This window comes from Bos indicus x Bos taurus, chromosome 26 (assembly GCF_003369695.1).
Source record: "Bos indicus x Bos taurus breed Angus x Brahman F1 hybrid chromosome 26, Bos_hybrid_MaternalHap_v2.0, whole genome shotgun sequence".
Classification (NCBI taxonomy): Eukaryota; Metazoa; Chordata; class Mammalia; order Artiodactyla; family Bovidae; genus Bos; species Bos indicus x Bos taurus.
This window is the reverse complement of record NC_040101.1, coordinates 38,339,968-38,628,325: the sequence shown is the minus strand read 5'-3', so window position 1 is coordinate 38,628,325 and position 288,358 is coordinate 38,339,968. Positions and strand designations below refer to the sequence as shown.

At 42.5% G+C, this 288,358-nt stretch overlaps 1 protein-coding gene and 1 pseudogene across 7 annotated transcripts; one reads left to right on the top strand and one right to left on the bottom strand.

The window, feature by feature from the left end:
• Nucleotides 1-91,403: 91,403 nt before the first annotated feature.
• On the bottom strand, nucleotides 91,404-92,431 carry LOC113884401 (annotated as a pseudogene).
• Nucleotides 92,432-104,268: 11,837 nt separating this feature from the next.
• On the top strand, nucleotides 104,269-226,893 carry PCGF5 (polycomb group ring finger 5). 7 transcript variants are annotated; one of them, XM_027529490.1, is made up of 10 exons: nucleotides 104,269-104,353; nucleotides 170,519-170,816; nucleotides 190,538-190,634; nucleotides 198,071-198,126; nucleotides 198,237-198,296; nucleotides 201,003-201,151; nucleotides 206,473-206,571; nucleotides 209,287-209,376; nucleotides 216,097-216,156; nucleotides 221,211-226,893. In XM_027529490.1, the coding sequence occupies exons 2-10, from the start codon at nucleotides 170,705-170,707 to the stop codon at nucleotides 221,256-221,258; spliced, it is 771 nt and encodes a 256-aa protein (XP_027385291.1). In that variant the 5' UTR covers nucleotides 104,269-104,353; nucleotides 170,519-170,704; the 3' UTR covers nucleotides 221,259-226,893. The 7 variants fall into 7 exon arrangements, with proteins under 7 accessions (XP_027385291.1, XP_027385296.1, XP_027385293.1 ...); XM_027529495.1 differs by having other exon boundaries at nucleotides 104,274-104,353; nucleotides 170,522-170,816; nucleotides 198,240-198,296; XM_027529492.1 differs by having other exon boundaries at nucleotides 104,276-104,353; nucleotides 170,522-170,816.
• The last annotated feature ends 61,465 nt before the right edge of the window (nucleotides 226,894-288,358 follow it).

Here is a 288,358-nt window from a genome sequence, read left to right as displayed (position 1 = left end):
GCCATATTCTATTCATGAGAAGTGAGTTACTAAGTCACACTCAGGGGAGGAGAGCTAAGCCCTACCTCTTGAAAGGATTCACATCAAAGAATGTGTGATTATATACCAAGACCAGCACAGGGAGTTTGAGAACGAGGTTTCTCTCACTCTGTCCTGTAGATATCTGCCTCAGGGCACATGCCCTTATTTATGCAACCAATGTGGGGGAATAAGTACTTTCCGCGTGGAAAATTAGCAATCAGTTTCCACTATGCCATTCAGATGGGAGGTACTTCTGGACTGCTGTCTCCTACTCTGCTCCTATCTCTGTACGACAGGAACTGATTCTTGTCAATAAAAGCTTGGAGAATGCTCTAAAACACTGTGTATTTTATTCTTACTCTTAGTTCGGGTGATGGAACAGAGGTGTGGGCATTCTCGTGCCTGTTTCAATCACTCCATTGTGATTAGGATCCACCTGATGATCCAAGTTGCCTGGACAGGCATGTGCTCCCTTGTAATCCATTTTATGACGTATCTTTCAAAACTCCAAACTTGAATGGTCAGGATGATAGATGTGGCTGTGCTTCAGGCCAGCATGGCTCATAAGATGCAGAAAAATTACTATCTTCAAAAAGCAAAAGCTTTTTTGAAGGAAAAGTAAAGTGTGATCGTGAGTGACTGTTTCTCATCCTTTGTGAGAGGTAACAGAGAAGAGTCAGTGACTCATTTATCTGAGAAAAGGAAACTTAAGCAGCCCCCAGTTCAGGTGTCTAAAAGGAAGATCTGCTACAAGTCCTAACTTGGGAAAAGCCAGCCCTTAGGACAAGGTAGCCAGATCCCTGACAGAGAGATGGGGATAACTCCCTTCAAGGAAAAAAGGGTCGAATTGTAATCTGGTTCTGGAACCAATTCAACCTGACTACTTAGCAGTAAAGATAAATTGAACCCACAGAGAAAACTGAAAATAACATTTTCCTGGCAAGTCCTTCAATGGACTTAGTGTGTTTAGATTTATGAGGGGGTGAATGACCTTCTCTGACTTGGTGTTCCACATTTTCGTTTTTCCAGGACTGATTTTCCATCTGGCCTAACCAGAGCTCAAAGTTACTGAATCAAACAGAGCCAGTAGGCCTGACTGGAGCTGGCTGGAACATGCACAGAGCTGGGAAAGACAAATAGGCTCCTTTCTGAAAAGCCTATCTAGCAGAAGCCTGTTCCTCCCCACCTGCCTCAGAGCACTGCCCTGAGAGGGAACCCATCCCACTCTTCACCACCCGGCAGATGGGGCATTAGTTGACTTGGGGGTGTTTCCATCTGAGAAGTGGGCTGTATGAAAAGGAAGGAAGGGTGTTATCAAGTGCAAGGAAACTAGCTCACAGGCCTGGGGTGGTCCACATCTCCAGCAGAGAAAACTTGGAGGCACTGTGTATGTTTCCAGAAGGGTTTGGGGGCAGCAGAGTGCTGATGGACCCTGCTAGAATCTGGCAGAAGTAACAGTGGGACAGTTGAAGCTGAAAGCTGCCAGGCCAGATGGGGTCGTGGACACCCCTGGATTGCCAGCAACCAGATCAGGATATATCTCAAAAGAAACAGACTTTGCAGGATGCCATGTAGGCTTCCCACACTAGGGGAGAAGGAGGACAGTAGAGAAAATCCAGGATTAACTGAACTTTGAGATGAAAAGACTGAGAGATGAGAAAGTGCAGAGGTTTTGTAGAAATGATTACAGTTGCATGTTCTGACATTTAGCGCATTAAGCTTCATTACAGAAAATAACGTTATATTTCTGGCCTGCCCAAGTTTGTGGCTTAAGAAAATTCAAACCTGTCATTCTGTTTCTTCTTATACCTTGCCCTGTTTTTCACATAATATAGAGAGAAAGGCTGTTTGGGGTTAGTGGGTCTCTCAGCATCTCAACAGATGACTATAACCATGCAGTGTGAGGTCACGACCAGTAAGTCTTCTAGACCAGAGGTCAGAAAATACTCTCTTTAAAGGGTCAGATAAGACGTACTTGAGGTTTTGCACACTATACTTTCTCTGTTGCAACCCTCCAACTCTGCCTTTGCAGCACAGAAGCAGCCACAGACAATACATAGACGAATGGGGAACAATGAAACTATGACGGACGCTGAAATTTGAATTTCATAGCTTCCAGATGTCACAAAGTATTATTCTTCCCTTGATTTTGTTTTCAAAGCATCAGAAATGTCAAACCTACTCTTAGCTTTAAGACCATACAGACACAGGCAGTGGGCTGGATTTAGTCCACAAGCAATAGTTTGCTAACCTTTATACTGACCACTGCTCTCTGCACTCTAGAGGGATTAATTTGTTCACATGCATGGCTCTGGTTAAAAAGTTCAACTTCTTTAAAAATGCCTGGGAGATAAAGTCTCCTGGGAATCGCAGAATATTTACACACAGTATTTCCCCAGGAATTACCCTTTTTATGTGGTTTCAAGGCAAGTGACAAGCTAAGAAAAGCCACGACTCTCATACAAGCTACTTTTGTGTTCGCAGAAGGTATCAGCTGGGCTCTAAGCCTCAAGTAGACAGGACTTGCATCTGTTTTCCCCTGCTGTTGTATTGCTGGGGTCTCATGCAATATCTGACACAGAGTAGGCATTAAATGTTTGTTGATTGAATTATTGAGGGAGTGACTGAAAACTCCTTTTTAGCCGTTTTCAGAACTTATGTTATTCCATCATATGTGCGTTATATAACTCTCACTTTAAAAATGCCTGTAAGTGTGATTTAGAATTCAGAAGAATCATCATGCATAAATAGAAGATTTTCTTCAAACGTTTGGCCAAAATTCCATGTCACTGTAAAACTACAAAGCCATTGCTGGCTCTGTTTAGTTGGGGCGGGGGCATGTTTGCCCCAAGAAGCCAAAGAAAAGTACCTGCAAGTGTGAGACTGCTCTTGGTAAGAAAGCTGTCACTTGCCTCGCTCTCCTGACATTAATTTTGACCAGGGGTGGCCTCCGTCATTATGTCCAGTACATGAAAGAACTACCTGGGACACTTAGCAGGACCCACGATGTGGGAGGAGCTGGCAGTGAAAACCCCTCTAAATTGGTGTGTCTCTCCCCATTAAGCCACATGATATCTAGGCAAACAGAGCAAACTCAAAGATAATCACACAACCTTTGGCTACCTTAACTCAGCACTTAATACGAATAAGCTTCTCAGCTCTTCTTTCGGCTCAGCTTTCTTTACTAAATCCCAAGTAACTTTGGGAAGGGAATCATGAGAATGTGGGAGACTTTGGGATGATAACTAATGTGTGGTACCAAGAAGAGGCAAAAGAAAAAGATCAAAGATTTGTTTCTCTGAGCTGGGTGGCACCTTGGCACTGAATCCTGGGAACAGATGCTGGCTGATTTGAATTAAAAAAGAGCAGAAGTAGCCAAAGATAAGAAATAATTGGCTAAAAAATACAAAGCCATACTTTTGACAGGGGACAATAAAGTTTTCCAAGCAGAGGTTAGAATAACTTACTTTAAAAAAATAATAACCTCAAGGAAAACTAGGAGAAGAGAATATTTTTTCCCCTGCAGTTTGAATTAAGACATGGTCAGCAAAGAAGAGACCCTTTCCAAAGGGTCTCAGCAGGATAAATCAATCTAGTGGAGGCCTTTGTGTTCCCAAAGAATGATGTCAGAACCCATTCCAGGGAGAAGAAAGAGATGTTTGCACTAAAGGTCACTTGAGAACTATAAAGATAAATGCTATTTGTAATGACTTAAAAAGGATTCCAGGAAGGAGAGGAGTCAACTAACTGTTTTAGAATCAATGGAAAAGTAAAAACTTTACTGGTTGAAAAGTTTCGGAGGGTCGTTTAGACATTCTTGAAAGTCTGTGAAACTTTGAGGGGAAAGAACCCAAGAGTATGATGATGGAAAAACTATGTTATATCCTTTAACTGTTAAATGTAGGTTGTGTGTTTACACATGTGTTGGTCATTAAAAAATAATTGAAAAGGTTTCTGGCAGTAAGAAGTCAGGGACTAACAATCCCTCCACCCTGGTTATTGAGTGACCCTGAAAGTCCTTGGGTCAACCAGATATTCATAGCGCAGGGAGATATCCAGGTATCTAGAGTTAAAACACTAACCTGTGATTCAGGAGACCTGGGCTCACATTTCAGCTCAATTACCTTCATTTTTCCCTTCCTTTTTGGCCATGCCACACAGCAAGCAGGAACTTAGTTCCTACCAGATCGGGGTAGGGAATGAACCCAGTGCCCTACAGTGGGAGAATGGAATCTTAACCACTGGAAGTCCCTCTTTTCTTTTTTTAGTTGAATGAAAGAGTCTTTAAATTCTGTAGTGCTTTATGATTTTTCAAAAATTTCACACACATGATTTCGTATAATCCCGTAATAACCATTTTCCCCTCTACTCCTGCTTGGTCCCTCTCCTCTTCCCTCTTCCTCACTAGTTTGTTCTCTGTATCTCTGAATCTCCTTTTTTGTTTTATTCACCAATTTGTTGTATTTTTGAGATTCCACATATAAATGATATTACATTGTATTTTTCATTCTGTCTGACTTATTTCACTTAGGATAATGCCTGCCAAATCCATCCATGTTGCTGCAAATGGCAAAACTTCATTCTTTTTTATGGCTGAGTAGTATTCCATTGTGTGTATATACCATATCTTATTTATCCATTCATCTGTTGTTGGATACTTGGATTGCTTCCATACCTTGGCAATTATAATTAATGCTGCTATGAATATTGGGGTACATATATATTTTTGAATTAATGTTTTTGCTTTTGGATATATATCCAGGAGTGGAATTGCTGGGTCATATGGTAGTTCTTGGAGAAGGCAATGGCACCCCACTTCAGTACTCTTGCCTGGAAAATCCCATGGATGGAGGAGCCTGGTAGGCTGCAGTCCATGGGGTCTCTAAGAGTCAGACTTGACTGAGTGACTTCACTTTCATTTTTCACTTTTATGCATTGGAGAAGGAAATGGCAACCCACTCCAGTGTTCTTGCCTGGAGAATCCCAGGGATGGGGGAGCCTGGTGGGCTGCCGTCTATGGGGTTGCACAGAGTTGGACACGACTGAAGTGACTTAGCAGCAGCATGGTAGTTCTACCTTTAATTTTTAAAGAAATCTCCATACTGTTTTCCATGGTGGCTGCACCAATTTACATTCGTATCAACACTGTACCAGGATTCCCTCTTCTCCACATCCTTGCCAGTATTTATTATTTATGTTTTGTGTTTTGTTTTCCAAACTATAAACTTTTCATTTGGTATTGGGGGTATAGCCAATTAACAATATCGTGGTAGTTTCAGGTAAATAGCAAAGGGATTCAGTCATACATATACATGGATCCATCTCCCTAAAAACCCTCTCCCATCCAGGCTGGCACAGAACACTGAGCAGAATTCTATGTGCTATACAATAAGTCCTTGTTTTTTATCCATTTAAAATATAACAGTGTGTACATGAGCTTCCCAAAGTCTCTAACTTCCCTTCCCCTTCTATACCCATGAGTTCATTTTCGAAGTCTCTGCTTCCTAAGAAGGTTCATTTGTACAATTTCTTTTTAGATTCCACAAATAAAGCATGGCGTATGATATTTCTCTTTCTCTTTCAGACTTACTTCACTTAGTGTGACACTCTCTAGGTCCATCCGTGTTGCTGAAAATGGCATTATTTCACTCTTTTTAATGGCTGAGTAACATTCCATTGTATATATGTACCACATCTTTATCCATTCATCTGTTGTTGGGCGAGTGGATTGCTTCCATACCTTCAGTTCAGTTCAGTTCAGTCGCTCAGTCGTGTCCGACTCTTTGTGACTCCATAAATTGCAGCACACAGGCCTCCCTCTCCATCACCTTAGCAATTGTAAATAATGTTGCTATGAACATTGGGGTGCATGTATATTTTCAAATTAATGTTTTTGGTTGGTGTTTTGTTTGTTTGTTTTTGAATATATACCCAAGAGTGGAATTTTTGGATCATATGGTAGTTCTATTTTTAATTTTTTTGAAAAATCTCCATACTGTTTATATACAAATTTACATTGTACATTTACCAATTTACTGCATACCAAGTTACATTCCCATCAACAGTGTACCAGGGTTCCCTCTTCTCTGCATCCTTGCCAGTATTTATTATTTGTGTTCTTTTTGATAATTGCCATTCTGATAAGTGTGAGGTGATATTTCAGCATGGTTGTGATTTGCATTGGTCATATCATTTGCAAATATCTTGACCCATTCAGTAAGCTGTTTTTTAAATTTTGCCAATTGTTACTTTTGCTATGCAAAAGCTTTTAAGTTTAATTGCTATGCTATGCTAAGTCACTTCAGTCGTGTCCAACTCTGTGTGACCCCATAGACGGCAGCCCCCCAAGGCTCCGCCGTCCCTGGGATTCTCCAGGGAAGAATACTGGAGTGGGTTGCCATTTCCTTCTCCAATGCAAGAAAATGAAAAGTGAAAGTGAAGTCACTCAGTCAAGTCCGACCCTTAGGGACTCCATGGATTGCAGCCTACCAGGCTCCTCCACCCATGGGATCTTCCAGGCAAGAGTACTGGAGTGGGGTGCCATTGCCTTCTCCGTAAGTTTAATTAGGTCCCATTTACTTACTTTTGCTCTTGTTTCCTTTGCTTTAGGAAATGGGTCCAAAATTATTGCTGCAATTTATGTCAAAGAGTATCATGCCTATGCTTTCCTCGAAGAGTTTTGTAGTATTCAGTCTTGCAGTTAGGTCTTTAAATCATTTGGAGTTTATTTTTGCATATGGTGTCAGAGGATGATCTGATCCCATTCTTTTACATGTGGTTGTCTAGTTTTTCCAGCACCACTTATTGAAGAGACTGTCTTTTCTCAATTGTATATTCTTGCCTCCTTTGTCATAGATTAGCTGACCATAAGTACGTGGGTTTATTTCTGGGCTCTCTATTCTGTTCCATTGATTTATATGTCTGTTTTTATGCCAGTACCATACTGTTTTGCTGACTGTAGATTTGTAGTATAATCCTAAATCAGGGAGCATAATTCCTCCAGCTTTATTCTTCTTTCTCAAGATTTGGATATTTGGAGTCGTTTTTGTTTCCATGAAAGTTTTAAAGATATTTGTCCTAGTTCTGTGAGAAATGCCATTGGTATTTTGATAGGGATTGTACTGAATCTGTAGATTGGCTTAGGTAGTATGGTCATTTTAACAATATTAATTCTTCCATTCTAAGAATATGGTATATCTTTCCATCTGTCTATGTCATCTTCAGCTTCTTTCATCAGTGTCAGTTTTCTACATACAGGTCTTTTATCTCCTTATATAGGTTTTTTGCTAGGTCTTTTATTCTTTTGATGCAATCAACTCCATCACCTTCTAACAAAGAGAGCTGCTACACATAATTTATCCTTTCATAGCCTTAGTATCCTTATCAGTTAAGTGAAGATAATGAGTGTTCCTTGTAGGGTTATTGTTAAGTGAAGTCCCTGGAGTGGACGCACAGTAGGTGCTCAGAAGATGGCCTTGAATCTATTGCACTTAAACCAACTTAGTAGCTAACTTCATAGAGCACTTACTATGTGTGAGTGCTTTGTTCACACTGTCTGAGTATTCCCAACAGCCCTATGGCCAGGATGGGAATTGTTATTGCTCCTGGTAAAAGCTAGTGGGTAGTCTAGCCAGGCAGCCTGGCTCCAAGCCTTTGTTGTTACCTGATCTGATATCAGGGAGAGAAAGTATGACTTGGACTTATATCATTTTCTTCCTCGTTGTTTTTATGACACAGAGAATGAGATGAGGAGGTTTTCCTCACTCAGTAGCACAAATAGCTACTGACCTCTTTCCAATAAGAATAGTTAAAAAGAGTGGCCTTAAATATAACAAGCATAGTCGTAACTAACATTTTATTGTCCAGGCCGTGTTCTAGATGCCTTGTTATAGTGAAAGTGGCTCAGTGGTGTCCAGCTCTTTGCGACTCTATGGACTACACAGTCCACGGAATTCTCCAGGCCAGAATACTGGAGTGGGCAGCCTTTTCCTTCTCCAGGGGATCTTCCCTACCCAGGGATTGAACCCAGGTCTCCCGCACTGCAGGCGGATTCTTTATCAGCTGAGCCACAAGGGAAACCCACCTTGTTATATGAATTCATTAATTTCCTCAACGACCTTATGAGGCAGTTGCCACTGTCTTCTCCACTTTGCAGAGACCAAGCAAACATGTGGTAGGACTTGGTTTTGGACCAGCTGTTGGAGCTCCAAGGCCACACTCGCCATTACACCACCTAGTCTCTCGATCTTGGGCTTTCTGTGGTGAGTCAGCAAGCAACTATTGGAGCTGCCCTGGCTATGTGTCGAGGGTGGGAGGAGCTACGTAGTTTCAGAGAAAACTGTAAACTGAAGTTGGAAGAAATATAATATTTACTGACAGCTTATAATTTAAGTGTGTAGGGACATTTTAAGTTAATATGTCCCACCTAGGGTTCCAAGTCCTTGGACTTCACCAAACATAATAACAGGGGTCTGTGAGCTATTTTTAATATTTCAAAATGCTTATTAATATGTCACAATAATGTAAAACATAGTATATGGTAACAAAGCCTTAAAGAAAAAGACTTTTAGAGACAAATTTCATTTCTAGACTTGAGCAAGTTTTCAAGGATTCCTAACTCTAGAAATGAATGAATTTTTGTCTGTTAGAGTTGAAATAAACCTTATAGATGTCAGATTTGCCCTAATAGAGAAGATACCCCATTATCAAAAAGAATTCAACGAGACTTTAAAACTTCAAGAAAGAAGTTGCTGACAGACATAAAAGGCAATTTTAGCCATTTACTTAGAACTGCCAGTCACCATAGGAGCAGAAGAGGCATTTTTCTGCCAACTGGTTGAAGCTTGTGCCAGAATGATCCTGCTGTTTCTTAATTGTCCTAAAAGCTTGTAGCCAGCAATTTTGCTGCCAAGCCTTACCTCACTTTCATGTTTCTATAATATGCAGATCACGAAGTGTCCCGTTCAGAGTGGGAGAACGAGAAGTTACTTCCTCGCCCTTCCTCTCTTTGGAGCTCACCACCTAACCTGTACAATGCCTCCCTCTGAAATAATACACCAAGTGGTTATCTCAAAACCTTGAGTACCATCTTCTTAAAAAAAAAAAAATTGAGTACCTTTTAACATGTGAATAATCCTCATGGCAAGCTTGTAAGAGAGAGGAAAACAGTGTTATTCCTATTTCTGAGTAATAACCTAACAATTATGACTGGTGGACATAAAAATCTCTGTGTGATGTATTCAGTTGCAAATTGCAGATGAAATAAAGGATAAACTCTCATTCTATAAAAAGTAAAGGCCGCATAATAACTATGTGTATGCATACGTGTGTGTGTGTGTGTGTGTGTGTATGTGTGTGTGTGTGTGAGTTGGAGGGTTGGGCTATGAAGTTGTGGCAAAAAATCTTGCACCGTACACTCCAGTAGAATCAGTGGTTACTTCCCAAGGTGGGAGTGAGTGAAAGGGGCTATAAAAAAGGATATTCACTTTCATATTTGTGTACCTCTGTATTGTTTTAATGTTTTACAATAGACATACTATTTTTACAAATTCAAAAATAATTCTAAAAAAGGAAAAAAAGTTTGAAGTAGATGATAAATGTCTCACACAATAGACTGTCTTATCTAGTTTATTCTGTCAGACTTCATATTTTCAAGAGTGATTTCAAAGAGGTGTTAGAACAACCTGGCCCATCTCTGCAAGAAAATAGTTGTGTTGTATCTGAGTCTTGTGGAAAAGCAATTGTCTGCTCAACTCTTTGTGGAGGCTTTGCTCCTAAATGGAATGGAAACTGAGCTGGGAGGATCAAAGGATTCGCTTGACCATCTCTTTGGCTCCATAGGTTCTTTGAGGGACAAAATTTAGATTCCAAAAAGCAGAATACAGTGTTCATGATTTATTTAGATTTTTGTAAAAGCCTTTGATAGGAATCCATAATAAAGGCAATTTGGGGATAAATAATTCACAAAGCAAAGAACTTCCATCCCAGTAGAAATGTGACCAAGGAACTGTGGTTTAGTAGAAAGAGCAAAACTTTGTACTTCGACAGAGTTGCTTTCAAATCATAACTGCTGCTTAAGAGTGGTTTGGCCTCAGCTAGGCTACTTAATTTGGAGAAGGCAATGGCAACCCACTCCAGTACTCTTGCCTGGAAAATCCCATGGACGGAGGAGCCTGGTAGGCTGTAGTCCATGGGGTCGCTAGGAGTTGGACACGACTGAGCGACTTCAATTTCACTTTTCACTTTCATGCATTGGAGAAGGAAATGGCAACCCACTCCAGTGTTCTTGCCTGGAGAATCCCAGGGACGGGGGAGCCTGGTGGGCTGCCGTCTATGGGGTCGCACAGAGACAGACACGACTGAAGTGACTTAGCAGCAGCAGCAGCAGCAGACTACTTAATTTCTGCAAAAGTCCTTTCCTCTACTATAAAATGGGATAATACAAGAGTGAAGGATGACATGTAAAGGGCACTGCACAATACCTGGTGCGTGGCAGATGTTATGAAAATTCAAGGCTCCCTAATAGTAATTTGTTAGAGTATAAATGAGTTTTAATCTATCTACTTATAGTGAACAAATAAGGGGACTTAGAATGTGGATGCCGTTTCAACAGCCCCTAGGAAGAGGGACAGGAAATGGCAATGCTTCTTTCCATGGTCTAGTTTCCTAGACCATGTTTCATTATGTGCCCTAGACCATCACTTGTCCATTATGTTCCCTATCTGGCCAGATTAATCTATCACACTGTGCGAAAACCACCTGAAATATATGTCTTACTGAGGAAGGGCCTAAAGTGTTAGCTCCACATATGAAAGGAGCAACATGCAAAAAGAAGCAAGTGATCCCTTCGGAGACTTATTTGGGTTGTGTTTGCAACTGGAGGCATCTTGCTCTGCCACCTTCTCCAACATTCTGCATCAAACAAAGATAGTAAAGCCTATTAAATTTCTCAGGGACATCTCTCCGATGACTAGACTTGGCCTTGGAAGGTGAAAACTGTTGAAAGGAGAGTCTCTTGGCATATACTGGATAACAGGCAAACGGATGACTGAGGCATTTCAACATGACAAATTCAGAGGAAGCACTCGAGAAGAACTAAATCAAACCATATATATATAGGATACTTGGTTGTGGGTTCTCCAATGTAACTTTGGAAAAGCATCTGAGTGTCACTCATTCAACTCATATTTGGGAGCAAGATGCCACATTAGGCCCCATGGGAGGGTCAAAGATGGATAAACATGGGTCTTGCCCTCTAAGAACTCACAGTCTCATCACATTGCATAAGACTCACAAGATCATCCAAGATTAAGATAAACTGATTTTTATCTCCATCAAGTAACTTTCCCGAAGAAGGTTTTCTGCTTCTTAGCTGCCCTGGTTGCTTTAACACAGAAGAGAGCTCCATGTCTTGTGACAATCAAAAAAGATGCAGAAGAGGACTGCAATGACACTCTGTAAGACCACCATTCTGGGGCTGCAGCTTTGCTTCTTTATTTTCCATCTCCCTTCCCACAAGACGACTTCTAGCAGCATCACAGTGGGTCATTGATGTAGAGAAATGACTTTACAACACTGTGAGCAATATTACGACACATTTCAAGGAAGCCTGGGTCAGGACTAGGAAGTTTTAGAATCTGTCCTTTCTGATCCCGGGTAGTTTTTGGTCTGGCTCCTTGAGTGATTTTTCTCTCCAGTCCCACTTGCTGCTGTTTCTCTCCAAATGCTGAAGACTTGCTCTCACTCTTTTCAACCTGAGGCAGTTACACCATTTGATCTGCCCGCCTCAGGAACCACTCCTAGATCCTTAGAAAGTGGGGATCCTTGGTTCCTTGGGTGCCACCAAGGAGATGTTGATGCTTCCTGGTCAGCACACCCCAAAGTTCTTCCTGAACCTACTCCTCACAGGCGTCAGCTTCCATACTTGCTTTTCATAACTCTCTTTTCCCCTGTAATGGCTGCAGCACCTGAAGCCTCCACTCTTACTTCAAAGCTTGTGCCTGGCCAGTCTGAATTTTAATTACAGTTTATTTAACTGGACTAATAAGCAGGTCATTTGTGTTCTCGTGCTGTCTCTGTGGCTGCAGATGAGTCAGTTCATGTCTCCAAGTTCCAGGTGACGGGATGGGAGAAACTCCAAGACTGGCAAAGGTATGTCCACCGTGCTCTCACATGCAAACATACACATATACACTTATTCTCAGAATGATTTAGGAAGGTTGTTTCAATCCCAACCTCACTATTGACAAGCACATATAATCTTGGCCAAGTTATTAATAGTTTTTGAATGAATCTCAATGTCTTCATCTGTGAACTGGAGGTAAGATTACCTCCTTCAAAGGGTTCTATAAAAATGAATGGAATCTTCTAGGTAAAGCACTTAGGATTGAGGAAAAACTTTGTAAATGTCCTTCCGCATCACAAGCTTTCCTAAGGCTCCCTCCCCACCCATTCATCTTTCCTTCTTTCTTTTCTATCATTTTAACTGTTTCTTCAGGTTTCCCTTTTTTTTTCTCCCATTCCTGCTGCAAGTGGTGAAGGGCTTAGAAGCGAGTGGCTTTGTGTTCCTTAAATGTGCCTACTTGCACTAATTAAGAAATGGCAGTGCTTATGCCCACATGCTGCTACCCTTGGTGGCCAAAAGAGACAGCATGATTAAACTGTGGAACTGACCCTGAGGTTAACTGAGACTGTCTAACCATTTAAATCCCAGCTTCATGAAAAATGCTTTATTGCCATCACATCATATTCTTGCAAAGAAAGGCCAACATCAACATTAGGTGACTTCCTAAAAGTATTTTCTCAAAACTTTTTTTGTGTGTGAAAATTACACTGTAGGAAAAAATGTGGAGTAGTATAATTTTAATACCCCTCTTATTTATTTTTTCTTAAAATTTATTTTTGTTTGGTTTTTCTGACTATTTTGTTTATTCTAGAAAATTAGAAATCATACAAAAATATTTTGAGGAAATTAAAAAATTATCCATAATTATACCACCCCAAAACAAATATTGTTGGATTTTTGGGGGTATTTTCTTCTTTGTAAATGCTTTTATTTTAAAAGTTAAGAACATTTTTGTATATATAGTTTTGTGTCCTGTGAGCATTTTATGATGCCAATTAAAAAAAAACTATTTAATAAACAAATTTTTAAAATGCAACATTGTCTCCAGATTTTAACCAATTGCCTGTTGTAAGCCATTTTTTGGTTGTTTTCAATTTTGTTGTTTTGTCTACCCTACATTCCTTCTCCTTTTTCCTCTATAATTGTTAATGATGCTAGGTATTTTTATGTTTATTCAATACTAGTATTTATGAATTGTCGTTTCTGACAATTTTTCTGGTGATGGTGATGTTCATGATCATTGTCCTCATTATATCATTTGGGGCCAAGAATGGTCAAGACCAGGTTAACACCAAAACTTGGGTAGAAAAAAGAACCATAGACTAGAACAGTATTTATCTTCCTGACACTTGCATTTTCCTGGGACCAAGTAGTATTGAAAATAGTTATTTTGGTTGCCAAGAAATCTATTAGAAAGTGAGTTTGCAAGGACATCCAGGCCTGGGGTGGTGCCTGAAATTGAACAAGAAGCTACCAGGTCCTGAGACTTCTCAAGACAGTTCCCTGGTGGCTCAGAAGGCAAAGAATCTGCCTGCAATTTAGGAGACCTGGGTTCGATCCCCGAGTCAGGAAGAAGGGAATGGCTACCCACCCCAATATTCTTGCCTGGAGGATTCTATGGACAGAGGAGCATATATATATATATATGTAATGCTCACCTCAGGGAAAGAAATCCTAGGAAGGATAATTAACAGAAGGAAAGCAAACAAGCATGCATCTTCCTTATCTCTAAAGAGAAAAACCATTTGCCCAGGGAGGAATTAATTTTCTCCTACATAATTTTGTTTTTGCCTGAGCCTTTATCACTGGGCTTAGCTCAACTCGGAACTCTACAGAAGGCAGAAAATGGGGAATAAATATGATGCTCCAAATTTGGGATCATGCACCCAGGACCTCTCCAAGGCCACCTGCCTGCCAAACTCACTGATCACCAAATGGGACAAATCAGAGAAGGCAATTGTACCTTGAAGACAAGAAGGAATGTTGGCTCCTTTTCCAAGAAACAGAACCACTTATTTCACCTGTCACTGTAGAAGACTGGGCTTTCCCACAGCATCCTTCCTGATCTTGATGCTTGAGAACCTCTACAACTTTGAGACACAATGGACTTGGTTGCACCCATGAAGATATAACCCTCTTAAGTCAGAGATGAAATCTACAGCTTCTTTGGAACTCTCATTACAGAAAGGCTGCTCGAAGCTGTTGGACTAGGAATCAGCCAGAAGGTGTATCACTCTGCTAGATGCCAGGCCTCAGGAGGGCTGGGTATTATTGTCTGAAGGGTAGGAAGTGGGGTGTAGCAAAGGCAGGGGCTAAGGATAGCATCAAGCTCAGCTCATGTCCCTGCCCACTGAATGCCCTTCTCCACCCCTTACCACCTTGAGTAGAAACCAGTGTTCCCATAATGGCCTCCAAGGTGCTCTGTGATTCAGCCTACCATCCCTCTCTTACCTCATTCTTCTCCTTTCCCTGCTACTCTTCAGGCTTTCTATGCTCAGTGACACAGAGGAGAGACAAGACTGTTCCCCAGCCTCAAAGAGCATGGCCTCACTTGAAAGTGAGGGCAAATCCTGACAGCATTAACAGCTAGATGCCCTCAGATTACAGCACTCTCAGTAGCTGAAGGGCAAGTTCTTTCTTAAAGGGAAATCCAAGTGAATTATTCCATGGCTGCCACTCTGCCCAAAGTAATTTTTTCCAGAAGGCTTTCCCCATCACCACTCCCACAGCCTGCCAATCACATCTAGGCCAGATGTCCTAACCTCGTCTCTCCCAGCAGCCTGGACCCCCACCTCACTGCACATTCAGACAGACAGCAAGTGCCCGTTCCCTCTTCTGTGTCTCCCACTGGACTGAGGCAGTGGCTGTGTAATTTCATTCACCATTGTATCCCCAACCCTAACTAAGATTTGGCACGTAAAAGGCATTCAGCAGATGGCTGCTGAATGAAAATATAAATGAATAAATGATTACCAGCTGTCTCTATTCCCTTAACCTGCTGCAGAATTAATAAACTAATCTTGAACCTAGCAGATATGTGAAAATAAAGGTATCGCTGAGGATTATCAGGCCAGCCTTTCTGTACTGGTTGCCATATTGTGCTTGCTGATAAATGCTAATAATTACTACTATTTTGACTCTGACTTTGGATATAAAATGACAACATTACTTGAAAGAAAGCTCCCAAATTTCTAAGCATGAGGACACTGCTGAGGACATGAAATTTCAAAAGGCACACACGCACACACACACACACACACACACACACACACACACACACACCCCACTATGTAAACACCTAGCAGACTACATCTAGTAGAAAAATTCTATAATGAAATTTTTATCTCAAAGCAATTAGCCCCAGACGTTCCAATCCCAGGGCTAAGCCAAAGATGGTGCAGCATCATAATAAAGATCTGAAGGAAAATTGGAGAGAAGGACTCAGAGTTTCCCGCTAGACCATGGTATATTTCTAAATCTTGACTGCAGCAGAAACCCCAGTGGGCTTTCAAATACGCACTGCCCCGGCCATACCAGAGACCAATTACATCAGTTTCTGAGGCTGGGAACCAGAGAATGATGTTTTTTTCAAGTGCCCCATGTATTTCCACTGTGTAGGAGGCTTGAGAACCACTGCTCTGGATTCTAGCTTGTGCTCAACTCCCTCATTGAGCCCTACTGTGTGCCAGGCTTTGTATGAGGCAGACTTTCCCCTTAATTTGTTGATATAAAATGGTATCTCATCCATTTTACATGGACTGACTGGCACCCTGAAAAGGAACCAATTTTATAAGACCTCATTATTTACTTTATACTGTTACAGTACAGGAAGAATAAGAAAAAAATGTGTATACTTGCTTTAGCTAGCCCCCGAGTACCTGAAGAGAATTCTTTAGCTCATTTTTTTAAGAACACTGAAGCTAAAAAGGTATTCCATAGATGAACTCTATGGAGTTTAATTTAGACACTTCAGTTTACACATGATGGGATAAAAATTATGAATGTTTGGAGGTCACAGCATTCTCTTTCTACCTTTGTCCACTCAGCTCTTTATTTCTCCCTCACTTCCTGTGGAAAAATAAAATGGGAAAAAAATCTGACCCTCGTGAGAAAAGTCATTAAGATAGAACACAAACCTCCATCATCAGGGTGCTTGTGGGACTCCTCTGGAGCCTGTATAAAAGTACATGTGGAGAGGAGAGAGGGGACCCAGGGACTAGGGTGACAGAGACAGGGCAGAAGACAGAAACTGTAAAGAATTTAGGGGTGCCAATCACTTCATGGCAAATAGATGGGGACACAGTGGCTGACTTTATTTTGGGGGCTCCAAAATCACTGCAGATGGTGACTGCAGCCATGAAATTAAAAGACGCTTGCTCCTTGGAAGGAAAGTTATGACCAACTAGACAGCATATGAGAAAGCAGAGACATTACTTTGTCAACAAAGGTCCTTCTAGTCAGGCTATGGTTTTTCCAGTAGTCATCATGTATGGATGTGAGAGTTGGTTTATAAAGAAAGCTAAGCGCCGAAGAATTGATGCTTTTGAACTGTGGTGTTGGAGAAGACTCCTGAGAGTCCCTTGGACTGCAAGGAGATCCAACCAGTCCATCCTAAGAGAGATCAGTCCTGGGTGTTCATTGGAAGGACTGATGTTGAAGCTAAAACTTCAATACTTCGGCCACCCAATGCAAAGAGCTGACTCATTGGAAAAGACCCTGATGCTGGGAAAGATTGAGGGCAGGAGGAGAAGGGGACAACAGAGGATGAGGTGGTTGGATGGCATCACCAGCTCAATGGACATGAGTTTGGGTGAACTCCGGGAATTGGTGATGGACAGGGAGGCCTGGCGTGCTGCAGTCAGTCCATGGGGTTGCAAAGAGTTGGACACGACTGAACGACTGAACTGAACTGAACTGAAAGATAGATGAGGACAGGAGATTTTAATGAATTTCTAAGAACCAGGTTTGGGGACGAGCTTAAATGTTTGTGAGAGAGTGAAGTGGAGAAATGAAAACATCTCTGTGGACCATGCTACCAAGCTCTTGCCTCCCCTGGGCAGGGCCTTGGAGGCTGTGCCTTTATGGGAGCTACATGGACTTGCTCTGTGTGGGTCCTCCATGTGAACTCTGACACTCACATCCCCACCTCCCCTGATAGTGAGGAGACACACCAGGAGTGATTGCTGAGACTCTCTGCCCTGTGTCCAAGCGAATTCTACTCTGTCACTCTGATTCTTCACCTGCTCATCGTCCCCTTCCTCATTCTCTCGATTCATGTCTGCTTCTCGCACACATTGGTTGCATCCGCATGCAAGAGAGCTGCCCCAACATATATTGTAGTTTTGTATGCAGTCACTTATACTCCCATCTTCAAGGCTGTGTGCAAACCAGACATTTATTTACTGAACACATATTCACTAAGTGCTAGTTGCCTGTCCAGCACAGCAGAAGTTAAGCAGGATAGACACAGTGACACATCCCTGGCCTCACAGAGCCTATATTCTAGCAGAGAATGAGGTGTCCTTTTAAAAGCAAGAGGTTTCTGTTAAGTCTTATTTTCAGTATAGAGCAAGAATAGGGTGCATGCGGCAAAGCCTCCCGATCACAGAGAACTGCCTGAGGAAGTGACGTTGAAATTGGTCATGCTGAGAAGGGTATTCTAGTATGGGGAGAGACAGTAATGAGGTCAGGAAGGGGTAGGTCAAGATTCTGTAGCCATATTAAGGAATCTAAGCTGCATACTAAGGGTAACTCCCTGCTCCCCCACCACCTCTACCTGGCAACCGCACTATCCAATAGGCTTTTTGGTGATGGGAATGCTGTGTATCTGTTCCATTTAATATGGCAGCCACTAGCCTCGTCTGGCTATTGAGCACTTAAAATGTGGCTAAGTTAACAGAGGTACTGAATTTTTAATTTTAGTTACTTTAAGCAGGCAAGTGTGGCTAGTGATCACCCATATTTTGCAGCCCTACAGCCTTACAATCAGAGGATATTTACACATGTATCTATTTGTTGGCACATGTATGGACACCTATGTACGGAAGTGGTTTTATATTTGCACATAATTATATGCTCTCATACATCAAGAACGCACATATGGATACAACTAGACACAATTGCATGAAACAGACTGTTACTTGTTCTTACCATAGGATAAGAACAATGAAAACTGAAACTGGAGAGAGTGCATGGCTCAGTCTAGGGAGATTTGACACAAGAATTGGAGCAAAACGGATATGAGTGGGTTGGAAAACAATTGAATTGGGGATGATATTATTTAACTTAAAACAAGGGAAAAAAAGGAAAGAAAATCCAGTGAGACCACCAGTGGTTTGGGAATCTAAACTCTGTTTGATGCATATCCTTCTCAGGCAAACTTGAACTTTTAGGATGGCCCTGATGACTGGGAAGAACCCCAAGGGACATAGAACAGAGGAAGAAAGCACTTCTTAACAAGGATGACCTAATTCTCTAACTGACATTCATCCATCAAGAAGGTTTTAGGCACTCCCACTGGCAGGAGAAATATTTATTTCAAAGTTATTAAAATTGTATGAGATGGAATAGATTAACTCCTAGCTATTAGAATTGTTAGCTTATCCAAAAGCTTTACCATCCCATGGACTAGAATATTGACTTTTTCTTTGTTGGAAAGGTAACTAAAGTCTACACACATGAGCTAAACAGTAACTCCTCCATCTAGCACCAGCTGGGATGTTATGATTTGCTTTTCGGCACTCTCATTATCCATCTAAGCCTCTGGATTGATACCCTTTACCAATACTGGCCTTGCACTTCTCTCAGTGTGCTGTGCTCCTGCTCCTCCTCTGAGTCTTTGCACATGCTGTTCCCTCTACAAGAAATACTCTTTCCAGCCTCTTGCCAAGTTAGCTTGTACACATCCTTCAGGTCTCAACTCATACATCTCTGCCTTAGGGATGTTGTCTCCAGTCCTTCCCAACTCTCCCAGATTAGATTAGTCCTTCCTCTTTCATGTTTTCATTGTATCCTGTTCTTCTCTTTCATAGCACATTTCCCAGTTACAGTTACTTATTTGTGTCATTATCATTTCATCTTATCCTCAGGATTGTTAGCCCCATGAGATCAGATACTGTAATCTGTTTTGTTCATCATTTACTGCATCTGCAGGGCTTTCCAGATGGCACCAGTGGTAAAGAGCCTACCTGCCAATGCAGGAGATGTAAGAGATGTGAGTTTGATCCCTGAGTTGGGCAGATCCCCTGGAGGAGGGCATAGCAACCCACTCCAGTATTCTTTCCTGGAGAATCCCACGGACAGAGGAGCCTGGCAGGCTACAGTCTGTAAGGTCACACAGAGTCAGACATGACTGAAGAGGTTTAACTTGCACACATGCAGGATTTAGCACAGGTCCTGGCAAATAGTGGATGCTCAATAAATATTAATTAACTGCTCAATATGTGAATGAATGTATTTAAATTTCTTCACTTTAGATTTACTTTAAAATTCCTCCCTCCCTTCCTTTCACCTTGCTGTTTCATAAGCTACATCATTATATATTCTATGTAATGCTAAACCAGTTGAAAGAAACCATAAACGCTATACATAGTTAATTCTAATACTCCTTGTTCAGTTCCCTTTAAGACCTGATAGACCATCTGGTGGTAAATCATTAAGTTGCAGCAGTTATAAACATGTTAAGTCCCAGCATGAACCTGGTCTGACATCCAACAAGTCCTGAGGACGTTGCAGAAATGCTCCATCCATTTCAGAAATGTGCTTACTACAGAAAGACAATGCTCAGTTTTCTATATTTGTGAGATACTGGATTTCCAGATGACTTCAACCAAGAGAAAATAGACTTTTTCTTCTTACCTGAAAGCAACAGTGATGTGACTGGCTGTGAATTTGGGAGTGAAGGGCATAAGATGGCTCTCAAAGAATTATTTTAATCAGAGAGGTGCTCACTTACCTTAAAGAGAATGGCTTGCAGACAATTAGATTTGATTGTAATGAGAACTGTGGAAATTTTTTAAATATATGATGATCAAAAGGGGATTAATCAGAGATGGGGACATATAAAGGAATCAATAAACACTGGTAAAGAAGGTGTCTGTTCTCTCACACAGCAGATCTTGAGGAACTGTGGTTTTATCAGCAAAACCCTTTCTCCCTTGAGAGAGTGTTGATCAGCTATCTATGTGCATTGAGATTAAACAGCTGACTTTTTGAGAACTGGTTCTTTGGAGATGGTCAAGGGAAGGACCAAGGGGACTAATAAGGAAGGTGAACAGTTGAAAAAAAAAATTGCTACAAAGAAACATAGTAGAAAAAAATCTTTTCTCCTATCACTTAATAAAAGAATATGCGTTCAGAGGTTAAAGCATCTGCCTGCAATGTGGGAGACCTGGGTTCGATCCCTGGGTCAGGAAGATCCCCTGGAGAAGGAAATGGCAACCCACTCCTGTATTCTTGCCTGGGGAATCCCATGGGTGGAGAAGCCTGGTGGGGTACAGTCCACCGGGTTGCAAAGAGTCAGACACGACTGAATGACTTCACTTTCACTTTCTTTCACTTTCTCATTTTTACATGTAAATGTCTGTCTGCTGAGGATCTTTCATGACAGTATCCTTCTATAGTTACCCTCAGTGGTCCTTTTTTACAGGCTTACCATTTCTCTAATGATAGTCCAACTGCCCTCGGTGTGTCTGGGGAAGGGATCTCTGGAAGTTGGAGACTTGATCATCTCCCCAGACATCCCAGCCTCCTCCCTTGACTTTGAGTCGTTGTAGATATTTGTCTCTGTGGTTCCCACATCAGTGGATCCCAAGCCTGACTGAACATCAGAATCACATGCGAGAGATTTTTACAAATACACTCCTGGGCTGTCCTCCCAAGAGGTTCCAATATTTTGGTTCGGGGTGGGATCTAGGGAGGGGTGCACCAGGGGTGGTGTGTTGGGAGCTGTACGCACAGATGCAGACAGTAAGCAGGACCGTTTTCTTCAGAGAATTAAAGAATGATAATAGAGCTGACAGAAGGTCAGCCTGCTTTTGATTACCACCATGCACTGACAGTTCTAAACAACATCAGTGAGAAAATACTTCTCCTCCAAATCTTTTTATTGGTCTAAGTCCTAAGCACTTGCTGTTGAATTTAAGTAATATAGTCTCAAGTTTCAAACTGCACGTTTTTATTATTTACCTCTAATAAAAGTGGTATTCTGCACACTCGTTAATTTACAGAACTCCCAGTGATACAGTCAGCCCCCAACATGCAGTCTCACCTGCACACACTCATTTTCAGAGAAAGTTTTTAACAGCTGATGTCCAAGGCTTGCTTTAGGTTCAGTTTGTGTTTCTAACACCTCTAGTACATTTGCCTGCATTTATTCAAAATAAATAAGAATAATGCATGGTAATAGTCTGAGTTAAGACAAAGAACCTGTTGTTGTTCAGTCACTAAGTCGTGTCCAACTCTTTGCAACCCCATGGACTACAGCACTCCAGGCTTACCTATCCTTCACCATCTCCCGGAGCTTGCTCAAACTCATGTCCATCGAGTTGGTGATACCATCCAACCATCTCATCCTCTGTCGCCCCTTCTCCTCCTGCCCTCAATCTTTCCCAGCATCAGGGTCTTTTCCAGTGGGTCAACTCTTCTCATCAGGTGTCCAGAATATTGGAGCCTTGGCTTCAGCATCAGTCTTTCCAATGATTATTCACGGTTGATTTCCTTTAGGATGGACTAAACCTGTTACTTAGGAGATCCAACCAGTCCATTCTGAAGGAGATCAGCCCTGGGATTTCTTTGGAAGGACTGATGCTAAAGCTGAAACTCCAATACTTTGGCCACCTCATGCGAAGAGTTGACTCATTGGAAAAGACTCTGATTCTGGGAGGGATTGGGGGCAGGAGGAGAAGGGGATGACAGAGGATTAGATGGCTGGATGGCATCACCGACTCCATGGACGTGAGTCTGAGTGAACTCCAGGAGTTGGTGATGGACAGGGAGGCCTGGTGTGCTGCAATTCATGGGGTCGCAAAGAGTTGGCCACGACTGAGTGACTGAACTGAACTGAAACCTGTTACTTCAAATTTTCCATACTATGTAATCACCTGGAGTTTTCATTTGTGTTTCAAATTTAAAATAGTGAAATAGAGTATAAATTATGAAGTAATGATATTTTGGAATGGGCAAATTTTATTCTATACATAGTCTATTGAATAATATTTTAAAATTGAAAGTTGCCCTTTCTAATTAACTAATTAACTATAAAATAAAACTGAGTCAAGAAATGTCATTTTATGTTTTAAGTTATTTATTTTATTATGTACACATTATGTATAACACATATTACATAAAATGTGGCTTATATATGTTATATAACATATAATCAGCTATTATTGTTATATAACATATAATCAGCTATTGTTGATTATTACATAATTGCTATTAAAATAATTTTGTCACATAGAGGACAAAATTTTTATCTACTCCAGGTGTCAGATGTGCTGAGATTCATCATAGGGTCTAGAGGTCTTTATCTCAAAAGTTCTCCAGGTAATTCTCAGATGCAGTCAGAGGCCTGAAGCACTACCTGTAGCACGCTTAGCATTGGTTCTAATTCTTTTCTGTATTACCCATCCTCCTTTCCTAAGGCCAGTCAACTCCCAGTTTTCACTGTATTATGTCCACCAAGGACTCTAGATGAAGGAGTATTCATTAAAACCCTTGGCACCTCTAATGGTGTACTGGAATATACTTAACAACCAGCTCTCTGAGGGATTTATAGCATTTCTGGATTTCCCTAGTGTAAAATACTCCCAACCACCAATGGATGAACTCTTCTGTGGAGAGTTCCTCCGATTAACAGCCAGCTCTCATAGGCTCGGAGGAGTCAACTGCAGCACACCACTGCCCCCACGGGTTCCTAAGACATTCTGCTTAGAGGGATAATGCATGCCCAGGGAAGAGTTTGGTTCATTTTTTAGAAACTGAAGTTTGATTTTTCTGGATTCTTTCTTAAATTTGTGAGTTAATCTTTAAATCTTAGACTGTTCTTATATACACTCTTCTAACAAGGGTCAGGAATAACAACCCTCCAGGTTTCTTTCTGTATCTACTGTATGTTACACATGACAGCCTCATATTTAAAAAGCATTTGGGGATGAAAACTTGACTGGCTAGCAATCTGTGTGGCAATGCCCAGACTCTCCTTCTCCCCTTACTTCTGTTGGTGGGATGCATCCAAGAGAGTTTTTGCTGCTTTCTATGACTCAGTTTAAGTCTTTTCTTCTTCTTCTTTTTTTTTTTACTATTTTTTTTTAATTGTATATTGGCTTATTTAGGTAATTTACTTTTCAATTGTGAATTTCTCCTTCCCATAGATTTTTGCTATTCTTTTATGAAACCTTTTTTCATTCTTTCCTCTTGCAAGGAGATGTTAAGAAATTAAGGTATTAACTTCCATCCTGATTCTGAAGCATAAGTTGTAACCACACAGACCTGGGTCCAAGTCCTGGCTCTTTGCACTTACCATGAGGTCATTAGTCCACTCAGAGCCTCAGCGTAGTGGCTACCTCTTAGGGTTGTTGTGAGATGTAAATGAGATTATACCACCAAAGTGCACTGCCTGTCTGAAATATAGCACAGCATGTGCTGTTATCATTTGAATTACCTTGATAAGTATTTTTTAGAAGTTATTTATTTATTTACTTTGGCTGTGCTGGGTCTTGTGGTGCCTTAGGGTTTCTAGGGTTAAGATGCAAGGGTTCTCTTCTCGCGGAGCACGGCACTCTAAAGCGTGAAGACTCGGTAGTTGCAGCGTGCAGGCTTACTTGCTCTGCAGCCTGCTGCTGCTGCTGCTAAGTCGCTTCAGTCGTGTCCGACTCTGTGCGACCCCATAGACGGCAGCCCACCAGGCTCCGCCGTCCCTGGGATTCTCCAGGCAAGAACACTAGAGTGGGTTGCCATTTCCTTCTCCAATGCATGAAAGTGAAAAGTGAAAGTGAAGTCGCTCAGTCGTGTCCCACTCTTAGCGCAGCATAGGGGATCTTAATTCCCCAACCAGCAATCGAACCCCCATCCTCTGCATTGGAGGGTGGATTCTTAATCCCTGGACCACTAGGGAAGTCCCTACTTTGATAAGTGTTAATGTAATTCCTCCCCTAGACTTTCCAGTTCCCACTGGAATGAATAGCTGAGATGCTAATGTTCGCTGAGATACATACTCAGCTGAACTGAAGCTAGTTGAAGGACCTTTTCATATTGCTCAGTCCTTCCACTTATAATTACTTACCAAGCATTGTTTAGAAGCAATCCTAATACATACTTTCTCTGTATTGCTTTATATAAACAAAGTCTAGGTACTTAATTCCTTCTTATTACTTAACTGTTCATGTAGGGTGCTTTGTTTTCTCAAGTATTTTGTGAAAACACAGGAATCATGTCTTATTCATCAGTAAGCGCCTCCACAGCACTTAGTGGAGTGTGTGGTATGAGGTGGGTGTTCAGTAAATATTTGATTGACTACGTTGTTTATATAAAATGTTGGCACTGCACATTCATTGGCTTGCTTTAGTGCTATAATTCTGTAATATTCCTTATTCTTGATTCCCAGAGACTAAGGGTTGTGGATAAAACAAAGTTCTTCCTTCCCCTAACACACATGTACATTATTTACTTTAATACAAAGGCCAGATAGATACATGGATATGTTCAGTTAATGAAAATGATATAAAGAATATCGTTTTATCATCAAAATAATAATAATTCACTAAGGATCCTCAGACCTTTTGTATTTCTCTGTGCTGTCCACAGGGTTGCACAGAGTCAGACATGACTGAAGCGACTTAGCATGCATGCATGCATGTGCCTCTGTTAGAAACTCAGTACCCTCAAAGGGCACTTTGAAAGTTGACCCAGGATGTGTGCATGACTTGTGTGCCAGGTAATCAGCACCTGCCCACCTCAAGACTGATCTGGCCATAAAGTTCTAATAGTGGAACCGAGGAGTAGGAAGCCTGAAGAAATTCTGGAGCCTTTGTACCAGCCATGTGGCTCTGGCTAGATGTAGAGAGTGTACTTCCTGAACTTCAACTGTGGAGGGTGATGGATAGGGGCAGTCATGCATGGAGCCAGGTGTCTGGCTTGAACCATGGGGAGGACACAATCTACTGGGTTAGAAAATTCTGGCAGAGAAAAAGGTTTTAGAGGAAAGAATATAGTCTGGCTTTGGAAACCTCAAAGCTCGAGATGCTTATAATTCATCTCAATGTAGGTGTCAAGGAGGAAATTGGTGGGGAGGAGGAGTGAGGTGAATTAGGAGATTGGGATTGACATATATATACTATTGATACTATATATAAAAGAGATAACTAATGAGAACCTACCGTACAGCACAGGGAACCCTACGTAATGCTCTCTGGGAACCTCATGGGAAGGAAATGCAAACAATAGGGGGCACATGAATATGCATGGCTGATTCACTTTGCTGTACAGTTAAAAACTAACACTGTAAAGAAACTATACTCCAATAAAAGTAATTTGAAAAGAAAAGCAAAGGAGGCAATTGGACTTCAGAGACTAGAGACTTAAAGAGGAGGCTGGGCTTGATACATAAACTGTATCAAGGGGTCATAAGCACAAGCTGGAATCAAGATTACCGGGAGAAATATCAATAACCTCAGATATGCAGATGACACCACCCTAATGGCAGAAAGTAAAGAGGAACTAAAAAGCCTCTTGATAAAAGTGAAAGAGGAGAGTGAAAAAGTTGGCTTAAAGCTCAACGTTCAGAAAACAAAGATCATGACATCTGGTCCCATCACTTCATGGCAAATAGATGGGGAAACAGTGTCAGACTTTATTTTTGGGGACTCCAAAATCAGTGCGGATGGTGATTGCAGCCATGAAATTAAAAGACGCTTACTCCTTGGAAGGAAAGTTATGACCAACCTAGATAGCATATTGAAAAGCAGAGACATTATTTTGCCAACATAGGTCCATCTAGTCAAAGCTATGGTTTTTCTAGTAGTCATGTATGGATGTGAGAGTTGGACTGTGAAGAAAGCTGAGCGTTTAAGGATTGATGCTTTTGAATCATGGTGTTGGAGAAGACTCTTGAGAGTCCCTTGGACTGCAAGGAGATCCAACAAGTCCATTCTAAAGGAGATCAGTCCTGGGTGTTCATTGGAGGGACTGACGCTAAAGCTGAAACTCCAACACTTTGGCCACCTCATGCGAAGAGTTGACTCATTGGAAAAGACTGATGCTGGGAGGGATTGAGGGCAGGAGGAGAATGGGATGACAGAGGATGAGATGGCTGGATGGCATCACCGACCTGATGGACGTGAGTTTGAGTGAACTCCAGGAGTTGGTGATGGACAGGGAGGCCTGGCGTGTTGCGATTCGCGGGGTCGCAAAGAGTCGGACACGACTGAGCGACTGAACTGAACTGAAACACATAGATGGAATCTGAAAACAGAAAAGGAAAATTCACCCTGGAAACAAACTGAGAACCTCCTATTTAGAAAAAGCAGCAAAAAGAGTGGAAGACTGAGAAGAAGCAGATAGGGACTGATAGAGAAGTAGGAGGAAGACCAAGAAGAAGCAGAATCACAGAAGCCAGAGGAGCAGCATTGGAAGAGGAAGATGTCTCAGACCAGTTTCCTTGGGAAGCAGACTGTGAGATCCAGCTGCCCAGGACATGGGGGCAAGGACACACTGCAACCCCTGAGGACGAATGGAACCTATGAGGACGGATTGAAAAGTGTGAGGACTAACTCAGCCGTGATGACACGAGGGACCTGTGGGGAAAGTCAGCATCCTTCACTGTGGAGTTGCACACACACCCAGGCCCAGGCTGCAGAAAAGCTGAAGGAGGAAGTGCAGCGGAGACGCAGGGGCTAGGAGCCTGGGTGCTGCCCCCGGCCGACAGAGCGGCCAGCACACCAGTGTCAACATGAGGGGGATGCCGCCGTGCCTGGCGGAGGATCGGTAGCTGCTTTACTCATCTTCTGAATATCATGCACATTTCTCCTGTGGCCAGCCCTAATCCCAGATCATACAGAGAAGTCATTTCACTTCTCTCAGTGTACACAGTGAAAAGCCACCACAGAGCTCTGGAAAGCACAAGAGCTATCATCTCCTTGCAGAATTATTGTAAAGGGTGAGAGATAACACCGGCAAATCATAGAGTGGCAGGCACAGAACTGGTCCCTATGAGATGGGAATAATGCTATTGATAATAATAATTTGTTTAAATGTTAACTTATGGTTTCGCTTCTTTATATTTTCCTTTACATTTCAAGCAGATAGCTCTAATTTTCTCCGATATATATTCTCTTCTTGCCATTAAAATTCCCTCCACTACTGTGTTTGGGCTTCCCAGCTGGTGAAGAACCTGGGTAAAGAACCTGTCTGACACAGATGTATAGAACAGTCTTTTGGACTCTGTGGGAGAGGGAGGGGGGAGATGATTTGGGAGAATGGCCTTGAAACATGTATAATATCATATAAGAAACGAATCGCCAGTCCAGGTTCGATGCAGGATACAGGAAGCTTGGGGCTGGTGCACTGGGATGACCCAGAGGGATGGTATGGGGAGGGAGGTGGGAGAGGGGTTCAGGATTGGGAACACATGTACACCCATGGCGGATTCATGTTGATGTATGGCAAAACCAGTACAATATTGTAAAGTAAAAAAATAAAGAAAGAAAGACAGAAAGAACCTGTCTGCCAATGCAGGAGATGTAAGAGACACAGGTTCAGTCCTTGTGTCGGGAAGATTCCCTGAATGAGGGCATGGCCACCCATTCTAGGATTCTTGCCTGGAAAATTTCATGAGCAGAGGAGCCTGGCAGGCTACAGTCCATAGCATAACAAAGAGTTGGACACGACTGAGCGACTGAACTGAACGGAACTGATAGTCTTATGAATTAGTTCAGCCAATGTTTTGGGAATGGAAGTGACAAGAGAACTTCTAGATCATCTCCTTAACGTTACAGGTCCTGGGCTTCTGCTCTTTCCTTTTACTGCAGGCTGGGTCACTGACATAGGGGTGACCCAGCTTTGAGCATGTAGATAAGGACAACACCCCGGGCACCAGTGGAAGGAGCCTGTGGAGAAGAAAAGCCCAGCCCACCCTGCTGCTCTCCAGGCTGCTGTTCTACTCATCATACATTCGGGTCTCTTGTCACAGTAACTAAACCCACACCCTAACTAAAACACATGCTATTTCCTAGCATCCAGGGTTTTTTTTTTTTTTTCTGAAGGCCTAAAAGCAGAAATAGGATTTTTTAAAATAAATACACATACACTTTTATTGAAGTACAGCTGATGTACATTATTATAGAAGTTACAGGTGTATAATGCAGTGATTCACAGTTTTTTAAGATTATTCTCCATTTATAGTTATTATAGAATATTGTCTCTATTCCCTGTGTTATATATCCTTGTAGCTTATTTTACCAGAGAAGGCAATGGCACCCCACTCCAGTACTCTTGCCTGGAAAATCCCATGGACGGAGGAGTCTGGAAGGCTGCAGTCCATGGGGTCGCTAAGGGTCGGACACGACTGAGCGACTTCACTTTCACTTTTCACTCTCACGCATTGGAGAAAGAAATGGCAACCCACTCCAGTGTTCTTGCCTGGAGAACCCCAGGGACAGGGGAGTCTGGTGGGCTGCCGTCTAGGGGGTCGCACAGAGTCGGACACAACTGAAGTGACTTAGTAGCAGCAGCAGCAGCTTATTTTACACATAATAATTTGTACATCTTAATCTCCTTCCCCAATCTTGCCCCTCCCCACTTCCCTCTCCCCACTAGTAATGACTAGTTTGTCCTCTATATCTGCGAGTCTGTTTCTTTTTTTGTTATATTTACTAGGTCGTTGCAGCTAAAGCAGAAATAGTTTAATGTGACTCCTAGTTTTAAGTACCTCATTCATTAAATAGATGTTCCTGGGACGGGGAGAAAGAATGAGGAATGACTTGAGGACAAGAGGAAAGAGAGCTTTCTTCCAGACAGAGCTTTCTTCAGGACCCATGAACAGTGGTGGACACTTACTCTGCTCTCTGGCAGAGTCCCAAGAGGTGGCAAATATTAGGGGGAATGATTCCACGGTGCCCTAGGTATGCTGGCCCCTATTACTCTGACTCCAACTCTCATCATAGATTATCATGGACAGCCACAAAACTGGGACAAAGAAGCTCTTAGAAGGAATCAATCAATCAGCAGAGCGGTCATGCTGATGCTTCACCATTGGAAGGCTCAACAACATTTTGTTGCTGTTGTTGTCACTAAGTCGTGTCTGATTCTTTGCAACCCCATGATGGACTGCAGCGTGCCAGGCTCCCCTGTCCTTGACTGTCTCCTGGAGTTTGCTCAAACTCTTGTCCGTTGAGTCAGTGATGCTATCTAACCATCTCATCCTCTCCTGCCCCCTTCTTATCTTGCCTTCAATCTTTTCCAGCATCAAGGTCTTTTCCAGTGAGTTGGATCTTCCCATCAGGTAGCCAAAGTATCAGAGCTTCAGCTCCAGCATCAATCCTTCCAATGAATAATCAGGTTTGATTTCTTCAGGATTGACTGATTTGATCTCCTTGTTGTCCAAGGGACTCTCAAAAGTCTTCTCTGGCACCATAATTTGAAAGCATCAATTCTTTGGCACTCAGCGTTCTTTATGGTCCAACCTTCATACCCACATGACTACTGGAAAAACCATAGCTTTGAATATATGGACCTTTGTCAGCAAAGTGATATCTCTGATTTTTAATATGCTGTCTAGGTTTATCCAGAGGCAATTAGGTTGGACGTTCAGTAACAACTAAGATAGATTTCCCATTAGTTTGGTAAGATGAGGACTTTGAGTTAGATTTAAAATCATTTTAAAGAAAATACAGAAATATGATATTCTGGCACTCGTGAGTTTGTAGATGTGAATTCAAATGGATACATCATCATTTTGAATTATTATGCAACAGTCACACCAGATTTTGTATCTACAGCAAGGTTATCCCCGACTTGGCTGAGGGACTGGCTAAGGCTGATGAGCAAAGTAAAGATTATTAGTGTCCACACTGAGAGGGACCAGGGTTCACCAGGAAGCAGGCACTCTTGTGGTCTCAGAGGACTGTGAGAGCCCATAGCCCAACTAGGGCTGAGTACGTTATTCCATAGTTCTTGTGCCTCTGACATTCACCAAGTTATCCTTTTCCCTCCTTAAAGTGCCAAGCTTGACAAATACAAACAGGCATAGCTTGGGGACTGTGGTTACCCAGGGTCCTCCATCTTAAGCTCCTCTTGGAGCAGTGAGTTCCAGGGTATTGACCTCACCCAGCAGATGGGCATGGTGAGGGCTTTCCTTAGAATTATGAAAGAGCCACAGCCAGGAAGGACTCTAGAGACCCCATAGCCCAACCTTCCCATCACCCAGATGACTAACGGGGCCAAGAGAGGAAAGACTTGCCCACATCTACACAGTGAGCTGGAGGTAGACATGAGAGGGGGACACAGCTCTTGATTTTCAGACTAGTCCCTAGACTATTATAGACAGAAAAGACTTAGATTTTTTTTTTTTTCTCATTTATTTTATTGGGAGCCACTTAAAGGGAGATTAAATGCTCATATTCCTCTTCCATAATCCTACCAAGCTGCCATATGTAAATTTTTCAGTGTTCATTTCAACCCATGAAGCCTTTGGCCCATAAGCTCTTATGTTGACCTAAGCAGGAACAGAGGTCCATGTGAATGTGGAAGGGAATGTGGAGGCCAAAGATGCTGACAGGTGAGCTGCCAGAGGACACATAGGAAAGCTGTCTTCCAGCATCACTTTCTCTCTCTCTCTCCCCCTCCCCATCACTCCCTCCCTCCCTGTGTCTCTTCCTTTACCTCTAGGGGAGGATACAAGAGCAGCTAGGGGAGACAGAATGAAAAGGTCAGCTCAGAGGGTGGAAATCCTTCCCAAGGTAGAATGCCTAGTTTTCCTAGGGGCCAGTACCACCTAGAAACCTTTGAGATGCTTTTTAAGTTATAAAGGGCTAACAGATTGTGGAGAGGCTCACCATACGGACCTGAAATTTTATGGCCCCAAGGCAGGTGTAAGAAACACCTGCAGAAGACAAACAAAGCTGCTCCTTGGCAGCCGGTGCACGTGTCCTGGGAAGTGGGGTGGCTAGGCCAGCTGTCTGTTCTCAAACCCTTCCTTCCTGCCTCCCTCTGTCCCTACCTCCCTCCTCCATCCTTCCCTTCCTCCCTTCATATTAACATGCATTAGCTCATCCAAATGTATTTGAGTTCCTTCTATGAGTCAGGAACCCTGCTTAGATACTATGGTTACAAAGAAAACCTTTAGTCTCTGCCCTAGAGGACATTGCCCCATTTTTGTAGATTATTCGCTCATTTATCCATTCATTCAAAACACATTTATGAGATGCTGGATTAGGAAACATACAGACCCCTTGGAACTGGAGCTTACACTCCTACATGCCCTCCGCAATTAGCAACTACCTTCTACCAACCATGCAGAGGAAATTCACAATCCTTCTACAGACTGGTTATGGAAGCACCTATGACTCTCTTTCCCCATCCCCTCCTCAACACCCAAATGTACTCTTCTATTCCTGTGTCCACCAATTTTTCTTCCCCTAAAGGGAAATAGTTTGTGCCTGCAATTTTAAACTCCCTGATTTCAGACAAGGCCTGGGAGAGTATAAATAAGCACATGAATATTTAGCAAAAATGACTGCTATGCGAAGCTCGAAGCGCTGTTGTCATAATGCAGAGCCCGCTTTAATCGCATCCACAGGGAAAGCATTTGTCGCTGTCTTATCACAGAGGAATGATTTTCCCACTGGCAACGGCAGCCTGCCAGCTGGCTGTGCAGCCAGAGCCTTCCTGGTCCTTCGGGTCACAGTATCAGTTGGCATGCTCCACCACCGCCAGGCACTGACATTTCTATTTTTGCAGGAGGCACCAGGTCAGGAATTACAGACTGATTCTTATTTATATCAAATGTGAATCTCATTTTGGCACAGAAGCCTGTGAATTTCCAACCCTTATAGTTCAATACATCAGGATGGCTGGGAACTTTGCTGATCGAAGTCGCCGGATAGTTTGGGATCTCATCATTCCCTTAAAATTCCCAAGGTAGAGAGTGTCTCTGTAAATCTACAGTACTTTGCCATTTCTAAATAAAGCAGCAGCTCAGCTGGGGCACCAGTGTCATCCAAGCCCAGCTCAGAATGGGCACAGCAGCATGACGACTTATATGGGGAAATTGAGTCCTCTGGGAGAAGGAATCTTCATTAGTTTGGAATCTTCATTAGTTGTCTCCCCCAAAGAAGACTGCCAAGGGCTCCTTCAGACCTTACCTGGGACGGTTCATAGCCATGCAGATGCCCTGATAGTTGTGTCTTGAAAATATTTTAAGATTAGATTGACACTTCTTTTTTTCTTATTTATTCTGGCCATGCAGCATAAGGGATCTTAGTTCCCCAGCCAGAGATCAAACCTGAAACCCCTGCATTGGAAGCACTGAGTCTTAACCATGCTTAACTGGACCACCAGGGAAGTCCCTAGGTTGGCACTTTTGATTCTAGCTAAGATGGAGTAGCAGGGACCAGATTTACTCTCCCACATTAAATAAAAACTGGACAAAACATGTGAAATAACAGTTTTCAAAACACAAAACACCCGGCAGTAAGAGATGTGTGAGAGCTGGGAAGCAAACAAGATGAGCACTAAGTTTGCCTTGGCTTACTGAGCTGAGCAGTTTCACAGATTGCAGTGCAGTGGTCAGGAAACACAGGTAAAGTTCACTGGACTCTTTGAGTTGAGGGATGCAGGCAAGAGTCTGAGAGATCAAGGCAACTAGAGTTTGCAGGGCTGAATACTGGGGAGGAGAAGCAGCATGCAGAGAGCACTCTGAACATCTTCAGAGAGGCCCCTCTGAGTATTCAGCTAAGTAATGATCAGTGTAGGCAAGAGGAAAAAACTGCATGAGGCTAGGGAAAGAAAGACCCAAAAGGATTAGAGGTAATACTGCCCAACAATCACATATAGCTAGGAACAGTACTTGTTCTCACAAGCCAGACTGGAAAACTTCATTATTCATGGAGCATTGGGTAAAGTACCCAGAAAGGACTTATTTCTGTAGGAGGCAAAAATTAGCCCTCAATTGGTCACTGCTCCAGTCCTGCCAAATCTTAAGCAAGACTCAAAAGGATCAAAATATTTCTAAATAACCTAACTGGGTCCCAAGAAAAAAAGGTCAAGAATATTTATAGTAATGCAAAAATACTGAAACCCCATAAAGTAACATTCACAGTGTCTGGCATTCAATGAAATATTACCACGCCTGAAAAGAAGTAGGGAAATACAACTCTTAATGAAGAAAAATAAATCAATTAAAATCAACCTAGAGTTCACACAGATGTTAGAATTAGCAGACAAGGACCTTAAAGTTGCTATTATAACTACATTCTGTATGTTCAAAGAGTTAAGTAAAGGCATAGGAAATATGTATTTTTAAAACTCCAACTTCTAGAGACAAAAACTACAATATGTGAGATGAAAAATACTTTAGATGGAATTAATGGCAGGTTAGACATTGAAGAAGAAAAAAATTAGTGAATTTGAAGACAAAAGAGTAGAAACTATTCAAAATGAAACTCAGAACAAAAGGAGGATTTTTAATTGAGCACAGCATCAATGAGCAGTGGGTAACTTCAAATAATTTAATATAAGTATAACTGCAGTTCCCAAAGGAGGGGTGGATCAGGAAAATGTTTGAAAAAATAATGACTTAAAATTTCCAAATTTGATGAGAATTCACTTCAGTTCAGTTCAGTTCAGTTGCTCAGTCGTGTCCGACTCTTTGCAACCCCATGAATTGAAGCACACCAGAAATCCCTGTCCATCACCAACTCCCGGAGTTCACCCAGACTCAGGTTCATCGAGTCAGTGATACCATCCAGCCATCTCATCCTCTGTCGTCCCCTTCTCCTCCTGCCCTCAATCCCTCCAAGCATCAGAGTCTTTTCCAATGAGTCAACTCTTCGAATGCGGTGGCCAAAGTACTGGAGTTTCAGCTTTAGCATCAGTCCTTCCAAAGAAATCCCAGGGCTGATCTCCTTCAGAATGGACTGGTTGGATCTCCTTGCAGTCCAAGGGACTCTCAAGAGTCTATGAGAATTATAAACCCACAAATCCAAGAAGGTCATCAAATCCTAAACACAAGAAATATTTTTTAAAAGTATGCTAAGTGCCAATGTATATTCTACAAGAGAAAATGGTTTTATAAATTAATGGATTGAAGAGTAGGTGCTGGTGTTATACAATTTTTATTTTAAAAAGTAAATTTTACATGTAAAATCTAAAAAAAAAAGTACACCAAGTATCATATAATCAAATTGTTCAATATCAATGATGCAGTAAAAATCAGAGGGACAGATTTCTCAAAAGAATTAATGTGAGTGAGAAGACAATGGAGCCACATCTTTAAATTACCTGAAAAAAACCTTCAACCTAGAATTATATACCCAGAGAAAATACCTTTCAGAAACAAAGATGAAATAAAACCATTTTCAGAAATAAAGAAGCTGAAAGAATTCATCGCCAGCACATCCACACTATAAGAAAAATCAGTGGAAATTATGCTAGATGGAAATCTGGATTGTGTAAAGCAGGGCTTTGGAAGTAGTGACATGGATAAATATTTTTCCTTATTATTTAAATCTCTTTTAAAGGACACTTGTTTAAACAAAAAGTTAATGTTGTAGTGGTACCTTTGTCCATGGAATTCTCCAGGCAAGATTACTGGAGTGGATAGCCAGTCCCTTCTCTAGGGGATCTTCCCGACCCAGAGATTGAACCCTGATCTGCATTGCAGGTGAACTCCTTACCACCTGAGCCACCAAGGAAGTCCGACTAACGCTAAAGGATAATCGTTTAAACATAACATTGTAGTATGGGATTTATAGTGTGTGTGTGTTTGTGAATGCACACACCCAGGCATGTGTGTGTAATGTATGACAATTATATCATAAAACCTGAGAAGGGAGAAATGAAAGTTTATTGTTGTAAGATTCTAATATCATACATGTGGTGGCATAATATCACTTGAATATAGATTCTGATAAATTAATGATGAATTCTATAAACCCTAAAGCAATCAGTAGTATAAAACAAAGAGTTAAAATAAATAAACCAACAAGGAAAATAAGATGAAATTATAAAAATTCAGTTACTCCTCAAGCTATATTGTCTTAACATATTAAAGATAAATCTTGTTGAAGTTTGAGGGAGTGATTTGCAAGACATAAGTGAAAGAGGGGCAGAGGGCTGTGAGAAAGAGAGGAATTAACTGAGAAGGGAAAGTGAGTACTGGAAAGGATGGGAGGGTAAAGAAGCTGTGTAGGAAGAAAGCAAGGGAAACTGGGAGAACAGAAAGTCAAGCATGAGGGAGTTATTTAAGACTTTTACGCTTTACCATTTTAAAAGAATAAAGCCTAGCCTCTTTCCCTACCCTTGGATTATACAAAAAGCAAGTTATTCACCACATCTTTCCTCATTTCTCAATGCTGTGCTGTGCTCAGTGGCTCAGTCATATTTGATTCTTTGCAACCCCATGGACTGTAGCCCTCCAGGCTCCTCTGTCTGTGGGGATTCTCCAGGCAAGAATACTGGAGTGGGTTGCCATGCCCTCCTCCATTTCTTAATACTCCATCCCTATTTTCAACTGATGACTTTGATTTTTACATTGGGAAAAATAGAAAACATTGAGTGGGAACTCTCTTTCCATAAACAATTTGCCATCTTAAAACATCTGCCCCTAACTGCTGCTTCCTGCCTCCTGGTTCAAATGAAAAAATATGCACCTGCTTTCTCTCCTTCTCATCTTACCTATGATCCAGCTTTTTCTTTTGCTTCATTGTCTCTCCCTGACTACCAGGACATTTTTTGTGGTATACATGCGTGTGCTACTCTCCCTGTGCACCCTGCTTTCCATAACACAATTACTGGGCTAAACCCTTCTCCCAGCTTCTGCTACACTGACCCAGTTTTGTGGCAACTCTTGGGCCCTGGTTACCTGCCATAAACTCCGCTCTTGACCCTTAACATTGGCAATTTTGACTGTAGCTCTGTGATGTCTTCTCTACATCATAAATGTTCTCCCCATAGCCCTGTTCCTCGTCCTTGTCCCCTGTCGTATGTGATTATATTAAAGCGATCCTATTATATATACAAAAACAATAATAACATCCCCATCTGTGAATAACAAAACTTGGTGAGGTTGAATGATCTACCCAATGTCACACAAGAAGTGGAAGAGCTGGATTTTAGCCAGGTGTTCTGATTACAAATAATTTAATTACCCATAAGCAGTTGGGCTAATTGGAATGCCCATTGTCTTGAGTGAGTTTTGAAATTCTGACCCTCTTTAGATTGTAACTGATCTGGAAAATTCCTGAGAGGCTGATTCCCTTTAACAATTATGACAACTCTCTGGTCTCCTCTGCTGTTCTTCTATCCTTCCAACTCTCAGAAGTCTAGCCTCCGGGGAAAAGGAATTCCTGATTTGTCTTTAACTGTAGATTATTTTGAGCTTCTCTGGTAGCTCAGATGGTAAAGAATCTGCCTGCAATACAGGAGACCGGAGTTCGATGTCTGGGTGTTCCCTGGAGAAGGAAATGGCTGCCCACTCCAGTAATCTTGCCTGGAGAATCCCATAAATAGAGGAGCCTGGCAGGCTGCAGTCCTTGGGTCACAAAGAGTCAGACACTACTGAGCAGCTAAGCACACACGTAGGTTATTCTAATCAGGGATAGAAAATGAGGTGTGGAATCAGGTTCCTACAAAATGTCCTAACCTGCCTGAACTCACAGAACCATCACAGCAAACTTGTAAGAAGGCGTTCAAGCACCATTTATTTATGTATGTGCAGGTATATGCACATAAATTTGTATCTATTACTTGAACTCAAAGGTAATTCACTAGATATAAAAAATGAAAAGAATACAGCAAATTGGAGGAGTTCTACTACCTGCCATCAAGACTTATTCATAAGCTAAAAGTAATCGGAATAGTGGCTTCCCTGGTAGCTCAGCTGGTAAAGAATCCACTTGCAATGCAGGAGACCCTGGTTCAAAATAGTACACCACTAACACAAACACAGATAAATAGAGCAAAGAAGATACAAATCACACTATAGGACTTCATTTAAGCTCTAAAAACAGAAAGCATAAGGTCATTATAATTCCTACCACATATAAAACAACATGAAGGACCTAATTTCTAACATATCAGTCATGTCGACAATTGTAAATGGGCTAAAACCATCTGTTAAGATAAAACTGTATTCAGTTTTGCAAGATTAAAAGAATTACAAAGATGGATGGTGGTGATGATTTCACAACATTATGAATGTCTTTAATACCACTGAACCATATACTTGAAAATCATTAAGATTTTACATTAGATGTATTTTACCACAATAAAAACTTATTTTTAAAAGATAAACCAAACTCAATATTGCTTATAAGAAACAATATGATAGAGAACATATGCTGGAAGACACAAAAGAAGACTTTGGCAAACAGGACATATGCCTTGTTCTTAGATAGGAAACATCAGGGCATAAATGTCAATTCTCCCAAAGTTGGCCTATACTTTTGAAAAACTACCCAATAAAATTGCTAATAGAAATTATTTGAAACTAGACACCTAGTTCTAAATTTTACATGGGAAAAAATTAGTCAAAAGTATTCTAAAAAAAGAAAAGAAATTGAAGTGTGTAGTAATGCATATTATGAAGATACAATAATTTGGGCAGTGTGGAAGTGAGTTAGTAAATAGTGGACCAGAATAGAAAGCCAGATACAGATCCAAATAAATTGAGAAATTTCATAAGTTGTTGAAGGGACACTTCAAGTTAGTAAGAAAAAAGTATTATTCAACAAATAATGCTCAGACCTGGAGAAGGTAATGGCAACCCACTCCAGTATTCTTGCCTGGAGAATCTTATGGACAGAGGGGCCTGGTAGGCTCTGGTCCATGGGGTCGCAAAGAGCTGGATACGGCTGAACAACAGACATTCAATGCTCAGACAAATGGGAAGCCTGCTGGCAAAAAGTAAAACTGAATCTATGGACTGTACCATACACCAAAATGAATTCCAAAGATCTGAATAAGAAAGTAACCCATACAAGTACTAGAAAAAGAGATATCTCCAAGTTTGTCACAAGCTCAGCCATTAAGTGTAGGTTTATAAATTTAACTCTTTAAAAGCATTCACGTGCATATATAATACAAATTTACGTGCCAAGCGCAGTGCGGTGTGAGTGTGTGCTCAGTCATGTCCGAGTATCTGAGACCCCATGGCCAAGTTCTACTACTCATGGGATCTTCCAGGCAAGAATACTGGAGTGAGTTGCCATTTCCTACTCCAGGGGATCTTCCCAATCCAGAGATGGAACCTGTGTCTCTTGTGTCTCCTGCACTGGCAGACGGATACTTTACCACTGGCACCACCTGGGAATCCAAGTCAAGAGACACCACTGTAAAGCCAAAATATAAATAGCAAAGTGGAGGGAGTATCTATTTCCACAAAGTTTAACATAATAATAGCAAGTATGAGTCAAAAGAAGGCCAACGATGGGAAAATATGCAAAGTTTTGTTTTTCAGATATATTTTAAAATCTCCTGATGCAAAATGATTTGCTCTCCTTTCCCAGTCTTCTATCCTTCTAATACCCCTAATATGATCATTCTAGCACTTTATTGAACCTTCACTAATTTTCCAGATGTTCCTTCTGGATCTTCTCTGTTTATTCATTTAGCCATTCTGAGATACCAAGTACTCAATACAAATGTTACCATTGCTGGCTTTCCCTGATAACCTATGTCTTAAGCTGTTTGGGTTGCTATAGTAAAATACCACAGACTGGATGGCTTTTAAAGAACAGACATTAATTGCTGGCATTTCTGGAGGCTGGGAAGTCCAAGTTCAAGGTACCACCACCATGGCTAACCTTCTAGTGAGGGCCCTCTTCTCGGTCTATATCTGGCCCTGGCCCTGTGTCCTCCGTGGTAGAACACATGAGTAAGCTCTCTCAGGCCTCTTCTATAAGGGCAGTAATCCCATTCATGAGGGCTCCACCCTCAGGACCCTCCACCCTAAGCACCTCTCAAAGGTACCACCTTCTCATACCACCACATCAGGCATTAGCATTTCAACATATGAATTTGAGGGGAGCACAAACATTCATACCATAGCATCCTTTAAAGACAAGTCTAGAGTTGAGCAGTAAATTCAGTTGACTCTCTTCTACCTTCACAGGCTGCTCAGGAACACAAATCTATTTAACTCCTCAATCTGGCTTCTTCTCATTTCCAATCCATAGGTCTGTCAAATACCTGCCACATCTTCTGCTATTACTTCTTGGTAGAAACCACTAATTGATCACATCAGTCTTTCCCATTGAACCCATAAAACTTCACTCTTTTCAAGACAGCCTTCACACCTCAAAGAGATGGTGACATTCACAGTCCCTACCGAGAATGGATCTAGGTCAGCTTCCACCTGGGTGGAATTTACCATGGAGTTGAGGGCCTTCATGCAGTCCTCCCCCAGATGTTTCAGTTGAACTCATGATGCCGGTGCTCAAACCAGTGCCCTTCTAAGTTCATTGATCTTCCTGTGTTGATGGAAAACAGCAAGTAACATATTTTTATTTTATTTTTGTTCTGTTTCTAACCCAGAGGACTCCCTAAATCCTTTTGCCTACAGGATCCGCATTAGGTTTCCATGTCTATAAGTATCTGTCCTCAACCAAAGTCAGCCGGGATTTATATTTGAAATTTCCTAAAATGTAGAGAAGAGGAAGAGGAAGGAAAGGGATGTTATTGTTATTGAATGCCTATCTGCTGAGAAGAGCAGAAGGACCATTTTTGGTTTTGCCAAAATTAGCATTGCTAGATAAATGAGAGCCTTATATCTTCCCAGTTGCCAGGAGGACATGCCAGCTAATTTTAGCCCACTGTGTAAATATAACCAACATTGGTATGCACTGGCCTTTAACATCTGATGAGGCTCAATGACATCCGGTAGCAGCCAAAGTGCCTGTATTGCCCCACAACTGACCAGGCTTTCTGGGCCCTTAGGCCCCTGATCCTTCTAGACATTGATTTTCCACTTGGAAATGACCTTGAAGATCCCTTGGCCTGACCCCATGCACTGAGCATGGCCTCCTACAGCAAAGGCAATTTTAATAAAGCAACATCCTTAATGAGTTTTTATTTAAGTGAGTAAAGGTGGGTAAAGCATTTAGAAGAGTTCCTGGAAGATGATAAATGCTTAATAAATGTTAATTATTGTTTTATCATTATTATGGGTTGAAATAACAGCTCCTCACTTACTAGCTGGATGACTTAGGCAAGATGATATAAGCCTTGATTTGCTCATCTATAAAATAGGCGTAAGGAAAATCCTATCTGATAGGATTGCTGTTAGGATTGAATGAGTTGAAACATATACAAGTCCTGGCTTTTGCCTGGAACCCATGTGTGCCCAGGATATGGCAGCTGCTCTGGGTATCTCTTCAGACACTCGAGAGTCTGAGTTTTCAGTCGGCAGTCATACTGACAAACCACTCAACTTAGATTTTTCCAGAAATGGTTTCAGAGAGATTAAAGAAAGTCAGAGGAGACATATACATGTTTACTGTCACTATTTTTTCTTGATGGCTACTTAGATTTAAGATCATGCTAAAGATAAAATGGTTCTAAAATATGTTGTTCTTATTCAGTTACTGGTCATATCTGACTCTTTTCAACCTCATGGACTGCAGCACACCAGACTTCCCTGTCCTTCACTATCTCCCAGAGTTTGCTCAGACTTATGTCCATTGAGTCAGTGGTGCCATTCAACCATCTCATGCTCTGTCAACCCCCTTTCCTCCTGCCCTCCTGCCCTCAATCTTTCCCAGCATCAGAGTCTTTTCCAATGAGTCGGCTCTCAACATATAAAATACGTAAAAATAATCATAAGACAAGGTTCAAGAAAGAAAAGAAAGGTTTTTGAATTGTTTTTTTCCCCGCCTTTTATCTTGTTGTTTCTGGGTGGGTTTTGTTTTGTTTGTTTTTATCTCAAAGTTAGTTACGAGAATAAAAGTGATGGAGTAATGGCTAGAGTTATCTAGCTATAGTGCCACTCTACTCCAAAGGTCCTTGAAAGCCATAGGTAATAGCTGAGGTAGGCAAAAACAGCATATGACTTTTCTACAGATTCCATGATCTGAAGAAAGTCCTGAAGGGACTAATATAAACTGATGGACAATCCTCCAAGTTTTCCTCATTGGCTTAAGTGTGTATAATGTTATCTCTTTTTAGCAACCCGTTAATTGTCTTGGCTATGTTTTTGCTTAGGCTAATATTAGCTATTAGTATTCCCTGAGCCAGCCAGACACTTGGTACAAGATAGTGATACGAGGAGGGAGTTGGTTCAGAGTTTTAAAACTGGCAACAGAACAACTGCTGGGCAAATAATTCAGTATTTAAATGTGGAATATTGCTAGATCATTTTCTTTTCATAGAGAAGCATTTCTTTTTGGTAAACGATTTCTACTATTACAAAAATGTACTCCCAGGAGTTTTCCCTCATCTGTAGTTTCTTTTAAAGGTGAAGACACCATGGTAAAGACAGGCTTGCTTAGGTGGTCCTGGGCAAACACCTCTCTCTTCCTTCTCAGGGACTCTCAGGGGAACCACGGTCCAACTGTGTTCCTGGGTGATTACAGGCCATGACAAGTAGGGAGACATTTCTCCTGTCTCCTTGAACCCCAGTATGAGGTGACTTCTCTTTACGGCTCTAGTGAAAAGGGGACAAGGCCCAGAAATCAGACAGACGGAGTTTAAAACTCCACTCTATAATCCACAAGCTTTGTGACCTAAGGCAAGTTAATTAATCTCTGAGAACCTCTAAATAAGAACAGTGGTTCCTGCTTTGCATGCTTCCTTTCAGCTCAGTAAGTATCAGTGCTTCACATGCGTATTTCTGTTGAAGCCGCCCAACACCTCCGTGAGGTGGGTACTAGTGTTAGTCATGGTCCATAGATGTGCGAACCAAAGCTGGTGAGTAGTTCAAGAGTCAGGTGTTGCTGCTGTGAGTCTTCCAGCATGCCATCAGTGAATGCTGCATGACATGCGATGGTTTGCCCTTCTGGATGGAAATTTGGTTCAAATACTCCAAACAGAAACAAAGAGTTTGCCCCTAGGGAGATGAATACAACCACCCTGTATCTGGCCTCCTCTCTGCCCCTCCAGCTCCCTCCTCTTTCCCTGCTCTATGTTAATGACAGTTTTTCTGAACTTTAGGCTGTTTAGTTGACTAGAGTAGCTAGTCCTTTTACAATAGCAAGATTTTCATTACATTTCTTCTGTTAAAAGACCTTGTTGCTCAATCCTCATCCCTATTCCACCTCCCCACCACACACATACTTGTAAACATGCATACACACACACACACACACACACACACACACACACAAGTGCACGCGTACACCTTTTCTGCACTGTTTGATCACTCTACACTCACACCTGCCATGGCCAGAGAGGTGGGCACGAGACTTTCTTGCAGCGATGCTAAATTGAGTCTTCTGAAGGCCCAGAGCCCAACTGCTTGGAAGAGGCCTATCTGCAGTAGGGGATTCAAAGGCCAACACAAAAAACAGCAGAGACCAGCAGAAATAAAAATGCATGGAAGCCAACTCAGCCTCCTTTGGAAAAGGCCACTGAGTCCCTGAGTCAGAGGTCACTAGGCCCGGCCCTTCTAAGGCCCAGTTGTCCGTCTCTTTCCTCAATTTTTTGAGCTTCTCAGAGTCTCTCCCTCCCAGCTACTTGAGCCAGTTTGAGAAAGCAAATAGGAGTTGGGTATTTGCAGCCAAAGGAGTTCTATTTTAGTATACTTAAGTCTTCTATCAGAAAGTTGAAGAGAAAGAAAATTCTAAATGTAAATATACTTCTCACATTTCTGAGGATGACTCTACACTCAACATACTTGAACTGACTGCCAACTCCATGCCAGACACTGTGCTGAGGCCAGCAATCCAAGGATGACTAAGTCAAGGTCCCTACCTAAAAGGAGTTTACAGTCTAGAAGAGGAAGATGGACACTGAATTAAAATGCAATCAAATGTCACCTGTGTTTTCATAAAGGTCATAGGAAGCTATAGGTGTGGAAAGAAAAAAAAGGAATCAATTCTTCCTGCAAGTTTCAGGAAAGGCTTCAGAGAGATAATAATCCTTTGCTGACATTTGAAAGCCAAGTGTGGTCTGTATGTGTGCATGCTAAATCACTTCAGTTATGTCCAATTCTGTGTGACCCCATGGAATACAGCCCGCCAGGCTCTTCTGTCCATGGGATTCTCCAAGCAAAAATCCTGGCCTGGGTTGCTGTGCCTTCCTGCAGGGGAGCTTCCTAACCCAGGTATTGAACCCATGTCTCCTAAGTCTACCTGCATTGACGGACAGGTACTTTCCCACTAGTGCCACCTGGGAAGCCCAGGTGTGGTCTAGGCCTTTGATATTCGAAGTGTGGTCCACAGACTGGTAGCATCAGTGTCTGGAAATACAGAATCCATAGCCCCTCTTGAGGCCTAATGAATCAGAATTTGAATTTTAACATGATCCCAAGGTGATGCCATGGGAACCTTTGGGGAGTACTGATCTAGCCAACAAGAGGAGCAGAGGAAGAAGAATTTCAGGCAGAGGGAACAGTTTGAGCAAAGATTGGCAGATATGATGGCACGTGATCTGTTTGTGAGACTATAAGCCACAGCAGAGGGTGTAAGGATGTGGCAGGAATGAAGCCAGGTCCAACCCCCAGAAGGCCTTGTGATCCATGCAGAGATCCATCCATCCTTGGGATTCAGCCTATGGGCACTGAGAGTCAATAAAGTATGTAAAGTAAGAGTGTGATAACATCAGATTGCATGCTTGAAAGTAGAGTAAGAAATGTTTTTGACAAGCCGAGCAATAGATGAAGTTTGGACATGATCCTAATAGGAGGCGAGTCACAGAGAGATTTAAAGAAAGAGGAATGTGACTTGAACTAAAGGGCCCCTTGATGAAGGTAAAAGAGGAGAGTGAAAAAACTGGCTTAAAACTCAACATTCAAAAAACTAAAATCATGGCATCCAGTCCCATAACTTCATGGCCAATCAAAGGGGGAAAAGTGGAAACAGTGACAGATTTCATTTTCTTGGGCTCCAAAATCACTGTGAATGGGGACTGCAGCCGTGAAATTAAAAGACACTTGCTCCTTGGAAGGAAAGCTATGACAAACCTAGACAGCGTATTAAAAAGTAGAGACATCACCAAGGTCCATACAGTCAGAGCTATGGTTTTTCCAGTAATCATCTATGGATGTGAGAGCTGGACCATAAAGGCCGAGTGCCAAAGAATTGATGCTTTTGAACTGTGGTGTTGGAAAAGACTCTTGAGAGTCCCTTGGACTTCAAGGAGATCAAAGTATTCAATCCTAAAGGAGACCAACCCTGAATATTCGTTGGAAGGACTGATGCTGAAGCTGAAGCTCCAATACTTTGGCCACCCAGTGCAAAGAGCCAATTCATTGGAAAAGACTCTGATGCTGTGAAAGATTAAGGACAGAAAGAGAAGAGGGTGACAGAGGATGAGATGGTTGGATGGCATCATTGACTCAATGGACATGAGTTTGAGCAAACTCTGGGAGATAGTGAAGGACAGGGAAGCCTGCCGTCCTATAGTCCATGGGGTCACAAAGAGTCAGACACGACTGAGTGACTGAACAATGACAACAACGTGATGTGATTTATTTTCAATTCTTAAAGCTCAGTGCCTGACAATGTGTGGAAGATGGATTGGAGAGAGGCTCATTTCAAAGGCAGAGAGACAAATTCTTATCCTGATCAGTGGTGATGGAGATCTAAACGACAAAAGCCATAGAGTGGGTGGAGAGGAAGAGCTCACTTTCAGAGAGGAAATGAGGTGAAATCTGCAGAGCTTCCTCCATGGTGGGAAATTGCACACTCAAGTGGGGTGGGGCAAGGATTTTTGGCCTAAAGAAGAGATAGGGTGGAAGAGTCAATCCTGGAAGGAAAGATCCTAAGTTCTGTTCGGGGTCTGTTGAGTTTGAGCCTCTGTGGGACACAGACATGGAGATAAATAGCATGTTAGCACCAAACACCAACCTTAACGTGCAAGGCCTCTCTTGAAATTCCTTGATTAGAACTTTCTTTACTTACTTAGAAAGCATTTAATTCCATGAATAATTAGCTCTGATGTAGAATTCAGTGACCGTGAACTCAGACTCCACACTGTAAGCCAACCTTCTACATGTTCCTTCTGCCTCCTGCACACGTGGCGTGGAGAGCCATCAAGGGGGCAGCTAAATGGACAGCGTGATTCTGGGGACAAGACAGAGGACTTCCTTCTGTCCTCCTGGGTCCCTGAGACTTTAAGTACAATTCAATTTAACAAGTTAGAGTTGAGCAGCTGGCATGGTTCAAGTCCTGTGTTAGGCACTATGCATGCACGTGTGCTGAGTTGCTTCAGTCATGTCTGACTCTTTGTGATCCTATGGTCTGTAGCCTGCCAGGCTCTTCTGTCCATGGGATTCTCCAGACAAGAACACTGGAGTGAGTTTCCATGCCCTCCTCCAGGGGATCTTCCCGACCCAGGAATCATGTCTCCTGCATTGACAGGTGGGTTCTTTGACTAGTGCCACCTTGGAAGCCATGTGAGGCACTGGGAGTATGATAAACTAGAGGAACAGTGTTCTCACCCTCTCAGGTCTTCCATCTAGCTAGGAAGACAGCAGGTAAATGGAAAAGAAATGTAGCGGATGCAAAGGTCTTCAGTTCTCCCTTCAGGAAAGGACTTGCTTCCTAGCTCTCAGGAATCTGGTTAGCTAACAGCCTCCAGCACTTAGCACCTTCAGGTCTATCTCAGCTTGCAAGCCAAGGCCAGACTTTACCCACAGCAGCTCTCAGAGGGTGGCTGAGCACAGCAGTGGTAGCTGAGTGCATGTACTTCTTAGGGCGATGCCGAGCTATTGTTGCCAGATTTAGCAAAAGGAAACATAGAACATTCAGTTAAATTTGCCTTGCAGATAAACAATGAATCTTTTTAGTATGTGTATGTCCCAAATATTGCATGGGACAAGTATATATTTAACAAATTATTTATCTACAAGGCAAATTTAACTGAGCACCCTCTGTTTTATCTGGCAGCCTTACTCCCCAGGCTCTGACTGAGCAAGGCAGTACTACATTCAGTCGCAGACAATGTTAATACACAATCTTTGCTCCAGAGCTCTTACTGGGTTGGCCAAGACTTTGTCATGTCTTTATCCAAGAATCTCATGACAGGTGAATCTAGAGGGCTACAATCCATTAGGTCGCAAAGAGTCAGACACAACTGAGCTTGACTAACCCTTTCATTTTCACTTTCATGGCTCTTTACATGGTTCTGATTTGTCCTCTTTTCCTTTCACAGGTATTACTCTCCAATAAATTTTCTAACTCCATTTCAGCATCTGCTTCTCAGAGAATGCAAGTTCAACAGTTGGTATCAAGAATGACTTGAGAAAGCAAGTAACGAGACAAAGGTCTGGGGACTAGATCACCCACCACCCACCATCACTTCATAGGAAGACCTGCATCCCTGGAGGTAAGTGGTGTGCAGACAGCCCCTGGCAGTAGATGGCGGTACAGTTGTCTAAAGTTTCATCACTGGTGAGATGGGAAGGCACGTAGGTGGGGGGAGATGCACTGTTTCAAGAATTTGATATGACCATTGGGATTTGTTAAGTGTATAAATATAACCAGAAATTGGACAATTATCATTAAATTTCCTGAGGCCCTACAGGAAGATAATGAATATCTGAGGACAGTTAACAGCTAAAACCAAGTGTGAAAGGACTCTGCAAAGAAGCCCTTGCCCTGTGGGTGAAGAGACAAGCTGAAGATGGAGCACAAGGTTTAAGAGTGTTACTGAACATCAGAACATTGTTCAACCCAAGTGGGGCTGTTATGCCAAAGGCAGGGCCTAGTTGGCAAAACCTGGGACCATGACGCATCATGCGTGCTCAGTCGTGTCTGACTCTTCGTGACCCTGTAGACTGTAGCCTGTCAGGCTCCTCTGTCCATGAGATTTTCCAGGCAAGAATACTGGAGTGGGTTGCCATTTGCTTCTCCGTTGACACATGGGACTGAGCATTTTGGTGGATGCTCCCCAGTCTCGTCTGAGCCTTCTGAGCCTGCCTGGTGGCTCCCCCCTCTCAGATAAGAACTAGCGTGTTCCTGTGACCATAGAGAGGACTTGCCATGAAAAGGCAGCACATTCCCTCTTCCTCTCCTCAACATTAGTCCTATCATCAGGATTAAGTCACAGCATCACACAGCCAGAGATGTACTGGATCTGAAAAGGGAAGAAAGTGATCACAGCCCCAAAGAACTACAAGATGGGATCAAGTGGTTAATGAAGGGGACTGAAACGTACGTGTAGATAAAGGAGAGTGTTTTCAGTCACTCCTAAGATACAACACAAACTTGCTGCTAGGGTGGCTCCTAGAAGCCTGGAGAACGTGTGGCCCTTGCTGGATGGTGGACATGCAGACACAGGGGAAGCGTGTAAGGCGGAAGGAATGGGCTTGCAGGGATGGGCGTATCAGTGAGGCCAGAAGACACGTCAGAAGACACAGTATCTATCAAGGTCATCGAGAATGTGCTGGAGAGAAGGGCATGCCAGCATCACTAAGGAGGTCAGTGATGGCCCTTCTCTGGGGCCGGGGCTGACAACAGAAGAATCTACCATAAAACTTGGCTCACTGATGGCAATGGGGATGTCTCTTCCCTCTTCTGGGCTGAACAGTGGCTATATGTATGTGTGTGTGTGTATGTGTGTGTGTGTGTATACACTTCTTAATTCCTGGAATCTGTGAATATTACTTTATTTGGAAAAAAGAGTCTTTGCCCATATGAATAAGTCAAGGGTCTTTAGATGAGGAGATTGTCATGGGTTACCAGGATGGGCCTTAAATGTAATCACATGCATTCTGATAAGAGGCAACAGAACAGAGAAACACAGAGAAGGCAGTGTGAACACAGAAGCAGAGGCCGGACTTAGGCAGCCACAAGCCAAGGATGTCAAGAGTCCCCGGAAGCTGGAAGAGTAACAGAGCAAATTCTCCCCTGGAGCCGGTCAGAGAAAATGCAGCCCAGCTGACTCCTTGATTTTGAACTTCTGGCCTCAAGAACTGTGAGAGAAAACATTCCTGTTGTTTCAGGCTGCCACATCTGTGGTAATTTGTCCTGACGGCCGCAGGAGACTAATACACGCCCCTTTTCTTTTCACCAGAGACACTCCCTGTCTTCTCTGCTCCTAACTACAATTCTGAATCTACTTCCTGGAGACCTCAAACTGCAACATCAGGATAGAATACAACTCAATTGTGCAGGTTTGATCCCTGGGTCGGGAAGATCCCCTGGAGGAGGGCACGGCAACCCACTCCAGTATTCTTGCCTGGAATCCCATGGATATAGGAGCCTGGCAGGCTACAGTCCATAGGGTCATAAAGGGTCAGACATGACCGAAGAGACTTAGCATGCACACACTTGTGACTGGGCAGAGTCCATGGGAAGGGTACGCAGGCCAGTCTTGGAAGAGTGGGAGGGCAGGGGAGCAGGGAGGGCTTTCCAGAGGCAGTGACATCTCAAGTGGCCTGAAGGGAGAGTAGAATCAGCCAAATAAAGACATGCCAGAGAGACTGACACATACTCAAGGAAGCAAAAAATATCCAGTATGGGGAGGAGTTGTGGGAGATAAGGGCAGTGAGGCAAGCAGAGGCCAGATCACACTGGGCTTTGTAAGTGATCCTGGGTCTTTGTACTTAATCCTGAAAGGATTTTAAACAGAGGGTGTCATGATCGGCATTTCGCTAATAAAGATTAATTCCTTTGGCTTAATTCCTGTCAGAATACAGCTATCCCTGGGAAAGATAACACAGTAAAACCTCCTCGTGTATCAATGTCTTTATGTAACCAGCTGTATCCAGTCCTATCCTAACACTGTTTCCACCAGGGAGATGGTGACATTATGATGGCCTCAGGCAGCCCTTACTTCAAAATTCGATCAGAACAATTCACAGCTTTTTCTCCATCTTAATATGAAGCATTATGCAAAAGCAGTTTCAAGAACCCCGCCTCCGCTTCCTTCCAGTCAGGTGAAGTAAAGTGAAATGAAAGTCACTCAGTTGTGTCCGACTCTTTGTGACCCCATGGACTATACAGTCCAAGGAATTCTCCAGGCCAGAATACTGGAGTGGGTAGCTTTCTCTTCTCCAGGGGATCTTCCCAACCCAGGAATCGAACCTAGGGCTCCTGCATTGCAAGCAGATTCTTTACCAGCTGAGCCACAGGGAAGCCCAAAAATACTGGAGTGGGTAGCCTATCCCTTCTCCAGAGGATCTTCCCAACCCAGGAATCAAACCGGGGTCTCCTGCATTGCAGGCGAATTCTATACCAACTGAGCTGTCAGGGAGCGAGTAACGCTAAATCCCTTCTAAATAGACATTCTGGAGCTGTGGGCCTTCCTGACAAGAAGGGTTTTCAACCCAAAGAGGAGTAAAGGGATGCAGAAAAGGACATCAACATTTGCTACCCTGGAATCCTCCCCAGAGGACTGCAAGGGGTCATTATCTGACTACAAGATCTGACCAGTCTCAGGGAGGAAAAGACATCAGCAACCACTCCAGGAAGGCCTGGCCTCCACAGGAAATTGTTATCTTACCTCCCTTGGGGAACAAAAACAAGCTTTGATATCAAAAACAAGTGGCCTGAGAGCCGCATCGGGTGTGCTTTCTCTGGTACTCCAGTGCCTTTGTTGTTGATTGCAATGAAATCAGCATTCAGATATTAGCAGAGTTCATGGAATGGTCCAGACTTCTGGGTTCTCTTGTCGAATCAGGAGCCCTGGTTTCAATTCGCCCTCACTGCTGCGATGACTAGAGTGCAGCAGACACCCCCTTCACAAGGGACAAGCCAGCCTCCATCTACATTATCCTTGCCTTCCTGGTTGTCTCCTCATCACAGAGCCAAGTGTTTCGTCTTTTTAATGCAGGTCAAAGAAATATTTATTTTTAGTCATGTGCCCACCCAATGTGGGAAAATGAACAGTACAGTGAGGAAGTCTGAACTTCTAGAAAGCAGGAACGGCTACACAATGTTTTTCCTCTGATACCAGTCAGCTTCATTCATTGAATTCATGGGACTGAGTTTGTGGCCCCTGATTTAAATGTTTGCAAGGCCTGCCTCAGCTGCCCCCCGACCCCACCTCCTGGTCCAGTCCCTCTGTTCTGCCTGCAGCATCCACTCCCACCTTCTAGGATGAGCCCAGCCTGCATCTCAGTGGCCCAGCATCACTGCAGAGCAGAACTACTGCTGGAGAGACCTCCAGGGAGATGGCCCCTGGAGAGCTGCAAACTTCTGGGAAGAAGCCACAGACAGAAATACCAGGGGAACTGTAGGGAGAACTTTGGCTGAGAGGCTCTGATCAAAAAGGAGATTATTTCAAGTACCCTTTTCTTTTCTGCCTTCCCTAACTGATTAACACTTACCCACCCACGCACCCAGTCTAGACCTGCCTCGCTGTTAAATGTACCAAGAAATGGAACGAGTCTGCTCCTGAATTACCCTTCCTGGTTCACAAATCCCTGGGGTTGGGTGGGGATGGGGAGTAGGTCGGGGACAGAGGGAGGGTTGGGGGAGATGATAATTGACCCTGGATCTTGCAGGGTGGCCTTGTGGTGGGAGAGGTGCAGTTTTATCTGCTAATTCTCAAGGCCAGAGTGTCATGCAGGGAAGGGTGGGGGCGAGACAAAGGAGCCTGGTGGGCTGCAGTCCATAGGGTCGCAGAGTCAGACAGCTGAAGCAACTGAGCACTCACTCACAATGAGACCAACTCTCCTAGGCTGCTGGAAGGATTCCATCAGATAAGATATGAGTTAGTGGGGTCTGATTTAGTAGGCTCATTCCGTGTGGCTCTGGGAGGGCCTTGGAGTTTCGGTGGGGTGGAGCGGGGAGGAGCAAGCGCACTTGAAGTGGTGTGGGTGGGCTGCTCTGGGTGTAGGCAATAAAAGGTAGAGATACGGGTGAAAACTAGGAATAACAGACCTGCCTGGCTGCCCCTGCACACTTTGTAAACATCTCTTCTGCACAGATTTCCTGCCTGTGAGACCATTCCTAGGTTTGGCCTCGCCTCTTCCTGCCTGATGCTATTCAGGAACAATTCCTTTGTTTTGCTTCCTGAAGGCATTCTCAGTGCTCAGGCCAGCAGTGCCATTCCCCAGCAGCAGGATAACAAAGAGGCATTCCTCCCTGGCCCTTCACTAAGTCCTCTCTCTCTTGTCTCAAGACCCAGGATCTTAGGAGTCAGGCCTGGGCACCTGCCATCCCCATGCTGCCCTGCAAGGAAAACAGCCTCTAGGCCACCAGGAGCCCCAAAGTCCTAACGGGAAAGAAAGAATAAGAATAAAGGTTTTTAAATGAACAATGCCTTTTAAGTACTACAAAATGGTTTTAGGAGTAGATTTTAATTTCATAGGTAATGCATATTCACTGAAGAAAAATTAGAAAATCTATTTATGCAAAAAGATGAAATCTCACCACATACAGGAACCATTGATAATCTGTGATTGCACATTCTCCAAGACTTTTCCCATTAGTATGGTTATGTACGTTTGGTATGTGCTTTTATAACAATCATGAGAAGTACAAGCAGTTTTAAAAGCTGCTTTTCTAAGGCATTGATTATTATGCTTTTGATATAGTTCAATCATTTTGCAGAGATACAGGTTTCCCTATACTACACTCTAACTTTTTGTAATTTAATGTGTCATTTACCAAACGAGTGACTATCTGTGGGCCAAAAACAAAAAGAATTAATTTTTTAAAATTATGTTTCTGACCTAAGGTTGGCCTATTATCTTTCGTGGGCTGCGTGCATCATCTCATTTAATCCTTCCATTACATTTATTTATCATCTTCGTTGTGTAGATAGAAAAAAAATATGGACTTAAAGAGGTCCATTAACCCTCCCAAGGTCACACAGCTGGAAATCAGCAGATCCACTCCTGTCTCTCTGACGTCAAAATCAAGCTGTTTCCAAATTAATGATGTCAGTGACCTTGATTTGGCATGGTTAGGAGGCATGGGTAACAGTAGGGATCATATTATATAGACTGTAAAAGAAAGCACCCATCGTTACCTTGGGGCCCGTTACCAGTACTTGATGTGAATGTCTCTGATGAAGGCCCACCCAGAAGGTCAACTTCAGTCTCTAATGATGAGCCTTCTCTCTCTCTCTCTTTTTTTAAGTTTAAAGCTCTTTGATACATAATCCATTCACAGTGATGGTAAGTACTTTGCTAGAACCATGTGTCAATACGATAGGAACTAACACAACATTGTACAGCAATGATGCTCCAATAAAAATTAGTTTTTCCCTGATAGCTCAGTTGGTAAAGAATCCTGCAACACAGGAGATCCCGGTTTGATTCCTGGGTCAGGAGGCTACCCACTCGAGTATTCTTGGGCTTCCCTTGTGGCTCAGCTGGTAAAGAATCTGCCTGCAATGTGGGACACCTGGGTTCGATCCCTGGGTTGGGAAGAGCCCCTGGAGAAGGGAAAGGCTACCCACTCCAGTATTCTGGCCTAGAGAATTCCACGGGCTGTGTAGTCCATGGGAGTCTCAAAGAGTCAGACATGACTGAGCAACTTTCACACACACACATACCAAAAAAACCCTAAAGTGTCACATATATGGCACTGGATCCACAAGCCTAGTGATAAACATCTTACCACTTAAGTTTTCTAATATATTTTACTTGAGAATTTATATATTAAAATAAGTACATTTATTATTACAAAAAATAAGAATAAAATATAACAAAATTTTCCTTTGAAAAAAAAGAACCAATGAGTTGAGCTGTGAGCACGGTGTCATTGTATTTTTGATATGCTCCAACTGGCTCATACTGTGTTCTTTGAACTAAAAGACCTGTCCACTGGAGAAGGCAATGGCACCCCACTCCAGTACTCTTGCCTGGAAAATCCCATGGACGGAGGAGCCTGGTGGGCTGCAGTCCATGGGGTCGCTAGGAGTCGGACACGACTGAGTGACTTCACTTCACTTTCCATCTGGGATGTGAAAATGAAAGTGTTAGATGCCCAGTCATGTCTGACTCTTTGTGACCCCATGGACTATATAGCCCACCAGGCTCCTCTGGATTTTCCAAGCAATACTGTAGTGGGTTGCTATTCCTGTCTCCAGGTGTTCTTCCCAACCCAGGGATCGATCCCTGGTCCCCTGCATTACAGGCAGATTCTTTACCATCTGAATTACCAGGGAAGCTCTCTTAAGCACAGCAGGCAAACTGAGGCAGCTGAGCAGGCTTATGAAGAGGCAGAAGCAGCTTTGCCCTCTTGGTATGTAGAAAAGGAGGCAGATGTTTAAAGCAATTGGGACTTGACTGACTGGAGCTGCCTGGCAACTGTACCAGCCCTAAGACAGGCTCCAGGGAACCCTGGGTGAGCTCACTCAGACTCCATGAAATTCAACTTCTCCTTAGGAAAAAGGTCCTTTCTGTTTCTTGTAAAAACTCAGGATAAAACAGGCGAATTTCCTAGTGGTCACCCCTGGACATTGGCTGACCACATTCTGAACAAACGGGACAAACAATTACTCCATATGAGGACATCTTTTTTCTTCAGGGGATGAAACCCAAGAATGCATGTGCCCACTTGCAAATTTTGGTATTTCTGCTATGAAGTTGGAAGGATTAGCACTCTATAACTTTATTCTTTGCTTGTATGAGGAGTAATTATTTGTTAGAACAGCCATTCGTTTCCTTCAGCGTTACAGTTATAACTCTAAACTGTTTTAATGTCTTTGAAGAGAATTAATTAGCTCTTCTGTTGATACTTTTAAAGCATTTTAATGCAGGTCTGGTTTTTTTACTCAACCTTTTAAAGAACTTCCACAGCAGCCATTTAACAGATAACAGACTTTTCAGGAAATGCCCAGTGCTTTGTAGCATCTGAAAGAAATCATGTTTGATAGACATTTGTGCAATTAAGAAATATAATTACTCATTGATAAAAGGGTACTGTTAATGAAAATTCCTTTAAAAATTAAAGGTATGTCTTATAATTGATTTTTTTTTCTTAGTAAAAAAATAATGGCCTGGCCAATTTCTTTAATTATAAAGAAACTTTAAAGGATAAGGCAGTACTCAGTGCCAGGAAAATCATAAAGTATTTAAAATCTCCGGAGTAAAATTCATTACTTTTCGTGGTGGTGCATTCCCCTGTCTGACAGACATTTTTATTTCCATTCTTCTTCTTAGTTTATCCTTAAGTCATATTTATTGAAAGCCAGCAAGCACCTGCTATATGCCAGGTTAATTTGGCAATTATTTTAAATAATCTTCAAAGCTAATTCCATGAAACAGGTAGTAGAAAGGTCAAAAAGTACCCCATTTTCCAGATGATAAAACTAAAATTTGGGAAAATCAATTGACATGGTCCAAATCACACAATCCTAAGGGCCAGAATCAGAGTTTGGACCCAGGTCTCGAGCCCACAGTGCCCAGCAAACCACAGCTGCTTTGGTGTGTGCCGAGGAGCTGCCGTGGAGGGTAACTCATGCCTGTTACAGGTCCATCTGTACCTAGCCCAGGCCCAGGGGCCACTTCCCAGACTGACTGGTTAGTCTTGGCTTAGACACTGGGCATCTTCATTTTTAAAGCTTTCCAAGTCATCTTCAGGGAGGAAGAGTTGTGAAACTTGCTTCAATTACACGAATCCAATTCCTCTGGCCTCTGCTCGCAAATCTCATTTTCTGGAAACCATCTTCATTTTGTCGTGGCTCCCTTTGGGACTCATCCGTCATAATTAACTTGGAGTCGCCCTGTAAGAGCCCGCCAGCTCCAGGAGACAGAATGACAGAACCTGTGGCCTTTTTCCTTCCTGTCAAACCTTCTCAATATCTTCTCACCCATCCAACATTTAGGTGAAAAAAAAAAACCCCAAAAGTTCAATGACTTTTTTCAAAAGCTGAGAGGTTTGTAGGTATAGGTGTGGAGGCAGACCACATCCGCGTAACTGAAAGAACATGAAAAGTCAACAGACTTTTCTTCAAATCCTCATGATGCGACTTTGGCTAAGTCATTCACTCCCTCAGAATCTATAAAATAGGGATAATCATAGGTAGCTCTCAGAGCTCTTGGAAGTCATATATTGACCTCAATGAAACTGAAAAAAATCTTTCTTCTTCCCACTCTGCCTAGGCGGAGCAGAAGAACCTCAGATTCAAAAAAAAAAAAAAAAAATCAGTTTCAAAAAATCTTGAAAAGCAGTGTCTATCCGTATGGAGGTCTGTTTATAGATGACATGAAGGTGATAATAGTATTTTCCTCACAGGACTAGAAACTCCAAGAAGTTTTCGGAGTTCTTAGCAGCAGAAATCTTTTCCGGGCTTGCTGTCTTGTTTCTTGGAAACCTGTTTGATTGTAGGTATGCCTGCCAAAGCTCACAGTATGTGGATGCAGGCCCTGAGTCTGTCCCCTTTCTCCTCCTATCGTCCTGACCACCACCTCTACCTGCGCTCTGACATCCACTGCCAATGGTCTTGAACCTCTAGGGGCTCAGCCTCTCCTCCAGCCAAGGCCTAGAGTCTAGAATTAAATGCATTAAAACAGGAAGGCCTGGCATGCTGCAGTCCATGGGGTTGCAAAGAGTTGGACACGACTGAGCGACTGAACTGATACTGATACTGAAATGTAAGGAAGAGTGCCTGGGAATAGGCTAGAGGGTAGATAGCATAAAAAGCCATAGTGGCTATTATTGGAGCCTGTGACACAGCCAAACCGCCTTAAAACCTTTCATCCAAGTCAGTCAGTCCCTAAGGCCCCACACTGGGTAGCACCTTCCCCAGTCTCTCATCTCTTCTCCTTAACACTTGTGTCTGCCTGGCTAGTCCCTCTATTTGCCTCTTAGTCATCTTTAATCCATTCCTTGTCTGCTCTTTCATAGGCAATGTGGTGTGCTCCTTCCTCTGCTTCTCTTGTTTCTTTAACCTAGCATCCCCTTTGTCGTTTATTTTGGAGGGGTGGAGGGTGGGTGGGCTGGTGCTTTCTTTCTGGTCATGTCATGCAGCTTTTAGGACCTTGGTTCTCTGACCATGGATCAAACCTGGGCCTTTACAGTGGAAGCGTGGAGTTCTAAACACTGGGCCACTGGATGATTCCCTAGTATCCCCTGTTTTTACTCTGATGAGCCTAACAGGTGTTTTCAGGGCCTGGGGAGGCAGGAGGTAGCAGGATCTTTTTGTCATACACACATAATGTACTTATGATGCTTGGCACCAGCTGGGCACTCAATAAATATGAGTTTGCTTCTCACTTTGTAATTCCCTCTCACTGTAATATCCATCACAGAACAATAGGGCAAAGCAACCCATTTCAGATGTTCATGGGAAGTCTGGCACCACAAATTTCTTGTCATTCAGTGTGTTAAGATACCTACCTCATCACATTTGATTCTGAAAACTAGGAACCAGACGAATCCACAGGCTTGGGGATATGCAGTCTGAGGGTCTCAGGTTGTGTTATCCAATGGGATCACTACTGGCCACACAAGCCTGCATGCATGTATGCTAAGTCACTTCAGTTGTGTCCGACTCTTTGCAGCCCTAGGGACTGCAGGCCACCAGGCTCTTCTATCCATGGAATTCTCCAGGCAAGAAGACTGGAGTGGGTTGCCGTGCCCTCCTCCAGGATCTTCCCAACCCAGGGATCAAACCGGAGTCTCCTGCATCTCCTGAACTGGCAGGCTGATTCTTCACCACTAGCACCACCTGGGAAGCCCAGCCACTTAAGCCTATTTCAACTTAAATTAATTAAAATTAAATAAAATTTAAAAATTCAGTTGCTCAGCCACATGATCCACATTTCAAATCCCCAAATGTCAGATAGGAATAGTGGCCGCTACACTGGACAGCATAGCCATGGAACATTTCTGACATAGCAGGGAATTCTGCTGGGCAGTTCTGGGGTCTACCATGACTCTGGTACCCTCCTTCCAGCCCTTCCTGAGCCTTGAGGCCTTGGCTGTAGAAGAAGTTGAGCCCCCAGAGATTTAAGACCATTGAAAGTGGGTGTCAGGGTAGAGGCAGAGGCGGTGGTCAGGATGGTAGGAAGGAGATAAGGGACAGACACGGAACTTGCATCTAAATTTTGCAGGCTGCTGTCTACTTTAAGATCAAGATAGGTTTCCAAGAAACAAGGCAACATGCTCTGAAAAGGCCTCAGCCCACAGGTACTTCTGCAACAAGCCCCGAACTGAACTGCTTGGGAAAAGAACTCTTAGGGCATTTCTTGCCTTTTATAGTGAAGTGGAAATTGGGAGCAATTATCAGAACACTTCTGGAGAAGGCAAAGGCAACCCACTCCAGTACTCTTGCCTGGAAATCCATGGACAGAGGGGCCTGGTGGGCTGAAGTCCATGGGGTCGCTAGGAGTCGGACACGACTGAGCGACTTCACTTTCACTTTTCACTCTCATGCTTTGGAGAAGGAAATGGCAACCCACTCCAGTGTTCTTGCCTGGAGAATCCCAGGGACCGGGGAGCCTGGTGGGCTGCCGTCTATGGGGTCGCACAGAGTTGGACACAACTGAAGCGACTTAGCAGCAGCAGCAGCAGCATCAGAACACTTCAAAGAGAAAAATATCTAAGCTATGAGCAAGGTTGATGCAAAAGGAAGTTTTCTGCCCTGAATTTTCCAGATTATGGCTTTGATTCTTATGTGGACCCAGTCTGAAAATGTGTTGCCCATCCTTGCCTGTGATGTCCCCTCACTGTGACGTGAGACCCAGAGGAAGTGGGAATGGTAAAGACAGCCACAAAGATGGGCAGGCAGCCGTGGATCAGGCAGGTGCAAAGTATGCGGAAAGGGGTCTTGGTTACCAGCTGCTTCTTTGGAGATTAGATCCAAAAGGCTGCGGAAACTCTGCTTCTCGTGACATGCTTTCCTTTCCAGGACCTCCTCCCCAAGAGCTGCCCTTTGCCGCTGTCTCCAGGGGATTTCCGCATGCACAGCTGATGTGTGGGGGTCACCAGCCTTTTTCACAAGGCTTTTTTTTTTTTATCAAGGACATCCATTCACAGAGGATCTGCGCTCAGGCTCCATGGGCATGAGTACTTCTCAGGTACTTCTAAGTTGGGACAGCAGCTGTCCCATGTTGTCCTGTGTCTGCCAGGGGAGGCGGGGTGCGTGGTGCCTGCCACCTCCAGGCAGGACTGTAAGGGTACAAAGTGAGCCTCGTTAGCACCTGGCGGCTTGGGGAGACTTCTGAAGCATCTGCCTTAGTTTCTCTGCTTCTGTCCCTTCTTCCTATGCAGAATCACACGGAGGCACATCCTGACACTTAGACAGTTTGTGAACCTTCTTTAGGAAAAGAGGTGAAAAAATGTGAACACAAATTAGGTAGGAAAGCGAATCTTTATTTAGACTTCAAATTTCTGGAATCAGAAAAATCCAGGGCTGTCCTCTGAAACTTCTTCAGACAATTTCCTAGAGATGCTTAAGAAGACATGCTTCCAGGCCACCTGGCTTTTCCTCTTTACCTAGAATATTCTATAGCGTGCCCCCTGCCCTGCGCTGCCCCATAACCACGGGCACTCACAGGACCCATACAAGGGAGGGGCTCTGAAGCTCCGGGTGTATTCGTTTCACAGTAAATCCACCTCTACCATAGGTCACAGGCCTGTGGAAGGGACTGTAGGATGATCCCAACTATGTGAGCGCTTTATTTTTCTTTTCCAAATAAGAAAATGACCTCAGAGGAGTAGTTTCTCCACTATCCCATCACTTTTTTTTTTCACTCTTGTCAAAGAATATTTATTTATTTAAAATTAATTTTTATTGGAGTATATTTGCTTTACAATGTTGTGTTAGTTTCTACCACACAGCACATGACTCAGCCATACATTTATATATACGTATATACACCCTCCCCTCCCTTTTGGATTTCCCTCCCAGTCAGGTCACCACAGTGCATTAAGTAGAATTCCCTGGGCTACACAGTAGGTACAGTAGGTTCCTATTATCTATTTTATACATAGTATCAATAATGTATATGTGTCAATCCCAATCTCCCAATTTCTCCTACCCCATCTTTCCTCCTTGGTATTCATACATTTGTTCTCTATGACTGTATCTCTATTTCTGCTTTGCAAATAAGATCGTCTATACCATTTTTCTAGACCCCGTTGCTTTTAACATCAGGAATGAGAACTGGGTCTCATTCCCAGCTTGCATTCTAGCCTCTAAACCACTTTGTTTGATAGGAGGTAACGTCATGCAGTGGTCAGAGTCCAAGCTTACAGTCTGAAGATTTGAGTAACAAAATCCTTGTTGTACATCCACGAGCAGTAAGATCATGGACAAATCACACAGCTTCTCTGAAGCTAGTTTCTTTACCTAGTATGAGTCTTTTGAGTGTGTTGTGTGCAGTAAGTGAAATAATGTAATAAAAATGTCTAAAAGGTAGTAGGTGCTTAACAGACCTTGATTGCCTTATTGTCTCTAATGCCATCCCTTGGATTCTGCCTTTTTACATGACAGTGTGTGTTTGGAGCAAGAGAATGTGAAATTAAATGCCATAACAAAAATTTCTTAAACTGCTTTTGCAAGTCTAAAGGAAAAAGAATCACACATCCTTATATCATTTTTGCAATTCAAACAACCCAGGTGTCAAGTTCCCAGAGTAAAATATGGCTATAAAATTAGCTCTAACCATCTAGGAAAATAAAGCACAGAAGTAATTTACAATTAATATATTCACCATTCTGCTTATGAAATCTTCACGGCTAGTTTAATGTATTTAAAAATATGAATTTAAATTAACCAATATTTAAAATGTGGGGTATTGATTCTATTTCCTATTTTACCTCATGACAAAAGAGATTTCATGCTGTCATATACACATTCAAGCAGAAAGCCATTTTGCTTTTTCCATTTGTTTTCATTACTTTTTTCTATATTTGTTCTTTGACACTGTTTGTATTGAAACCAGAGTTTGCCTTCTTTTCACTTTATCTCTCCATGGCAACAGATAGATTGCAATACCACACACAAAAAATGCAGAATTACAACCTCCTGGTCAGATCATGCAGAAAAAACTGTACACAGTGTAACCAGTAATGGAGACTTGTGATAGTTAATGAATAAGCCAAATCTTTCTCTTTCAGACAGAATATAAATCACAATTCCTTTTTGTGTCTTCTCTTTTCTCCCTGGAAAAGATCTGTAAATATGTGTAGATGAGCAATAGATTGGCTATTTCCTTTTCCTTTTCCAAGCTCTCGCCAGTCATCTGATTAATAATGTATTGGAGAAATTGTGACTCTAATTATTATAGTTTAGTGAATGCTTTCCACCTACCATGTACTGTACTGAATGCTTTACATAGATGAGTTTTTTATCTCATCGCCACAGCTCTACAAAGGGATCACTATCATCTCCTGTTTGCAGTTGGAGAACCTGAGGCTCCGAGAGGGTAAGTGATGTGTTCATAGCTACAAAGTGGAGGAACTGAGATTTGCTCCTTCAAAGTCTATCTGATGCTATAGCTTGGGTTCTTAACCTCTGCTGGCATACTTGCCCAGATTTTTGCTGGGAGATCAATGTCAATTCTATAGATCTATTATTCCAAGTACTGCTGCTGCCACTTCAATTTTTTAAAAGGGGTTCATTTATTCATCTCTAATGTCTTCCCCATGCTTCCTCAGAGGTTTCTCACAGCAGCTCCACTTTACAACCCCAAGCTCCTTTAGTATCTAGAATTTGTTCAATGCAAACACCTGAACTCATCTGAAAATAGCTGCATGCCCTTTCTTTATAATGTTTGCTATCAGCCTTCTGATGTCAATTTCAAGTTCTTTGCAGAAGATTATTCTCTTTGATGATTCATTCTCCTTAGGAATATTTACAAAGTATTGATCGACATGAACAAATGCTTTAAGCTCATGGGGTTGAATCCTGTGTGACTTTTGTCAGGTTCTTTAGCCTCATGAGCCTCAGTCTTCCACTTCTGTAAAATGGGAATCAGTAATGTGATATAAACCTTCTGGTATTCTTCAGTGCCCAACAAATGTTACCCCCTTCTTTGTTCCTCTTAGGACAAAAAAAAAATCTGGAATTTGGTTCATCCTTCAGTCTCGTGTTATATATTACCTAAATAAAACATATCACCTCACCAATTGCTCTAAGTAGAAACTCTGCCTCTTGTCATTCTCTGTCAGTTCAGTTCAGTTCAGTCGCTCAGTCATGTCCGACTCTTTGCGACCCCATGAATCGCAGCACACCAGGCCTCCCTGTCCATCACCAACACCCGGAGTTCACTCAGACTCACGTCCATCGAGTTAGTGATGCCATCCAGCCATCTCATCCTCTGTCATCCCCTTCTCCTCCTGCCCCCAATCCCTCCCAGCATCAGAGTCTGTTACTTCCCACAATTTTTTTTCCTGATAGTGTTCAGCTACAACTTGTCTGTTTATATAACTTATGATCAAAGCTCCATGAGAATGGGAAACAAAATCTGCTTTATTCACCACCTACTACAGTGACTAGCATGTTCTGTTTGCCCAACAAATACTTGTTGAATGGAAAAGTGAATGAATGGATACATATTCTTGCCTCTCTACCAGTTCCTTATCAAAGTCAGCACAGCCCCACCATGCTCTTAAATCACCAGCCTCAGAACTCAGGGGCCATGTTTGCTTCTCCTTTAGGACCAGTTCCAAAGTTCTGTTGTGCTGTGCTGTGCTAAGCCTCTTCAGTCGTATCCAACTCTGTGCGACGCTATGGACACTTGCCCACCAGGATCCTCTGTCCATGGGATTTTCCAGGCAAGAATATTGAAATGGGTTGCTATTTCCTCCTCCAGAGGATCTTCCTGACCCAGGGATTGAACCCACATGTCTTACATCCCTTGCACTGCCAGGCATGCTCTTTACCACTAGCGCCACCTGGGAAACCCAAAGTCCTATTGAGTTTTCCCTGTACCCTCATTCAGACTTGTTCTTTCTTGCCCTGTTCTTTAGCCTCTATCAAGTCAAGACACCCCTAAATTATTGGGACAGCCTCTTACACATCGTCCTTTAAGATCTCTATCCCACCCAGTTCTCCAGCTAAAACATTTGGGGTTCTTCTGTTTGGGAACTTACTGCAGCTTTATGTCTCTTCATAGAGAAGGCAATGGCACCCCACTCCAGTACTCTTGCCTGGGAAATCCCATGGATGGAGGAGCCTGGTAGGCTACAGTCCATGGGGTCACGAAGAGTCAGACACGACTGAGCGACTTCACTTTCACTTTTCACCTTCATGCACTGGAGAAGCAAATGGCAACCCACTCCAGTATTCTTGCCTGGAGAATCCCAGGGACGGGGAAGCCTGGTGGGCTGCCATCTATGGGGTCGCACAGAGTCGGACACGACTGACATGACTTAGCAGCAGCAGTAGCAGCAGCATGTCTCTTCAAGGATAGGTTCCAAATCCCTTCAACATCTTCCAGCTCACCCATTTTCTCATTCTTCCCTAGGTCAGACCTAGACTGGCAAATCTATAGATCTCTAATATAGGGCTTTCTCATTACAACCTCTAAACTCCCCCTTCATCAATCTTTTGACCGAAATGTCCACTACTCCTTTCTGTCAAAACCTATCCTTTCCCTGTAAATCCTTTTTGAAATTTACTTCCAGGACTAGAGACCTAACTTTTCTCTCAGCTCTGTCGTTAACTAGTTTAGGATCTTGGATAAGCCTTACGGATGTTTATCTTTTTTGGCAATTAGCCAGAAATGCTTACATAGAAAATGTTCCCCCAAAGATTGACTGTCCTGGGCTTCACAGTGCCCTGGTTGATGAAGGTTTCCCTTTGGCTTGGTGCACAAGAGGGTTTACACCTTGGAGCAAGACATCAAAGGAAGACTTTAGGTAAACAAGGACCGTGTCTTTTGTAAAGTAGGAAAATGTCACCTCTCAGGAAGATCATGTTTAATAAAAAGATCAAATTTAATAACAATGATATAGAAGCTAAGGATGTGAAAATAGATTCTCTTCAAATATCCAATGAAAAATCTTCTCATTGCCCTAGAAATACAAATGCTCCAGATTAAAGATCACTGGGACTAAAGGATCCCAGAAGTCCTTTCGCATGACGAGGTTCCATATACGTAACCTGCATTTAAGCGTCTATCTAGGCATCCTGTGAACCACACAGCCTGAAGCCAGAGGATTGACATTCAGATCACAGCGTGTTTTATCACTGACCACTAGTCACCTTGCACCTGTTACTCATCTGTTCCTTGACCGAACAGAAGTAATAATAGTACCTCTTTCATAGAGATGCTGTAAAAAATAAATAAATGAGTTAGTGCCAGTAAAACACTTAAAATAGTGTCTAGCACATACATTAAGTTAATTTAACAAATATTAACTACTCTTACTACTATAATGAGAGAGATGGCCTAGCAAGACTTTGAGAAGTAAGTCATATCTATATGGTTGAGGAGGTATCTGCACTCAGGTAGTAGTGAAAATTAGGTGCAATGATGCTTCTAAGAAAATTATTTCAATCAACAAATGTCTGTTGATCATCTACTAGTTCTGTGCTAGCTGCTGAAGAACAGATAAGTCAAAGCCCTTGCCCTTCTGCAGCTAAAACTTGGAAGGGAAAGTTAAGTCAGTGCATGTATCATGTAATTAATGGGCAAAATGGTTGGTAGACCACACCTGCTACAGGAAATCAGAAAAGGGAAGAACAGTAAGAGTCAAGGTTAAGAAATTGACAATGACCTCAGGAGGATTCGATTTGGATAAATGTGAAAAGAGCTGAGCGTTTCACCCATAGCCAGAACCTCAAAGGAAGAAGAGTTAGTATAGACGAGTAGGTTGGGGAGAGAGAACAGGAGCTCAGCCAGACAACAATGAATCTTACTGAGAAACGGAAAGGACCCCAGCCAACACGATGGCAGCTGTTAGCGGTAAGTGAGAGGTCCTGTGTGTGTGTCCACCGCACAAATTCAAGGGTAAGTAACCCTAAACTGATGGCAGTCCATGTGAAAAATTCAGGAAGAAGAAAATTAGGGGCCAATTGATTGGATTGTAAATTCAATATGAGTAAGAATTTTCCAGCCTCTGCTGAAATTCCTAACCCAGCCTAGGAGGCTATTACAAGATCAGGAAGATCATTGTTCAGTGAGAGGATTTTTGTTGTTGTTGCTGTTGTTGTCCTTGAAGTGATTTTTTGAAAAGACTATTTTGGCATTGATTTTGGTTTTAAATTTTGACATACAATGTTTTACAATACCTATTTTAAAAAGCTAGCTCTTAAGCTTTTAAATTAAACTTATAAAATCTATCATTCAATTCTAGTAAATTTAACAATCATTTTTAAAGGCGCTTTGAATAATATTTGGCCCTAATTATTAACTTAAAGACCTTCAATATTTAAACTATGCTTATAAATGTAATGCAGTCTGTTATATTTTTAAATATGTATATTTAAAAGATAAATTATATTTATAAATGTGATGACCCAAATTCTCTCAAATATTCCAATACTGTATATAAACTTGGTAAGATTTTCACTTAAAATTGTTGAGTGAAGTTACATGTTTTAAATTGGAGTAGTAAAGTTGCCCCTCAAAAACTTTTTCTAACTACTGCAAATATACCAAATACTAAACATGTGTCCATTCCTTGATGTAAAAACATTAATATCCTTGGTTTGATTTTCTTAAAACATGTTACCCAATTCTAAACCTCTCCAAGGATGGAATGCGTTTAACCCTTGAGCTAACTATGTTATACAGTTTGGAGGGCTACCTTCTCCTGTACTGTGGTCAGGGCTTCTGCAAGAGATTACAAAATGATCCGAGATTTCAGCTGGGGGAGCTGTCTGCACTTTCTTCTTTGGAAAACTTGATGGAATGCTTTGAACCCAGTTAGTTTTAATGGAAATAACTCCATAATGTCAAAGTGTTTACAAGGTAGAAGAGGGAGAAGAAGAGAGGACCAGTAACCCGTGTTCCTGAACTCATTTTGTATATAACCTGGTTTTCATTCTTCTCACAGATGTCTGCAGTTCCTACCCAAAGTGACCAGTTGGCCCAATTTTGCCTGGTTTGTTCTTAAGAGGAGTGTGCTTTTCTTCTACTTCAAAAAGCTCTTATATTTAATGGAATATTCCAGTGTTTTTCATGTATTTGTGATTGCCATAGGATCACACAACTCTTGCAATTAATTAGTAATAATATATATAGCTGGGGACTTCCCCAGTGGCTGAGCAGTAAAGAATCCATCTGCAATGCAGGAGACTCCGGTTTGATCCCTGGATTAGGAAGATCCCCTGAAGAAGGAAATGGCAACCCACTCCAGTATTCTTGCCTCAGTAATTCCACGAACAGAGGAGCCTGGCAGGCTATAATCCATGGGGTTGCAAAGAGTCAGATGTGACTGAGCATGCACACACACAAATATATATAGTAGATTCTAGATATCTCTTTAGGTTTTTCCTTACCTTTCATCCCAACCTACAAGGACACATTAGATGGTCCAAAACCACATCTGGTGCTGGGCAGACCATTTCAATTGTCTTCTGTCCAGCGCTGCTCTAGGTGATTTCAAAGATCGTGACAATGCAGCGACTGCGTTCCAAGGACAGCCATCTGGACTGCAGCGGGGACATTCGTGCAGAAGGGTGAAATTGAGGGTTTAGGGAGACATAATGACTTTCTACAAAGGTGTGATTGGCCATCCCATGAAAGAAGGCTAGACTTATTTGATTCCAGACATCACTGGATAGAGGTGACAGAGTAGCAGATTCGATTTGGCAAAGGGAAGATGTTTCTCAAGATTGAGTTTCTCACAGAGGAAGAGACTACCCTAGGAGATAGCCCTTAGTCACGGAAAGTACCGTACCCAGATGAGCCTGGGTACCCATCTGTTAAGGATGTGCTAGAAGAGATTCTAACAACAGTCACGAGGTTGACATCAATGCTTTATAAACTCTCTTCCACCTTTAAGAATCTCTGATTACAGAAAACAAGGGTTCACAAAGCTAGATGGCTCATAAAAGGCATCTAAATGTCAGAAACGTAATGGTGTCATTATATTGCCCCACTTACCGCAGCACCAGCATGTCAAACCTCCTGATGCAGAAAGCCTTTCTCTTTCCTGGGACAGAAAGCATTCTGAGTTTTACGGAGAGATTAGAAATGAGATGGATCACGGAAGTGGTGGAGGAAGGAGGGACGGGAGGCGTGGCAGCAACAGCTGGAAGAAATTAGAGCCATGATAGAAATCAAAAGGAACAGATACCCTGAAAGGAGAGAAAAAAAATAGTACCACTGTGCAGTTTGGGAGTGGCTGGGGGAATGGGGAAAAGGCTTTATCACAAGATAAAACCCTTGAAGGCATGCGTGCTAAGTCACTTCAGTCTGACTCTTTGCGACCCCATGGACTGTAGCCTACCAGGCTTCTCTGTCCATGGGATTCTCCAGGCAAGAATACTGGAGTGGGTTGCCATGCGCTCCCCCAGCAAATCTTCCCACCCAGGGATCGAACCCAAGTCTTTGTTTACCTGCTCTGGCAGGCACTTTCTTTACCACTAGCGCCACTTCTCTACCTTATGACCCACAAAAACAGACTTAGATGACAAGAATGGGGGACGTCCACCAACATGTACCACCTCCTTAAACTTCCAAGGATGCTGCCGTTTCCCAGATGGAGAAGAGGTATGGCACAGATAAGTTGAGCTGTGCACCCAAGATCACACCCTTGAAGGTACAGGCATCAGACCAGATCAGTCGCTCAGTCGTGTCCGACTCTTTGTGACCCCATGAATCGCAGCATGCCAGGCCTCCCTGTCCATCACCAACTCCCGGAGTTCACTGAGACTCATGTCCATCAAGTCAGTGATGCCATCCAACCATCTCATTCTCTGTCGTCCCCTTCTCCTCCTGCCCCCAATCCCTCCCAGCATCAGAGTCTTTTCCAATGAGTCAACTCTTCGCATGAGGTGGCCAAAGTACTGGAGTTTCAGCTTCAGCATCATTCCTTCCAAAGAAATCCCAGGGCTGATCTCCTTCAGAAGGGACTCGTTGGATCTCCTTGCAGTCCAAGGGACTCTCAAGAGTCTTCTCCAACACCGCAGTTCAAAAGCATCAATTCTTCGGTGCTCAGCCTTCTTCACAGTCCAACTCTCACATCCATACATGACCACAGGAAAAACCATAGCCTTGACTAGACAAACCTTTGCTGGCAAAGTAATGTCTCTGCTTTTGAATATGCTATCTAGGTTGGTCATAACTTTCCTTCCAAGGAGTAAGCGTCTTTTAATTTCATGGCTGCAGTCACCATCTGTAGTGATTTTGGAGCCCAGAAAAATAAAGTCTGACACTGTTTCCACTGTTTCCCCATCTATTTTACATATATGTATACATTCTGGTTTGAGAGTGTGTGTTTGTGTGTGTGTGTGTGTAACAGGTAATGAGAATTTGACCTAAGGATAAATTGACTAATTATAGTTTGTGAGGTATGGGACAAAATTAAGTCATTTGGACACTTCATTATTAATTATTAGATTTTCATCCTATTAGCTAGCATTTACTGAATACTTGCTTCAGGATAGGTTGCTGCTGCTGCTAAGTCACTTCAGTCGTGTCCGACTCTGTGCAACCCCACAGACAGCAGCCCACCAGGCTCCGCCATCCCTGGGATTCTCCAGGCAAGAACACTGGAGTGGGTTGCCACCTCCTTCTCCAATGCATGAAAGTGAAAAGTGAAAGTGAAGTTGCTCAGTTGTATCTGACTCTTAGAGACCTCATGGACTGTAGCCTACCAGGCTCCTCTGTCCATGGGATTTTCCAGGCAAGAGTACTGGAGTGGGGTGCCATTGACCAGGTATTTTCCATGGTCTTTCCTGTGCCACACACAGTGGCAGGTTCAGCACGATACAGTGACCAGAGAAGACAGGAAAGCCTAAAGCACATTGTAGAGAAATGTCCATTGACCACTCCTCGGAGGCCACAATCAAACTTTCAGATTCTCTGGTCAGATACCTGGCTTTCACCCTTTCATGAGGAATGGAAATTTTAACTTCTTAAAACCTCAGTTTTCCTCTTCCTCACTAGGGCATCTTCACAGGTCTTTTCTTTCTTCCTTCCCCACCCTAGATCCCATGGCAACTACTTGAAACTAACCTTTCAAGCAACTTGGGCTCCATTAATATTTTTTTTTAATGTACACAGATCAATATAGGGAAACTGACTAAGCTCCTTTTGTGGGCTTTCACCTTTTTATCGGAACCCTGGTAATGGAAGATCTTTCAAATAAATTATCATTTCTATCCTAACGCAGATTGAAAGGAGCTGGCAGCAGGCATTTGACAATGCATATAGGTGTACACACAACTTCCCTAGAGAGGGACTCGGTCATATCTATAGAGAGGCTTAACGTTGCAGATCTTTCTATCTAGGTAACTGACCTTCTAGGAATGTGCCCTAAGGAAGTCATCATTCACACACACACACACACACACACACACATGTTTATGACAAGATGTTCATCACAGCCTGTGTCCCTCAGACTAAATTCTTAAGTGAGATTAACTCATTTCTGTAGCTGGATGTATGATTTTCCTGCTTGTGTCAGATGCCTATCTCTGGTCCAATCAGCAATGAATAAAAAGGTTGAAAGGTGAGCAGGGTTGTGTGGTAATCAGAGCTGTCCCTTCCAGGGGTTGTGGAGAGGGAACCAATACTTTTCATACAGTTTCATGAAACAGGAAGACAGTCAGGATCTCATGGCAAGTGAAAAGAGCAGGATATAAACTGTACAGATGACAGACCTTAAGCTTCCCAGGTGGCTCAGTGGTAAGTGCCTGCCAAGCAGGAGACACAGGTTCAGTCCCTGGGTTGGGAAGATCCCCTGGAGAAGGAAATGGCAACCTGCTCCAGTATTCTTGCCTGGGAAACCCCATAGACAGAGGAACCCAGTAGGCTACAGCCCGTGGACTCACAGAAGAGTTGGACACGACTGAGTGACTAAACAGCAATATTAAAAATATGAAATTATTTGAAAAGAGATGAATACTTACAAAAAGGAGTTATGTAACAATTAAGTCATACATCAGCATATAATCAAAATCCATTTCTCTACCTTTACAGATGATTAACGTGTGCCCTTCTTGCCACACTGCACCCATCAGTTCTACAGTGTGCCTCATCCTACCATCACCAACCGCAGCTAAAGTGACCACTGAGATTTATTACTTCATTTCCTTAAGGCTATGAATTAAAGTAGGACAAACATAAAACTTTTTGATATATGTCTACAGGTGGAAGTTGCACAGTGTATTGAATGTTGTAATTCATTCAATTGCTTTTTAATCAACCTGCAAGATACATAACACACACCCACACACTTTGTGCATGAGCACACATGCATACACACAGGAAAAAAACTAGAATATATATACACCAACATGCAAATGGTTATTATCTCTAGGTGATAGACTTACCAGCATGGTTTGTTTCCTTCTTTATATCTTCAGTATTTTATAGATTTTCTGCAATGCGTATATATTTCTCTTTTAATAATAAACAGTAAACATTTTTCTCTAAGATTTAAAAAAAAAAAAACCATTGGTGGGGATCATAATCTTCAACCCCAAAATATGACTGTAGGAGTTCAGGATATACAACTCCAAAATCAACTGCTTTGGTATGTTGATTATTTTGAGTTTAGGTACTTGAAAAACAGCAAATGCAGGGAAAGGCTTTCTCTAAACGCCCCTTTTCTGCCTAAAGACAGATCCTGCAAAAAGAACTCAGTTACTAAGTCCTTTCCCTGAGAGATCCATCGACCAGGGGAGGTTGACTCATCACAGAGTTGTTGTTTATATCCAACTCTTTTGCAACTCCATGGACTGTAGCCTGCCAGACTCCTCTATCTATGGGATTTCCCAGGCAAGAATATTGGAGTGGGTTGCCATTTCCTTCTCCAGGGGATCTTCCGGACCCAGGGATTGAACTCTTATCTCCTGCATTGCAGGTGGATTCTTTACCACTGAGCCACTCAGGAGGCTATCACAGGAGAGGAATCTAGAAGCAAACTTTGTCACAAATTGTCACATCTCTCATCTGTCCCTCTAAAGACCTATTCATCTTTCCTAGAAATCATTCATTCCGCACCAAGAGGTCCACACTCCTTTTTCCCTTTGAAGATAGGTATTTAAACCTGAATTCTAAGCCACCTCAGGAAGTTACTCAGTTTTCTTTGAATATCACCTGTGTATAAATGAGGTGTACATGTTAATAAATTTCTGTTTGTCTTTCTCTTGTTAATCTGTCTTATGACAAGGATCTTGGCTAAGAACTCAACAGGTTAGAAGGGAAATTATTTTTTCTCCCCAGTGGCATTCTTTTACAAAAAAATAATGACCACACCAGGCACTATCTCTGAGCCCCAGCCCTTCATGCTGTCTTTTAGACTCATTGTGGGAAGAAGATGCAAAGCCAGCCGTATGGAGCAGCTTAGGAATATGCTGTGTGCTGAGATCTCCCATTCGTTTCTCCAGACCCACTTTCTTTCTACACTGCTCTGTAGACTAATCTGTACAGATTTGCATTTAGCAGGCTCCTTTGCTCTCTGGCATCAGCTGGATTTGGCCAACCCAAGTCAGGGAAACTGAGAGCAGCAGGGTCTGCCAAAAACAACAGCTCCGAAGCTTCCACCAAGCAGTTCTCTGAACGTCTCTACTTTTGTCCTGTGAGTGCATGCTCAGTGGCTCAGTCGTGTCTGACTCTTTGCAACCCTGTGGACTGTAGTTTGCCAGGTTCCTCTGTCCATGGGATTCTCCAGGCAAGAATACTCGAGTGAGTTGCCGTTTCCTACTGCAGGGGATCTTCTTGACCCAGGGATTGATCACACATCTCTTAACCTCTCCTGCATTGGCAGGTGGGTTCTTTATCACTAGCGTCCTGGTAATAGGTTTCTTCCCTTGCCCCTGTGGGCCTGGGAGTGAAAAGGGCTCCCCACTGTGACTGCTCCTGAGTTCTGCACCATTTCTTGTCAAATTTCTTGAAAGGTTGAAATCAACCTTTTCTTAGACTCTTCTCTCTTTTGAAATTTTTTCTGTTATAGTTTATTACAGAATATTGAATGTAATTCCTTTAACACTACAGCAGGACCTTGTTGTTTGTCCATTCTGTATGTAAAAAGTCGGCGGGCTTCAAACTCAACACTCAAAAAAACTAAGATCATGGCATCCGGTCCCATAACTTCACGGCAAATAGATGGGGAAACAGTGGAAACAGTGACAGACTTTACTTTCTTGGGCTCCAAATCAGTGCAGATGGTGATTGCAGCCATGAAATTAAAAGACGCTTGCGCCTCGGAAGAAAAGCTATGACCAACCTAGACAGCATATTAAAAAGCAGAGATATTACTTTTCCAAAAAAGGCCCATCTAGTCAAAGCTATGGTTTTTCCACTAGTCATGTGTGGATGTGAGAGTTGGACTGTAAAGAAAGCTGAGCGCCGAAGAACTGATGCTTTTGAACTGTGGTGTTGCAGAAGACTCTTGAGAGTCCCTTGGACTGCAAGGAGATCTAACCAGTCCATCCTAAAGGAAATCAGGCCTGAATATTCATTGGAAGGACTGATGCTGAAGCTGAAACTCCAATACTTTGGCCACCTGATGCGAAGAACTGACTTCTTGGAAAAGACCCTGATGCTGGAAAATATTGAAGGCAGGAGGAGAAGGGGACTATAGAAGATGAGATGGTTGGATAGCATCATTGACTCGATGGACATTAGTTTGAGCAAGCTCTGGGAGTTGGTGATGGACATGGAAGCCTGGCGTGCTGCAGTCCATGGGGTTGCAAAGAGTCGGACACAACTGAGCAACTGAACTGAACTGATGTAATAGCTTGCATTTACTGAATCCAAACTCCCAGTCAATCCCTTCCTTGCCCACTGCCCCTCTCCCTTGGCAACCACAATTCTGTTCTCTGTCTGTGGGTCTGTTTCTGTTTCAAAGATAATTTCCTTTGTATTCTTAGACTCTTCTTAATGACCCCGCTTGAGTGTGCCCTCTGTCCCCTGCTGGGTTGCTGACTGATACATTCTCACATTGCTCTATGCATCTGGCCCCCATAATACTCATCTCTTGTTTACATCCACCCTCCTGCCTCTCCAGGCTTCTCTCATGCTGAGGTCCTCACCACAGTCACAGCTGGGTCCTGGCAGTCATCCTCAGGCCTCATCTGCCACTTCCCTCTCAGCTCTGTTCCGCTGAGGTCAGGAAGTCAGAGGATGGGACCCCTCACAGGTTCATGGAAGAAATGCCCCTGGACAATCTCTGTACCTTAGTGCTGCCCCAAAGGAGGCTCATTGCCCAGATGACCGGGACACCCCGGTGTCCACGACTGCCCTTTTCTCCTTTTCATTTCATGGGATATTATCCACTTTTATTTTTAACCCTTGAATACAGCCTTTACCTTACAACCTTGCTGGGCACACACAGGCTTTGTACATGGTATTCGGCTATTTGTGAAACTAAAAAGAAAAAGAGAGAGAAGTATTTATTCACTCAGAATACTGTCATTTATTACTTGAATGTATTGCAAATGTCCTGGCAGTCCAGTGGATTTCCACTGCATTTCCAATGGAGAGGATGTGGGTTCCAATGGAGAGGATGTGGGTTCAATTCCCGGTCAGGGAACTAAGATCCCACATGCCGTGCAGTGCAGTCAAAGGGGGAAAAAAATGTCTTCTCCTAGTTAGTGACTCATTTTTTTTACACTTGCCACCTTAAGTTTCCCTAAAATCACCCTGGTATACCCTTCATTATATTCAAAATGAATATAAATTTGACCTCCACCCCTCATCCTTGAACCAAGTTTGTATACCTCACCTCTTTCTTGGGAAAAATTCCTTTCTATCAGCCTAGAGACACTCACATAAATAGACCTCCAGTAGGCTCAATCATTTCCAGACATGCCCAGAAAGATACGAATCCTAGTTTCTTAGGCAAGGCCCTTAGTTCTTCAAATTGCATCACCATGAAGAGGCCAAAGGAGTCAGGAACAGAGTCAGTGAATGGAGTTGGCTGATAGAGTGAGCTGCCAGCTCCTCAGCGGGGCTGATTAGCAGACACAGGACCTGCAGGGTGCTGGGGGGATGGAGTAAAAAGTAGGGTTCAGTTTCACTTCCACATACGCACCAGAAAACCGCCTCTCCCCTTGACCTTTCAGTTTCAGTTATTTTCTTTCCTCTTTCCTTCTCCTCCTCTCTCCTTCCTTCTCATGACCCTGCTTCTCATCAGGGTGGCACTATTTACACACCACAGCAAACCCAGGGCAACCTGGCCTAAGACGTCTTCTGATCACATTGATAAACAAACCAAGCGTTCAACTGAAACTGTGATGGGAATTTTTAACCGAGCTTTCACGCGCTTGCTGTTCCACAGCCTCTAGACCTGCCGTGACTTGGACCTTATCAGAGCATTCCACTTGGGAAAGTACCTATGTGCAAACACGTTCTGTTTCCTCTCTCCTTCGTGTTCAACACTAGGACCATTAGCCTGTATCTCCTGCAAACCTTCCTGGTTGACCTCAGGGTCACCTCAGAGGAATCTTAGGTTCTTTTCTTATAACTCTAAATGCACATCAACTCTATGAACTTGTTACTTTATTTTTTTTTTAGATGTTTATTTTATTGATTGATTTATTTAGCTGTACCTGGTCTTAGTTGCAGCACGTGGGATTTTCAGGCTTCGTTGCAGCACACAGCAGCTTTAGTTGCTGTATGTGAACTCTTAGTTGTAGAATGTGGGCTCTAGTTCCATGACCAGAGACCAGTGTGCGCCCACTGCATCAAGAACTCACAGTCTTAGCCACTGGACCACTAGGGAAGTCCGGAAACTAAGCTATTTTGGCAAGCAACATGGGGATTGCTGTCCAGGTGAAGAATGTGGTATACGCATTGTGGGGGATGTGGATTGCTAACGAAGTGCTCTCTAGCAAGTTGTAAGTTTTAAGAAAAGACATGTGTAGTGAGGTGAGGAACTTAAACCACAGAACTCAGACCCAGTTCATGAAATGAACTGTTCTTCACTGGAGTTACACCCTTGTTAAGGTTCTCTCTACACAGTACCTGGCCTGCTGTGGTAGCTATATAAATGTTAGCTAAAAGCCCAAAGACACCTCCTGAGGTGCCCCACAACCACCTCACTGGGGTTCCACCATGTATTAATATGTCTCTGGCTCTTCCTCACCAACTTCAGCCCCATCTTCAGAAATCACCTCCTTTCACCTGCTTTGGCTTCTTGCTTCCTGCACATATTAGTCCATTTGTGCTGCTATAATGGATATCATCAGAGAAGGCAATGGCACCCACTCCAGTACTCTTGCCTGGAAAATCCCATGGGTGGAGGAGCCTGGTAGGCTGCAGTCCATGGGGTCGCTAAGAGTCAGGCACGACTGAGCAACTTCACTTTCACTTTTCCCTTTCATGCATTGGAGAAGGAAATGGCAACCCACTCCAGTGTTCTTGCCTGGAGAATCCCAGGGATGGGGAGCCTGGTGGGCTGCCGTCTATGGGGTCACACAGAGTTGGACACGACTGAAGCGACTTAGCAGCAGCAGCAGCAGCAGCAATGGATATCATAAGCTGGGTGACTTAAAAAACACGTATTTCTGATAGTTCTGGGGGCTAAGATGTCCATATAAAGGCACCAACAGATTCAGTGTCTGGCAAGAGCCTGTTCTGCTGTATAGATGGTCATCTTTTCTCTGTGTCCTCACATTGTAGAACAGAGCTCTGCCAAGGGAGCTCTTCGGGGATAGCTTTTGTAAGAGCACTAATCCCCTTCATGCAGGCCCCACCCTCAGAGCCTAATCACCCAAAGCCTCACTTCCAAGTGCCATCACATTGCAGGTTAGGGCTCCACTTACAAAATTTAGGGAGACACAAGCATTCTATCTAGAGCACTACCCAGGCCACTCGGCATAATCCTCTGTTTAAATGTTCAGGTTTTCACAAAAGAAAGGAAGAGTGTCTCCTCAAGCAGCTTCCGAAGTACAGTCCTACAAACACCCTAGATGCCAGAAACACCAAGGAACAAACAGTGGTTAAGCGCTCCAGAAGTCTCTCTGCCATCCCATAAATCCACTCTTTTTTAGAGTCTTTTCCCATATAGGTCACTACAGAGTATGAGTAGAGTTCCATGTACTCTACCGTGGCTTCCTATTAATTAACTATTTTGTTAACAGTGTAGTGCATGTATATCAATTCCAATCTTCCAAGTTGTCCCTTCCTCCCCCACTCTCCTCCTTGGTAACCAAAAGTATGTTTTCTACATCTGTGACTCTATTTCTGTTTTGTAAATAGGTTCATTGCTGCCGTTTTTTTAGATTCCACATGTAAGTGATATCATATGATATTTGTCTTTCTTCATTTGACTTACTCCATTCAGCATGACAGTCTCTAGGTCCATCCACGTCACCACTTACCACCGCTTATCTCCCGGAGTTCACCCAGACTCATGTGCATCAAGTCGGTGATGCCATCCAGCCATGTCATCCTCTGTTGTCCCCTTCTCCTCCTGCCCCCAATCCCTCCCAGCATCATAAGATAGTTAGTATGGTTTCAGATTCCACATTGCAACTAACCTCTAAAATGTCATCACTTGGTGACTCTTAGTGTAGTATCAAAGAGTATCCACAATTACCTTAAAAACCTATGCAAATATACTCCCCTTCTAAATATATATCTCTCTGAGGTCACATTCGCTTCATCTACTTCAATCAAAACCGCATTGCAACAGTTGAATACAGAAGCAAATATAATCATCCACGCTGTTCTCCTAAGTCATATACTACAAAGATTTCTAAATATATAAAAACACCTTTCTTCTCACTAATTTTTAATTTGGAAAAAATAGTTAAAGGTTTTTATTTATATTAACTTGTGATGGGTTTATTGTAATTTAAAAATAAACTAATAGATAGCTCTTTGGAGTCCCCAGTAAATTTTAATTTTCTGGTCCTGGGACCCAAAGTTTTGAGTCTAGGATAACTCAACTTGAAGGTCTTCTTTGACCATAACTTACCAGCAGGGCATACCATCTTTAACATATAAACCCAACTTCTTTAAAGTATAAACCAGATTATTTTTAGTCTGTGTGGCTGATCTGACCCTTACCTACACTAAGGCTTCTAGTGGTGTTTATGGTGGCGTTTATGATGGCTCACAGGCAAGACTGAAGAGTATCTTCAATCCCCTTCTCAGAGGAGCTTAGTGTTTCTTGAAAATTTGGAGGTTTTGCCCTTCCAGGTCATTCATAAAAATATGGAGGAGAATATCCCTCTGCACTTATTACCTTTGAAAGGTAATGTCTCAAAGACATCTGCCCTTGACTAAACATTCCCTTCAGTTTCATCAAATCTTAACATCAGGATTGTCTGTGGTATGCAATCTAGAGAAAAGCTGATCATTGTCAATATTGACCACGTCCATGGAGACCCCATTCTCAAATAGATACATGTGACCCCAGGGGGATTCCTAGGGTATGGAAAATACCTAAGGCATGATTTCTCCTTACAGAACAATTGCCCCAAATAGTTTATGCTTGATTCAGGAGTCCTTGATCTTACAGCTTGAGTGATTTCACAGTCCTAGTCACTCAGAGATGGTTCATGTGAAAACAGTGTTCCTTGTTCTATGTGGTCCTTGAATTTCTGACTAATTTTTGATGTGAATTTGATCTGACAGAAGTAAAATGCTTTCCTGTTTCTGTCATCTGTGGAATGTTTCCCTTCTCCCATGAAACCCTTTACCTCTAGAGAGTTTGTTTACTGCTCTAGCGAACAACGTAGGATTTTTCCTGCAGCATCTAACTTGTAAAATTGGTGACATCCATTTCTTAAGAAGCTATTTTTAAATTCTTTGTAATATTTTAAAAATGAGCTACAAGTATTTATTTCAATCTAGCAATTTGGTCTTATTTCCTTTTTAAAATTAAACATCTTAATGGATTTTTTCCTTCCTTTTCCTCTCCCTAAAGATCCTGAATTAAATCATGTTGTCACTGTTCTGTAACAGTTCACCCACAGCTACTTTCTGTAGCTATTCCTGATCACCACTCAGGACAAAACACAATATATTTCTTTCCTGTGGATTTCAAGACTAACTTAAAGAAAGAATTTGTATTATTCTAAACTTTATTTCTATATCTGGTTCTGATTCAGGAAGAATTGCTACAATGTGAATAAACGCCTTTTTGATGGTAGATCCCTGGTTATTACCATCTGGTCGAATTTTGTAGCTTCCCTTCTTACTCCAAATAATAGCTCACAATCATCATTCAGTCCAATAAAACATGTGTTGGACACACACTGAAATAAGTGTTAATACTATGGGGACACACATATGGAAGATGATATAAAAGCCTAGGCACACCATGGAATCTGATCTTCCAGGAGTCGGTTCTGATGAGGGAGACCAAGGCTGACATGAGCAACTCCCGTGGGCACTAGCACACTGCTTTGGGAGCACAAAGGAGAGTGGCAGGAGCCACGGTACCATTGCTGGCTTACAGAAGGTAACTGTGCCTTCAGGGTCTTTTAAGAAAATATTTATTTGGCTGTGCTGGGTCTTGATTGTGTCATATGAGATTTTTTTGTCTTTGTTGCAGCATGCCAGATCTTTAGTTGCAACATGCAAACTCTTAGTTGCAGTATTTAAACTCATTAATGGTTGTGATATGTGGGATCTAGTTCCCTGACTGGGAATGGAACTCAGGCCCCCTGCATTAGGAGCACAGAGTCTTAGCCATTGGACCACCACGGACGTCCCAAGGGTCTCTATTAACCTCTTTGCCTAGACTTTGCCTCCCTGAGTTATATCCGTCTTGGCATTTAGAAGGCTCCGGTGATAAGTGCAAGGGCATTTGTGTCCATCCACATCAAAAGGCCGTATTTGACACCCTATACTTCCCCAAGTACACCCTTCTGATGGGTTCTTCAGCTATTGTCATTCTGTACTGCTTCTTCTAACACACACCCAGAGCCCCACTGCACCCTAATAGTGTGACCATGCTTCCCAGTGCTTTTGGTGCTGCTGCTGAGTCACTTCAGTCGTGTCCAACTCTGTGCGACCCCATAGATGGCAGCCCACCAGGCTCCCCCGTCCCTGGGATTCTCCAGGCAAGAACACTGGAGTGGGTTGCCATTTCCTTCTCCAGTGCGTGAAAGTGAAAAGTGAAAGTGAAGTCGCTCAGTCGTGTCCGACCCTCAGCGACCCCATGGACCTACTAGGCTCCTCTGTCCATGGGATTTTCCAGGCAGGAGTACTGGAGTGGGGTGCCATTGCCTTCTCCGTTTGGTGCTGGGTTTACTGCCCTAATTGTGATCATTGATGAAGTTCTAGACCTGGGATAATATTTTTATCTGGTCGTTGAGGTCTGTAAAAGTAGTGATTTAAATTTCTTTTCAAGCACTTACAGTGGCCTGTCTCTTGCTTAAAACCCCCAGGAGAGAGACTCGGATCAAGTTCTGCAGAGTGGGGATGAAGATGGGAAAGATGACCTGAGAGTCATCATCATATGCATTGAGCACTCATAAATTTTCCCCATGTAGTAAATGTTCTGCCTTTCTGGAGGCAGAGTGACCCCAGAGGTTGGGAAACTCTGTCTCCTCTCTGTTGAGCTATATGACCCAAGGAATCCTAGAATCTCACTATTAGCTTCAATATCCCTTCAACATTTATCCCAGGAATCAAGTCTCCCATGCAAATAGGAATCTTGACCATGTGATGTGGGTGGACTAGTTGTATGTTTTTATGATCTGTGAGGGCAGGGACTGTTGCATGTTTTGCTCATCATTGTAACACTAATGCCTGGCACATAGTAGGTACTCAATAACTATTTTTGCCTAGTAAACCTGATAGAGTGACCAACCATCCTGGTTTGCCTGGGGCTGAGAGGCTTCTGAGGACATGGAACTTTCAATGCGAAAACCAGGACAGTCCCGAGCAAACTGGGATAGTTGGTCACCCTACTTATCAATAAACCCAAGTGGAGGAGAGAATTTGAGTGTTTCCGTATATTGAAAATTTCAGTTTAGTCTATTTCCTTTGTGCTGTGTGCTTATTCTCTGTGATTTTCGTTTGTTTGTGACCCAAAACACTTCACTTGTGGTCACCAAATATGTGGAGGTTTCCCCCCACACGGAACAATTCTCTTCAACACCAGGTGGATGTCCTACAATTTAACTCAATTCTAACAGTATCTACTGGAAGAGAGCTCAGATCCCACAAGTTAAGGGCTCAGTCCCACAAGTCTGTCCCTGCCCCTCCCCCCACCCCCAACCCCCTCACACTTCAGAGGCCAGTTGAAAGCCAGGCTATCACCTGCGCTTCTGACCAACCAGCTATAGACTGGATGTTCCAATGACTCTCTCTCTGGGTTTGATTAAGCTGCTAGAGTGGCTCAGAGAACTCATGTGATATGATTATCATACGATATCATATCATATGATAGGGTATGATAAATGATACAGATGAACAGCCAGATGGAGATACGTAGAGTGAGGTCTGAGAGGGTCCTGATCACAGGGCTTTTGTCTTCATGGAGGTGGGGTACATCTCTCTCCCAACGTGGATATGTTCATCCACCCAGAAACTTCCCAAACCCCATGCTATTGGAATTTTATGGAGGCTCCCTCAAGAAGGTATGATTGATTATTAATTCCATTTGCAGTCCCTCTTCATTCTCTGTAGAATGAGGAGTGGATCTGAAAATCCCAAATTATAGCTTGGTTTTCTGGTGACCAGTCTCCATCCAAGAGCCATCCAGGAGCCCACCTAGAGTCACCCCATTAGAAAAAAAGGTGCTTCTAGTCCTCTAATTACGAAGGAAATTACAAAGGTTTTAGGAATTCTGTGCCAGGAACAGAGGGCAGAAATCGATACATATTTTCTATTATCTCCCACCATGGTTAACCAAGGAATAAGCTGCTACATTCAGGATTTAAAAAGAAGGTGAAATTTTTCATTGAGTTTGCTTTGGTAGGTTATTAACCAAATCAAGCTAACTTAATGAAACAGTGCCTCTCCATGACACAAATTATACAGTGATATTGTAGAATCTATAACAACATTAAAACCACCAAGAGTTTGCAGAACTTATAAATGTAAGATCCTCCCTACACCATGCCAACACAATCGAACAGCATCCCAAAGTGAAAAGCCATAAAAGAATTTTCTTCATTAAATTGCAAGTCACTGCAATGTCTTTTCTCCTAAAAGTAATCTGAAAAAATCAAGGGTCCTGTTGCTCTGGAAATGAAATAATAGTGAAAGAATACTCATCTAATAAAACAACTACTTCTGGTGAGAAATATAAGTAATGAATTTACGTTTGAGTCAACAGTTTTTCTAAAATACAGCCACACAAGTTTTCTGTTTCATACTAATATTCATTATATTCAAAGTGTGTGTGGGTGTGGGGGAATAGCAGCATAGCTTATTCAGTAAGTAAATAATATCATTAACCAAGAAGTGTCCTGAAGATTTCCATGATTTGCCCAGCCAAAAACAAACACAAATTCCCTCAGCATTCCTGTGTAACTTATCGTTTCAGCTGAAATCTTAGTCTCACATGTGGCTTCTGCCTCATTCTCCCTTTATGTCAGACAAGTCTTGAAGAGTCTGTCTTTATGATACTTTCCTAATTCTTCCGTCCAAGTTGATCCTAGGTCTAACATAATGGGAATAGAAATAGAAAGTGGATCAGTTTACAGTACTTTTGGGTTTGTTAGCCAAGCAGTAATGGAAAAAGAAAGAAAAAAAAAGTGCCATATACTGAATGGATAAAGAATCTGCCTGCAATGCAGGAGACACAGGTTCAATCTCTGGGTCAAGAAGATCCCCTGGAGAAGGAAATGGCAACTCACTGCAGTATTCTTGCCTGGGAAATCCCATGGACAGAGGAGCCTGGTGGGTTATAGTCCATGGGGTTACAAGAGTCAGACACAACTTAGTGAAATCACCACCACAATCCTTAAAATAACTCTGAGAGGTGGGCATTGTTATCCCTGTTTACTTATGAAGAAACTGAGGCTCAGGAAGGTTTGAATATACTGAATGAAGTCATTTAGCTACTAAGCTTTAGGATTCAATTCCAGTCAGTCTCTAAAGGCTGCTCTCCTACTGTATCTTATCTGAGTGAACATACACAGGTGGCTTTGCAGTCTATGATAAATGAATAATTTGGGCCCAGATAATTAGAAAGTGAATTTTCCTGTTTTTAACTGATAAGAAATGTAAGAAAATTGCCTTGTATAAATGTGTAATCCTACTTTTAGATTTTATTATAGACATGATTTTGTAACTTCATATTTTGATTAAGCTCAAATAATAAGCTGCCTATATAATAAATTTTGCTTGCTCCTCTCCCCAAATAATAAAACATCACTTTGTGGATAAACCTGCTCTCTTATTTTAGCCTCAGTGTATCTTAGTAGTTTAAGTTTGAATTTCATGTTGCTTCAGAAGCTCATCTATTTTAGGATATCTCATTTTGAATCAAATTATCTGATACATGATGCAATGGATCACCCACAAATGGATGATACATTGGATCACCCATAAAAAGCCACCATTGCTAAATAATGTTTTTGTTATTCAAAAAAAAAAAGTTAGCTTGAAATGATTAGCTTCATTAAAACTTACTTTATTCAAGTGATATTACATTCTTTGTTAAATTATTTAAAAGTACTAATTTTATTTACTACAAATTATTTTTAGGTTATGAAATAAAAAGTTTATGTTATTATCACAAATTAAGTATGCAGATATGCACAAAAACCAATGTTATAGAAAAGATGGAGTTAAAGAAACAGGTAGAGGTCAGTTTATGTTGGTCTTATGAATCAGATAAAGGAGTTTGGACTTGACACATTAGGTAGGAAGTCAATGGAAAATTTTAAGCAGGAGAATAACACAATCTGATTTATGTTTTAAGAAAAACACTCTGGTTAACATTTGAAGAGTGGATCACAAAGAAGATTAAGAGTGGGATCCAGGCCAGGGGAGAGGTGCAGTCAACGTTGGGGAAAAGACAGTAGTAACGGGGAGTGGTGGCGAAGCAGTGGAAATGAAGGTCATGTTTGGTATCTTATGGTGGGTTGAACTGAGGGTTGGGCTGTCTAGAGAGAGCAAAGCGTCAAAGACAGCTCCTAGGTTTGAGGACTGAGCTATGGCTGGCAGCATTTTCTGAAATGGAGAATGAGAGAGAAGCAGGATGCTTCCCTTGTTATAGGACTTATTTGTGTGCATGTTTTGGTGAGGGAGTCACTCCTAGAATTTAATCCTACTCTACTGCTTCCTTACATTTTGTAATTTTCCAGTTGTGGCCAGTAGACTCTAGGGTGGTCCCCATGATCCCGACTTCCTGGTGCTCACGCTCTGTGTCATCCTTTCCCCCTGTGTATTGATACCTGGGATCTGTGATGTACTTCTAACCAGTGGAAAGTAGCAAATGCAACAGAATACACACATTCATGATTCTATTACATAACGTTGTAACCTATTTTTTTTTTTTTCTAGGAAACTCTCTCTCTCTCATTGGCTTTGGAGAAGTAAGCTATTTATTATGAGCTAGCCCATGAAGCGGAGGAGGCAATGGCGACCCACTCCAGTACTCCTGCCTGGAAAATCCCATGGACAGAGGAGCCTGGTAGGCTGCAGTCCATAGGGTTGCTAAGAGTCAGACACGTCTGAGTGACTTCACTTTGACTTTTCACTTTCCTGCATTGGAGAAGGAAATGGCAACCCACTCCAGTGTTCTTGCCTGGAGAATCCCAGGGACGGGGGAGCCTGGTGGGCTGCTGTCTATGGGGTCGCACAAAGTCAGACACGACTGAAGCGACTTAGCAGCAGCAGCAGCCCATGAAGAGGGCCGAGTGGCAGCAACTAAGGGCAGTCTCTGATGTATGACGCAGGGAACTCAAACCAGGGCTCTGTGACAACCTGAAGGGGTGGGATAGGGTGGGCAGTAGGAGGGAGGTTAAAGAGGGAGGAGACATATATATACTTACAGCTGATTCATAGTGATGTATGGCAGAAACTCATACAATATTGTAAAGCAATTATCCTCCAATTAAAAACAATAAAAATGGGAATTAAAAAAAGAGAGCCAGCAAGAAAGAGGCCCTCAGTGCAACAACCAGAAATGAATTAAATGGTGCCAATGGAGAAGGAAATGGCAACCCACTCCAGTGTTCTTGCCTGGAGAATCCCAGGGACGGGGGAGCCTGGTGGGCTGCCATCTATGGGGTCGCACAGAGTCGGACACGACTGAAGCAACTTAGCAGCAGCAGCAGCAGTGACTACATGAAATTGGAAGCAGATCCTTCCCCAGTCAAGCCTCCAATAAGGCAGCAGTCCTAGTCAACCCCTGACTGTGGCCATTTGATATTCTAAGGCAGCTAAGCTGAGCTCAGACTCCTGATCCACAGAAACTGTGATATGTCATTTTAAGTATACTTGAGGTTATATTGCTAAGTAGAACTAGATAACTAATACACCAATTTTCGTAAACTATTTTCTTAAAAGAAAATATAGTTATGACAGGATTCAGATTTCTCCCATATATAAATTCCCATTCCTGTTCTGATAATTTTACTTTTTACCAATATGTAAAAGTATTGCAAGTATCTGTCAATTGAACACTTAAAGGATTATAAGCTACAAGGAAACTTGGATAGGTGATATGATTTGTCCAAGTTCCTACAGCTAGTTTGTGACAAATTCAAGAACAAAACTTCCCACACCGAAATGTGATTTTCACACTCACATAACATATAGGAAAGTCTTGACAATCTTCCACTTTTGAAGTGTATACTATCAAAACCTCTCAAGAACTCCCAAAAGGGAAAAATATTCTCACCTAGAAAGTGACCTGCCGTATGTGAACTTGAGCATTATGAAACTCATCAGAGCTGAATCAAATGGCTTTTATTGTATTTGACTCCTTCCTTCACTCTACATTTTTTAAATAAGAAAGGAGAAAATGGGAGCTTATTAAATACATATGCAGCCATAGGAGATGATGAAAAAACAAGGAAAGCACAGCCTCTGCTCTCAAAAAGCTGCTAGTTTGAAGTGGCACAGACAAATTTGTCTTGGCTTAATAGAAGGCTGTCTGAAAATGTTTCATTTGGCTCTGATAAGAAAGCGTCAATGATGATACATGCAAAGTGCCTGGCACAGAGTAAATGTACCCGTTACCTGCTATTACCACACAGAAAGGACAAGGGAGGTGCCCAGAAACAGTATGTACCAAACTTTAAGCAAGGGATGAAACAAGCCTCACCACCGAATGACTTCGTAATTACTTACAATTTTACTTTCACCGTTTGTCATCCTGTTTGATAAAAACCCTGATAAAAAGAAAAAAGAACGTTCAGCAGCATGCTGACAGTAACTGGAAATGATTCATCAAAGGGAGCAATTGCCCAACCCTTGCCAGGGGGAGGAAGTGGCAGAAAGTTGCACCAAAACAAACACTTCTGGACTGACACTAGAATCCTGAGAAGTGTTAGTAGGTAAACTTCGGGGTTGAGCAGGCAAAACCTGCTAGTTTGTCAATTCTTTTTTGGCAGACATTTATTGAGCACCTACTGTGGAACACCCTGGAGAAGGGCATGGCAACCCACTCCAGTACTCTTGCCTGGAGAATCCCATGGACAGAGGAGCCTGGCAGGCTACAGTCCATAGGGTCACAAAGAGTCGGACATGACTGAATCGACTTAGCACTAGCACTGTGGAAGAAACCCTGTACTAGACACTGGAGATGTAAAAATGATTAAGATACAGTCTTTGGCTTCAAAAAAAGAAAAAAAAAGAAGAAGAAATTGTAATGGAGTTCTGTGACCATGGAGCTTCTTGACAGGATGATGAAAATGTTCTAAAGGTGATTGTGGTGGTTGCACAACCTTGTGAATATAGTTAAAACCACCGAATGATACATTTTAAATGAGTGAGCTGTATGGTGTGTGGATTTTATTTCAATGAAACTGCTAAAAGGCACAGCAGATGTTGGACTCCTGAGTGCTCACATGGCCTCAGTACTTCACATCTGTATCCATGCCCTTTGCCACGTGGCCGTTCACTTCCTCTCACTGAAAAGACAGAGTCATTTTCCTACCCATCAAATCTGGGTTCACCTTATGACTTGCTGTTTCTAATAGAATGCAGGGAGATGGTTTGGTGCCAGTCCTGAGTCTGGGATTCAAGAACCCTTGCATGCTTCCATTTGACCTGTGCTTTGTGGCCATTGCCGTGAGGACATGCTTGGACTAGCCTAATAAGAGGTGAAGGACCTGTGGTGCAGAGTAGTGTCTCTTTCATCATCCCAAATTCATCCTAGATTAGCCAAAAGACAGCCAACTCTCAGACATGAGTCCAGTCGTGACCAGAAAACCACAGTCAAGTCCTGCCCTTGTGGTCCACCTTCAGACTCACAAACTTGATATTTTTGTTTTAAACCACTGTGTTTTGGGATGGTTTGCAGGGCTTTTTTTTTTTTTTTTTTTTTGTAGAAATAGGTAACAGTGGGATACACAGTATTTGACTGTCACCCCTGGAACTTGAAGGAAGATGATAGAGAAGATAATGAATGAAATTCAGAGCTTCCTAGTTACTTCTCTTCAGAGGAGGGGTGGGAGGGTTAGCATACATATATTTGATTGTGCATGCATGTGCACAAAAACACATAAAAATATTAAAATACAGGCTAAAAGTAATACAAGGTGGTTGGAAATTCCACAGTTTAGAGCATATACTGATTTACTATCTGGTAGTGATTACACCAAGAATTTTACCTTAATTTTTTTAATATAAAATTTTAGCCAAACAACATCACGGATATGGTATTCATACAAAAATGCATTACCTTGATCAATGCATAATAAAATGTCAGAGTAATCCAAATTGTGGAATTGTGGAACATTCTAGTTAAAAAACAAAACAGAACCAAAAAACCAGCCAGTACCTAGAAAAGTGTCAAGGTCATGAAAGACAAAAAAAAATTGAGCTACTTTACAAGATTGGCTTAGATGGTAAAGCATCTGCCTGAATGCAGGAGACTGGGGCTTGATCCCTGGGTCAGGAAGATCCCCTGGAGAAGGAAATGGCAACCCACTCCAGTACTCTTGCCTGGAAAATCCCATGGATGGAGGAGGCTGGTAGGCTACAGTCCACAGGGTCGCAAAGAGTCAGACATGACTGAGCGACTTCACTTCTCTTTACAAAATTGGAAGAAATAAAAGAGACATGACAATTAAACGGAATTTGGATTCTAGAACAGAAAAGGTACATTGGTGGAACAATTAGCAAAGTTTGAATAAGATCTGTAGATTAGTTAGTAGTAAAAATATTAAATCAATGTTAATTTTAGGTTTCAATAATTGTACTATATAAATAAGTTCTTAATATTTGTAGAAGCTGGGTGAAGGGTTATATGGGAACTCTGTGTAATATTTTTGCAATGTTTTTCTAAGTCTAAAATTATTTCAAGATAAAAATCTTTTTAAATAAAAAAGATAGGCCAAGGGTACTGTGATCACATTTATAATTTTGATTTAAAGAGAGGAGAGTATATAAAAAACTGTTGGGACTTCCCTAGTGGCACAGTGGATAAGAATCTGCCTGCCAACACACAGGACACGAGTTCGATCCCTGGTCCTGGAGGATTCCATGGGCTCTGGAACTCGAGAGCCGCAGCTACTGAGCCTGTGTGCTGCGACTGCTGAGGCCCAGGCACCTAGAGCCTATGCTCTGCAACAAGAGAGGCCATGGCAATGAGAAGCCTGCACACTGCAACAAAGACTAGTCCCCGCTCCCTGCAACTAGAGAAAGCCTGTGTGCAGCAACAAAGACCAGTGCAGCTAATATATGTATACACACACATACACACACACACACACACACACACGTACATACATAGACACACACGTACACGTTTTTAAAAAAAACTGTTAATACCAGCAAATACTGTGTTGACATGCCAGGCACTATTCTAGACATTGGTGGTATACTAGTCAACAAGACAGAAAAATCTCTAGACTCTCATGTAAATTGACAGAAATATATGGGATAATTTCAGCTGGTGCTAAACACTATGTGGAAAATAAAACAGGGTAAAGGAGTAAAATGGACTGGACAAGCTACTTCAGATTATGTGACTGGAAAAACTCTTCTGGGAAGTGTTATTTGAATGAGATCTGACGGAAAGGAACCAGCTTTGTGAAGATATGGAAGGGTATTCTAGGCAGGGAAGAACCAGGGCAAATATGAAGAATGGCAGGAAGAGAAAGGCTTGACTAGGCAGGGTGGAATGTGACTCAGTCAGACCAGAGTGTAGGCATCACCCGTAAGAGGTAGGCCTGGGTAAACAGTTTGGGTTTTACGTAAAAAAGGAAACAACTGGATCGTTTCAAGATAGGTGGGACACACGACTGACATTCTTAAAAAGGTCATTTCATTTTTTGTGAAGAATGAACTGTAGGAGGATAAGCATGGGAGGAGGACAGCCTGTCAGGAGTCAAATAGGATAGTCTTAGAGAAGGAGGGTGGTGGCTTGATAGGGGTGGTCGGTGAGGGTGGAAAGCAGTGAGTGATTCCAGATACACTGTGTTGAAGGTGGAGCTAAACTTTGCAGATGGATTGAATATGGGAGGTGAAAGAAAGCAAGAAATCTAGGATAATTCCTTGTTTTCTGGTGCAACTTGGGTGGATTTTAGTGCCAATTACCTTGGAAGAGTAATGGAAGAATAGTTTTCTTGGGGGAAAAAAATCAAAAATTCTGTCCTGGATACATTAAGTTTAAGACACTAGACCTTCATCATTTCAGGTCTTTGCAATGATTATGGTGTGTGTGTGTGTGTGTGTGTGTGTAAATATATATATATATATATATATATATATTTTTTTTTTTAGAAGCTTATTACATTTTGAAAAAAAATAATGATGTAGGTTTAGGAAAGTTCAAAATAATGTTAGACGAACCAGGTACCCCAATTATTCAAATAAAGACTGGGAGCATATCTAACCTGGAAAAGTTACTGAGTTGAGACTATATATAGGACAGATGATTCCATCCTTAAAACAAGCAGTTATAGAATTTACAAAGAAAAGCAACGTATTAAATTTTTTCCTGAGCATGAACAATGGTGGGCATCCAGGGGTGAATGTTTTTACAGCTGTCATCACCCGTGTAAATGCAACATCCTTCAAGAGGAAAATAAATGAAGCCATGCACATGTCCTTCAGGTTTAGAAAAAGGATTTCTGACCAAATGTGCTTGTAGAAAGAGATGTCGTGGTGATTTCTTTTTCTTTTCTGTCTTAAAGGAACACAGGGCACCCGGGGACTCCAAGGGTTAGTCACACAGTCGTGTCCAACTCTGCGACGCCATGGACTGTAGCCCACCAGGTTTCTCTGTCCATGGGATTCTCTGGGCAAGAATACTGGAGTGGGTTGCCATATCCTTCTCCAGGGGATCTTACCGTCCCAGGGACCAAACCGGGGTCTCCTGCATTGCAGGCGAATTTTTTACCCTCCAGATTGGAGGGACTGTGGTATTGTGGTCAAGGGGATGGGCTGCTGAGCCCCCACATCTGTGCTTTAATCCCACCTCCATCACTCACTGGTGGTATAACTGGCAAGTTCCGTGACTCTTCTGTGCCTCAGTCATATCATCTGTAAACCAGGGGGACGATATGTAGTGGACCCTGTGGTGCCTAACCCTTGCCTTCTGCAGATTCCCCTTCTCAGTTGCTGGGGACTGTTGCCAGAAGATGTTATTCATCTGGGAGCCCTCTCTGGACATGGCCTTGGCCGAGGAAATGGTCTCTCCTTAGGTCACACCCCTTTCCCTGGGCAGCCCACATCCAGTGACTGATCAACAGAGTATCAAGGCCTGAACCTTCGCCCTAATTCAGGGCAGCTGGTAGAGCCTTCCCAGCTCCAGAGCTCCCTATGGGGTGGACTGAGGGCTTCACTAGGCTTCCACCTCAACATCTCATCCTTCCCAACCCTGCTTCTTTCTCCTCCCTTCCCCAAGAGTGGATCCCAAGACCTCTCCCTGAGAAACATTCTTACAATGTCAATCACCCTCTCTGAGTCTGCTCCCTAGAGAGCCGAGCCTGTGAGGTAAGAGTACCTTCCTCCAACCAGAATTGAAAGAGACACGCAGCACTGTTTATAATAGCCAGGACATGGAAGCAACGTAGATGTCCATCAGCAGGTGAATGGATAAGAAAGCTGTGGTACATATACACAATGAAGTATTACTCAGCTATTAAAAAAATGCATTTGAATCAGTTCTAATGAGGTGGATGAAACTGGAGCCTATTATACAGAGTGAAGTAAGCCAGAAAGAAAAACACCAATACAGTATATTAATGCATATACATGGAATTTAGAAAGATGGTAATGATGACCCTATATGTGAGACAACAAAAGAGACACAGATGTAAACAACAGACTTTTGGGCTCTGTGGGAGAAGGCGAGGGGGGGATGATTTGAGAGAATAGCATTGAAACATGTATATTATCATATGTGAAACAGATTGCCAGTCCAGGTTCAATGCATGAGACAGGGTGTTCAGGGCTGGTGCACTGGGATGACCCTGAGGGATGGGATGGGGAGAGAAGTGGCAGGGGGGGGATTCAGGATGGGGAACACATGTACAACCATGGCTGATTCATGTCAATGTAGGGCAAAAATCACTACACTACAATATTGTAAAGTAATTAGCCTCCAATTAAAATAAATTAATTAATTCTTAAAAATAATAAAAGATATTACAGAAAAAAAAAGTATCTTCCTCCTCTTAGGGGAATCCTTAGGAATAAATAAATCACTATAATAAGGCACTTACAAGAGTATGTGCACATAGTAAGTGGAATGTAAGTGTTAGCTATGATTATGGAAGTATTTTCTTATGAGATTATCAATGCCTACAATAGTGTTTTCTTATGAGATTATCAATGCCTACAAAACTACAAATAGTTTTCTCCTTTAGCTATAAAAGTCTCATTACCATAGTTTGAGTTAATTTTCCATATATTGTATTATATACAAATAAAGTTAAAACTGGCTTGTTTTAGGTGACAAGACAGGGAAGAAATGTATTTCTGGCCTATTTCTTGCTACTGGGATCCCTTCACTGGTGATTATGAAGGGGTATCTCTGTTTGCAAACTAACTATAGACACTTTCTCTATTTATATATTGGGTTTTTTTTTTTTTAATGGAGAAAGGAAGATGTGAATTGTATTTTTTATTAGGCTATGATTACATACATCTCCTGATAGACCCCTTCCTGACAGGAAATGGCATTTGTAGGGTCTTCTGAGATGAAACAAATGTCTTTAGCTTAGTCCACTCTGTTCAGAACAAACAGCTGTGATAACCAGAGAGAAGGCTGGATATTAAACTCATTTTGTCACTGCATATTTTTTCTGGTTCATAAGTACTTGATCCTTATGGACTAAAATAGGGATGGAATTTTCCCATAAAACTGAAGGTTCTAAAAACAAGAATAACCAGAGCACTTCTGTACTTGAAAGCTGTGAATATAAGATCACATAAAGCTAAATTTGAAAAATAAATGGTATTCTAAAACTCAGATTATACATTAAAGTTAAACCACAGTCTAACACATCAAAAGAAAGAATTGACAAATGCAAGCAGGATGAAAAGTAGAGGATATGGTGGATAAAAATGTATCTTTCTTTTACCTGTAATTCTTCAAAGAGCATTAGTTGTATAATTTGGTTAAAGCCATGTATGTAACATATTCAACAGGTGACTACATTCTTCTTCCAGTTGGAAAGCCAACGCTTGTGATTCCACTTCTCCATATGAGTCTAGTATTATTACCTGATACAAAGCCTCCAGCCTGTGAACAGTTTGGGAAATCATCACCAAAATCAATGATCCTCCCTGTCCTGTTCAATGTGAGTTCTGGGCCATTTGCTTCTTATCTACCTGTATTCATCTGAAGGCTTCTGGCTTACAGGAGACTCCACGCCACTACTCATGGTAGTGTTCACTCCAGTGGGCACCTCGTTTCTCAGCCACAAGTTGAATAAATTGGGAGTGGCTGGCATAAAGCTTGAGTTTATCATTGATATCCCACCCATCTCACTTTCTCGGCATCATCGCCAGCTTCCAGGGGCAGAAGATCCATGACCTCCCTTGTTTCATCATGATAGTTCACAGCCTCTGTCTCCATCCATGCCCTATCTGTGTTCCAGGGATGATCAACGTAGCCTTTGTAGACCACCAAGTGTTCCTGGCTGAATAGTTTGTGCAGTTGCTTCTCCAGCTCCTGTGTGTCTGCTCTGGACTTCTGTAAGGAGTTCACGGCTTCCTCACCAAGTTCTCTCTTCAGTGTAGCACTTATCTTCTCTCCTGGATCCACCATTCCCACTGGGATGGCCCATTCCCCACAGCCCTTCCTTTGGATGGCTACAAACTGCAGGATGTTTCTCCCAGAAACAGGATGGGTTACTTTATTTCCCTTGCTGTCCTTTTCCCACCAGGTTAAGATGGGATCTGCAGCATGACTGGGGTCCCAGTGCCCCCAAACCCCTCAACCAACCAGGCCTGTCCCACCTGCAGGATTTCTAGGTCTACCATGTTCATCCTCGTACCAACTGTTCTGGCTCCTTCTCTCAACAGGCCCTTCCTTTTCGTTAAATTTGGGAGAGAAGTTTCACCCCAAAGAGGGTCTGCCCGCCTTGGTCCCGCCAAGACTGACCAGAAGTGTACTTGACAAGCTTGTACTCTGGCCACTCAGCCAGCCAGCTCACCTTCTCGTTGGAAACCTGGCTTCGCTCCACTTGAGAGCCCGGATATGGTGACGTCCGGGCCTTCTTGTGGGACTTCTCACCAGCGCTGTTTGAAACTGACATGATGAAATTCGGAGGAAACCTGTGTGAGGAAAATGGGCTCCAGCCGCCTGAGATGGGGCAACTTCTGGGTCTGACTGCCGCAGAGGCCAAGGCCACAGAGAGAAACGCTGGGGCTAAAGCCTTTGCCAGGCAGTGTCCCACCATCAACCGCCGGTAGGCTGCGGGGATTTCAGTTGCTCTCAGGTGGGGCAATGGCAACCCACTCCAGAACTCTTGCCTGGAAAATCCCATGGACAGAGGAGCCTGGTAGGCTGCAGTCCATGGGGTCGCAAAGAGTCGGACACGACTGAGCGCCTTCACTTTCACTTTTCACTTTCATGCATTGAAGAAGGAAATGGCAACCCACTCCAGTGTTCTTGGCCTGGAGAATCCCAGGGACGGGGGAGCCTGGTGGGCTGCCTTCTATGGGGTCTCAGAGACTTGAACTCAACTGAAGCGACTTAGCAGCAGCGCAGCGGCAGCAGCAGGTGGGGCCTCAGAATCCTTGCTGGTGGGGGTAGGGTTGGCGGGGTGCTCTCCCGCGGAACAGACCCATTGGGAATGGGAGCCATGGGGATGGGGCATGGGAGTCCTGAGGGATGGGAGCCCTGGAGGAGGCTCACTGCAAACCACTTCCAGCGCTCCCTGGGGAGCACGGCGTTTGCATTTTACATTGAAAGATTTCAGTGTCTGGAAAGGATTAGAAACGGTTGAGAAAGAAGGTGAAAGTCGCTCAGTCGTGTCCGACTCTTGGCGACACGTGTAGTCCATGGAATTCTTCAGGCCAGAAGACTAGAGTGGGTAGCCTTTTCCTTCTCCAGGGGAGCTTCCCAACCCAGGGATCGAACCCAGGTCTTGCTCACTGAGGGCGGATTCTTTACCAGCTGAGCCACAGGGGAAGTCCACCAACACTGGAGTGGGTAGCCTATCCCTTCTCCACCGCGTCTTCCCAGCCAAGGAATTCAACCCGGGTCAAACACCACCAACACAGTCAGCACACAATAACTTGCTTTGCATGGTATTAGGCTTAAGGGTAGATTTATTAAATAGTTCACAAAGTGTAGGACCGGCTTCTGTTTGGGAAAAAGCAGAATGAATGCGTTGGAGGCTGTGGGGCACAAAACTTGTATGGGATGCTGGAAAGCCTGGCAAGGGTGCCCTGGAAGGAGAAAGCTCTCTTGATGCATCCTGCATGGTCTGGTGAGAAATTCATGAGATGCAATGCCTGCAATGTGGGGGCAGCGGGGGAGGGGGTTGGGGGTGGGGAAGGAAGGTTCCAAATCTCAGGCCCACCTCACTAGCTGAATGGCTTAGGCCAGTTGCATAAGCTTTATATCCAAAGGAGGAATGGCTATAGCATGCCAGGAGCTGTCAGACAGAAGACTGTACTGAGGTCTGGACCATGTGGTATCTGCTCTTAAAGGATTCTGGGTGAAAAGGCAGCATATATGTTTAAAAGTAGAAGTAACACAGGATACTCAAACAGGGGTTCTGTCTCAACCTAGAGGGGTGGAATGGGGAGGGAGATGGGAGGGAGGTTCAACAGGGAGGGGATATATGTATACCTATGGCTGATTCATGTTGAGGTTTGACAGAAAACAACAAAATTCTGTAAAGCATTTATCCTTCAATAAAAAAAAAAGTAACATGGGAAGGGCAGTGCACAGTAATCCTTAAGAGTTGAACACAATCAGGTTCAAATCTCAGCATTCCCTCTTTACCTGGGATCTTCTCTGGAAAAGTAACTTAAGTTACATAAGCTGACTTCAGTTTCCTCAAGTGTAAGATGGAAAAAGAATCTGCCTCATAGAATTTTGGTGACAGGTAGGCTGTTACATGTAAAGCTGTTAGCACAATAAGTGGCCTATCATACATACTCAAAAATGCTAGCTGTCATTACTATAGCTATCATTGACTTTTTGACCCTGCACCTTGAAAACTGTAGATTACAACAGGACAGTTGAAACTATCTTGAAAATTGAGCGGCTCACATATGAATTTAGTGTTAAATAAGCTGCGATTCTCTGTCTGGAGAAATTCAGGCTGAAAAATAACAGTGTCTAGGTCCTGAAATGATATGAGAAGCAGCAGCACAGGCTAAGTCATTATATCTAAGATAACAAACCCTCAGGAAAGGTATCCGAATGTCTGAAACAGTTTTAGAACAAACGGAGCACTGTATTAGAGTTAATTGAAACCCAAAGGATATTTAAGATTTCCCAAGGTTTGTTCCATGTTACATCACCCCCCATGAGAAAGATGTTCAAGGAATAAATGAGTTGACAGTCAAATATGTCTGGGAAATTCTACATATTTTACTGTCCTCCTTTAGGAATTTAAGATTCACAGAGTGCTTTAAAGATCCAGTAAAAACAAAACAAATCAACCCAACAGTTTAATTCTGTTTCATCCAGTATTTTCCAAACTACCTGACCAGAGAATGCTTCTTTTATGCAATGCTGCTGCTGCTGCTGCTAAGTCATTTCAGTCATGTCCGACTGTGTGCAACCCCAGAGACGGCAGCCCACCAGGCTCCCGTCTCTGGGATTCTCCAGGCAAGAACACTGGAGTGGGTTGCCACCTCCTTCTCCAATGCATGAAAGTGAAAAGTGAAAGTGAAGTTGCTCAGTCGTGTCCGACTCTTCACGACCCCACGGACTGCAGCCTACCAGGCTCCTCTGTCCATGGGATTTTCCAGGCAAGAGTACTGGAGTGGGGTGCCATTGCCTTCTCATCTTTTATGCAATAGTTGGTATTATTTTGAGAACACACTTCCTCAAATTTAGAAAAGTTTCAAAATACCTATGTGTGCCTGGGGGTAGATCTCTAACCCTTTGAAGTTATCATCATCACTATTGAAAGGCAGCTACTGAATACCCACTCATCATATGAACTCTAAACTGAATGAGTCAGGTTACCAAAAGTCTGGAAACCCAGAAATAGCTGGGCTATTTTCCCTAGATTGTAAACAATCTGCCTGCAATGCAGGAGACCCACGTTCAATTCCTGGGTCTGGAAGATTCCCTGAAGTAGAAAATGGCAACCCACTCCAACATTCTTGCCTAGACAATTCCATGGACAGGGGAGCCTTGTGGGCTACAGACCAGGGGGTCGCAAAGGGTCAGACACAACTGAGCAATTCAGTACACACACACATAGAGATCAAAATGGTAAAAAAAAAAAAAAAAAAAAGAAAGAAAAGAATTGAAAGCAGAGAAACATGAGACCTGGTCCTCATTCATCATCATCAATGTTGAGGATTTGCTGTGTACACTGTACAAAGTACATTAGGAAAGAAAGATGATCATTTTGGGACAGGTTCCCAGCTCTGTAACTCATGTCTTCATTATTCTTAAAAATTATATATTTATTTATTTTTGGCTATGCTGGGTCTTTGTTGCTGGATGAGGGCTTTCTCTAGTTGTCGTGAATGGGGGCTACTCTTTGCTGCGATGCACAGGCTTCTCACTGCAGTGGCTTCTCTTGTTGAGGGGCACAGGCTTTGGGGCACAGGCTTAAGTAGTTGGAGCACGTGGACTCAGTAGTCGCGGTGTGCAGTCTCAGTACTTATAGCTTGTGGGCCCTTAAAAGAGTGTGCAGGATCCAGTGGTTGCCGTGCATGGGCTTTAGTTGCTCTGTGGCATGTGGAATCTTCCCAGACAAGGGATGAAACCCGTGTCCTCTGCGTTGGCAGGTGGATTCTTATCCACTGTACCCCTAGGGAAGTCCTTCATGTCTTCTTATGGCTGCATTTTTTTTCAGTCGTGGAATTCCTAGTCTTTGAGCCTCCTGGAAATGTATTAGGAAAACCACTGATATGAAAAACTAAACATTTTGGGAGAAGACACTTGTAAATTCCTTATATTATTATTTCCAGGCATCATAGTCTAACTCACAAAAAATAAATGAAGTGCAAGTCTTGGGTCTGGTTCTAGCTTCCCCCATCATAGGCTGTGTAGTTGTACATCCAACACTTGGCTTCCCTGGGTCTTGATTCTTCCCTGTAAAAGGAATCACATGGCCTCTGTTATCTACCAAAGTCCTTCTGGCTTTAACATTGTATGATTCCAGGATCTATGCAAATCCCATTATTGGAAGGCCAAGGTCAAATGCTATGAATCAGAAAGACCAGATGTTCAAATATAAACAGCCAGATGCTCAGGGGGCAGTGACACTTGAGGAAAGCAAGGGAGCAGGGAAGGCCTGGTGTGTCAACCCAATGCAGAAACTGAGTGGGCCAAAGAAGAAAAAAAGAGCACCTGGGAAGGAACATCAGAACCAGTAATGAGGGGGTTTGTTTTGTTTGTAGCATCATCAAAGGGAAGAAGACTTAAATCAGACCATTTGATGCAAAAGGTACCCTAAGGGAAGGAAATGAAATACTATAATATAGACCAAAAGAATTATTTGCTGGGAAGCCACTGGGGAGATTCTCTTCCCTAAATTATCTTCTGAGGTGGAAAAACAAGCAGCGCTAGACAGAGAGAATGTTCTGGTCCCAACCCTGAGAAAGGCCTAAAGGAACTCTAGCACCATCAGAGAACAAATCTTTGACCTGTCTCTGTGAACTCTTCCTGGGCTAGAGATTGCCTGTGTGAGTCCCATTTTATCAAAAATATTACAGGGATGGGGAGGACCAGGGTGATTACAGGGCCCCAGCAGTGCAAGAATCCCTGATCATCCTTCCATCTTCTCTTTGGGAAGCAGAAATACGTGGTACCCAGCAAACTGGATTCCCACTGTGATGCTAAGGCTCAACTTCTGAAAGAAATTGGGAAGGAAGGCAGAAAAAAGGATTTCTCCTCTCTTTAAAGTAATAATACTCATAATAAAAACAACAATAAAATAACTACCATTTACTAAGCGCTTTTTGTGTACCAGTCTGTGGTATACAGGTTTGTTCAGGTTTGACTGCCCAGTTCTGAATCTTGGTTCAGTCACTTCTTGGCTTGTTAATCTTTGGAAAGTTTCTGAACTCCTTTGGACCTTAGTTTTCTCATCTAGAAATAATAATGGATCTATGTTAAAGGGTCAATATGATACAATTCATTTAAAGAGCTTAGGATAATGCCTGGTCCATAGGCATTATGGACTCAGCAAATATTACCTATGACAACTATTGTTACTAATCATTCTGCATTTATTATTTCACTTAATTCTCAAGCAAACCTATGAGTTAGGCACATGTATTGATAATAGCATCATTTAACACACTGAGGACATGACCGTTCATAGAAGTTGCCTAAGGTTGCACAGCTAGTTACTAGTCTAGGTTTCAGAACTGGAAAGGCTTGACAATAATAAACTCATATTTCATGGATAGTCTAAATGCATGTTGAATTTTACTTTACATGGCAAAATGTCACCGTTTTATTATAACTCTTAAAAAACGCGTATATATGGAATTCAGAAAGACAGTACTGATGATCGTACATGCAAGTAGCAAAGGAGACACAGATGTAAAGAGGAGACTTTTGGATTCAGTGGGAGAAGGCGAGGGTGGTATGATTTGACAGAACAACACTGAAATGTGTACATTGCTGCTGCTGCTGCTGCTAAGTCGCTTCAGTTGTGTCCGAATCTGTGCGACCCCATAGACGGCAGCCCAACAGGCTCCCCCGTCCCTGGGATTCTCCAAGCAAGAACACTGGAGTGGGTTGCCATTTCCTTCTCCAATGCGTGAAAGTGAAAGTGAAGGCGCTCAGTCGTGTCCGACTCTTAGCGACCCCATGGACTGCAGCCCACCAGGCTCCTCCATCCACGGGATTTTCCAGGCAAGAGTACTGGAGTGGGGTGCCATTGCCTTCTCCGAATGTGTACATTACCCCACGAGAAATAGATGACCAGTGCAAGTTTGATGCAAGTTTGATGCAGGGCACCCAAAGTCGGTTCTCTGGGACAACCCAGAGGGATAGGGTGGGGAGGAAAGTGGGAGGGAGGTTCAGGATGCGCAGGAAATATGTATACCTGTGGCCGATTCATGTTGATGTATGGCCAAAACCATCACAATACAGTAAAGTGCGTGCATGCTAAATCACTTCAGTCGTGTCCAATTCTGTGTGACCCCATGGACTATACAGCCCACCAGGCTCCTCCCTCCACGTGATTCTCCTGGCAAGAATACTGGAGTGAGTTGCTGTGCCCTTCTCCAGGGGATCTTCCCAACCCAGGGATCGAACCTGCCTCTCTTACGTCTCCCGCATTGGCAGGTGGGTTCTCCACCACTAGCACCACCTGGGAAGCCCCATATTGTAAAGCAATTATCCTCAAATTAAATTAATTTAAAAAAAAACTTGAGTTATATTAAGATGGTTCTACTAGGTTGACTCTGTAAAAGAGGAGGAAATTGGAGAGAGACAATGAAACCATTTAACAACCTATTGTAGTAATACAGTTGTAAAAAGAAAAAGCCCTGAGTCATGGGACAGCGCAGACTAGAAAGACAAGTCAGAGATATCCTGATGTGGAAGGGGAGGCCTGAAGAAAAAGAAGAGTCAAAAAACACCCATTTTAATCCTAAGGGGCTCAAAGGATGGTTTGACAAGTAGAAGTCAGGAAGGCAGTTGGTGATGCATGGTTTACTTTTAGATAGAGCACGGAATGATGACTGGGAATTCAAGATTCTGTCACTGACATCTCCGTGCCTCAGTTTCCTCTCCTACAAAATGAGGAGTTGATCTAGAATTAACCCTTTGGATTCCTTCCAGCTTCCCAGAGGAAGCATGCAAATGAAGTATAGGAGTGGAGAAAGATATGAGGGCTTAAAGAATCAGTGAGTGCGCAAGGTATTGGGTCACCAGCCTGGCTTTGATATAAAAGAGGAAAATGAGACAATGATGGACATTTTTAAGATTAAAGAAAGCTGTGCCTTTTAAGAAATTACTTAGGTGGGATAATTAATATGTAATGGAGGCTATCTCCAAATTAACCTAATAAATCTAAACTAAAGTGAGTAACAATCAAAGTCAAGTAGCCTTTATTTATAGGAGAGATAAGCTTCGGTTTGTATGGTGTGATATGAAGGTGTCAGGGAAGTCCAGCTTCCCCCCAGATATCGTTCTGACTCTCATAAATACTGCCTGGGTTTCTACTATTAAAACCCTTTGAATGCAGTTTGTATTATAAAATGAACATTTATTTCACATTTAGCTGTTGGCATGCTTTCTCTGGTGAATTAGTGTAGCAGGCTGACAACCAGCTAAGGACCAAACAACTGAGGAGACAAAGTTTTGGAGGAGGCGGTGGAAGGGATCCTCTCGGTATGTGTGGCATTGCTCGCATCAGTCAGTTCAACAATGCGTGGACACCTGTTGTCTCGAGCTACATTCCAGAGATGAAAAGGTGAGTAAATTGTGGTTCATCACTTCAAGATGTTTACAGTCCAGAGAGTGGACAGCATGCAGTTCACAGAGCTGGGGAGTTTTGAAAAGCGGGACCAGGGACTCAGAAGGCAGAGGTGGAGGGACAAAAGAGATTATCTACCATCACAATTTTGTTGAAGGATTGGACACTCAAAGTCAAGGAAGGCTTTTTCTTGATCCCAGTGAGTTCTCCTAAGGAACTACCAGAATTTAAACTGGTAGGTTTGACACTCTATAGGCTGAAGAATGACAGGTCACTCCAACTCCTTTAATTCAATGATTCTTTGGCCCTTTGAACTTTAAATTAGTAAAATCTAATGATATAAAAACTTGTCAACTGTATTGTTGACTATGAAATACATGTCCCTTGCTAATTTTCATGTCCCTCTCCTCTCTGGGAACTTCACATACACAGGACTGACTGCACAGTGAGATTGCCAAGGCTGATAGAAATGTAGAGGAATGTGAGCTAGAAAGACAACTGAGAACGTCTACAGACAGCAGACTAGGGCAACACCACAGGCCCCCAGATGGCATTCAGCAAGCACCCTGAGACAACATCCAGCAAAGGAGAGGATACTCAACCGCGGCTTAAAAGATTTGGCGGATCTGTTCTGGCTCTGGTATTTGCTAGTGAATAACTATAGGAAAACATTATAATACTCACCTATGTTTACTTAAGACAGACTATGTGACAGATACTGTACTTAGTTTTACTTGTAAAAACATTTAATTCTTACAACAACCCACTGAGGTAGGTTCTGTCAAGTTTCCTATTTTATAACAGGAGGAACACAGATAAGTTCAAGATCATATTACCTAACATTTGTCAAAGCAGGGATTTGAATACAGGTAGTCGAGATGGCACCCCACTCCAGTACTCTTGCCTGGAAAATCCCATGAACGGAGGAGCCTGGTGGGCTGCAGTCCATGGGGTCGCTAGCAGTCGGACACGACTGAGCGACTTCACTTTCACTTTTCACTTCCATACGTTAGAGAAGGAAATGGCAACCCACTCCAGTGTTCTTGCCTGGAGAATCACAGGGATGGGGGAGCCTGGTGGGCTGCCGTCTATGGGGTCGCACAGAGTCAGACACGACTGAAGCGACTTAGCAGCAGCAGTCGACTCTAATGCCCATGTTTAACTACTTCAGTTACCTAAGTCTTTGAAGGCTCAGTTCACTTAAAAATGGACGTTGGGTCAGACAATGTCTAGACTGCTTTCCGGCTTTAGAATGTTATGATTCTACTTACATGAATTATACGATATATCTGAGTGGTCTTAGAATACTGAGTTCTAAAGACAAGTTTCTGAAATCTGACCTTATTTCATGGCCATCTCTTGTGTTTAAGTCAAGTTGGACCATATTGTTCACTGTTCCACCAAGAATGTCCTTGCTCGAGCTTCATCTATTGAAATCCTGTCCAGCTTTCAAAAGCCAACTGAAATGCAATCTTCTTCAAATACCCATTTTCCATCTTTGGAGATTTAGAGTGGAGATGTATGAAACTGTTAAGGATTGAGATCTAGGGAAAATATCTGTGTTATTGAAAGGGAAAGATGTAGGATAAGGAGAAAAAAGGGTAGAGGGAGACACTTGAAGATGAGGAAGGTTAAGAGGACCATTAGCAGTTTCACTGGTGACTTGCACCACAAAACCCTTTCCTCAGATGGGCAATTATGAAGCCACCAAAGTTCTATTAAGTGGTGCCCAGCAGGTAGGTGTGAGGTAAGGATTAAATGAGATAACGTAGGTGAAGTAACTAGCATAGTGTCTAGAGAAGCAACAATATGATAGTTTTCAATTGCATTACCTACAGAGGAACCTGCTCATCTCCTTCAAGCAGAAGGCTGCCCTCCGCCCAGGAAGGAGTAGGGAAGGCAGAGGTGAGAAGAGGCTCAGTGGGAAATAGAGAGGTCAGGAGGAAGTTTATGGGGACACAAGGAGAAAATTATGAGCCAGAGATAGAGAAGTAAGCGAAACCAAGGAAGCATACGGGAGTCATGGTAGAGAAGAGGACAGAAGGAGACATGGAAGCCAAAGGGCAAAGAGAAAAAGAAAGAAAGAATTCTGGGGCTTGGAAAGAAAAAGTCTGTGCTGCCTGGGTCAGAACCCAGTGCCCACAGGAAGAGTCCTAGAGGTAACTAACTGAGGCATCCAAGTCCGGAGCACTCTCAGAGCCATTCTCTCTTCACTGTTATGATCTGTTATTGGAGGGGTTCTGACCCTGTCCTGTCCCACCTTCAGGGGATTTCTTCCCCTCTGTCTGCTTGGGAATCATCTCCAGCAGTAGTTATACTTCCTTCCTGGCTCCAGCTCCCACTGGACAAGCCTTTCATGGTCTTGGCAGCTTCCTCCCTTAGTCTCTCCAGCCCCAGGGGAGGAGATGCACTCAGCAATTGCTGATATCGGGGTTGCCTCACCTTCTCCTGCTTGTAATTCTAGTTCTTTCAACAGCTTTGCAATTAATGTGCATGCATGCTTGCTAGCAAAGTCGCTTCAGTTGTGTCCAACTCTTTGCGACCCTATGGCCTATAACTCACCAGGCTCCTCTGTCCATGGGTTTCTCCAGGCAAGAATACAGGAGTGGGTTATCATGCCCTCCTGCAGGGGATCTTCTCCACCCAGGGATCAAACCCATGTCCTGTACTTCTCCTGCACTGGCAGATGGGTTCTTTACCACTATCGCCACCTGGGAAGCCCCTTTGTAACTAATGCACTGCTTTAAAAGATCACTATTGAAGTACCTGGGGTTCCCAGGTGGGGTTAGTGGTAAAGAACCTGCCTGCCAATGCAGGAGACTGTAAGAGACACAGGTTTGATCCCTGGGTCGGGAACATTCCCCTGGAGGAGGAAATGGCAACCCACTTTGGGATTCTTGCCTGGAAAATCCCATGGACAGAGGAGCCTGGTGGGCTACAGCCCATAGGGTCGAAAAGAGGCCAACATGACTAAAGTACCTGGCAAAGACTTTACTTTCACTTGGATTGGCCCTTGGAGCTCAAAGACAGCTTTCTCAGGGAAAACAGCACATCTAGTGAGAAAAAGAAATCCAGCCATTCCAAGAGTTAGCAAGAGTCGGGGGCCACTTCTCCAGTGTTTGATTGGAGAAGGACAAATCCACAGTGGCTGCCAGAGTTGAGGGAATTATCTGTAAAACGACTGGGTTTGTGGCCATTCACATCTATTTCTCCATGATTTACTGTACTCACTTTGATCACCTTGAGCCTCAGCTTAAGGAACACCTCAGTTTTATTCCTCCAAGGGTTATTATGTGCCCTGATGAGTACAGAGGTCACCTAGCCAGGTGTGGTGAGGTGGAGACACAGAGACAAACTGGGAGGACATTCTGGATTTTTGGAAGTGTTTGCTTTGTGCAAGTTAAGATTTGTGGATGGTCTATCAAGAGACCCTCCTGGCAGACTCTTTTGAGTTTTTGTTGTCCCGCAGAGTTGCAGATGCTTAATTTTTTTCTCCAGGCATCATCTCTCCCATTCCCAGAGTGCTTCTATTAATAAAACCAGGTTCCTGTTCTTCAGAATCCACAGCCTAGTGAGGGCACAGACTGGGCATATGACTGACCCTCAAGTCAGGCTGTTGGCAGCCACACAGGAGGATTCTGCACAGGGGTCAGGAGGCTGCAGAGAGGTCAGGAGGCTGCACAGGGATAGACGGTGGACAAACTGAGAGGATGCTAGCTGGACAGGTCGAGGGGGCTATGGGTTTTCTAGCAGAACATAGAGCAGAATCAAAATCAATTGTGAAAGGACAGGGGCATCTGAGGGTTTGTAACAAGGGTTTGGGGGGTGAGGGGTGGGCACTGGAAAAGAGGCTGAAAGGTGGAGGCCCAGCTGTAGAGGCCTCGGAAACTAAGGAAATGGAACTTGAGGCTCCAAGAGCCATCTAAGGATCTTGAGCGTCTTTTGGCAAGGTCACTTCTGGGATGGCTACTTGAATGCTGCCTGGAGGACAGATTTACAACAGAGAAACTGAAGACAGGCGAAGGAACTGCGATCTCCCAGGGACAGCTCAGACAGGAAGTCTCAGCTTGACCATCGCCAAAGGGGCATATCAACCTTTGAGCTGCTCTTCTCTCCATCAAGGGCAAGCGTCCTCCGTCTTCCATCTGTGTATGAGGGTGGGGGCCGTGGGGGGGAGGAGTGCCCCTTCTACGTTTCTGTGGCTGGATGATACGATGACTCCAGCCTCAGAAGTTTCGAATTTCTCCTTGCCAAGGTCGGGCCCCTACAGGTGGGCGCCTGCGAGCCCCGGCCCCACGTGTGGGCCCCATGCCCGTCCGCGGCCGCGGCTCGTCCCCTCCAGGCCCGGACGCCGCCGCGGGCCGTGCCGGGCCGGGCGCTCCGGGAGCTGCGCGGCGGCTGCTCGAGGAGGCCTGGCGGGCGGCGGCGAGAGGCTGTGCCCCAGTTTGTGTCCAATCAGGGAGTGCGGGCTGTGCCCCGAGCCGGGCAGCAATGCGTAAACAAACCCACGGCAACTCCTCCGCCCCCTCGGCGCGCTCGCCCCGCGCCCGCCGTCGCCGCCGCCGCCGGCTCCGCTCTCCTCGCGCCCGCCAGCCCGGCCGCCCCCCCGCCGCCCCGCCCGCACCCTGCGGCCCCGCCCCGCCCCCGCCGGCGCGGGCGCCCTCATCTACCTCCCCACGCGCGCGCGCTCGCGCACCACGCGCCCCGCGCGGCCCGCCCGGCTCGTGGCCTCCCGAGAGCAAGGTAAGGGCGATGCGCCGGGACCCGGGCGGCTACCCCGCCCGGCGCGGCCCGGGGAAGTTTCTGGCGTCGCTGTATTCCGCCGGGCTGGGGGGAGGCCCCCGAGCGGCTGGGGACCGGGACGGGCGGGAGGCGGCCGCCGGGCGCCCGGGGGTCACAAGTTGCCCAACCTGCCATCGGGGCGGGCCGGCGGGCTGCGCGGCGGGGCGGGCGTCGCGCGGAAAGGGGCTGGAGGCGCGGCGGGGCCGGGCGCAGCGCGGGCGAGGGGAGGGCCCCGAAGAACTTTCTCCTCCCCGGAGGGGCTCCAGCCAGCTCGGGCCGCGGCCCGGCTGCCCCAGCGGCCGGCTCCCCGGCTGGAGGGAGCCCGTGAAACGTGTTTGAAGAAGCTGACGCAGTTTGTGACGCTCGCGGCTTCCTGACGGGGACCGGCAGCGGCAGCGCCTTCTCCGAGGAGGGACGAGCCGAGGCGGCGCTCTGGCCCTTCCCCCGGAGCCGCGCGCTCTGGCGCCTAGTTCGGGGGCCGGGGGCTCGGGGCGCGAGCATCCAGTGGCAGCCGAGAACCGGGCCCCGGCAGCGCGCGTCGCTTCCGTTTTGATTAGCTCGGGTTATTATATAAGATGTCACGGAGAGGAAAGGGGCGAGCGGGCGGCGCGTCGGCGAGGGCGCGTCGGCCTTCCGCGAGTGGCGGGGAGGGGCGGGAGGCCGGGCGGGCGGGGACCCACCTGTGCGCCCGCCGCGCCCCCTGCGGGTGCTGCCCGCGCGCCAGCGGGCAACGGGGACTGGAAGGGGGTCGGCGGCCGGGTGGACGGACGTGCTCGGCGCTCCCCTCCCGACCCCGGGAACACTCGGGCAGCGGCTGAAACGTGCTGTTTCCTCCTCGCCGCCTGGCCTGGGTCGACACATTTCTGGCTCCGGTCGTTTGTACTTTGAAACATTTGTTTAATATTAAGGAAGCTGCGTGTGCGGCCGTACCCGTACGCCCGAAACGTGTGGCCGTGGGCTCCGGGACGGTGAATGAATCATCGCCCCGCGGACCCGGCGCCGATGATTCATGCGCGGTACACCCCGCGCGTACTCGCCGTGTGCCTCTGCCCCAGGGACCGCGGCCCTTCCGCGGCTGTGACGCCTGGAGGACCAGGGGGGAGAGAGTGCAAAAGGGTGGGGTTTATTTTTTCCCCCTCCTCCCGCAGTTTGGGGGAACTTTAGGGGGGAGGGGTGTCAGTTTGCCCAGATTTCCCGAGGCTTGATTCCCGTTCTTAGAAGAGTTTCGAGATTCCACCTGGCTGAGTTGATGAGTCGGTGGAGAGCACTGGTTCGCTGCAGGTGTGGGTCCTCTCATTAGAATCTGCATGCTGTCAAGTGAGGTTTTGGACTCACTAGAAGGCATCCTTCTAGTAATTGCCTTTACTTAAGTACCGCCAGGGTAATTAGCAGAAAGTTTAAAAGTTAGTGGATCTTAAAAATAAGTAGTTCCTAAATAGATGGGTTCTACTTAAAGGCTTAGGTTTAGGGCTTTTTATTTTTATATTTTTTTAAGCCAAATCCTACAAGGAACCTAGTTTACCATTAATTCAGAACTTTCGACCACTGTGACCACCCTTAAAGACTAACGACTCATTCCTACCATACCCTACGCTTTTAAGATTGAATAAAGTTTTCTCATCATTTAGAACTTAACTCAAATGGCATTTACTCAGCAAGGCCCTCTTGATTAACTTAAGTGGCCTCTCACCCCTCACCCCAGGGACCACCCCCAGGCCTATTTTTTCTTCATAGAACTTAATCACTATCTGAAAGGATTTTCTTTGGGTGTTCTTTAAGTCCTGTCCCTCTGCACTAGAATGTAAACTATACTATGGCACGAGTTTTCGCATGGTTTGTTACTGCTGTAACTCTAGTACCTGGAACAGTGCCTGGCATAGTAGGCACTCAGATTTGTTGACTAGTGAATGAATAAATTCCTTTTCCCTGATTTCTTGGTGAGTCTGTCTTTGACTGTTGAACTTAACTGTAACCTTTTTGTGGGCCAGGCACTAAGATGGGACAGTTCTAACTTTTTTCTTCCAATTTTCTTTTGGTTGATTCATTTCCTCCTCTGTGGTGTTAAATTACAGCACAAGGTGGATTTGAGCTGTATATCCTAAGATGCCGAGTATGAAGAACGATAAGGCATGTAGAGCCTTGTCAAGAGAAAGTGTAACTGTAGAGGTTAATGGATGATTAAAAATATTACCTGTGCTAGTTGAGAAGTAGAGGATATTGAAAGGAAATTGGCAAAGTCAGTTCCCACAGTATTATTTGTTTCCAGTGATATTTGAAATACTGATATTTCTATATTCCTCCCACCCCACTGCCTGCGCACCAACCTCAAATTTAGCATAGTTTGGGATGGTCCCTAGTAGGTAGCACTTAATACAGTGTATTAATTTAACTGAATACAAGATTTCCGTCTCTGCAAGGGCCTCAGTTCTGTTGTTGTCAGTGCCCATAGCTTAACTCCATAGAAGAGTAGATAGAAGGAGTTATTTTAAAGTATATTTTAATTTGACTACTTTAAATGGATTGTAAAGAATTAAAACTATGTCAGTGATATAATGGAAGGATTTGAATGTCGTGCTTCATACTACCTCCCTTCAGGAAAAACTTTAGCAAACTTTTTGATTATAAATAACAAACTTTGGAGGCATGGCTTTACATTGTAGGAATCTTCTCAGTACCCAGTTCTTCATAATTCACTGCCAGAGAAGAGTGGGCTTCCAGCAGTTCCCGTTCCGTAGTAGTGTAATCTCAAGAGTGAGCTCAGACATAATAGAATTTTAAAGCTAAAAGGGACCTTAACGTTGGTTGGCATAATTCATTCCTTTTTATCAGTTCCTTAACTGAGGAAACTGAGGCATAGTGGGATGATTTGCCTGGGGAGCGGGACTGGGGTTAGAATCAAGCGTCTTGACTTCTTGTTTGGAAGTCCTCGAATCAGCCAGAGCCCCCGTAGTTGGGGGTGAGTAGTCCCTGTGGTTAGTGGATTCTCTGCCTCTTAATGTGAACTCTCAGAGTGAAATGATGTCATATTCAGCTTTATACCCTCCCCTGTGCCTTGGCCATCCAAGGGATCAACACATACTTGTTGAATGTAGTTGGACAAATGCATTTTAAGTTAAAAAATTTAAGAATTGAGAAAGCAGGAAAACGTGTATCTTTTCCAGATTAAAGATGTTTTTGACAAGAAAGTCAGGATGTTAGCAGTAATTAACCTTAGAACTTTTATGGTAATGAAGCTGTTGCTTAATTTTCACGCCTCCAAAATTTCTAGTAAGATGGCTTACAACTTGTAAGTGTATGCACTTACTTAGTTGGCGTAATTATTCACTGAAGAAACAGTAGAAGGCTGTTTCAGGACACCTGGTAAAGGTCTTGCCTTTGCCACAGTGAGGGACGTTCAAGAGGGAGGGGACATATGTATGCCTCATATGTCCATGTTGATTTACGAAAGAAACTAACACAGTATTGTAAAACAGTTATCCTCCAATTTAAAAAAATTGGAAAAGCCTAGACTTCTCAGCCAGACAGAGTTGAGGCCGAAGCTCAGCTGTGTCCCTGACAAGCAGGGCTGTCTGTAGCAAGTTACTTAACCTTTTTGAATGTTCTCATTTCTGAATGGGGATAATACTGCCTACCTTGAAGGACTGTTGTAAGACTGGGATAATGTATGTAAATTACCTTGTATACGCTAGGCCCTTAATAAATGGAAAGTTATATTTTGACTTCTGATTTATATGACCAAGTGAACAACTTAATTTCTTAAAGCTTCAGTTTTCTCAATTGCAGAACTGGTGATTGGCCTGGGAGGAGGGGAATTAAGTGATCCCTAGTTTCATGCATTGGAGAAGGAAATGGCAACCCACTCCAGTGTTCTTGCCTGGAGAATCCCAGGGATGGGGGATCCTGGTGGGCTTCCATCTGTGGGGTCGCACAGAGTCAGACACGACTGAAGCGACTTAGCAGCAGCAGCAGTGTCTTCTCTAACTGTATAGTTTGAGGAACTGATAAAAGATACATAGTTCCTGGATATGTCCTAGTGTCTCCTAGTTTATAGTCTATGGGAACTTGAACAGAATTTGTATCCTCCTCTTGTGTCAAAATTGTATAAATCTTAATTATGTTGAATTGGTTCATAGTGCTTTTCAAATCTACTGTATACTACTGCTTTTTTGCATATTCATTCTGTTTTGGAGAGTTTGATAATGAAACTCCAGTTACAAATCTTAGTTTATCTACTTAAAAAATGTAACATATAGTGGAACTATCTGTAACTTCATTATGTGTTTTCTAAGTATCTTGTAAATGTGTAATCATACTGTCATAATTTAAAAAAGAAAAAGAAAAAAGAATGTATAATCTTCCTACAGTTTTAGTTGAAATTATTCATGTATCCTTGATCTAATAAGAGCAACTGCAAAAATGGTTAATTTCTAGGCCTTCCTAAGAATTTGGTATAATTAGCTTTGATGATCTTAGCTACGTTTTCATTATTTTATGTGCTATATGCTAGATACAAAGTTAACTTGAATATTTCAGCCTCTCATTCATCTTACTATGTATAAGGCAGTATAAGGATGTACATGAGTTAATCAAACATACGCACCCTTCCTTTGAGGGGCTTAGGAAGCATGTAGGGAGCTTAAGACAGATGCATGCTAAGTCGCTTCATTCGTGTCTGGCTCTTTGTGACTGTATGGACTGTCGCCCTCCAGGCTCCTCTGTCCATGAGATTCTCCAGGCAAAAGTACTGAGGTGGGTTACCATGCCCTCCTCCAGTGGGTCTTCCCAACCCAGGATTGAACCCACGTCTCTTACATCTCCTGCATTGGCAGGTGGGTTCTTTACCACTAGTGCCACCCGAGAAGCCCATAAGATAGGTAACCACAGACTTTATTACATGGAGGAACTGTTACAGAGGCACAAAGTAAATGCTTTGTGATTTTAGAGAAGGAACACACTGTTTCTAGCTGGGAAAAAATGGGGAAATTTTAATTAAGGAGTCTTGAGCAAGGCTTTAAAGAATTGGTAGAGTTTCAACTGGCAGAGATGTAGGGCTCAGCCTATACTAAGACTTGAAGGAAAGCCTATATGAGCATACCCAAGAATGGAGAGGAACGTGGTCAAGCTGGTGGGTAAGGAGCCTTGAGGCAGGAGAGTGGGACAGCAGGCTGCATGCATGGCAGACATAGGACTGCGTTGAGCATCTTGAACACTGGGCTAAGGAGTCTGGTTGGTAAGCTGTAGATAACTGTCAACAGTAGTTTGAGTGGGGGAATGATGTGATGAAAGCTGTGCTCTATGACATCAATTTGTATTGGAGGTGTCATGGTTAGTCCCAGTTTGAAAGCTATTAAAATAGTTCCCAGAAGAGAAGCAGTGAGAACCTATGTTAGAATCGGGGCAGTTGGGTGGGTGAGAAACTGTAGAAATAGTAAATGCATTGGGATTAGTTGTCTGATTGGATGAGGGAACTGAGGGAGGAGTCAGACTGAAGCTAAATGACTTTGGATGGTGATGGCAGAAAATGAAATCATCAAGAAGGCCACTAGCAAAGCACCTGTAAGTTCGTGCAGTCAGTGAAGATGTGTCTAATTAATGGAAGTCTGGATTTGGATATGTTGATTTCCATGTGTCTATGGAACTGTCCAAGTGGATGGCAGCTGTTAGAAACAGAGATGGAATTGCAAGCATCCTTATGACAGGGTATGCTGAAGCTGTGAGAATGTTTCCAAGTGTGAGTGAGAAGGGTAAAAGGCCAGGATGGAGCTCAGAAAAACCGTGTTTGTGGGCTTGAAGGGAGATAAAAGAGGCTAACAGGATGACAAGAGGAAAAGCTGGAAGAGAAGAAGGAAAAGCTAGGGTAAAGACAGGTGAGGAAGGAGAATTTGGAGGGGCCAATAGGGTAGAGACCCTGAGATAATACTTGGAAAAGGTCATTAGGATTGTCAGTGAGACCGTTGTCAGTGGCCTTTGAGGGTCAGGGTCATTTGGGCAGTGGAAATGGAAGTCAGCCAGGGCCCTGAGAGGCGCCTGAGTGTAAATTGGAATTGGACTGTGAACATCAGAGGACAATGACTCGAGGTGATGAGGGGGCCAGTGGACACTCTTAAAACTGTATGTAAAGCCCAAGAGTGCTATGCATTGAGTGGCTGTCAGTAGAGAGGAAGAGACTGAAGCTCAGGAGAGGGAGCAGGAAGGTGGTTAGTGCTCCTGGAGCACTAACTCCTGGAGCAGGAGGGAAAGGAGCTGGAGAAGGTGACCACGTATCAGATTACCCAAGACAGTCTCAGTTGACATCTGTCATCCCGGTTCAGTGGTAGGATAGTATTTGGACAAATATTACAATTAGTTGGACGAGTAATGCCTGTTTTTATTCTAAAACAAAGTCCCCTTTTGAATAATAAATCATTTGACCATGACAAAGGTGGTTATTCATGGAAAAACATGTGACATGGAGGGGAAAAGATTAAATGAAGGCAAGAAGAAACTGCAATTGAAAGAAGAAAGTTGGAAGCTTGGAAGGAGTGTGATTGCATCTGAAATTGGTAGGTTCCTCTTTTTTAAAAAAGGAAAAAAACAACAGAGGCCAGTTTCTTGGCTGAGAGTATATTGAGAGTGAGAGGTAAAGCTGGGAGGTGGAGGAGGGGGGGAAAGATTTGGAATGGATCTGAGCATGACCAGAGCCAATGGTGGTGAGGAGGACCTGACAAGTTGCTAAGAAGCCTTCACCTTAGCCTTGTGATATGACGAGTCTTCCCTGTATTTATGCTTTTTCTCCAGCAATACTCAGAAAATTGGAAGTGGAGATGGTGTGAGTATCATTGAAACTGCCAGCTCCATATGGGTCCTGGGTTGAGGAGGAAGGCGAGTGAAACTAGTGTTGATGGACTGGGAGAAAGAGCTGGAGATGTGAGGGTAGAATGCGTAGTGGCTGGTTCAGCGAGAGCGAATGAAAGGCAGGATTGGAGTGGAGGGGGAGGGTGTCCAGGGCTGGGCGGTGAAGCGCCTGGGGGACTTGTGCAGTAGCTCATCGTGATGGAGAAGTCAGTAGTGAGCAATGATGTGAATTCAGAGCGTGGCTGAACCTGAGGATGGTGAAATAACACAAGCATGAGGTCGGATTTCACTGATCCTCAGGAACCATGAGGCCAGGGTGTCACATCACACACACACATATGTTTTTAGAATTCTGGAGTGCATTTATTAAAGCCTTTCTGAGCTTTTAGTTCATAAAGTTGGAAGCATCTTGAAAGAGGGAAGTTATTCCTTCAATTAAAAGATGAGGAAGCTAAAATCTTTTAAAGGCTTTCTAGGAAAACTAAGACCCACCCCAGATCACAGCCATGTGTATGGCAGAGTTTCTCTGGAAAGAATCAGAATCCCTGAATTTCAGATTAGTGTTGCCCTTCAGGGTAGAAGGAGCAAAAAAGTATCCACTGAACAAAGTCTTAGGATGCTTCCTCTTAAAGAAGAAAGCTTGCTTATTGCTTCTAGAGCACCTGTGTTTGTGAGCACAGAAACCCACTGAGGAGGGCTGTTGAGTCATGTCCACAGTCTCTGACTTCTAACTGAAAGGCAGGTGATGGCGTCTCTGAGGAGGACCCATGGAAAGCACCCCTTCTTTCCTACCAATTAAAAAATAGATGAGAGCAGCAGATCGTCAAAAAATTTACTTCTTTATTGACGAAGACTAGGCTGGAAGACACAGCTCAGTGGGAAGGCCAAAATGGTCTTATAAACTGTGTATACCCTAGGCTAGACTTCGGAACAGCCTACTGGATGGAAAGTTTGAGGCTGCAGGGCAGAAACACCCATTTCTGCCTTTCACTGTTCAGGCAAAGAGACGAGGCCAAATCTCTCATGCCTGATCTCTCTGATAGGAAAACTCCATCCATTTGTAGACTAAGAAACAGAGCCACGATGTCACAAGCCAACTAAATAAGTGGCTCCACCTCCGTGGAGAAAGCATGGTGTGGGGAAGAAGACAGGTGTGGATGGGGATTATCCCCGCCCCTCCCCCTTGGGAAACCCTGTGGGTATCAGACAGGCATTTGTTTCCCTTGAAACCCCAGGTTATAGACTACTCATAACTTTCGTGTTTATGTTGGAGTTAAACTAGCTTCTGAGGAAGCAGGTGCATTTTTATGTTAACCAGAAGTGAGTGAAATGACTCAGAAGGTGTGAGCATAGTCCTTAGTTAGTTGATTTCATAGCCATGCCAAGTTGTTCTCTCCTCCCTGTCTCAGGAATCTCCAGAAACTCACTGGTACCATCAAAGAGACCACCTTTGATAACCTGCTTTTGAATTCAAAGTGGAAAGTTCTTTGTCCTCATAAAATGTTGAAGGAGCCTTTGATTGGACATATAGCACTTGGAGTTTGTCCTGATTCTGTCGCTGTTAGTGACCTTGCTGCTAAGTCACTTCAGTCGTGTCCGACTCTGTGCGACCCCATCCCTGGGATTCTCCGGGCAAGAACACTAGAGTGGGTTGCCATTTCCTTCTCCAATACATGAAAGTGAAAAGTGAAAGTGAAGTTGCTCAGTCGTGTCTGATTCCTAGTGACCCCATGAACTGCAGCCTACCAGGCTCCTCCGTCCGTGGGATTTTCCAGTACTGGAGTGGGGTGCCATTGTCTTCTACTAATTAACTATTACATGCCTCAGCTTCCTCATCTGCAGCATGGGAGAGCACAATGCCTGTTCTGTCTCCCAGGTATTTGATGTGAAAGTGCTTTGCAAATAAATAGTGTAAGATATCAACATTACCGTGTGGGATAAAAGGTACATTCCGAAGTTTAAGAATTTTTTAAAAGTAAAGTGTTTCAAATGAAACAACTGAGATGACTGTTGAATTTTGGTGGGACCCTGCTTTAGGCACTGAAAGTGAATCATGGTGACTTTTCTACCTTTAGCCATGTCAGAGTGTATAACAGTTCTGGCCAAGTGTGATTAAAGCACTGCATTTATGACAAATGAAAAATTTGCCTTTTTATCTATTTCTCTTTTAACTGCTAAAAAGGTATTATTTTTAACTGTAAAAGATAACATATATAACATTTTGAAATGTAAATCTCTAGTTCAATGAATTATTTAAAAAGTGAACATCCATGGAACTACCTCCCAGCTCAAGAAATAGGACAGTTTCATTTCCCACCCACCCCTGCACAGGAGTCTTTTTTCTTTGTTAGGTGCTTGGTTTTTCTTTTCAGGGAAGTTATAAACATTGACAGGTCCAAAATATGTGCTTCTTTGAGTGGAATTAGATCAAAAGTGTAATATTAATGTTTTACTTGGTAGTTATTTCTTATAAGTATGAACGTAGTGTTTTGGATAAGCCTTGAGTTTTCAGCCTTAAGGATCCTAATCTTCAGGTTTAGAACCGTCAGATTTTTGTCCTTTGAATGGAACACAAAAAGTTGTAAGCCTTTGGATGTGAGAAAACTTAACTTGCCCAGTTATTTTTTAAATATTCTGATCATTCCTCCTTTGCCTAGTTTTAGAAATGAAATAACTAAGACTCCAGTATTGTTGATGACTTGTACAGAAGTCAAAGGTCTTCTTGGAAATACTTGAACATTATCAAGGCAAATACCTTTCAGTTCAGGTACCATAGGCTAGATCTGAAGTGGCAAGAGTCAGTCAAAACAGCTTTATTGCATGAAAACAACCTGTATTTTCTTTCATTATAATCTAGTGTTCTAAGTACTGCCATCTTTTAAGGCTTAATTAATGAGTCAATAAAGCAGAAGATTTTTTAGTATCCAGAATAGGATTATGTGTTGTTTTTTATGTTTTTTATGATTAAGACAGAAAATGATGGTAAACATGACAATAATTGAGAAAGTATCTAAGCTAATCAGATGTGTCTATAAAAACAGAAAAGCCACGAGTGTTTCAAAAATTGATAAAGGCTCATCTTTGGGGGCCAGTTTCTGTGGTTGTAGGATTGAGTTTTTGGGATTCCGCAGTTTGGTGGATTGAATGTACGTTAACCTGCCCCTCTTGAAGTGCGGTTGCAGTGATGGTGAACTAGAGATGGGACACACCAGCACACTTTTGGAGGGTGAAAATCCGACAGACCTGTGGCAACTGACTTAGTGTGGTGGAGAAAGCTGCTGCTGCTGCTAAGTCGCTTCGGTCATGTCCGACTCTGTGCGACCCCAGAGACGGCAGCTCACCAGGCTCCCCCGTCCCTGGGGTTCTCAGGAGGTTGGGAATAGAAACTAGGAAGAAATGGCCAATTTATCCCCCAGAATTCCAGAAGTGCTCTGGAATTAGAGGCTCTGAAGCAGGGCATGGGACTGGAAATAAGGGCTTGATTGAAAATCTCAAATGAACGAGACTCACAGTTCACTTCTCCCACTCCTATATATAGCAAGAGAAAGTCCTGAATATTTTGTCTTTGGAGAAATCAAGGTAAATTAGCAGCTCTGGACTTAAGGATAACAGGGAGAAAAAAGAGGGTAAGAGTGAAATGCTCAACTGAAAACAGAGTAATTTAATGAAATTGTGCCTACTGAATGGTGAGACCTGGTATTCTTTTTCACTCATTCCCAATCCTAGGGTAACCAGGTAATCACCAACCTGGGCAGGATATTGAAGGACTCTTCTCTGGGCAAAATGAACAACCCGAAAAAAAAAGAACCTACATATACTGATGTTTTCTCCCACAGTGAGAAAACTTACTACCCAGTCTTCCTGTGTGAGCCCACTACTAGTCAGCCACTCTACGCCTTCTGTTCTGTGAACATGGAACTTACAGCTAGTTTTTTAAAGTGTGTGTGCACGCTCAATTGTGTTTGGCTCTTTGCGACCACATGGCCTATAGCCCCCCAGGCTCCTCTGTCAATGGAATTTTCCAGGCAAGAATACTGGATTGGGTTGCCATTTAAAGTCAGTGAATATGAGACATTTGAATAAACCGTTCAGCAATGAAAAGGAAGGAACCAGAACAAATGAGAAAAAAAAAATCATGGAGGAAACAAATGCAAAAATAAGAAAATGGAAATAATCAAAACCAATCCACCTGTAACTAGTGAAATAGGAAGAGGGCTATAAGGTAATAATTAGACAATAAGAGATAGGTCTTAATTAAAAATAAGATGGCAAAAATCATTTGAAGGACCAGAAGAAAAAGTAGAAATAAAAGCAGAGATGTAAAAAGAAGTAAAAAGTAGAGTTAGTCAGTAAATCACGTGTTATATTAATAAGAGTTCCAGAGAGACTACAAAAATAAAAAATTAAAATAAGCAAAAATTTTTTAAAAAGAGAGATTATAGGGAAAAGTAAAAGAGAAGAAATTACCAAAGACATATTACAAGCTATTTTCCCAGAACTGGAGGACATACATTTGTAGATTGAAAGAGTTCACAAGATAGCCAAGTGAATGAATGAAAAAAAGATCCACACAGGGAGTGTGTATAGGACATAACATTGAAAATTTTTAGGATACTGATGAAAATGGGAATAAGCTAAATCCTGTCTGGGGTGGGGGGAAGAGATAACATACAAAAAAATTGGGAATTGGAATGGCAGCTAAGAAACAATGGATTCATTCTTTCAGAATTCTGAGGAAAATTATTTTCAATCTAGAATTTCAAACTATCAAGTGGAAGATACAATGTGGACATTTTGTGCATGTGAAATGTCTCAAAAGCTTATTTTCTGTGCATCTTTTTTAGGAAGTTATGGATCAGTATAAAAATGTGGGTATCCATGAAGAAAGAATAATATATAGTCTTCTGGAAACAGAGGCAAACACAGGCGAATTCTAGGGTGACAGTGAAATCTCAAGGTGGCGGTAGTGCAGCAGGCCTGGAGAGAAGCCGTCCAGCTCAGAGCAGCAGCTGTCCAACGAAAACAAAAGCAAAACCCACAGATGCTCTGGTACATCTGACCAAGTGTGGGATATTCCTCAGTGGGGCTTTCCATTTCCTATGGAGTATTTGGTATAAATTATTGATTCATAAGGCCTATTAAGTGGGGGAAGTAAAGGGCAATTCTAAACTCCAGAAAAATTAAATGGTCTTACAAGAAGAAGCACATGGGGTGAGATTTATATTTACTTCGGGTGATGTCTGCTCCATGCAGCTCTTCGGGAACCCAGGTTCCTTCCACATTGTGACTCCACCATCCTCTAAGCCTTAGAATCTAAGGCGTTGTCCTCACCTGTGTGAGTGGTTAGCTCTTGATTGCAGCCTGTGTGCACTCCAGCCCACAGGAATGGGAAAGAGCAGTGATGGGCAAAGGTTTAAAGTTCAAGGCTGCAAGTAGCAAGATCACTTTCCCTCATATTCCAGTGGCAAAAATTCAATCACATGGCTACATCTAGGGAGAATATTCAGAATATTTCATAACTGGTAGCCCATCAGAACATAGGTTCTAATATGGAGTGAGAACTGCTCTAAAAGCTCCCTCCTGTATCAGACGTTAGCATTTTGTTTGCTGGATAATGGGGACAGGAGAGGGTCCCTGGAAGGGCCTAAGAGAGCTCAGGTAGCAGTCATTTACCAGCTGGTGTGGAAGTATTTAATAGTGACTGGTGCAGTGTACTGAGACACGTGCCTTATTAACCCTGACCATTGGAAGGACTGATGCTAAAGCTGACACTCCAGTACTTTGGCCACCTCATGTGAAGAGTTGATTCATTGGAAAAGACTCTGATGCTGGGAGGGATTGGGGGCAGGAGGAGAAGGGGACAACAGAGGATGAGATGGCTGGATGGCATCACCGACTCAATGGACGTGAGTTTGCGTGAACTCTGGGAGTTGGTGACGGACAGGGAGGCCTGGCGCGCTGCGGTTCATGGGGTCGCAGAGTCCCACATGACTGAGCAACTGAACTGAACTGAACTGATACATACTACCAGAGAGGTTGGGGAAAAATATTGACTTCACTCTATCATAGAAGTCTGGGAGAGGATAAGCTAGTGTCTAATAAGACATTGGTTGCTGCTAAATGGCTTCAGTTGTGTCTGTCTCTGTGCAACCCCATAGATGCCAGCCCACCAGGCTCCCGCATCCCTGGGATTCTCCAGCCAAGAATACTGGAGTGGGTTGCCATTTCCTTCTCCAACGCATGAAAGTGAAAGTGAAGTCTCTCAGTCGTGGCCGACTCTTAGTGACCCCATGGACTACAGCCTACCAGGCTCCTCCATCCATGGGATTTTCCGGGCAAGAGTACTGGAGTGGGGTGCCATTGCCTTCTCCTTGGTAATTTTATTAATTACTAAATGAAAGTCAAAAATAAATCAAGAAATATCAGTATAAGCATATTGTTTAGGAATATAAAATTAAGTATCAAAAGAGAAATAGTTAAATATTTTTAGAGTAGATTGCATTTGGCAAGTTAGTTTGGGGGTGATTGGAGATGTAAGAGAGGTTACTGCTGTGTTTTCATTTTAAGTCTGGTAGTAATTTGCATGAGTTATATTGACAAAAATAAAACTAGTAAGAAAAAACAGTAATCCAGTGCTAATCAGTACATTAGAGAATGATTTACATGGAATCTGGAGCTTTTACAAATATACATTAAAAGTTAAGAAACATTGTTTCAAAGTTAGACTCCTCCCTCAGGACTGACTCCAGTCCTCTGGAATCACTGTGTCTCACAATCATTTGAGGGAGCTTTAAAAAAGTTCAGATGACTCCCGCCTTCCTGAGACTCTGGCTTCTTTGGCTTTGGGTGGGCCCCAGGGGATTCGTAACTTTTCAAAGAACCCCAGATGCTTCTGATGTATAGGGAGGGCTGACTCCCAGCCAAGTAGTTTAAATACCCTTGCTTCTGCTGCTTAAATGTTTCTTCTTTTCTTCCTGTCCTCTCTCACTGCTTCTGCTTCAGTCTGATCTTCTCTGTCTCTCAATTCTGAACCAGTGTGGTCTGTTTGGGGTCAGAAGAGTAGGAGAACAGAAAGAAGAGACATGGGAGAGGTCATTGGGATGACTGAATAGTGAGAATGGCTGTACAGAAAGCCAGTATTGTGTCCTTTTGTTTTGCAGAAACTAATTAAATTGATGGTCTTATCTTGCATTTCTGATGGAGTAATTTTAGAGTTCAAGTAAATTTGAACTTAATGACATCTTGTTATTTCTTTACATTTGGTATTGCCTCCGGTGGCTAAATTCACAGCATCCTCAGGTTGCCCTCAAGTTCTTTTATCTCCCCTAGGTTTGGCCCCTGATGGGCCCAGCTGTGGTTGACCAGATGTTCACCACTAGCACCTGGGATCACCAACAGTTCCTATAATGCTCTCGTTTTCTGTGAGGGAATTCTTAGAAGGAGATTAGCAAGCAAGAGATGAAGGAATTTCAGAACGATGTAATTTCCCAAGGTTAGAGGTCTTGTTGAACTAGACTTTGATCACAAGAGATTTTGTATACCTTAAAGGAGAAATGTTTGTTGTGTGGATGAGAAAGTTTAGACCTCAGGGAAGAACTTCTTTTTAATCTAACTTTGGATTTTTTAAATTATCAATAATTACAGGCATAGTTACTTTCCTTTGTACCTTTCCCCAGCCCCATTCCCTGCCTCTGTAGAGTCAGCTGCTCTTGTGAATCAGATGTCAGAGATCTGCTTGTGACCATTTCACATCAGGCCAGTGCCCGTACCAAGCAGGGAGGACTTGCCTCTCGCAGCATGTCCAGGGTATAAGGAGCTGTCCTGGCTGGTTTCTGAGCAAGTACTTTACATTTAATACATTTGTATGCTGGGGTCAGAGTGTGACCTTTAAGGTGAGGGATTGATTCAGCCCATCAATCAGTCTCATTCAGAGCTTGCCCACTTAGTGCAGGTCTGTTCTAGGTCAGTGCATCTCACACTTCACCATGCACACACACATTACTCTGGATGGCATTTCATTGCAGATTCCAGTTCAGTTGCTTTCAGGTGGGACCAGAGATTCTGCATTTCCATTAAGCTCTCAGGGGATGCTGTTGGTTCTCAGACGGCACTTAAAGAAACAAGGTTCTGGTTGCTGCTGCTGCTTCGAAGTCGCTTCAGTTGTGTCCAACTCTGTGCGACCCCATAGATGGCAGCCCACCAGGCTCCCCCGTCCCTGGGATTCTCCAGGCAAGAACACTGGAGTGGGTTGCCATTTCCTTCTCCAATGCATGAAAGTGAAAAGTGAAAGTGAAGTCACTCGGTCGTGTCCGACTCTTAGCGTCCTCATGGACTGCTGCCTACCAGGCTCCTCCGTCCATGGGATTTTCCAGGCAAGAGTACTGGAGTGGGGTGCCATTGCCTTCTCCAAGGTTCTGGTTACCGGTTCTCAATTCTCATTGCTTTGTGGAATCACCTAGGGGCTTCTAGGGCTTATCTGTATAGTGTTTCTGATAACCATTGGTCTAGGGTGGGGCCCAGATATGATATATATATGTATATATATGTGTGTACATATATTTTAAACTTCCTGAGTAACACTAACATGCAGATAGGATTAAGAACCACTGTTTGAAGCTCTGCGCACTTGCTGTGACTCACAGGTAAAGATCTTCATGTGTAGACTTTATAGCAATTTAGGAAGTATCCACAGCCTTTATGCATGAATACACCTACTTTGTGGGCTTCCCAGGGTTAAAAAATTTGCCTGCCAATATCTGAGATGCAAGAGATGTGGGTTTGATCCCTGGATCAGGAAGATCCCCTGGAGAAGGAAATGGTGACCTACCCCAGTATTCTTGCCTGGAAAATCCTATGGGCAGAGGAGCCTGGTGGGCTACAGTCCATGGGGTTGCATCGAGTCAGACATGACTAAGCACACGTGCGCACACACAGATGACAAAAGGTGGCTATCAGAGGGGACATGCCTAAGAAGAAAAAAATAGCCTTTTCATTAAAACCCGAATGTCACCTAACAGGAAAAATATTTAAAGTGATGAACAAATACAAAGTTAGTGTCTCTCTCTCTCTTTTTTTTTTCTTCTTCCCAAAGGATCCTTCTGTCTTCTGCATCCTTTCACTAAGAGATCATGGGAAAATTATATTAGAAACTTTCTGATGCTTTGTTTTCTCTGGGGAAGGCTATACATTTACTTCCTATGTATATGTTTTGTTGTTATTTAGTCATTAAATCATTCCAACTCTTTGCAACCCCATGGCCTGTAGCCTGCCGAGCTTCTCTGTCCACGTGATTTCCCAGGTAAGAATACTGGAGTGGGTTGCCATTTCCAATTCCAGGGGATCTTCCCGACCTAGGGATTGAAGCCACATCTCTTGCATTAGCAGGTGGATTCTCTACTACAAAACCACCTGGGAAGCCCATGTATATGTTTACCTATAAATATATGTATTTGCAAAGTTTCCACATAGCCAGAATTCTAGTCCTTATCCTTTGCCAAATACTTAGGAAAATTTAGAGTATTTCCTATACTTTGTCTTAACTTGTCCTAAAACTTGAGTGACTTAACCATCCTGGTGAATAAACAGTTGTTATTCTCAGGATTTTCCAATGCTGATGGCAATGGATGACTTGATCTGCTCAAAAATCATAGGCCTTAGTTCAGCTCAGATGTTACTTGTTTTGTTATTCTTACAAGGATGATCCTAGAAGCAGATGACACAATTTTCTGTATATTAAAATTATGTAAATTACAATTTTGGGGGAAACAACAGCATTAAAACCAGTGGATTAAAATTAAATATAATTGTGTGGCTAAGAAATTGGCAGTCCTCTCTTCCACCTCCCTACCATTCAGTCAAAAATAGGGTTTTGATTCTATTTCCTTAACATAAACTTGTCTGCTTCATAGGCTCTGACTTGGGTCAGACCCTCCTTACTTCTTATTCATGTTAATTTCTTCACTGGAACTCCCTGCACCCTTACTCCTCACAGCCGTTCTGCCAGAGTCCTCATTTGCGGAGGTAAATCTATGGCTGAGGATAGAGTCTGAGGATGGAGTCCAGATCTCCAGGGTGTCTTGAGGGCTCTCTGACCTGGCCCTACCTTTTCTCCACCCTCATCACCTGTCACTTCCCTGGACAGTACTTTTTCTCATTCCTTAGCTGAGCTCAAGGACAGGGGAGAAGATACCGGAGGTTTGAAGGAAGATACAGGTATGGAAGAGTGGTCTAGGATGGGGAAGAGTAGATGGCCCCAGGACAGGAACTGTGATCTCTGGGCAGCACGACGGTCCCTGAGGTAGGTGATGCAGATGTAAAGTGAGCCCGGCTGGCATTGGCTACAGAGGGTACAGGTGTGGGGAAGGTGGAACCTTGCATTTTGCATCCTGACTAGGCCATTCCACTTCTTGTCTCTTGCTTTTGCACATGGTAAGTCCTCCATCGAAAACAATTCCTTGTCTTTGCCTGGGAAAAAACATCTCTTCCCTTAGAAAGTCCTGCTGGTAATTTTGTCCCCTTTCCAGGCATTATCCCTTTAGCCCCGTGATATTTGGTCGTCTTCCTCCATCCTGTCACCACTGTTCCGTAGTCCAGCCGCTACACCGCACCACCACACCGCAGCGAGCATCTGTTCACACGTCTCTACTAGACTGTTGACTTAGGGCAAGGGTGTGATCTTTGAATGTCCAGTTCATACCACAGGACCTAGCACGTAGTGGACACATACCATAAACGCTGGATGAATCCTTATGAGATTGCTCTGTGAAGTGTCGAGACTCTGTTCTTGCTGAATTGGAGGTTTGAAAGTAAATTCCACTTAGTAGCACATGACATGCACGATTGTGTTGCTTTAAGTTTTAGTCTGATCTACCCGTACCACATATCCAAGTTAACAGAGCTTTCCAAATATACACATATATGTGCACGTGTGTATATATGTGTGTTGGGCTTCCCTGGTAGCTTAGTCAGTAAAGAATCTGCCTGCAGTGCAGGAGACCGAAGTTTGATCCCTGGGTCGGGAAGATCCCCTGGAGAAGGAAATGGCAACCCACTCTAGTATTCTTGCCTGGAAAGTCCCATGGATAGAGGAGCCTGGTGGGCTACAGTCCGTGGGGTCACAAGAGTTGAACACAACTTAATGACAAAACCACTACACAGATATATACTTATCCACATCAAAATGGAGGGAAGTTAAAGAAAAATCAAAGAGTATAAATGTTAAATATCCGGATAACGGATGTCATGGACTCCTGCGCACCGTGCATGCGGTGTATCTGTTCTCTTGTGGGGGGGCCTCCTCCACTGGCCGGAAATAGGTTGAAACCTTAAGGGCCGGTATTAAACACATAGATGGTTTCAAGTTGTGTTGAAGGTATAAGACTCTATTTTTTAAAAGGTTTTCCCAATCATGTAGAAACATACGGAGATCTTAACTGCCAAAACAATTTCATGTCATTTACAAATGAATAAAACCCAGAGAGAAATTAAGGGATACTTTCTTTTGGACGTTACAGTTTTACATTTTTCCTTAGGAGTGAGGGGACTTGGTTCCGTCATGACGCGTCATTAAAGGGCTGTGGCGTCAGAGTCTGCCCAACTCTCTAAGCTTTAGTTTCCTCATGTATAAAATATGAGATTTAGTCTCAATTATTACCAAGGTCATTTTGAATCATCTGTGATTCTGGAAAGTTATAAAACACATCCTGTATCCATGGAGAGGAAAGTTGATTGGTGACTCCAAAAACAGACTTATTTTCTCCTTCATAATATTGACGCGCTCTCATTGAGGAAATCACTCTGTGGTTATTGCCTTAATCAACCAATTTCTCGACTTTTTTTTTCCTTATTGCCAGAAGCTCAAAAGTGAATGAGAGAGACTGTCTTAAGAAACACCAAACAAATAGCTCTTGCCTCTTGTTTTAAATACAGAACTGAATTATTGTGCTCTTTTGCATTTCTGTTGTAGGTATTCAGAAGGCAGAAGGTGGTGATTTGGTAAATGTGGAAGCTGTTTTGCATCAGTTCTTGCTGTCTTTTGTGTTTGTGTGAGAACCCCATTCAAAACATGTCTTATTTCTTCTTCTCTGAAAATATACTTTCCGTCATTTTTTGCCTTTCTGGTGGCAACATGTCCACATCTATAAATACTTCCAGATTTTGTCAAAATCCTTAGGTAACAATTATTTTCCTCTATTAACATATAGTTAATCTAGTGAGGTATCGTTCCATTTTATTCCTCAGCCCCTTGATTTCTCAAATGTATTGCACCATCAGCCTGTCCCTGTGTAGTGATGTCCTCAGGGGTCCTCCTCCAGTCACTCTGAGGTTGCAAGGCCTGTGGCCATGCCGTACCCTTAGGTCTGTCCTCTCTGTAGCATTTTGACCTGGTCGGGCCGAGTATAGTGCTGGTAGGGAGAGTCTCCCTGTCTGTCAGCATCTGTGCTGGATCCAGCCCTTTGAAGCAGAGAATCAGCTCATTAAATGAACATTTTAAATGCCTAGACAGGCTTCAGAAATTTCACTTTCGCTTTCCCTATTCTTTAAGACTGTATGTCCAAAGTATCAGATCACTGACTAGCTGTGTGAGATAAGACAAGTCACTTACCCTCTCTGAGCCTCAGTTGCCTTCTCTGTGAAGTTTGTTTTTGATCTCTAAAATGACTTGGTCTTCAAAAGAAATATTTTTTCTTTCTTGCTTTGTCATAATCCCTCTGACCCTGAACTGACTGACTGGCATTCGGTAGTCTTAAACATCAGTGGGCGTCAGTGCTTTCTCATGGTACTTCCTCAAACCAGTGTGTTTCTTTTCCCCACTACACAGGCATTTATGGAGGCTTTTACAAATCATTTATGACAATTTTAGTCATTTATTTTTCTATGCATATTGAGACCAGATGAACTCAACAACTCAACTTGTTTTGCCCATGTACTTGGATAATAGCATAAAAAATAAAGCATTGTTATTTTTGTACCAATAACAAACATTTTTATCCAGCAAACACTGATGTCTTTGTTAGTGAGAACTGAATTAGTTAGATACTATTCACCTCAGCTGTGGGGCAATGTTAAGAGATCAGTCCTTTGATATTTATCCATATTCCTCATCACCAGTCAAGATCTTTGTTCTTATAAGTGTTTTTGAACCGTTGAAACTAAAAGTAATCTGTGGAAATAGGGTTAGAGAATGTTGAGCGACAGAATAAGTTTATTCATCCAAGAAGGGCTTATTCCATTCCTTCTAGCTAGTGTTTAGATTGGGATTGAATGAAAGAAAGATCCTTGACCCAAAGGAGTTTATTTTATAGCAGGGGAATACATATGATAATCATAAGCATAGTACATATTTGTTATATGATTTGTTATAAGATGGTCAGAGCTATAGAAAAATGAGAAAATTGAACAAGAAAAGGAGATGAACTGTGATGGGGAGTGGAGAGCTGGTTGCAGTATGAATGCCATGGTCAGGAAAGGAGGCATGACGGACAGAAAGCCTCCTAGGATGTCCATGCTGTAATCCCTGAAACCTGTAAATAGGTTATGTTCCATGGCAAAGGGACTTTCCAGCTTTAATTAAAGTTGTTGCTGCTGCTGCTAAGTCGCTTCAGTCGTGTCCGACTCTGTGTGACCCCATAGACGGCAGCCCACCAGGCTCCCCCATCCCTGGGATTCTCCAGGCAAGAACACTGGAGTGGGTTGCCATTTGCTTCTCCAATGCATGAACATGAAAAGTGAAAGTGAAGTCGCTCAGTCATGTCTAACTCCTAGCGACCCCATGGACTGCAGCCTACCAGGCTCCTCTGTCCATGGGATTTGCCAAGCAAGAGTACTGGAGTGGGGTGCCATTGCTTTCTCCACAGGCCTTAAAATACAGAGATCATCCTGGATAATCTGGGTGGCCCTTAAAAGTAGAGTGAGTGGTTTGAGTCACAGAGATGTGGCTGAGTTTGGAGCAATTCAAATGTGAAGGAGATACAGCCTGCCAGTACTGGAGAGGGGCTGTGTGGAGAGTGAAAAAAAGGGGGAGAGCAGCCTTGAGGAGCAGCGACCAGTGAGGAAACCGGACCTCAGTCCTATAGCTGCAAGAACCTGAGTCTGGCCAGCAACCTGAATGAGCCTGGAAGCATACTAATACTGGAGTGGGTAGCCTATCCCTTCTCCAGTGGATTTTCCTGACCCAGGAATTGAACCAGGGTCTCCTGCATTGCAGGTGGATTCTTTACAAACTGAGCTATCAGGGAAGCTTATACTAATACCTAGAGCCTTCAAAAAGGAATGCAGCCCTGCTGATACCTTGATTTTGGCCTGTGAGACCCTGAGCAGGGGACCAGCAGAGCCATGCTGTACCCAGACTTCAGACCTACAGAACTAGGAGGTTATAAGTGGATTTTGTTTTAAGCCACTGATTCGGTAGTAATTGCTCATAGCAGCAATAGAAAACTAGTGCAAGGACTGAGGAAGATAGCCATAGGTATCAGGGAAAGAGTATTCCAGCAGAGAGAACAGGAGAGCCAAGTCCCCGAGTGAAATCCATCTGGAGGGTTAGAGGGACAGCAAGTGGCCAGCGTGGCTGGAGTGGAGAAAGCAAGGGATGCCGAGGAGGAGGTCAGAAAGGCAACTGGGGTGGACGGTGGAGACTATCAGGGGCTTTGGCTTTTATTCCCAACGACCTAGGGAGTCCTTGGAGCATTTTCATCAGAAAGTAATGTGTCAACTTAATTTTTAAAAGGATCATGTTGACTGCTCTGAAAATGAACTGTAGGAGAGAAGCTGGAGACCAATTAGGAAGTGACAGCAACAATTCTGATGCAAGGTGGCCGTGGCTTCAACCGGCAGTAGTGGAGGTGATGAGAGGTGGCCAGATTCTAGATATATTTTGAAGATAAAGTCTACTCTTTGGTGAATTAGATGCGGGATATGAGAGAGAGAAGAGTCAGGGATGCTTCTCCCATTTGGGACCTGAACAACTGGAAAGATGCAGTTGCAGTCAACCAAGATGTAGAAAGCTGTAGGTGGAGGAGATTTGTGATGGGGGAGAATTGGAATTCAGTTTGAACATAGCGACTGTGTCTGTTAGATAGCCATTTGGAGAGGCAGAGCAGTGGCGCCCAAACATGTCCAAATCCTAATCTCCAGATCCTGTGAACATGACACCTTGGGTAGCAAGAGGGACTTTGCAGATGTGATTAAATTAAGGACCTAGAGGTGGAGAGATTATCCTTGATTATCCAATGGGCCCAGCCTAATCACATGAGTCCTTAAAAGTGGAGAACCTTTCCTTTGGTGGCCAGAGGGAGATGTGACTCTGAAAGGATCAGATCGTCAGAGAGATTCAGTGTGACTGGCTTTGAAAACAGGAAGGGGGCAATGGGCCAGGGAATTTAGGTGGCCTCTAGAAACCGGAAGAAGCAAACGAATCTTCCCTAAGAGTCTTGAGAAAGGAACACAGCCCTGCCAACATCTGATTTTACCCCAGTGAAACTCATATCTGACCTGCAGACCCATCAGAAAATACTTGTGTTGTCCTAAGGCTAGATTTGTGACAGTTAGTTACAACAGCCGTAGAAAACTAATACACAGAGGATGCAGTTGGACCTGAGTCTGGAGAGGAGAGGAGGGGAGGGAGGCCTGGAAGTGTACAGATGGTATTTAAAGGCCTGGGGATGAAGGAGATCACCAACAGAATGTCCTCTTTGCTTCTCTCTCTCTGCTCAAAGCATTGAACCCTTGGCATTTCCCATCAATGAGGAAGAAGGAAACAGCAGAGCCCACGGAGAATGATCAGCCAAGGAGATGGGGGCAGACAAAGACAGGGTGGTGTCCTGGAGGGCAAGTGAAGAAAGCATGTGAAGGAAGAGGGAGTGATTGTTTGTGAGAGATGCAGCTGATGGATTACATAAGATGAAAAGCGAGGTGATGCTAATGAAGATTTCCTGAAAAGGGGAGCAGAGAAAAGGGGTGGCAGCTGTCAGGAAAAGTGGCATCAAGAGAACTTTCTTTGCTTTTATTTTTTTAGAGGTAGTGTTAAGGGCATGTTTGTATGCTGATGGGAGCTAAGAATTCCTGAGGAAATGTCCTTGGGTGGGCAGTAAGGATGGTGTGTTTGTAGGGCATGAGTTGATATCTACTTTGGTAGCAGATTGGTGAGTTGCAAGTGGAGGGTGGGTGAATGCGGTGGGAGTGTGTGGACCTTCTCTTCTGATGCTCCCATCTTCTTAGTGGAATAAGAAAGCAGATGAGAATGAGGATGGAGAAGGTGGTTTGGGGGATTTAACATGCCAGGGATATGTAGTAGGATTACTTAGAAGCATTAAAAGCCCATAAGAAATTTAGGATCATGAATTGAAAGGAGTAAATGACTCCATAAACCTTTGAGAAAAATGCCACCTAATACTAGATACCATCTCTCTTTTTTTTTTAAAGCCAAAAATTAAAGGACAACATAAAGTACAATTATGCAAGAAAAGCCCAATATTATTTTCTTATCATTTCTATCACTTTCTAGAAGATAACTTGCCTTATAGGGTTATTAAATTGTTGAACATAAATCATATTTTACTAAATCAAATTTAAGTGAGTCTTAAGCTGGGTTCCTCTAAGTAACAAAACCTGGACAAGGCTTTATGGGACAATTAATTTATATTGAGTAGTAATACCAAAGAAAAGGATTGGCCCCTGGAAAGAGTTAATAGGAAAGAAAGGAAACTGGAGGCAAGATTTGTTCAGTAACTTGGTGACCACTATGGATAGCTGGGGCTTGATCCCACAGGTGACCCTCCAGGAACATGCCTTAGAATTGTCCGATGGAGGACAGACTGGGGGCAGGGGTGGTTCATTCATTTCTTCATCCACTTGCTCGCATCCTCCGTTGATCATGGATTGCTTCATGGAGTCTGAAGTCCATCACAGGACTCCCTGTGTGTCAGAAAGCTCAGTGGGTTCCTGCAGGTGACAGGAGGGTAGCTTGACAACAGGATCCCAGCACCGGGTGGAAGGAGTCTGTACTTGGTGAATACATGATTTTCATAACTTATCTTCTTGTTCACTTTTTCCATGCCGTGTGGCTCATCTCACGCAGTTAAGCTACTACTAATGAGGAGCTGCTGAGGCCTTGGGGGTTCACTGATGGAGGAGACCCAGCCCCTTCCTCAAGTCTCCCAGTTCCCCGAGGAGCTTCCCCAGTTCTTTTTTATTCTTGGCATGACGTTGTGGCCCGCTGGAATCCTTCTTAAACAAGAGAGTAACATGCTGTGGTTTCTCTGTTAGAAGCAAACGGGGAGTCATTATTGGCAGTGCTCTGGTCGTCTGATACACTGACAGACCCACCCCAAACTTGATACAAAACAATCATCTGCTGCCTCTCGTGGTTTCTGTGGATCAGGAACTTTGATTCTGGTTGGCTGTGTGGCCTGTCTCCATTCCATTCAGGATCAGGACAGAAGGCTTAGAGGCTGGGGTGGCATCATCTTAAGGCTTGCTCACTTACTGGTGCCTGGTCTGAGACACCTGGGCTCCTCAGATGCATCCTTCTCTCTGTGTGACCTCTCCATGTGGATTCTCCAGCATGGAGGCATCAAAGGACCCAGACTTGTTATTTGGCCCCCCGGGGCTCCCAAGGAGCCTGGCTCAAGAGAGGAGGGGCCAGAGGAAAGCTGTGTCACCTTTTATAACCAGTCTTGGAAGTCACATAGAATCACTTGTACCTGGTCACAGGCCTGCCCAGATTCAAGAGGAGGGTTCACAGTCATAACGCTTGATGGAGGCATGTCCGCACCACACTGCACGGAGCCCTGTTGGGTGGAAGGTATATGCTAGTGTGGCCATGTTTGGAAAATAAAATCTCACGGGCAGTGTTATCATTGCAGTGACTGCTGATGTTTACTGAGGGCTCACTGTGCTCCAGGCATTGTGTTAAGTGCTGGATGTGTTACATTATTTACCTTCTAGCAGGTGCAGTTTGTAAGGTGACCCCCACCTGCTTATAATTTTGTTTGTCTTTGGTCTTCATTGCTATGCACAGGCGTTCTCTAGCTGTGGATAGCGGGGGCTACCCCTAGTTGTAGTGCACGGGCTCCTCCTTGCAGAGGCTTCTCTCGTTTCAGAGCACAGGCTCTAGGTGAGCAGGCTTTGGTAGCTGCGGCTCGTGGGCTCTAGAGCACGGGCTCAGCACTTGTGGCGCACAGACTTGGTTGCTCCACAGCATGTGGATTCTTCCCGAACCCATGTGCCCCGCATTGGCAGACAGAGTCTTACCACTGGACCACCAGGGAAGTCCCTTTGCCCCCTTTTTACAAGGAAACAGGGAGACTCAGTGAGGTTACACGGCTGGTGTAAGCTCACAGAGGAGTTCTGAATTCAGAGATGAAAGGGCTGATGGTGGAGAGGAGGAGGTGGGGGCCTTGCTTCCAGGGGGAAACAGAACCACGGGTCCCTTTCTGACTCCTTCAGCAGCTCCTGGCAGTTTCCCCACCCTTATTCCCTCCCTCTTCTTCCCTCCAGTATATTTCCAGAATATTTCCATTTTATTCAATTAAATTTCAGTGATGTTGTCCTGTACTATTTTTCACTATTGTGCACAGAGATCATTTCAGTTATGCCTTGAGTCTGTGGATTGATCAGGAAACACAAGTATTACAAAAAGACCTGAATTTATTTTAGAAAACTTCCTAGACCATAAACTATTGGTATGTTGGAAACTTTTGTATATAAAAAGGACACATTTCCTTATACTGTTGAATCTCAAGCTTTTTTTGCACCAGGGTCAGTGATTTTCAAAGGGGATTCCCTGTCCTGCTGGCGAGGGCACTAGTCCTTTGTAAACGCTCTCCTCCCTCCCCTGCTCCCATCTGCCCCTGAGAATGGCAGGCCTGTCACAGGAAGGCAGTGGCTCTGAATCCTGTTCATTTGAAACCTCATTAATGAGCATCTCATAGACACTGTCTCTCGGTGTGTGTTTCATGAATGAATTCCATATGTGTAAAACCTCCCAACTGCTGATTCGATGAGTCTGTGGTTTTCTTCTGCATCTAAGCATCCAGTTTTTAGAAGTTATTAATAGAAACATATTTCTATCTTTGGGCACCTAGGTGCCTAAAAGAAAGAGAAGATAATTTGTTGTTTTGGCCTCACAGTGCCAATCTAAATATCTTTGGAGGGAGTAGAAACATACTCTTTGTTGAATTCATATTGCCATTTAGAAAAGTTCTTCAGGTTCTTCTCAAGATGACCCGTTCATTCATTCAAAAAATATTGATTATCTAGTAAGTGCCAGACATTGGGGGACCCTGCAGCAGTGAAAAAAACAGACAAAAATCATCTGCCCTCATGGGGCTTACTTTCAAATGAGTGGAGACAGTAAATACTGAACATGTATAATTTGTCAGATGGTAAGAAATGCTGCAGAGGAAAATCAATCCAGAGAAGGGAAATGGAAGTGTTAGATTATGTCGCTCAACACAGCTGTGTTCCCAGGACTTCCCACCTTCTCCAGGTAGATGCCAGCATCCTTACAGTGGCCCAGAAGGCTCTGCCAGACCTGTCCCTCATCTCCCTGACCTCAGACCCTCTCAGTTCTCGGCCACACTCATCTCCTTGCTCTTCCTCGGGCATCGGCTTTGTTCTTGCTCATTCATTTCTCTCTGTGTCACCACCTTCCTCCTGGTGACCATGAGACTAAGTCCTTATCTCTTTGCCCAGATGTCACCTTCTCAGTGGTGCCTTTGCAACTTACCATCTTATTTTAAGTTCCAGTCGTTATCCACTGCTAGCCTTTCCTCTCCAGTAGGTCATAGCCAAGCAGAGGAGGTAACTGGCTGCCACTAGTTGGGCACAACCTTTGGCAGAGCAGAATCACCAGCTTTCTCACTGAAGAGCCGTCTGGGTCCTTGTGTGTCATTGGGAGAGTCTCTGCAGAGGCCCTGCCTGTGGTAGCATCATGGGAATCTCCCCAGCCTCTTCAGGAGCATGATCTAACCTGAGCTTCATTGGTGGGAATTGCCAGGCTGGCGTTTGCCTTGGTCACACTGGGGGATGGTATGTCTTATGGGTTGGATGTGGTCCAGGGCCCTCTTTCAGACGGATTGTTTCTGCCCCATGATTTTTGACTTGGTATGTATGGTATGTTTAGTCTGCTACTTCTCCTTGGCAAAGCCATTCTTGTTTTCTTTCTCTGGGAGAGATTTCTCTCTTTCATTGCCCTCTGAGACTACCTCATCTGAGTTCTCTCAACTTTCAGTTTCACTGACTGTGCTGACCTTTCATGTATTTCTTGCTTTTGTTCAGAAACCGAAACTGCATCTCATACATAGCTGGTCTGTATCTGCCTCATTCCCGTCTTATTAAAAACTTCGCTTTATTTCCTCCTGTCTCCACCACTTCCTGGCCTTATAGCATTAAAAGGAACATGCCTGCTTCCACAGGCAGAGTTCCAGAGTCTGTGATTTTCATGACATAATAAATAAAATTTAAAATGAAGTCATCACAGGTGGGGTCCTCTGGGAAGCCAACCACAAAGTGGAGTTGAAGACTCAGGATGTTTATCAGCCCTTTGAAGGATGGGAAAGAAACAAGAAGGCAGGCCCAGCGGCAGCCTCAGCAGCCCCTCGAGGAGCGCTGGGGCTAAAGTGGCCCTTCAGAGTTGGCTTGACTTGGGCTGAGATGAACAGGCCTTTTCGGCCCGAGCAGCTCTCAGTCAGTGCATAATGATGACCTCAGGAAAGTGCATCGCCTTGGGAAGGAGGATCTCTGTAGCTGAGGCCGTCCCCACGGCGGCCACAGGGACCTCACTGATGGCATCCGGGCAGTGCTGCCTTCTTCCTCCTCATTTATGGAGCTGGGCTCCAAGATAGGATACAGTGGCTCAGTGAAGAGGCAACCCCATCATCAGTTTCAGCTGGATGCTTTCATCATTGAAAGCAAAGGATGCTAGAGCCTGAAGAGGCACTCGAGATCCTCTGTCCAGTCCTGGTGTTTTAACTGGTAGAGAAATGGAGTCACAAGGGAGAGGAAATCCCAGTCTGGCTTCCCTAGAAACAGACCCGAAGACAAGGACTTGAGAGTAAGCGGTTTATCTGAGAGGCTCTCCCAGGAATGTCAGCAGGGAAGTGGGCGAGTGGGACAGGGCAGAGAAGAAGCCTTCAGTAAAGGTGAGTTTTGAGAGAATAACTGCTGTGGGTACCTGGAGCTCAGTCTCTTGAGGGAACTTGGGGAATTGTCCTCCCCAGAGACCAAGGGAGAAGGGAGATTTGCCCTTGATTAAAAGCTGTTTCCTGGAGGCCTTAGCTGCCCTGCATACACAGCTCACTCCCTGAGCTGGCCCAGCCTGCACCCAGAACCCTGGTCCAAGCATAGGCTCCCAGAAGGCAGCCTGCAGAGTGGAGAGGGGAGCCTAGTGGACCAGGAAGGATGGGGACGATGATGCTGTCTTCCACAGGGCGTCACCCCAGGTGTGACCAGAACTCAGGGGTCCTACCTACCAGCCAGTCCCTTGACACTGAGTAGTGGACATCTTCCTACACTGTGCCCACACCCATTCTGGGTAGTCTGGTGAGGAGGGTGAGGCTGTGAAAAGTGCAAGGGAGGTAGTTCCTCTTTTTGAGAAGGGCTAAATACGCATGTGTCTGCAAGAGGGACCATCTCCCTTGTACTTTTCACAGCCTCACCCTCCTCACCAGACTGCCCAGAATGGGAGGGTGACAGGGCACTGAGAGCTGTGCCCTGCATGTGTCCGTGCCAAGCATGGTGCTGCTCTGAAGGGGGCTTTGTGTTCTGTTTTGTTTGGGGGAGGTTGCGTCTGGAACAGTGTCTCAGGGAAGGTTTGAACAGGAATTAACGTGAACTGAGAGGCCAGCTGGCACACTGGTTAAGAGCTGGGGGGCCCTTGAGGTGTGCCATCTAGTTTTTCATCCTGCTTCCATCACTCTGTGGCATTGGACAGTGGGCTCCTCACAGTAGGGCCATAGTAGAATCTGAGTCACACAGGCGTTGAGCACAGTCAGTGAAGGAGTTGATGTGAAAACATCTAACTGAGAGCCGGCCATATAGAAAGAATTTGGTGAACATGAGCTGTGGTATCAATGATAGTTGACACAGGAGGGTGGAAAGGCGAGGTCGTGTGGGAGTATGATTAGGGCATGAGATTCTAGAAGCAAGAGGAGAAATGCTGTGAAGTGAACCTTCTGGGATGTTGGGGAAGTGATGGGGAAAGCTTTCTGAAGTCGAGAAGGGCCGCCCACTCAGACCGAGTTCTCATGGGAGCCTCAGTCCCATCAAAGCAAAAGTTTAAGGGGAAACCCAATATGTAAAAAATATAAACAGAGCTGCTTGTTTGAAGGTGGAGTGGGGAACTGGGGTCCTATCTCTTCCCCTTCTCCCTCTACCCACAGCCCCTGAGGGAATTCTGAGAAACCCCAAAGCTGCAAGAACAAAAACAATTTCTACAGAAAGAATTTTAAAAGCTACTGTAACACCTCATTTGTTCTGTATTGAGTTTGTTTTCCAGAAAAATATTTTTTTAGAAATTCATCTTGGATGAAATTTTGCTTAAGTGTGTTACTTTTTTGCCTTCTTAACAAGGCTGAATGAAAACCTTTTAATCTGTTCTTGATGACTTCTGATTATAGTAATGAACATTTAGTTACGGGTCTGTGCTTTAATGTGGTGATTTCCAACCTCAGAGGTTCTAAAGAGTTAGGATTGTTTACTTGTGCTGTGCTTTTCAAATTGTTAAAAGAAGCAGTATGGCATCAGGGGAAGGTCCTGGACTTGGAAGCTAGGCTGTCCAAGTTTGCCTTCCAGCCTTGCATCTTCTTAGCCTTGTGACCTTGGACAAGTACTTAACGTCTCTTTGCCTCAATTTCTTCTTCTGTAAATTGGGAATTATAATCATACTCCAGAGGGTTATTGTGAGAAATACACAACTTCTGTATGTTCATTGCTTAGAATAGTGCCTGCATATAAAAATTATCATACAAATTATCATACATATTATATTATTGTTAATATATCTGTTTTTATAATTCTTCTGTCTTCTCTATTGATGTAACAGAGTGGTTTAACCTAAGGGCTCGGAAGTGGAATAATTAATTCTTGTGACTCAGTTTATTCATCTGAAAAATGGGGCTAATAATACAAACTAGTTCACAGAATTTTTGTGAAGATTAAACAGGATGCAATTGGGGAAGCCTTTAGCACAGTATATGGCACATTGTTGCACAGTCGTCATTACTATGAATTGTTAAGACTAGATGAGGGACACTGCAGCTGTAATGTAATCTAGAGCCAGAAGTTTACTGTATTGACCCCTTAGAAAGAAGTCTTTAGAAAGTTCCTTCTTGTTACTTAACTGTTTTTCAGTTAGTAGAATTGTTACATTAAGTAACAATGATCTTAAGTAATAAACATTCAATGTGTTTCTTAATATTGGAACAAGGGGTGGATGGGTCGAAGAATTAACTGTTTATGCTATAGAATATGATGCTTATTCATGAATAAGCCTCTGACTCATTACTTTTAGATGTATTTATGATGAAAGAGTTTGTGTTTGGTTTAGTTAAAAGGTTGACATGATTAGTACTCATAAAAGGGGATATTTTTAAAGAAAGATAAACAGTAAAGAAACGTGTTGGTGGAAATGACTAGAAGCAACTCAACATTAGGCATCAAATTTTCTGATACAGAAGAGAGGTGATATGAAAAGCAGGCAAACAAATAAAGAGTGATTTTGCAGCCCTGGTGACTGTGGGATGTTCACCTACCACGCACCAGCATACGCCTTGGTACTAAGTGTTTTAAGGGCTAATTTAGGTTTCTGGGCTTCCCTGGTGGCTTAGACAATAACGAGTCTGCTTGTAGTGCAGGAGACCCAAGTTCGGTCCCTGGGTCGGGAAGATCCCCTGGAGAAGGGAATGGCTTCCCACTGCAGTATTCTTGCCTGGAGAATCCCACGGACAGAGGAGCCTGGTGGGCTGTAGTCCACGGGTTGCAAAGAGTCAGACACGACTGAGCAACTAACACTTAGATCTCGCAACCGAGCCACTATCAAGACTAACCCATGCATGAGGATTTTGTATAGCCAAGGTTCTATTGCATATTAAAGTGTTAAGAAAAAAATACCCAACACTTGGGAATGAGGCACAAGGGTGAAGATTGCATGTCCTTTCAGTGTTCTGAAGCATTAGCGGACATACCCAGTCACAAATCACATGATTCTCTAGCGAGCTGTATCTTTGTTGAACTTATTAATTTACTATTGATCAGGACCCAAATTCTGTGAAGTTAGATGTTCATTGTAGATCGATAACTTGCAAACAGTTTTTGTCTAATAATGAAGATAAACCTGAGATTTTGTAGTTTTATTGACCTCTAGCATATTAATCCAGAGAAGGCAATGGCACCCCACTCCAGTACTCTTGCCTGGAGAATCCCATGGACGGAGGAGCCTGGTGGGCTGCAGTCCATGGGGTCGCTAAGAGTCGGACTCGACTGAGCATCTTCACTTTCACTTTTCACTTTCATGCAGTGGAGAAGGAAATGGCAACCCACTCCAGTGTTCTTGCCTAGAGAATCCCAGGGATGGGGGAGCCTGGTGGGCTGCTGTCTATGGGTTCACACAGAGTCGGACACAACTGAAGTGACTTAGCAGCAGCAGCAGCAGCAGCATATTAACCAGTTACACACACACACACACACACACACATACATATATAAAAACAATCTTCTTTCAGTATTCTCTTTCATTGACTATATATACTTCAGGCTTTCCTATACTCCACTGAACTGGATGTGTCATCCTGCTGTTTTAAATTAATGATTTAAATAAATTTTTGACACATGCTCAATTTATATTTTTATGAGTGATGTTTTAACTCCTTGACAGTATATCCTAACAAACTAGCTATTAATGGGAATTTCCTTTCTTACTGTTTTCCTGCTTTGTCTAACAATTTTGTTTGTTATAATTTCAAAATTGATACATGTTTTACAGCTCTTTTATTCTTTTGATGTTGACATTCTATGAAGAGCAAAACCAAGTGTAGGTAGTCAAAAGCTTCAAACCTGATTTTTTTTAGGCTGTTTAGTTGTGAACCTAATGATTTCAGTAAGACCCACATTTCTGAAATGTGTTATGTCAGTGTAAGCTAATGTAACACTTTCATAACAATTTTCATAATGTGATGGTGCAACTAAGTTGCTGTTTTTGAAGTTGTTTGAGTTTATGGAACATGACATAAAAAATTGTAGAAATGTTCCATTTAGTGTAACTAGCACTACAAATTAGGTTGTGATAAAATTTAGAGAACATGTTTTTTAATAATTATTGGGTTTTATACCAAAATTTTTAAAAGTATATTTCTCTCCATTCTTTACTCCTCATAAAATATTCTGACAAATCTTGCGTTAGAGAAGTGAGCTATTTGTTAGGGATGGGATGTCTTAGACAGGATCCCAGAGTTGGATAATAGATTGAACTTATGACTTCCCTGGTGGCTCAGATGGTAAAGACTCTGCCTGTAATGCAGAAGACCTGAGTTCAATCCCTCAGTTGGGAAGATCCCCTGGGGCAGGGCATGGCAACCCACTCCAATATTCTTGCCTGGAGGATCCCCATGGACAGAGGAGCCTGGCGGGCTACAGTCCATGGGGTCACAAAGAGTCAGCCATGACTTTAAGGTCACCTGAGTCATTAAAGTTATGTGATTGTGAGGTTTTTATGAAACATTTTTCAGATTATCCCTCCTCCTTTTGTTAAAAGCTTGCTTTCAGCTGTTTTAGATCTGCTTAACCAATATGTATTTAATATTTAATTAATATTAAATTTAATTTGAATGTAAATTGAATATTTAATTAATATTCAGTTCCTCTAGAAGGTAAGCTCCATAAAGACAAGGCCATGTCTGCCTAATTCACCGGTGTTTTCCAGGCACCTGGCACCCTATGCCTGGTATAGGGTAGGCCTGCAGCAAAGTATTTATGGGGTGACTTAATGACCACACGGAGAAGGCAATGGCACCCCACTCCAGTACTCTTGCCTGGAAAATCCCATGGATGAAGGAGACTGGTAGGCTGCAGTCCATGGGGTCGCTAAGAGTCGGACACGACTGAGCGACTTCACTTTCACTTTTCACTTTCATGCATTGGAGAAGGAAATGGCAACCCACTCCAGTGTTCTTGCCTGGAGAATCCCAGGGACGGGGGAGCCTGGTGGGCTGCCGTCTATGGGGTCGCACAGAGTCGGACACTACTGAAGCGACGTAGTAGTAGTAGTAGTAGTAGTAGTAGTAGTAGTAATGACCACATGCTCACTTTCACTCCATTACAAAATAAGGACTGTGTTTAGACCTTGGTAATAGATGATTTCAAATGCTGCAAATGCTGATTGCATTTCATCCGGGGCCTTACCAACCTAGGAGAACCACAGAGACATGGCATAATCCTTGACATTCTTTTTTTAGTTGTCTGTGTCAAACTCTTATTTTCTTCAGGGTTTTGTTTTTGTTTTAAACCAGCCTGTTTGTAAGTTACCAAAATGGAGAATAAATTGGTATGAAACAGTGGAGCAGTTACTATCGAGGCACACCTTTGGCTCTCAGGAGTTTTGGAAGATGACAGGCATGAGAACCCAGAAAATGCTGAGAGCGCTCAGAGAACAAAACCAACTGCTTGTACATAGCGAAAGCTCCAGCACCCCCAGTTCATTGTTGCTCCCTTCTTTTTCTCTCTCATCCTTAAATCCCTTCCCTTTTAACTGCCTCAGTTTCTTTTTCCGAAAATGAGTTCTTTTGGTGTTCTTTTGGTACTATGTAGGTCTCCAAGTTCAAGAAAGGTAATAAACTGCCTTTATCTGGGCACAATGTGAGGCTTTCTTTGCTGTTCAGGTTTTAGCTTCTTTTTCATAAAATGCCAAAAAATGAAGATATTTTTTAAAAATTCAGAGTATGTAGCTGTATTTATATTGAATATATCTATCTAAATTATCTAATAAATTTATAATTTTTGTCTATATAAACAACTTTTTAAACAGGGTTAGGACCCTAATCCTTCTAGTTCAGTGAGATCACATCTGTAAATATAATCATTTTTAAAGCATCTATATATTTCTGTCTCTCATTAGAGTCACTGCATTGGTCAAATTCTTGATGTCTTTGATTCTCCATGTCATCCATGTTTGAGGACAGTTGCTCCCAAATATTTTGAAAGGATACTATTAATTCCCTTTTTTTTCCCCCCAGATTACCAAAATTACTAGAAAAATGTAACCTCTGTCCACTTGGCTCAGCTCAGCTAACAGGGAGGCGATCTGTGCCACTCCTCCCCAGATCAGTCATAGTCCTCTACATCCCGCATAACACAGTCTGCGAGTGGAAACATACCAGCTCTCCCAGAGATCATGTTACCAGTGACACTTGATGCAAGTTCGTGTTTATTGCATTGGGGATGCCATCCAACCATCTCATCCTCTGTCTCGCCCTTCTCCTCCTGCCTTCAATCTTTCCCGGCATCAGGGTCTTTTCCAATGTGTCGGCTGTTTGCATCTGGTGGCCAAAGTATTGAAGCTTCAACATCAGTCCTTCCAATGAGTATTCAAGATTGATTTCCTTTAAGATTGACTGATTTGATCTCCTTACAGTCCAAGGGACTCTCTAGTAATTGTTATTAGTTTATAAAAATGTTTTAGGTTATTGGTTTATAAAAAGTGTACCAAGTTCAAGGTATGTTTTTGCCTCTAGAAGCAATATTATTAATGTTAACAGATATTGTAAATACTGTTAATATTATAAACGATGGCTTTCACAGGACAGCCCACATAGCTCCTGTCTGGTGTTTGGTCAATTATCAGTCTAACCATTTCTCCATCCATCAAATACCTAGTAAGTTTCTATGTATCAAGCACCGCACCCTGCATCAGACTGTATTTGAATCAGTTATGATATGTTTACAGTAAGGCACAGTATATTAACATTTTGGCAACCTCCATCAGCTTAATAAGAGATTGCCTTTTAAATTTGTTTCCTTTAAAACATTGCCACAACTATTTATTGATGAACTACTTACTATATGCCAGGCCCTTTGCTTGTCATTAGGAATAAGACTGACCATGATAGCCTGCCTTTAAGTTGCTTAACAGCAGAACTGGAAGGAAAACAAGTTTGACTAAAGGAGAATGGAGGCAGGTGCCAATGTTTTCTGAAGCACTTTCTGGGCATTTTTGGAGACTTTTTATGCTAATGCCTTATTGTGACTCAGCCCCTTCAGAACTTAACCTCTGGAAAGGAGTGGTGGCTTCTGGGAGAACCAGCACTGGGTATTATAAATATGGCTCTTCAGCTTATCAGCTATGATGTGGCTCTTTTTTTTTTTGTAACCTCTCAACCCAAAGAAAACTTTCTGGAGACCTTTGCATGAGATTTAAACGGGAGTGGAAGGAGAAAGGAGTTCGGCAGAGTGTGTTTCCAAGTATGGCATCTGAGGAATAAATGACCTAGATGGAAAGCTGGCAGGAAGGGGAGGCGTGCTCAAGCCTGGCACTGAGCAGCACACTGGGCCGCTTCCTCACGGTAGCCCTTCATTACAGGGCTGGGTAGTTGGCTGTCCAGTGCAAGACGGACAGGTACAAGGCTGCAGTTGGCTTATCAGAGTAAATAGGAAAGTCTGGATGATGGCCTAGGAGGGACTCCATGGCCTTACCACCTCCAGTCTCCCTTTTGCTCTCTCTGTGCCAGCTTGGGCACCATCCTGCCTCAGGACCTTTGCACATACTGTGCCCTCGGCCTGGTCTGTGCTCCCCCCAGTTACTTGCACAGTTTATTCCCTCACCTCATTCAGGCCTCTGTTCACTGTCACCTCACTAGAGTCCTTCTCCAACCACCTGTTTTATTAATTTTATTTTTTGGTCATATCCTGCAACATATAGGGTCTCAGTTTCCCAACCAGGGATTGAACCCAGGCCCCCTGCATTGGAAGCACAGAGTCTTAACCATCGGACCACCAGGGAAGTCCCTCCAACCACCTGTTTTATTTTTTATTTCATTATTGTTATGTTTAAATTTATCGTCTTAACCATGTATTCCTGTGCTGGGTCTTCATTGCTTTGTGCAGGCTTTCTCTAGTTTTGGGGAGCTGAGGCTGCTCTCCAGTTGCAGTGGCTTCTCTTGTTGCAGGGCGTGGGCTCTGGGCGTGCAGGCTTCTGTAGTTCTGGCTCGTGGGCTCAGAGTTGTAGCTCTCAGGCTGTGTGGTTCAGACTCAGTAGTTGTGGTTAATAGACTTTGTTGCTCCGCAACATGTGGGATCTTCCTGGACCAAAAATCAAACCAGTGTCCCCTGCGTTGCAAGGCAGATTCTTAACCACTGGACCACCAGGGAACCGCCCCCCTTTTTTTTGAGATCTTAAGCTTTTTATTTTATATTGGGGTGTAGCTGATAGTTTCAAGTGGACAGCAAAGCGACTCACCATACATATGCATGTATCCATTCTCCCCCAAACTCCGCTCCCATCCATGCTGCCACATAACATTGAGCAGTTTCCTGTGCTATACAGTAGGTTGATTTTCCATTTTAAATATAGCAGTGTGTGTATATATCCCATCCCAAACTCCTTCACTATCCCTATCCCCCATCCTTCTCCCCATTCCCCCCCAACCCTAGTTTGTTTTTTAAGTCTGTGTTTCTGTTTCTGTTTTGTAAATAAGTTCATTTGTATCTTTTTAGATTCTGCATTTAAAGGGTGATGTACAATGTTTCTGCTTCTCTATCTGACTTCATTCAGTTTGACACTCTCTACATCCATCCATGTTGCTGTAAATGGCATTATTTCATTCTTTTTAATGGCTGGGTAATATTTCATTGTATATATGTGTCATATCTTCTTTATCCATTCCTCTGTCAATGGACATTTATCTAACCACCTATTTTTTTAATTTATGTTAAATGAAACAAAGGTGACTATTTTTAAAGATAAAAGGTACAACTCACAAAGAAGGTAGACATCATAAACTGTTAGACACTTAACAACAATTAGAAACAAAGTTATAAAGCACAAATCAGAAGTATAACAACCACCTGTTTTAAATAGCACTCCCTCTCTGTCCCTCTGAGCTTTATAGCACTTCAGTTCAGTTCAGTTCAGTCACTCAGACGTGTCCGACTCTCTGCGACCCCATGAATCGCAGCACACCAGGCCTCCCTGTCCATCACCAACTCCCGGAGTTCACCCAGACCCACGTCCATCAAGTCAGTGATGCCATCCAGCCATCTCATCCTCTGTCGTCCCTTTCTCCTCCTGCCCCCAGTCCCTCCCAGCATCAGGGTCTTTTCCAATGAGTCAACTCTTCGCATGAGGTGGCCAAAGTACTGGAGTTTCAGCTTTAGCATCATTCCTTCCAAAGAAATCCCAGGGCTGATCTCCTTTAGAATGGACTGGCTGGATCTCCTTGCAGTCCAAGGGACTCTCAAGAGTCTTCTCCAACACCACAGTTCAAAAGCATCAATTCTTCGGTGCTCAGCCTTCTTCACAGTCTAACTCTCACATCCATACATGACCACAGGAAAAACCATAGCCTTGACTAGACGGACCTTTGTTGGCAAAGTAATGTCTCTGCTTTTGAATATGCTATCTAGGTTGGTCATAACTTTCCTTCCAAGGAGTAAGCGTCTTTTAATTTCATGGCTGCAGTCACCATCTGCAGTGATTTTGGAGCCCCCCAAAATAAAGTCTGACCCTTTTTCCACTGTTTCCCCATCTATTTCCCATAAAGTGATGGGACCGGATGCCATGATCTTCATTTTCTGAATGTTGAGCTTTAAGCCAACTTTCTCACTCTCCACTTTCACTTTCATCAAGAGGCTTTTTAGTTCCTCTTCACTTTCTGCCTAAGGGTGGTGTCATCTGCATATCTGAGGTTATTGATATTTCTCCCGGCAATCTTGATTCCAGCTTGTGTTTCTTCCAGTCCAGTGTTTCTCATGATGTACTCTGCATATAAGTTAAATAAGCAGGGTGACAATATACAGCTTTGACGTACTCCTTTTCCTATTTGGAACCAGTCTGTTGTTCCATGTCCAGTTCTAACTGTTGCTTCCTGACCTGCATACAGATTTCTCAAGAGGCAGGTCAGGTGGTCTGGTATTCCCATCTCTTTCAGAATTTTCCACAGTTTCTTGTGATCCACACAGTCAAAGGCTTTGGCATAGTCAATAAAGCAGAAATAGATGTTTTTCTGGAACTCTCTTGCTTTTTCCATGATCCAGCAGATGTTGGCAATTTGATCTCTGGTTCCTCTGCCTTTTCTAAAACCAGCTTGAACATCAGAAGTTCACGGTTCACATATTACTGAAGCCTGGCTTGGAGAATTTTGAGCATTACTTTACTAGTGTGTGAGATGAGTGCAATTGTGCGGTAGTTTGAGCATTCTTTGGCATTGCCTTTCTTTGGAGTTGGAATGAAAACTGACCTTTTCCAGTCCTGTGGCCACTGCTGAGTTTTCCAAATTTGCTGACATATTGAGTGCAGCACTTTCACAGCCTGATCTTTTAGAATTTGAAATAGCTCAATGGGAATTCCATCACCTCCACTAGCTTTGTTCATAGTGATGCTTTCTAAGGCCCGCTTGACTTCACGTTCCAGGATGTCTGGCTCTAGGTCAGTGATCACACCATCGTGATTATCTGGGTCGTGAAGATCTATTTTGTACAGTTATTCACTTAACTATTACCTAACATTTATTCTCTGTCTCCTTCAACGAGAATGTACGTTCCATGAGAGCAGCTCTTTGCTTGCTCCACAGCCCCTATTTCCTGTGACCAGAACACCCCCTGCACATAGTAGAAGGAATTAGGAGGTTCACTTCCAAAGAAGAGGCTTTTGGCCTAGAAAATGCTTTTTCCTAGAACTCTCTTAAGGAGGAGTATTTTCAGCCTGTCACTTGCTTGTATTCACTTTCAAGACCACTCTAGGTGGGAGAGGGTACAGTTGGTAGTGGTATTCTAATTTTTCTAGAAAGTTGTGGGTTTGGGTCATTTTTAATTGCATTACTTTCAGATCATTTGCTCTGTTTTTCTATTTCCAACTTTTTATTTTTATAAATTCAAAATCTGCAGAAAAATTTCCAGAATAGTTCAGTGAACACCCATATGACTTTCACTTCGATGTGCCACTTGCTACTGTTTGGTCACACTTGCTTTATCTCTCTCTCTATATATATCAGTCAGTTCAGTGTAGCTTTGACTATACAGACCTTTGTCAGCAAAGTAAAGCCTCTGCTTTTTAATATGCTGTCTAGGTTGGTCATAGCTTTTCTCCAAAGGAACAAGCATCTTTTAATTTCATGGCTGCAGTCACCATCTGCAGTGATTTTGGAGCCCAAGAAAATAGTCTGTTACTTTCCATTATTTGCCCATCTATTTGCTGTGAAGTGATGGGACCAGATGCCATGGTCTTAGTTTTTTGAATGTTGAGTTTTAAGCCAACTTTTTCACTCTCCTCTTGCACTTTCATCAAGAGGCTCTTTAGTTCCTCTTCACTTTCTACCATAAGGGTGGTGTCATCTGCATATCTGAGGTTACTGATATTTTTCCTGGCAGTCTTGATTCCAACTTGTGATTTATCCAGTCAGATATTTCACATGATGTACTCTGCATATAATTTAAATAAGCAGGGTGACAATATACAGCCTTGACATACTCTTTTCTCAATTTTGAACCAGTCTGTTCTTCCATGTCTGATTCTAACTGTTGCTTCTTGACCTGCATACAAATTTCTCAGGAGGCTGGTAAGGTGATCTGGTATTCCCGTCTCTAAAAATTTTTCACAGTTTATTGTGATCCACACAGTTAAAGGCTTAGTGTAATCAGTGAAGTGGAAGTAGATGTTTTTCTGGAATTCTCTTGCTTTTGCCTAGCTTGGAGAATTTTGAGCATTACTTTGCTAGCAGGTGAGATGAGTACAATTGTGCAGTAGTTTGAGCATTCTTTGGCATTGCCTTTCTTTGGGATGGAATGATAATTGATCTTTTCCAGTCCTGTGGCCACTGCTGATTTTCCCAAATTTGCTGGCGTATTGAGTGTAGCACTTTCACAGAATCATCTTTCAGGATTTGAAATAGCTCAACGGGAATTCCATCCCCTCCACTAGCTTTGTCTGTAGTGATGTTTCCTAAAGTCCACTTGACTTTCCACTCCAGGATGTCTGGCTCTAGGTGAGTGATCACACCATAGTGGTTATCTGGGTCATTAAGATATCTTTTGTATTGTTCTTCTGTAGATTTTTGCCACCTCTTCTTAATATCTTCTGCTTTTCTTAGGTCCATACCTTTCCTTTATAATGCTCATCTTTGCATGAAATGTTCCCTTGGTATCTCTAATTTTCTTGAAGAGATCTCTAGTCTTTCCCATTCTATTGTTTTTCTCTATCTGTTTGCATTGATCACTTAGGAAGGCTTTCTTATCTTTCTTTGCTGTTGTTTGGAACTCTGCATTCAAATAGGTATATCTTTCCTTTTTTCCTTTGCCTTTAGCTTCTCTTCTTTTCTCAGCTATTTGTAAGGCCTCCTCAGACACCCATTTTGCCTTTTTGCATTTCTTTCTCTTGGGGATGGTTTTGATCACTGCCTTCAGTACAGTGTTAGGAACCTTTGTCCATATTTCTTCAGGCACTCTGTCAGATCTAATCCCTTGAATCTATTTGTCACTTCCACTGTATAATTGTAAGGGATTTGATTTAAGTTGTACCTGAGGGGTCTAGTGGTTTTCCCCACTTTCTTCAATTTAAGTCTGAATTTTGTAATAAGTCATTCATGATCTGAACCACAGTCAGCTCCTGGTATTGTTTTTGTTGACTGTATAGAGCTTCTCCATCTTTGGCTGCAAAGAATATAATCAATCTGATTTCGATATTGACCGTATGGTGATGTCCATGTGTAGAGTGTTGTTGGAAGAGGATGTTTGCTATGATCAGCACATTCTCTTGGCAAAAGTCTGTCAGCCTTTGCCCTGCTTCATTTTGTACTCCAAGGCGAAACTTCCCTTTTACTCCAGGTATCTCTTGACTTCCTACTTTTGCATTCCAGTCGTCTATGAAGAAAAGGACATCTTTTGTTTTGTTTTGTTTTATACACACACACACACACACACACACACACACTATTACAGACCTCACTGTTTAAGAGGTCTGTACTGGAGACCTCTTTTAAATAGTACTAAAGAACTATTTAAGAATAAGCTGCAGATATGACCCATCACCTTTCAATACTTCAGTTTGTCTTCCCTAGAAAGGAGATACAGTTACCATATTCAGGAAAAGTAACGTTGATACAGTATCATTAGCTAATATGCAGACCTGTCTCAGTAATGTCCTTTTCAACAGTAATATCCATAAAAGAGCAAAAAGGAAGTCTCAATCCAGGAAAAAGTCTGGGATCACACATTCCATTTAGTTATCAAGCCCCTTTTGTCTTGCTCAGTTCTTCTTTGTCTTTCATAACAGTAACATCTTTGAAAAGTACAGGCCATTTGATTTATAAAATGTCCCTCAATGTGGGCTTATTTTTATTTCTTTATAATTAGAGTCAGGTTATAGATTTAGGGGGCAGGAATATCACGTAAGTGCTATTATATCCTTCTGCATGCATCACCTCAGCAGATACATATGTCAGGTGGTCCTGTTGTTGGTGATGTTAAACTTGATCACTTGATTAATGTAGTGTCCAGTAGAGTTCTCCTCTGTAAAAGTGCATTTTTCCTCTTGTAATACGTAAGTAGTATGTGGAGGGATACTGCTGCTATTGCTAAGTCGCTTCAGTCGTGTCCGACTCTGTGCGACCCCACAGATGGAAGCCCACCAGGCTCCCCCGTCCCTGGGATTCTCCAGGCAAGAACACTGGAGTGGGTTGCCATTTCTTCTCCAATGCATGAAAGTGAAAAGTCAAAGTGAAGTCGCTCAGTCGTGTCCGACTCTTAGCAACTCCATGGACTGTGGCCCACCAGGCTCCTCTGTCCATGGGATTTTCCAGGCAAGAGTACTGGAGTGGGGTGCCATTGCCTTCTCTGGAGGGATACTGCATCAGTGTGTAAATATCTTAGCACCCTGACAAACGTTTACTTCATGGCTTTAGGATTCCTGGAGATTCTTGCCTGAATCCACTATAATTTTGGTGGTTGCAAAATGGTAATTTTCTAACTCTTTCATTCTTTAGGTAGTTATAAAATGGCCTTCTTTTGGGCTTCCCTGCTGGCTCAATAGTAAAAAAAAAAAAAAAAATCTGCCTGCCAATGCAGGAGACAAGGGTTCGATCCCCAGGAAGATTCCATGTGCCACAGAGTAACAAAGCCTGTGAGCCACACTGCTGAGCCTGTGCTCTAGAGCCCAGGAGCCCTAGAGCCTGTGCTCTGCACCTAGAAGCCACCGCAATGGGAGGCCCACACATTGCAAGGAAGAGGAGCCCCTGCTCTCCACAGCTAAAGAAAAGCCCACGCAGCAAAGACCCAGCACAGCCAAAAACATAAATAAAATTGTATTAAAAAATAAAAAATAGTAAAATGGCCTTCTTTTTAAAGAAGAACTTCCTCTTACCCATTCATCTGTTTGTTATAAATTTAGACTCATGGCTGCTTTTCTTTAAATTCAGTGTGTTATAATCCCCACTATCATTCATTTTGATGCTCAGATCATCCTAGATTTGGCCTTAACTACACTGATCCCTGGCATGTGGGGAGAAATGCCTAATCCCAGGGGTAAGAAATATTTTTCATCCAGTCACAGTGCTTCTGAAATTTTAATTGTGTCCAAATCACCTGAGGTCCCAGACTCTGCATTCCTCACAAGCTCCCTCATGGCACTGATGCTGACGGTTTCTGGGACTGTCAGCTGAAGGAGCAAAAGCATAGGAATCTGTAGGCAGATCTGGAAGACTTAAAACTGTCTTGCTCTTCCTGTATTTCCACGAAAAATTCCCCTCGTTAACATGAAAGAGACTGATCTTCTGAAGAGTGCATGAGCTCTTTGAGGCAGGGGGAGAGGAGAGGAGAGCTACACCCCTGTTACTCCATTCCCAGAAGTCAGGATGATAAGGAAAGTGCTGTTCCACCCACTCATCTTATTTGTGCATTTCCCTAGAAATCCTGCCACTTTAGGGTGCTGGCTTCAGCTGATTCTTGGGACCCTGGCAGGAGTGACAGCCTTAGTGGAGGGTGTCCCTGCTGGTGGTCTCTGTTAGTCAGATGGAACTTAGGTAGTTTAAACTGTCCTCATCCAAAAGTAAATGTTCTTTTTTTTTTTTCTTTTCTTTTGCCCTCTGTTGGAGTTATAAGCTTCTTGTCATTGGTAGATTTTGGTAGCTGTAAGTCAAATAATTTCCTTTTCCCCATTAAAAGCTATTTTTTGACAGATGGTTGTCGGCCCCTTGGCCACCTGCAGTTTGTGACCACTGCATTCATAAAAATTCCAAGTGTTTGTGCTATTTCGTACTGTTTAATCATCCTTTTTACTCTGTTTACATTTTTATCAGCAAGTTTTTTTCCTAATGTAATTTCATTTACCCATCTGTCCTCTGGCTTTTATATTTCCCCTTCTTCATCCTATTAAGAACTGTTGGGTGGCGGGGTACAAAAAAAAAAAAAAAAGAATTGATGGGATCTTCCCTACGGAAGAAGTGAACTTCACAAGCATGGGAATCCCTGTATGGTGGTCTTAGAGGACACATAACACATCAAAGGACATGTAATCTTGTCTGCTGAAGGTTTGTGTCCTCCAGCATTCTTGTGGTGAAGTCATATCTCCACTCACCAATATGATGGTGTTCAAAGGTGGCCCTTTGGGGCTTCCCTGGTGGCTCCTACAGTAAAAAATCTGCCTGTAATGTAGGAGACCTGGGTTTGATCCCTGGAGAAGGGAATGGCTCCCCACTCCAGTATTCTTGCCTGCAGAATTCCATGGACAGAGAAGCCTGGCAGGCTATAGTCCATGGGGTCGCATAGAGTCAAACATGACTGAGTGACTAACACGCACACACAAGGTTAGACGAAGTGCTAAGGGTGGATCCCTTATGAAAGTGAAGTCGCTCAGTCGTGTCCGTCTCTTTGCAACCCAATGGACTATATCCTACTAGGCTCCTCTGTCCATGGGATTTTCCAGGCAAGAGTACTGGAGTGGGTTGCCATTTCCCTCTCCAGGGGATCTTCCCAACCCAGGGATCAAAGCCAGGTCTCCCATGTTGCAGGCAGACTTACCATCTGAGCCACCAAGGAAGCCTTCATGATTATGCCTTTATAAGAATCATGTGAGCTTGATGCCTCTGTTCTGCTCTTGGCATATGTGACATTACAGTGGTGGTGGGCCACCCGCAAACTAGAGATGGCTCTGCTCTCACCAGCACCCAGGTATGGTGCCACCCTGACCTTGGACTTCCAACCTCCACAGCTGTGAGAAATAAGTTTCTGTCATTTATAAACCATCCCTTTTATACTCTTTTGTTCTAGCAGCCTGAACTGAGGTGCCTGCTGATGTCAAGTTATAAGCATCCTAGTTTAGCCAGTCCCAGTCAGCCTTTGGTGAAGGCAATGGCACCCCACTCCAGTACTCTTGCCTGAAAAGTCCCACAGGCGGAGGAGCCTGGTGGGCTGCAGTCCATGGGGTCGCACAGAGTTGGACACGACTGAAGCAACTTAGCAGCAGCAGCAGCAGTCAGCCCTGGGGGAGTGAGTGAGTGAGTTTGGAATCAGTGTGCACGTGCCAAATCATTTAAGGGAGTTCAGAAGATCTACAAAATGAGTGTTTGTTTTTGTTTGTTTGAATCTCTACCATTTGTACCTTTTGCTGTTTCTCACAAGTCATCCCACAGATGATAATAGTAGTAGACTTCAGAAAAGCCTGGGCACCTTCTGACCTATGAATGATTTACGACTTCCTATGTCCCAGGGCTCTCCCTTAGCTTCCCTCCTCATCCCAGAAGGCTGGCCCTCACCTCCCTGCTGAGAGGTGCTTGGTCCTCTTCCCCTTATTGTGTAGTATCTACCTGCTGCTCCAGCAGCTAAGTGCCAGAAAGTGCCCTTTTTCTTATGATTCATCCCATGGTCACAGCATTTACTCATGTGCTCCTTGAACTGCATGAAGTTGGTAGGGAGTTCGTCCCCCCCCTCTGAGTAATACATGTATTCCAGACCGGTGTTTAATGTAGCTACGCTGTACCTAAAAGCTAATCTGGCAGTCTCCTAGGAAGATGCATCAGCCAGTTGTTGTTTAGTCACCAAGTTGTGTCTGACTCTTTCGCGACCTGGTGGACTGTAGCCCACCAGGCTCTTCTGTCCATAGAATTTTCCAGGCCAGAATACTGGAGTGGGTTGCCATTACCTTCTCCAGGGGATCTTCCTGATCGAGGGATTGAGCCCGAGTCTCTTGCATTGGCAGGCGGATTCTTTACTGCTGAGCCACATCAACAAGTAGATAGCCTTTAAAGAGTGTTCTTTTTTAGAGGTTGCCACCTGAAGATTTCTGCTATCAAGCTGTATAATTGGCTTAGCCCAGTAAGAGATGATTGTCCCACAGAGGCTCCTCATTGCCATAGAAGCACAGGGACATCGGAGCCTGCGGTCTGTGTGGGCCACTGTGAGGGGGCTCAGGGACGTGACTGTGGCTGGGTGCCAGGGCCCTGTGGAGAGCAGAGAGGCTGCCGCACTGCCTCGTGCTAGACACCTGGTACTGATTAGACCACACCTGCTCTCTGCTATTTGGTCCCTCCCTTTCTCTCTCCTGTGAGTTGCTCTTAAAAAAAAATTCACTGAAAGTCAGAAATGCTTCAGATTCTGACCCAGATCTCTGTGTATCTTTTTGACTTCTCAAAACTGTATTTGAATTCCGATGGTACTCAGAGAACAGGTTTCACCTCATTCAAATGTAAAAGAATAAATAGCTCATCCTGACACTGAAAAATTCTCAGACAGACGAGGTGCTTCAGAAAAACCTCTGCCAGACCACGGCGGCATCCTTGAAAGTGCCCCCAAAGAGTATTTAAAGGGCAGGTCCTAGGAAGTGTTTGTTACATAAATGAACCAGAGCCGAAAAGAATGGCAGCTGAGTGCATTTTATTTTCATTTGCCATCTTATCAGCCTTTTCAGAACATCATTTTGATTCCAACAAATTGGGATGCCTCATTCTGTTTCCAGTGCTGTGTTTGAACACTGCTCGAGTGTCAGTCCCTGGCTGTTTACACTCGCATATGCATGGACTGGTGATATCCAAACACAGAAATGCCTGCTTAGTTGGTGTGATCAGCTGGGGAAATAGGTTGTCCAGTTGAGGAATACTCTGGATGTTATGTGCACCTTTACTTTTACCCCAGAAGTCTTGAGATGATGGCCCAAGTGTCACGACGGTGTGCCGCGTTCATTTTACCTACAGTATTCTGGGAGATTGTCATACATTCCGCCAGCATGTATTGAGCATCTGCTCAGCTCACAGACATGTGCTGGGTCCTGTGTGTCCCTGGCTCCAGGGTGTTTGTTGCCTGACCTGGTAGACTGGATAAACACCAAACAAACATCAGTACTCATCCTGAACTCTTTTAGTATTCAGGTGCACAGAGCTCCAGCAGTTCTCAGAGCAGAGGCACTCAAAAGAGGTGGGAAGGCTGGAAAAAGGAATAGTTTGAGAAGATGTAGAATTTCAGTTGGCCTTCCTGGAGGGTGAGAAGGAGGAAATAGAGCATTCCATGTGGTGGGCAGTGCTATAAATAAGCCAGGGTTAGGGGCTGGTTTTCACATTGTGTTTGCGGGACGGTGAGAAGTCCGCTTGAGCTGTGGAGGAGAGGTGCTGTGTTGGAGAGTGGAACTAGGGTGATGAAGCTTGTCTGGTTCTGGGCCCCAGAAGCACTGTGCTTATACAGAGCCAAGGGGTCTGGAAGGTTGTCCAGTAGCACAGGGGCTGTCCTAGAACTGCCCTGCTGGTCCCACACCTGCTTCCATCCATCGTGTGCTGTATGGTCCTGATGGTCATGCAAGCTCTGTGTGCCATGGCTTCATCTGTTAAACGAGGCCATGAGTTTATTTATCTCACAGGGTCGCTGTTAAGAAATAGGAGAATCATAAAGCACTTAGCACAGTGCTGAGTACTTGGGAGTGCTCATTACATCATTCTTTGTTGAGCAAGGAGACAACTAGTGGCTTTAGAAAGCTGATTCGGGTTGAGTGACATTTGAAGAGGGTTCATGGAGTTGCCTTTTGCCTAGATGGAGTCTGAGATAGGATTTTAAAGGTGTTACTAAAATTCTAGCCTTTGCGTACAAGAAGGCATATGAATGTATGGAGGATGACGTGTTAAGTGAGGCCATTCTGTTTTCACCGCCATCTCCATTCCACAGATTTTTAGGAAAGATCATGCTTGGCAGTCACTCAGAAATGACTGGGTCAGAGTAAGTGGCAGTGTCCCATAACAGCACAGAACACTCTTATGCTGGTCAGAGGAAATGAATTATTGGACCAGAAGTAACTGGAAGTTTATTTGCTTTTTTTCCCACCTTCTTGGTTAATATTTTATACTGTGTACCCAGAGGCTGCTGTACTGACAGGGATGAGATAGAGAACTGAATAATCAAAATGGAAAGTAACTGAATATCCCTAAAAGAATTGTAGTGTCTAACTGCAGCGACTCATGCATGCTACTTCTGTCTGCTTTTATGCTTTGGGTGGATAAGATCATGGAAGGCAGCTCCCTATATAATGACAACAATTCTGTTTCATACCTTTTCTTGAAGCTTTTCTTTGAACTATAAAAAATGTAGCTGAAAGTCAGCTGAATTCATTGATGTAGTAGGAAGTTTGCTTTTTTTTTTCTAAGCTTGATGTGGTCTCTCTTTGTAAAAATATGAAAAAAAAAGTTGCACTTCAGTCCTGTCTTCGTGGTAGAAACTATATGAAAAAACCTACAGCATGAACATTACACCTCATGAAGAAATGGCATCTTCAGAGCAGAACACTACAAACACTCACATTCTTGTTTCGCACAACACTTTACCTCCAGACAAGTGCTGCTTGTCTGTTTTTTTATTCTAAATATTATAGATATTAGCATATGTGGTAGAGAGTGTTCTTAGGTGCAATTCAAAGGGTTTCCAGGATCAGGGTTTACAAATGCCAATAGTCATGGTATAGCCCTCCAAATATAATGCAAGACGTCAACTGACACCACCAGTTGCAAATCAGTCTTGATGATATTTGTGTCTAATGAAACATGAGATAATCACTTAAAAGTGAATATGACTCTAAGGTTTGAAGAAATACATCTCCTTAGTTCCTAGCTTATGCAGTCCTTAAAATACACCATGCATGTGCGTGAGTGCATATTTGTCTGTAATTTGTACTTAGTCACTCAGTCACGTCCAACTCTTTGCCACCTTATGGACTACAGCCCGCCAGGCTCCTCTGTCCATGGGATTATCCAGGCAAGCATACTGGAGTGGGTTGCCATGCCCTCCTCCAGGGGATCTTCCCAACCCAAGGATCCAACCCAGGTCTCCCACATTGCAGGCGAATTCTTTACCGTCTGAGCCACCAGGGAAGTCCACATATATGTATACATGTATGTTAATGTATATATGTATCAAGTAACCTCTGTAACTGTGTGGCTATATGTAGTACAAATTAGTTCTATGCCAGATATTGCAAGTATTAATCTATGTCAAATTCCTTTGAACTGATCCAAAAGAATATCTCGAGTTAAGTACAATATAACTCAGTTTTAAAATAACCATTTTGGCTTATACACTTGGGAAATTACATTAATAATAATATGAATGGGGATTCACTACCCTTCCCTTAGCTTTCTCTCGGCTCCATTCATACACCACATGTTTCTCCACACGTGTTAGCCTTTTGGTGAGCCCATTCATCTGTTTTTCCATCATGGCTGTCTGCAAATCAGTACTGCCAGAAATACAGTATCCAGTTCAACTGGATTCTCAGTGCTGGGTTCTCTAAAAATCCTTCTATCTGTGCCTGAACAAATTCTTTCTCATTTCCTGTAGCCATCATCTTAAATGTAATCAGTGTCCTTAACTTCTTTAACCCAGTGGTAGCTGAGTTGTAGTCCCCTCTGGTGGAAACATCCCTGGAGAGAATTTCCCCTCCCCTGAAACGTGCCATTCAGGTGCCACTGCTCCAGTCTCTGCATCTCTCGTCACATGACCATCTTCTCTCTGTGCATCTGTGTCTTCATGTGATGTTCTCCCTGTCTGTCTGTCTCCTCTTCTTATAAGGACACACTGCCGCTGCTGCTGCTAAGTCGCTTCAGTCATGTCTGACTCTGTGCGACCCCACAGACAGCAGCCCACCAGGCTCCCCCGTCCCTGGGTTTCTCAAAGCAAAAGCCCCACTACTCTAGTATGACCTCATTGTACTTGGTGATACCTTCAAAGACCTTTTCTGACTGGAAAATGTCAGTTTTCATTCCAATCCCAAAGAAAGGCAATGCCAAAGAATGTTCAAACTACTGCACAATTGCACTCATCTCACACGCTGGCAAAGTAATGCTCAAAATTCTCCAAGCCAGGCTTAAATAGTATGTGAACCATCAACTTCCAGATGCTCAAGCTGGATTTAGAAAAGGCAGAGGAACCAGAGATCAAATTGCCAATATCCGTTGGATCAGAGAAAAAGCAAGAGAGTTCCCGAAAAATATCTACTTTTGCTTTACTGACTATGCCAGAGCCTCTGACTGTGTGGAGCACAACAAACTGTGGAAAATTCTTAAAGATATGGGAATACCAGACCACCTGACCTGCCTCCTGAGAAATCTGTATGCAGGACAAGAAGCAACAGTTAGAACTGGACGTGGAGCAACAGACTGGTTCCAAACTGGGAAAGGAGTACATCAGGGTTGTATATTGTCAATCTGCTAATTTAACATATTCAGAATACATCATGTAAAATGCTGGGTTGGATGAAGCACAAGCTGGAATCAAGATTCCTGGGAGAAATATCAATCACTCTTTGCGACCCCATGAATCGCAGCACACCAGGCCTCCCTGTCCATCACCAACTCCCGGAGTTCACTGAGACTCACGTCCATCGAGTCAGTGATGCCATCCAGCCATCTCATCCTCTGTCGTCCCCTTCTCCTCCTGCCCCCAATCCCTTCCAGCATCAGAGTCTTTTCAAACGAGTCAACTCTTCGCATGAGGTGGCCAAAGTACTGGAGTTTCAGCTTTAGCATCATTCCTTCCAAAGAAATCCCAGGGCTGATCTCCTTCAGAATGGACTGGTTGGATCTCCTTGCAGTCCAAGGGACTCTCAAGAGTCTTCTCCAACACCACAGTTCAAAAGCATCAATTCTTCGGCGCTCAGCCTTCTTCACAGTCCAACTCTCACATCCATACATGACCACAGGAAAAACCATAGCCTTGACTAGATGGACCTTTGTTGGCAAAGTAATGTCTCTGCTTTTGAGTATGCTATCTAGGTTGGTCATAACTTTCCTTCCAAGGAGTAAGCGTCTTTTAATTTCATGGCTGCAGTCACCATCTGCAGTGATTTTGGAGCCCCCAAAAATAAAGTCTGACCCTTTTTCCACTGTTTCCCCATCTATTTCCCATGAAGTGGTGGGACCAGATGCCATGATCTTCATTTTCTGAATGTTGAACTTTAAGCCAACTTTCTCATTCTCCACTTTCACTTTCATCAAGAGGCTTTTTAGTTCCTCTTCACTTTCTGCCTAAGGGTGGTGTCATCTGCATATCTGAGGTTATTGATATTTCTCCCGGCAATCTTGATTCCAGCTTGTGTTTCTTCCAGTCCAGCATTTCTCATGATGTCCTCTGCATAGAAGTTAAATCAACAGGATGACAATATACAGCCTTGATGAACTCCTTTTCCTGTTTGGAACCAGTCTGTTGTTCCATGTCCAGTTCTAACTGTTGCTTCCTGACCTGCATACAGATTTCTCAAGAGGCAGATCAGGTGGTCTGGTATTCCCATCTCTTTCAGAATGTTCCACAGTTTATTGTGATCCATACAGTCAAAGGCTTTGGCATCGTCAATAAAGCAGACATAGATGTTTTTCTGGAACTCTCTTGCTTTTTCCATGATCCAGCGGATGTTGGCAATTTGATCTCTGGTTCCTGTGCCTTTTCTAAAACCAGCTTGAACATCAGGAAGTTCACGGTTCACATACTGCTGAAGCCTGGCTTGGAGAATTTTGAGCATTACTTTACTAGCATGTGAGATGAGTGCAATTGTGTGGTAGTTTGAGCATTCTTTGGCATTGCCTTTCTTTGGGATTGGAATGAAAACTGACCTTTTCCAGTCCTGTGGCCACTGCTGAGTTTTCCAAATTTGCTGGCATATTGAGTGCAGCACTTTCACAGCATCATCTTTCAGGATTTGGAACAGCTCAACTGGAATTCCATCACCTCCACTAGCTTTGTTCATAGTGATGCTTTCTAAGGCCCACTTGACTTCACACCTCACATAACACCACCCTTATGGCAGAAAGCAAAGAAGAACTAAAGAACCTCTTGATGAAAATGAAAGAGGAGAGTGAAAACATTGGCTTAAAATTCAACATAAAGAAAACTAAGACCATAGCATCCGGTCCCATCACTTCATGGCAAATAGATGGGGAAACAACAGAAAACAGTGACAGACTTTATTTTCTTGGGCTCCACAGTCACTGCAGATGGTGACTGCAGCCTTGAAATCAAAAGATGCTTGCTCCTTGGAGGAAAAGTTATGACCAACCTAGACAGCATATTAAAAAGCAGAGACATTACTTTCCTGACAGAGGTTCGTCTAGTCAAAGCTATGGTTTTTCCAGTGGTCATGTGTGGATGTGAGAGTTGGACTATAAAGAATTGATGTTTTGGACTGTGGTGTTGGAGGGGACTCTCATGGTGTTGGAAGAGACTCTTGAGAGTCTCTTGGACTGCAAGGAGATGCAACCAGTCCATCCTAAAGGAAATCAGTCCTGACTGTTCATTAGAAGAACTGATGCTGAAGCTGAGACTCCAGGACTTTGGCCACCTGATGCGAAGAACTGACTCATTTGAAGAGCCCCTGATGCTGGGAAAGATTGAAGGCGGGAGGAGAAGAGGACGACAGAGGGTGAGATGGTTGGATGGCATCACAGACTCGATGGACATAAGTTTGAGCAAGATCCGGGAGTTGGTGATGGACATGGAAGCTTGGTGTGCTGCAGTCCATGGGGTCACAAAGAGGTGGACACAACTGAGCGATTGAACTGAACTGAGTCATATTAAATTAAGAACCCCACTACTCTAGTTCGTCATTGTACTTGGTGATACTTTCAAAGACCTTTTCTCCAAATTAAGTCACATTCACAGAAAAATATAAAAGTAGAGAGTTTTATATTTGTATTTTTTATGTGTATCTTTTGGGGCATACAATTCAACCCTTAGCAGGCATTTAGAAGAAATCTGTGCAGATATATAACATGTAATATTTAACCCTCAATGTAGAATATTTAAATAATGAGGTTAATGAGTAAAGTATAAAAGTGAGAAATATTCACATTGTTGTTGAGTATGGATACTATAAATATCAACTTTTAAAAGTTAAATTCTGTGTATCCAGTTTTATTAATGACTGGTGTTTATTGTTGGATACTTCTGAAGTTAACTAACTTACATAATGACTTCATACAAGTATTCATGCCTGTGCTAATAAATTCAGTTTCTAATTACAGAAATTGTTTCTTCTGCCAGTAGAAGTGAGTACTTCACTTAAAACTTCAGACTTCACTGGTAAAGAGGGTTAAAGAACAAATTGTTCAGGAACTCCACTGTAAAGGAAATGGTGATATGCTAATTTATAATCATCATATTCCAATTAACTTCCTTGTCAATATTCATGATAAGTATCATCCTCTGAAATTTTAAGAAGTGAAACACCATTGTAAGTTGTTCAAATCAAGAACAATTCTTGACAAAATTTACCTCTTAAAAGCATAAGCAAATACATGTAATTACATCTCTTCCTTGGACTTTGCAGTGTTCTTAGTTTGGTAAATTAAAATGCCAGCATTCACATGATCTAATGTCAAAACCTCCCCCTTTGTAATTCTACAATGTAGGGAGTGAATGGTGCTCAGTCTTGATGACTCATGTGAAAAGTACTTTGCAACTCTTTCCCCCATTCACGGATCCTTCTTGATTTACGTGCAACACTTGTCCAGAAATCTTCAGGGGGGCGAGTATCCTCAGTACTCAGGCTGTGTAAATTTCTCTGTTTAGCATCTGTAGAAATGGAAGCATCTCTCCTCTCCTTAGGCTGTGAGGCCAGATCTAGTTCCCATAGACACAGTATCCTGATTTCAAATGTGCTGTCTCTCGTTGCAGCTGTTGTCCTTCAAAGGTCTATGGAGATGGGAAGGTGAATGCTCACCATCCTATCATTCAGGGATCCTTCTGAGACCAGGGTCCAGGCTACTGAGGCTGGAGATGACATGTACACACACTCTGGCATGCTTCCCCAGGTCAGGCCAGCTCGCAGCTCTGTCCATCAGTGCAAGCAGAAAGCTTACCCCTCGAAATCCAGTGTTTTGTCTTAGATCAGCACCCTAGAATCCCAGGTAGAATGGGGAAATCCTTTCTCTTTAAATGCCACCATGACTGTTTGGTGCTTTGAAGTCCAAGGTGAGGGACTAAGCCCTGCTCTTTGGCAAACAGGAGAGAATGTTTTTGTTTAATATTCTTCTTCTCTTTGTTGGTAAACTTTCTCCATCATGACTAAGGAGAAATATCAGATTATGCAAATCTTTACAAAGAAGAATAAAAGATTGTTTCTAACTCTCCTGCTGTTTGATGATGATAATAGTGATGAGGATGACTCCCTTCTGGTAGTTTAGCCACTGTATCCTACTCATTCCTGGAAAATAGAAAGCGGAAAGTTTGATTTAAGATGTTGCACTAAAACCATTTTGGTTTGAGACTGTCATCAAAAGCTTATTGAAACTATAGAAGTTTTCAACCTTGGGATATAGGGAACTTTTTAATTGGTATTGTCTATTCGTGGAGCCTTGCAGACTACAGGCCATAGCGTTGCAAAGGAGCTGGACACAACTTAGTGACTAAACAACAACGTCAAAATGCAGGGTCACAGAGATGTTCTGTGGGTAAGGAGCTGGCAGACTGTAGCCCGAGGGCTACATCTGGCTAACTGCCTGTTTCTTAAATAAAGTTTCATTGGAAGATAGCTACATCCATTTGTTTACATACCGTCTTTGGCAGCCTTTGCCCTGTATGGGCAGAGTTATGTGGTTGTGACAGAAATCACATGGCCCACAAGGCCTAAAATGTTCCCTCCTGACCCATTACAGATGCAGTTCGCTCTAGGTAATGCTCCCAAATTGTACAACCGTTATTAAAGATCTTCAAGGCCAATTAGAGATGATGCATCCCAAGTCTAAAGTGGTTTTATAGATGGGTCATGAAGTGAGCCATTGATTATGGCTCATGAAGTGAGTTGCCAAGGGTCTTACTGTTTGCTGGTGACATCTTTTTCCTTTTTTAAAAAAGGAAGATTTTTATTCCCAAAACTTTTAAAACATTATGATAAAATAAACATAATACAAATTTTACCATTCAGTCTTTTTTAAGTGTACAGTTCCATGGCATTAAGAACATTCATATTATTGTACTGCCATTACCACTGTCCATCTCTGAAACTTTTTCCATCTTGGGATCCCAAACTGGAATTCTGTACCCATTAAATAACCTTTTGTTCCCATTGCTGCCCATCCACCCAGCTCCAAGCCTTAGGCAACCCCCATTCTACTTTCTGTCTCTTTACATTTGACTACTTCTCTTCTTGAACTATCAAGAACAACTTATCACCGCCTCTGAGACTGTTAAAGGGTTTATCACCGTGAAGTCCTTTGTGACTAGCTTATCCATAACTTTTTAATTGAAAGAACTGTGCTTTACAGAAACTGGAAAATCCTAGCATTTTTCCTGACTGATTCACTACCGCTTGTCTTAGACCAGGTAACCTGATCAACTTAATATCCGAGAGTATACCCAGGTCACTCTGTTGAAGTTTTACATAAAACTCTGTAGTGCTGTGTACATCCTGTTTCTTGAGTTCATCTTGATGAGTAAGTTAAGCCATGATTTCCATCTTTTACCCATTTACCACTTAGAGAGTAATCTTACTTTAAAGTTCTTGCAGGAGGAGGAGGGGCACTGGGCAGGAAAGAGGCAACTCACTGTTGCCTCCATGCGCTCCTAAAAGCAAGCAAATTGTGGGAAGGCGTTTGTTTGAAGTATTTGTTTGTCATCGGGCCTTAAATTACATCCCATGGTTCATTGTTTCATCCAGATAGGAAATTCTTAAAGTTAATTCAGTAAATGTTAGCTTTACTTATATCATCTCATATATAATCTCACATATATCATCTCATATATAATGCATAAGTGTGCATTACTTACATCATCTCATTAATCCTCATAAAAACTCCTCAGAGTTACATACTTCTGTTATATCCATTTAAGTGGTGAGGAAACTGAGTCCGAAAACAGTTCTTTGCCCTCAAACATAGAGCTAGTATGAGATTGTGCCAGAATTTCAACACAGGCAGTTGGTTGCGAAGTCAGAGTTCATTTATCTGTTTGTATATTCCTTCATCCTTTCCCTCCATTCAACATGTTCAACAAATATTTAGTGAGAGTCTGTTATGTTTTATACTTTTTTTTTTTTTGGCCACACAGCATGGCATGTGGGATCTTAACTTTGACCAGGGATTGAACCGTGCCCCTGGCAGTGGAAGCAAAGAATCTGAACCAACCTGGTCTAAGCACTGAACTGCCAGGGAAGTCCCATGTTGTTTTAGACTTGATTCAAGGCATACAGCAGTAATGGTAAAGTGCTGGCCCTCGTGGGGTTATGCTCTGTTAACTGTTTTCCGTGCAGCCACCTTGTCTTCTCATTCATCATCTGATCAAAGACGCTTTGATACTGGTACCTTTTTCAGCTTCTCGTTTAGAAGGTATCAAAGGAAGGTTTGATGACCGGCAGGAATTTTTCCGCTCATCTGGGAGAACTCCTTTCAACAGACAAACTAAGGAACCATTGAAGACAAATAGTGTCTCTCTCTTGTTGAACTATCAAGAACAACTTATCACAGCCGCTGAGACTGTTCTAGGGTTTATCACCCTGAAGGTCATGAGTTAAGCATGCCTATCTAATACTATGGCTAATCCGCTCCCCGCTTGCCCCACTTTAATTTAGGCCAGTTTTCTTTTAGCATTTCCACAAACCTGTCCAAACAGTAATCAGTGTCTTAGCCATTGAGTCTTTGAGTAGTCGAATACAGTATGAAGACTAATTTGCCTTTTGTTTTCAAAAGGGTTTTTTGTATTTTGTCCAAGATGGAATTGTGAAGCCCAAGCAAGAGGGTTGTCTTTGTTTTTTTTGACATCCTCCTCTTTCAGATCTACTTTCCTACTCCTGCTGCCTCCCCGGCCTCCCAGCCAGCAGAGTGTTACAGTTTTATAGTTCAGTTCAACTCAGTTGCTCAGTCGTGTCTGACTCTTTTCGACCCCATGAACTGCAGCACACCAGGCTTCCCTGTCCATCACCATCTCACAGAGCTTGCTCAAACTCATGCCCATTGAGGCAGTGATGCCATCCAACCATCTCACCCTCTGTTGTCCCTTACTACCTTGAATCTTTCCCAGCATCAGGGTCTTTTTCAGTGAATCAGTTCACATCAGGGGGCCAAAGGATTCAAGCTTCAGCTTCAGCATCAGTCCTTCCAATGAATATTCAGGGTTGATTCGCTTTTGGATTGAATGGTTTGATCTCCTTGCAGTGCAAGAGACTCTCAAGAGTCTTCAACACCACAGTTACCCTGCTAAAGTGTTAGCTCTTAACCAGAGATTCATGCCCTTCCTGTGTGTTCTCCCTGCCTGCAGACTGAGAGTCCTACTAATCCTTGTTAGCTGAGAACAGGTAGCTGGAGATGGTTCATAAGGGCTTAATTATGACCCTGGCCTGGAATATTTGCCCTTTAATGGAAAACATTTTTTGCTACGCCTTCATTCCAGAGGAGTGAATAAAGATTTAACATACCCATTCTACAATGTTGAACTAACCCAAATTGCTAAGCATTTTTGTGGGACTAGTTTTCTTTGTACTACTTTGAATTGCTCGTGAAATATTTAAGTTTCCCCATCTTGTTTTGAAAAATTGAGTGTGTTGAGTATTGAATTCAGAGGAGGGAGTGCCTTCTGACCACCGCTTGCCTTAGTTTATTCTGTGTGTGGTTCCATTGCCCCGCCAGGAGTGTCTCATTCATTCTACAAACATTCTTGGGTACACTTACTGTCAGGACCTTTGATGGGTGGGACAGAATTACTAGGTACTGTTCATCTGCTGGTGGTCCACACCGTTCCTACTTAAACTTTACATTTTTGTAGTCCTTTACAGTTTACAATTTATAAAAAATTTTCTCACTTATTTGATCTTATATATGCTCATTATAGCAATGCACAAGTATAAAGAAAATCTTCCCTATATGCCAGTGGTTAAGATAATATTAGTCCCAGTTTTCATAGGAAGCAAATAAAGCCAAGGGAAGTTAAGAGATTTGCCCTTACTAAAAAACCAGGCTCTCTGGGTGCAGTATCCTTTCCTCTAAACCACAGCTACCTATAAAGTTAGGACTTTTTCAATTCACGTGCCTACTTTTCTCTGGTATGAATGTTCTGTCACTAAGTTTATATATTCCATTTGCCCCAATTGAATTTCATATCCTTTTTTTTTTCTTGATAGAATATTATTCCCCTAACTTTTCCATAATCACTCCTAACTTAGAATCATCTACATTCAAATTTGATGACATATTCTAAGTTTCTGTATTTAGGTCCTTTGTCCATTTATGATCTTTGGGGATTTAATCTGACCTTTCAAAGTAACAGTTGTGATTCTATCCTGATGTTTTAAAAGATGGTAGCCCTGATGATTGGACTAAATCCAGTTTTCACATACAGTCTGTACCCATTCTAGTTCCAACCTCTGTTCTTCCAGTTGAAGTAGAACTTGCTCCAGCCAACTGTTGACATCACAGTAAAGAAAATACAAACAGTTTTATCTGCCTCTCAAGGGTAAAAAAAGTAAATTTGGTTGGTTTGTCTCTTTAGCATAGTGTATCTGCTGCTGCTGCTGCTAAGTCACTTCAGTCGTGTCCGACTCTGTGCGACCCTAGAGACGGCAGCCCACCAAGCTCCCCTGTCCCTGGGATTCTCCAGGCAAGAACACTGGAGTGGGTTGCCATTTCCTTCTCCAATGCATGAAAGTGAAAAGTGAAAGTGAAGTCACTCAGTCGTGTCTGACTCTTTTCGACCCCATGGATGGCAGCCAACCAGGCTCCTCCATCTAACTAAAGCACTTTAAAATATTTATTTAGCAAGTTGCACAGTCTTTAGCAGACTGATCTTATCTCTATTCCTAATGCTATTTATCTGTACTCACTTTTAGTATTTTGACTTAATTCTCTTTTTGTCTCTGGCTTTCTCATTTATTTTTAATATCCATAGTTTTTGGTATTTTGCTTTACTATCACTATCTTTGTAACTGGCAAAATCTTAAGCATGTAGGGCTAGTTTTTGACCACCCATAGTATTTCCTCTTTTAACTGGAGATTTTGTCATTTGATTCTCTTTCATTTAACACTTTATTAGTAAATCAGGTGTCAGATCAGATCAGTCGCTCAGTCGTGTCCAACTCTTTGCGACCCCATGAATCGCAGCACACCAGGCCTCCCTGTCCATCACCAACTCCCGGAGTTCACTGAGACTCACGTCCATCAAGTCAGTGATGCCATCCAGCCATCTCATCCTCTGTCACCCCCTTTTCCTCCTGCCCCCAATCCCTCCCAGCATCAGAGTCTTTTCCAATGAGTCAACTCTTCGCATGAGGTGGCCAAAGTACTGGAGTTTCAGCTTCAGCATCATTCCTTCCAAAGAAATCCCAGGGCTGATCTCCTTCAGAATGGACTGGTTGGATCTCCTTGCAGTCCAAGGGACTCTCAAGAGTCTTCTCCAACACCACAGTTCAAAAGCATCAATTTTTCAGCGCTCAACCTTCTTCACAGTCCAACTCTCACATCCATACATGACCACAGGAAAAACCACAGCCTTGACTAGACGGACCTTTGTTGGCAAAGTAATGTCTCTGCTTTTGAATATACTATCTAGGTTGGTCATAACTTTCCTTCCAAGGAGTAAGCGTCTTTTAATTTCATGGCTGCAGTCTGTCACCATCTGTAGTGATTTTGGAGCCCAGAAAAATAAAGTCTGACACTGTTTCCACTGTTTCCCCATCTATTTTCCATGAAGTGGTGGGACCGGATGCCATGATCTTCATTTTCTGAATGTTGAGCTTTAAGCCAACTTTTTCACTCTCCTCTTTCACTTTCATCAAGAGGCTTTTTAGTTCCTCTTCACTTTCTGCCGTAAGGGTGGTGTCATCTGCATATCTGAGGTTATTGATATTTCTCCCGGCAATCTTGATTCCAGCCTGTGTTTCTTCCAGTCCAGCATTTCTCATGATGTACTCTGCATATAAGTTAAATAAACAGCGTGACAATATACAGCCTTGACGAACTCCTTTTCCTATTTGGAACCAGTCTGTTGTTCCATGTCCAGTTCTAACTGTTGCTTCCTGACCTTTCTCAAGAGGCAGGTCAGGTGGTCTGGTGTTCCCATCTCTTTCAGAAGGTTCCACAGTTTATTGTGATCCACACCATCAAAGGCTTTGGTATAGTCAGTAAAGCAGAAATAGATGTTTTTCTGGAACTCTCTTGCTTTTTCCATGATCCAGCGGATGTTGGCCATTTGATCTCTGGTTCCTCTGCCTTTTCTAAAACCAGCTTGAACATCAGGAAGTTCACGGTTCACATACTGCTGAAGCCTGGCTTGGAGAATTTTGAGCATTACTTTACTAGCGTGTGAGATGAGTGCAGTTGTGCGGTAGGTTGAGCATTCTTTGGCATTGCCTTTCTTTGGGATTGGAATGAACACTGATGTATTACTCTATAATTGTTTCCTGTGCGTTAGTCTCTCTCTCTACTCCTTGGTGTGACTTTAATTAGTAGTTCTGGAGGGCGGTGATGAACAACATATCCTTTGTAAGGATCCCTTCAAGAAGAAATCTCCCTCCCCACAAATACACAGAATGTCTTAGAGTGTGTGCACTTACCCAGTTTTTCAGTCAATATTTATTTGAGTGATTGCTGTTTGTCACCCACTGTGCTAGGGATGCACAGTCAAGGGACAGATGCACAGGGCCAGCACACTAGCAGGAGGTTCAGACAAGCTAACCAGGTAATATAGTTCAGTGTAGAGCGGGGCTTGAGAGAAGAAGAGTGAGTCGTGTGTTCTCTCTCAGATATATATATATATATATATATATGCTTCCCTTGTGGCTCAACTGGTAAAGAATCCGCCTGCAGTGTGGGAGACGTGCACACACACACACACACACACACACAAGTTGGGCAGATTTAGCAAGGGTCAGGAGGGGACTGAGATGGGATTGGGACAGGATTCTTATTTGAAAGAATAAAGCTCATCCCTAGCTAGAGGGTAAAAAGGTTCATTATGGCTGCAGCATGGAGTTCAGTGTAGAGGCTGTAGAAGTAACAGGGTTATGGGATGGGCTTACTAGGTGTTTGGGCTTTATCTGAGAACAAGGGATTTTTTTTTAAATCAGGGAGCAGCATGATCAAATTTTCAGTTGGAAAGGGTCCTCTGCTGTGCTACGGAGAATGGTTTGGCAGAGAAGAGCTGTAGGAAGACCGCTCAAGAGTTCATTGAAGTAATGACAGGTAGACATGATGGTGATCTGAACCAGGGTAGGTTAAGTGGAAGGATTCAAGAGACATTTAGCAGAGAGAGTCCTTGAGAGTTATTGATTACAAGGGAGGGGTACATTAAGAGAAAAAGATGGTGAAGGATGATGAGAAGTCCTTCAGTTCTGTGTTCCCTCCCATTCCTCCATCATTGACTTTAGGCAGTCATAGATTTTGAGCTGTAATATCCATGGCCATAAAATAAATACATTTAGACCCAATAGGACACTTTAAATTTTAATATTTTCTAAAATCTCTGTGGGATGACTTTTAGATTACAGAGTGTAGTTTTATGTCAGAGATATTCTATGTTCAAAGCTTAAATAGCATACTTAGGTATATAAAATAATTTGCAATAATGGAAAAGTCATCTTATTTAATATTTCAGGGAAATAAAGATGTAACTTTATTTTAAAAAATGTTATGCTGTTAAACATCTGTTCACTGATGATATATTTATTAGGCAAGAAAGGAATGTTAACTTTTCAGTACAGAATTGCCCATCTATGGCCCAGCCTTAACTGAAATAAAAATCTATACTTAAAAATATAAAGTAATGAAAACATTTCTTAGGTATACAGATAGCCCCAGGTAGTTCCAAGGGTTGTCAGGAGCCAAGTTATTTGTGGTTTCCTGGAAGAGTCTGGATCAGTGATCAAGTGAAACAAGTTAGCACTGTGTGATTTTTCTGCTTTGATGGGAAATCACCACTGACCAGTTCACTCCTAAGTACACTGTATTCATTATTTCCCTTCCTCCTTTCATTTATAAAGTTTCTTTATTTCTTTTTTTAAAAGTTAATTTTTTTTTTAACCTACTGCTGCTGCTAAGTTGCTTCAGTCGTATCCGACTCTGTGCGACCCCATAGACGGCAGCCCACCAGGCTCCCCCATCCCTGGGATTCTCCAGGCAAGAACACTGGAGTGGGTTGCCATTTCCTTCTCCAATGCATGAAAGTGAAAAGTGAAAGTGAAGTTGCTCAGTCATGTCCGACTCTTAGCGACCCCATGGACTGCAGCCCAACAGGCTCCTCCATCCATGGGATTTTCCAGGCAAGAGTACTGGAGTGGGATGCCACTGCAGTCGGACACAACTGAAGCGACTTAGCAGCAGCAGCAGCAGCAGTGTTGATAGCATCACCGACTCAATGCATATGAATCTGACAAACTCTGGGAGAGAGTGGAGGACATGGGAACCTGGTGTGCTGCCCATGGGATTGTAAAGAGTTGGACACGACCTAGTGACTGAACAACAACACACTGTTGATCACCAATCACACTTACACTCCCAGGACTTCATTAAGTGTTATTCTTTAAAAATACATTTAAAACAGCTTCAGATGCAAATTAGGAAGATAGCAAGTCATAGTGCATATGTTGTAGTATTCATTATATACAATAGTATCTTCTACTTCTATTTTTTTTTTCTTTTTTCTTTTATTTTGTTTTAAAAATACACTAGAAATAGGATGACTTTTCACATATCCGTATATTTAATTAGTTTTCAGGATGAACTATCTGCAGAGTAGTCCAGCAGCTGTAAAGTCATCTTACAGGACGTATATTCATTGCTATTGCCAGGACTTACTGAAGTTGATCCCAGCTTGGAAATTGGCATGTATACTTTTCCAAAGTGGTTCTTCTGAGGCATATGAAAATGTGGTCACTGAAAACTGTTTCAGAAAATCTGTTGCTCTTGCTATATTAAAATGGTAATTTTTAAAGGTTACGTTCACGCTACCTTAGTTTAATTATAAATTGGATATTTTGTAAAAGCTGTCTTGTCACTTGGTGTATTTTTGACCTGAAATGCATCTTTGAACATTTGTATGCTGCTAGACGAGTGGTCATCGGGTTCATTGGTTTGCCACTAAGCCATCTCCACTCTGGTAGGTAGTAAGTCAGGTGACTCGATTGGAGGTAAAGGAGATACTCTGCATTATTTCCCCGCCCCCAGTACTGTCAACTTCTTAGCTATCAGTGCTTTCACTTCTCCAGAAGCAAAACGATGTATATTATGGCAGTACCTTTTCCTCTTTCTAACACGCAAGATTGGAAGTTGCCTTTGACAGATACCCTTTGGGATGTTCTTTTGAACTTTTGTTTTACTGGTGGATACAACACTGATTTGCCTGCTATTTTAGGATTACTGGATTTCAGTCTTCTAAGCAAGGAAGAACCAAGTCTAATTTATGTTTAGCAAACTACTGGTTTTAGTAGAAATTTATAAGTTTGTGGAATGCAAAATATTAGGATTGAATGACTTTGAGAAATCCTTTAGAGTATGCTTTTGAATCAATTTTTTTTTGCAATGAATGGCCTCTTGTAGTTCTCAAGTCCACTAGAAGGAGAACTGGGTCTTTTTGTTTGGAACCTTGCAAACAAAACTCTTTACCTTTCCAGTTACATCCCCACCCCTAGGGTTCTGCCACTTGCTTACAGTTGTCAGTGATCCTGATCTACACCCACTCCATCCCAAGAACCAAGTTCCTTGCGTGCTAAGTCGCTTCAGCTGTGTCCCACTCTTTGCGACCCATGGACTGTAGCCCACCAGACTCCTCTAAATACTGAAATGGGTCGCCCTGCCCTCCTCCAGGGGATCCCTGACTCAGGGATCGAATCCACATCTCTCCTGTCTCCTGCATTGGCAGGCGGGTTCTTTACCACTAGCGCCACCTGAGAAGTCCACCAAGTTCCTTAGTGGTTCTTAAATAAGGTGCAAATCAATAGGTCTTGGTCCCCACCGTGGCCTGCTTGGGGCTGGTTTGGGAAAGACGCAGCTGAGTAGACAATTTCTCGCAGGGTGACTCATTCTCAACACTGACCATTGCTTGTAAACCCGCCAGGGAAAATATGCCAGACATTGTTATGATGAAAACAACTGGGAGGGGCTGTTGGTGAGGCGAAGAACAGATAGAATTTGCTCAAAGCTACCGGGAACCTGGGCGGGCGGGGCGGCCGTGGCACCTGCAAGGAGCGCGGGCCTGCGGGCGTGGCCTGCGGGGGCGTGGCGGGGGCGGGGCCGGCCGGCGGCGCCGGCGGTTGGAAGGGGGTGGAGTTGCCCTTGGAGGCGGCACCGGCCCTGGGCCCGGAGGCCCGCCGCGCCCTATCGGGCCCGAGCCGAGTGGCCCCGCGGAGCCGGCGCGCTCCCGCCTGCAGGGGGAGGGCGGACGGGGCGCGGGGACCGGCCAGGCCGCGGCGGGCGCTGTTTCTCTTTCACTTTCCCTCCCTCTGAGGCCGGCGCACTGGAGGCAAGGAGCGGCGGCGGCGGCCGCGGGGTAGGTACCCGGTTGGCTGGAGAGCGGTTGAGGGGCCGGAACTCCGGCCGCCCCCGCGCTGCACGCCCAAGTTTGCGCAGAGAGCTGGAGCGGCACCCCCAGGCACCTGCCGTGGCCGACCCCGCCTGGAGCCGGGGGAGCCCCTTGGGGGCGGGGGTGGGGGTGGCCAGCCCGAGTCTGGGAGCCTCCAGGTCGCGCGGTGCGCTCGGGGGGCGGAGAGGGCGGCAAGCGCCAGACCCGGACAGAGGTGGCGCGTCCTCCTCGGCGCAGCCCCGGCCCGGCCCGAGCGGCGCGTCCGCCGAGCCCGGGCCCGCGCACCTGCCAGGCGGGCGGGGCGACTCGTGCTCGGACCGCCCAGGGCAGTGGCTACCGGGTTCTGCCGAGGACGCGGAAAAGTTCCCTCCTGCGCCTGCCGAGTCCCTGCCCGCGCTGGCTTCCTTTAACCGCCGTGGTGACAGGGCTCTATGGCTTACAATCCTAAAAGCCTCCCTCGGTCGGGACTGTGCATGTCCTCTTTCAGAGGACTTTCTCAGACTTTGGAGCTTTGTGGCAAACCTGTGAGAAAGGCAGGGCCGTTAATCCCGATGTGTAGAGGAGGAAGCCGAGACCCAGGCACGGCTATTTAGTGCCTTACTGAAGATCATACACGGCTAAGGACCGGAACCCAGACCCCTTGAGCAGATACGATGATTACTTGCAGAACCTATTCTGTGCACACACTCAGTGGTACAGTGTCTGTCGATGGAAGGATGGAGCGATGCCTTCTACCTCTTCGGTTGCTTTATACTTAACCTGTGAGAAGTAGGAGAAGGTTTTTGTTTACAGAATTAACTTAGGAAATATCCACCTTTTTCTCATGTTATGTTTCATCTTCTCTAAGAGGACACGTTTGTTTTAAGAAACATTTAAAACTTTTTAAAGCAACCATGTGGACGAGCCATGCTGGACATTTCTGGAGGGGAAAAAAGTTTTTAAAAATGTTAATGACGTTCAGTTTTGATAGTATGCTAGCTGTATGTATATTGTCTCGTTTCATCGTCCCTACTGTAGGAGGCTGGCATTCTTTATTTCTTATGTATTTGACTGCACCAGGCCTTAGTTGCGTCATGCATGATCGTCAGTTGCAGGATGTGAACTCTTACTTGTGGTTTGTGGGGTCTTATTCTGGGACCAAGGATGGAAACCTGGGCCCCCCTGCATTGGGAGTGCAGAGTCTTAGCCACTGGACAATTAGGGAAGTCCCATAGGAGGCTGGCATTCTTGTTTTCATTTTACAGTTTAAAAGGCCCTAAGGCTTAGGTAAGTAACATTGCCCAGGTTGTACATTTACTAACTATGACTGGTATCTATTTAAGGTTTTGCAGTCTATAATAGAGGAGATTAAGAATGAAGATAATTGTAAATCACAGAAGAGTCAGACATGACTTAGTAACTAAACAACAGCAGCAACAGAGGAGCAGAAGGACTCATTGGGTAGAGGGCATGAAACTTGCAGAATGGACTATGAAGAGAGTCATCCTTTCAGTTTGCCCGACTGTTGAAGAGTGTGTTAAGATCAGCCTGTGGAGGGTCTTTTATGACAAGCTGAGAAATTTAAACATTTCTCTGTTACAGAGCAAAGAGGAGAGACCCTGACATTCTTTGATAAGGGGCTCCAAACGTAATAGAATAAAACTTGGTAGAATCTAAGTTGGACTGCAGGTGGAGAGATAATATTTGAGTAGCATTGCTGCAGGTGGAATGGAAAAGGGCACCCATTTGATTTGATTATGGCTTGATGTGGAGTACAAAATGGAAATAGGGATCATTTTGATAGGGAGGATAATGACTTCAATTTTGAATCTTCAGCTTGTGTTGGCAGGAACTCCTAATAGAGCAGTCAAGCAGACAGTTAAAATGCATTACTGGAGAGGTAAAGATATCAAAACCCGAGTTAATAGCCTCAGGTGTCATTTGTTTAGAGGTGATAGTTGAAGCCTCAGTATCAGATGAATTTGTCATTATTCTGAATTAATCATAGCAGGTTTACAAATTAATATTACAGTGAGGGAAATGTTCTGTTCACCTCTTCACCCAATTTGGAACATGTAATGCTTGCTGCTAATATACTGGTATTAATCCAATATGAAGAATTTGACACCTCTTTTTCTCATCTTTTTAAAATTATTTTGGAAGAAGATATGGGAAAGCAGAACCACCAAAAGGAGTGATGACCAGCGATCTCATGAGAAGTCTGGATGTTAGTTCTCATGCCTCGGGATACCCAGTTGGGAACTCCACACCAGCTCCTGGGATCAGACTTTCATCCACTTAATCCCCTTTTTTGCCTGAACTACTAGAGCCAGTCCTAGCTAACCACGAATGGCTACCCAAAGGAAACATTTGGTGAAAGATTTCAATCCTTACATCACCTGCTATATCTGTAAAGGGTATCTCATCAAGCCAACTACAGTGACGGAATGCCTTCATACCTGTAAGTATTCTTTTTTTGTTATCTACCTATTGGAAATTTTCGGTTACATTTGCTCTTTTAAAACCACCACATTTTGGGTTTTTTTGTTTTCTCTAGATTTTTTCTTTTAAAACAGTGAATATTCTAAGAATTAACTTTGAATTCATTTTCATAACTTTTCATTGGAATACCAGTGGTATGAATTTTTTCTTGTTTCTTTTTAAAATTGTAATAGTTGACTTTTTCTGACTTTAAAATGTCTTGAAAATCATAAGAAATAACTGGTTACAGTTTTTTTTTAATGAACTATTTTAGGTTTGTTTTTTTTTTTATTTTACTGAATTAATATGTTCTGATTTTTTTTTTTAAGGATATGTGTACTCTAATTCACTGTGGGTTTCTTTTAATCACTTTATTGAGGTATGGTTGACATAAAAAAGTTGTGAAGTGAAAGTCACTCAGTCATGTCCAACTCTGCAGTCACATGAACTGTACATTCCATGGAATTCTCCAGGCCAGAATGCTGGAGTGGGTAGCCTTTCCCTTCTCCAGGGGATCTTCTCAACTCAGGGATCGAACCCGGGTCTCCTGCATTGCAGTTGGATTCTTTACCAGCTGAGCCACAAGGGAAGCCCAAGAATACTGGAGGGGGTAGCCTATCCCTTCTCCAGCAGATTTTCCTGACCCAGTAATTGGACCAGGGTCTCCTGCATTGCAGGTGGGGGTTCTTTATCAACTGAGCTATCAGGGAAGCCCAGGAAGACCACCAGGGAAATCTAAAAAAAAAAGCTGTACATATTTAATGTGTATAACTTTGATGGGATTAGATATAAGTATGCACCCATGAAACCATTACTGCATCACTGCCACAAACCTTATCCATTACCTCCAGAAGTTCGCTCTCACCTTCTTGTTTATTATTATTATTGTGATAAGAATACAACATAAAATCTGCACTCCTAGCACATTTTTAAGTGTACAACATAGTATTGTTAACTGCAGGCATGATCCTGTCCAGTAGATCTCTAGGACTTACTCATCTTATATGATTTAAGCTTCGTACCCTTTGACTAATAATCAACCACCTCAATGCTACCTGGGAACTTGTTAGAAATGCAAATTATCAGGCCTCACCCCAAAATCACCAAAACAAAGTTATCTGTGTTTAACAAACTTCCAGGTAATTTTGAACCATGTGCAAGTTTGAGACCCACTGTTCTAATATGATCATATCTTTGGAACCCCTGCCAAATTTTTCACCAGTCCTTTCAGTAGAAGAAGAGGCATTTTAATAGCCACATAGGTCTGGGTTTCACCTGCTTTTTGTGTTTTTGCCGATCCAAGTTTATTTCCCTATTGCAATGAAAGTAATTCCAGTAAGTTCTGGTTCTGTTAATTCCAGTAAGTTCTTTGGTGCCTGTTATATACACTGAAGTAGATACTGTATGTGCATGATTTCGTTGTTCACCTTACAGTAACCTTGAAGCAGTTTGCAGGGGACATGGGGAGAGTGAGGGTATAGAAATTATCTTCATTTGTGGGCGTGGAAGCTTAAGAGCTAAGTCACCTGCCCAGTCTCACAGCCAGTAAGTAGTAGACCTGTATTCAGCTCTAAGGGCTCTCCTCTTACTGAGATAACCTGGGACATTTCTTTAATCCCCCTCTTCAGCTGTTCTTTCCTCTGCCTACTATTATGCCAGTAGTTTTCAACAGAGTTGCAGAATAGAATCACCTGTTAATCGTTAAAAAGACAAATTTTATGTTATAAACATTTTACCACAGTAAAAAAAAAAAACAAACATAAAATCACCTAGGAAGCTGTTTTAACATAGACTTTTTCAGAATGCCACCTGAAGAGATTTAGTGGGTGCTGTGATAAGGTCTCAGTTCACTTCAGTTCATTCGCTCAGTCTAACTCTTTGCAGCCCCATGGACTGCAGCACACCAGGCTTCCCCGACCATCACCAACTCCCGGAGCCTGCTCAAATTCATGTCCATCGAGTTAGTGATGCCATCCAACCATCTCATCCTCTCTCGTCCCCTTCTCCTCCTACCTTCGATCTTTCCCAGCATCAGAGTCTTTTCCAGTGAGTCAGTTCTTTGCATCAGGTGGCCAAAGTATTGGAGCTTCAGCATCAGTCCTTCCAGTGAATATTCAGAAGTGACTTCCTTTAGGATTGACTGGTTGACCCCTTGCAGTCCACGGGACTCTCAGGAGTCTTCTTCAGCACCACAGTTCAAAAGCATCAATTCTTCAGCACTCAGCTCTCTTTATGGTCCAACTCTCACATCCATACATGACCACTGGAAAAACCATAGCCTTGACTAGACGAACCTTTGTTGGCAAAGAAATGTCTCTGCTTTTTAATATGCTGTCTAGGTTTGTCATAGCTTTTCTTCCAAGGAGCAAGCATCTTTTAATTTCATGGCTGCAGTCACCATCTGCAGTGATTTGGAGCCCAAAAAAATAAAGTCTGTCCCTGTTTCCACTGTTTCCCCATCTATTTGCCATAAAGTGATGGGATCAGATGCCATGATCTTAGTTTTCTGAATGTTGAGTTTTAAGCTAGCTTTTCCCACTCCACTCTTTGACTAGGGTCTGGGCATGTGTATACTTTTGGTTGGTATTACTGGCCCATGCTATTCAATTACCAGTTAACTATAAACTGTCTTAAAATGTTCGCTTACTGTTGCCCTTATCATTATTTCATTTGAACAGTTAGTTATCAGTTAAACAGCTTCTTATTGAATACCTATTGTGTGCTAGGCACCATTCTAAGCACAGAGGATACAGCAGTGAACAAGGTAATCAAAAAATCTCTGCTCTCAAGAAAGGGGAAAACCAGTAATAAATATATGCCATGAACAAGAACAAAGAACTATAGGACTGTAGATAGCAGAGTTGGGGTTGTTTTATTTAGTGTTGTCATGATTTCTGTCTTTGATATGATGACATTTGAACAGAATTCCTGTAGTGATTGAGCTCTGTGGATATAGGGGAAGAACATTCCAGGCAGAGGGAAAAGCAAGTATATAGCCTTGGAGTGGGACTGCCCTTGGCAGTTCAAGGGACAACTGATGAGTAAGGAGGCTATCACTTCAGGTCAACTGAAAGATTATAAGGCCATCAGCTAGGGTAATGAGATGTGCGATGGAGGCAGGGGAGAGTGAGGGACTGTGGATGCATTTTGGAGGAGGAACCCCCTGGGTGTGGCTCCTTTAGAAAGGGGGCTTTGTCTCACAGTTTCCCACTATGCCAAGTATGGTACCTAGACACTGTCCACAGTCTGTTGTTTTGCTTCTTCTGACGCTATTAGACATTATGAGTACATTGTTTTTATATTTGCGTGTCTCCAGCAAAACCCTCCAGCTCTAGGAATAGATTTAGTGGATGTTGGGAGTGCTTAGTGTTTAGAGGAGAAAGCGCAGATTCTCCAGTCTCTACCTAAAGATTTTATATCTGTTCTTCTGAAAGAACATTTTCTTTGAGACATAATGAAATCCAGGTTTAAATATTCCTTTTTTGAAGGGAAAACAAAAGATTGTAGAAATTTAAACAGTAAGTTTATAAGCAAGGGTTATGTTTATGTTTACAGTAGCAATTTAAGGTTTAAAGGGATAGATGACCATTTAGCTGCTTATGTCCTTCTAGCCTGAAGTTGCTTGGCAGTCAGCGAATCCCTTTACTGAGAGAGAATGAACATGGAAGAATTGTGATTAAAGACTCAAGTGTGGCCTTTTTCATCCGCAGAAGCACAGAACAGTAAATGATGGAGGAGTCAGGCACTCAACTCAGTGTCTTAGGAGACCTCAGGATTCTACAGAGTGCTAAACTTTATGCACTTTCTGGTCCTTGGATTTCTGTGTATTTTTTTGTTTGTATTTATACTGGGGCTTTTAGGCAAAACCTTTCTTACTTGCAGAATACCCCCCTATTTGTACTGATAGAATAAGTAGCACCGCAAAGCAGTGTTCCTTACTCATTGGTTGGGTCTTGATGTTACCTGGTTTTCTTAGGTCTGAGGTGGAACAGGTGTAGTGGTATTGTGATTTGGAATCAGTATACAATAGAGAAGTAAGGTGGCCAGTGGGACAGGAGGGAAGTGAGAAGTCCACTGTGACACTGAAGTACCCCAGAACACTTTCCACCTTGACTGTGGTGCTTAAAAAAAACTTATTAAGGTAACTTTGTACATAGTCTACAGTTTTATGATACTGTAAGTTAAGAATGGGTAAACAGTAATTCTTATTATGAAAACTCATAGTAAAATGGAAGGATTTTGTTCTTACTATTCAAGTTTGAAATATGAAAATGAAGCTTTATTATTGGTGAGTGAAGTCACACTTTGGGCCCAGTCCCTTCAGAACTCTCTAGTCAAGTGAAGAAACAGGAATCAAATTAAGGAATGTATCAAATGAATGTGGATGCTGGTAGGTGCAATGACATTGTGAAACAGAATGATGTAATAGCAGATATGTGTCAGGACGTTGCAGCGGAATGGAAAGCCAGAGAGAGATCTAAAGAGTATTTTTTGAAAATCCTTGATACAGATAAATGCAGTTACTTTACTCTTTCAGATTACTCTACACGTGCATCTCCACTTTCTCTCCTGCTCAAATCAGATTATTGTCCCCCCACGCCCCCTCGCCATTCTCCCAGTAAGCAGTTCTAGAGCTAAGAGTGCCTGGCTTCCCTGTGGATGTAGACACAAGGATCAAGATGACAGCCGACTGACTGAGGCACCCCATGGTGTCCTTAGCACTCAGCTCTGTGGAGGACAGAGAAAAGGGGTGAGCCAGTCGGAAGGAAGGGGGAGAGGGAGGGATAGATGGCAGCACAGAATGTCCCGAGCTCCTGACAGGGAGTTGCAGTGGGGGAAAGAAAAAAGAGGCTTATGAAAGCCTCGCCTTTAAGTGGGCTCCTACGTCACCTAACACCCAGCTCCCTTTAGCAGGTCAGGGGCATGTGATAAAAAGGTATAAAATTTTACAACGAGGTAAAAAATTTAAATGCAGATGCATTTTCTCCTTAAATGTGATCACTTAATGCTAGTGAACTAAGTCCACATTAACTGTGGTTACATGTCTATGTCTATAGGGTAATTCTGGGGCTTCCCAGGTGGTTCAGTGGGTAAAGAATCTGCCTGCAGTGCAGGAGATGCACGTTCTGTCCCTGGGTCAGGAAGATCCACTGGAGTAGGGCATGGCAACCCACTCCAGTATTCTTGCCTGGAGAATCCCACGGACAGAGGAGCCTGGCAGGCTACAGTCCATGGGGTCACAATGAGTCGGCCATGACTGAGCAACTGAGCATGCACACATGAGGTGATTTTGACAACCCGAGAAACCTAAGGAAATAAACTTGTTCACACAAATAATTATTGAATTCGTTAAATAATCAGATGTCAGGCACTTGCTAACTGGTAAAGTGATGAATAAAATAAATTTGGAGCTTAAACTCTGTTAAGCAAAGCTCATAAGCTAAGAAGAAATTTCTTCAGGTGTGTTTGGATCTGTCTACTCCTTTTCTGTGGAAACTCACAGAAACTCCTCTGAGACTCAACTACCTATGCTGATGTCTTCCCAATCTTTATTTCGGGCATAGTCCTGAGCTTCAGAATCCCACTGGACGTCTACTTGGACGTCCTGAAGTGGCCTAGAACTTAACATACCTGAAAGTGAATGGATGGAATGCCAGCATTCAGTTGTCCAAGCAAGAAATATGCTCCATGCTTAACTCTCTTTACCCTCACCTAGTTCAGCTGGTGAAGAATCTGCCAGCAATGCAGGAGACCCCAGTTTGATTCCTGGATCAGGAACATCTGCTGGAGAAGGGATAGGCTACCCACTCCAGTATTCTTGGGCTTCCCTGGTGGCTCAGATGGTAAAGAATCTGCCTGCAATACAGGAGTCCTGGGTTCCATCCCTGGGTTGGGAAGATCCTCTGGAGGAGGGTATGGCAACCCAATCCAGTATTCTTGCCTGAAGTATCCCTATGGACCAAGGAGCCTGGTGGGCTGCAGTCCATTGGGTCGCAAAAAGTCGGACGACTGAACGACTAAGCACAGCACAGCAGTACGGGGCAGAGTTCTGTCTGGTCTCGCCCTGTAATCTCTCAAAGATCTGTCCCTTCAGTCTGATCCCCCACGACCTTTTTGCTCAGGCCATCATTCCTTCTCACTGGAGTCCCTGCAGCCTACTCCTAACCTGTGTTAGTGGTGATCATTTATAAGGACTTTGCTGTCTTCATCACTCACACTTCAGCCAACCCAAAATTTCCTTAAGGTACCCTACTGCCTTCAGGATAAATTAGATCTATTTAGCTGTGATTGATTTCTGCCGTCCCCCACCAGAACACACACCCATATGCATACATGTGGTTCAACTGCTTGCTCTGCTTGGAACATCTCCTGTATGCCTGGCTGGTAGTTCCTCATCCTTTAAAGCCCGTCTACTCCAAGATATGCCATCTCTCTCTCCCACAGGTAGGTTTAGATTCAGTGTATCCTTAGTACCTGGTACTTGAGTGCTCAAGAGGAGCTTAAATGAATAGGTAAATGGTCAATCAGTTGATTATTTTATTGTCTGCTTTTCCTTTCAAAGATTCAAATGCAGTGGTAGGTAGCTTGAAAGGCATGTAGAGAGTGGGGGTTAGGAATTACGGATTTTGAAAAGCTGTCTTCTACAATATAGGTGGGAGCTTTACAGGTCGTGGGTAGGGGTAGGGCATGGGAGAGGGAGAGAGGATTGTGGGGAGTCAAGACTGGCGGTTCTAAATTAAGAGACGCTCTGTCTTTTGCTCCAGGGTCCTGAGAAATTTTTTGAGGTTGCTGACAGTGTATTTGCTGCTGGTTGTATAGGTTGTTGACTTAAAATGAAAGACTTTTCTCTTAAACTAAGAACAAAGGAGCTTTGTTCCAGCAGCTAAAATGCACATAACACAATGCATTGGTTCTTAACTCCTTTGTGGTTCGAGGCCTCTTTAAGCATCTGACGATTCTTTTCCTCCGAAAAAAGGGAAGGTTTTAGACATAGAATTCTGTGGTACAGGAAAAGAAAGCTTTCTTCTTTCTGCCCTTTCAGAGATTATGGCAGTAATCCCTTAACTAAGATGAATTCTTTGGGAAAACGTTGTTGTACTTAGTTTTAACTTAAGTAAAGAAGGGTTAATTGATAATTAAATATAGATGTGACAGTTAAGGGACTTGGTAATTTTATATGGTAATGTGTAAGCATGAAATAATTTAATGATAAGATGGTAAACTTGAAGCGCTGCCATCATTTACTGTTTTCTGAACAAGTGTCATAAATACACAAGGATGAAAGTACCGAGAACTCGTGATATGTTAATACTCCATGTTTAAAAATCTTACGCCACGTATACTTGCTGTTCAAAATACAGTCGCCAACCAGCAGCATGATCACTGGGGAATTTGTTAGGAGTGCACGGTCTCGGGCACACCCATAGAGCTGCTGGGCTGAGTCTCTAGGGGAGAGGGCTGTAATAACAAGCCCTTCAGGTGATTCTGGGGTGCACTAAAGTCTGAAAAGCATACCTTGGACCAGACGTTAATAATATAAGCATCTCTAGAAGTAGGCATTTTGTACTTTTAATCATACAGTAATTGGAGTGAATGCTAATAAAATTAAAACAGTAGCTGTTATTTGTTGAATGTCATATTGAGGGTCATGGGGTTTTATATGCATTACCTTATGCAATCTTCCCAAGAACCCTTCTATTTAGGTGGTATTAAATCAGTCAGCAAATGTTTATTAGCACCTACATTGTGCCATTCATTACTCTGGACAGTGGAAAGACAGCAGTAAAGAAGACAGATACAGTCTGTCCTCTTAGAATTTATGTTTCAATAGAAGAGACGGACAAAAAGCAAGCGAATGATACAATTTTAGACTCCATGTATGACACATGCTGCAAAGAAAAGTAAGACAGTAAAGGCTTGCTTGGAAGTTACCGTTTGAGCAGAGATTGTAAATAATAGGAAGGAGTGAGCTATGAAGAGGTTTGAGGGAAGAGTATTTCAGATTCTTATGCCAGTGTTTTTCACAGAGACAAGACTCAGAAAGGTTAAGTAACACAGCTAGTAAGTGCTGGAGCTAGGTTCTGAGACCCAAATATCTGACTGCAGGTACGTCTTTATAATAAATTAGGATATTTGCTAATTTTCTTCTTCTTTCTGGTTGTTTACAGTTTCTATAATTTCTTTAAGCAGCATGTGAATTTTAAAAATGTATACAGGAAATCTCTTCTAACTGTATTTCCATGACTGTATACCTATCATTATGTACCCAATCAGGATCTGAATTTATTAATAATTCTGAATGATAGTCTTTAAAATGTGGAGATATAAATTGAACTTTCCAATACTGTATTCTCTGTAAAATTGGATTTTGAGTCAAGACTTGTTTATAGAGTAATAATCAAAGGCCTGAATAGAAGTTGCACTTAAAGTTTCAGTAAGTGCAAGTACAGTGGCCTAGGGTTGTAGTAGAGATGAAGTCACCAGTAGCATTGATGTTACATGTTTCAAACAGTATTTTGGCAGCAACTAGTCATTCATGAAGGTGATTATAGTGTTCATTTAGATGATTCTTTTTAAATAGGAAACAATAATTATAGGCCTTAAACAATTTAGGTGTCATCTATCATTAGTAATAATGTTAAGAATCATATCAGATGTATGGTTCTTTTTGCTGTTGAAACTATGTGTTAGATAGTAAAGAATGAACAGTAGAGCAGAGATTCATACTACTACTAACTACTACTACTACTAAGTCGCTTCAATCGTGTCCGACTCTGTGCAACCCCACAGACGGCAGCCCACCAGGCTCCCCCATCCCTGGGATTCTCCAGGCAGGAACACTGGAGTGGGGTGCCATTTCCTTCTCCAATGCATGAAAGTGAAGTCGCTCAGTCGTGTCTGACTTCCAGCGACCCCAGGGACTGCAGCCCACCAGGCTCCTCCGTCCATGGGATTTTCCAGGCAAGAGTACTGGAGTGGGCTCACAGTGGTCACTAAAAGACAAAACTAGGGGTTAACAAATAAGTGAAATTGTCTTCTGTATTGGTTTGTAAGAATAAATTATATATAGATTAGGATGAGTTGGAATTGATACCAGTGATGTATTGAGGAAAAAAATACGAAACCTAAAAGCCAGAAGTATTCAGACTTAGAAATTGTGGTCAGCGTGCAGGTGTGTTTAGGCATGTAGCACAAAGGTTGAATGTGAACACTGTGAACAGTAAAGTGCAGCCAGTGGAGAAGAGACCAAAGACCATTTCCATTTGGATACTCTGAAGATGTATCGTAACTACTGGTGTTTTACAGCATATTAGTTTTTACCAGACTAGTGTACTACTGTATATCAGAAATTCAAGAACCAGTGAACAAAGCTATATTCTCTCAGAATGCTCAACCACTGGCATATCTTACTCAGTTAATAGAAAATCATTTTATTTTAGAAAACTACTTAGCTTATATTGAGTTAGCACATTTACTTTAATGTTTTTAACTTATTTATTTTTGGCAGTATTGGGTCTTCGTTGCTGCACAGGCTTTTCTCTCCTTGTGGCGGGCAAGAGCTCCTGTCTAGTTTGCGCAGGCTTTTCTCTCCTTGTGGCGGGCAAGAGCTCCTGTCTAGTTTGCGCAGGCTTTTCTCTCCTTGTGGCGGGCAAGAGCTCCTGTCTAGTTTGCGCAGGCTTTTCTCTCCTTGTGGCGAGCAAGAGCTCCTGTCTAGTTGAGCCTCGTGAGCTTCTCATCGCAGTGGCGCCTCTTATTGTGAGCACGGGCTCTAGGCACTCGGGCTTCAGTAGTTGCGGCCCGTGGGCCCAGCAGCTGCAGCTCGTGGGCTCCAGAGCACAGGCTCGGTAGTTGTAGCACACTGGCTTAGTTGCTCTGCGGTATGTAGAATCTTCCCGGACCAGGGATCAAACCCCTGTCTCCTGCATTGGCAGGTAGATTCTTTGCCACTGAGCCACTAGGGAAGCCTTTAACTCATTTTAATTGTCAAAAAAATTAACTCGTGAACTCAGAATCTCTTCTCTTGCTTTAGTTGAAAATGTAGGCTTATTTCTGACTTGACTCTGTAGTACACTTGTAGGTACTAAGATCATGACTCCTTTTGCTGTTCCTAACTTTTGTGTCCTCAGTTGTTCCACAGATATTTGCTGAGTACCTCCTCCAGCTACTAGCCTGGGCACGTGAGACACATCAGGCAACATGGTAGGCAGTAAGTCAGAGTGCACATGAGCAGCTGATAAGTGACACAGAAATAGGGAAGTTCAAGCTGGGCACAGGTAACTAACTGGGTGGTCACTGGGACAGTGTGACCGCTTAAGTCTGCGAGGGGAGGCCTCATTAAAAAGATGGTAGTTGAACAGATTTAAGGAGGTAAAGGAGTTAGCCCATCAGATACTTGATCCCAGCCCACTGGGAGCTGGATACATGAATCTGGAGAGGATCAGAATTTAGATCCTATTTCATTAGTGAGAGTGCCAAGAGAGTGAGTATAGAGAAGGGAAGATGACCAAAGACTAAGCCCTGGAACCAAAAAAGAGGAGACAGCGAGGTAGGAGGAGAACAGAGTGTGGGGCCCTGAGAGGCAAAGCACATGCAGCGTCCAGAGTAGAGGGCGGCCAGGCTAGCCACCTGGGGCGGAGTGAAACAAGGAGGGGCAGCAGGCACTCGGATAAGCTCTCTGAGCAGTTTCAGTTCTGTCCTCAGGAGCAGAAGTCTGGGTGGGTGTGAGAGGATGGAGATGTTTGCATAATTGTACAACGATTATGTAAGTCTTTCACCTGAATGAAGGTAAAGAAAAGGTGGAGAAAGAATAGGAAAAGAGGAATTAGAGTATCGGTAGCTGTGAAATGGAGTGCTAGTTGACTCAGAAAGTAAGGTCAATAGAAATTTGATTTTTTTTTCAATAGATGGGGAAATAATGTGTATGAATGTTGGTGGGAATCTTCAGTGGATAGCAAAAGACTGCCACAGGTGAGAAGGAGAAGCAGTGGAGCGATCTTCTCAGATCATTGGAATAGGGTCACAGAGCAGAGGTTGGCACATTAAAGTTCTGAAAACAGGCAAAACCACAAAGGTTAGATGTTAGTGAGTGAGTAGGTGTGGTGATATAAATTCTACTGCCTTTTTTTTTTCTTCTTTCCTTTTGTTTTCAGTTGAACAGAAAGTGAGGTCATCAGTGTAGAGCAGTGATGGGGGAGTAAAAGTGGGGGTTCAAGGAGAGAGGAGAAAAGTGAAAGTGAAAGTCACTCAGTCATGTCTGACTCTTTGTGACCCCATGGACTGTATAGTCCATGGAATTCTCCACGCCAGAATACTGGTGTGGGTAGCCTTTCCCTTCTCCAGGGAATCTTCCCAACCCAGGGATCAAACCCAGGTCTCCCGCATTGCAGGCGGATTCTTTACCAGCTGAGCCACCAGGGAAGCCCAAGAATACTGAATTGGGTAGCCTATCCCTTCTCCGGGGGATCTTACCAACCCAGGAATCGAACCAGGGTCTCCTGCATTGCAGGCAGACTCTTTACCAACTGAGCTATAAATGTTGGTGAAGAGCATATGGAATTAGGGTGTTGGGTGTGACCACCTGGCAGATGAAGGACCCACTTTTGAGCATCATGGTTGTGAATTTAAGGTGAGAGACCAGTTGGCACGGTGCATGTTTTTCTCCCACAGTGTTCAGCTGTAATCTTGTACAGCAGAGTGTGTAGAGTTGGATCTAGCCCAGGTTGACAGTTTACCTGATTAAGTATGACAAAAGAAGGGTTGTAGTCAAGCGGAACTATCCAGAGTCTGTGTGTGAAAGTGATTATTCCGGTTGGCCATGGAATTCATACCGATGAGGGGAATGAGGGCATGGTGGTCTTCACCCTGGAGTCCCACTTGACTCCTTAAGTCTGTCTGTAGAAGGCCTTCCTGGACTTTGTGGTCTCCTGGTCTGCTTGGTCTGGGATTCTCCTACTGTGCTGAAGCCCCAAGATACTCCTAACCTTGCTCGGCAGGCTCTGCCTTGCTGTCTGTCCCTCTGTCCTGGCAAAGCAAGAATAAAGCAGTCTCCTCGATAGAAAGTAACGCTGTCCTTCGTGTTCTCTGTGAAATTGTAGCTCATGTAGGCCTTTAAAAGAACTGTGCCGTGTAAGAGAAATAAAGATGCTCATTAGTCCCTTTTATGAGTAAAGCAAAGCTAGGAGATCCTGTCTCATGGAAGCAAATTACAACTGTTCTGGAAATCTTTAAAAATCATGTCAGTTTCACATGTAAATATGTATCAAAAGCAGCAAGCTGATGCCTCTTCTCTTTGCCGATGACCGCAGTTTACTTACAAACTGTTAGCAGATAACAGACAAATTTTTCAAAGGCAAACTGTGTCAAATGAGTGTTATCAAGAAGGGCATATAAAGATAGTGATGTGCTTCAGGAAGTAAGAAAAAATATACTCCTATGTTGAGAGATGAAACCAACACATTCAGATGATTTTAACAAAGTCAGCATTTGATCACTTTTAATAAACAGAGGATTACTAATGAATGACATGACCAAGGACAGGAGAGAAAAGACTGTTACTGTTTTGTTATCCATGATATTAGAATTGGTGCTCAAAAAGAGAAATTGCTGTAGATCACTGCGTCATCAGGGCTTCCCTTGTGGCTCAGCTGGTAAAGAATCTGCCCACAAAGCGAGAGACCTGGGTTCCATCCCTGGGTGGGGAAGATCCCCTGGAGAAGGGAAAGGCTACCCACTCCAGTATCCCGGCCTGGAGAATTCCATGGACTGTATAGTCCGTGGGGTCACAAAGAGTCAGACACGACTGAGCCACTTTCACTTTCACTCTGTCATCAAAGCTAGAAAGATGTGGGTGGACCATACATGTGAGATAGCAACAACTAATGGGCCGTGTACCTGTTGTGACGAACCTGCCCCCCTCAAGAATTTGAAAATTAAAATGTGGAATAGCCTTTTAATAGTTGAACAATTGGAGTCAACTTAGAAATCGTGCTTCTGAGCAAGTATCTGGAAAGCGATCAGGAAGAGACACAACAAGGTTTCTCCTATACCCAGGAGGCTATGCTGGAATTGTATTAAACATATTAAGTTAAGGAAGGAGTGTAGAATGCAGAAGTGTTGATCAGTCTTGTGTCCTCAGCCCCAGAAAAAGAAGTGTCATATGTGCAAAGAGAGGCAGTTCCCATTTAGGTGACGCAGTGTGTCATCAATTTGATACTTGAGTTGCAACACTATCTCTAGGGTAAATATGGCTGCAGAGGGTAAATACCAGAACATGATCGACATTTCAAGTTCCATTAGCAGGATCATCAGTTCCTTAAGATAGATGTGTCAAACTAATCATGGTCTGATGCCGTTCAATATTCGATTGCTGATGTCTTTTCGTTAGGATTTTATGCTCATCTGGCAAGCTGATTTATAGTGATAGCTCACATTTTTATTAAATAGAAGTTACCAGTTCCTCATTTACACATTTTATGTATATTAGCTCATTTAACCCTCATAAGAGCCATGTGAGATAGATATCCTTGTTATCCCCCTGTACAGAGACACACAGAGTAATTTGCCTAATGGCAGACCCGGGATTCAGATTGAGCTGTCTGCCTCAAGATTGTCTTTTACCTGCTAGAACCATGTGCTGTACTATCTGGGCTTCTCATGTAAACCTGCCCTCTAGGGAAACAACACATTAATCCCATATTCCTGTGGTTATGTTTTGTCTTCTGTCAAAATGATTTCCTGATGGTGAATAACCAAGTGCCTTTTGGTTATGACGTGGCAGAGGACCAGCTCCTGGACTGGGCAGCCTCACTGAGGCATTCACAAGTATTTGGTGGCTAGGATTTCCTAGTTGTCTTCTGGCTGCCTCAGTAAGAGAGCTTTGCAGAGTTGGAGTCCTGGTGCCAATCCCACAGAGATTTTGATTTAATTGGCCTGGGATGAGGCCTCTGAATCTGTTCTTTAAAAAAAAAAAAACTCACTGGTGATTGTGGTGCCCATCAAAATTTGAAAATACTGCTTCAGATGACACATGACTCTGTCAATTTGTTTAACAACCACACTGGTGATTGTGGCGCCCATCAAAATTTGAAAATACTGCTTCAGATGACACATGACTCTGTCAATTTGTTTAACAACCTAGTTCAAATCTAAGGCACGGCAAAAGGAACAGTTTCACTTAGTACGCTTTGGCAGAAGTTTAATGATGGTTGTGATGAGCTAAATGTAAAGATCAGTTAAAAATATGAAGTCTTGGTGCCTGGGACCAAATGGTATTGGCTTTAAGATGTGTAGCGGAGTGGTTTGGATTTTAGGCCTTGAGCTGGACGTCCAGGCTGGGGGTAGATGCCCTGTCTGTTGCACAGCTGGGCACATGTGGGCAGCCTGTCAGGCTGTCCGGTACTGCATTCCTCCTTTGCCAGAGGGGGATGGTAGCTCCATACTGTAATCCATACAAAGCCCTGAGCCCAGAACCTTCTATTTGGTTAGTGTTCAGTAAACGCTAGCACTTGTTGCCATTTAGGTGTTTTTCCAACTGGGGATATCTTTGGTGAGCCTAACGCCCTTTCTGACCAGGTGTTTCTGCTTGCTCCAGCATGTCTCGTAGAGTGCTGCTGAGGGTCAAGACTTTATTTGGTCTCCACACACAGTCTTAACAACAGACTGGGACCTTCATAAACATTATTCTTGAACCACCTGAGTTAACCAGTATAGCAGTTGAGCAATTAGCTTAGTATTAAATCTTAAAGATATTTTTAAAATGTTTTTCAGCTAGTATAAATTAGGAATCAAAGATCAGTTTTATAGTGATTTTTTTAAAGCATCTGAGAGAAAGCAAATTCTCGTTTTACTTTTTTCAGTTTCACTGAACTTCTGGCCTGGATTTTCTCAGGTTCTAATTTGTGTAAGGTTGTGCTTTATTAACAGCTTTTAAAAGCATATGGGAGATGTATTTCTAGAGTTTCTTGGGATTTTCTTTTAAGGACTATATAAGATACTGAAGGAGTTCGAATTCTCCTTTTGGACATATTTAAGGCTCCCAAATTAAGGGATCAGGCTTTCTTTTTCTGTATACTTTAGACCTGTAGATATAAGATTAGAAGAAAATGTAGCATATAGGCATGCATTGAGTAAGAAAATGGGCTCTTGATTCAAGTCCTGGCTTTCACCACTTATGGACTCCATGATTTTTGGCAAATTTCTAAAGTTCTCTATTCAATTTCTTCACCTGTAAGAGGCCTGATAATATTACCTAATTAATGGGGTTGTAATGAATATTAAATTATGTCAACTATACGTTGAAGCACTTGAGAGTGTTGCCTGCTATTGCTCAATCCCTGAGGCGTGTCTATCTCTTTGCTACCCCAGGACTGTGTAGCGTGCCAGGCTCCTCTGTCCTCCTCTGTCTCCTGGAGTTTGCTCAAATTCATGTCCATTGAGTCAGTGATGGTATCTGACCATCTCATCCTCTGCCACCCCCTTCTCCTTTCACCTTCCATCTTTCCCAGCATTAGAGCCTTTTCCAGTGACTCAGCTCTTTGCATCAGGTGGCCAAAGTGTTGGAGCTTCAGCAGTCCTTCCAAGGAATATTCAGGGCTGATTTCCTTTAGGATTGACTGGTTTTCTTCTTGCAATCCAGGGGATTCTCAAGAGTCTTCTCTAGCACAATTCAAAAGCATCAGAAGGTGCCTGTTGCATAAATCTTTTAAGCATTGATGATTTTGATGAAAATGATGACATCCACCCAAATCATCTGAACAAAAAAGAAAACTAGAATAAAAATATTTTAGCATCTTAAATTTTTCTCGTAAACTATTTGGTAAAAAATTTTAATTAAAAATAATTATGGGCCTTAGCCTATGAAAAAAAATTTAATTCTTTTAATGTAATACTTTATGTAGTAAGGTTAATTCCTATGTCCTATGGGATGGCTTAATTCCATAACACAAGCTGGAATCAAGATTGCCGGGAGAAATATCAATAACCTCAGATATGCAGATGACACCACCCTTAGGCAGAAAGTGAAGAGGAACTAAAAAGCCTCTTGATGAAAGTGAAAGAGGAAGGAGAGTGAAAAAGTTGGCTTAAACCTCAACATTCAGAAAACGAAGATCATGACATCTGGTCCCATCACTTCATGGCAAATAGATGGGGAAACAGTGGAAACAGTGTCAGACTTTATTTTTTGGGGCTCCAAAATCACTGCAGATGATGATTACAGCCATGAAATTAAAAGACGCTTACTCCTTGGAAGGAAAGTTATGACCAGCCTAGATAGCATATTCAAAAGCAGAGACATTACTTTGCCAACAAAGGTCCGTCTAGTCAAGACTGTGGTTTTTCCAGTGGTCATGTATGGATGTGAGAGTTGGACTGTGAAGAAAGCTGAGCGCCGAAGAATTGATGCTTTTGAACTGTGGTGTTGGAGAAGACTCTTGAGAGTCCCTTGGACTGCAAGGAGATCCAACCAGTCCATCCTAAAGGAGATCAGTTCTGGGTGTTCTTTGGAAGGACTGATGTTAAAGCTGAAACTCCAGTACTTTGGCCACCTCATGTGAAGAGTTGATTCATTGGAAAGGACTCTGATGCTGGGAGGGATTGGGGGCAGGAGAAGGGGGATGACAGAGGATGAAATGGCTGGATGGCATCACCGACTTGATGGACGTGAGTTTGGGTGAACTCCGGGAGCTGGTGATGGACAGGGAGGCCTGGTGTGCTGCAATTCACGGGGTTGCAAAGAGTCGGACACGACTGAACTGCACTAATGGGATGGCTTATCTGTCGTGTTTACTTGGTAGTCGGATTTAGCAGAGAAGCTGAAGATATTTTTTCAGGGCGGGGGGTTGTATTTCTACATTACATTCTTTTCCTTTGTTAAGTTAAAAAAATGTTTTTAATCTGACAAAATTTGTGATCCCCTATCAGAAAACCTGGATTCAAGTCTCTGCGCTGCCATTCATCAGGGAAGGCAGGTTACCTGGCTTATAAGAACCTCTTCTCCTTTATCTGCAAAAGTAGAATAAGATACTGTATCTCACACATTTGTGTGAGAAATAAAGTTGCCTCTAATGGGGCTTTCTATTCCCTCTGTTCTGCACAGTAGAAATAAAATGTGAGCCACCTGTGTCATTTTAAGTTTTCTAGTAGCCACATTAAATAAAAGAAATGAAATTCGTTTTAATATATTTTATTTACTCTAGTATGTCTAAAATATTATCACTCCAACATGTAATTAATATAAAAATTATTAATAAGATTATTCTTTTCATTCTCAGTCTTTGAGATCTGGTGTGTAATTTATACTCACAGCACATCTCAACTTGAACTAGCAACATTTCAAGTGCTCAGGAGCCACATTCTGCTAGTGGCTATCAGTCCAGATCTGGAATACAGATTACTGGTCCCATCCCTGAGTACCTTGAGGCTGCCTTGGCCTCAAGCAGCTTTATTCTTGAAACTGTGTGCACCTCTGGACAAATGAGCCTGACATTTCTTTCTGCATCAACCTGGATTAGTATCTTTGTCCTGGGAAGACAGGCCCCTGCCCTTAGCCTTCTAGCTGACCCACATGAGGACTTGCTCTGGGTATGTCACGTGCCTCTCTGTTTGGCCAAGGGCCAGAGACAACCAGGAATTCCGAGAATGATAAACCTTTTGAACCACAAGGATCAGAGTTCCAGGGCAGGAGCTGAAGTTCAGGACAAGATTGGGCTTCCTAATGCCCTTCATTCTTGCCTCTTATCCATCCTATTTGCCTTCTTTCCCGCATTTTAGAGATTTATCTGGTGTCCTTGGGAAAACAGCAAATACCAGCAGTCTGCTAAGGAATTCAGCTTTTCTCGCCTCTGCCTCAGTATTGATTAGCAAGGTAGCCCTTCCTTCCCAAACATTAACTTTTAAAAAAGACATTCAGAATGTTTTGGAGGCCAGGAAATTTGGAGAACAGAAATATTCACATCTAAGCTTTTTTTTTATTTTAGGGTTTTGTACTACTGTTTTTCATCCAAATTTGGGGAGAAATATAGTAAAGGAGTGTTACCCTAATAGCTGTATGTTATGGTAAAAAGATGTAGAGAATAGGGCACCCAGGTGTACTCATCCAGCAAAAGAAATCTGCTCAGATGTCACCTTCTTAGGAAGAAGTCCTACCCTGATCTCTCTGACCTAAAATAGCCCCCAGCCTGCAGCACTCTCTCTTGCTACCATTTTTGTCTGTCTTGTAGATATCACTTATTACTAACTAAAATTCTTTGACTTCCCAAATAGAATATAAGCTCCGTAAGAGTATGGACTTTGTTTTGTTTATCCCTGCATCCCCCAACTCCTAGTATAATGCTTGGCTGTTGCAAGTGAAAAGTGAAAGTGTTAGTCCTCTGCAACTCTTTGTGACCCCATGGACTGTAGCCCAACAGGCTCCTCCGTCCATGGCATTTTCTGGTGAGAATACTGCAGTAGGTTGCCATTTCCTTCTTCAGGGGATCTTCCCGACTCAGGGATCAAACCCAGGTCTCCTGCGTTACAGGCAGACTCTACCTTCTCAGCCACCAGGGAAGCTGGCTATTGAATCAATGAATAAATAAGTGAAAGGAAATACTGTATGTACTGATAATTTTAAAATTAGTTTCCTAGGAGAAGTCTACCCTGACCACTGTTTCTCTGACCAGTGTGTGTGATAAGTTTGAATTTTCAGATCTAATCTCAGTGGTAGGAATCCTGGTGTTTATTCTAGGTCAGTCGTATAGATAAACTTTCACTGCTTTTAGATAGTCCAGGGCTTGCAGAGGGGAGAAAAGTAGTTTGTATTGAAGTCGTAAAAGGGAGAGCTGATCTGTACAGGTGAAAATTTCAGATTACACAGGGTAATAAAATGGAAGAGGGGGCATTGGGATAGGGAAGTGGTTTGAAATTTTTTTACAGTTCAGCTGCTATTTATGTCTGAGGTTTTGGGGCAAGAAAGTTGATAAATAAGAAGCTTAGGGAAAAGGTGGGAGAGAGTCATAACCAGAAAGATTAGTATTATTTGGAGGAGAGGTTGGCTATATAGACTTGTGCCCCAAAAGCCACAAATCGTATTTCCATTGTCTTTGTTTATAATAAGCTTTATTTAACATCTTAATTAATTAATCCTCAGTGGTTCTTTTGGTTTACCTCTTGTGCATTTGCACCAGCTTGATGTTAATGGCCCTTGGAATTACGGTCCTGTGAGCACGGACTCATCATACTCTGCACGGGCCAGAAGTTCTATTGAAACTTCTGGTTTGTCCCAGGAGCACCCTGCCCATAAAAACTAATCCAGGCATGTTGAGAACTCTCAGATATTATTAAGTACCATTTATATTGCATTCAAGTAAATTTTTAGCAAAAGAAATAAATTCAGATTTACCAGCCTTTACTGTTCCTTGTTCTACTTCTTTAAATGAGAAAATCTATTGTTGTATGTAAATGTGTCAACTTTTTTACATACTGTGAATAAATTGTTTGGTTTGTAAATATATTTAAGAATAACAATAATCAAAATAGTTAATTTTTATATTGTGGCAGTAGGTTTTATTTCAGGTGTTTTTAAAATAGTGTTATCATTTTACGGTTTTATAAAGTTTGATTAAAGAATAGTATTTCAGGTGTAGTAGATAATTTATAGGGACTATGTCTAGTTATATTAAGTTCAAGTGATGCATTTTAATCTAACATCTTGTTTCTTCTCAGTCTGCAAGACTTGTATTGTCCAGCACTTTGAAGATAGCAATGATTGTCCAAGGTGTGGCAACCAGGTTCATGAGACAAACCCATTAGAAATGTTGAGGTATGTCAATATATTTTTAGTTCCTCTAACTTAAATAATTATATAAGCTCTTAATAATTTTTATTATGCATCATAATATTTGTTGGTGCCTTGACTCAGTTAATGTAGGCTTTGATTTTCATTTTAAAGCATTTTATTTCAATTTATTTTATTAAGAAATGAAAAATAAGGCTGTGCATATTAAATATTTAAGAAATATATTTCCAAATTAAAAATTACAACTTATCTCAGGATCTCAGGGTTACTTTAGTTGCAGTTATTTTTAGTATTTTATTATTCTACACAGTACTCTCTATTTGTTGAGCTACATGGTAGTGGGAAGAGGGCAGAATTAATAGGGATACTAATCTTGGGACTCTTAATTTTTCAATCAACTTTATTTTTTTTTTATTTTATTTTTAAACTTTACAATATTGTATTGGTTTTGCCAAATATTGAAATGAATCCATCACAGGTATACATGTGTTCCCCATCCTGAACCCTCCTCCCTCCTCCCTCCCCATACCATCCCTCTGGGTCATCCCAGTGCACCAGCCCCAAGCATCCCAAGTTCATCGCAGCACTGTTTATAATAGCCAGGACATGGAAGCAACCTAGATGTCCATCAGCAGATGAATGGATAAGAAAGCTGTGGTACATATACACAATGGAGTATTACTCAGCCATTAAAAAGAATACATTTGAATCAGTTCTAATGAGGTGGATGAAACTGGAGCCTATTATACAGAGTGAAGTAAGCCAGAAAGAAAAACACCAATACAGTATACTAACGCATATATATGGAATTTAGAAAGATAACCCTGTATACGAGAAAAACACCAATACAGTATACTAACACATATATATGAAATTTAGAAATAACCCTGTATACGAGACAGCAAAAGAGACACTGATGTATAGAACAGTCTTATAGACTCTGTGGGAGAGGGAGAGGGTGGGAAGATTAGGGAGAATGACATTGAAACATGTATAATATGATGTATGAAACGAGTCACCAGTCCAGGTTCAATGCAGGGACTCTTAATTTTTAAAAATTTATCATATATTCTAAAAGTGTATATTTATGTAAAACCAAAAAGAATTTTTAAAATGACTACCCTTTTCTTAATGGTATAATCATTATACCAAATAAATAGTAATAATATAAAGAAGTGTAGTCATATATTTTTAAAGTTAGAAGTGCTATATAAGATCCTAATCCAAACCAAACCTTATTTCAAGATTATAGATGGAACTTTATAGGAGTGACACTGCCTAAGGTCCACCAAACTCAAATGTCACTTCCAGCCACAAACCAACTGAACGCATTTTTCTTCCCACAGTTCATACCATAGTAAAGAGCCCTCATGAACGTTCATCTCTGTGTAGTGTTTGCCATCATTCTGTAAATCTGGATTTTCAGGTCTTATATCTTAGACTTTTTTCTATTTTAGTGTCTATAGTTGGAGTAATTTGTCTATAAGTAAATGTCTGCTCCATTGGTTTTCAAAGTTCGGTCCCTACACCATTACTATCTTAATAGAAATGACAGTTTTGGGGCCCCCACCTCAGACCTTCTGAATCAGCAACTCTAAGAAGTGCTGCAAGTGAGGGACATGGCAGGGGGAAGGGAGGCAGTGAACGGCGGACAGATGCTAGTTCTAAATAAAATGGTGAGGATAGGCCTCACTGAGAAGGTGGGATCTGAGCACAGGATCACTGTCCTTCTGAGGGAACAGCCACATGTAGATCTGGGGGGAGTATGCCTGTTCCAGGTCAGGAGGGCACCTGCAGCTTGTCTGAGGAACAGCATGGGCAGGGATCAGGAGCTCAGAGCAACTAGAGCATGAGACAAGGAAGACTAAGTAAGGAGAGAGCAGGTTTGGGGCTGGTAGATCTGGAATTTAGGCTTCCCTGGTGGCTCAGCTGGTAAAGAATCCCCTTGCAATGTGGGAGACCTGGGTTCAATCCCTGGATTGGGAAGATCCCCTGGAGAAGGGAAAGGCTACACATTCCAGCATTCTGGCCTGGAGAATTCCATGGACTGTATAGGACTGAGCAACTTTGACTTTCACAGATGGGGAGTTTGGATTTGGGCATGTTGAGTCTATTAATCATTTCAGAGAAGAGGGAAGTCGGCTGGTGAATATGCAAGTCTGTGACTTGAGAGAGGTCTCTCTGGGGTTAAAAATCTGGTGGTCTTCAGTGTGCAGATAGTATTTAAAACCGTGGGACAAGAGAGGAGCACGTAAGGGCATGAGTGGAGAGAGGTGTGGAGGACCGAGGATGGGTCCCTGGAACATTCTAAAGTTGACGGATCAGGAAGAGGGGGAGTAACCAGCAAAGGAAACTGAAAAGGCACAGTCAGTATAAGAGAGGGAAGCTTCCAGAGTGTGTGGCCTAGAAGCCAAGCAAAGGTGCGGGCGTGCTGGACTGTGATGTTGTAAGGTGAAGACCGAGAGTTGGCGGTTGGATTTAACAGTTGGAGGTCAGCAGCCTTGACAGAAGCACTTTCTGTGGAACTGTGAGGCGAAACCTAACTGGATTGTTACAAGAGAGAAGGGGAGGCACAAGAGTTAGAAACAGCGAGTATCGACAGCTTTTTTCAAGTTTTGCCACTTATGGGGGCAAAGATATGGGGTGGTCACTGTTCAAAGAAGTGCAGTCAAGAGGGCTTTTATTTTGTTGTGCTGTGGGAGCAGTACTGACATGTTTGAAAGGAATAATCCAAGAAAGAGCCAAGAGATAATAATAGGAGAGAGGGGGAGAGGGGACATTGCTGAAGCAGTGTTCTTGGGAGGGAAAAGGGTGTGGCGTGTAACAGTTGAAGAGATTGGCTTCATGGGGAAGCATCAGCAGACCCTCTGCAGCAGCAGGTGGGAGGGCAGAGTGCAGATGCCACGGGTCGATGCAGTGCTCAGATTCTGTAGACGTTTGTGTCTCACTGAGCAGATGTTTTATCAGCCAGGAGTAGGGTGGAAAAGGGATGTAGGGGTTGGAGGAGAGGGAAAATGTGTTGTGCAGGAAAGTAAGAGAATACATGAACTGGGGAAGTACAGTATGAGTCCTGGAAATCCCGAAGGCACATCTGGGTTGTAGTTGTGAATTTGAAGGGGTGTGGTTGTGTGTTTTTCCAGCCCAATGGCTACCAGCACAAGTTAACAGAGAGTGGGGTTTAACTAGTGTTGTGGTTGTACCAAATAATTTGAGCAGGTGAGGGGGGGACAAGGGAATCAAAGGTACACGCAAGGTGTGGCTTTAATGATGACTGACTGAGAAGTAAATTCTAAACTGGATGAGGAGGGCAGAGAGCACATGAAATTGGCCAGGGATGATGCATATTACAGGGACAGAAATGAAACTGGTTGATTCCTGATCTGTCTGTATATGAGTGAGTGAGTGAAAGTCACTCAGTCCTGTCTGACTCTCTGTGACCCCATGGACTATATAGCCCATGGAACTCTCTAGGCCAGACTGCTGGAGTGGGTAGCCATTCCCTTCTCCAGAGAATCTTTCCAACCCAGGGATCGAACCCAGGTCTCCTGCACTGCAGGCTGATTCTTTACCAGCTGAGCCACAGGGGAAGGCCAGGGATACTGAAGTGGGTAAGATCCAATCAGTCCATCCTAAAGGAAATCAGTCCTGAATGTTCATTGGAAGGACTGATGTTGAAGCTGAAACTCCAATACTTTGGCCACCTGCTGCAAAGAGCTGACTCATTTGAAAAGGCCCTTACGCTGGGAAAGATTGAAGGCAGGAGGAGAAGGGGACGACAGAGGAGGAGATGGTTGGATGGCATCATGGACTCAATGGACATGAGTTTGAGTAAACTCCGGTGATGGACACGGAGGCCTGGCATGCTGCAGTCCATGGGGTTGCAAAGAGTCAGACACAACAGAGCAATTGAACTGAACTGAACTGAGCCTATCCCTTCTCCAGAGGATCTTCCTGACCCAGGAATCAAGCCAGGGTCTCCTGCATTGCAGGAAGATTCTTTACCAACTGAGCTATCAGGGAAGCCCCTGTTTGTACATAGTAAGAAGAAATTATGTTAGAGAATTGGCAAATGGGTATGTAGAAATTGACGAAAAGTAAATAGTTACTATACTCCAGGGAAAGAAAAAAGTTGAACGAGGGGATATCTTTAATCAGAGTACACTTTAAATATTTATATAATCATAATCATGTAAACATTCATTGTTAAACACAAAAATGGCAGTAAGACTATCAGGAAGAGGAGAGTTAGGAGAATGTATGTTGGGAGGACAGGGGCATGGAGGGATATCAAGAGAGCTAAAACATTATCTCCCACAGAAGGAGGTGAGAAGAATCTAGACAGCAAAAAAGGAATGGCTTTGTTTTTTCTCTATCTATAATATATATAGAAATATGAAAGTAAATGCTAATAGAAACAGCTTGGATTTGAAAGTGGTTGTACCTGGGGTTGTAGGAATCAGGAATAGGAAGGATGGGGCAAGAAAATGTGATATTTTAATATAACATTTAAGGTTGGGGGAAGTTTGATTTGTAAATTATGTGTTAATATATGTATTACACTGATAAAACAAACATTAAGAGAAATAATACTTCTTTTAAATACCGCAGCTGTTAAATAGACTGGGAAAACTGTGAATGAGTTAGTATGTGTGTCCTGAAGAATCAGGTGACCTTGGTTCGACTGGAGAGTAGGACTGGAAAAGGGTATCTGAGCCAGGATGAAGAGCGTGAGGGAGAAAAGCAGGTTGGAAAAGGCAGGGCACCCTTAGGGATGACTGCCTAAGCCACTTGGCTCGAGAAGAGTGACAGGGGAGCAGCACCACTTGCAGTTTGTAGGTTGGACTCACGTTCTAAGAACACTCTAAGCCAGGTGTTGGGAAGAAATTAGTTCTTGAGCAGGCAAGTCACGATCAGATTAGTGCTTAAGGAAAATTCGTTATGAACATGTCAAGGTTAAAGAGAATGTCTCTGGGCTGTCCTCTAAGTAGGGTGCTAGTTGAGGGAACAGAAGGATGGGAAGTGTGAAGAGACTGGGTGGGAGAAATACCGAGAAGGGGGCTTGATGAGTCAACATGTGAAGCAAGAGACAGGTGGGTGACGATAATGCTTGCATTTTGAGCCTATTTGGGACTGATATGGTATCATTTCTGCATTTAACTTTAAGAAAGTAAGGCAGGTTTTCAGAGATATTCTGTTGAAGGAGAAGACATTATCTTGACATAGATGAACAAAAAGGAGGGGCTTGAGATACTCGGCATCTGTTGGAAATATGGAACTTGAGCTTCACAGAGAGATGGAGGGGTGTGTGTGTGTGATCAGCCTGTATGTTAGTTTTGAAGTCACAAAAGTGGATGAGATCCTCAGGAAGTATGTAGAAAAGGTCAGAGAGTACAGAGAGCAGAGCAAAGGAGAATCCTCGGAGGCAGCAGTAGTTGGAAAAAGAAAAATATCGAGAGAACAAAGAAAGTCAACAGGAAAAAAGAAAAGTCGAGAACAGAAGTTTTCAAAGAGGCATCGCCAGGCAGCACAGACTGCTGCAGAGCATGAGGAGAAAAATGACTTTAAAAGTAATTAAAAATTTTTAAATTTTAACTCTAAAATTTCTTTTAAAATCTATTCAGTAATGGAAGTTATTGATGATTTGGGAAGGTCTGTCAAGTAAGAGAAGCAAAAAATATGTGACAGAAATAATGTTGGTTATGCTTTCAGAGTTTTCCAGTTGGAAGAAGAGGTTGAGAATCTGCTAACAGCTTGAGAAGACGATAGGTTAAGCCAGGATGGGGGGGGGGGGGGGTTTAGATGTGAGAAAAGTGTCCATGTTTATTGTCAGAGAAGGGTACTGCAGTTGAGCAGGAGGAATATGAGAGGGAGGCGTGCTGTAGGAGCAAGAGGGCAAGATGAGGAAGTGAAGCCATGGAGAGGAGGAGTTATGCTCAGATCCAGGAGGGAAAAGAGACAAAAGCAATGGCAAGATAGTGGGGTTGTTTTTTTTTTTTTTGGCCATGCTGATGTTTGGCATTAAAAGACACTCCCTTGGAAGAAGAGTTATAACCAACCTAGATAGCATATTGAAAAGCAGAGACATTACTTTGCCAACAAAGGTCTGTCTAGTCGAGGCTGTGGTTTTTCGAGTGGTCATGTATGGATGTGAGCGTTGGACTGTGAAGAAGGCTGAGTGCCGAAGAATTGATGCTTTTGAACTGTGGTGTTGGAGAAGGCTCTTGAGAGTCCCTTGGACTGCAAGGAGATCCAACCAGTCCATTCTAAGGGAGATTAGTCCTGGGTGTTCATTGGAAGGACTGATGCTAAAGCTGAAACCTCAATACTTTGACCACCTGATGTGAAGAGTTGATTCATTGGAAAAGACTCTGATGCTGGGAGGGATTGGGAGCAGGAGGAGAAGGGGATGACAGAGGATGAGATGGCTGGATGGCATCACCGACTCAATGGACATGAGTTTGAGTGAACTCCGGGAGTTGGTGATGGACAGGGAGGCCTGGCGTGCTGTGATTCAAGGAGTCGATTCAAAGAGTCGGACACGACTGAGCGACTGAACTGAACTGATGTTTGGCATGCGGGATCTTACTTCCCCAACCAGGGATTGAACGTGCACCCCCTGCAGTGGAAGGGTGGAGTCCTAACCACTGGACCACAAGGGAAGTCCCCAGTATTAGGTTTTTTTATCCAGGAAAAAATGGTCTCAATTTCTCAGAATGGAGATTTTCTTTCTCTACCAGAGTTGTCGTAGAGATTTTGAAAGTGGCTGGATCAGCTATTGGTGTATAACAGACCACGCCTAAATTTCATGCTGAAAACAACACTAAAAGCATTTTTGATTCCTCACAGTTCTGTGTGGTTCACAGATCCAGGTGGGCCTGCTGGTCTTGGCTGGGCTCACTTAGGTGACTGCAGTCAGAGGCTGGTGGGTCACTGCTCTGCTGATCCTGGCTGGGTTCTGTCCTGTTGGGTTGGGCTGCCCATGAACTGGTCTGAGATGGCCTTACCAGGGCAGCTTGGCTCTGAAGGACATGGTGTCTCATCCTCCAGACTTGTTCTTATAGTGGCAGGGATCCAGGAAAGTGCATCAAAGCACATGAAATGCCTCAGGCTTGGGCTCAGAGCTCAGCAGTGTCTCTTGTGCCACATTCTCTGGCCTGAGTATGTTTCAAGGCTGGCCCATATTCTCAGGGTGGAGGAAAAGACTCCCTCCCTTAATCACAGTCCTGTTCAGAGTGGGTAGATTATAGAGAGAACTGGAGACGGGACCATTTTTCTAATCTGTCTGCTCCTGGGACAGGCTGGAAATAAATGTGTTCCACCTACAGAGTAGTTGGGTGTGGTGCTTGTGCTAAAACCATATGTTCTGTATTTTGTAATCAATGTGAGATGCAAATCTTAATTTACATACTGGATTTTAATGTCTTTATTGTTAGTATATTCTCTTTTTTCCTCTTTGGAAGGTTGGATAACACACTAGAGGAAATTATATTTAAGTTGGTTCCTGGACTACGAGAACGTAAGTTACTCTTGAATTCTTGCAGATTTTTTGTTTTGTAAAATCACCATTTCTGTTAAAGATTTCATGATTGTTTCTATTATTTTTATACTTTTTTTCTTTTAAATTAGAAGAACTTGAGCGTGAGTCTGAATTTTGGAAGAAAAATAAGCCTCAAGAAAATGGACAAGGTGACTTTTTTTTTTTTTTTTACTTCCATCTGTTGGAATTTCTTAGCTTTTTGTAGCTGTGGTGAACTCATCTCGCTCTCCAAGCTCAAATTTCTCCTGTACAATAATATTGTGTACCCCTTTATATTATGAACTTTTCTGTGATTATGAACTTTTAATATAGAATCATGAGATTTTGTGTAAATGCATGTAAAATCTGGATCAGTCCAATTGAAGGTAATTTGAAATAGAGGAAACTGGGAAGAGAAAAAGGAGATAAAACAGAAAAGTGACCACTAATTATAGCAGTATTAGCTAAAGAGCTACAGGAAACTGAAGAAATGGCCATAGCCTGCAACTGAACAGTGAGGGGTTTATGGTTGTATCTATTTTATTTTGTATATTTAATAGGAGAAGGGACTTGAATGTAGCTGAAAGCCAGAGTGGAGGATCTTGCTATGCTCTGATAACCTGGAATGAACTTTTCATAGATAGAGTTCCAATAATACAAATTTATGTATTCTGAGATTTGAAAAATATTTCTAGGTACTTCTGGGAACTTTCCCCATCACATATGTTAAGTGTTCAGATTTGCCTTTTAGGTCCCAGGAGACTGAGCAGTGAGTAATTTTTAATAATTAAGGAAACTGGCAGACATTACTGGGTAGAGAAAAGGCTTTGCTTTTAGTACGTATATAATCACATAAAAGGAAAGAAAATACAACATATATGAAATTATAAGGAAGAAGCGTCCTTTTGTTTTGTCATTTAATATGAGATTTGTTTCAGGATGGCCTGAACACCACTGAAGTTTGTCAAGGATCGTATGTGTTTTCTGGGCTCATTCTTCTAGAGAGCTCGGTCTTCCACCTCTGGTTTTCCCATAAGATTCGCAGGATTGTCGATTACATACATATCATTGAAATGGCTTTCTCTTTTCATATGAAAAATGGGCATCAGAGTTGGGTTTTTTTTTTTTTTTTAGTTCAGCTGAACTGTGCAGGACTAGCTTCCTAAAGTGGGGAAAGTTTGAGAATAATTTTAAATGGAATAAGGTAGCAAGGGATTATTTTTAATCTATAATTAAAACACTGAAATGGGCAAAGAAGCCAAGCCTGGCAAAAAAAAGACTTAATTAAAGGCTTATTTTACCCAGATGTAAACTGCAATTTATACAGTAGTGCCATAGTAAAAAAATATAGGTAAAATTGACTGAATGTTCCAGTTTTTAACTATGTTTTCAAGACAGCAGGAGCCAGGGCTTGTCATGAGAAGCTGTGTGGTCAGGTTAGTCCATCACTCTGCGGCTTACAGATGCACCAGTGAAGGACCGCAGCCTGAGCTGTGTTTCTCTCCTTTCCCCCCATATTTCTGTCTTTTAAAAATAGTTTTAGCATATTTGGTCTTTAGTTTGGGTGGAGGATTTGGACCTTTTCTTGGAGCTGGAGCTTGGTCTATAGAAGGCAGTTCCTAAAAAGGCAGAAGAGAACACCCCCCTCTCCTGTACAACATATCTGTGATGCTTTTACTACAGTCATTACAGAGGCGCTAACTCATCTTTCTTTTTTTAATCTAACTGGTCTGTGTTTTTTTCCCTGGGCTTTTCTATACTGTAATGCTTGACTGGCTCATTCTTTCAAGTTTCAGCTTACATTTTATCTGGAAATCTCCCCTGAATCTTTGCTTCACCGCAGAATTTGGGTTTATTACCACCTCTGTTATATGTGCCCACTTGGCCTATCTTACCTCTTACATCAGAGTCTATCGACTTCTCCGTCTGTTTTCCTTACTTGCCCGAACCTCCTTTTATACCCTGACACCGTAAGAGTGGGGATGACCTCATAGTTTCAATGTTGTTCCCTCAGGCTTAGTCTAACAGAATTAAAGGCACTCAATAAACAAATGAATCATTAAATATATGTGCATTATATGTAGCCTGCAGGCATTTCATAGGTTAAATACATTTGATTATAGTATGAAATATTCTCAGATTTCTTTGATGGTGTTTTAATATGTTAGTTACATACATGTTAAAAAAGCTAATTCATTCTACTCGTTATTTCACTAGCTAATTAATTTTGAACTTAAATATTTTAGTTTTACTAAATATTTAGTTTAGTTGGTTTTAAACTTTGAATAAATGTAGAATTTGGAAGCATTTTTTTCTTTGATCAAAAGCACTTTATTATGTATATACAAACTTGAAATTCTAATTACATATGTTAACTGAACTTTTTAAATGATGTAGTTTAAAAAAACATTTCATACATTTCTTTAAACAACATATGTTCAAAATTATTAATTTATCAAATATATATTGTTGTGTTGTTTAGTCACTAAGTTGTGTCTGACTCTTTGTGACCCCCTGGACTGTAGCCCACCAGGCTCCTCTGTCCATGGAACATCCTGTCAATTTCTAAGTGGTCTAATCACTAATGGCTGTCATTTTGTGACCAAATATAGTTAGTCCTAAATCTTTCATTTGGGTGTCCTAGTGAGTCCAGAATTTGTAAGCTCTGCTAATGAGTCACTTATTGGTTTTTTTAAAATATTTCCATTATTGAGTTGGTTGGAACATTTTAAAGGTACTAAAATTTTCGGTTATTCTTCATCAAGAACTGTTAAGAAATGTTTTTTAAATTTGATTTTTGTTCTCATGGTTAGTGTATTGTTGCTTAACTATAAAATCTGAGTTATATCTAACTTGGCTTTGTTTAAATTACACAGATGATATGTCAAAAGTTGACAAACCTAAAGTAGATGAAGAAGGTGATGAAAATCAAGATGATAAGGACTATCACAGAAGTGACCCACAAATCGCTATATGTCTGGATTGTTTACGGAATAACGGACAATCGGGGGACAACGTAGTAAAGGTGAGTGGACAACTACAGTGGTTTCTTTATAATCATTTTATAGTAAATCTTCTATAACTTGTTGATAGATTTTCCTAATGTTTCAGAATGTTTGCTTTCAAAGTTCTTATTAACATAAACAAATAGAACGTCACTTTCTAATACTCCCTTGCCTGCAAATTGCCAAGCAGTTGCTTGCTTCAGGCTCCTTCCTGATTTCTAACCCTCAAAACTGAACCGTCCTGGGTCAATGCCACCACCTAGTGGCCAATGTGGAGAATCACACCTCTATTTCTCCTTCCATCTCCTTTTATACCTTTGTTGGGAGTTCATATACATACACTGTTTTTCCCTTTTTAAGTGTGGTCACCAACTTAGACTCGGGTCATTTCGTGACACACAGCATCTTCAACCTTTTTATTCATCCTCTTTTAGTTTTCTCTTTTGTTTCTCTATTTTTATTTGCAACTCAAAAAGCTATCCACGTCATGGCTAATACGTTTTATGAACAATATAGTTGGTTTAGATGGATGTCATAAAGTACCTGTGAACTTTTCCTTAACTTCCTCTGTGTGATCTGTAAGCCAGTGAGCTGAATTCCTCAATGCTGATTAACTTTTCCCAGCATCTTACAAAAAGAAATACGTATTAGCGTAACGATTCAGTGAATATTACCGACTATATGGACATGAGCAAAGATGTAAATAGTAAGTTTTTTCACTCGGGGATCTTTGGTTAGGTCTTACTCATACAAACAGGTATAATAAAATAAGATAATAGATTTAATTAAGAGAGATTGGTTGGACAAGACATGTAAAAGAGCACAGCAGTGGTTGGAGAAGTGGCCTCCATTCCCGTCCATCCTTCCGGGCCTGCCTGCCAGCATCTCATGCTCTGCTGCTGCACCCTTTCCTGTTGTCAGCCTTCTTTGCACATGAATTTTTAATGATCTTACATTTTTCTCTTATTCTCTGTCATTTCTGTAATCCCCTTTGGGGGAGGTTCTTAATGGAGATTATGAGCATCCTTTAGCTCTCTAATATATACAGTTATTATCTTGTAGTGAAAATTGAGTCAATCAAAAGGTGGAGTATCTCTTCATAAATAAATGAGGAGTCTACTTCTCTGCAGGATTTCTAGTATGAAAGTTACAAATCATTGAATTTCAGATTCATCTGAAAAATTAACTATCCCCTGCCTTGATACTGTTTGGCATCTTTGATACCTCACAATTCCAGTTGAGCTTTTATCTTTTCACTCTTTCCTTTATAGATTTTTCTCCATTCTTGTGCCTTCCTTCTTAAAACAACTTTTACAGCTTACCTGACTTGTACTGTGCTTTCCTGAGTCTCACCTTTTCCCTCCGGCCACTCCTCTACTGTCTCTACTGACGACTTCTTCCTGTCTTCTGCTTGGTATATGTGAGTGTAGGCTACTATCTAGCCCCCGCTCAGTTATTCTTTCTCTGTAGTCATCCTAGGAGGTCACTTGTACTTTTTGTGACTTCCAACTATGCAAAGAAATTTTTAAATCACCCTTTCCAAACCTGTCATCACTTCCAAGTATTATATCTCTAACTACTTTTAGTATCCTAACTAGGAGTTTCACTAATACATAAAACTTCACATATTAAAAGACAAATTCACTATACTGTACTTTCACCTAACTTTACTCCAAACATGCAGTTTCCCTTATCACTACCATCTTTTAACCAATCATAGAAATTCAAATTCTTATATTTTTGACCTTCTCTCGCTTCCCTTCAACCAGTCATAAGTCCTGCAAAATTTCCTCAGTCTAATAAGTGCGGCTGACATTATATCTAGATTTTTAAAAGTAGTCTGAAGTGTTTCCTGCATGCTTGATCTCTTTTATTATCCAGGGCTGGGGCTGCAGCCTTAGTGTGTGCAAGCAGTTATAGCCACTATCAGGGTCAAGTAGTAAGTATTTTAGCTTCTGTGGGCTATATGGGCTTTGTTGCAGCTACTCAGCTGAAAGCAGCCATGGATGGTAGTGAACAAACTGCCCTTGCTGTGTTCCAGTTAAACTTCACTTATGAGAATAGGTGGACAGCCGAATTTGGCTTGAGGGCCAGGGCCATGGCCATGGTTCGCCACCTTCTAGAATCAAGTCTTGACTCCTTGTGTTAGCATTCAAGGTCTTTCATTAAAACCCCTGTGTTTGTAAGTTTATTTCCCATAATTCCTGGCAGAGAATCATCAAAATATGGTTCTTGTCGTTTATCTGTGAGCACCAACATAAAGTTTGGCTCCCATGTATCTGACAAAGAATTTGCATCCAGAGTGTATAAAGGCTTATATTAAGAATATTTAAATCTCCTAAGACTTTGAACAATCCTTCCATTTTGGCATGTTCTTCTCTCTTCTCACCACTGTCCAAGACTTCTGTCAAGATTCAAGAGACATACATATTTTGTGATTTTTTTTTTTCCCCACCTTGGTGAATCCCTTCTGAAATTGACTTGTATTTATCACTCAATTAGGGCTTACTTTGCTATTGATTAAATCAGTATTTGGTTCTAAAGGTACCAGGCACTAATGCTGTCTTTTATCTTTTTTGGCATGTGTCTTATCCTTGAGACTGGATTATATATTGCATAAAGGCAGAAAAATTATTCCTAGGTTCCTTTATAGCCTTCTCAACCATCTCATTCCTCTGCAGTAGGATGAGATTCTCAGTAATGTATTGTTTATATAGTACACCTACTGCAGTTCAAACGTCGAAGTCAGGAGCAAGAACGCAATGAAACTATTAGAATAAGGACCTCCAAAAATTTGCTCCTGCATAAAATCAGTGAAAAAGCTGGCAAAAGTTTTCATAATCGACTTTTTCAGAAATCTGATAGTTAACCAAAGGCTAAAACCCTTGCAGAAACCAATGGAGAAAAAAATGTCTGACTCTTGGTAAGAATAATTTTAACTTGCCTTAGTCCCATCCTCTACTCTCAGCTCTGAAACATCCTGGTAAAAATCACAGCCCACTATGCTACTGCAGCTTCTCAAGCACCAAAGGACAGAAGGAGGTGGATCTCTTTCAAAGCCTAATTGCCAAATAATTATAATTTGTCTGATGGATCCTAGAATACTGTACTTAAAAGATTGTCTATATTAGACCTGACTGGACGCTTGTCTAATGGATAAAACCTTCTCCGTGGACTAGGGAGGAGCAGGAGGAGGAAACTAAATACAAATAAATGTTGTTGTAACTGCATGACTGCCTGAAGTATAAATAACATTTGGGGCAAAAAGTAGACTTAGCCAAAAAGCTTAAAAGGAAAAACTAGAGAATGAGAATGGCACCCCACTCCAGTACTCTTGCCTGGAAAACCTCATGGATGAAGAAGCCTGGTGGGCTGCAGTCCATGGGGTCGCTAAGAGTTGGACACGACTGAGCGGCTTCACTTTCACTTTTCACTTTCATGCATTGGAGAAGGAAATGGCAACCCACTCCAGTGTTCTTGCCTGGAGAATCTGGGGACGGCAGGGCCTAGTGGGCTGCCATCTATGGGGTCGCACAGAGTCGGACACGACTGAAGCGACTTAGCAGCAGCAGAGAATGAGATGTCTACAGATATCAAAATACATAGCAGCTTTGAGAAACTCAAAAATATTCATAGGAATCTAGAAGGACACGTATATACACAGGATTGTGTAGGTGCTCAGAAAAGACGTTCAGTTCAGTCACTCAGTCGTGTCCGACTCTTTGCGACCCCCTGAATCGCAGCATGCCAGGCCTCCCTGTCCATCACCAACTCCTGGAGTTCACTCAGACTCACATCCATCGAGTCAGTGATGCCATCCAGCCATCTCATCCTCTGTCGTCCCCTTCTCCTCCTGCCCCCAGTCCCTCCCAGCATCAGAGTCTTTTCCAATGAGTCAACTCTTCGCATGAGGTGGCCAAAGTACTGGAGTTTCAGCTTTAGCATCATTCCTTCCAAAGAAATCCCAGGGCTGATCTCCTTCACAGGCCCTAAACGCTCACCTTTGGCTGACATCGAGGTTCTGCACAAGCCAGAAGTGAAGACCAAGGTAGAGTTGTCAACAGCTTGGTTAAGTGTTAGAGGTATGCCCCAAAACTCATACAGAGTCCTTCAGCAAAGACTGGAAAACTGACTGGTTGCAAGGAAATCTCTGTTCAGTTGTTAGCTGACCATACATGCTGTAAAGAATACAGACTTTGCAGAATTAGTTTTAAAAGGTCATTAAATAATGACAGGAATCCCTGAGGAACAGGCAGGAATTTAATTTCCAGTGTTACCACATTAAAATGTTCAGTTTTCAACAAAAAATTGTGAGATAAAATGGGAAGTATAGCCCATATATAGGAAAAGCAGCAAATGTGGTGTCAATATAACATTTCTATGGAGAGAATGCATAATTGTTACATTTTTATTTCCAAAGTACTTACACATCAAATATTAAATAATCCAAGCTGGAATTTTGTTAGCAATTGATGTCAGACCTTATTGGATTAAAAATTCCAAAAAACAAGCTTTTGCCTAGTTTTAAAACCTTTATCTTCTGAGGTCTCTATACTTACTAGTAATTTTGAAAAGATTATGAGTGATGCCACCAGGTCGTTTCTACAGGTTCTTTTATCATTAGACTTCCCCGCAGATGAAAATAACTTAAAGGGTCTTCTGGTACCCTCACATTATTCTCTGACTTAACTGGGACCTATGCAACACGCTAACAAGTCTGCACAGGCTGTTTAGAAACCTTGATGAGGCCGAGCTGACGTGAGCAGACAGCAGAACGTCCGTGTGCGTCGTCCGTCGCTCTGTTCTCGCGCTGTCTGGAACGTCGGTCTTCTCATTCGAAGCGGGCCAAGTGCCTCTTGCTTTGGATGTGACTTTCGACTTGTTTTCTTCTTAATGGATACTTAACCATCCGAATTGTGATCAGGAGTCATTTGTAAATAGATTAGTTTCTGTTGGTCTTTGCTGGGAAATATATTTTGCTAGGAATGTATTTCGGCTGGATACTTCCACTTTCTGACTTCATGAATTAAGGAACGTCTCCAAATTGCTGACCAAATTTCCTAAGCATAAGTAGCAGTAACACTTTATATCTTTTAAAGATTCAATTGCTTGGTTTTGTTTTTGTTTGAATATTGATAACTGTTAAGATTTGGGGATATAATTTTCTTTCACAAATTGGTTCAGGTTTACCATGTCTACAGCCTCATTTGTGGCGTTCATTCTAGATTGGTGCTTATATTTTATTGATGTTTAAGCTTAATGAGTGGATTAGTACTGCTAAGGAAATGAGAAAACCAAAGCATAATAAAATATTTTCATTAATAATCTTTATTTCCTTTAGGGTTTAATGAAGAAATTCATTCGGTGTTCTACACGTGTAACTGTGGGAACTATTAAAAAATTTCTAAGTTTAAAACTAAAACTTCCAAGTTCTTATGAGGTAAGTTAATAATCTAATCGTGATTATTTTGATAATTCTAATCTGAAGGAGAATTCTAACAAAAGAAAGTAAAAATTAAGAATACATTTAATTTTGTGGAAACTTTGGTTATTTTCATGTTAAAATTTTAATTTTTGGATGTACACACATTCTATTTGTATAATCTGTATTTTTGAATTTAATGTCCTGAGTAGAACATGATACTTACAAATTTAACAGTTTATAATTAGAGGAGATATTTACCAGTAAGTACTCTTGAAATAAATATCCCAGCTAAAACGGATAGTTTTTTTTCTAATGGCTGCATGCTTTATGGTATGTTCATTTTTTCAGTCTGAGACCTTTCCAACCTATTTTAACATTCTTTAAAGACTTCTTTTTCAGAATGTAAAACATTGTTGTTTTATGAAAAGGGATTTTGCAATTGATATTCATTTAGTTCTGTAGTATGCAAAAGTGATACGTTGTTTAACCCTTGGTAACACCAGCTTACTGTGTCTACATAAATGTAGCATACTAGTTTCTGTACAGGAGAGGTCAGTTGCCCTGATGTTGAACACAGCACAGCCTGTAATGTGTGCCCTGTTTCAAGAATGTTTATCATCCTAAAGCTATAATGAGGGAACATGGCTACCATTTCTCACGTGCGCAAATACAGTCTTGCAACTTGTATTAATTTCCTCTTCCTCCCTTCTGAGTTCCACTGCTGCTGCTAAGTCACTTCAGTCGTGTCCGACTCTGTGTGACCCCATAGACCGCAGCCCACCGGGCTCCCCTGTCCCTGGGATTCTCCGGGCAAGAACACTCAGTGGGGTGCCATTGCCTTCTCCAATGCATGAAAGTGAAAAGTGAAAGTGAAGTCGCTCAGTCATGAACGACTCTTAGCGACCCCATGGACTGCAGCCCACCAGGCTCCTCCATCCATGGGATTTTCCAGGCAAGAGTACTGGAGTGGGGTGCCATCGCCTTCTCCGAGTTCCACTAGTAGCACCTAAAAAACCTTTAAGACCAAGGCTAGATTCCTATATAAGCAAAGGCACCAAAGGCAACATAGTTGTTTCAGGCTTATATACAATAGTATTCATACGAACAATCATAGCAGAAAGAAAATAAGATTTAAACACAGGCATTACCAGGTATTAAGTCTGTATTTTGAGGAAACCTCTGAACCTGAACTTATTTTAAAGTGTCTTACAAATGACTAATTAATTTATGGATTAAGGATTAATTCTTATACGTTTGGTCCTACAAATGTAAAAAAAATTTCCAGAGATAGCAGCTTTTACATTGGGGAAAAATTGTGAACATTAATCAAAGCCATATGTACTTGATAAAAAGTAAAAGATAAAAACAACTTATAAATAGAACCACAGTGAAATAGAAAATGAAACTTTATAATTTGGTTTTGCTCTTGATTCTCTTCTTGCAGAATACCACTTGCAGTTTTATTTCCTTACTTTCAGGTGTGACTCACTGAGTTATTTTCTAGCTTTCAGGAAGTTATTAGAGCTGAGAGAACTGTTACTCTCTGCAGTCCTGCTGCTGGCCCTTGCTACACTTCTTTATAGAAAAGGATGGATGGGGAAGAGACTGACTCCACAGACAGCTTTTTTCCTATCCCAATGCTAAGAACTTTATGTATGATTTTAGTAGTATTTACTCTCCCCCCCCCCCCTTATCTTGCTGCCCTACAAGTACGCCAGTAATTTAATGAAATACCTAACAGCTGGAGCTTCTGTAACAGTATTGGTAATTCAGGCAGGATGGTTTGTTTGGTTTTTAAATGACAATAATAGAAACAGTATACCTGATTGTAATTGCATCCTAAGTAAACCCCTTTACCTCTTTGCTTATGGATTTTACAGTCAAGATAAAATAAAACTATCTGCTTTGTCTTTTAAAAATAAAGTGGTTTCTGGGAAACATTATGTGGGTCCGTTTATGCCACCGTAAGTCATCAAAAAAGCAATAAATTTAGCATCAACTAGTACAATTGGAACTACACTCATTTTATACATAAAGTTCAAAACTCTAGTCTGTGTTTAAATAGTTCATTAAAACCCTTAAAAAGTTCCTTTGGGTTTTTCTGTAAGATGTAAGAAAAACCTGAGTGAACTTTGTAGCCAACCCATTATTATGCAAATCACCAACCAAGCAAAGCAGAAAGCGAGAGCCCTGGGAGATTCAGGCTTGTGGTCTGGGCCTTACTGTTCTGTCAACTTGAATGCCTCCTCAAAGGCCCCCAGATCACACATCCACAGCCATTCATTTACCCTCTGCAGATGCAAACGAATGAAAGCAGCTCCTTCAAATGAGAGACGAACCCATAAGGTAAACGTCCCAGGAGGAACTGTGAGGTCTCCACTTCCTTCTCATGCAGTAAGAGGCGGTCACAGAAATATGTCTAAAACCTCAGCGGCTGCACAGAGACGAAGGAAGTTCACACTGCGTTTCAGATTTATGTGCTGAGCTTGAGATAGAGGTGTGTGGGGCAGGACAGACAGTGGTTTGTGTTACTTACGTATGAATTGTTAATACCTACGAGGTGAGCCTTTGTTTTTAATAGAAAGATCCAGTGTTCTCCTCAAATAATGGATACTGCTTCTATTTTGATATAACTATTTGAATCTTATTTGAACTTTGAAAACAATGTGTAAAACTCATATGAATTGAGAGTTACTTATGTTAATGGATCTGTAACTATTCTTTTTAAAGTTGGATGTGCTGTGCAATGGTGAAATTATGGGGAAGGATCATACTATGGAGTTCATCTACATGACAAGATGGCGACTAAGAGGCGAAAACGTAAATTGCTTTTATATTTACCTATGTGTATAATTAGTTTTTTATCATTATGTTAATCAAATTTAATAGTTACTGAGACACTTTAAAAAAAAAACTAGGGAAAGAGAAGAAACGGGTTCCTCGGTGACTGCATGATAGCTGATCCCAAGTATAAGACCCAGGTCTGTGTTACATGTGGTTTTGTTATGTTTAAGGTGAGTTTAAAACACTGATCTCAATATGTTCAGAACTCGACTCAGAGTGGAGGAGATGGCACTTAAATTTTTTTTGAACCCCAATAAAATATGGAAACTTCTAAGTTCTGCCCTGACTAGTGTGTTTAATGGTTAAGATATTTTTGTGTGTGGTAGAGAGGACAGGTAGGGTAGAATCTAGATACTCTTTTTTTCAGGTACCTCCTTTACATTGAAAATATGAGATTGGACCGAAGGGTAAGTGAGTTTGCAGTGGTTTCTGATACCAGATTTAGATTATTGTACCTGAGGCCCCAGGAGATATGAGAGAAATGATTAAAAGAAGAAACCCAAGAACATTTTTTAAAACCCCAAAGGAGCTGGTATTTTGAACTATATCTTTGATCAGGGTTAATGTGAACGTTCTAGTGTATCTTACCTGAGTTATATGTAACATCGATACTAGGGACATCTGAAGGGGTAGGAATTGCAAGGCTAATTTGTAGCAATAAGAAATACAGTAGTAATTATAAAAACACAAAATTAAGAACTGTAGCCTCACACAATTTCAGTGGTTCAAAAATATACTTATATTGAAGGTAAACATTTGTGGAGCTGTTTTTTTCCCCAGAATAACTGTCTTGATATGACACAATAATAAATGAAGCATGTAACTTAAGTAGAACTTTTTTCAATTTGCATCCCACTGGGGTGATGATACCTTCCTTGTGAGGCTGAGTTCTCATGACCAGGAGGAATAAATTACGTTCTAGTCCTGCCACCAACTGGTTGTGTGCCTTGAGGAACTCATGAAACCTCTCTAGGGCTCCTTTTTATTTTTTTCCTAATTGTCTTTGTATTTGGTAAATTAATGCTTGCCTTTCTATGACATTTTATATATTTTTAAATGGTTGTACGTATATCACCCTCGTTAATTCTTTCCAACCAAAATGTTCCAGGGACCCAGTGCAGACTGTAAGGGTAGTCAGTTCTCACTTGACCAGCCCTCCTGGGGCTAAATGTTGTGATATTACACACAATAGTAATACCGTATAGGTATAATTTTAGCTTTCTTTGATCATGGGACACTTCAGTACGTGTCAGTGCTTGAAATCATCATTATAAATAGGTTTGCCTTCAGGTTAGAGAGATGTAACTAGTCATCCATGGCAGGACCTCTCCTGGCACTCACTCGTCCTTCTCGAGGTCCCTTCCCAAAGGTCACTCACACTGCCAGTTATTCTAATGGCAGAGCTTGAAAGAGCTAATTCATAGAAATTGTCATTAATAGAGTGTATTCAGTCTTTACTACAAGTATGTGTCTGATTACACATTTCTGAATAGTTTAAATCCCCTGCTTGTGTAAGGCATATTTTATTAAAAATTGGTTCCAAAAAATGGTTTTAGTATCCTAAGATTTTTATTCAGGTAAAAACTAAATCAACAAATAGGAAAAAAAATACCACACTTGATATTTGGTACAGCAGTAAGTAGCCCGTTTCATTTTTTTAGCATGACAACTCTGTTTTTTGTTTGTCCTCCTCTAAACCCGTCTCTCCCTCAGCTTCACAGTCTCAGCAACTCCAAGATGAGTAGTTCATTTTTCTGGTTTCTCAGACCAAAATCCCTGAAGTCTGTCCTGATTAGTTTCTCCATCCTTAGCAAATTCTTTGAACTCTGCCATCAAAATACAAATCCAGTTGCATCTTATCAGGTCCTCATTCTGGTCCAAGCCGCCATCACTCTTCTCCAGAATTTCTGTGAGAGTCTCTTGCCTGGGCTCCAGGCTTCTGCTCTGGCTGCCACCCGTGCCTCCTTCCATCCTCACCTCGCACAGCAGCAAATTAGAACATGTTTCCGTGCTCGAAAGTCTCCAGTAGCATCTAATGCCATTTAGATACAAGCTGCAGCCCTTCCAAGGACCTGTACAGGGCGGACCCCACGCAGGTTTTCCTCGTCTTTCACCTCGCCCTTTGCTCCTGCCCTCTGGCTTCAGCGGCCTCTGTGTTTTGTTTCCTCTGACGTGCCAGGCTTGCCCTTGCTTCCCCCCGTATCTGCCTCCCTTGTTCCCGTTACCCCTTCAGAGAGCTGTGCTTCTGCGTCACCCGTCTGACGCTCTTAATCCCCTTCCTTGCCTCCCCGTTTTCCGTAGTATGCCTCTTAGTATGTTTATTGTTTGCTCTCAGGGCAGCTGTAATCTGAGGGCAGGGTGATTATTTGTTCACTCTGAGTCTCCAGCACCTAAAGCAGTGCCTCGTAGAGATACTCAGTATTTGTTAGAAGAGTAAATTGAATGAACGTTGTGTCTCTTATAAGGTAATGGTTATGCAGATACAGCCTAAAGGTCATTTTGTTCTGTTTCCCATTCGTTTTCTGTTAAATTTTGCTCATGTTCCAATTAATTATGAGGTTTCATAATTGATAAACTCTGACAGTTGGGGTGAATGTACAAATTAGCAATAAAACAATTTTCTCTTGATTAAGCCCCTTCAAGCATATGTATTGCAGTCACGTTGCTTCCCATCTCTGCCCTTCACTGCCAGCAAGACACCAGCCTGAAAAGCTCACATTACTCTACCTACTGGCATTGCTAACTGGCTTTGTCTTGGGCTGGGATTGGTGTTATTTCCTAAACTAATGACCAATTTATGGTTCTTTCACTTCTTGTACTTTTTTCTATTAAACATTTTAATCTACCCAGGACTTGTTCATTTACACATACATCTACAGTGAGGCTAAGACTCTCAATTTATTCTAAGAAATTTTTTTGGCAGAAATACAATTTATTGAATGATTCACGATTTGCACCTCATTGTTTCGAGATGTCACCATTGTCTCTGCATATGTATCTAGACGTATGTGTACACGTGCAGATGTGATATCTGTTTATGTTTCTGGACATTGTTTTGTCCTTCTGAGCAGGACTTATCCTACACCAGCATTTCACATTATAGCTTTTATAAAAATCTGATCACATGACATCTCTACCTAAAACTCTTCAGTTATCCATTTTCTTTGGGATATACTTAAAGTTCAAATTAAGGAAACTAGTTGGGCCTTCTATGTTACTTTATGATGTCTACCAGTATTTGTTAGGTCAAAGCTCTTTATTATTATTTTCTTAATTGTATTGGCTGGTTTTCCCCATTTATGTAGGTGAGCTTGAGAATGGGATTGTGATTGGCAGTGAATTAAACTTCTGCATTGACTGGACTGGCATTTGCAGTCTTGTATTCAGTTTGGTGCTGTGGGGTGCTCTCTAAAGTTCTGCAGTCCTCTTCTGTCTGAGTCAAGTCTGTGGTTTTCTTCCCTTTTCATGTTGGACATCACCTCTGACCTTCTGGGCCTTTGGCAAGGTGACCCCATATTCACATCACCTCTTCCCCATGTCCTCTTGCTAGACTCCTGTGAGAATCTCTGGCAGTCGATTTGCCTCCACTCCTCAAGAGCAGGACATCTCTGCCTGTACCACGCAGCATCTGGGCCCCTCCCCACCTCTGTCCTGGGGCCGGTCCATTTCAGGCTCAGCCTGTTTACTGTCTTCTCTGCTCTTTCTGGATCCATGTCTTCATCATGTTGCGTTTTTGAAAGACTTTTATCTTTCGGAATTGCATATCTGGTCAGATTTAGCTAAGTCCTAGAAATTTTTTAGTTCATAACAATATTTGTGCCTCAAGATCAGTGTTCCTCTTCTGCTTATTAGTGGGAGAAAATGGACCTTTTCTTTAAAACTGTTGCTTCTCAAACTTGGAAGCAAATCACAAAACACCTGGGGATGTTGGTAAAATACAGATTCTGATTCAGTAGTTCTAGAGTGAAGACAAAAATTCTGCATTTCTAAAAGCTTCCAGGGGATGCCTGTGCATCTCATCTTTGGACCATCCTTTCAGAAGTGTGTCCCACTTCTGACACATCTTTTGGGCTTCCCTGGTGGCTCAGATGGTAAAGAATCTACCTGCGATGTGGGAGATCTGGGTAAGATCCCTGGGTTGGGAAGATCCCCTGGAGAAGGGACTGGCTACCCACTCCAGTAATTCTTGCCTGGAAAATTCCGTGGACAGAGGAGCCTGGTGGGCTATAGTCCATAGGGTCACACAAAGTCAGACACGACTGCGAGCAACCAACACTTGAGTAATAAGATTTTAGGACGTGATGTATGACCACGGGTTTACCCTGTGGTCTGCACATCTGTACTAACACATGTACTCTGCTTAAAATGTCCACGCAGTGTTTTCATCACATTTTTAAAAACGTAAATGGGATCATATATATTGTTTTGCAGCTTCTTTTTCTCATGTGCTGATACGCCATGTGGAGAATCAGTAAATTTTAAAGTAATTCTTTGAAACAAATGGTTAGTATTCCATTTGTGCAGCTATAGTATGATTTGATTAGTACTCATTTGGTGGACATTTTCCAAGTTGACATTACAGACATGCTGTATTCCAGTACAGACATCTTTTTGCACATGTGGAAGCATATTCATGGGATAAATTCCAGGTGTGAATTCACAGCAGAATGTGCAGGTTTTAAATTTTGATAGACACTGATAAATTGTTCTCTAAAAAGGATTTCCCAGTTTATACCACCACCAATAACGCGTGAGTTTTCTGACACCCGCGCCAGCACTGCATATTTCACTTTTGTGTTTCTTGTGTGAAGTTTCTTTCCAAATCCATTGCCCCTTTTCTTTGCCTTATGAAGTTTGTGTGTTTCTTACTGACTTCTAGGAGTTCCTTATGTATCTGGATATCTATCTTCGTTATGTTTGTCACAACTGTTTCCTCCCAGTTGTATTGTGCTGCATAGTTTGCCTCGGTTTTTTGATCCTTAAACTTGGAGTAATAATACCGATCTTAAAAAAAAATTTAGTAAGAACTAATGAAATATTATTTAATAAGGTACTTAGCAGGGTGCCTGACATAATAAATGTTGTATTATTAACAACTTACATATGTTTACTTTCATTATTATTATAATTCTATACTCCTACAGTTGGTCTCACGCCTGCGAGCCTACTCTTAATCTCTCTGTCTCTTCAGCCTCAGCTTTCCCCGTGAATTTCCTGCTTCCCTTTGCTTGGGTAGGTTGAGTACCTACTCTCAGGACTCCCCCTTTCCCAGATAACCCTGAAGCTTTTATGGCTTCCACAACCCCTGCCAGTCCTTACCTAAAGTTATTCCACCATGTTTGTCTTGCTGTGCTTTCTTTGCATTACCAAGCAATTTTTGGAGAAACAAACATCTAGCTTAACTGATACCAAATAGATTAACAGGGAAAAAATACCACTTAGTGAATCTTCCCTCTTTCCACCCAACTCCTCCCTTGTTAAATGCTGTCTGGGACTTGTTTGCATAGTTAGGCAAAGCCTGATGGGCCAGAGGAGGGGAGGAATGTTGTCAAGGAGAGCAGTGCAGGGCGTGCCTTAACTGTTGATGAGCCTTGTCCAGAAATTCAGAGAGTGACTTCTAGAGGAAATATTGTTATCTATATTTTCATTTTGAAGAGTCATGCAATGTTGAATTCATATATGTAAAATTTCAAAGTGTATGTTTTTATATTTCATAATTCCATTATAGTTCAAATATTTATGCTTAATAAATGTTCAACATAATTTTGAAAAATCAAGATTTGGCAATGACTTTTAAAATATGAATGGCTAGTTGCTCAGATGGTTAAAGCATCCACCTGCATTGCAGGAGACCCAGGTTCAATCCCTGGGTGGGGAAGATCCCCTGGAGGAGGAAATGGCAACCCACACTCCAGTATCCTTGCCTGGAAAATCCCATGGACAGAGGAGCCTGATGGGCTACAGTCCATGGGGTCACAAAGAGTCAGACACAACTGAGCGACTAACACACACACAAACTGCTAAAAGACAGTGCATTTAGAATTGAATCTATTCACTAGTTTAAAAACATATTCATTCATTGGTTTACTCATAAACCTTTTTTTGAGTGGCTGCTGTGTGCCAGTTCTGCCCCTTAGCTATTAAGATTGCAACTATGAATAAGATCAGACTCGGGGAGCTCACAGTCAAATGCTATTAAAATAGTTATGGAGACCAAGAGTCTAATGTGAGAACGTAAAGAACCTAATCCGAAGCAGAAAATGGGTCCCCTGTAGGCTGAAACAAGTTCCCTGCCCCCTTGCAGAGCTCTGAGACTCTTAAACAGTGCTTGAAGAAGAGATCTAGGAGAGATTAATCACAGGAAAAGAAGGAAGAAAGAAGGCGCCTCTCCTGGATTGAGACGGCAAGGGTTTTCTCATGAATTTAGTATTTGAAGAAGAGATGGATAAGATAGGTCACCATTTTGGTAAATATTTGCAGAATGTTAACAAAATTCATATTTAGAGACTAAAATTATTTCACGCTAAAATTTACCAGTCACTTAAGTTATTAAAGTCTTTTTCCAAAAACAACTGCCATATTTTGGAAAGTGTTTACTTAAAATTAATCATGTTGCCTCATGTTTGACATTAAAATATTTTAAATATGTATCCAGTTGTGGATGCCTCTTATCTGATGAGTTCATCTCCTCCGCAGTTTCGGTGTCTGAACTGCTCAGCTTCGCAAGTCTGCTCTCAGGATGGCCCTTTGTATCAGGTAAGAGGCACTCACGACTGTACATATGGCCCTAATGACGCCTGCCCGCCACAAAGGTGACTGCTTTCACCCAGACGCAAGGTCCCAAGACACGTCACTTGGCGAAACTCAGACCTATTTGAGCTACAAAACTTCATCTTTTCAACTTATGTCCCCAAAGTTTCCACTTATTTTACTTCTCTTGAATTACCTATTTAATTTTACCAAACTAAAAATTAAGTTATAAATGTTAAAGCCATTATTTATGCATCCATCAGTCTTAATAACTACCAGCTTCAGCCTGCAAGAAATCTCTGCTCCATATTGAATCTCTGCTCTGTACTTAACACTTATTTGTGTGTGGGTTTTTTTTTTTTTTCATTGTTTATTCCCCCACAAGTGAAGGGAAAAAAAAATGCCAGATTAGGTAAGGCTAAATAACAGCAATAGCTAAATGCAGATGTGAGCTTGCTTGCTGGACCTGCCCTAAGGACTGTACTGAGCTACCTCTTAGCACAGAATGACAGTGAGCGGATTTAGTAATGCACTGAGCAAGTGAACATGCCTCTGAGGAAAGTTTATCTAATAAAACTGCATCTTAAAAATTTGGAAAACAGAAGAGACAAAGTGTGTAATATAGTAAGGATTACTATTGAGTACAGAGATGATCTAGGATCAGCCTTAAACCATGTTTTTATATAGTATTTATTAAAAATATAGATTTTTAATTAGTCTTCATCATCATTTTCTTGGCGCCAAGAAGGGAGAATTATAATTATATACAACCTTAACTAGCAAATTTACCTCTGATGTTGCTATTTTAGGGTTAGGACAAATAAATATATGTTCAGTATTGAAAGAACCATTTCAAATCAAAAGTGTTAAATTAGCAATTTATCTAGAATTTCCCTCAGTCTCATTGTCAGTTCTGTGATAGTGCAAATCCCCACACTCATTAACGTGTGTGTTTCTTAATACACACTGGTTAAGTCCTGGGTGTATGTGTGCGTGGTAATGGAGTGAGCAAATTTAGCGATTATAAAGGCCAAGAGAAAATCATTTAGAGAAAAAAAGGCAATCATCCTTCTCCTTGTGTAATTGAGGGTGGGGGGTGAGTGAGTAACTGAACTGGACTGGTTAGTGTGTGTAGATGCTGTAGCTGCTTTTGACTTCACAGCTGACTTGGGGATGAATTGCGGTGTTCCTGGCCTTCCGTTATAATGCGTACATATATGGCTTTTTGCTTTTCGTCTTGGCACTGATGTCTGTCTGTTTCCTGAGAAATAAAGGTATTCTTAAACTCTGATCTAAAGTTTTAGGAAACTAGAGTAAGACCAAGTTTTCAAAAATCCACACACATTTGCTTTTTTTTTCTGCAGCACTTCATTATGGAGTATAGTCTGGTCAGAAAGTTGGACTTGTAATTAATAGGATGCATCTTTAGCCAAAAATCAACTAGAAAATTTCAAGGAAAAAATTATCACTTTTATTATAAGAAAATATTATATGTGTAGCTTTATATGACTAAATCTTTTAATTTTGTGAAAATTTGGTGAAATCATTTTGTAGGAAAAATTCTAGTGAAGCAGCATTCACCCAAGAAGAAAAAAAATGTAAATCACTAAGTAATGAAAGACATAGAACAATATTAAAGAATTACTTTTTAAGGGATACTTAAATATAAAACTACTTTGAATGGTCACATCCTTTCAGATTTTCAGGGAATAGATCATTCTAAGTTGTTAATTTAAAGTAATTGAAAAAGGTGGAATTTTACCAAATTCATTTTAAAGATGTAACATAATCATGAAGGCAAAAACTGATAGAGAACCTCCAATTAGAGCACAAATATCAAGTCTCATTTTGAACATAACAAAAATGATAAATAATATACTAAATGTCCTAAAATAATATGCTAGAAGAAGAATAAAGCAAGACCAAATAGTATTTTTATCAGAAATCAAAGAATAGCTTAATGCTGGGGGGAGGAATTATATATATTAAGTAAAATAAATGTCAGTAAATACTAAAAGGGCATTTGGTAAGATTCACATTTTTCCTACAAGCTTATTTTGAAATTTTTTCAAGACAAGTTGACATAACACAAAGAAATATCCTTAACTTTTAGATTTATCAGTTAACATTTTGCTACATTTTTTGACCCTTCTTTTCCTTTCTTCCTCTTTTTCCTCTGCTTATCTTATTAATCTTTTTATAAATATATCTCTTGTTTCTTTATGGAGCCATTTGAAATTAAATTGCATATATCATGACAGTTGACCACAAAGTACTTCAGCATATATGTTCCCTAAGATTAAAGACATTCTCGTATATAATCACAGTACATCATACACAACAAATTTAAATACAGTGGTCCATTCTTCCTATAACTATGAAGTGTAATATAGTTTCAAACACATTTTTTACCAGATTCTTGTTTAACTTGGCACAGTCGGTCATTCTTGAGTTCATCGGGAGTGTAATTTGGCACTTTCGGTCAGTCACATTTTTGTGAGCGATCACAGGGCATATGCACGGCCACATACTGAAATGTATTTTAAAGCTGAAATAATTAAGATCGGGTACTAACTGAAACATAGACACATGGGTAAAAAGCAGAGCTCAGGAACTCACTCTAGTATGTATGAATCTATAAAGAGTATTTCAGATTAATGGCAGGTACCAAGTTTCATTAACAAATATTTGCTGAGCACTTAATTATGCACTGGGCAATCTTGTAGGCCCTGGGAACACAATTTCCAGTGAAACTGAAAAAAATTTGTTTCTTTCATGGGGCCTATACTCTTAACAAATGGTAACAGATGAAAAACAAATGAGTAAAATTTATTGTGTTAGAAGAAAAATTGAAGTAGATAAATAGAATATTTTAGATGAGATAACTAAAAGACCACTTTGAGGCGGTGATTTTTGACCAAAAAGAAGTGATAGTAATAGCTGTGTGTCTCTCTGGGGTAGAGCTTTTCAGGCTGAGGATGGACAGACATCTAGAGGCAAGGTCATGTGTGGTGGTTTGAGGGCTGCAAGGTGGCCAAGGCGCCTGGAGCAGAGACAGTAGTTGACCCGGGAATTAGGAAACCTGGAGTGTTGATGTTGGGGAGGGGTGTGATCTTGTAGGGTTTGTTTTCAGTTAACTGTTCTGAGACTATTAGTGATGGGGGGATGGTGGGGAATTCAGTCCATACCTCACATTATATGTGTTTCTCATGGCTGAAATGGTGCACATTAAAAATGAGACCATCGAAGATCAAGAAGAAAACATAGCTAAATAACCAATCTCAGAGTAAAGATGAATTTTCTCCATGTGTTTACATGTAAAAGGAAAAAAAAAAACCAGACAAACCAAGTTGACTACTAATCCTGAAAAATACATGGCAGATGTCCCACACATTTTAAAAAGTACATGCAAAAATACCATAAATAAGGAATATTTGCATATATACAAACAAAAACCGAAAAAATTCCAACCACTGATGACCAAGCCATTTTACTTCCCTCTTTTCCTTCATCCTAGTAGAATTGGTAATGAATTCTTCGACGCATGATAATGGATTTTTGAATGAGTGACTTATTTGCAGAAAGTGTACAGATTTAACAGAGTCAGGAATGGAAAGCAAAGCTAAAAAAGGTTATTGTAATGAGAGACAAGCTGTGGGATGAGTTGGGTAGAATGGGAAGAAGTCAGGTCAGGGTAGTAAGATTCTAGGTGGCTAGTCTCTACATCTGGCTGAACTTCAGAAAACCCAGGGAGTTTTCTAAAATAGATTTAAGTGTCCACTCACAGATATTCTGATTCAGAGGGAACAGAATAAAGTGTAAAATAAAAACAAGCAGAATTTAACCAAAATAGATTTAGACCATAGAATGTCAGCCCACCCCTTTCATCTATAGGAAAGGAAACAGTTTTCTCACAGGATTTTTGCATTCACCCACAGGAGACAAGGGGGAAGCAAGCCAGTGGCCATCTCAGCCTTTCTTGGTTTCTTAAAAGTAGCTCCTGGACATTTCATTTTAAAAAGGGGAGTCTGCAGCTTTCAGAAAAGGAAAAACCATTGGTTCTTCAGACCCTTTCTGACTTTGTGATGTTTGGATTCTACATGATACGGCAAAGGGCGAAAAAGACACAAAGACAGTGGTGTGGCTTTTCCCACAGAAAGCTGTCTCCTCTCCGGGGCTGCGTGTTGGTTCTTTCCCTGTGCGGAGCAAGCTGAAGGATAGTCTGAACCACTCAAGTTCATGATAGTCCAGTCCAAATATGTAGTAGGATCAGTTGTTGAAAGGAGGCGGTAACCTAAATGTTTCCTCTAACAGTTAGTGACTTGTTTTTCAGCATTTTTTAAAGGACCATTAAATTTTAAATGCTAAAAATAAAAAAGTGTCAAACTTACTTAAAATGTGTGATTTGTAAACAGTACCCCAGCTTCCTAGATTCATGGCATGTGTGTATGTCAGTCGCTCAGTCATACCTGGCTCTTCGTGACCCCATGAACTGTAGCCCACCAGGCTCCTCTGTCCATGGGATTCTCCAGGCAAGGATACTGGAGTGGGTAGCCATTCCCTTTTCCAGGGGATCTTCCCGACCCAGGGATCAAACCCAGATCTCCTGCATTGCTGGCGGATTCTTTACCGTAATAGCAGAAGGTCTGTTATTTGTGATTCAGTGGACTCACACAGAGAACAGCTCTGATGGAGTCCAGCCTGTGGCTGGTCTTGTACAGCGCCACAGGTAAATGAGTGAATGCCCTGCAGCAGCGAGAGCGTTCTGTCCTCACAAACCCTGGCTTGCCCCAAGTACTAACAGTAGGACTGTTCACATATGCAACCACTGTGACAGCCGCAATCTTTCGAACTTGACCTTTGTTGCAAATTATGGAAAAGTTGACTGTCTCTAGAACATGAGTTTAAAAATATAATAATAATTAGTCTTAATTGTCATAATCGCTATTCCCAAGAACTATTGTAAACCATAACTGCACATTTTTTAAAGTCTTTTATGTATACTCTGCATTGTTTTTCTATCAACACAGTCTTACTCATCATCTGTTTTTATTTTATAGTCATACCCCATGGTATTGCAGTACCGACCAAGAATTGATTTCGGTTAGACCAAGGGGCCCAGACCCCGCCGAACGAGCCCTGCACTATGTCGACAGATTGCACAGTGAAAGGTGTGTGGACTAGAGGGACGCAGCCAGACTCTCACATGCGAACAAGGCCACTGTCTGTCTCTAAACTGTCAGTTGCATTTATGTTGTTTCTATTCAGAGCAAACCAAGTGCCATTCTGCTACCGAACCATCTGCATAAGGTGTCGTGCCATCTCCCGGTGTACAATACAAGTCATGGTTGGAATCAGTAGGTGTGCGGCCATGACCTAGCCTTCTCAATATTTTGCTTGCCTGTTCCAAGATTGTTCTAATGTTTGATTACACTAGTAATATGGCTCAATCTTTGTGGTGTTGCAGTTTTCACATACTTACTATTTGATTAATTCTTGTTTAAATAGAGTACTGTACAAGGAACTAATAATTATTATATCTTGAAATTATTTTGTATGGGAAATATATTTAGAGAAATGGCCTTTGAGCCACTGTCCTGTTTGCGGTAAGCTTTTTGTGTGCAAAATAGTTCACTCTTGAGTGTGCAAGTCCTTTTGGGAAGAATCCCAATTGTTCTGTACATTAGAGCACATTATAACTGTAGGCATTTGGGGTCATCTGTCTGTGTAGTCTACAGTCGCACAAGGAGGCCTGTTCGCCTTCCAGAAAATGTACATGACTCCTTGGAGAGTGAAGTGAGATTCATAACCATTTGAAATGTTGGCAGCTGATCACATTCACTTCTAACAAAACCCATGTTTCAGTGAGGTTAATCTTTCATAATGCCTTATGATGAGCGGGTGCTGCTTCCTGAGACGTCATTGCCGTTGTGTAGCCCACATTACTGTGTGTGTCATGATATCATGGTTCTTAATCTAACAAGTACACTTTTCCCTTTTTCAGTTGGCCTTAGGTGTGTGTCAGTGTGGCATGCAGAAAGTTATGATGATTTTAAATACTAGGGGTTTAGAGCAGGTAACATTAGCTATTTTATGGATTTCAAAAATCTCAAAGCAATTGTAGATTAAAACTGTTAGTAACCTGTCACATTTCCAAACCATATGCATAAACTAGAACAAATACTGTGTCATAGATAAATATGCTAACCAGAATTAATGGTTTGAGGATATTTCACTTTAGATCCTGTAGTAATTAGGGGGAACTGGGATTATCGTTTTATAAATAAGTTCTTTAAGGTCAGAGCTATGATAATGTCCTTGGTTTTGCAGTTTTGTTAAGTCTTCCATTCCTTTTGAGATGAGTCTGCAAGTCAACAAAAGTCTTGTTACCTTAAATGATATGAAGAACTTCATTTTAAACCTCTTAAAATCTACACTGTTTCTCATAAGCTTTGGAAATTCAGTTTGACTAATTGCTTTGAAACAAAGTTAACTTCTGAAACTTAGGAAATAATCTTAAAAGTTAGGAAAAATACTTGTTTTAGAAATCTGACATGAGCACAATCTGTGTGTTACACACATAGCTTTTATACTGTATTTTCCAGTAAAATGTATCATAAGCTAATGCCTTCTAAATCTCAAAATGCTTCTTAGAAATAAAAGTATATGACTCTAAGAAACACAAAATACAGCTAAATCTTGATGCATTTCACAATATAAAAGGCTGAAACGTCATAATTATCTTTTCTGTATATCTTTGTTTCAAGTCAAAAAGTCTAAAGTTTTCTGTTGTTTTTGGCCTGACTTTTGTGGAAAAGGTCATGGCAATATTTTTTAAAATTTCATTTTGTTAAATTGTGTTTGTGCTTGGAAGGGCTCACAAACAGAATTTAAAAGGCAGATTTTTGTTAACTCTTAAAAAATGGTTGGAACAGACCATTACACTAAACCAAAAACTGAATTTACTCTCCAGCTACAGAAATTATTTTGCTGTGCTGTGAAATCCAGTTCCCTGACATCTCTAAGGCATTTTTAGATTTCTTAAAAATTTGTCGCATCTAGGTCAGTGATTACTTATGGAAGTTGATTTTTAATTAACTCAAATTGAGAGTGCATTTTAAAAACCACAAATGAGACCTGGATGTTTTCGGGTTCCCAGCCAAAACTTACAGCCTTAAATGAGTTTTATATACATGATCTCTTTAAATTTGGCCTGTTGCCTCATCTTATGTAATGTCTCTATTTTCCAAGGAAATGTATAGGAAGTAATTATGGAATTGAGAATAGTTTTATATAGAATTCCTTTATTTAATGTTACTGTATTAACGTTTTTATTGAAATGCAGTGGAATATGTGCCAAAACATGTGAAAACTCTTGCATAGAGAAGGGCATCTGTTATATGGGGAAAGGTACACATTTTATGATGGTCCTGAATAATGTGGTGTTACTGTTTGAACCACAGACTTCTTCATCTGTTCAACTATGGTTTTTAAGTATGGGACTACTTTCATGTCTAGTAATACACTAATCCCTAGTTACTTATCCCCTGAGTCAGGCTGTGAAATTTGTAAGAAACCAGATATAGAAAAAATACACAGGCAAAAATACATAGATGGTCAGTTTTACAAACTTGGGGTGCTAATAAAATTAACTCTTTATACAGATACCCTATATGAATAATCATCTGAATCTGCAAAATTGGAGAATAAAACTAAGTTTTTATTTTGTCTCTTGTTTCTTAAGCAACAAACTGAAAGAACTTTACTTCCACAAAAGATTTTGTAATCGGTTATCAGATTTTGTAATCGGTTATCTCTGCTTCAGATATCATAGATGTCCAAGGGTCAAGGGACCTTGGATATAAAGAAGGCCTGTGCGTTGGAAGACATCAGTTTAACTGAAGTAATCACATTAGTTAATAGAAAAATCCAAATATGGCCCTTTCTCCAGGTTAACAAAATGCTTTTAAGTATTTCTAAAAAAAAAAAAAGGTTCACTGATGAGGTGATACTAGATCATTCAGTCTGGGGTCCAGGTACCTTGGGTGATGCTTTTAGAAAAGTATGTTATTTCTTTATTCATTAAAAGTCTGTCCCATATTAATATGCTACATTTTATAAATGTAATGAGTTTGCTCAACTATATGTAACCTAAATTAAAATGATTCTTTAAGGGGGAAAAAAGTATGTTATATAATATTGTGAACTGTTTAGCTTTATTGAACTATTTAAGAGAAAGTGCCTCATCGCTAAAGTGCATTTCTGTTTTAGATTTACTGCATAAGTTTTGAGTTTTCTGTCCCTGTCTCTTATCAATGGTTTTATATCTAAATAGGCTCTTGTAAGTTAGAGTAATCTCTTTTTGAAAGATTTTCATAAGAAAATAGATATCACCAAAGACATTTTAGTGTTAATAACCATGTTAGCGAGAGACAGTTTTAACTGTTTGGAGGTTGGAAATTTTTAGACTGCAATTTACTTTTATATAATTAGGCAATAACCTTGAGTAGTTGCTAAAATATCACCAAAGAAAGACTTTAAACTTAATTTTCATGGTAAGATCAATCAAATGCAGGTTTTTCTTGCAATAATCAGAACATACTTCCTTTCAGCCATGTTTCTTATTTTTCCAGCACCATCTGGAATTTCTTAGGAAATTCTCAAAGGTGAAAAAGAGATTAACACAACCAGTAGCCTCCCTCTGGATGAAAAATGGGAGAAATACATAGTTTGGAGAGAAAATTGAAATTGAGATTTTAAATTCTAATTTGAGAAGATTTTTATCCCTTGGAGGTGATATGGACTAAAATTATGCTTATTTAGTTCCTGGGTTCTTAGTAATATGAGAAATTTTATTAAAGACAGACTTTGGTAAAAGTGCGGACATGCTTCCTTGTGTAGAAAACAGTACATTCTCTTGGACTCACATAAGTAAATGCTTTTTCTGTATCCGAAAACAAAAATTTTCCTAAAGGCCTGTGGGTTGTTTTTTTTTTTTTTTTTTAAGTAACTCTTTGTCTTGTTTCTCAGCAGTTATTTTGTTTTTAGAATTTAACCGTACAGCCAAATTCGGCAAGACGGGCCCCAGATGAAGAGCATGCACGTCAGGTTAAGCCCTGACCTCACACCGATATTTTGGGCAGCCCGTGCTGTGGGCCACCTCAAGTAAAGCCCACATGAATGAAGTCTTCCTGACAGGCCCCTAGGTAAACCTCCTGGGCTAGGGTAAAGATGGATGTACTCATTACATACTCTGGTGTACCATAGGAATTTTCCAGCAGGCTATATTTTATACCAGTGAGATGTAGATACTGGTTGTGGGCATTACAAAAAGAGAGTTTGCCATAGCTTTAATTTTGGAAACATAAAAATATGAAATGCTATCATTTTAAGATACACCTCTGTCCCTACAATAAGGAATATAACCTGTCTGACAGATCTGGTTTATAAAAATTGAAAAACATGCTAAAACTCAAACCCTCTAAAAGCACAAAATAACCAACTAATTCTGGATTTACTTGATACACTTAGTTCAGTAGTATTTTGTTGAAAAAAGTTCAGATTGAAAGTTCATTAAAAATACTTAAATATTACATCACAGGGTTTTCATAGTTTTTTCTTAAAGCTGTAGCATTTTCCCAATAATTTAAAAGTGATTCTCTTCCCACTGTAATATAGTTTTCACAAGCAGTGTTTATTTGCTATCCTGACTATATTTTCAAATACAGTTAAAATGCTTGAGCACTTCCTTTTTAGAAAGTTATGAAATTAAACAAAAATAATTTAAAATGTGTCTGCATACTTGCTATGCCCCTTTTTCTAGGATTCAGAACTTGAGACATTATTCAGAAATGCGTTTTAATTTTAGTTGTCTTTAGAATCAAGTGAAACATTAAATACTGGGTCCAGTTTTCTTCCATTTTTCAGAGCTTCGTGGAATAAGAAACGAATCTAGTGTAAACTGAAGATTAAATATTTCTGGGCAGTGCAGAAATAGTGAATAGATTATGTGTATGTGGACTTCACATCAGTCCAGCATAGCAGGCGTTCTGCACATTAGAAATGGAATGGGATCAGCCTACCATTGTTTGGGGGCGGTTTTCTTTTGCTGTATTTTTTTGAATGGGGATAGGGGCCCAAGTGTCCTTATGAAGCTGTGGTCGGCGACAAGAGCTTGTGCGGGGAGCACCAGTGTTCTGCGTTTCCTACTTCTGGCAGCTCAACAGCACGCACCAGTTCTTAACAGAGTAGCCCTCACGTTAAATTAAACCATCATAGACTATACTGTACAGTTCTGTTGCTAATTTTCCTTTGAAATATGAAATATTTTAAGCTTTCTTTTTGTCAAAAGTGGTAACATCTTAATACAAATAAAAACCTTTTTGTGGTTGTAAGATTTAGCTTATAAATCATTCAAATTGAAGTGAAAGATTACCAGGTCATTGTTAATGACTTAGTCTATTAAGAATATATGTATTTTTGTAAAGGGAAAGCACTTGTAGATATTTAATCAGTACTATATGTCTGTTTTGCAGAAATAAAATGCTGCTTAGAGATTCTCTTTAAATATTTTTTATTTTTGTGCTCAAATGTATTTTCTGTTGATCTATGGAATGTTCTGTACAAAGCTGTATGGTTGTACTGTTGGGCTAGATACTTTTGTTTTTTAAAATCTGGACGTAGCCAAGTATATTTGACCATGTTAAAAATAGTATCTTTGTTATTAAAAACTTGATTGCATAATTTTTTGTCTGTCATCCTTCATATCAGTAGCTGCAGATCATAACCTTCATTGAAAAGTTTCCATTAAGTATTATTGTAGCAAATTTTATGAACATTTGTTGAATATTTGAGATAAAAAATCTTTAGGAAATGTTTGTTTACTTTAGAGATGGCAGGCTGGCCCTCGAATAATACTGCAGTTTTCACACAACCGTAGTATGTGAATTCTATTCAAGTTCCCATAAACTACAGACCAGCAGACACGGGAACATATCCAGGGATGTAAAATAAGGGGCAAACCTTTCATGGTCTAAAGGCATTGAAATCACACAGGCCTGTTCTCATCAGTGTGGAATTCTGTTGGAAATCAATACCAAAGGATATTTGAAAACAGCCCACATATTGTCAAGTTGCAGTGTGACATTTGCCAAGAGATCTTTGACTCAGCCGTTGAAAGCCTCAGTAAAGTTAAAAGACTGAAAAAAACAGGGTGACTACAGAGAAGAAAAATTTAAATGAGAAGTTAATATCAAAGATACTTGAAAAACCCCGTGTATTTGGAAATTAAGTGTCCACTATAGGAGCCATACAAGGTATATTAGAAAGTATTTGTAAACAATAAAAATGAAAGAATTTATCAGAATTTGTTGCAGTTAAAGCTGCTCAAGGCACCTAAATACAATGTGGAATCTTGAATAAGGTATGAAAACAAATAATGGACGCTAGCATAAAGTTTTGTGAAATTTGAACAAAATGTGCAGTTAATGACATCACATGTTAATTTCCTGTCTTGTTTTTTTTTTTTTTTTACAACATAGTGCTTCTTTATATACTCAGAATTGGATTAGAAGTTTCAAGCCTCATTCAATATTTTTTTAATCACAAAGATAATAAGTTTTCTAGACTTTTAGCAGTAATACTAGATTACTAGTAACACTAGATTACTACTGTTTAGCAATAATACTAAAATAAATGGAACTATATTAAAGTTTTGAGTGAATATAAATTAGAAGTCTAGCATTCTCTGCATAGTCAAGTGTAATCAAAATGTCTAAATATTTTAGTTAGGCAAAAAATTCATAAATTTTTGAAAACATGTAATATACATACTATTTATATTAAAAAATGTTAGTCACTCAGTCGTGTCCCACTCTCTCCATCGTGTCCCACTCTTTGTAGCCCACCATGCTCCTCTGTCCAAGGAATTATCCAAACAAGAAACCTGGAGTGCGTAGCCATTTCCTCCTCCAGGGGATTTCCTGACCCAGGGATCAAACCCAGTCTCCCTCACTGCAGGCAGATTTTTAACCATCTGAGCCACCTATTTGTATTTATGTATACAAAAGCTTTTCTACTATACTTGATAAAGGCCTGAGAAAGAAAAGCAAAAAAGAGATGGAGAAATCAGAAAACAAACTAAATTAAATGAGAGCTCTAAGTATGAAATAGGAAAAAAGTGAAACCAGATACAAGATCATCACACAGTCCAGTTGTCTTTAAACAAAGCTGCTCACTAGACACATCTGGAGCTTTGGAGAAAAGTCCAACTGATTGCAACAGCAGACTGTTCTCTTCAGCTCATTAGATAAAGCCTTGTTTTATTATTAAAATACCTTGCCTGGGGAATTCTGGATGGGCTAAAGTAAGACATTAGTTAGAAGGTTGCAATGACTCATATCTTTGCCCCATATGTCTGCCCTTAGACAAAAGTGCCTGAAGCTTTGTCTGAGATTAGTGATACCATGGAGGTGTCAGGAGACCCCAGGCACGCAGTGGGGTAGAAAAGCAGCACCTTCTGAGCAAAACTTTGACTCTTTAGCATCACCCTCCTCGGAACTGGTGCAGAATAGGAAAGCATTTGTGAGGACTGTGTGTATGAAGTGCTCAAAATGTAGCCTCTAATACTTTTATCCCAGGTCAGGGGCTGGAACAGGGGAAGGCCTCAGGGAAGCGAAGGCCAAAAGACGTGCCCGAAGAAAAGAGGAAACCATTCTGTGACCTGCTAACCAGTCTGCCATGCCTCCACTTGGGAAAAGGGTCACTTTACCCCGTTTTTAGTGCTTTGTCAACACAGGCTCAGCTCTGATCTTTTCACCAGTTTAAAAAGGTATGGAGGAGTCTGCACCCCAGCTGGGCCTGAGAAGGTAGGGAGCCAGACCTGTTTGTCTGGAAACTGAGGAATTTGCAGACAATATTTTGCTGGAAGCCATGAATACTGCTTGACACTGAAGCCCCTGCTGTGCGATTTGGGTGCCAGGATTACCATCAAATGGAGAAGCATGCCCCAAAAGAAGAAATAGTGAATGATCACTCCACACCTTCCACCACCAAAGCCCTGCTCTTACCAAACCCAACTCAGATCTCAATTCCAGCAGGCTGAGCTGAACTTTCTCCTCCTTCTGTACCACTTAGCACTTTCATTGCAACCACAGAAATTATGTTTTATTGTCCTCCCATTACGTTGTGAGTATCAAGAAGGATGTCGACCATCATTGTGGTACATCCTCACCCGCACAACACATTTGCATAGTAACTGCCACCCATAAAACCCATGAAGTGAAACAGTTTCGGTTTCAGAAGGCAGAAGCAAAGCTGATAAGTCTCCAGCCATTCCCCAAAGGTCTCCTGGTATTTCTCTTCTCATAAAGAGAACAGTCATATTGGGTTAGGACACCACTCCTATGACCGCATCAACCTTAATCACCTCTTTGAAGACACCACATTCTAAGGTCCCTACCCCACAGAGGAGGCATCGCCACAATGCCAACGGAAACGACAAAGAAGCAAAAAAGCACAGCCATCTGCTGTCTCCCTCTGATCACCCGCGGATCACAGCCCAGGTGACCCAGTGTTCTCCCTGACTTGCCGGGAGCTAAGATGCCAACAAGTAACTCAAATCTGGCTTAGCTAGAGCCATTACAATCACATGGTCACTCATAAAACTTACTCCCACTGAATGTACTAATACATCAAGGATGCAGCAGAGGGTCTGCCACGTGGTAGGTACTTTACAAAGATCTCCCTTCTCTGACTCTCACCCATTTAACCATCAGAACAATCTGTGAGATAAAAGCAAAAACAAACACATGGGACCTCATCAAACTTACAAGCTTTTTCACCGCAAAGGAAATCAGAAACAAAATGAAAAGACAACCTACAGGTGGGGAGAAAGTATTTGCAAATGATGCCACCGATGAGGTCTTAATTTCCAAAATATGCAAACAGCTCATACAATAACAACAACAAATACCAACCCAGTTGAAAAGTGGGCAGAAGATCTAAACAGACATTTCTCCAAAGAAGATATGTAGATGGCCAGTAGGCGCATGCAAAGATGCTCAACATTGCTAATTATTAGCAAAATGTAAATCAAAACGACAGTGAGATATCACCTCACCAGTCAGAATGGCCATCCTTAAAGCCTACAAGTACTAAATGCTGGAGAGGATGTGGAGAAAATGGAACCTTCTTATTCTTTTTGGGGACTTCCCTGGTGGCTCAGAGGTAAAGCGTCTGTCTACAATGCAGGAGACCCGGGTTTGAGCCTTGGGTTGGGAAGATCCCCTGGAGAAGGAAATGGCAATCCACTCCAGTACTATTGCCTGGAAAATCCCATGGACAGAGGAGCCTGGTAGGCTACAGTCTAAGGGGTCGCAAAGAGTCGGACATGGCTGAGTGACTTCACTTTCACTTTCATACTTTTTGTAGGAATGTGAGTTTGTGCAGCCACTATGGAACACAGTATGGAGGTTCCTCAAACTAGACTTGCCATATGATCCAGCAATACCACTCCTGGTCATATACCCAGACAAAACTAGACTTCAAAGAGATATATACACTCTTATCTTCATAGCAGCAATATTTACAATAACCAGGACATGGTAACATCCTAAATGTCCATCAAAGGATGAATGGATAAAGAAGATGTGACACACACACTCGATGAACTATTACTCAGCCATAAAAAAGAATGAAATAAGGCATTTACAGCAACATGGATTGACCTAGAGATCATCATACTAAGAATACTTATATGGGGAATCTAGTAAGATGACACAAATCTTTGAAATTCCATGGGCTGTAACCTGCCAGGCTCCTCAGTCCATGGGATTCTCCAAGCAAGAACACTGGGGTAGGTGGCCTTTTCCTCCACCAGGAGACCTTCCCAATCCAGGGATTAAACCAGCATCTCTAATCGTCTCTTGCATTGGCAGGCAGATTCTTTACCACTAGCACCGCCTGGGAAGCCCCAATAAAATATGAGACAAATGAACAAAATAGAAACAGACTCAGAGAACAGACTTGCATTTGTCAAGGGGGAAGAGGGTCTGGGAGGGAAGGGTTGGGAGTTTGGGATTAGCAGACGCAAACTACTACTAATATATATGGGATGGCTAAACAACAAGGTCCTACTCTTAGGGGAACAACTGACCAAAACTGCCCATCCTGGCCAGGCAAGACAGTAGCTCCTTGCATGAGTTATCTTACCATGGAGGGCCTAGTAAAGAAGTAGGAACCAACAATCTACCACCAACGGGAAGGATTTGGGAAAGGTCAAAAGGGGAGAGGAGGCTCTAGTCCATATGTCCTACCAGCCTTCCAGAATCCTTCTCACTGTAATCTATCTTGACTGAGTAATGTACGTGCCACCAGGAAGGACCCTGAGTCAGAATGATTAGCCAGAGACAACCCAGAAATCCCATCACTATAAAACCCGAGACTTCAAGCAGAGTAGTTCTCCTGGGTTCCTGCCCCTGCTGTTCTCCCCGGGCGCCCTTCCCAATAAAGTCGCTTGCTTTGTGAGCACGTGTGTCGCCTCAGACAAGTCATTTCCAAGTGTTAGACAAGAGCCCACCCTTGGGCCCTGGAAGTGATTCCCCTTTCTGTAACACTGCTGTATAGCACAGGGAACTATATTTAATATCCTGTGATAAACCATAATGGAAAAGAATATAAAAATGAATATATGGGACTTCCCAGGTGGCTCAGTAGTAAAGAATCCGCCTGCAAAGCAGGAGACCTGGGTTTGATCTTTGGGTTGAGAAGATCTCCGGAGAAGGAAATGGCAACCTACTCCAGTAGGTTCTTGCCTGGGAAATCCCATGAACAGAGGAGCCTGGCGGGCTATAGTCCATGGGGGTCACAGAGTTGGACACAACTTAGCGACTAAACAACAACAACAATATTGACTAATACCTCAATATAAATAAATAATTTTAATGAATATATACATATAACTCAGTTTATATCTATATGTATTTATATGCATAATTTTGCTTTATGTAGAAATGAACACAACATTGTAAATCAAAAAAGTGAAAGGCAGGCAGTCATGTCCAACTGTCTGTGAACCCATGGACTGTAGCCCCCGCCAGGCTTCTCTGTCCATGGAATTTTCCAATCAACTGTAAGTCAATTAAAACAAAAAACAAAAAAACAGACCTGTGAGATAGGCATTATTAGTCCAATTTTAATGATGTGAAAGTGATCTAAATCACTCACAGTCACAAGAGATGTATTTGGGTCTCCACCATGGACCTATTTCCAAAGATGAGTCTATTCTCAGGGCCCCTGGCTCTGCACCTGAGAGCTGAGAGCTATAGAGCAGCCTACCCTCAGGCCCTCCTGGCCGCTCCAGGATGGATCACATAGCGGATAAATACTAGGCGGCCAGTATGTAACCTAAGATGATTGGCCGCTCCAGGATGGATCACATAGAGGATAAATACTCGGCGGCCAGTATGTAACCTAAGATGATTGTGGTCAACACATCATTTTGAGGACCCACTGTATACCAGGCACTGCCTGAGCCTCTGGGGATCCAAGTGGTGAGCCAAACAGCTAACTGAGCCGCCAGTGTGGGAAAGAGACACACATTAAACAAAGACGAGAAATACATGATAATAAGAGCAGTAAGTGGGCTGAAGAAAATAACCGCTGTGACAGAGCACGGAAGGTCCGACCTTTCTAAGAAAATGGCATTAAGTGGAGATGAGAGAGGAGCTGGGGTGGCAAGGAAAGAATATTCCTGAGAACACTAAAAAGGGAGAGCCCGTGCTGCCCGGCCACCTGCAGCCACCTGACAAGGTGGCAAGTGGCGGGAGAGAATTCTGCAGAAGGTGGTAAGGGACTGGGTCACACAGATACTTTTCCTGCTAAGTCGCTTCAGTCGTGTCCGACTCTGTGCGACCCCATAGACGGCAACCCACCAGGCCCCCCCATCCCTGGGATCCTCCAGGCAAGAGTACTGGAGTGGGTTGCCATTGCCTTCTCTGACAGATACTTTTAAGTCTTTTAAAAGCTTCTGTTTTAATTCTGAGCATGATGGGAAGGTTTTACACAGGCACTTGACATCATCTTGTTTACACGTTTAAATGACCACCATGGAAGCTCTGTGGAGAATAGCTGGTAAAGACGTAGGGGCTAGAAGAGACAAGGGAACAGGCTAAAATCCTAGCACAGTAGCTCAGGTGAAAAAGGCGGCAGGGTCCCAGACCAAAGAGACGGACCTCAAGATGGAGAGAAGTGGGTTTCTTCACATACATCACCCCGACCCCAGCTACAGTGAGACTACCTTTAATGAAACCTAAGTTTTTAGGATGAGTGAACTTCTAGATGGGGATGGGGAACTCAGACCAAGAGGGTGGGAAGACAAAACTGAGGAGCAGCCACACCTACACTCCCAGCACTGCCTTAGAAAACCCACAATGAAAACAGGAGGAGAGCAGGAGCAGGGAGGGGATGTTAGGATGGGAGAAAGGGCCCTGGAAACCTTTAAGCAGGGCTCCCACGGAGCCGGCTTCTGCTCTGCTGAGCACATGTCTTGCCTGGCTAGGCCTGCGCTCCCCACCAGAGGCCCAGCCCCAGCACCTGCTCAGGACATGGGATACTATCCTTTGGAAATGCTCTTCTCCCCGCACCCAGAGGTGGTCCTTGCTTGCTCCTTCCCCATTACCCTTCACACAGCCTTGTCCTGGCCTGGGCATAGCAATAACCCCTTGGACTCCAGGTAGGGCTCTCCCACTGATTAACTGAAAGTGTGAGTCCCTCAGTTGTGTCCGACTCTTTGCAGCCACATAAACTGTAGTCAGCCAGGCTCCTCTGTCCATGGGATTGTCCAGGAAAGAATACTGGAACAGGTTGCCATTTCCTACCCCAGGGGATCTTCTCAATCCAGGGATCAAACCAGCATCTTTTTCATCTCCTGCATTGGCAGGTGGACTCTGTACCACGGCCCCACTTGGGAAGCCAGAAAGTGAGTCACTCAGTCATGTCTGACTCTGCAACCCCTTGGACTACAGTCCATGGAATTCTCCAAGTCAGAATACTGGAGTGGGTAGCCTTTCCCTTTTCCAGGGAATCTTCCCAACCCAGGGACTGAACCCAGGCCTCCCACATTGCAGGCAGATTCTTTACCAGCTGAGCCACAAGGGAAGTCCAAGAATACTGGAGTGGGTAGTCTATCCCTTCTCCAGTGGATCTTCCCGACCCAGGAATTGAGCCAGGGTCTCCTGCATTGCAGGTGGATTCTTTACCAACTGAGCTATCAGGGAAGCAGCGAATGTGACGTTAAACCAACAGAACTCACGAGATGTAGTTAACACACCTGGATGAGAACATCAGCAACCCAGGACTTTCTCAGCACTCTCTAAATCACAAAGCACAGTCTCAATTCAGAACTCAGAAAGTCCAGTTCAGTATATTGATCAATAACTACTTATTGCAAGGTTATACTTCTTCCCTGCTCCTAACTAGGGCCCAGTAGAGGGTTACATACTTTCCAAAAATGGAGGATAATGGTCCTCCTGTCCTGATGTGTTCTCCCTGGTTTGGGTACGTGGTGGGGAAGGAGAAATCAAAGAACAGCAGAGCAGCTTGCACACCGGCTCCAAGCAATCTGGACCTGACTGATGTTTAAATCCCCCTTTCCCAGAACTCTTTCTGGGTTCTTCAGAGGGTCCCCTCTGAATCCTTCAACCATCACTCACCTCACCAGGAGCCATGCCTATTTCAGTGGGCTATTCCTGGTACCCCTGACCTTCTATGCCAGTGCTACAGCCCACAGCCTCTTACTACAAGAGATGTCTCTTCTGCTCCCGGCTGATGTTCCTACTGCAGATCCGTCACAGGGTCCCTGCAGGTCATGCAACAGTGATCCACAGTCAAAGACACATCTGTGATTCTTGTCAGCCCAGAAGCTCCTCTCCCCCTCTGCCTGTCCTGCTGCCTCCAGGCTGAGAGGCATAACCTTGGCCCTCTAGATTCTTCCGGTTGTGTCAACTACAGTTAAGTGTCATCATAGCCACAGTCTCTCGTGTCAAGCCTCCTGCTGAAGGCTGTTGGGGCTCCATCCCCATTAGACTCGGGTGGAAGGGTCAATACCCTGCACCTGTCCGCCTTGAGGAAGAGCGCGCACAGCTCAGCTCACGCCATAAATGCTCCTGCCTTAACTCCTGTAGTATTTCTTAGAAAATGTGAGAGGAGAGCTCACCAGGTGACCAGAAGCCTAGGCAGTTTATTATCACTGAGTCTGTGTGGACTCCTCTCTCTGCCTTCCCTCCCCTTGGCTCTCTCCCAGGTCACCAGAGGCAAGATGGCACTCACCCTTCAGCTACAACACAGCTCCTGACAATGCCAGGAAATGGAGACCTGCCTGCACCCTGCCTTGCAGCACCCAACCCAGACAGAGGGACTGAGGCCCTGGCACCAGCCCAGGCCAGGCTTCCGAGACAGCTGCCCTTGGGAGCTAGGCTGAAGGGAGGGCAAGCGAAGTCCTGTCTGAACCACCAGAGTCCAATTAAACCACTGATTCTCTGAGTAAGGACAGAGTGACCCAGCCAGGGCCGGGGAAGGAGTACGTGAAACAAGCATCAGACACTGTAGCTCCTACGATGCCTGGGGCTCAGCCACCCACCTATGCACTTGGTGCCCAGCTGTTCTGGGCTGGTCAGTTCAACCTCCCAGCAGCCTTTGCCTTGGTTCCTCATATTCCCCGCCAGGAAGCAGTTGGGTGACCAGCTGCTGGAGTGGGGGGGCAGGTGGGGGGAGTGTTCTGGGAAGTTTTCCCATTGGGGCTGGTCAAGAAGGGAGAGGGAAATGGCCCAAGGACAGTGTGTCTGATTGTTAGACATGTGCTCATGGAAGAGCATCTCGGAGGTTTCCATCTGAGGCAGCCCCAGAACTCCCTCCTGGTTACGTGGAGGATGACGGGAAAAAGAGCAGAGATCCAGAAGTCCGACCATGGAGCGCCTCACTCCCAGTTCAGCTACTCCCCAGCTGTGTGACCTTGGGCAAGCTGCTTCCTCTCTCTGGTCCTGCCTTGGCTACTTCACCCTGTACCTCCTCCTTCTTGCGACCCTCATCTCCACTGTGATTGTGTGTGTAGTATCTGTCTTCCCAGCCAGGCGGCAAGCTCCCTGAGCACACAAGCCAGTCTGTGTGGCTCAGCTCTATGTGGTCTGGCTCATGGTGGTGCTCAAGGAGAAAAGGGAAACCTCAGTGAATAATATGGGCAGTGAGCCTTCTGTCCTACGAACCCTCAGGTACAGACCTAGGTGGAGAAACGCCTGCAGGACCACCGCTACCACTAGACTTGTGCAAGAGGGGCCCCTGCCCTAGACCTGACTTAAGAAGCCGAGCTCCAAAACACAAGACATGTTCCCCCTTTTTTGGTTTTTTAAGAAACTTTTTGAAAAATTCAATACCCAATTGAGTGAACAAGAATTAGGAAAAAGGAACACACCATCTAATTGAGGCTCTCAGGCCTCAGGATGCTGGAAGGAGGGGCCATGGAGGGTCATGGTCTCTGTCCTGGAAAATTAGACAAGGGGGTGCTACCTGGTTAAAGTCACACACCCCAGATCATCACCAAGTGAGTGTCCAGGCAAACAGACAGCTATACCCCTTCCCTGGCCTCTGCTCGGGTGCAATGATTTAGGGGAGGCCCTGTCTCCCTAAGAATCCTGACAAGTCAGTCTCCATTCCAGGCTTAGGTATGTTCCAAGTGGGTTCAGATGATCTGGGATCCTGGACCTCATTTATTTCATTAATCCTCATAATGTATTATCTCCCTTATAATAAACTTATGAGGTCTGGCTACAGTCCTCATTTCATAGATGGGGCTCAGAGAGGTTAAGTAATTTGCTTGAAGTCACACAGCTAGTGACTATCAGAGCTGGGATTTGAACCCAGGTCTGTTAGATTCCAGAACCTATGCCTTTAATCACCACACCTTCTAATAAGCAATAATTGTGCATCTTCTATGTGCTTAGCACTGTTCTGGGTCATGCATGCAAAGGGGTCTTCCTGGTATTTGTCATTCTGAAAAGGAGAGCACTACGCTCCGTGCAGACTTCTCAGCTACTGAGAAATGTTGAGCAAATTCAACAGCAGTAGGGGTGTTTTTGTGACAAATTAAGAGCCCTTCTCACAAAAGGAAATATAGGATACCAAGGTGAGAGACTGGTTGGAGACTGCTCTAGAGAGAGGGGGGTAGGCCATCAGGACTGCTCAGTCTGGAAGAGTGAAGAAAGAGCAGAGCATGAGGCATGGATCTATAAAACAGTGACGGCCTAAGAGGAGGTGAACTGCAGCATATCCATCACTCTCTCTCCCACAGGACACAGATCAATCCAAACAGCTCATTCCATGCCCAACCTTTCTGTCCCCTTAGCAGAATTCAACAACGATGACCATCACTTCTTAAAAAAAAAATTCCCTGGCTTTCATGATGTGACTCCAGATTCACATCATTCCTCTCTGGCCAGCAGGGAAGGGACTAGGTAGAGGCAAGTGAAATGTTTAGGGTGCAAATTTAAGGAGGCATTTACAGTCAAGGTCATGCAAATGCCTCCCTCTTCTGCTGCATCTTTTACTGTGGACAGCCCTCCAGATTTGGCCCTGGGATCTCTCCTCTCCCCGCTCCATGTTCTTTCCTGGGAGATCTCACCTGGGCTTTAAAGACCACATCTGTTCTGAGGATCTTCAAAGACCACATCTATTCAGATTGATCTCTCCAAACCACACCACTCCTTTGAGCTCCTGAGCCAAATAGCCACTTGCACATTTGGAAGCCCTCCTTGGCTGCTTCAAAGACATCTCAAACTAAACATTCTCAAAGCAGAATTTAAGAACTCCCTCCCCAAACAGTCTTTCCCAGTGTTCCCAGCCTCAATGAGTGGTTCACCATCTATGCAGTTGTTCATATCTAAAAGCTAGGTTTCGTTCTGGACACAATCCTCTTCCTAATCTTTATCACCCTCCCTCCTAATATCTTTTCATGAACCCTACATTTAATCTACCACCACCCTAGTCTAATCTACTGGGTTCTCTTAACAGGAAACCTACAAAACCTTTTTATCTGGTTCCCAGCAAAGGCTTTCACCATACTCCCACCTCTATGTCTATACTCCATGCTGTTTTCAGAACAGTATTTTCAAATTGCAAATCTGATTATGTCACCACACCTTCTTGCCTTCCACAGCTTCCCTCCCTTGCTCAGAGCCTTTTAAAGGCTTCCTATTGTTCTTAGGAGAAATCCAAATCCGTAATATGATCTATGAGGAGTTTCACGTTCTGGGCTCTGTGGGCTCTCCAGCCTCACCTTGCCTGATGCTCGGTCATTAATAATTCTGCACCCGTTTGTAATGTGGGTGGTGTTCTCTGTGGCACCAGCTGGTTGTCCACCATTCAACTAAACTCTGATATGATCTATTTGGGGATAGTCGTCATCTGTGCTTCTGCCTGACTGGCTATAGATTGGAGGTTCCACAGTCCCCCTTTCGGGATTTGATTAACTTGCCAGAGTAACACATAAGACTCAGAGAAATATTTTACTCACTAGATAGCCAGTTTATTATAAAAAGATAAAACTCAGGAACAATCAGATAGAAGAGACGTATAGGGCAAAGTATAGGAGAAGGGCACCAACATGAAGCTCTCTGAACCCCATACTTTATAGTTTTTATGGAGGTTTCATCATAGAGGCATTGTTGATTAAACTGCTGCCCACTGGTGATCAATGCAACCTCTAGCCCTTCTCTTCTCCCTGGAGGTCAGAGCGAACTGAAAGTTCCAACCCCCTAATCACATGGTTGGTTCCCTGGTGACCCATTCCCATCCTTAGATGCTTTCCAAGTCACCTCATTAACATAAACTCAAGTGTGATTCAAGGGGGTTGTTATAAACAACAAAACACCTTTATCATATTTATCACTTAGGAAATTCCAAGGGTTTTAGGAGCTTTGTGGGGATAAAGGCCAAATACATGTTTCTTATTATAAATCACTATATCACAGTCATGATATGCAAATTCCATCCAGACCCACTTGGCTTTCTTCTGCCCCTTATCCTTGCTGGTTTCTGTCCATTACTGAGCCTTTGCTTAGGTCGCCTGGTAAGTAACTCCAAGAAACCCTTCACTCAACTTAGTCATCATTACCTAATGGACTAACCCTGCCCACTCAGGAGACCCTGGAGGGAAATCTTTCCTGGCCTCCATAACTGGGTTAGCCCTCCCATAAGAGGCCCGGCACAGTGCTTGACACACTGCAGGCACTCCAGGAACATTTATTGAATGATTGAATTCAACAAATCCCATGTAATGTATGGAAGAACTCAATACACGTTTGGTGGTTTGAATTTGACAGTGCCTATTGGGCGTCCATAAAACAGTGTGACTGAGAACCAAGCACCAAATGAGAACCATCTGATACTCACTTCATGGTGCTGAGATCAGATAAACTGGCCAACTGTGGGATTTATGGGGAATTCATGAGAGGGCTGACAAAGAGATTGGGTAGTTACATTCTGTGGTCAATTATACTCTCATCTTGTTCTGTTCACACTCTTCACCAAGAGTTACTTTTCTGCTATTTTGTTTTTATGACTCTTCACCAATCCTTCCTTTTTTCACTCCTATGTGACTTCCAAATGACTTCACTGTCAGAAAAATCAGTCTAATATGCAAGTGCTTTGCTCCAGAGAGCCCAGCTGAAGGAATTATGACACACAGAAATATTATCACTGCAAGTGGTATAATACAAAAGAATATTTGCTGTAGCATTTTTATAACGGTGAGAAAATAGAAACAATATAAATGATCACAAATAGAGAAATGGATTAATAAACCCATAGGCCTGACACTGAAAAGAGTGTAATAGAGCTACATCTTCTGATGAGAAGATTTGCATATCTTATTTTAAAAGGGGAAAAGTTGAAGCACAGTATGTACAGTATGATCCTTTTTCTACAACAAATATATGAGTATATGTTTGTACAGGTGTATGCATGCTAAGTCGCTTCAGTCGTGTCTGCCTCTTTGCGACTCTATGAACTGTAGCGCTCCAGGCTCCTCTGTCCATGGGATTCTCCAGGCAAGAATACTGGAGTGGGTTGCCATGCCCTCCTCCAGAGGATCTTCCCAACCCAGGGATCATACCCACATCTCTTATGTCTCTTGCATTGGCAGGTGAGTTCTTTCACACTAGCGCCACCTGGGAAGCCTGTATGTTTGTATAACCATGGTTAAAAAAAAAAACCCAAAACTGAAAGAATACACATTCAATTGTAATACTGGTAACTTGTGAGCGAAGAGTTGGCGGGACCTTCAGAAGGCAATCTCTTTTCTTGCTTTATACTCCTCTACACTCTCTAAACTTGTGGAAAAAGCATGTTATATTTCTAACTTTAAAACTCTAACAACATAGGTAACATATTTACTTGTTTGGTTACCATCTGTCCCCTTCACTAGGATGTGAATTTTACATGGTAAGGAACATATGGTTAGTCCATATGAGGATGTGAATTTTACATGGTAAGGAACTTAGTCCATATTTCCTTGCTGACAGATCCCCTGTGCCTAGAACAGTGGCCTGATACAGTAAGTACTCAATGTATATTTTTTTAATATTTTAATAATAAAAATATTTAATATTTTAATGAATCTATTTTTTTAAAGAAAGTGACATTTTAACAAAATTAACAAAAGAAGTATTCCACATCTCCTGCTGCTGTGTCCTTATCTTGGAAATAGGTTGGGTACTGGGGAATCTGAAATTTTCTGTATCCACGTCATTCTTGCCTGGAGAATCCCATGGACAGAGGAGCCAGGTGAGCCACAGGTCATAGGGTCCACAGAGTTGGACACAACTGAAGCGACTGAGCACACAGGCCCTGAATTAAAGTTGGCCTCTTCTCCACGTGGGACTTCCCAGGTGGCACAGTGCCAAAGCACACACCTGCCAATGCAGGAGACACAGGTTTGATCCCTGCGTTGGGAAGATCCCCTGGAGGAGGAAATGGCAACCCACTCCAGTATTCTTGCCTGAAAATTCCATGCACAGAGGAGCCTGGCAGGCTACAGAGTCCATGGGGTTGCAAAAAGTCAGACACGACTTAGCGACTGAGCGCACACACACACCACATCATTGGTTCTCATGGCAAATAAGTTGAAAACCCACAAAATCCCCTACTAATGAGAGTAGAAAAGCTTGGCAGGCTCAGTGTTCAAGTGCTGTACTGTGCTAAGTCACTTCAGTCATGTCTGACTCTTTGCGACCCTATGGACTGTAGCCTGCCAGGCTCCTCTGTCTATGCGGATTTTCCAGGCACGAATACTGGAGTTGGTTGCCATGGCCTTCTCCAGGAGATCTTCCCAACTCAGGGACTGAACCAGAGTTTCTTAGGTCTCATGCATTGGCAGGCAGGTTCTTTACCACCAGCACCACCTAGGAAGCCCTGTGTTCAAGTGATAAAGCTTCAAATGACAAAACTTGGTGATTTTCAGAGAAACCTTGAAAATGAAATAAAGTTCACTCATTCAAAAAATCAGAGCTAAAAAGGAACACAACGAATAACAGAAGGAAGAATGTGCTGTCACATCACATGTTGAGTAGTGGAAAGGTCACAGCTGTTTAACCACCAAATAGTTTAAACTGGTTAGGAAAATTAAAACCACAAAAGTAAAACAGATTATAGCTTAGGAAAAGATTTGCAAAAATACACACTGAAATATATTTTGTGATCCCTGTTTCTTTTTAACTTCCCTCTTGCTTTACTGCAGAACCAACACATACCAGTGAAAAGGAGATCCATGATCTCAAGGAAACGTGGGCTGTCTCTCCTTTTCATATCAATGCTCCTAAAATTGAGAAGCCATGGTACAGAGAGAGAAACTATTCAAGCCAAAGCCAAAGCCAAAGAATCCCAACCTTAGGGCTTTCTGCCTTTGGGCAATGGAGGAAGGGAAGAATGGAATATGTTTCTCCATTATCACCTGAACTTAATGGTTCTGGGAATGCTTATTTCTTGCACATTACCCTTATATAATCTATAAGTTTTGGGTTTTGATTTTTTCCTTCTTATATCAACAGGTTAGGACTCCTCTAATGATTAAGAATCTGTCAGTGCAGGAGACATAGGTTTGATCTTTGGTCCAGAAAGATTCAACATGCCAGAGGGCAACTAAGCCCATGTACCACAGTTTCTGAAAACTGTGTGCTCTAGAGTCTGTGCCCCACAACAAGAGCAGCCACCACAGTGAGAGGCCCAAGCACTGCAACTAGACAAAGCCTATGTACAGCAACAAGGACAGCACAGCCAAAAATAGGAAATCAATAAATAAAATTTAAAAATTGAAATAGGCTATTGAAGAGGTACATAGTCTGGCCATGGTCGACCAGAAAGATATTCAATGAATTCTTAGTGGGAGAATGTAGATACATTTGATCTCTACTGAGAGGTAGGGGGAGGGAATCATTTGCTAGAAAGGCAATGCCAAAGAATGCTCAAACTACCGCACAATTGCACACATCTCACACGCTAGTAAAGTAATGCTCAAAATTCTCCAAGCCAGGCTTCAGCAATACGTGAACCATGAATATCCAGATGTTCAAGCTGGTTTTAGAAAAGGCAGAGGAACCAGAGCTCAAATTGCCAACATCTGCTGGATCATCAAAAAAGCAAGAGAGTTCCAAAAAAAACATCTATTTCTGCTTTATTGACTATGCCAAAGCCTTTGACTGTGTGGATCACAATAAACTGTGGAAAATTCTGAAAGAGATGGGAATACCAGACCACCTGATCTGCCTCTTGAGAAACCTGTATGCAGGTCAGGAAGCAACAGTTAGAACTGGACATGGAACAACAGACTGATTCCAAATAGGAAAAGGAGTTCGTCAAGGCTGTATATTGTCACCCTGCTTATTTAACTTCTATGCAGAGTACATTATAAGAAACGCTGGGCTGGAAGAAGCACAAGCTGGAATCAAGATTGCCGGGAGAAATATAAATAACCTCAGATATGCAGATGATACCACCCTTATGGCAGAAAGTGAAGAGGAACTAAAAAGCCTCTTGATGAAAGTGAAAGAGGAGAGTGAAAAAGTTGACTTAAAGCTCAACATTCAGAAAACGAAGATCATGGCATCTGGTCCCATCACTTCATGGCAAATAGATGGGGAAACAGTGGCTGACTTTATTTCTCTGGGCTCCAAAATCACGGCAGATGGTGACTGCAGCCATGAAATTAAAAGACGCTTACTCCTTGGAAGGAAAGTTATGACCAATCTAGATAGCATATTAAAAAGCAGAGACATTACTTTGCCAACAAAGTTCTGTCTAGTCAAGGCTATGGTTTTTCCAGTAGTCATGTATGGATGTGAGAGTTGGACTGTGAAGAAAGCTGAGCGTGGAAGAATTGATGCTTTTGAACTGTGGTGTTGGAGAAGACTCTTGAGAGTCCCTTGGACTGCAAGGAGATCCAACCAGCCCATTCTAAAAGAGATCAGTCCTGGGTGTTCTCTGGAAGGAATGATGCTAAAGCTGAAACTCCAGTACTTTGGCCACCTCATGCGAAGAGTTGACTCATTGGAAAAGACTCTGATGATGGGAGGGATTGGGGGCAGGAGGAGAAGGGGACGACAGAGGATGAGATGGCTGGATGGCATCACCAACTTGATGGACATGAGTTTGAGTGATCTCCGGGAGTTGGTGATAGACAGGGAGGCCTGGCGTGCTGTGATTCATGGGGTCGCAAAGAGTCAGACACGACTGAGCGACTGAACTGAACTAATTGGAAATAAAGTGCTAATTGCCTAAAGAACTTCCAACTTAACATCTGATTATTTGGTACCTGTGATCTTTACTCAGGAAGTAGAAATCTGCTGCCTTTCCAGTGTCTTTTTCTGTGGCAGTAGCTTGAGATCACACTGGATGTGCTCTCATCCAATGTAGGTGAAAGTAAAATATTCTTTAGAAAAAAATAAGTTTATAAGAATACATCTTAGAAGTACAAAAAGATGTGATTAAATTTAAGGGGAATATTTACAGGATAATAAAATAAGGCTTATGATTTTAGGTGCAGAGAGAGAAATTTTTGCTTTTTTCTTCATTCTGTTCTGTATTGTTTGAATTTCTTTTAAGAATCAGGAAATACAAAAAGGGCTAAAAAGTGAATTCAGAAGAGATACAATCAATAGTTTTCTCCAAGTGCTGTGGCTAACATTACCTCACATGTCTCTTGAGATCTTTCTTAGGAAGTCATTTCCCTCCCCATGAGGGCTGATGGGCATTTGTGGCTTCTCTCCAATGGTTCTCCATGAAAATCAGCTCAAGATATGATGGCAGATTGAATCTGATCTCTCCTGGCAGACTGGGAAGTTTAAAGGGAACATTTGAACTTTATCAGAGAAGAAAATTCAAAATCACAGGAAAGAAACTGGAGAGGGGTAAATTATAGACTGTGGAAAATTATTGAAATGGAGAAAGATGTTTATAAAAATGTTGAGTGATCTATTTTGATAAGGTAGGAGATCATATGCAAAACAAATCCAGTATTTGTGGTTAAGAACACAGGCTTTGTGGTCACAGAGACTTGGGTACAAATCTTTCTCTGCCACATGCCATTTGGGCAACTCACCTGCTTCTCTAAGTCTCACTCTCCTTTCTTTTCTTTTTCTTTTTTTTAATCAGGTGGTTATAATGAAAAGACAATGTTACTCAGAGGAGTACATAAAAGTGCTCAGTAAAAGGTAGTAATTGGCCCAATCTACATATTCAATGCAATTTATATCAAAATTCCAGTGATATTTCTTTTTTTCTTTTATAGAAATAGAACAGACAATCCTGAAATTTTCATGGAAAAATGAAAGTTCCCTGATAGTCAAAACAATTTTAAGAACAAGGTTGGAGGCACCACACTTTCTGACTTCAAACTATATTACAAAGATATAGTCATCAAAACAGATGCATAGATCAACTGAACAGAATAGAAAGCACAGAAATAAACTCATGCTTCCATGTCAGTTAATTTAAGATAAAGAATATACAATGAATATGCAGTGTGGATTGTGTATTCAAGAATAGACAATTACAAGCCAAGGATGGTGAAGAGACAGTCTCTTCAATAAATGGGGGTGGGAAAATTAGACAACTACATGTAAAAGAATGAAGATGGACCACTATCTTACACCATACACAAACATTAGGTCAAAATGGGCGAAAATCTTGAAATGGATAAAAGACTTGAATGTAAGACCTGAAACCATAAAACTCATAGAAGAAAACACAGACAGTAAGCAACTTGCCATCAATCCTGGTGATGATTCTTTGGATTTGACAGCAAGAACAAAGGCAACAAGAGGAAAAACAAACAAGTGGGGCTACAGTAAGCTGAAAGCTTCTGCAGAGCAAAGAAAATCATGACTAGAATGCAAAGGCAGACGACTAAATGGGAGAAAATACTTGCAAACCAGTATCTGATAAGGGGTTAATATCTAAAATATACAAATAACTCATATAACTCAAGAGCAAAAAAAAAAAACAGCAATAATAATAATAATCCAATTTAAATAATTTTTTTAAAAGGCAGAAGATCTTAATAGCTGTTTTCCAAAAAAGACATATAGATGGCAAACAGGAAATGGGTATATGAAAAATACTTAGCATCACTGATTGGAAAAGGCAATGGCACCCCACTCCAGTACTCTTGCCTGGAAAATCCCATGGATGGAGGAGCCTGGTAGGCTGCAGTCCATGGGGTCGAGAAGAGTCAGACACAACTGAGCAACTTCACTTTCACTTTTCCCTTTCCTGCATTGGAGAAGGAAATGGCAACCCACTCCAGTATTCTTGCCTGGAGAATCCCAGGGACAGAGGAGCCTGATGGGCTGCCGTCTATGGGGTTGCACAGGGTTGGACATGACTGAAGCGACTTAGCAGCAGCAGCAGCAGCAGCAGCAGCACCATCATTGATCATCAGGAAAATGCAAGTCAAATCCACAATGAGGTATCACCTCACACCTATTAGAATGGCTATTATCAAAATGACAAGAAATATCAAGTGTTGACTAGGATGTGGAAAAAAGGGAATCCTTGTACAATGTTGGTGAGGATTACAAATTGGTGCAGCCACTATGGAAAATAATATGCAGGCTTCTAAAAAGATTAAAAATAGAACTACCACATGATTCAAAATATACAACCTTCCAAAACACAATCAGGAGCAAACAGACAATCTGAAACTATTGAGCACTAGCAGTGAAATTGAATTTGTAGTTTAAAAAAAGTTTTCAGCAAACAAAAATCCAAAACCAGTTTTACAGAGAAATTCTACCAAACATGTAAAGAAGAGCTAATACCTATCCTTCTCAAACTATTCCAAAATTGAAGAGGTTGAAACACTCCCAAACTCATTCTACAAGGCTACCATTACCTTAATACCAAAACCAGACAAAGACACTACAAAAAAGAGAAAATTATAAGCCAATATCTCTGATGAATATAGGTGTAAAAATTCTCAATAAAATATTAGCAAACCAAATTCAATAATATATAAAAAGGATTAGACACAATGATCAAGTGGGATTTATTCCAGGGACACAAGGATGGTTTGATTTTTGCAAATCAATGCGATACACCACATTAACAAGAGGAAGGATAAAAATCAAAGTGTTAGTCACTCAGTCATGTCCGAATCTTTGCGGCCCCATGGGCTGTAACCCACCAGACTCTTCCATCCACGGGATTCTCCAGGCAAGAATACTGGAGTGGGTTGCCATTTCCTTCTCCAGGGGATGTCCCAACCCAGGGATCGAACCTGGGTCTCTAGCATTGCGGGTAGACTCTCAACCATCAGAGCCACCAGGGAAGCCATTAAAAAAAAAAAAATCAAAAGATCATCTTAACAGATACAGGAAAAGCATTAGACAAAATTCAACACTCATTCATAATAAAAACTCTCATCAAAGTGGGTATAGAGGGAACATATCTCAACATAACAAAGGCCATTTATGACAAACCCAGAGCTAACATAAAGGGAAATGTTGAAGGCTTTTCCTGTAAGATCAGGAAGAAGACAAGAATGCCCATTCTTGCCACTTCTTTTAAAAATAGTATTGTAAGTCCTAGCCAATCAGACAAGAAGTAAAAGGCATCCATATTGAAAGGGAAGAAGTAAAATTGTCACTATTTGCAGATAATGAAAGTGAAAGTGAAGTTGCTCAGTCGTGTCCGACTCTTTGCGACCCCATGGACTGTATCCTACCAGGCTCCTCTGTCCATGGGATTTTCCAGGCAATAGTACTAGAGTGGATTCCCATTTCCTTCTCCAGGGGATCTTCCCAAACCAGGGCTTGAACCCAGATCTACCGCATTGTATACAGACACTTTACCGTCTGAGCCACCAGGGAAGTCTAATATTTAAGTAAATATTAGAAATATTTACCTCTTTAGTGAATATAAACTGAAAACTTACAACGATATTTTCATTTTACTACCAAAATATAAATGAAGCAATACCAAATGTTGTCTGGCTACAGACTGTACAGTCAAGTTACGGTCACTATTTCTCTCACTCTTTCACTAATAATAGTTTAAACATTTCAAAGAAATAACAGAGTTATACTGAATAGTATCATGTATAAACCAATTCTACAAAAAGTAAACAAATTAGCGCTCAAAACAATCTTTATGAAAAATACGTATTCAATCCTCAAATTGAAATTATAAACATTCATTTTAGCCTACTGTTTTAGAAAATAAAAGACAGAAGTCTGTATACATTCTCCAGATGGAAGGGTGATATTTTCCCTCCTTCCAACTACTGAGGATGCTAACAATCTTTTAATTTTAAAACCCGTGAGTTTCAGAAACATTTCAAAAAATTGTTTTGGTGACAGTTTCTCAACAAAAAGCTTCTCCGTTTATATTTCAAAAATTTTAGATAAGTGTCAATAAACTGGCTAGTACAAAAAAAAATGATATACACTGTATTTTTAAAGGCCTTTTGGATTTCGTTTAGTAGTAAGCAGGCTGCTGGTGTATCTTGGGAGAGGTCAAACGGCGCTAGGAAAGGGGGAAAGGAGCTCGCTTTCCATTCCTGTGTGCAGGCAACAAGCAGCAGAACGGCAAAGTTATTCCAGTTAGCTGGTACTCAGCTGTGCTTTCTGCCAGCAGAAGATCCATTTAGTGAATTCTGAAGATAATATGATACTATATATAGAAAATCCTAAAGTCTCCATCAAAAAAAAACAACCACACCTATTTGAGTTAATAAATTAATCCTATAAATTTGCAGGATAAAAGATTAATATACAGAAATCTGTTGCCTTTCTACACACTGACAATGAACTATCAGAAAGAGAAATTATGGAAACAACCCCATTTACAATTGCATCAAAAAGAATAAAATACCTATGAATAAACTTAATCAAGGAGGTGAAAGACATATCCTCCAAAATCAAAATCTATAAAACACTCATGAAGAAATCTGTAAATCGTACAAAGAAATGGGAAAATATTTTGTGTTCTTGGATTGGAAGAATCATTACTTTAAAAATGTCCATAGTACCCAAAGCAATCTATAGATTTTATACAATTCCTATTAAAAATACCCCCATTTTCCCCACAGAACTAGAACAAATAATCCTAAAATTTATATGGAACCACAAAAAAACTTGAATTTTCCAGGCAAGAAGACCAGAGCAGGGTGCCACTACCCCAGGGGATCTTCCCAACCCACGGATCAAACCCCCATGTCTTCCATCTCCCACATTGGCAGGTGGACTCTTTACCACTAATGCTACCTTGGAGGCCCACACAATGAAATAGTATTTACTTATAAAATGAAGGAGAGCTTGATATTTGCAACAGCTTACATTGACCTTGAGGACATTATGCTAATGAAATACACCAGACAGGGAAAACAAATCCTGTATGCTTTAACTTATATGTGGAAACTATAAAAACAAACAAAGCCAATAAAACCTGGAACTCATAGATGCAGAGAAGAGACTGGTTGTTGCCAGACATGGGGAGTTGGGAATGGGAAAAACATGTGAAAAGTGGTCAAAAGGTACAAACTTCCAGTTATAAAATTTAAAATTCCTGGGGAAGTAATGTTCAGCATGGTGACTAGTAAGGAATACTGTGCTGTATTTGAAAATTTGTAAATTTGTTGTATTGGAAACTTTCAAATCTTAGCAATTTGAAAATTGCTAGGAGTGTAGATCTTAAAAGTTCTCATTACTTTTCTCATCCCATCAAGTTTCATAACAAATTTTTTGTTATAAAAAAATGTGTAACAACATGTGGTGATGCATGTTAATCAGATTTATTATAGTGATCATTTCAGAATACACACAGATATGGAATCAGTATCTTGTACACTTGAAACTATTATATTCTATGTCAACTATATCTCACTCTTTTAAAAAAGATAGCCGTTCCTTTTCATTACTTTTTAGCCCTTATGAGAAGCACAAGCTGTTTCAGGTAATGAGAAATTACATAAAACATATATAAATGAAAACTGATGTTTCTTTGGCAAAAATTCTAGATTGCTATTATGTTATTTCAGGAATTTTAGAAAATGGAATTGGTGCTAGGCAAGCGTGAAATCTCACTCAGTGCATTGGCGGTGACCGAAACCATCCCCAAGAAAAAGAAACGCAACAGGGCGAAAAGGCTGTCCAAGGCGGCCTTACAGACAGCTGAGCAAAGAAGGGAGGTGAAAGGCAAAGGAGGAAGGAAAAAATATACCCATCTGAATGCAGAGCATTCAGAATAGCAAGGAGAGATAAGAAGTGAAGTGAACAATGCAAAGAAACAGAGGAAAATAATAGAATGGGAAAGATCAGAGATCTCTTCAAGAAAATGCGACATACCAAGGGAACGTTTCATGCAAAGATGGGCTCAATAAAGGACAGAAATGGGAAGGACCTAACAGAAGCAGAAGATATTAAGAAGAGGTGGCAAAAATACACAGAATTATACAAAAAAGATCTTAATAACCCAAATAACCATGATGGTGTGGTAACTAGAGCCAGACATCCTGGAGTGTGAAGCCAACTGGGCCTTAGGAAGCATTACTATGAACAAAGTTAGTGGAGGTGATGGAATTCCAGCTGAGCTGTTTCAAATACTAAAAGATGATGCTGTGAAAGTGCTGTGCTCAATATGCCAGCAAATTTAGAAAACTCAGCTGTGGCCACAGAGGTCAGTTTTCATTCCAATCCCAAGAAGGGCCAACAAGGTTGAAACTACCAGACAATTGCACTAGTTTCACATGCTAGCAAGGTAATTCTCAAAATCCTTCAAGCCAGGCTTCAACAGCATGTGAATTGAGAACGTCCAGATGTACAAGCTGGATTTAGAAAAGACAGAGGAACCAGAGATCAAATTGCGAACATCCATTGGATCATAGAAAAGGCAAGAGGATTCCAGAGAAACATCTACTACTGCTTCATTGACTATGCTAAAGCCTTTGACTGTGTGGATCTCAACTAACTGTGGACAATTCTTAAAGAGATGGGAATGCCAGACCATTCTTACCTGTCTCCTGAGAAGCCTGTATGTAGGTCAAGAAGCAACAGTTAGAACCGGATATGGAACAATGGACTGGTGCAAACTGGAAAAGTACTTCAAGGCTGTATATTGTCACCCTGCTTATTTAACTTATAGGCAGAGTACATCAGGTGAAATGCCAGGCTGGATGAAGCACAAGCTGGATTCAAGATTGCCAGGAGAAATATCAACAACCTCAGATATGCAGATGACACCACCCTTAAAGCAGAAAGCGAAGAGGAACTAAAGAACCTCTTGATAACGGTGAAAGAGGAGAGTGAAAAGCTGTCATTCGGTCCCATCACTTCATGGCAAATAGATGGGGAAGCAAGGGAAAGAGTGGCAGACTGTATTTTCTTGGGCTCCAAAATCCCTCCGGATGGTGACTGCAGAAATTAGAAGACGCTTGCTCCTTGGAAGAAAAACTATGACAAACCTAGACAGTATATTAAAAAGCAGAGACATCACTTTGCTGACAAAGGTCTGTCTAGTCAAAGCTATGGTTTTTCCAGTAGTCACAAACAGATGTGAGAGTTGGACTATAAAGAAAGCTGAGCGCTGAAGAATTGATTCTTTCAAACTGTGGTGCTGGAAAAGACTCTTGAAAGTCCCTTGGACTGCAAGGAGATCAAACCAGTCAATCCTAAAGGAAATCAGTCCTGAACATTCATTGGAAGGACTGATGCTGAAGCTCCAATACTTTGGCAACCTGATGTGAAAGAGCCAACTCGTTAGAAAAGACCCTGATGCTGGGAAAGATTGAAGTCAGGAAGAGAAGGGGACAACAGAGGATGAGATGGTTGGATGACATCACCAACTCAATGGACATGAGTTTGAGCAAGCTCTGGGAGATGATGAAGGACAGGAAAGCCTGGCGTGCTGCAGTCCATGGGGTCACAAAGAGTCAGACATGACTGTGCGACTGAGCAACATACCGTCTACACATTCCTAAATGTCTGTGAGAGCATCAGTGCCTCCCAAATGCCAGCAACTAGTAAGAGCTACTTATCTGCCCTTTCATCTCTCAGAGGTCTTCTAATCCTCCTGATCACACGAAGGAGAAAGTCCCCAGGAGAACAACCGCCCTGGATCACCCCCCAGTGCTGAGAGTAGGGAAATCAATTGTCCTAGTTTTCCCCATACTGTTCCCATTCCAGCCCTTCATGTCTTTTGGCCAAAGAAATCCTCAGTCCTCTCTGCTGAGATGGTTATCCAGTCTCCTGGGAGTCTGGCACCCAGATCAAGCCCTGTAGGATCTTCTCGTCTGCACAGTTTCACTTCAAAGCCAGTGGCATTTCTTTTTCTTAGTAGAGCGACTTCACTAACATCTCTGAGAGTCTTGTCAGATGTGATCAGACTTAAATTTGGGCAACACAAATGGAATGGATAGAGGGAAAAGAAATTATATTTTCCCCTGAGATAACTAGTTGAGAGTTGAGATGATTTAAGGGATTAAGAAGAGGTATGCATGCCTCTGGGCGCTTAGTGATTGATGTGCACCCATATATGAATGAGCATGTGTACGTGTAGGTCTGTGTCAGGAAGACACAGACCAGGCAAGGGATCTGACCTGGGCACTAGTCCCCGGAAGATGAGGGTCAGAGGTGGTTGTCAAGACCACAGTTCCCCATACTGGCCTCCAGGGGGTGCCATCATCCCGCAATAGTTCTGTTGCCTTTGGGGGAGGAGGGGGCAGGTTGGGAGGAAGTAGATGGACCTTTAGAGTGAAGATGATGCAACTCCCCACCTTTAGCGGTGGGGCGTGCAAGAATGAGGTGTTTACAGCTTACAGGAGCATTCCAAAATCCTTCTCATTAACTGCACCCAAGATAAGTAAGCATCTCCACCTTCTCCTTCCTGCTTTAACTCGGCCAGCCTTCTCTGCTTTGGAAAGGAGAACCCTCATCCTAGTGATCTCTCAGGGATCCGCATCCTCAGAAGGAAGAACTGACAGGCTGTTTACTGCAGGTAATCATGCAGCCAGGCCTCCCACTCAGCGTCCCTGTCCCACGGCTGCCTTCTCAGGGCACCAGGCGCCCCTGGGTCACCAGCTGGAATGAATAGGGAGCTGATTGCTGATCGCTACTCCACGCTGACTGATGCGTGTTTAGTCCATTTGAAATGTTCTGAGAAAAGAACAGTTACTCTAAAGAAGAGCTCCGTGTGAGCACAGTGAACACGAGGGCGACGATTCCAAAACTGCCAGGCGGGTCAGCTTCAGTGTGAGAGTGTGCTCGGAAAGCAGAGGCGGGGTGCCAAGCACACTCTGGGAACACCTGTGAGAAAGGACCTGCACAGGCTCCTTGTGTCAAGCCCGTCAGTTGGCACTGTTCACAAAATGGAGTCGCTTGTGCTAAGCCCCACATCAGACTGAGACTTCACTGCAGTTCTGGCTCTCCCAGAAATGGATTCTTAGACCAGTCAATCGGGACTTCACCAGATCAGCACTAGCTAGGTAACCTGTCTGACAGACCCCTGCCACCCACTAAAAGAAAGTAACCTTGAGATAACGACCCACTTTTTTTGCCTACTATAATTTCCTTGGTCCTGCTCCCTTCTGCATAGGAAATTCTATCATTTTGTAACAGCTCCTTGGAGCTCCTTTCTGTCTGCTAGATTGGATGTTACCTGATTCAAAGCGTTTGCTCAAATAAACTTAATTTTTTAATATGCCTCAGTTTCTCTTTTAACAGATTCAGAAAGTATAGAAACTGGCCCAGGGCTAGTTCTTGTTGCCTCTTGTGTGACCTCTTGGCAAGCCACATGAAATCTGTAAAATGATGGAGCTGGGCTGGAAGGTATCCAAAGCCCTTCCAGGTAGGCACTTCCTGCCTACAATTTCACTCACCACAGAGGTAGTACCAGTTCTCAAACTTCTTGCCCTCAGGACCCCACGACAACACTTAAAAGTATTGAGAACTCCAAGGTCTTTTGTTTATGTGGGTTGTATCTATCAATATTTATCATATTAGAAACTTAAATACAGAAAAATTTAGAACACGAGAATATACAAGTACCCATGATCTCATCACCCATGGGATATTCTCCAGAAAATTCCTCTGTAAAAAAATGGGACTGAAGTGTACTATCATCTTAGTCTTATTATGAAATAGCTTTGGTCTCATAGACTTCCTGAAGGGGTCTCTAAGACCCCAGGGATCCCCAGGCCATGCCACTGTGAGAACTATTGGAATGCTAAAGGCTTCTGGAGCCAGAATCTGCATTGGAATCTGGGTTTTGCTATTTGCTAAACAGGTGATCTGGGGCACATGCCTTAACTGGTTGGTGCTTTGATTTCCTGCAAAACTGGAATAATGAGAGTACCTAATTCTCAGGCTGTTAGAGCTAATTAATATATGAAAAGTACCTCAACAAATATAAGTGCTCCCTAAATGCAGGCTATTAATCAACAGGAGGCACATTTTCATCAAAAACGTATGTTTGGAAAATTAACCACAGGAAAAGAAGAAGAAAAAAAACCTTAACAAACAACAGCATTGCTACATTTTCAGACTGCATCTAGAAAACCCGGTTTCTGCAGGGGTTTCACAGGACGCCAGGCCAATACTTTGAGGTCTCTGCGCTCAGGCTGTCCCTGCTTCAGAAGAGTCTGAAAGGCACACCCTGGGCCTAGCCAGAGCTCCGTCTCCACTGCTGGTCAGTGGTAACTGCAGCCGACACAGGAGTTCCCCAGTTATGCCCAAGCATCTTCATCTGTAGCTTCTTCCACAGCTGTACATGCCCAGCATATTTTGGAAGCTGCCTAACTGAACAATTCCCTGGCTTTCAACACCTGAGCCCCCACAGAGCTGTGGGGGCTTCTTTTGCTATTTGAGAGTCAGTACTGATCACAAGAGGCTTCCCAGGAGGCTCAGTGGTGAAGAATCCACCTGCCAATGCAGGAGCCACAGAAGATGCGGGTCCGAGCCCTGGGTCAGGGACGATCCCCTGCAGGAGGAAATGGCAACCCATCCTAGCATTCTTGCCTGGAAAATCCATGGACAGAGGAGCCTGACAGGCTACAGTCCATGGAATGGCAAAGAGCTGGACACAACTGAGCATGCACAAACGCACACGCTGATTGTGTGGAATTTTGGTTTATACACCACGGGTCTAAGTCTTTCTCCAAGTCCTATTTCAACCCCTGACTTTTCCATCTGCTTTGGTTGATGTACCACAGTGGTGATGAGTGTTAGACACACACTGGCATCACCCAGAGGGCTGAAATGCAGTCTGGGACCCCCCTGCCCAGAGATTCTGATTTAACTGCCTCTGCTAGTGCTTCCAGGGGATTCCAACGTGAAGCCAGGCCTGAGAAGCTGCTCTAGGAACCCCGTATGCTCACAATGTGGTCCTGGTCCAGCCACAGCAGTGCCACCTGGAAACTTGCTAGAAGTGCACATTCCCAGGCCCAGGCCTACTGAGCTGGGGCCCAGGAATCTGTGTTTTACCAGACCCTCGAGGGGATTCGAAGGCATGATGGAGGCTCAAGTTAAGGACACCCAGTACTCTTGATGGGCTCATCTCCACGAGTCCCACTTCCACCATCACCACCCCCTCCATCCACCAGGTGAGCCCATAAAAAGAAGTGCCAGGTGCCTGTGGAAGGTTGAAGGTGCAGACACCTGTGTGGCTTGAGGTGGAAGAGCTTGGGTGACTCTGCCTTCAATTTCCCACCAAGTCTTTCTGCAGAGCTGCTGGGTTCTTGAGGGAACCAATGAACCAAGGATCATTAAACATCACACACACACACATTCAGTTCAGTAAACATTTATTGCACAAATGTTTACTGAGGCATCAGGCTATTGCTGAGCCCATTGGAAGGATAGATAAGCCTCAGCCCTGCCCTAAGGAGTGTGTGATCTAACAGACGCGGCACATACACAAACAAGTTGGCAGGATCCCGGGCCTTCAGAGAAACACAGGTTTATAGCAAAACTAAGATTACTTGATAGCGAATATCAATTGAGCGCTTTCTGTGTGCCTGGCCAGGTGCAGGCAATCTCAATCCTCTTACTCTTACTTGATTCTCATACGTAATCCTCAAAACAACTTCTGTTTTTATTCCCATTTTGAATATGAGGAAACAGGTTTAGCAGCAGTGAATTCATTGCTAGTGACAGCAGGTGCGGAGCCAGGACTTACAGCCACGTCTGTCTGACCCCCAGTCTTTGTAATGACATGCCTGCTGGGATACTTTAACATGCAAAGGGTGTACTGGAGATTTTGGGAAACATTTCCCAGCTAATTCTGAGACAAGCAACTGTTCTTAAATGTTAGGGCTTGTATAAGTAGGTTGAGATGATGGCAGACTTCAAACAGCTTCTAGTTAGATGAGGGAGAAATAGGAGGAGAAATCTGGGTCTTGAATATTCATACCCTCACCACCTGCACAGACCATGCCTCAGAAATGCTGGCTGAATGATTTCCCAGGACACTGTTTGCAGCCATTCTTCAGGGATCATGCATCACGTCCACTGTGTCCCCACTTTTGACACATAGGAGAGACTCTGATGCCTAGAAATCCTAAAAATCAAGCAATGCCAACAAGAAAATCTCAACCACATCCAGCCTGTGCTAGTCTCTCCAACAAAGTTGCTGGAAAGAAAGGAAAATATTTGCAAACATACAATGTTATTTGAATATTCAATAATTCTATATTTCTTAGTTCTTGATAGAAACTCCACTTGACTATGAAAACAATAGCCTAGTGGTTACTGTGAAGACGTATAGGACTGTCTGCCCAACACTCAACTATACTTGTTTTTCTAGAAATTGTCACCCATCTTACCTGTGTTTCTCATGGAATTGGATATATACATCTATCTTTGTTTCTTACATGACCCATGAGCCTAACCACAGTTAACTTGTCCCAGGGAGGGCTTATGGACTTCGTTGCTTGGGATTTTTAAAATTTCACACTGAGAGTCTCCCCCTGGTGACTAAAGCTGAACGTGCAGAGAACAAAGTGTAGGCCTGTTTCTGGCCTCCTTTTCTGTAAAGAAAGAGAAGAGAGCTGACAGCGTGTCAGCAGGGCGGCAGAGGAGAGGCAGAGGGTCCTCACGCTCTTTGGGAACCAGGTTATTCCTGAGACCCACTTGGGGCTCCCCAGGTGACTCCATGGTAAAGACTGCCTCCCAGTGTAGAAGATGCAGGTTCAATCCGTGGGTGGAGAAGATCCCCTGGAGAAGGAAACGGCAACCCACTCCAATATTCTTGCCTGGGAAATCCCAAGGACAGAGGAGCCTGGTGGGCTACATCAATGTCGCAGAGAGTCAGACACGACTAAGTGACTTGAACATTCACCCACACGTGAGACACATCTGCCTCCCTGCTCTTTCCCAGGCTTGGTTTTTCCAAAAAATATTTCCTTCAATTTTGTCATTCAACCCCATTCCTGATTGAGATGAACTACTTGGAATTCTGGTCTGTCACTTGTAACCACAGCCCTGACCAGAACAGGTGTTTGAACAGCTTTCGGGTGATTAAAGTGAATACACAAGAGAAATGAAGCAATTGCTCTAACTGCTCATTTTCTGGCGCCGTGTGCTTTTCTTAAACATGTCAATTTCAGTAGATATCCTCCAAGGCTCAGTTTTGTATTTTTTTTTATTTGAGCAAAACTTGGATTGAATTGTAACACACGTACAAATCCAAACACTAATAAATCATGACTTTCCAGAAAATATATACATGGGTATAACCAACACCCAGATCAAGAATGAGATATCTTTCAATATCCTGCGATAAACCATAATAGGAAATCATATGAAAAAGAACATATATGTGTATAACTATGAAAAATTAACACAACATTGTAAATCAACTGTCTTTCAATACAATTTAAAATTTAAAAAATAGAATGAGAACATTTCCCACAGCCGCTTCATGCTCCCTCTGCCAGGGGCACATCCCCCGCCTCAGGGAAGGCACTCTTCTGACTTCTGACATCAGACATTAGTTTTGCTTGGTTTTATACTTGAAGGCATCGTAGAGCACACTCTCTATTGTGTCTGGCTTTTTTCCTCATTCAGGAGACATGTCCACACTACTGCATATGGCTGTGGTTCATTCTCATTGCAGAGGTGTATCCACAGCTTTGTATTTTAAATCTTACTTTCACTGAAGTAAAGCTAGGCTGGAACTCAGTACGAAGGACCCAGCAGAAGGAGCTGTCTGTTTTCCTGATCATCTATCGACCCTGATGGCGAAAGATACAATTCAGGCAAACTGCCTGGGCCTTTGCAGAAGAGAGAAATTCCTCCTCTGATGCTGGGAGTTTCACTGAGATTATTATACTGTTCAGCTCCAGGGAGGACACCCAGGCTGCTTCCTTCTTACGAAGGAGAAAAAACAACAGTTCCTTGTTCAGAACTGAGCTCTTGAAAGAAAAGCAGGACACAGCTCTTCTCAAAAGTGACCCTTCCAAAAATCCCAATCAGACAGCATATTGTTTACTTCAGCAGACAGCCTTCAGGGACTCAAAAGACAAATAACCCTGTACTTCAATTTGTATCATAATTTCTGGAAGACAACACCATCCTTTTAATTTTTACCAAGCAGGCAAACAGTAATTTATCCACAGGGCTCTTCTGTCAGACCTTTTCTCCCCACCCTGAGATACAGATTCTGAATATAATTTCCATCAACACCTGTAAGTTTCCTTCTTTAAGCTCCATGGGAATTAGTATGCAAATCATTACTAACTCCAGTTACCAACTGGTTTAACAAATAAGAAGAATTTCTTATTTTCCATCACAAGAAGAATGGAGCTCTATTAAACTGGTCCCATGACAGCAACATGGACCTAGGCTCTTTCTGTATCAGACTGTCCACAGGAGGGCACCCTACAGATACAAGGTGACTGAGGTCATTCCAAGAGACAAATGAACAAATAACAGCTTCCAGCTGCAAAAGAGGGCTTCCCTGGTGGCACAGACAGTGAAGAATCTGCCTGCAATGCAGGAGACCCAGGTTCGATCCCTGGGTCGGGAAGTTCCCCTGGAGAAGGGAATGGCAATCCACTCCAGTATTCTTGCTGGAAAAATCCCATGGACTGAGGAGCCTGGCAGGCTATACCCCTTGGGGTCGCAAAGAGTCAGACTTGACCGAGTGGCTTTCACATTCTCACGTTCGCGTTCACAGCTGCAAAAGAAACGCTTTCATGCTCTCTCTCAACTCCTCTCCCTTCCTCAGAACCTCACACTCCTCATCAGCCAGAATTAAACTCAGCCCATTGGTGAAGCCAACCAAGAGTGAAAGGAATGGGATTACCATACTTCACACATAACAACAGTGTTTATTCCTAAAATTAGAAATAGAAGCCCCTTGCCTGAGTCACCTTAAAACAAAACAACGACTCTTCTGGAGAGGAAGAGAAGAAGGATTGTGGGGCTCACGGCTGCCCAGCTGTCGTCATCCAAGGCCACCTCTTTTGCTTTCCCACATCCAAGCATGCCTCATGTTCCACTCATTGTTCAAAACATGCTCATACTTCCACAAAATGCACACAGAGCCCCTCCACAAGTGAAAACAACCCAAAGTCTCATCACGAAGAAGCAAGATGAATCCCACAAAACTCCCGCCCAGAAAAGTGACTGTCACCACTGGCGCCCAGTACACAGTGTTTCCCACAGGACAGGAACTGCATGAGCCGCTCCCACAGCCCAGCCAATCTAGGTCCCTGGGTTTGCTTTCTGGGAGGACCTCCCTTGCCTCCTGGTCCCCATGGTCACCTCTGGAGTACAAAGGGGAGTGTAACATTGAGGGTTTCTTTGTTCACTGAGATTTCCCACATTTATAAAACATGACAGGAAGTTCTGGTCATTATGAACAGTCCCAGCTAATTTTTGTTTTAAAAAGGATCTTGTCTTCATCAGTGTTCCACTAAGGCCAATCGAGTTTCCTCCACGATCCCTGGAAGAAAGATTCGTGCTGGTGCACCACTGAGCCTTCTGAACTTTGTACTGTTTATTCAAAGCCAACATTCCAGCCTGACAACCTGCCACACAGGCAGGCAAGACACACTGGATCCCGAGGGACTGGGCAGTCGTGGTGGTCCCAGCATCAACACAAGCATCCCAGGGCTCACCACGTGGTTCTGTGGTCTAATTCTCACATGCCTGGGTGTGACATGTTCTGATGTTATTTAAACTAAATTGAATTCCTTTGTAAAAATAAATACTCCTATTTGGTTTTGAGTTGAATGCTGATCAACTCCCTTTACACAAATTTGGCACATTTGACCAACATAGAACCACGGTTCCAAAAACAAGGTTGATGCTGTGTGTTATGTTCACCAATTCATCCCTGTGATTAGCATGTTTCTGGCACATGTTAGGTGCTCAGTAAACACTGAAAATGAAGGAATGAAAGGATACATGCTCACTCAGTAGCTTGAACAGCATTGACTTAGGACATTTCACTGGTCACATAGAGATGCTTGCAGTTTAACAACAAAGCAGAGAGGAAACAGACATGGAGAAGCCAGATTTTTCTTTATATGACATCATTTGTCATTTCATTTGGGCTTCCGAGGTGGTGCCAGTGGTAAAGAAATTCCCTGCCAATGCAGGAGACAGAAGAGACACAAGTTCAATCCCTGGCTTGGGAAGATCCCCTGAAGGGAGGCATGGCAGCTGGCTCCAGTATTCTTGCCTGGACCATCCCATAAGCAGAGGAGCCTGTTTCTCTTCAGGGCTACAGTCCATAGGGTCTCAATGACTAGACTTTGAATCTTACTTTTCTTGTCAAATAGTGTCTCTCAACATCTACTCCCTCCCAGGTAGAGCTCTGGCAGAAAGCCGAAAGTTAAAAATTCCAGAACAAATCTCTTATCTACATTTTTCTTCCTCCACCCCCAATACCTGATTCTGAGCCAGATGCCTATAAGGTCCAGCCCTGAATCTATGCGAATGATTGGTCCCAATGAGGCTCCTTAAACTCTGCCTCTCCTTCGTTCTTCCTCTGGCCTCAGAAATAACTGCTGCCTCTTAATTCCCATAACACTGTTCTTACCTCTAGTATAGTCATTACTATTGCAAGTTGCACACAAATGGCTGCAGAATCACTAAAAGTCTCCTTCTCACTTTGCCATATCATGAGTTCCATGAGGGCAGGGCCCCCTCTGCAGTCCTAGCTTCCAGTGTGGTACCAAGCACATAAGAAACATGTATCAAGGGAAGGAAGAATAAATGAATAAACAGCAGAGATCTTCTTCTCTGCGAACTGACAATTTAAAGGTAAAAAGGAAAAACTATATAAATTTTCTTTCTTTAGCATAAGACACAGAAAGGAAAGTAGAGAAAATTCAGTATTTGTTGTTCAGTCGCTAAGTTGTGTCTGACTCTTGGTGACCCCATGGACGCAGCATGCCAGGCTTCCCTGTCCTTCACCATCTCTTGGAGTTTGCTCAAACTCATGTCCATTGAGTCAGGGATGCCATCCAACCATCTCATCCTCTGTCGTCCCCTTCCCCTCCTGCCTTCAATATTTCCCAGCACTAGGGGCAATGGCACCCCACTCCAGTACTTTTGCCTGGAAAATCCCACGGACGGAGGAGCCTGGTGGGCTGCAGTCCATGGGGTCGCTAGGAGTCGGACACGACTGAGCGACTTCACTTTCACTTTTCACTTTCATGCATTGGAGAAGGAAATGGCAACCCACTCCAGTGTTCTTGCCTGGAGAATCCAAGGGACGGCGGAGCCTGGTAGGCTGCTGTCTATGGGGTCGCACAGAGTCAGACACGACTGGAGCAACTTAGCAGCAGCAGCAGCAGCAGGGTCTTTTCCAATGAGTCGGCTCTTCATATCAGGTAGTCAAAGTATTGGCGCTTCAGCTTCAGCATCAGACCTGCCAGTGAATATCCAGGGTTGATTTCCTTTAGGAGTCACTGGTTTGATCTCCATGCAATATAAGGAACTCTCAAGAGCCTTCTTCGGCACCACAGTTTGAAAGCATTAATTCTCGGCACTCAGCCTTCTTAATGGTACAACTCTCACATCCTTACACAACAACTAGAAAAACCATAACTTTGACTAACGGACCTTTGTCGGCAAAGTGACGTCTCTGCTTTTTAATACACTGTCTAGGTTTGTCATAGCTTTTCTTCCAAGAAGCAAGCATCTTTTAATTTCATGGCTGCAATCCCCATTGATTTTGGAGCCCAAGAAAATGAAATCTGACACTGTTTAATTTTTTCCCCATCTATATGCCATGAAGTGATAGGACCGGATGCATGACTTCAGTGTTTTGAATGTTGAGTTTTAAGCCAGCTTTTTCACTCTCCTCTTTTACCTTCATCAAAAGACTCTTTAGTTTCTCTTCATTTTCTGCCATTAAAGCGGTATCATCTGCCTGAGGTTGTTGATATTTCTCCCAGCAATCTTGATTCCAGCTTGTGAGTCATCCAGTCTGGCATTTGTATGATTTACTCTGCATATAAGTTAAATAAGCAGGATGATAATATACAGCCTTGACAGACTCCTTTCCCAATTTTGAATCAGTCCAGTGTTCCGTGTCTAGTTCCAACTATTGCTTCTTGTCCTGCATACAGGTTTCTCAGGAAACAGGTTAAGTAGTCTGGTATTCCTGTCTCTTTAAGAATTTTCCACAGTTTGTTGTGATACACACAGTCAAAGGCTTTAACGTAGACAATGAAGCAGTAGTGGATTATTTTCTAGAATTCCCTTGCTTTTTCTACGATCCAGCATATGTTGGCAATTTCATCTCTGGTTCCTCTGCCTTTTCTAAATCTCTTTGTACATCTCAAAGTTCTTGGTTCACATACTGCTGAAGCCTAGCTTGAAGGATCTTGAGCATAATCTTGCTAGCATGTGAAATAAGTGCAATTGTATGGTAGTTTGAACATTTTTTGGCATTGCCTTTCTTTGGGATTGGGATGAAAACTGACCTTTGCCAGTCCTGTGGCCACTGCTGAGTTTTCCAAATTTGCTGGCACTGAGTGCAGCACTTTAACAGCATCATCTTTTCAGATTTGAAAATCAGTGAAGGAGAACAGTAGTCTAATTCTCTTTGGGCTTGGTCATTCTGGAGAGTGTATATAGCAAATGAAAATTCCTTGACACTCTTCTCATTAAGGCATGTGGTCTGTGTCGCTTCCCCTTGAACCTGGGTCTCTCTGAGTGTCCTGACTATAAGCAACAGAATGCAGCAGAAATGACATGGTATACCTTCAGAGGCTAAGTCAGAGAAAGCCATGCTGCCTCCACCTGGTTCTCTTAGGAGGCTCGCTGTGGGAAGTCTGCACCTGCCTACACATAAGTCTACCTACCTGGGACACACAAAGGCTTCTGGTCGGTCCCAGCTGGGTTTTCAGCCAGCAGCCAGCATCAGCTTCCAGCCATGTGTGGGAGTCACCCTGGACATCCAGCCCAGTTGTGCTTTGGGCAATTTCAGCCCCAGCGGACACTTGACAACATCACATGAAAGACCTCAGTGAGGATCACTGGACCTGTTTCTAAATGACTCACAAACTCATGAGCAAAATGAAAAAGCTATTTCAAACTCCTAAATTTGGGGTATGACTTAATACACATTAATAAGAACTAGTTCAATTGCCTCTGTGGATTAATACTATAGAAAATCCTTGCATTTTTCTTCTATATTCCTGAAGGGGCCAGTTGAGACCTCTGCCCAGTTTCAGACCAAGCATACACAAGGACATATAAGCCCATCACTTCTCAGTGAGTGTGTCAGTCCATAAAGAAAAACACCCAGAGTTTACGCATGGAGAATCCAACAAAATGTAAATTAAAAATCACAAACGACTTCTGGAAAGGAAGCAGTCTCTAATTAATTAAGGTAAGAAAGGCAAAACCTCTCTAAAAGGACAGTCAGAAGGATAATGACTAGAGGCTTCTAGAAAGTGATGTTTCTTAGTTACTAAATGAAGACTCGGTTACTAGAAAGGCTCAGAAATCATTCTCCTCTAAAAGGAAATGAAGGGAAAAAACATCCACAGAAAATCTTGTGATGCCCCTGTATAGGGCCACCATGCTGACTTCACCCCATACAACATCCCCATGACTAATCTCCAACAATTAGTCCAAACTTACAAATACTCTCTCCAGCCAAGGCAACAGTAGGAAACCTTTCCATATGGCCACATTTTCCCCAGTCAGGAGGGCTTGCAGGATTTGTAAATTAGACCTTTCAGTTGCACAAAAGGAAAGAAGTGCACGTGACCCTTTGTTTTGCCTTGCTTTGCTTCCCTTCCTGACAGAAGCATGTCCCATCCACGTGCAGCTGAGGAGGAGGCTTCCTGAGTCCGTGCCCTTCCTTTCTGTCCTTTTCTGTTCATCTCCTCAGCACTTCCCTTGTTTGGGAAGGACTGGCCCAGCCTGGCCTGAGGGACAGTTCAAATAGAGCCGAGCTGTCATCATAGATCCATCTGCCAGTCTGGCAGGCCAGGACCAGGGCAGCCCAAGGCGAAGAGCACATGAGACCGGGATCCAGTTCCCAGGAATGACTCCTGCTCGGGGGCAGCTCCCGGTGTCTGTCCCTGGGACTGACAACTGAAAATGGTAACCCACTTTTTGGCAGCACCCCGGCTTGAGCAACCTTGTCACAGAGCTCTCTGAGCCATCCAGAGAGGCCATGCTGTGCAAACTGTGCTCTGAAAAGTCACCCCAAGAGGTTACCACAGAGAATGGAGCCATGTGGGGCAGGGGGTGAGGTGAGTGTAGCTCTCAGCCCCCCACACACATCACAACCAGAATGTCTCCTCTTTTTTCTGTTTCACATATTTGACCTCAAACACTTCATTAAAAAAAAAAAAAGTGTTGCCCCTAAAATTTTTTTTAGAAACCACTCTAGGGTAGAAAGAGAATTGAGAAGAGAATCAGAAGGCTGTGAGCTTAAAATCCAGCTCTGCTACCCCTTACTGGTACTCATTAAATGTCTCTGTTGCACTCATCTCACACCCTAGCAAGGTCATGCTCAAAATTCACCAAGGCAGGCTTCAACAGTACATGAACTGAGAACTCCTAGATGTTCAAGCTGGATTTAGAAAAGGCAGAGCAATCAGAGATCAAATTGCCAGCATCCATTGGATCATGGAAAATGCAAGAGAATTCCAGAAAAACATCTACTTCTGCTTCACTGCCTATGCTAAAGCCTTTGACTGTGTGGATCACAACAAACCATGGAAGATTCTTAAAGAGATGGGAGTACCAGATCACCTTTCCTGTCTCCTGAGAAGCCTGTATGCAGGTCAAGAAGCAGAGGTTAGTATTGGACATGTGACGACTGACTGGTTCAAAATTGGGAAAGGAGTATGTCAAGGCTGTATATTGTCACCCTGTTTATCTAATTTATATGCAGAGCACATCATGCAAAATGCCAGGCTGGATCAAGCTCAAGCTGGAATCAAGAAAAAGTCCTTGTTGGCCCTGGGTGATACTCAGTTCTCTCAAACTCACTGATAGATAAACGGCCCGGGGCCAGCAAGGACAGTGGTGCATGCTGCTCACTGCCCATTTGTGGGTAGCGTTCATTGCACATTTCGATTTGCTTCCTAACAGTAAATCCAGAAGTTTTCATTGGTCACAGCCAACAAATGCACTGAATTCTCAACATTTTATATGATAGGACAACACTGCTCCTGGCTTGAGAAACATGACTATCAAGGGCTGCAGTTGTACCATCGGTTTCCTCATCTAGCATACTCGCCCTAGGACTTGACAGAGCTCACACGCCTGCTGGGCCATCTGACACAAGCCCTGCCACGTATGTGGGATAATTTCACAGGGGTGCTTGTTAGTTATCATTAGTGATTATCAGTTGGCACATTTAACTTCTGTGGCCTTACAAAGACTTGCTCTCTGCTCTCTGACTCAGAACATTTTTATACACCCGCAGTTGTTGCCTGGAATTGACCTAGATAAAAAAGCTTTTACAATAACTTCTTAGCCTCTTTTAACACGAAGGCTAATCTTGGGAGACTACCAACAGCTCACCCTAAAGTCATAGTGTTCAATGTGTATATAGCCTATGGAGATGAAAATTTCAACTCATTGTGAAAATAAGCATTTCCCAGTACTTCTCTGAACACACTCAGTTCAATGGTATTAACACTAGTCTTGAGTTGCCAGAAATACTTGGAAATGGGGCAAAGATTGTTTATTTTGGTATCATTCCCTTTTACGTGCTCTTTCCAGTTTTCTGTCTGAGGAGTTTTGCCATATTTGGTTGTCAGAGATGGAGAAGGGGATGATCTGATTTGTGGGATACCAGGGAGAAGAAACAACTGCAAATTATTTGGTGAAAGAGTAAGACTTTAACAGAAATATGAGTGTTTCTGAGGGCAGAGGTTTAATGGATTTGATAACAGTTCTCTGTAACTGTAGAATTTCTCTGAAATTTTAAAAACTCCGTGGATTTGAACAAGAAGCCAAATACGGTGAAAGCAACAGTTGCCTCTGTTGAGTCTTTACTGGGTTAAGTGCCATGCAAAGTGCTAACTACTTTACTTTGATTATTTCCTTTAATCCTCATCACATCTCTATGAAGTTAGTTCTATTATAATCCCTGTTTAATAGAGGAGGAAACAAAAGAAATTAAGTAGCTCACCAAAAGCACACGCAGCTGAGAAGTTTCGGAGGTGTACTTGGATCCAAGCAGCCTGACTCCTGAGGTTGTGAGAATATGTAGGAAGAATTGTTCCTCTTGAAAAGATTCAAACAAATATAACTTCTGTCAATTTTTCTACAGAAATCCTATTTGGTTTCAACAGGAGTTGAGAAGTTTAACCAACAGTAGAACTCTATGGAAAACGTTCTTTCTTATCACTAGAAGTAAAGGTCTCCTAGATTTATAAAATAAATCTGATTAGAGACATATGTCAAGTAGCTCTGTGAAAGAAAATTGATCCTGTCCAGGAATCATATAATGGGTTATGAATGACAGCAAAATAGTCTCTGTGCTGCTGTGCTGAAAATGGCCTATCCCTGTGTTTCTTCCAAATTCTATGCTATGAAGATACTTTACTAATATATAATCAGGGTTAGAGTAAACCCCTGATCTCAATTATTAATCCAAAATAACTAAGGAGTATGGAGATAACCCAATTCCTGATAGTCTTTATGCCAATTCAAATATAGGATCTGAAATTTTAAATGTAGAATAAAACTTTGAGTGAGTTCATATGAAAATAGAACTGAAGAATCCTCTTGAAAATTTTAAGATGAAAATTTTTAATGCATTTTTCCTAGGGCTGTTTATCTTCCAAAGGAAAGGGGATGCTGTGGTGAGAAAGCCAACTAGAATTGTTTCCAATTGTATTCATTTTCTGGTTAAGTCTTAAAGGCAACAATACACCTTTGAAAATCAAACAACAGGTCTATAATGATCATTATCCACAGGTTCAACTGGTCCACAGCTTTTGGTTCTCTGGATACAATGCTTTCTAAATGAGCCTCGAGTGTTTTGAAATTGCCTTATTACTCCATCAGAAACAATTTTCCCACAAAAGGCTGGGGAATATGGGAGACTGGCATTGGAAACAATGGAGGAATTATTATATGGACAGCCAAACCCATGGCTTTGCCTCATGTCCTCTTACAACAGAAACAATCCTAGGGCTCAAAGAAACTAAGGGAAAATTCTCTCTGTTTGACTCAACTCGAATCAAACTTGGGCTATCCAAGAGCTACCTAAGGAGCTAATTCTATATACTATCCATCAATGCCAGTCATCACCATTACCATTTAAAACTCATTGAACTATTGAGCACAATGGTAGGGAGTGGGGGTGTAAAGATGAACACAATGGCTCCTACAACAAGGAGCCTGTGGTAAAACTGAAAGACCGGCACACCTCTGTATCAAATGGATCATTTCAAACTAGCATTTGAGAATTGATATAAAACGGTCCAAAAATAAATACTTCAGTGAGTTAGATGAGCAAAATCCTGGGAACTGGGGAGGCATCCAGGTCTCTAAGGGGAAGTAAGGATTCTGGGAAAGGTGGGAGAAATAAAAGGCTTTCAAAGTCTAGCTGCTCCATTTGAATCTGGTAAAAACATTAACATAGTTTTAATTCACATAAACTCAAAAATTCATTTGTGAAAATATAGAAAGTTATGACCAACCTAGATAGCATATTAAAAAGCAGAGACATTGCTTTGCCAACAAAGGTCCGTCTAGTCAAGGCTATGGTTTTTCCAGTGGTCATGTATGGATGTGAGAGTTGGACTGTGAAGAAAGCTGAGCGCCGAAGAATTGATGCTTTTGAACTGTGGTGTTGGAGAAGACTCTTGAGAGTCCCTTGGACTGCAAGGAGATCCAACTAGTCCATTCTAAAGGAGATCAGTCCTGGGTGTTCTTTGGAAGGACTGATGCTGAAGCTGAAACTCCAATACTTTGGCCACCTCATGCAAAGAGTTGACTCATTGGAAAAGACTCTGATGCTGGGAGGGATTGGGGGCAGGAGGAGAAGGGGACGACAGAGGATGAGATGGCTCGTCTCATGGCATCACCAACTTGACGGACACGAGTTTGGGTGAACTCCGGAAGTTGGTGATGGACAGGGAGGCCTGGCAGGCTGCAATTCATGGAGTTGCAAAGAGTCAAACATGACTGAGCAACTAAACTCAACTGAACTGAGCTATAAACCAATAACTGGTATACTTTTCGCATATATTACTTTAATACAAACTTTAAATTTAAAAAAAAATTAGTTTTAATTTTAATTCTTTTTCAAAGGAATACATACTTGTAAGATAACTGAATAGCACAGAAAATTTAAAAATAGAACTGAAAACTTCCCAGATAATTCTCTTTCTCTCTGGTTCACATTATTCCTCCTCTTCCCCATCACCGGAAACTCACCTGCACTCCAAATTGCAATCAGTGACTCTCTTACCTTCATCATGACTTCAACTAATAATTGAGACCTGCTCTAAGAACCTTACCAAAGGCCAGCAATATCACAGTGGGGAAGGCTTTCCTGTTTCTTGCAGTGCCAGAACTTGTATTGTTTATTGGGTAGTTTTGCAAGATTTAGCAAAACAAAAACCCAGAATTCTCAGCTATATTTGAATTATAGATAAATGAGTAATAATCATTTACTATAACTTTAACCCATTCAATATTTGAGATGTACTTTACTTAAAGTAGGATCTAGTTCCCTGACCAGGGATTGAACCCAGGCTCCCCTGCACTGGGAGCATAGAGTCTTAGCCATTGGCCCAGCAGAGAAGTCCCATGCATTCTTATAATAACTTCATTCCTTGCCTCATTTTGTCCCTGATTGTTTTCCTTCCCTGTCTTAAGTGAAGGGTGTGTGTCCACACAGCCAATGTGGTAGTAGCAGTAGAAATTAACAAAGGGAAGGGGAACTTTTGGGGACTTTAATTATAAAGTTCAAAATTTCCTCCCCCTATAGAAGTTCTTCCTCCACTGTTTACCCTTAGAAAATTTGAGTTTGGTGTCAGCACCACTGTCTCCAACCAGGTCAACATCTCCCAAAACTCAGTTAGCAGAAGAGTGATTATACTGGAAATTAGTACTGGAAATTAAGGTTTATCTGCATGACACATTCCCATATTATGATAACAGGAGAAATGTGGAAATTGTATAGAGATCCACAGAAGGCTATTAACAACTTAAAGCCTGATAGTAACAGATTGAGTTTTGTTTGTTTTTATTGAGAAATCATTTTAAAAACCTATGTATATAGGAAGATCACATGAAGAGGCCTCTAGCCAAAAAAGCTGAGAATTTTGAAAAGCTACCCCATCCATGAATATGGGGTAGAAAAATCCCCACCCAGTAGTCTTGCCAATAGATCCTGAAAGTAATCAGAGGTCTGGGTGGAAAAAATGTACGTAACTCATGAAAAATCAAAGTTGTACAACATAAGGATATAAGGCTCAACATTTAGCTATCCTTATATTACAAGAAACCAACGTGATAAACTAATGTTAACATTAGTGAAACTGCTACAATTGAGGGCTTCCTTGGTGGCTCAGACAGTAAAGAGTCTGCCTGTAGTGCAGGAGATTTGGGTTTGATCCCTGGGGAGAGAAGATGCCTTAGAATGGCAACCCACTCCAGTATTTTTGCCTGAAGAATTCAATGAACGTAGGAGCCTGGCAGGCTACAGTCCTTGGAGTCACAAAGAGTTAGGCATGACTCAACGACTAACACTTTCACTTTCTTCCACTAGGACTGAAGCAGAAGCAAACTCAAAATAGTTTTGTAAGAATACTTCTACAATTCAGAGCCCACAGCAATCACCACTTTGGGGGAAAAAAAGACACTGAGATAATGTCACAATGAAAACGTTGCACATTATACAAGGAAGTGATCTACTACGAGGGCGAACTGGCAGATGCAACCATCAGGAGAAGCAGCATTTTTAAGGACTGAAGAAAGAAGAGCCATTCATAAGACTACAACAGAAGAATGTTGGGGCTTCTCTAGTGGTCCAGTGGTTAAGACTCTGTCTTCAGAGGGCACGGGTTTGGTTTCTGGTCAGGGAACTAAGATCCCGCATGGAGCACAATGTGGCCAATTAAAAAGTATGTTGAAAATAATTACATAATAATGAAAGAACACGATAGGATGTGGGAAAAAAAAAAAACAGGCAGAGAGGGAGAGAGAGAAATTAGAACTTTTAGAAATGAAAACTTGTTTGTAAGATAGGCACTAAATAGAGAATTAGTGAACTGGTGTATAGATATTAGCCAATTATATGCAATGCAGCACAGAGGGATAAAGAGGGGGAAGGTATGAAATAGGAGTAGAAATATGGAGAAATGAATAAGCAGGTTAATCCTATATGTCTTTAATGTATCAAAGACAAAGTGAACCAGAAAATTAAGGAAACCATGTTAAATAGGCTATCACAATAGATGAGTGTTCATTGATGAGGCCTGTCTCTGTGAAAAAGAAGGGGACTTGGGATCCTACTGAGTCAAGTAAACAAGAGAATCATGGAGTCTTTCAGGAGCCGATAAGGAAGGAAAGAAATGGGTTTTATAGCAGAGGGTGCAAGGGCAGGTTGGTCCTCTGATGTCAGCTTTTCCAGAACACAAAAGAATTGAGAGGATTTATTAACCATTCCTGCTTTCTGGAAACACACAATCTCAGCTAAAGTTCAACATTACCAAAGAGGAGTTCCAGAAAGACAAAGCAGAAGAACCGAGATACAAGAGGAATTTGAAAAAGATCAAATCTGAGAAAGTTTTTCAGAGTTAAAGACGTAAGTCCTCAGAATTATGAAGTACAGTGTCCCAAATAAGGATCAGATCAGATCAGTCGCTCAGTCGCTCAGTCGTGTCCGACTCTTTGCGACCCCATGAATCGCAGCACGCCAGGTCTCCCTGTCCATCACCAATTCCCAGAGTTCACTCAGACTCACGTCCATTGAGTCAGTGATGCCATCCAGCCATCTCATCCTCTGTCGTCCCCTTCTCCTCCTGCCCCCAATCCCTCCCAGCATCAGGGTCTTTTCCAATGAATCAACTCTTCGCATGAGGTGGCCAAAGTACTGGAGCTTCAGCTTTAGCATCATTCCTTCCAAAGAAATCCCAGGGCTGATCTAAGGATAAATGAAGTCATACCTAGACACACGGTAGCAAATGGGAAGAAACACTGTTAATTAGGAATGCTTTTATAGCTCATTTTTTTCATCTTCCCACATTTCAAGTGTTGCTGGTTTTACTGAGTTTAAATTGTACCTTTTATTAATTGCTCTCTGAAACTGAGAACTTAGGTAAGAAACCTAAGAAGAGTTGGAACAACCCTAGACCGCACTGTCCTTCTCTGTCACAGGAACTCCTCCTCAGGACTGACCTTGCCGTCACCTTGGGTCTCTCCCCTCACTTTTGCCTTCTTTCACTGACCTGAGCCATTTGCCCCTAAGAAACCCCACACTTTCCTTCATTTATTTTGCAGAGAAATTCAGCCTTCTCGCTCTGTGTATCTCTGTTTCTCCCACCTTTCAGACCAAGCCCACTCCCAAAGTGACCTGCTATATATTTCCCTTAACAAAATACCTATTCCGACACAAATTATGCCACCACTCAGGTTGCTTTTTGTAACAAATAGCAATTCTTTTTTTCCAGCAATGGTTGTCTTTTCCCCCCCTTAATTATCAAGTTCTACATATAGTAACTGTTACTGGCTATTAATTCGTCTTTGCCACCTAACTTTCCATTCTGGGCCAGGCTTAGAGTGGGACACAGGAATGGAATAAGGATTCTCATATATATGTTGATTTAAATTTTTTTAGTCTAAAGGGTAAAGGCCCAACCAGTCCATCCTAAAGGAAATCAGTCCTGAATATTCATTGGAAAGACTGATGTTGAGGCTGAAACTCCAATACTTTGGCCACCTGCTGCAAAGAGCTGACTCATTGGAAAAGACCCTGATGCTGGGAAAGATTGAAGGCGAGAGGAGAAGGGGACGACAGAGGATGAGATGGTTGGATGGCATCACTGACTCAATGGACATGAGTTTGAGTAAACTCTAGGAGTTGGTGATGGCCAGGGAGGCCTGGCGTGCTGCATTCCATGGGGTGGCAAAGAGTCAGACATGACGGAGTGACTGAACTGAACTGAAAGGGTAAAGGATTTGTTATTTTTAGGTCACATGAGAGTGGCTAAGCCAAAGCAGCTACATTAAAACGATTTCACCAAAATGTCACATACATGTACACACATCACAGTAGTACTCTTATTTTACAGATGAGTAAACTGAAACCCTGAGCTTTCATTCATTTACTGCTCCAAGCTCACAGAGCTGGTCAGTGGTTGAACTGGCCTTCAACCCACATCTTCTGATTCAAAATACCACCCTCTTCCAGTGACACATTGCAGGCCCAGGACACTTTCCTTCTCAATTTAATAAGTTTCATTTTGCTGCTGCTGCTGCTAAGTCGCTTCAATCGTGTCCGACTCTGTGCGACCCCATAGACGGCAGCCCACCAGGCTCCCCCGTCCCTGGGATTCTCCAGGCAAGAACACTGGAGGGGGTTGCCATTTCCTTCTCCAATGCATGAAAGTGAAAAGTGAAAGTGAAGTCGCTTCAGTGGTGTCCGACTCTGTGCGACCCCATTGACTGCAGCCCACCAAGTTCCTCCATCCATGGGATTTTCCAGGGAAGAGTACTGGAGTGGGTTGCCATTGCCTTCTCCGAAGTTTCATTTTAGCCTAAGGGAAAACACTGAAGGTTATTGCAACTACATATACTTTATATTTCTAAGAATCACGTTTGAGTACAATGGAGAGTTCAATTCCTTTTCGCAATCAAAGTACCCAGAGGGTAAACAGGGAAAGAACGTTTGTAATTCTTCACACAGAGCTTTTCTTTCTTTTTCCTTGTAAATCAGCATGTAAAATCCCATAGCACTGTTGTGACTGTAATACCTCGTGAAATCAGACTGGCTTTCTCCACTACAAATAAAGCTGGGGAACTTCATGTCCTGTATTATTTCATGAATATGGAGTATCATTATTTCCAGCTCTGTTGTCAGCTGGAATGTTGTCAGCTAGTATAATGTCGTTAGAGCCAAAGAGTGTCTTTTTAAAAAGAATGCCCTAAAAGCTGCTACTATTGCTGCCGGACCCATCACCCTCCAAATCATCAGCCTTCTCTTGTGTCCTTCAGACTCTGGGCAAAGGGACAAACAAATACTGTCTTTTAGATCGCTGTTCATCTAGGAACCAGAAGTCGTATGGAGCCACCAAGTAGTCATTCATTTGTGTATTCATCCAACATATATTTGGACACCCACAAATTTTATTTTCCTGGGCTCCAAAATCACTGCAGATGGTGACTGCAACCATGAAATTAGAAAATGTTTACACCTTGGAAGGAAAGCTATGACAAATCTAGACAGCATATTAAAAAGCATAGACATCACTTTGCCAACAAAGTTCCATATAGTCAAAGCTATGGTTTTTCCAGTAGTAATGTACAGATGTGAGAGCTGGACCACAAAGAAGACTGAGCACCAAAGAACTGATGCTTTCCAACTGTGGTGCTGGAGAAGAGTCTTGACAATCCCTTGGACAGCAAGATCAAGCCAGTCAATCCTAAAGGATTTCAACCCTGAATATTCATGGGAAGGACTATTGCTAAAGCTCCAATACTTTGGCCACCTGATGGGAACAGTCAACTCTTTGGAAAAAACCCTGATGCTGGGAAAGATTGAAGGCACGAGGAGAAGGGGGCAGGGGCAGAGGGTGAAATGATTAGATAGCATCATGGAATCAATGGACATGAATTTGAGCAAAATCTGGGAGACAATAAAGGACAGAAAAGCCTGGTGTGCTGCAGTCCATGGGACTGCAAAGAGTTGGACACAACTGAGTGATGGAATGCTGCTGCTACTGCTAAGTCGCCTCAGTCGTGTCCGACTCTATGTGACCCCATAGAGCCCACCCCATGGAGCCCACCAGGCTCCACCGTCCCTGGGATTCTCCAGGCAAAAACACTGGAGTGGGTTGCCATTTCCTTCTCCAATGCATGAAAGTGAAAAGTGAAAGTGAAGTCACTCAGTTGTGTCCGACTCTTAGCGACCCCATGGACTGCAGCCCACCAGGCTCCTCCGTCCATGGGATTCTCCAGGCAAGAGTACTGGAGTGGGGTGCCATCGCCTGGTCCAAGTGATGGAATAACAACAACATTATGTGCCAACATTGTGCCAGGGGCTGGGGACATGCTAATGAGAGGCACAATTCCTATCCTCATGCAGTTTGTGGATTAGGTGGGAAGATGGGGGGTAGGTATAGGTATTAAATAAATAGTGATTACACTAGTAACTTCAGTGTGGCTGATCCTGTGAGCTACCTTTCTGTTGTTCTCCTGCTAACCCTGATGCAAGACATAGCCTCTCTCTTCTCTCCAATAAATAGACACTCTGCCTTACACCAAAGCATCAATGAACATAGGTGCTGACTAACATTCTGCATGGGGGACAGAGGAAGGAGTTTGGTTTCACACACCTCAGTGAAATACTCCAAATTCTCTTAGTAGGTATCTGATCTCCAGCCTGGATTTTTCCTCACCCTTTGCTGAAGCAGTTCTAGACCTGGCTGTCTTGTGTCTGTTCTTCCTGGATGTCCCCCTGGAACTTCTGTTTTAATCTCCCCCTCCTGTACCCCGGAACCCCATCATGGTGAGCAACTTAGCTCTGCTTCTGAGTCCCCCTCCAGTCTTGCTCACTGGCTGCATTTCAGCATCCAGCAAAGAACATGCCTTCCTGATGGTTGGAACCCACTTCCTCAGAAGACAGCCTGTGTGTTGGGGTGGGATGGATGTAACATCAAAACCTGATCGTGTTACACTTAAATAGGTGGTGATGATAATGGTGATCATTTGCTAAAGGGAGAAGTATCCATGTTGGAGACTGAGCAAGAGGCCAGTCTGGGGTGATAGCCATGAGCAGGTGCGCCACAGCAATCTTGCTTCGGCAGGTCCCCCACTCCCTGAGTCAACCTGTGGCTAATTAAGAGCCACCGCCATCACATCTGAATAATTCTCTGGGATAGGATTTCTTCCTGAATGACTCGATTCACACGGGATTAGAAACTGTCTCTCTCCACTAGGAAGTAGAATAAAACAACTGACTCACATTTCACGCTTTCGTTTTTGCCAAGCGTAGATGATAATGTCTGTTACTCAGAAGTGGGCTAGAGCTGAATCCTCTTTATATAACCGATTTGGCTGAGATGTCAAAATCCAGGTAGCACGAAGCCAAGGGAGGCATGCTGAGATCAGTTCCTGGGTCCTAGATGCCAATAAAGTTCTAGAATGTGTCCATTCCTTGGTCTTGTGATGGGGACACATGCTGGATGAGACCCGAGGTGATCCTATTTATTGAGAAGTTTCCTTTCACAGGGAGAATAAAACTTATTGTCCCTGGATGTCTCCTGGAGGAAGGGCAAATCCCAGATGACCTGAGAACACATCTGATATCCTAGAGTCAGCACCTGGAGCATGGGGCTTTTGGAGCCTACTGTGGCTACTAACAGGCACTAAGGAAGTCAGTGTTGAGAGCATATGGCAGAAACCAAGCTGGGAGCACACTTGACCACCACGGTCAAAAGCAAGAAAAGTGGCCAGATCTTGAGTGCTGGACACACACGAAGACTACAGGCCCAGGTCCACAGACTCCAGTGTACTGGGGGGTAGACGGGGTTTCTGACCCAAACTTATGTGCCTCCTAATTACTGATAGTGCTTATGGGACTCAGCCAGTCAGCCTGCTTTTCTTTTCTTAGCATTATTTCCTAAACACTTCCCCATGTCATGACATATTGGAGATGTGGTAGTTCTACCAACGATTGCAAGAAAAAGACCTGTGGTTTATACACACATGGTTATGCCATTGCAGGCTGCTCACAGTGTTCTGGTCGATGTCCACACGGTATATAACATCACGGTAAGTACGTGGTACTACACAGGGGTGACGGGTTTCCTTCATCTGTACCATCATCACTGCTCCAGAGTTTACAGACCCACCCCACCCAGGTGGTTGCAAGACAAGATCTTGTTGTTTTACAGACTAGCTTGCCAATTAAAAAGTGATCATTTTGACCCTTCCCCTGGATACTCACAAAACTAAAAATTGACAAAGTAAACTCCATAGTGGATGGACTTTGTAAACTTACTACTAGCTGACATTTACTGAGCTTGGCATACATTAATAAATCTGTGCAACAACCATGTGATATAAGCAGCTTAACAATCCCTATTGAATAGAAGGAAACAAAACCTTAAAAATCTTGAAGAACTTAAAGCCACTCAATAAACAAGTTACTGAAAGTCATTCCATAAACCAAAACTCAGATCAAAGTTGTGTTTGGTGCAAAGCCCGTGTGCTCTTTCCTGGGAATGCACGTCAGATGCCTTCATGAATCTTTTCCAAGGTCCCTTGGGTTCACAGTGCACTGTAGTGCCCCTTGGCTCTCCTCTCCTCCATAGAATGCTCAAAGCGTTAACCACTCTTCCCACAGTAGAGGGACTCTTCATCAGGCTCCAAAAGCCCCATGCTCCAGGTGCTGACTCTAGGATATCAGATGTGTTCTCAGGTCATCAGGATTTTTATCACGACCATGTCTTCCCTGACTCTTTTGGCCTTGAGTCAAGGTAAACTCGAGTCAAGCTAGTTTACCAAATATGGGTTCTGATTTTAAATTTCTCATTCCCAAGAAATGGAAAACTACCCACAAGTTTAGATAATCCTTTAGAAAAAAGTCTTCCTAAGGCTGGCCCAACCTGACCTTGTATTAGAAGGAAGTACAGATCAGTTAGCTTCCTGAGGCAGTGATCACTGAGTCATTTAGACATCCCTAGAACCCATCTGAAGTCTGTATCAGTAACTCAGGTTTCCCACGAGAGTCATAAATGCCCTTATGTGGAAAAAAGAGAAACATTTACCACCCAAGAAGCCCACCTATGTTGGCTGCTTCATGGTATTCTCTGGAACTTGAGTAACCATAGCTATGTCACCAGTGCTAAGACCTTTCATACCTATACGTGTAGGTCAGCCGAAAGTCTTACACTAAAGAATGGTTTATTTTATCATTTAAATTATAAACTCCTTGTATATACTCCAATAAGACATCTCTTCCTCCACTGGAATAATCACAAGATAAAAATGAAAATAACATAGAAAAGTGGGACATGTTTTGGTAACATGAAAGTCCAAAAAAAAAAAAAACTTTAAACATAATTTGAATAAGATTTTGCAATTGTAAGCACACTAATTTTCTCTATTTTTAGAGATAGTGAATGACTATGAATTGTAAGCAATGGAAAATAGTGACACTAAAGACCATTTTAAATAGCTGAGCCTATTTGAATATCATATTAGATCATGGAAATATCATATTAGACATGGAAGCCAGGTTTCTCAATGTCTGGAGAAGGGAGTTAAAAAATGGAAACAGGGAAGGCTAGAGTCAATGCTACAGTTTTTTTTGGTTGAGGTGGTAATCTCAAAGTCCTTGCCCACAAATCCCTTATTAATTACACAGCAGGGACATGGTAACTGCCCAGATGATTACCACTGCTGACCGTGGGACAAGGTGACCTTTGTGGGCCTGACGTGAGACAAAGAGAAGGACAACCACATCACACCTCTGGTAGTCCTGCTGAAAATGCATAGTCTGAATTAAATCATGAGGAAATGTGAGAAAAAGTAAAAGAAAAAAGAAATCCTAAAAGATACCTGGCCTGTGCATTTGTGCTTAGTCGCTCAGTTGTGTCCACCTCTTTGTGACCTCATGGACTGTGGCCCATCAGGCTCCTCTGTCTATGGAATATTTTAGGCAAGGATACACGAGTGGGTCGCCATGTCCTACTCCAGGAGATCTTCCTGACCCAGGCAGTGAACCTGTGTCTCCTGTGTCTCCTGCATTGACAGGTGGATTCTTTCTACTGAGCCACCTGGGAAGCCAGACTCCATGATTGTCAAGAACACGAAACACGAGGGAAGATGAACAAACCGTCCCAGGTCACAAGAAGCTAAAGAGACATGACATCTAAATGCCATGTATGCCCTAGACTGGATCCTAGACTAGGGGGAAATGACTATAAAAAGCATTGCTGGCACCTCTGGGGAAATTTAAATATGAATTTTAGGTTAAAGTATTACATCAAAAGTGAAGTCACTCAGTCGTGTCTGACTCTTCGTGACCCAATGGACTGTAGCCAACCAGCCTCCGTCTATAGGATTTTCCAGGCAAGAGTACTGGAGTGGGTTGCCATTTCCTTCTCCAGGGGATCTCCTGACCCAGGGATTGAACCCCAGTCTCCCACATTGCAGGCAGATGCTTTACCATCTGAGCCACCAGGGAAGCCCAACTTTGATTACGTCAAAGTTACAGCTTGTGATTTTGATCATTGTTGCATGATTACGTAAAAGAAGTCCCTGCTTTTAGGAAACACATGTTAGAGAATGGGGACCGGGTCATAATATCTGCAAGGTGCTTTCAAATGGTTAAAAAATAGAAAGTCAGGGAAAACAATAAAACAAATAGAGCAAAATATTAACAACTGCCGAATCCAGATAAAGGGAATACAGATGTTTCTTAGACTATTCTTTTGACTTTGGGGAAAGTTTGAAATTGTATTAAATAAAAACATTTAGGTATCATATTATATTTAGAGCATTTGATAAAATTTTTTAAAACATAGTGTATTACTTTCCTATAACTGCTATAACAAATTACCACAAATTTACCGACTTAACAACAACAACTTGTTATCTTCATGACTTTTCTAGTTTCTATAGGCTCCTGCATTTCTTAGCTCCTGATCCCCTCCTTGTATCACTCCAACCTCTGTTTCCATCATGACGTTTCCCTTCCTGACATTGACCCTCCTGACTTCTTACAAGGGCCTTTTGTGATTACATTGGACCCTTCCCTGAATAGACCAGGATAATCTCCCCATCTCTGGTCCTTAAGTTAATCACACCCGCAAAGACCCTTTTGTCACATGTCCCAGGGGTTAGGCTGTAAACATCTTTGGGGAGCCATCATCCTATTTACCACAATGAAATTTCAGTTGTCAGTATAAAGAGAGAAATTCTATCCCCCTTCCAAAATAATACTTCAACAATATTCAAAGAATTTTGGTTTGAAGGGCCGCCGTCAGCCCTAGGAAAGAAGAATGCTTTAATGGATGGAAATACAAGGCATTGTGTTTAAAGGTACTGTAATATTCTAGATCTTCAGTTGGGAAATACATATATTATTCTTATTTAAATTGTACTTATCTTACAATCTATGATTTAGTTCATAAACATTTCTAAAAACACATGGAATTACATATAATGACAGAACATTCTATGCTAATAAGGCTTACCTTTCTTGAGGCCCAGAGTATTTTAAAAATGATTCTATTTAAATGTTTTTGAGAAAAGTTAAATAGTTTATCTTCTCATTAGAATTAATTACATGGAAACATGATCTTAGTTAGCAGACCTAGCTACTAATGTCTTGAACCTGTTTATGACAGAGCATTCATTACTTTGTCAATCAATCAAACTGAACAAGTAGAAGATTATTACTATTTAAAATTATGCTGGAACAAGTGAGTTGTTATCAGGGGTCAGGGGTGGGAGGAAGAGTGCAAAATAAAGAGACAGCATGACAAAGTGTTTTATTTAATACAATTTCAAACTTTCCCCAAAGTCAAAAGAATAGTCTAAGAAACATCTGTATTCCCTTTATCTGGATTCAGCAATTGTTAATATTTTGCTCCATTTGTTTTATTATTTTCCCTGACTTTCTATTTTTTAACCATTTGAAAGCACCTTGCAGATATTATGACCCTGTCCCCATACATTCTCTAACATGTGTTTCCTAAAAGCAGGGACTTCTCTTACATACATGTTGCATACAGTGATCAAAACCACAAGCTGTAACTTTGATGTAATCAAAGTTGGGCTTCCCTGGTGGTTCAGATGGTAAAGCATCTGCCTGCAATGTGAGATCTGTATCCTGACTGTAGTGGTGACTTCAAGAACCTAGATATGTATTAAAATTCATAGGACTCTACACCAAAATTAAGAAGTCTTTACTTTGTGATAATGCAAAAAGTTTATGATATTTCATATTCATTGGAAGGACTGATGCTGAAGCTGAAATTCCAATACTTTGGCCACCTGATGTGAAGAACTGACTCATTAGAAAATACCCTGATGCTGGGAAAGATTGAGGGCAGGAGGAGAAGGGGACGACAGAGGATGAGATGGTTGGATGGCATCACTGACTCAATGGACATGAGTTTGAGCAAGCTCAGGGAGTTGGTAATGGAGAGGGAAGCCTGGTGTGCTACAGTCCATGGGGTCGCAAAGAGTCTGACAGGACTGAGCGATTGAACTGAACTGAAAAAGTTTATGATAATCCACAGAATAACTTTTTAAGTTATTTTCATCTATTTTGACTCAGCAGTTTTAAACCTGGGAATTTAGCCTCTGAAACATCCATGCATAAGCACACACATACAAACACTCAGATGTTCTCCCAAATAGTACGTTCACTGAAGCAATAGCAAGAACCTGGACCTTATCCAAATGTTTACCTGGAGAGGAATAGTTAAATCACATTGTTTTCATATTCTGTAAGTCATTAAAACAAGTTTCAAGTAAACTGACTTCTACCAAGACTGTCTCAGAATTGACTGGAGATTGAGGAGATAAATAACCCACATTCTAAAGGGAGCCTACAGCACCTGGGGGCCAGGTGTCTCTCCAGGGCAGGTTAAGAAACAGCTGAATTGGCTCAGCTACCCAGCTATTAGTGTATAATTCCCTCCAAACTACACATGCATAGATTTAGGAAACAAAGTTCAAGGAGAATTTCAGTCTTGAGATGTCAGCTTAGTGGGGAGGCTTATGGTTTCCCTTTCTTTCCTCAGGAGGGAGACTCTCTCAAAAGAATTAAGTAAGAGGAAAGATGCAAAGATTAGAAGTTCAGGTAAGAAGGGAGGTCTTCCTGCTCAGATACCTGCTTATTCAGTGGAACTGCTCAGGTGTCCTCTGACATGTCTGCTTGAGCAGGGAATAAAAGGAAACAGACATCTGGGCAAAGATGACGTAGGGATGGAGTAGTCTGCCCACCCACGCTTGGGTGTGACAAGGCTATGCTGGCTTCCTGAGATTGAAATGACCTGGAACGTAGCCAGGCTCCAGACACCCTGCTGGGTCCCTCCCTGAGTGAATTGGTCACCAGGAGGGAGACTCCTTGCAAACAAGAGACTGTAAACTGTCCTGGGTGGGCATCAAGAGGGAATGGGAAAAAGCACATTTACCATGCCAAAGAACTGCATCCTGAGAACTTTCTGTGATCTCCCTTAAGAAGCCACACATGTATGCCCATGAACACGTGTCCCCCAAAAGGCAGCCTTTAGAGTACAATAAGCTCCATCACAACACCCCAACCACAGGGTTGGTTTTCCTGATTTTACATGGTTGTCTCTATGTGCATGGAGCTCTCAGTGTCGGTATATTTAAATTTTCTCTTCTTATAAGGACACCAGTCAGATTGGATATGGGCCACCCTAATGGCCTCATTCAACTTAATCACTTCTTTTTAAGGCCAAATACAGTCACATTCTGATGTATCAGGGGCTTGGGCTTCAACATATGAATTTGGGGGGATTCAAATTCAATCAAAAACTAACATGAATAGGACACACTTGTCTGTTATTCAATCAAAAACTAAGATGAATAGAGTACACTTCACACTGCAAGCATAGAAGAGAGAGAACAGAAAAGTGAAACAGTAACCCACTCCCTTCTTCATTCCAAATTGCTTGATGGAAGCCCGCGCCACGCTGGCAGGTTTGAGGGACAGAATTAATATTAAACTGGATATGAGATTTAGGTTTAAACAACTCTTGACAGGACAAGCCATTTTAATACTAAAATAAGTGACCAGAAAGCTATGTGTTTTGCCAAGACTAAGGGTCAGAATAACCACTAACCCAGATAACTGCAATGATGTGATCACTCACCTAGACCCAGGTATCCTGGGGTGTGACGTCAAGTGGGCCTTAAGAAGCATCACTACAAACAAAGCTAGTGGAGGTGATGGAATTCCATTTAAGCTATTTCAAATCCTAAAAGATGATGTTGTTAAAGTGCTGCAGTCAATATGCCAGCAAACGTGGAAAACTCAGCAGTGGCCACGGGACTGGGAAAGGTCAGCTTTCATTCCAATTCCAAAGAAAGACAATGCCAAAGAATGTTCAAACTACTGCACAATTGCACTCATCTCACATGCTAGCAAAGCAACGCTCAAAATTCTCCAAGTGAGGCTTCAACAGTACATGAACTGAGAACTTCCAGAATTCAAGCTGGATTTAGAAAAGGCACAACCAGAGACCAAATTGCCAACATTTGTTGGATCACAAAAAAAGCAAGAGCAGTCCAGAAAAACATTTGCCTCTGCTTTACTGACTGTGCCAAAGACTTTGTGTGGATTACTACAAACTATGGGAAATTCTAAGAAGATGGGAATACCAGACCACCTTACCTGCCTCCTGAGAAGCCTGTATGCAGGTCAAGAAGCAACAATTAGAACTGGACATGGAACAATAGACTGGTTCCAAATTGGGGAAGGAGTAAGACAAGGCTGTATGTTGCCACCCTGCTTATTTAACTTGTATGCAGAGTCCATCATATGAAATGCTGGGCTGGATGAAGCACAAGCTAGGAGAAATATCAATAACCTCAGATGTGCAGATGACACCACCCTTATGGCAGAAAGTGAAGACGAACTAAAGAGCTTCTTGATGAAAGTGAAAGAGGAGAGTGAAAAAGCTGCCTTAAACTCAGCATTCAAAAAACTGGGTTCATGGCATCCAGTCCCATCACTTCATGGCAAATAGATGGGAAACAATGGAAACAGTGACAGACTTTATTTTCTTGGGCTCCAAAATCTCTGAAGACAGTGACTGCAGCCATGAAATTAAAAGAGGCTTTCTCCTTAGAAGGAAAGCTATGACCAAACTAGACAGCATATTAAAAAGCAGAGACACTACTTTGCTGACAAAGGTCCATCTAGTCAAAGCTATGGTTTTTCCAGTAGTCATGTATGGATGTGAGAGTTGGACCATAAGGAAGGCTGAATGCTGAGGAACTGATTTTTTCAAACTGTGGTGCTGGAGAAGACTCTTGAGAGTCCCTTGGACTGCAAGGAGATCCAACCAGTCAATCCTAAGGGAAATCAACCCTGAATATTCATTGGAAGGACTGATGTTGAAGCTGAAGCTCCAATACTTCTTGGCCACCTGATGTGAAGAACAGACTCATTGGAAAAGACCCTGATGCTGGGAAAGATTGAAGGTGGGAGAAGGGGACGACAGAAGATGAGATGGATGGATGGAATCACCAACTCAATGAACATGAGTTTGAGTAAGCTCCAGGAGTTGGTGATGGACAGGGGCATCTGCATGCTGCAGTCCACGGGGTCACAAAGAGTTGGACACGACTGAGTGACTGAACTGAACTGAAGGGTCAGAAAGAGAGATTCTGTGGAGTATGATTAAAATAAATGATAGGAGAGAAAATGAAAAGTTTCACATTTCTGTTCAATTGAGTATGTATGGTCTAGTAAACTGATCATAATATATATATTGATATGGAAAGAAGTCCACAATATATAGTTTACTGATTAAAACAAATTGGAGAATAATATGCATCTTATGATCCTTCCTGGATTTTTTTTAACTGATAGATGCCTTTTGTTCTTGGCTGCCCATCATCCTTTTCTCTGCTTTTTCTAGTAACAAACACTTTTTTCTAGCAACAGTTTGAGCACGTGACTCCAGCTGAGTTTATCCTAATACCTCATGCCCCTGGATAGAGTGATTGATCAGCAAATTAAACCAATCAGAAACATTCTCTGGGAATTTTCAAACCAGAAGAATGATGCCCCTTTCCTCTCTGGTCACAAAGCTGTAAGGCTCAGAGCTGGGGGCTGCTGGTGGTCACATCTCCTGACTCATAGAGGACTCAATGTGGAAGGATGAAGCCCACTTGCAGAGACTGAGATGAGAGACAACAAGACTGATCCCTGATGACGCTCTAGTTCTGGTTTCAACCATCTCTAAGGTGAGTTCTACTCTTGTCCTTCCAAAATGTGGAGGTATATGAGTTATCTTTTTCATTTAGTGTTTTCTTTTCTTCAGTGTAATACTCAGAAGTGAAATACTGGATCACGGGGTAGTTCTATTTTTTAGGAACCTCCATACTGTTTTCTGTAGTGGTTGTACCAAGTTACACTTTCACCAACGGTACACAACGGTTCCCTTTCCTCTACATCCTTGCCAATATTTTTTACTTCCTGTCTTTTTGATAATTGCCATTTGATATCTCATTGTGGTTTTAATACAATATTGAAGGGTAAACCCCAACCCTCCAAACAGGTAAAGACAGAATTAATTCTAAGATGTTTAAATAAGTTCAAGAACTAAACATTAAGGTCAACCACATGATACCTGCGGGATAGACTAATGTCATGGATGCAAATGTGGACAGGAAAAGAAAAAGAGAAGGAAAGGAAAGGAAAGCCATAGAAACCTTAGGATCTGCCCCTGTGGGCCACCTCTGCATTATAAGTCCTTTGTGAGCAGAGACTCCATCTTACTCGTCTGCTGCCCAATTCAGCACCTGATACATTATTTAATACATTATTGATCTTTGTCTTAGTTTGTGAGAATGATAAATTGTCAAAAAACTTAGTAGCTTTGAAGAACAGTATTTAGTACCGTTTCTGTAGGGCAGGAATCTGGGAGTGGCTCAGCTGGGTGCATCTCGCTCAGTGTGACTCACGAGGTTACAATCAAGGTATCGTCCAGGGCTGCAGGCAGCTCAACTGGGGGGAAGTGTCTTCCGAGTTCACTAACTTGGCTGCAGGCTAGCCTCAGTTGCTTGCTGCGTATTTACTGGAGGCCTTAGTTCCTTGCCACCTGGGCTACTCAGCACAAGGCAGTTTTATTTTCCTGAGAGAGAGAGAGGGAGACAGAGATAGAGACAGGTAAACTGCAAGTCCCAGTCAAGAAGAGAGTGAGTACCACTGGCATCTGGTTTGCAGAGATCAAGGATACTCATAAACATCCTAAAATGCACAGGACAATCCCCACAACAAAGTATTTGGCCAAAATATCAAAAATGCTAAGGTTGAGAAACCCTGACTTTGAGTACTAATGTTTGCCAAGTGTTTCACATTTTCTCAATCTCCATGCAACCCTATAAGGCAAGAGTTCTCTCTGCATTTTCTTGCTGAGGACACTGAGGCTTTAGCAAGTTTGATAATTTTCTTCAAGCCACATTGCAAACAACTGGGGAGGCTGGATTTGAATGCAGGCCAGTTTCACACCAATGACAGGCTCCTCCTAACTGCGGGAAAGGAGCCGAGAGAGAAGAAATGGAGAACGAGGTCTGGGAGAGGGGAGGGAAACATGCCTGCTTGCCAGGAAATGTTCCAGATGCCACTTTTGTTACCTTATTTGAAATCTGCAAGGAGGCAAGAACAGGAACCTGAGCAGACTCTGTTCTCTGGGAAAGACCAGCTTGGCCTGGCGCTGGTCTGCGTCAGAGCTGAGTTAGAGCTGAGGATCTCTGTGGTCCTGCAAACCCAGTGACTGCACCTGCTCCCTTCTGCCGGGAGCCCCAACTGTTCCTCCAGATGAATCACTGATGGCTGCTCGGGGAGCCAAGCCAAGGGCCCTGCCTTTGTGCTTTCAGTAAGGTAGGCCTGGCTTCTTTCACACCCAGGGACCCACCATGGACTAGATCACAGCATGAAACCATCCGATAGAGACATTTTCACATTCCTTGTCGTTGCTGCACCTCTGTGTTCCCCTTCCTACTCCCTTCTTCAGACCGGAGGACTCATTTCTTCCTAAACCCCTCAGTCAGAATTTGAACATTTCATTCTCCAAAGGATCACGTCATCTGAGAGGGACATTTTGGCTGAATAATACCTTCTCCAAGTGCCTTTGTGTCTGGAGAATCACCCCTTCGTTAATTGTGTTCCTCATTAGGATGTATGCTAGCATGGGATAAAAACATGCGAATTCATTCCACGATGGCTCTCAGAGAACAATGACAGGCCGTGAGTGCCACAGACTCGTAGAGGATTTGAACTTTAAATGTTCAGGTGTGTAGTCCTTATGAAGTTCTTCTTGAAAGTTTAATATAAAAAAATTGACAAGTGAGATCCTGTTTTCTCTGCCCCAGGGCTGCAAGGATGGACAAGAATTTGTGTGTGTATGCCTGCTGGGATTGCAAAGGGCGGGCGTTCATTGGCCGAATATGGCCCTGGCATATAGCCAGACTTGTCGGAGCCTTGGATGTCGCAGGTTGAATCTATGGTTTGGTGACTAACGTCACTTTACCTTGTTCTTACCACGACCTAAATGGCAGGGGCGATGCGTGCATTGGGAGGTGTGGGGGTGGGGCAGGGATGTTCATTTGGGCTGCAGCAGATCAAGCAAAGTTCCACACCTTCTCATCCTCTTACTGTCAGCTAATATACCAGCTGCAGCCAGAGACAAATTTGAGTCTAGAAATGGCAGTTACCAAGTAACACAAATGCACAGGGCCTTTTAAAAAATCAACAGAAAAACAGCAAGCTAAACCACCCAGCCAAGAAGAACAACTAATTGCGTGGCACCTCTAGCCTGTTCCCTCTGCCAGGTTACACAGCTAGTTTCTGACTGGTTGGCATAGTCAAGTTTTAGTTCTCTGATTCAAGTGACTAGTAACGGGGATTTTGGTTGGAAAGAAATTTTCATTGAGTTCTTATTTTCTCCCCTTGAGTCTTTTTGTTATTTATGTATTATATGCGCAAATGCATTATGTAGGGGTTTTCAAGCTTTGGGACAATGAGCACAGTTAAGAAATTGCTTTTATCATTGTGACACAGCACACACATACACACAAACATGCAAAACTAAAAATTCGATAAGAAATAAATTCTCTCTTGCTATATGTGCTTCCCAGATGAGGCTAGTGGTAAAGAACCTGCCTGCCAATGCAGGAGACATAAAAGATGTGGGTTCGATTCCTAGGTTGGGAAGATCCCCTGGAGGAAGGCATGGCAACCACTCCAGTAGCCCATTCCAGTATCCTTGCCTGGAGAATCCCATGGACAAAGGAGCCTGGCAGGCTACATTTCATAGGACCACGAGAGAGTCAGACACCACTGAAGCAACCTACTATGTGTCACTGAGTGTGCGCATACTGTGTGTGATTCACTGTAACATATTTATTCTATTCCACTTCATTCTAAACTAGTCTAGACTACTCAAACTGCTTTTTGCTGCCCATGAAATCAATTTCATAACCCATTAAAGGGAAATGACCCACAATTCGGAAAATATCACATTGCTTAAACTATGGTTTGAAGAATGACAATTTAGAGCCTTCTGATGAAATATAAAGTGTAAGAGGAAAGTGAAATTAATTAGCATTTTCCAGGATATTTTTTCCTGTGAGATCAGTAATATTGCTCATCCAGTTCTTTGGTGGAAGTGTAATGTACCCATAATTTAACACTTTTCTCTTCCAAGTCTGATGATCAGTTGTGAAAATTGTTTAATTATATAAGACTTTTCTACATCCTCAGACAGACAGGTCTTTGGGAGCTCCTTGCAAAGTGTTTCACCCAAAAATCTGGCAGAGGTGAGGGATATGGTGCCACTTGGCTCTGGCCATGGTTTATGTAAACATGAAGAGTCCACACTGGAAATGGCATGCCAAGGAAGTGCCAGGGCTTCACCAGATCCTGCATCTAGAATCAGCATCAAAGAAAGGGAGGGAACCAGCGAAAGCCAAGTAAGATGAAAGCTGTAAAAGTCATGGACAGAGGGCAAAGGAGCTGGTATAGGACAATTCCCAAACTAAAATGTAAAAAATCATGTGGTCTCCTGATCCTGTTCTTGTGGCCTTCGTAAGAGTGTGCTTCAAATGCTGGAAGAGCAAACTCCAAAGCTGTTACCCAGAGAATAACATTAAAGTAAACTTTCAGATTCACTCATATTAATTAACTCCATGAGCAATTTTCCTTTAAGAATATGATACTAAGTCAAAGTTGTCCGGGTCTCTTCACCTATATTATCTAGTGGCAAATGCCAGAAATTTTATCATTTAAT

What these genes read in the sequence shown, in the direction of transcription:
- PCGF5 (XM_027529490.1), top strand. Translation starts at nt 170,705, where the DNA reads ATGGCTACCCAAAGGAAACATTTGGTGAAAGATTTCAATCCTTACATC. An exon ending in AACCCATTAGAAATGTTGAG is followed by an intron (nt 190,635 to 198,070) that starts GTATGTCAATAT and finishes CCTCTTTGGAAG; the next exon opens with GTTGGATAACACACTAGAGG. An exon ending in GGCGACTAAGAGGCGAAAAC is followed by an intron (nt 209,377 to 216,096) that starts GTAAATTGCTTT and finishes TCTCCTCCGCAG; the next exon opens with TTTCGGTGTCTGAACTGCTC.